The following is a 236,747-nucleotide window of genomic DNA, read 5'->3' as shown; positions in this document are numbered from 1 at the left end:
CCAACTGAGCCACTCAGGTGCCCCAATACGATACACTTTTATGTTTGTTTTTTTTCACTCAAGATTATGTGAGATGCATCCATATTCTCGTGTGTAGCCCTGCTTTATTTCCATTGCTTCATGGAACGACATTATATGAATATACCACAATCTTATTTATGTATTCTAGTTTTGGATATTTTTATCATTTCCAGTTAGATGTTACTATGAATAATGCTGCTATGAGTATTCTTTTACATGTCTTTTGGTGCATATATTGTATACATTTTTGTTGGATATATTCTTTAAATCCACGATTTAGCTAAGTTTTCCCAAAAGCAGAGTCTGCGACACAGGCCTGTATACAGGCAACTTTTGTGTGAATTGATCACCAGAAGTAAGAGTGAGGAACAGGGAGTGAAAGAGCTGCAGAAAAGCCTATACAACTGTAAGTCCAAGGATTGACCACCGTCAGGATTGACTGGGGCTCAGTCCCGCAGCACCTTCAGAGGAGACTTATGAAATAAATCTCAGAACTGTCTGCCTGAGGAATGCAAGAGGGAAGCAAAGCATTTATCCATCAACTTCCCAATCCCGACCCCCTGCCCCGTTAAGAGTGGCCGCATGGGTATGAACTCCACATACTTCTGGGTAGTGCATGCACAAGTATAAAATGTGACCTCATAGGCATGCTGTGCTGTAGTCTCTGGGCCAGGAAGAACGAGGCTAAGCATTTTCAGGTGGCATCTGTGGGAAGTTGGTCTGCGCCAGGATGAAACTGGAGGTAAGGGGTGGGCTGAGTGGATTTGAGATATCAAATGAGTGTCTGATACACCCACATGTGTATGGATTCTTCATTTTAACCAAGGTCATCAGTTCTGTTCATCTATTTGTCTATCCTTGTGTCGACACCATACTGACTTAATTATTACAACTTTATGATAGTTCTTGATGTCTGATGGAGTAAGTCCTATCATGTTATCTTTAAGGTTGTCTTGGCCCTTTTTATTTATTTCTGTATCAATTTGAGTCCGCTTATACAATTCCATAAAAAATAAATAAAACTCTGCTGGAATTGCTTGGATGCAATGACCAGTTTGAGGAGAATTGACATCTTTACAATGTTGAATCTTTCAACCTATAAACAGGATACAGCCTTCTACTATTTTGGTCTTTTTTTTTAAGATTTTATTTATTTATTTGAGAGAGCGAGAAAGAGAGAGAGAGAGAGCATGAGTGGGGGGCAGAGGGAGAGGGGGAAGCAGACTCCTGGCTGAGCAGGGAGCCCAATGTGGGGCTCAATCCCAGAACCCCGAGATCATGACCTGAGCCGAAGGAAGACGCTTAACCGACTGAGCCCCCCAGGTGCCTCTATGTTGGTCTTTCTTAATTCCACTAGATGCTATAATTTCCTGTGCAAAATTCTGCAGGTATTTTGTTAGACTTAATCCTGAGATATTTCGAAAATGCTTGTCGATACCAGTATAAACGATACCAGTTTTAAATTTTCATTTTCTGATGATATATAGAAATACACTTTATTTTTCTATATGGACCATATACCTAGCAATTTGGGCAAGCTTCTAGTTTGATTCCTTTGGATTTTCTGTGTATGTAATCATGTCATCTGTGGATATGACAGTTGTATTATTTTTTGAATCTTATAGGATTCCTTTCTCTTGCATTACTGAGTTGCTCTACCTCCAGTGCAATGTTAAATAAAAGTGATAACAGTGGACCGCCTTGCCTTCTTTCTGATTTTAGGAGAAAAACATTGAGTATCTCACCACTCAGAATATTAGCTGTAGGTTTACTATATTGTTATATTCTGATTCAGTATGACACTAGCTGTAGGCTTACGGCGTATGTATCAGCTTGAAGTTCTCTTCCAGATTTGGTGAGTCGGTTTTTTTAAAAATAATAAATAGGTGTTGAATTTTGGCAATGCTTTTTCCACATCTATTAACATGATCTTGTTTCCCTTATTAACAGAGAGGGTAACACTGATTTTCAAATATCAAACTAATGCTGCACCTCTGGGATAAATCTCACTTGTTTATGTGTATTATCCTTCTACAATACTGCTAAACTCAATTACGTGTTTTGTTAAAGATTTTTTTTTCATTTAGATATTGTTCTATGGTTTTCTTTAAACATCTTTGTCAGATTTTGGTACCAGTGTTATACTGGCTTCATAAAACCAGTTTGGATATATGTTCCTTTCTTCTCTATTTTCTGTAAGAGTTTGGGTAAAATAATTTCCTCCTTAAATGTGTGATACAAACTAATCAGTGAAACCACTTGGACTTGCGAGTTTTCTCTGTGGGGACGTTTTTGATAACAAATTAATTTTTGTAAAAGACATAAATAAGGCTATTAAGATTTTCTATTTGATTTTGTATCAGTTTTGGTTAAGTTGTATTTTTCAAGGAATTTGTTCATTTTACCTAAATTGTCAAACTTACTGGCATAATATTCTCGATATCCTTTTGATAAAGGTAGGATCTGTAAGTGATGGCCCCTCTTTTATTACTGATCTTGATAAATTTGTGCTATCTCCCTTTTGTTTTTCTTAATCTTATTAGGGGCTTATCAATTTTATTAACACAATACCAAAATTTGGTTTTATTAATTTTATTTGTCTTTTCTATTTCACTGATTCTGATTTATCTTTATTATTTTCTTTCTTTCACTCGCTTTGGATTATTTTCTTCATCTTACTAGCTTTCTAAAGTGGAAGCTTAAATCATTGATAGTGAACCTTTTTTTCTCTCAAAGACAAGCATTCAAGGTTATAAATTGCCATCTTAATACTGCATTAGCTGCATTCTACAGAACTTGGTACGCCATTTAAAAGTGTATTGTTTAATAGACAAATATTCAAGGCTTCTCTAGATCTTATTGAATCTATTTTAATTCAATTGTGGTCAGAAAACATACTTCATAAGATTGCAATCCTTTGAGATTATTTACTGAGACTTCATTGTCTTGCATATGATCTATCTTCTTGATAATTGTGTGTGCACTTGAAAAGAACATGTCTTCTGCGGTTGGCGCTGTAATCTCTAAATGTTAAGTAAGTGAATGTGGTTGATATCACACTGAGGTCTTCCACATGCTTACTGATTTTTTTCTTGGTCTAGTTGTTGTATCAATTACTTAAGAGAGGAGCGCAGAACTTGTCAATTTTGTTTATGGAGCCTTTCTTGAGTTCCATCACTCTTTTTTTTTTTTAAAGATTTCATTTATTTATTTGACACAGAGAGAGAAAGCACAAGTAGGCAGAGAGGCAGGCAGAGAGAGAGGGAGAAGCAGGCTCTCCACTGAGCAGGGAGCCGGACGTGGGGCTCAATCCCAGGACCCAGGGATCATGACCCGAGCCGAAGGCAGCCGCTTAACTGACTGAGCCACCCAGGTGCCCCTTGAGTTCCATCACTTTTTGATTCATGAACTTTTAAGCTCTGCTTTTAAGTCTGAACACTTAGAGCTGTTGTTTTCTTGATATATTGGTCCTTTTATCATTGTGCAATGTCCTTCTCTATCTCCGAAAATTCTTGTCTTGAAGACGACTTTACTCCAGCTTTCTCACGGCTGGTTTGCATGGTGTATCATTTTTCATCCTTTTACTTTCAATCTGCTTTTGTACTTAGAGGATAAACTACAAACAGCTGGCTCTTGTTTTTTCAATCTGACAATCTGCCATTTAATCCAAATGTTGTCCACTTACATTTAGTTATTGATATGGTTGATTTTCCAGTTTGCTTCCCCCCCTTATTCTATATTGGTCTACAGTTTCGTTTTTGGGGTGCTACTTTTATCAGGTTTGATATCCATGTAGTCACCTCAGAAACCCACATTTTTTTTTCTAAAACATGTTTTCTGAGGCAAATGTAACATTGATAATCAAACCTAATGAAGAGGCACTAAAAAAGATTATTGGCTTTTGGGTCTGGACTTTTTTTGGTACAATAGTTTATAATTTGCACAATCTCTAATTCAGAAATTAGTGTTAGTTTCCTTTCTCTACTGAAATCAATTTTGTTCATTTTTTTCCTAGGAAATTATCCATTTCATCTGTATTTTCAAACTTACTTGTGCCAAACAGTATAATGTAGGCTATTAAGATTTTTAAATGTTCTGCTTCTCTTTTTTTTACATCTGTGTTTTCTCTCCTTCCACGTCTCCACCCCTTTTTTGATTATGTTGGCTTCCAGAATTTACAGATGCCACTGGGGGCTCCCTTTTATACGTTTACTCCTGAATCGTGGCCTTTTGATCCCTTTCTTGGTAATTTCTCAATGCCTTAAGCACAAGTCTTTTATACTTTGTCCAGATTTTCTAGTCCTCAGCAAGAGGGTTGAATTCATACGCCACCATTTTACTGAAAACAGAATTTTTACTAATAAAAAAAAGGCCTCACAAAAAGTTTGTGTAATTATCTCCTCAGTGGAAAATTCGAACAATGTGTAAGTCAGTACTACTGAGTCTGGGTCTGACCAATAGGAACCATTTTATAGAATGTTTGTATAGTGGGGTTGTCTGGATTTGCTTTGGGGTTAATTTCTATTGATCCTTTCCACCACCCCAGCCTATGAAAGTGAAGTAAGCAAGGCAGAGAAGAAAAGCATGCGGATTCAGATCTTCACCACAGGAGGGCAGTCTAACCTGGAGACATCTGTAAACCACCCTTCTAGCGCGGTCAATGGAGGAGCTCACTAGATGTTTATTGATGGCGGAAATCAGGTTTCTGCAGTCAAGGAGGTAGAAGATATGTGGAAAAACTGGAGGCCTGCCTGGCAGTTTTGCTTGATTTTTGGGTAAAACTCTGCCTTTGCCAGGTCATGTGGCCATGAGACAGGAGTCACAGAACTGAGCAGTTTCAACACCAACCACCATCTGCACACACACACACATCCATCCATTAGGATACAGAAATACATATATATATACACACACACACGTATTATGATCAGCATGTTTGTGGGCGATATTTTGCCTTAATATCTATTATTCTTGAGAAATGCTAACTAAACCATTCAAGTAAAGAGAATGTTTACAGAACAATTAAAAATGAAAATCCAAAGGGTTTATGCCAAAAAGCAAACCAGTCTTCTGCAACCTAACTCAACAGGACCCAACAGGTTCATGTGGATTCTCACATGTTCTCTGAAGCAGTGTGTGTGTGTGTGTGTGTGTGTGTGTGTGTGTGTGTGTTGGGGGAAGGGAGGAGGATTGTAATGATACCCAAGTACAGGTAGCAAGGAAGCAGGAGGTTGGGGAAACTTCAGAACCACATGGCCTGGAAAATGGCTCCGTACCCAAGGATTTCAGCAGCAAGAGTCAAACCACGAGTAGACATAATTTGTTGGTATAAAGTTTTACCACTTCTGAGATGCTGCAGAGCTCTCTTCAGAGTAAAGAAAGTACCTTTTCTGTTTTCTCCCACAGTTCCTAACAGTGTTCACTGAGTATGAAATAGGAAATGAATTTATCACACTGCTCTATTTTGTTGAATCTATACTCAGTTAGTATGGCTATTTATAAAACACAGTTTAAATGCTATAATCCTCCCTCACCTCTAGAGTTTTGTAACCTGCTTTTTCCAAACTTCTTCCCTTCTACTGTACACCAATAAATTATAGTTATGGAAGCTCTGCAAAATTTATCTTGGCTTTCTTTGCAATGATGTCCTCATGCTAAATTGTATATTTATACATGGTCTTAAAAATTTGGTTAAATGTTTTATACTTGATCCTGGTTTTTAAAAAATCTGTAATGAATGCCTACATGGATTCTTGAAGTATTATTGGGTCATGTCAACATCTATCACAGTAAGTGTATTTTGCAGGGTGACAAAAAATCAATTAAAATTGCATTCTATATTTAATAATTACAGTAAAAGTATTTTGGTAGATTTTATTCACATAAAATGTTTTAATCATAAGCAAAATCATTAACTATGAATTCAGACATTATAGTCAAAATATATTTTACTTCAACTTAAGGCAATACATACAGATTTCTTTAAAGCATACTCATATCATTTTATTTACACACTATTTTAAGAAGTGACAATAAAATACATACTTTCCATCTTTGTCCTTCATTTATAACTTTATGTATTCACAACGACGTAAAACTCTCCAAATAAAAGGAATTAAATGCCATCATCCTTAAAGCTTACCAGATACGGACAAGAGAGGGAGACTCCCAAGAACAATGCGAAGGCATTTTTAATCTTTTAATGTTCCAAGAATTTATCTTTAAATTCTTATACCAAGCTTAATAAAACAATAACACAAAACCTATAGTACACAGCACTGAAATAATTTATATTAGAATTCTATTGCTGTTTACCAGAAGAACCTGCACATTAATAACAGCAGAACTGCCCTTTATAAGTAAATGCACTTACTCTGAATTCACTCACCGAACTAACAAAAACCACTCAGTAAGTTTTCCTATTACCTTTGACTATCATTGTCATAAACAGTTAAATGTTTCCTGGAGCCAAATACTTTCCATCACCTAGAAAACATGTCAGGATATTAGCCAATTATTTAACAAAATACATACCAAAATCTCAGTGTAAAAAGCTGGCTTCACTAAAGGATTTTCTCAGTGTACTCAGGGTACTCACTGGCTTTAACAGTGATAATTTTGTAAAGATACAAATGAATTAACATAAAGTTCAAACTAATAACATATAAATGTCTCTTTGATTAAATAAATACTATTTTCTCCCATCAGCATATATACAAAAAAATTTACAATTTTTAATTAAAGTTAATATTTTGAGAATGGAATGAAAGACAAGACAAATAGGTAAATGTCTTGTTCAAAGGGTTAAGACATTAACAGGATATCCCTCCCATTCCATCCCATATGAAATCCAATCACAGGCTAGATGCTACATATAGATTTCTGAAACTCATAACCACCAATCAAACTAATGTAATAACTAAAACAGCACTGCAAGGACCAAGCTCTACTGAACTAGTATAAAATATCCTGCTACTATTTTAGATAGTTCAAAAAGTGTCCACTGTGTTAAATGTGACTGTCCTTTTTTTTTTAAAATGGAAATTGAGACAGAAAGAAATTTTTCTATTATTTTGTTCAGAAAAACAACCTCTAGGGTAACTTTTATGTGAGGAAAATAATGAAATAAAATTTGTCAAAAAGCAAAATTAACCCTACGGTTTTTATTTCATTTATATACTATGCTATTCTTAATACAGTCAACTTACGACCAATAGCATGAACTATTTATACAGGTTGTAGAAATGCTTCTCAAGAACCCCCAAAACAATAGGTATCAAATCCTCGGATCACAAAATGAGCAGTGACCAAATAGGATGAATTCTATGTCTGATGATTGGCACCATTGTTCTTTACCATCACAGATAATCAACACTTAACTGGGTTGCATATTTATTGTAGATAATTTTTTTATCTGTAAAACAGTTACCTAGTTTATTTTATACTGTCAAAACTTTAAATATCACACTATTAATTGCTTGCGTCAGGTCCTGTTGGATGGTTCCTGAAGCCCATTTTTCCTTTAACAGTTACAATCTTGTCTGCCACAAGTCAGTTTCTGCATATTACTTCTGATTATTAGAAAGTACCACCTAGCAAAGGTAGGATGGCAGTTCTTCACAACAAATCCTTAGCTCTGAACATGTATGTTAAAAAAAATCAGAGCAGGGTAATTACTTCTGTGAACCAAACACTGGAGAAACAGCACGGACAGCACTCAGGCTACAGAATGTTAACAGCGCTTAGAGTTTATTCTGCCACTTAACACAGGAAGAGTGGCAAAGATGCCAAGATACCAAATTCCACTTTAAATTTAAATACTTATTGCCTAAAAAGTAAGGCATAGACGTCCCAAAGGTAGATACCAAAATCTCTCTTCCTCGTTCTGACCCAACTGAAGCCAGATTCGTATTCAGGTCATAATTTTTTTTTTTTTTTTTTACAGCACTTGGATATCTCTGGCTACAATAAGCAACATGAGAAAGTAAAACACGGTAACAAAAACTAAGGAACTTTCTTAAGTTATGACTTTAGCTTGCGAGCCATAAGAAAGTAAACAAATATGAAGTGCAAATATACCCTTTGCTGAGAGCCACATTCCGTGGGAATGTGGAAGTCAGCCCACAGACCAGCCACTCTGACCAGACCAGCCGCGCTGACCGCCTCAATCAGTCACAGGAAGTCTACACATTCATACATGCAAACACACTTATGCACACACGCATGCACGTGCATGCACACGCACACACACACACGAATAACTTCCACAATGGCATTAAGCACAGAGAAAAGCAATTCTTTCCATTTTCTTAATTTCTTATTAGCAACAATCTTCAAAAGATATCTTTCCTGACTTCAATAGCTTATGAATCTTAACAAAGACACAATGGTGAAGACTCAAGCTTTGTATCACATGGTCTTTGTTGTGTTTTTTATAATAGCTTTTCTTAAAATAATTTCTTTATATGCTAGATCTGTTTTGCCTGGTTAACCAATTTTATTAACCATCACAGAGGTCTTCCTACGTCACAGGTTTACCTGGGATACAAACTCTATTAAAAGTTATTAAATATAAAAATATAGAAAACTTTTCCTTCCTAATACACAAAATCCACTAAGTGCATAAAGATTTCTGTTGTTTCAGTTACAAATATAAAAATCTATTAGAAAAGCATGCCTACTAAATTTTGATATATTTTTATTTAAAAATGTGTCAAATCCTCATTGCAAAAAAAAAAAAAAAAAGGCAGAGGCAATATTTTTCATAAAAAAAGTTTCCAGTTAGAGAAATAGTTGGTGTTAACTAATGATTTACTAGCAATTTTATGGTCAGGGTTTTTTGTATTAGCTGATGCACCAAAACAAAGCACAAGGAAAAACATAATAATTCTAGCATACTTGGTCTAAGTTCTTTGTCTTTCAAGGTATATTTTTCATCGTTAGAACACCATTTCTTGAGTGTACCCTTGGTATTGTGACTAATCAAAGATACTTTATAAACTCCAGCACATGTTACTCAATTAAAGGATCATCATCGTCTTCTTGCAGCTGAAGTCGGGAAAATGGACGGGGTACAGACAGTCTATTCTGCATGATTATAATGAGGCATGTTAGCGTGGTTAAGACCAAGAGCGCACCGATAACAATTCCAATGGCTTCCGGGAGATTAATGCACCACTGGTCAACTAACAAACACTTAGTATGACCAAAGGTTCCATTATTGGGATGTGGTTTTAATCCCAGGATGTGGCACATCATTGGATAAATATCCACACTGTTAATTGTGCTGTGTTTGTAGCCTTTGTGGAATGCTGGACCGTGGGCAGCTAGAAACGGATGCATACTAGACAAAGAATTATCATAACCATGGTCACCTACTGAAAAAAAGAACAAAATTATGTTAGTTCCTAAAAGAAAGACTGCTCTTTCTATTACAAAATAACTTCTTCTAGTGTAAATATACTGATTCTTGCCAGTGTAATTTCCATCCATTAAAATTCTGATTAGCTGGACCAGATGGGGGCCAGAAAGAAAATTTTCTGTTTTGTTCAACTCAGCCACGTCCCCTATTTCACACATAGACCCCTCTTCCAAGCGGTCATGACCCGAGGCTTTAAAACTATTTCTCAACCTGATGCACCTGTCTGTCAGTGCCAGCCCCACTCATTTCACCCATCAACTTCTAGCACTGTGTGCATGCAAAGAGCACTAGTGCCTAGAAGCGAGTGGCTGGGCTGAGGGTCCTGAGTAACTGGGAAGAGCAGAAGTGAGTAAAACCAGTGAATGGGGAAGAAGTGCATCTGCAGCATCAATTGCTCCTATGATAAGAAACAGGATTATATTATATACTACTGGTTTACTGATAGCGAACGAACCCCTCGACCTCTGGAGGGCCAAGTGAGAATGTTACTGAAGGGGTTCTTGTATTCGATGTGAAGTCTGACCACTTCACCAACTTCTAACTCCAAATTGAACTCACAGAAAAACATGACAGTCCCAGACAGAACCCCAACACCAGATCCTCAGTTTTTAGCTTTATTTTGGCAAATATTCCCTTTTAGGGTACGCCTGTTGCATTGATAAGCTCCTGCTTTCATATGAAGTGCAAGTGACTGAGTGGTGAGTGTATCAGTTTGTGCCATATTATCCCTTAATTTCATGTCTGAAATATTTCATAATAGAAATAATGAATGTGATCAACATAATTAACAGAATATATAACTTTATATAGACTTTATAATTTCAGTAATGTAAAAACATACTGTATATGTAATAGAAAAAAGTTTAGAAGGGGGGAACTCCGTACCTCTGTATTGATTTTTTTCTCTTTTCTAAACTTTTCTGTGTTTTCTAAGTTTTCAACAGTGAGTATATAAGTATAAATAACATATACATTCCATTAACCTTTAGTCTTATCCTTGTCTGAAGCTTCTTATTTGCTATAGATCAGGGATCTGCACACTATAGACCCGGGCCAAATTCAGCCCTCTACCTGTTTTTGTAAACAAAGTTTCATTTCAACACCCCCACAACAGTTTGTTTACATAATGTCCACTGCTGCTTTTCCACTACAAGGCAGAACTGAGTGAGACAGAAACCAGCCGGCCTATAAAGCCTAACATATTTACTATCTGGCCTTTTACAGAAAAAGTGTTCTGACTCCTGCTACAGACTATAAAATCAGTTTTTTGTTTTTTTTTTTAAAGTACTCAAATTGAATTTAACATATGGATAAATAAGCTTTGGTTCGGGGGGAATCTGTAACTCCCCCCTCTATATCTCCTCAGCTCTAGGAGAGGTTTTGATACACCTGTTCCGGTTTTTGCCCAGTGTTCCAAATAGCTAGCACTCAGGTAAATGATTTCATCACTGGGGAAAGACCTGGGTTACCTGGACAATGCTTTTTAACACATACAAAATTTTAAAAAGCATTTGAACTATCAAGTCTCTCCCCTTTTATTTTCTTTACTTCTCTCTCATTTTCTACAAATCAAGAGAACCAACCTTGAAAAGTTGCTGACAGTAACTGCAGTGTGGGTAAGAAAGTAAAACTATACCTTTGTCCTTAAGGTCACCCACCCTCCTCATCTAAGGGTAAACTGTGCTTAAAAATTGCTATTGAATGAAAACCTGAGAATTAATCCAGTCAAAAAGTGAACTGATTAGACAGTGTTAATATCTCTAAATCAAAGTACACTGTTAACAGAACAGTGTCACAATGTGTGATTTATCCCCAGAATACAACAGAAATATCCTAAATACTTACATTTTGGTAATGATTTATTTAACACAATTGTCCAGCCTTCATCAGCAACCAAAATAATAGGCTGAATTCGATCATTATGTTGGTAATGAAATCTGGCAGGAATGTCTTCTTTGAGATAAACATTCATGTGAGGGTTACAGACTTTCAGTTTGTGATAAACCTCTGTTGTATCTGGAAGAAAAAGGAAACAGTAAAGGAAAAAAGTCATGATTGGCTGATAAGGGAAAAAAATACTTCTAACTAGAATAACTGGAAACAAATTATGTGACACTGTTGGACGGACGGACACACACACACACACACACACACACACACACACACACACCCCTTCCTTTCCAAGCATTCACATGTCTCTTTTTCATTTTGTGATTCTCTCTGGTGGACTTTTATACAAAAGGGGACATTTTCATGTGTAGCTTCCTAAGTAAATATAAACTAATTACATATTGCTGCTAACTACTAATTCTTTTTTTTTTTTTTTTTTTTTTTAAGATTTTATTTATTTATATGACAGAGAGAGACAGCGAGAACAGGAACACAAGCAGGGGGAGTGGGAGAAGGAGAAGCAGGCTTCCCGCCGAGCAGGGAGCCCCATGTGGGGCTCGATCCCAGGACCCCCGGGATCATGACCTGAGCCGAAGGCAGACGCCCAACGACTGAGCCACCCAGGTGCCCGCTAACTACTAATTCTAAGATCAATAGATGAACAGTACATCTCACACAAAAATCCAAGATGTTTTTTAAGGATAAAAATTTCCTTTTTCCATTAGTGTGAATAATTAAGAAATATACCAAAAAGCAAGGAAGTAATCTCTTTGAACATGAACCTTAGGCTAACTGCTTAAAGACTTGTTACTTAAGGGGGAAAACATTTAATCCCATTCCGAGTAAGAATATATGGTACTGCACTACAAAAAACCAGAGCTGTATTCTTTTACAAAACCCTCCCACCTCATTCAATTGCTCCCTTCAAATATCCCTCAGCTAAAAGGTTACTTACTTATTTTGGGAAGTATAGCAGCAACTGGAGTCAAATCTATAAGAGTGTAGCTTGAATGATCAATGCAGAGATCCAAGTTTATCAGTTTGTCCTTTGAGCACTGGGTCATCCCATGGTCACTTGTAATGATCACATTGAGATTCTCCCACAGTCCTAGCACCTTGAGTTTGTGGACTAGCTCACCAATAAGGTCATCTACTTCTTTCAACACTCTGTACATGTTTTCTTTATCTTCGGGTCCATATTTGTGGCCACCTGCATCTGGTTCTTCCCAATAGAGTGTTGCAAAGGTAACTGGTGGGTTCGAATTCATCAGCCACATGGTAATATTATTTAGTCTCTCCTCAAATGACACTGAAGAGCTGTAATTCATAAAATAGGAAGGTGTGGTATTGTGAATGGGTACGTCTGTTCCAGGCCACATAGCAGCGGCACTTGATCTGTTTTCCTGAAGCTGATTGGTCACCCAAATAGGTACTGCCTCATTCCACCAAAAAGGATCCTTGTCATCAAAGTCAGAAAAATGTTTCTTTGTGATTACATCATACATGGAATTAGCCACGATGCCATGGCTTTCTTCATACAAGCCTGTCACAATACTGTAGTGGTTTGGAAATGTTTTTGTGATAAAGACATTTTTAACATGCTCTACCAGGACTCCTTCTTTGATAAAATTCTGGAGATGAGGAAATTCATAGTTCTGTAGATAGTCAGCTCTGAAACCATCAAAGGATACCAGTAGTAACTTGGGTGGCAGGTTACGGGAAGAGTCACCTCTATAACCAGTTATAAGTCCAGAAAATAGAAGTATTACTAACAACTTCATAATGAATATGTTGAAGGAGAGCAATCAGGGTTCCTAAAATATAAAAACACAGTTTATAAGTGGTAGTGCTGTTGTGATTTGGATTAAGTTTCAGAAGTTCAACGACTGAGCCACCCAGGTGCCCCTAAGTTTCAGAAGTTTAGCCATCAGGAGAAGAGAAGCAAAATTTATAAACTTTTTATATGCCAGCTTTATATCAACTTAAAATTAAGTAAGGTCATTTACTGAAAGATAACTGAATAAAGCTAAAATTGAAAAAAACAAAAATTGTCTTTACTTGTCCAATTTCCTATTTATACATGTCCTGCCCCATCCTTCATGCTCTGAAGGGGGTATGGGCCATTCTTATACGCCACAGAAATACTCCTGTTTGTTGCCTTGCTTTTCTGTAGTAGCAGAAGTTATTCTAAAGACTTAATAAGAACAGGGGTGCCAGCCTGGTTCTGTCAGTGCACAAGCAACTCTTGATCTCAGGGTGTAAGTTCGCACCCATGTTGGGTGTAGAGATTACTTAAAAAGAAAATCTTTTTTTTTTTTTTTTAAAGATTTTATTTATTTATTTTGACAGAGAGAGAGAGAGACAGTGAGAGAGGGAACACAAGCAGGGGGAGTGGGAGAGGGAGAAGCAGGCTTCCCGCCGAGCAGGGAGCCCGATGCGGGGCTCGATCCCAGGACCCTGGGATCATGACCTGAGCCGAAGGCAGACGCTTAACGACTGAGCCACCCAGGCGCCCCTTAAAAAGAAAATCTTTAAAAAAACTTAATAAGAACAGATGAAGAAAGAAAAATGAACCTTCCAGGCCTTCAGAGGCTCCAGAGAGGGAGATTATTTTTCTAGTTTAACGACTGGTAACCTATGTTCTTTTTAAGCCACAGAAATAGGTGGTGGAAATTCTACCATGCTGACTCACCACCAGCTCCTGTTGAAGATACTGGCATGAAAAAGGGGGGTAAGAAATAAATATTACCTAAGAAAAAGATCTCACCTTAATCTATACATTCCCAGTATTTACAGGAGGTTGACAAACAGACAAAGCCTATAGGGACTTGGCTGCCACAGTGACTTCTGAAGCAATCCAACAGCTGTTGAAATGAACTTCACCATATCCCTTAAACTTCCTCTTTACTATCAGGGACATACTAGTTTACCTAATACCCCAGGTTTAGAGCTCTGATTTTGCATTATTTCACTGATTATAAAAACATCTTTCCCATAATAAATCTCCCTGCCTTCAGTCTCTATCATCTTTGGTCCTTCAGAAAACAGGATAGGTGATTTAGGTAGGATGATTCACTTTAGTTGGACAGGATATGTCTTCCACTGTAATAGGAGAGAAGGAGCTAAAGCTAGGTAAGCCAACAGGTCTGAGGGTTGGAGATGAAGGGAGCTGTACTCTCTGTGCTGCAAAAGGTAGGGGCAATTATTGAGAGAGAGTAGGATGGTAAAAGGTTCGAGGGTTTGAGCAACAGAGAATGTCTGACATGGCCAACATGGAGAATGGGAGAGAGTACAGGGCAACAGTAGGACGGGTGGTCAAAGCTGAATTTTTAGTGACACTGTTGACTAGATTTCTCTAGCAATTCAGAGGCCCTGGCACAGGCCTGAACAAAATAGGCAGCTGATCGTGCCTGCACTTGAGACTGTGAGAAACTGAAGTATAACAAAGGCAGTTCAAGATCCTGACTAGGGAGTGACTAAAATCTGAACTGCAGCATCTAAGCTCAAACTGATACAGATCATGAAGTACAGAGGTTCTGAGGGAAGTTGCAAGGATGTGAGGCTGTAGTCAGAGTGAGGTGAGTGAATTCACTATTTCAGAGTAAGAAGTCCCAAGGTATGGCCGCGGGGGGTTTGCACCTCGAGGTCCCAGGCAGAAGCAGCCACAAGCTAACTGACATGATGATTAAGTTCAGGAGCCATTTATTGTGTGTTCTTCTTTCTCCCAACTTAACCACAATTACTTGAAGGCAGAGACTTTCTTTCCTTCAAACATACCAGCAAGATGACCTGTGTGTGCGCAGTCATTCAAACATCTGCTGACTGAAGCTGGGACCGTCTCAGAACTAGGAACCTCAAATTGGGAAGACTGTCTCAGAACTAGGAACCTCAAATCGGCACAGAATTTTGTCTGTGAGGGTCTTTGGGTCTGAAAAGTCTACCATTTTAACCTGAGACGGGCTGCCTTCTGAGTGTGGTGCATGCATGATCTGTTGCTGATGCCATCCATGAAACCCAAAACAGGACGGAATAACAAAACCAAATCAGCTCTCCAAAGAGAACAGTAACAGTGCTGTTTGGTAGAGGAGACATGCTGTACAGACACGGTCCCAGCATGGCGCCGCAATATCAACTCTCAAGAATCAGGACAGAGAGCAGCATTTCTCTTCTCATTCAGTATTTGGTGCCCCCGACCTAGTGTTCATGCACAACTCACCTCCTCCCTCAGTGGGTCAGTGTGAGTTCAGTCACATGACAGCAGTATGCAGGCTACTGCCCCGGGCTCCAGCAACGGGAGAACTTGTGTGGAGGCCACGCTGGTCTCCAGGAAAGCTTGGACTGAGCGGCTTCCCTCTTTTCTCTCTGAGTATAGCTACCTTCCCATATACAAATATTTGTTTCCAGTAAGAGTCGACTGAAACAGCAGATCGGTGGTACCGTATCTTAAAGATACCATAAATCTATTTTGTACAGTCTTTTTTTTAAAGATTTTATTTATTTATTTGACAGAGAGATAGAGACAGAGCACAAGCAGGGGGAGCGGCAGGCAGAGGGAGAGGGAGAAGCAGGCTCCCCACAGAGCAGGGAGCCCGAGGCGGGGCTCGATCTCAGGACCCCGGGATCATGACCTGAGCTGAAGGCAGCCGCTTAACCGACTGAGCCACCCAGACGCACCACAAACTGTCTTAATGTACTGCCCTGGATCTTTCCCTCCTCAGCAACCAGTTTACCTTCCCCACCAATTCCACCGCACAAACTATTCTGCGGGCAAGGTAAGCCCGCAAGGTATGTCAAACTGAATGCATTCTCTGCACCTCCAAATCTTTCTCCTTTCCTTCGTTCCCCAGCCTTTAAAACAGCTTCCCCATTCTCTCACACCAGAGCTGCCCTGAGCAAACCATCCATGCCAGCCTCGTCGATTCTATTTGCATATCATCTACCACAGCACAGTAGACAGAAAAATCACCGAGGGAGCTGGTTACAAGTGCAGCGGCCCAGTCTTTACACCTAGGAAATTCTGACTCAGTCAGGCTAGAGGAGAAGCCAGGAACCTGCCTTTTGAACAGCTCCCCATTCTTTCCATCTCTACCACAGCTGCTGCCATACCTCCTGTGGGAGCGCTTCTGTCTCTTAACTGACCTTCCCACCTTATTCACCCTCCCCTTTCTCACCTAATATCTGCTCCCAACTTAATCTTCCTGGGTGGAGCTCTGTTCATAACACTCCTCTTGAAAAAAATGTTCATAGAGTCCCCCTGCCTATACAAACACTTCAGCCCGGCAGTCAAACCCCTGCAGTATCCAGGCCGAACCCACATGCACACTACTGTGAAATAGTTACAGAAATCATTGCCAACGGTGCTTTCCTTTACCATATTTCACCATCACCATCTGCCTCAAATGTATTACAAAGACGTGTAAAAGATAATAGGCATTTATCTGAGTGACTTATAGGTGACCTTTAACAGCTCTTCAGTAGTAGTTTGTGCTCCCAAACATCCTGAAGTTACCTCCTGCACATGAAGTCTTGCCCAAACACTCTTTTAGGTTATTTTATTTATTTATTTTTATTTGACAGAGAGAGGCAGTGAGAGAGGGAACACAAGCAGGGGGAGTGGGAGAGGGAGAAGCAGGCTTCCCGCAGAGCAGGGAGCCCGACACGGGACTCGATCCCAGGACCCTGGGATCATGACCTGAGCCGAAGGCAGACGCTTAACCATCTGAGCCACCCAGGCGCCCCTAACAGGGCATGTTAATCGATAAACAAAATACCAGTGAAAAGTTCTCAAGTAGTTTTCAAGGAAGTAAAATCACTAATTGTTATATGACTAAACTTTGAGGAAAATTCTGTAATTTTTCAAACCAAAAAAAAAAAAAAAAAAAAAATAGAGGAGGGAAGAGACAAAAAAAAAAAAAAGCATCTGGACTACACCCAAATATCCCAACAGCCACCAGAAGTAGTAGGTAGTCATCTTCAATGCAGGGGACAAAACATGCTCTACCGCGACTGGGATGACTTTTTTTACCTGGATGGAATGCATGTCAGGCAATTCCCACTGGCATTCTTAGCCCAAGTGAAGTTGGGAGAGTACAGCAGTTACAGGAAATGGTGAAAGATATCTGTCACCATTAGCTCGCCATCTGCTTTGTAATACAAAAGCCCTAAAGACTTCACAAATATTTATAATGAAACTTTTATACAGCTTTAAAATAAAATAGCATTGTCTGTGGACATGGGAAACTTTGGTGATTTCCTCTAGATTATTATTTTCTTATTGTTCTAAGGAAAACAAAAACTACTCTCTAGAAGACTTTCTCAGTCCTAAAAATTCTGGGATTCTAAATAATTCTCCCATTTTCAAGCACACATAAAATTTTCTAGTATCTTCAAAACTATCTTACCTTCTACATAGTAAAATATAACCCCTCAGGTACTTCTTGTGTTTTCATCAAAATTTCTCCCGAATTATATTTTGTAGCTAAGCTAAAATACATAAAATATCTCCTCTTTGCTTTCAAGTGAGCTTAATTTCCTTAAAATAGCCTGGAACAACCTCTGGGGGAAAAAAGGAAGAAAGAAAAGAAAACCATGACATTAAAACGAGCCCCTGACTTCCTCTAACACCGAGCAAGTTTTCAGGCTTAGGTCCAGCAGATCGCCTGGTGGTTGGGAAAACCACTCTGGAGTCAGCCCTAGTATAAACCTGAATCTGCCTGTCACCAGCTGTACAATGTGGAACGCCTCTTCACTTCTCCGAGCCTGAATTCCCTCATCTGTATAATGCGACCCTATTATCTCACAGGGTTGCTACACCGAGAAAAGGAAGCACTGTTTGTCAAGGGCTTAACACGGTGTCCAGCCTACAAAAAGCACTCAAACGTTATCTTTGCTGTTCGGTTCTCTAGGAAATTAGTTCTTAAATTTGATTATGTAATTGCCAGGAACTCTGATCTCATATTCAGACAGACGCAAAGAGCCCACCCCGCCGCCCGCCTCCCCTCGCTGTCACCCCCGCCCACCTCCGCTCCTCCGCGGCTGTCAGCCCACTGCCCTCCCCACCCTTCACGGCACGGCCTCCCCCCACCCCAAACCACCTGCCAACTGCTCTTTCCTGCCCCCACAACCGCCCTCCGCCTCTCCCAGCCCAGCCTTCTCCCGGCGCCTCCGCGACCCTTTCGCGGGCGACCCGCCGGCGCCCCAGGGGCTGGGGGAGGGGTGGGGGGTGTTTCTCACGACCTCTAGTGTCAGCCCCAGGCGGCCGAGGAGGGGGTGGCATCTCCCTCCGGAAGGCCGGCCGCGCGAGGCTCACACTCACCCGCTGCCGCCGGCGCGCGGAACTCAGCACTGGCGGAACCCCGCGCCCGTGGGCCCCGAGGGGGAGGCAGACCCGAAAGGACACGCGCGAGGCAGGGATCTTCCTGAGGCGCCTGCGCAATAGCGGGCGCCCCCGCCGCGGATAACAGCCCCAACCTCCGCGAGAACCGCTTTGTTGGGGGCACTCTGGGCTGTGCGCAGCCGCCCGGCGCGCGACTGCGGAACCTGCTGCCAGCCGGCTGGAGCCCGGCGGGCGGCGGAGGCTGAGACGAGTGCTCGGATTGGCTGCCGGAGCCGCGTTAAATGTAATGCCCTTTGCGATTGGTTAGAGTCGGGGACCACCTGGGGACAGCTGTTTTGGTGGGGTAGCATTGGAGCTGGAGGAGGTCCGTTCCTATCTTCCACCACGCCCCTCTCCCTTCATCCTAGGGCTGGGTGCCCTTCAGGAGACCTGAAACCCAGCGAGTCCCGGAAAGGCCCCTGGCTATTGCCAAGCGCAGTTCGCTGCTCCTTAATAGGCACCTGGCGACGTTGGTGGCCTCAGGCAAAAAACGACTTTGGTTGCACCAGGGCGCAGCACAAGTCTAGAGCGGTTTCAGCTAGTTCCAGTGACCTGAGGTAAATGCGACGTGATTCTACCCAAAGTACCTGTTTCACTGGAAAAGTGAGCACCTCTACACCCAAAGTTGAGTAGTAGGCAGTTTACAGGTAAGGTCACAAGAAACACAGAAACAATCCTTGCAGTAGGGAACCAGCTGAGAAATGGGCACGTCTTTTGACAGCTGCATATGGGATTGTGCTCCTGCCTTTAATTGGAAACTTAAAGGAAAGGGAAAGGAAGAATGTATCTTTAAAGTTACTAGTAGGAAGAGAAATTACCAAATGAAGTAGATGTATTTGTTAACGCGTTACCCAGGCATACTTGGTAAAGAGTGGATGGTATCTTTTTTCTCTTTGGATTTGCAGTGCCAAATACAGGACCTGGCGTCGAAAAGGAACTTACTAAATGTTTATTGAATTTAATGGAACTTTTAAGGTGCTCTGGGTTCGTGCCTCCCCTCACTTTAAAATGCAAACTCCAAGGGGATATTTTCTTTCATATTCAATAGTGTAGCTCCAGCAGTTGCTTAAAAACATGCGAATAAATGAATTAAGAATATTAGTCATGTTAATATTTTCAGGTGTTGAGGATTTACTGGATGTAAACCCGGTACCTGGATTAGTAACCTGCGATAATGGACCTTAGAAATCAAGTTGTATGGGGCACCTGGCTGGCTCAGTCGGTGGATCATGTGACTCTTGATCTTAGGGTTGTGAGTTTGAGCCCCACGTTGGGTACAGAGATCACTTAAAAATTAAATCTTAAAAAAAAAAAAGAAATCAAGGTCTAAGTTCTGCATCTTGGCTGTGAGCTTTAAAGTATAGGCATGGCTGGTGATGTAGGAAAAACAACGTTAGGGTTCCAAGCCCATGGCCAAGAAAGAATTCTTGAGACGTCTTTGGTGCAAAAAGGTGATTTTATTAAAGCAAGGGGACAGGACCCCTGGGCAGAAAGAGCTGCAATGGGGTCGTGAAGAAGGGCCCATTATATGCTTTCAGGTTGGGAGGGGGTTAGGGATAGCGGAAGTCTCTAAGGAATTTTGGAAGCAAGGTTTCTAGGACCTTGATGGGGCTAGCTATTGTTGGGAAAAGGTCATTTTTTACCATCTAATAAAACCTTAGTCATGAGACCCTTCAGATGTATATTGGTGGGCCATGTGCTTGGGGTGATGATTGCCAAAATGAATCTTGGTGGGTTTAGAGATAAAGGAAGTTTCCAAAGGAATTTTTATACCTTAAAGTAGACTTACAGGATCCTGAGGGGTGGGGGGGTTTCAGGCTAGGATTGCCTTTCACCCTTAGCAAAGTATTAACATTGAGGCAGTTGAGTCCCTAGAGGGATGTCACTCTGCCTGTTTCAAGGACTTGTCAATGGGCTGTAGGTAGTATGGAAATTTAATAATTTTTCTTTTGCCTTTGTTTCCCACATCAGCTGGGACTCCAGAGTCTGCAAGCAGCTGCAGAGACAATTTGGGCCTGCTGTATTCTGTTGATGATTAGTTTGTATCTTCACAGGTTAATTCCAGTGGCAAACCTCAAGACTGGCCTGTGCACTGGTGAATTGGGCATCTTAGATCTGTGGGTTGTCAGAACGAGAAGGAGAAGTCAGAGTTCTGGGGGAATTTATGTAATGTCCAATGTAGTGGAACTTAAATTTTCTGGCCTTTGGGGCACATGATTATGCATATCCTGTTCATTCATTCATGAGCTGCACGATTGCTTAAAGAGTAGACAAAATGGACTTCCCCAAAGGTCAGATGTGTAGTGGAGACAGCAGCTGGATGGGCATAGGGCAGAAGGGCTCCCTTCATCCACGGCCACTGCCTCCATAGCTGGGTCAGATCAGGGATTAGAGTTCAGCTTTGATATTCCCGTAGAATCTCAGACAAGCACCTTAACCTCTGTGATTTACAAGTAACACAGGTATAAAAGATATACCTGCTTACTACCTAGATGTGAAAGCCAAAGAGACCCTTTATGTAGAAGCACTTTGTAGGCTGTAAAGCACCAAACCATCCCAAGTTCAATTATTATCCTAGACCTCCATCCCCACTGTAAGCATTTATTGACCTCAAATTGCTCCTTGCCAATTTGAAGTTATTCTATATTTAGTGTAGAAAGTCCCCACATCTCACACAATAACCTTTTCCTAGATCCAAGTGTCCCCTTGGTGTCCTGTTAGCTGCACTCACTGTGTAACACATCAGGATAGCAGGTTACTAACTACCACCTAACCCAGTATTTTCCAAACATGTCTCATCATGAGACATCCAGTGTTTGTGAAAAATAGAGTTCTCAGATGCCACACAAGATTGACTGGGTCCAAGTCTACAGGAGAGGGACTTAGGACATTTTTAACAAAAGTCACAGGTGATTTTGTGATTTGGCAAGTTTGGGAAACAGTAAACTAATGAATGCAAATGCGTTAGTTAACTAATATATTACTCTATCTGGACTTAACCCAATTAAAATATTCAGCTTCTTAAATATCCTAAAGGAGTTATACTCATTCTGGAAATTCTAAGAAGAACCCTAGAGAGGATTTATGTATGAGTAAAGAGAATTCTTTAAATCACACTGTTAAGAGGAATATTTATTAAATTCTACATACATTGTTTTGTAGTTCCATAGTTTGAGATCAAATGATTAGAAACACCAAATAATAAGAGGATGTACAGTAATTAAACCTACGTAAGTCCAGAGATGTGCCACTTTAGCGAAAGTCTTCACATCTGAGAAAAGGTGTTATCTCATTGATTAAAATGTATACATTTCCCCCTATATTTTAACATCTCTGAAATCAGAATGATCTTACAGCGGATTGGCTACAATTTCTCTTAGTGACATATCAAATAATAGGGCTTCCTAACACAGTATTTTGTATTCAATGAAATATGGAAATGAAGCACCAGACAATGACATTTTCCTCCATCCCTACTGATACACAACAAGTGACCTAGGTTCAGTGTACCCTCTTGCCTGTCTACCTCCACAAGCCTGACCACATTTGAAGGTCCAGTAGCCAACCAGTCCATCCCACCTGCTTACCCAGGCTGCAGAGATATCTCTCTTCCTATAGCTCTGATTATCGGAAGCCCTATTTTCTTCTGTTTCTCTTGCTTAGCATTTATGTTGCTGCCTACCTGACCAATTAATTTTTGTGCTACCTTATCATTTTACAAACATCTTTGGACTCTAAAACTAGGTAGTAAACAATATGAACACAGAAAATTTGCCTCTGTCTCTTGTTTTTCCCTAGGGCCTAACACAGAGCTCCTACCTGGAAATAGTCAATAGATACTGAGGATAATGGCACTTAAGTAGGGTGACCATATACTTCATCATCCAAACCAGGACATTTTGGAAAGTGAAAAACAGATAGTAACAATTTCCTGAAGATCTCAACATCCTAACGCCCAGAATATGTGACTTTGTTACCTACATCGTAAAAGGAACCTTGCAGGTGTGATTAACGTAAGGATCTTGAGATGGGGAAATAATGTCCTGGATTACCTGGGTGGGCCTAACTTAATGGTAATCGGAAGGTTCCTTACAAGGAAGAAAATGGGACAGAAGAGTCAGAGTCAGAGAGATTAGAAGATGCTACACTGCTGGCTGTGAAGAGATAGAATGGGGCCATAAGTCAAGGAATGTACTTGGCCTCAAGAAGCTGGAAAATCCATTTCCCTAAATGGATTCTTCCTAAGAGTTTCCAGAAGGATCAAAGCCCTGCCAACCTATTCTAGACTTCTGACTTCCAGAACCATAAGATAAAACATTTGTAGTGATTTGTTACAGCAGCCATAGAAAACTACTTCACCATCTAACCTGTGAGAACCAGTCAAAACCCAGCTCATCCTCCACCATTTCCAGATTCCGGCAGCTGAATGTAAGCTCTGCAGGATTTCACCTCTCCCTCTTTGGGCTTCCCTTATAGCATTTACTTTACTCAATGGTAATGTAAGCAAATATCTGCTTCTCTGATCCCCCTCTGTAGACCTAAGTGATAGCAACTCAATTAAAACTAGTTTAAGCATGGAAGACTGTATTGAATCATGTGACTGGAAAAGCCCAGCCATGGAGCTTCAGGTAAACTTGGATCCAAATGCCCAAAGTCATCAGGTATCACAGTCCATCTCTTGGCTCTGCGTTCTCTGTGTTGGCTTTATTCCCAGGTAGACTTTCCATTTGCAGTAAAAACAATGATCACCAGCAGCTGGGGCAGGTTTATAGCCTACCTATTTAGCAGTGGGGGCTGAAAGACTGACTCTTTCTCAATTGTTTCAACAAAAGTTTCAGGATTGAGTCTTTTGGGTCTGGTCTGGGGCATGTCCCCATCACAGAACCAATTCCTGTGGTCAGAGGAGTGGAATTGGCTCTCATAGGCCAGGCTTTGGTCAGAGTAAGAGTGACCAACTCATCCCAATTTGCCCGGGGCTCTTCTGGTTTCATCATTAGAAGTCCCATGCCCCAGGGAAATCCCTCAGTTTAGGGCAAACTGGGATAGTTGGTTACCCTAGGCCTCCATGCTAGAGATGAGGGGAGACGTGGTCAGCCCCAAATGACTCCCACAGACTAAAACTGAAAAAGAAGTGGTTTCTTGGAGGAACCATGAGAAGAGGAAATGAATGCTGGGTGGGCAAAAGCAACAGAGAGATGTCTTCTCCATTCACCTTTCTAGATTAGAGTTACCTTGAAGGCAGGGACTGAATCTTACCCATTTTTGCGTCTTTTAAAAAACTGAGTACGTTGCTTTCTACCTAGGAAAGCCTCAAAAGAACTTATACTGTTTCTTGCACCACTTTATGAAATACTTGAAAAAATTCATTTAGAGTGAGTGAGTAATGTTTAACACTAGTTCATGATGGATAATACAGAATCACATTTAACAGGTGCATTTAAAAATAGTTTACAATCTTACTTGATTGAGATTATTAAAATGTAATCTTGCAGAAAATGGGGTGGTTGGAGAGTTTTAAACTTTCAAAATCACTGAAATACGATGATCCTCCATTGTCCTTTCCACTCCCCTTAATAAAGATAAAACTGGTACTGTGTTTGCATTAACATCTAATATATATTAAAAAGTGAAACTTAAAATACCCTTCTTGTGATTTGAAATTCTATTCACTAGTTTCGGTTTTGTTATTTAATCAGACTGAGCAGTGGATTAGAATTGTTTTTCTTTGGACAGGGTGTGGCTTTTCCTCTGAAACTTTTTTTCTGTAATTTCTAACGTCTGACCCATCCTTTCAGGCAATGAGTTATGCATCCCAATTAGGAGTTTAAAAAAGAAATAGCTACATAAAGAGCTATGTCTTTGGTCTAGAGGGTAAAAATCTTCAAGTATTGTATGCTAATGCTGAATCTTGTAGTAAATGGGGCAGGGGGAGAAAAAACTGCTTCTAACATAGTCTTCCAAACCTGACATTGGCTATGGGGGCAATGACTCTAATTGAAATTACTTTTTGTGAATTTAGCCAAGGCAGTTCTCTCTGAGGCACCACAGTCATTTGTAAATGGTGAGTTTAGATTATTGCTCCTAGCTCATTTCAGTCTGTGACACAAAATGGGTTTAGACTTTCTCCCTGTTTCTAGGATTTATATAAAATTTCTTTTTCAAAAGCTGAGCTGAAAGAACATTTATAAATGAATGTTATCATTTTGCCCACTAAATGAAACAATATACATGTCTAAACATCACTGTGGAAATGAAGAATTTATGAGCCTGTTATGTTTTATTTTATTATCATTAAGTTCCTCCAGTGAATCTAGAGCATGCTTTGTGGCAGAGTTAACTGCACTTATTCCCCCTCATTCCCATTGAGAAAGATGCAGAGTTTGGGAAAGATCTCAGCTCAAGATCTGGACCCAACTGATCCCCTGGTAATTCCACACACTTTGCTGGTTTAGATTTGGGCATAGGGCACAGTTCTAGTCAGAGTAAGTGAAGATTGCTGGAAACTTCTGAGACAGAGAAAAGAAACCTAGAAGTCATTTCTGTTGCTCAGTGGAAGTGAAAAATAAATCATACGGTTCCTGTTGCTACTGTTATGTTTACCACTAGAGGAGCCGGAATCGAAGTCTGTAATAGCCCCAGTGGAGAGTTAGAAAGAACCCAGTACATGGAGACATCGTTGAGCTGCTAATTCAACCAGTCCCAAAGGCTATCCTACCTCTGATCTTCCTATTTCATGAGATTATAAATATCTTTATTATTTATGCCCATCTGAAACAAGTAGAAATGGTAAATATTTGAAGGATAACAGAAGCTTGGTGCCAAAAGAGCCTCGTGAATCATTTTGTCCCCCTGTTCTCAACCATATTATCTACAAGAAGGAAACTTGACTGCATAAGACTCCCTGATCTGACCCAGCTATGGAGGCAGTGGCCGTGGATGAAGGGAGCCCTTCTGCCCTATGCCCATCCAGCTGCTGTCTCCACTACACATCTGACCTTTGGGGAAGTCCATTTTGTCTACTCTTTAAGCAATCGTGCAGCTCATGAATGCACGAACAGGATATGCATAATCATGTGCCCCAAAGGCCAGAAAATTTAAGTTCCACTACATTGGACATTACATAAATTCCCCCAGAGCTCCGACTTCTGCTGACCATTGTTCAGGTTGGGGAACGTTTTTCTGGTCATAGTGATAATAAGCGCTAACACCTACCATGTGTCAGACATTGCACTGAGTACTTGACTTGCTTTGTCTCATTTGTTTGACAATAGGCTGGTACTGCTTTGTCTCATTTATTTGACAAAGAGGCTGGTACTGTAGGAGGGCTGGTTTTGCAGATGAGGAATTGGAGACTCAACTAGCTAAGAGACACTGGCCTCAGATCACTGAGCTACTTACTGAGTGGCAGAGTGGGTATTAAAGCTCAGGTCTGGGGGCAACCTGGGTGGCTCAGTCGGTTACGTGTCTGCCTTTGGCTCAGGTCATGATCCCGGGTTCCTGGGATGGAGCCCTGCATTGGGGTCTCTGCTCAGTGGGGAATTTGCTTCTCCCTCTCCCTCTGTACCCCCACCCCACTCCTGTGTGTGGTGTGTGTGCACGCTCTCTCTCAAATAAATAAATAAAATCTTAAAAAACAACAATCCAAACAACTCAGGTCTGGCAGATTCTAGGGACTGAATTACATGGCTTCTGCTGCCACTCCTTCTCACTCTGACAACCCACAGATCTAAGATGCCCAATTCACCAGTGCACAGGCCAGCCTTGAGGTTTGCCACTGGAATTAACCTGTGAAGGTACAAACTAATCATCAACACCAAATTGTCTCTGCAGCTGCTTGCACACTCTGGGGTTTTGGTAATGGCTCTACTCTAGAGCTCAGACCAGTAGGGTCAGGGACCAGTTCTCTTAAATGCTGAGGCACACACTCTCATAAAACAAGACAAGTATATCATGGAAGAGGATGTAAAAAAATAACATAACTTTTTATAATTGTACCCAAGACTTCCAAGATAATTTTAGATTTGCTTTGAACTGCCTTGGATTGTTTTTAGGCCGCTATCCATTCCCGAAGATACATTTTCCCCTCTTCTTTGCCATGAGCAAAACTGGCTGGGCCTTTTTCCATTTCTGACCTGCCATGAATGCAATCTGGCTTACTTAACCTAAGGCATCTGGGCCAGTTATGTAACTGGTTTTGTTAGACATATGTAAATATCTTTGCTCAGGGTACAGGAGCCCTGGGTATTGTGATGCTTTCTGAGATCCATTAAAAATAAAAGAAATACTTGTGTCACGGGCATATTTTTCAGAGATAAACAGAAGGTTGCTTCTGTCTCCTGGAAGTCCCTTTTCCAGAAGGAGTACAAAATTGGTTAACATTAATTTGTGTTAGTGCTTCACGAAGGTAAAATCATTTGAACAGAATGGAAACTTTTAATAAATGTAACTCTTTATAGTAAAACTTGAAAGTTAAAAAAGAAAAAAAAAAAGATCGTTACAAATTATAGGGCTAGATGAAAGCATCAGGTTTGGATGGGTCCTCCAGCCTGCCTGCCCAGCCTAGGCCAGGTCCTAACAGATTCTGCAGACACAGAAACAGATTGGGTAGCAGAAAATTTAGGAAAGCCGAATATTTGGTAAGAAAAGAAAGTCAGCTTTTGCACTCAGGTACTGCCTCAATGAAGGAGGAGGTGGATTTCTGGCCCCTCTTCCAGGACCTGGTAGAGTCCTGACTTCTCATTGCTGTTTTAGATGATAGTGGTATCATTACTGACCCCACCCATAACACCCAGGCCGAACTCCCCAAGTGACACTCAGCATCATGGTTTCCAGCCGCCCTCCCAAGCTTCTCAACCACAGTCACAGATGCCCTCCAGGGTCAGCTGCTGTGGGCCAGCCTCTAGGGATTCAATGGAGTCACCAAGCTGCTCACCAAAGCCCCCTATGGACTCGTTTCCCTTCCACGTAACTCATCTGCAGCACCCTGTTATTCTTGCGCCAATGAACTGGTTAGCTATCATCTAGATTTTGGCCAGGGCCACCTGGTAATTTGCAGGACACCCCCCAGAAACTCATGAACCCCCCTTGGTCTCTCCTGGACTCAGCAGCCTCCCTCAGCTACTTACACGTAGCACTTGGACCCTGCAGGACCTCCCAGAGATTTACAGAAGTTGTCCACCTGGATTAGGATGCCAGGGCCGCCATAACAAAGTGCCACCGACTGGGGTGGCTTAAACAATAGGAATGCATATTCTCACAGTTCTGAAGGCTAGAGGTCCAAGATCAAGGTGTCAGCTAGGCTGTTTTGTTGTTGTTGTTGTTTTTTTTCCTGAGGGCCTCCGTCTTTGGTTTGTAGATGGCCACCTTCCCCCATGCATGTCTGTATCCTAATCTCTTTTTATCAGGACACAGTCAGATTGGATTTTACCTTAGTAACCTCTTTAAAGGCCCTCTCTCCAAAGGCAGTCACATTCTGAGGTACTGGGAATTAGGACTTCAGCATAGGAATGGGGAGGCGGGGGTGGGGGGGATGCACAATTCAGCCCAAAATACCACTTACTTAAAGATGGCATGTCCACTTGCAGTATGATTTACCTGCTTGCAGGTGTGCCCTGCGTGCTGGCAAGTGTCCCACAACTGTTTGCCCACATCACCCACCTTCCTGCTGACAGACCACCTACCTGTCTGAGTGACTAGCCGTTGTGCTAAAGAAACCCCCGGTCTCCTAACACCACAGCCTGACTCCCGACATCCCCTGCTGCAAAGCTGCCCCACTACTTGCTTCTTATCCCCTTCAGCAAAACCTCAGGTCACCTCCTCCTCTTCCCTGGACCCTGCTACCCCCCCCTTCAGAGCTCCTTGCTTCTTTTCCTGCCCTTTACTCTCTGGTCCTCACGCAGGACCTGAATGCAAATTTTCAGTTAGAAGATCACTGCCTGAGGCTCATCTGCTCACACAGCACAAATTATCTCTCATCACATTCGGAATAAATCCAGGCTCCCTACTGTTGCTGGTCTGGTCCCATGTCACCTGACCCCTGAATAGTTTCTGGACCTCACTTCCCTCTAACTCCCTGCGTCACACACCTCACTCTTGACGAACTGGCCTCTCCACTTCTCAGAAACTTGGAGCTCCTGCCTGCTTTGGAATTTCGGCCCCATTCCCACTGCCCCGATCACCCTCCACACCAGCTTCCCGCGTCCCCTTCCCCGTACTTGCTACCTCTCTGCTTAAATTAAAAGTCTCTTGCTTCATATTGTTTCTACAATTGTCAGTAGTTTCAAATGTTTTGAAAACTGCAGTTTTGTAAAAACTTCAAGTTAGAGGGATAAAATGTGTACTAATTAATGTTCTTTTCAGGAAGAACTACATTTAAGGTCCCCTAGGTTGGCGGGGGTTTTTGTTGTTGTTGTTGTTTTTAAATCTTATTCCTCAAAGTCCCACAGGAAAGGGAATTATATACAGTTTTTCAGAAGCCCATGCTTTTGTTGAAAGATCTTAATTATAAGTTCTGTCAAAACTAGTTATGTGGCTACAAGCACATTACTTAATCTCTTCAAGTCCCTTGTAGAAAGGAGCGTTTTTTGTTTGCCATCCTCAAAAAGCTGTGTGATAGTCACATGGGACATGCTCAAATGAGAGAATACTTTGAGCAAGTATTGGGCAAGTCAAGGAAAAAAGAAACTTTTTCCCCTCATTGGTATATTTCCTGTACTATATGAATATGTGTCTCTCCCCAAAGGGAGGTGTAGAACATTAGTACTGATCCTTTACGTGGTATTCTTTGTTGGAGTTTGTCCCAGCCCAACCTTGTTTTTCCCTCCTTTGATTTTTACCTATAGTTTATATTATGCCACCTTAAGTCTGTTCTGGAACAAGGTGAAGTTACATATAAATACATTTTTAAAAAGCACCCCTCCTTTGTATACCTGACTCATGCTTTACAAATTTCATTTAAAAATTCAACTACACTTCGAGCTCTGTGATGTGTCTTTTATTATTTTTCAACCTATAATTTGAATATGGCTGCAGTCATTTTGCAAATAAGGACTCAGAAAAATTTTTAAATGAACTTGGACGTGAGTTTCTCCTTCTATTACCTCACCCCCTGCACACACATTTTTTTTCTTTTTGATTTCTCAATATGTGCAGAATGCACCTGCAATGAACCTAAAAATATTTCTTCCCTAAGAATGGCCTATCATGGATGAAATGATATGGCATTTAAGTTTATGAATGATCAAAGAAAGCCAAAAAAAAAAAAGAACCCCTCAGAGATTATTGAATTCAAACCTGCCTTTTACATGTAAGAAGAAGCTTTAATTACCTGTTTAGTTCTCAGTAACAAATTTGAAACACCCATTCCTTCCCTGAGGACGTTACAAGGTTGTCTGGTTATACTGTGCTCCTTTGAACAGTCTGATGAGGCACAGTTGTACGTGCTTTTTGGGTATGTTAGAAACTATCCACACAGTGGAGCTGTTTTGTGAGCTGACGATTTCCATCTGAACAGATTCATGTGTCTGGATTTGTTCACTACCAACTAGCAGGTTGGTACCAGACGCATGTCAAGCCAGGTTCGATTAGATGAGCACAGAGATTTTTCTCTTTTACAAGATGCATTTCCAACCCCAAAGTTTCCTTGGGACATTCTTTGTTCCGTGGTGGATTAGGTGGGAAAGGTTGCATGTCTCGATCCAAATCTTTTCATTCAATGCATTATTGAGGGTCACCTGCGTGCGTAACTCTGTGCTACCCCAGGAAAGAAGAATAGTCAAGAGTCTGCTTCTGCAACGAGCTTGTAATCTAGCTATCCATCACCCCAACTAGGAGAATATCACCTAGCCAATGCCTGAATGATGATGGTCAACTGCATCATCTGGATTCAACATTCAAATAGGCTGTTTCCCGGTCTTAAAGACCTGATGGGAGTGGCTTGGGTAAAAATGAAACTAAGTGGTTTCTCGTGTTTCAGTAATGGAGAAAAACGCAGACTCATCAAATGTGAAAGCCAAGCCAGAAAGTACCTTAGAAAGTGAGTCCATCCCGCTTACTTGAGGAGGCTGGTGAGGAGGCTGAGGGCCAGAGTGGGGCACGTTCAGGGGCACGTTCAAGACCACAGCTGTGGTCTACTGTCAGACCCCGGACGTCAGGCTGGGCTCCCCTCACAAGTCCGGAGTCCTTCTCCCTTCACTTCCTCATCACTCCCTCTGCCTTCAGGCAAGAGCTCGGTGCTCTGGAGCAATTATGCTGCTACAGCTAATGTTGAGGCCCCGACGACAGTTGCTTGGGAGACCCCCACCAATGTTAAGGCAGCCCAGGAAAGCATGGGGCAGATTTCCTTGTTTTATTCACTATCAGGGTTGTATTCTTCATCTTAGAGCAGAGTTTAGGGTGGAAGTGCCCTGCTGATAGCTCACAGGGCTCCTAGCACATCACTCACTGTGCATGGTTTACCTAGAGGCACACTGTAAAAACCAGGAACAAGGTTTGACCAAGATGAAAAGCAAAGTTGATCTGATGCTGAGTGACAGAGTGCTGGGGACGAGCTTATGAAAGCTCTCCTTCTTAAGGCCAGCTTTGGTTCTAGAGATGAGAAAGGAGGTGTTCAAGGTCCATCTGTGGGAAAGGAAGGGCTGAGAGATGGAAGACTAGGCGGGCGATGAGGTGATCGTAGACATCCTGTGCTTGAATAAAGTCTGTTGACACTTGGTGCCCTCTGGCCTATTGTTATGACCACCACTCGTAGCCAAACCCACATTCCTATCGCACTACCTGGAATTGTCATCCTTACTAGATAGACTAGCTTTGGCCCTCATATTTACATAACATTCAGCTGGAAAGAAGTAGGAGAATGGGAGACCTAGAGCAATCACTAGTCCATAGCAACCATTTTGACAATTGTTTTACTGGACAATACGTACCAGTGATCTTAGCAAGGTGAGTGAAACTGAGAGTATGTGTCTTGAGGCAGGAGGTAGAGGAGCACAGAGAGATGGTTAAGAATTTTCACATTACTCAGCCATCAAAAAGAATGAACCCTTGCCATTTGCAATGACGTGGACAGAACTAAAGGGTATTATGCTACGTGAAAGACAAATACCATATTATTTCACTCATGTAGAATTTAAGAAACAAAACAGATGAACATGGGGGAAAAGAAGGAAAAATAAAATAAGATAAAAACAGGGAGGGAGGCAAACCATAAGAGACTCTTAACTCTAGGGAACAAACTGAGGGTTGCTGAAGGGGAGGGGGTTGGGGGATGGGGTGACTGAGTGATGGGCATTAAGGAGGCCACTGGATGGAATGAACACTGGGTGTTATATGCAACTGATGAATCACTAAACTCTACCCTGAAACTAATAATACACTATATGTTAACTAACTTGAATTTAAATTTAAAAAAATAAATAAAAATAAAGTATCAACTCTTAAAAAAATAATTTTCGGGGCGCCTGGGTGGCTCAGTCGTTAGGCGTCTGCCTTCGGCTCAGGTCATGATCCCAGGGTCCTGAGATCGAGCCCCGCATCGGACTCCCTGCTCAGTGGGAAGCCTGCTTCTCCCTCTCCCACTCCCCCTGCTTGTGTTCCCTCTTTCGCTGTGTTTCTCTCTGTCAAATAAATAAAATCTTAAAAAAAAAAAAAATTCACTTTCTATTTTATATTCTTTTATGTTATTTGCAATTCTTATATTGTTTCTGTATTTGTATATTTCTTACATAATTTAAAATAGAAAGTATATAAGATGACTTTTAAAAATTAGAATAAAATGGAGTTCATGAATGGGACCAGTCCACTTGGGCCCCAATAAATGGATGTGACTTAGCACCATGGGCCGGAATACTGAGGAGGGGCCGGTCAGACGAGAGGGCAGGTGTAAATCCATAGCCTGGGTAGAGAGGCTCCGGCAGCCTGAGCCAATGCCAATGTCACCACCATGGTGCGAGCGGTGCTGGAGCAAAGTTGGGGAGCTATCTGACTTGGGGACAATCCCAGTGTGTTGCCAAGGTTGTTGCTTCATCTCTAAAATGAGAGTAGGGGCAGTGATACCAGTCTTAGCTAACTCACGGGGTTTGGGTTTTGTTTTGTTTTTTTCCTTGGTTTTGCTTTTTCCTGGCTACTTGATATTGCCACATATCGTAGCTGTGACCTGGTGACTGAAATTGGAACACAGTGAAGGGTTGAAGGCAGACAAAATGACTGGATCCAAATTGGGATGAGCTAATAGACGGATACATATTGTAATGACCTCCTTTTGCTGACATCTCTGGAGAGCCAAAAACGGGACCTGAGTACCATCATTTCCAAGAGATGAAAACTAGTGACATCTTGTCAGAGTGGCAGAAGAGAGGTCTTGCCCTGTTTTTGATGGGCTTACGAATTTTAAATTACCACAAGAAAGCATTGGAGACTTTTCCAATGATCTCTCCAGTGAGGGAAAGATAGAAAACTCTCCCTCTGTCCTTTTAGAAGGCCCCGTTAAAAATATTCTCCAAATGATCACTATTCTGCTAGCCATGTTAATGAGGAAATGTGCATTGTAAAAATTTCCCACACCCTCTCCTCATAGAGATAGGGCACGGAGAATGCCAGCTCAAAGGCCCATGTATCCACACATCCGTCCAAAATTAAACACACGGGCAAGAGCATACATATATCGGCAATTTTAAGCTGATTTTCCTGTAGAGCTAGCTTCACACTTTTCCCGAGTTTTGGACATGCATGGTCTTTGTACAAATGCATACATAGGTACATACATAAAATAAGTAAGGTGGTCTAGAAATGGACAAAAAAAGAGAGAAATATTCTTCCACAATCCTACTGCTCAGAATTAATTGCTCATGACAGTTTTGTGTGTATGTAGTTTTGAAAAGTCTATTTTCTTTTGCACATATTTACACTATTTTCCTGTATAGATACATCAGAAAGACGAGTAGCAAAACTATAGCTGTACAGTTTTTACCCTCTTAATGGACAGTGATAATGTTCCCCTTTCCAGAAAGCCCTGCTTCCCAGGGAGGTTGCCTTCCTGGAGTCTTTCTCTTATTCACAGAATAAGGGAGCTGCCCTGCAGCTGAAAGCATTATTCCACAGTGTCCCTGACACTCAACTCGGTCTGGTCATTTTTCTGCTCTTCCTGTTTGCTGCAGGTCATACAACCTGAAGGCCAAGAAGAGTTCTAACATTTAGGCTAGACTCCTCTCTGGGACCATCCCTGCACACTTACGGTCCAGTGGGATACACTCCCCACCTTCCTGGAGTTTACTGTGTTGATATGATTGCTGCTGGCCTGAGTTTTGTTGTTGTTTTTTTTTTTAAGCCATTTTCTGTCCTCTTCTCGAATAAGAGAAGCTCTGAAACCTGTAAGTTCTGCGAAATTTCTAATCCATCTATTATGCACCTGCTGTGCCCCACTACCACCTCCCGGGGCAGGCGGTTAGTGCCAGTTCCCCACACCTGGTCGCCAGGCTCTGGAAGCTTCTCAGGGCCAGCTCTGTCCTGGCACCAGGCCCTGCTCAGCAAACAAAGAACAATTAACACATTGTTCTCAATCCAGTTCACAGTGTAAAACGCTCTGGGCCAGGCACAAGCTCCCTCCACTCTCCTCGGGTACTTTGACTTTCTAATTGACTGGTGCCCACACCTGGCAGGGGAGAGGGGCACGAAGAGAGAAGGCAGCGCAGGAAGCTCTGGTTGTGCCTTCCAGTCAGAAGCACCTTCTGCTCCCCAACCAGGCTGGGAGCACCTTTCCTGGAGATAGCCTTGCGAAGGCCATCATCCCTCCCCACATCCCATAGATAGAATAAGTGTGCGGGAGGCCGATGTCATTCTAATTTCTTCTTAAAAACTATAATGACTCCTTCAACGGTACTTTTAAAATATCGGACATCTAATTTTTTCCCAAACAAACATTTTGTTGCCTGCCCTACACACATGCTCAGCTCGCCTATAAGGTAATCCAGTTAATGCCGACAGGACACACACACATGAGAATTTGGGAAACTAGTACCATTTTCATAGATATCAGTTTCAATAATATTGAAATAATTTCCGCCAAGGAGATCTTATTATTCCTGGGAATCCAAAACTGAAGTTTGTTCTATTTTTTTTTAAGATTATTTATTTATTTATTTGACACAGAGAGAGACAGAGAGAGAGCACAAGCAGGGGGAGCAGCAGAGGGAGAGGGAGAAGCAGGCTTTCTGCTGAGCAGGGAGCGCGATGCGGGGCTTGATCCTAGGACCTCGAGATCATGACCTGAGCTGAAGGTAGATGCTTAACCGACTGAGCCACCCAGGCGCCCCGTTTGTTCTATTTTAATCCGAACTCATCGACCTATCACACTTTGATACATATCTCTCTAAGACCTGGAAGAAAAAGATGCCCATAAACCTTAAGAATCTTTATTGTAAATAGCAATGTTTTTAAGTAGAGTTATATTTTCTTTGCAGTCCCTTTGAAGATTTTTTTAGCTTAAAATATTGTAAGGTCTACTTATGGCATAAAATATTAAAATAACCAGGAGAGCATTTAAAAAGTACAGATGCCTAGGCCTCTCTCCTACCCACCCTCCTATGTTGATTCAGCTGTCCTAGGGTGGCCCGGCATTGGGCTTTACAATCTTTAAAAGCTCCTCAGATGACTCTAATGGGAAGCCAGTTTGGGGAACAGTGTTCCACCCAGAAGCAGATGTACCTCCACCCCATCAGATGGTTCAGCACTATTTAATACAATGACTGACTCATCCTCAGTTTCCACCTGAAACCGATGAACAAATACACCATTTTGGGTTCACGCCGCAGGAAAAAACATGGATTAAATATAACAAAATGTGCCGAAGTGTTAGACTTATGCATAGAATGGCAGGCATTTCTAAGTAAACTATGTCAACATCTGTTGAATTTTAACCTTTGAGACATTTCATTTGGGTTCTTATGAATCATGTAGAGCCTGGAGGGATGAAGCTCAGCTATCCAACTAGCTCTCCTGTTCTGGCCACTCTAATTGCCACATCAGAACACCTCACCTTGAAACATTTCAGCATATTATTACAGTTCAGAATTTGTTTAGGCTTCCTTTTCTTTTTAAAAACCATTTACAAAGACTGAAATGTACAAATCTTAAGACTCCTGAGTTCTGACAAATACATACACCTGTGTAACTCAAAATCCTATAAAATATACAACATTCAACCCCCACCCCCCCAACCGAAAGTTCCCTAATAACCCTTCCTGCCTTACCCCTGTTCCCAGGCAACCACAGTTCTTTTTTTTTTTTAATTATAGATCTGTTTTGCCTTCTACAACTTCCTATGAAATGAATAAAATCATAGATAAGTAGTCTTTGGGGTCTGGTTGTTTCACGCAATATAATGCATTTGAAATTCACCCATATTTTTGTGTATCAGTAGTTCATACCTTTTCATTGGGAGCCTTTGGCCCAACATTGACCCAGAAACCTCATAGCAGGTCTGGCAGCAGCTTGGAGCCAGGTGAGGCCACAGCAGGTCTCTTTCTTGGATCATTCACACGATTGAAGTAAGTGGTCATGTCATGAGGCCACTCCAGCAGCTCGATGAGAAGACCACATGACAAGAAATGGAGACCTCATGCCAACAACCGTATGAGTGCGCCATCCTGAAAGCAGGTTCCACAGCCCCAGGCAAGCCTTCAGATGATTGCAAACTCACGACAGAACCTGAGCCAATATCCCAAAATCCCATCCCTATGTCATCATTGCACAAGGTGGACATACCAGAGTTTACCCACCCAGTTACCAGGGAATGGACACATGGGGTATTTTTGGGTTTGGCTATTCTGAATAAAGCTCTTTTGAACATTCTTGTATAGGTCTTTTTGTGGACATGTAAATATTTAGGAAAGGAGCTGCTAGATCATGGGGTAAGCCTATGTTAATTTTGTTAAGAAAAAGGCAACCAGATCTTTTTCCAAAGTAGGGATGCTATTTCACATCCCCACACATTTGATGAGAATCCAGGTACTCAGACATCCTCACCAACCTTTGGTGTTGTCATATTGGTACAGTGTTCTCTCATTGTATTTGCATTTTGCTCTTGCTTTTTGACTTTTAATTTTCTACTAGGTGTGAGTTAGCACCTGCCATGCGCAAAATGTTACTCAAGGGGTACTAATGCCTGGCTACTCAGATAGTACTAGTCCATCAACCAGTACTATCCATATTCTCTGGGAACTTGTTAGAAATGCAGAGCCTCAGGCCTACCCCAGAATCTACATTTCAACAAGATCCCAGATGGTTATGCACATTCAAGTTCAAGGGGCACTGTTTTAGGGGATATAAAGATCCATAAGAGGGCGCTTGGGTGGCTCAGTCGTTAAGCGTCTGCCTTCGGCTCGGGTCATGATCCCAGGGTCCTGGGATCGAGTCCCACATCAGGCTCCCTGCTCCCATTCCCCCTGCTTGTGTTCCCTCTCTCGCTGTGTCTCTCTCTGTCAAATAAATGAATAAAATCTTAAAAAAAAAAAAACCATAAGAAAAGGTTATTGTCCTCAAGAAATGGGGTAGGAGAGAAAAGGTGGAAGGGAGGGACCCCATGGAAGCAAGGCTATCACAACGGATAGAACATGATGCTTGCACCAACAGACCATGAAGACAAAGTCTGGAGAGATCGAAGAGGGTCTCATGGGGAAGGCATTACTTATCTGGGTCAGGACTAATAGGAAGGGAGGAGGACGATTTATGTATTCTTAGCTGCACTGTGGGACGCTTAACCTGGCAAAAAGCAGGAGTTAGATTGAGAGGAGTGGTAGGGGAGAGAGAGAGAGAACAGTTTTTGGATTAGAGTGACAGTCCAAATAAGAAAGAAAGATGGAAACCACAGGGGCCCTCGTGATCCCCTATCTTACAATTTTGCGTGTATAATATTATATATATATATGTGGGAATATATATGGCATCTACTGATATGTTGATTCATTCAAGGAGAGGTCTTATTTTAGTTTGAATAGGACAGACACTGTGTTCCATGCTTATCAGTGACAGCAGATTTTCTTTAGTGATAGTAAAGAAACTGCAAAGGTTAAGACATAGGACACCAACAGCGCCACAAAATATTGGTGTGGAAATTGAGTACAAATAAAATTTTATGGGGCCCTGGCTGGCCTCAGTCAGAAGAGCATGAGACTCTTGATCTTGGGATTGTGAGTTCGAGCCCCACGTTGGGTGTAGAGATTACCTCAATAAATAAATAATTAAAAAAAAAAACCCACAAATATAATTTTATGTGTTTACATTCACACGTATATACACACACCCAAATGGAACAATTCTGATTTTAGTATTTAGATAGATAACCACTCCATATTTTCTGCTTGGTTTGAACATCATGAGTGCTAGGAGCTAAGACTTGGAGTAAAGTTTCATGGGTACTTAATTAAGATAAACCGGGGCAGGAATAAAACACATTTAAAGCTAGTTTGTAGATTAACTCTGGGGAAAAAATAAAGAGAGAAAAACTTGTAAAAGACTGAGAAGGATTTTTGTGATTGGCATTCTTAAAACATGCTGTCTCCTTTGTTACCATCTAACAAGTCTAAGAAGACATCATTGGAATTTGATAACAGTTTCCCCCTGGGAAATGGAGTTACTATAACGTAGATTGTAGTGAAAAGAATTTGGGCTGGGATTCTAATAGACTTGCATTGGGGTCTGACTTCCCCGCTTACTGTCCACCTGACCTTCAGCAAATTACTTTCTCTGAAATTCAGTTCCCTCGGGTGCAAAATAAAAAAAATCAAATTGTCCTATAAGGTTGTCGCAAGGATCAACCGTTCCTCACAAGCCCCTTCCCCCCTTTATTTAAAAATGTTAAACCCATTAAATGAACTGTAAGGCATTTTTAAAAGGGGGGGGGGAGTATTAAGCCCTAATCCGACACATATAGATATAATATTTTAAAGATGTGTTGAATAGGAGGCCTCTTATTCTCAAAGCAAAATAACTGGGAAATGGGGAAGGGCCATCAGACCGGGGAATCTGTGGGAACTGCCCCTGTCGCCTGGAAGGAAACTGCTCCGACGCGGCGCGGAGTCGGAGCCGAAGGCGGGGAACAGTGCCCCCTGGTGGACTGTGAGTGCAGAAACCGCTCAGACTTCCAAATCCTGCCGGTGATTTCTGAACTCGATCCTTTCTTGCGTATTGTGTTCGCCCTTAGTAAAAATAGGTTTGTTTTTATTGCATTATCTATCATTCTGGTTCAATTATAGGCATCTCATATTTTCCCTGATTTTATAGACCTACTTTTACAGGGCATACATTTTAAACGTTTAATGATTACAGCAATTTTGTTTAATGCTTGCAGCGATTTTTAGCTCTGGAAGGTCAGTGTCACCTGTTAGGGGACCCTAAGTTTCTGAGCCCTAATCTCAGGGATATAAACACTCACCAGGAAAACAGCCGGAGCTACAGATTTCATATCTGTAAAATGGATTTGATAATCACCTGTCTGATGGTGTTCTTGGGCAAATCATGCAAAACAGTATCTGTAAATGTCTTTTGAAGGTTGCAATTAGTGCAAAATGCAAAATGTAATTGTCACGATTTAAAAGAGGGTTACTGAAAGAAATTAATTCCAAAAATTCAGGGTAATAAATGCAACACGGAGTAGAACTAAGTTGCATGAAGATACTAACATGTCTTGATTACATATGTGACTCGTACATAATTTTTTTCCCTCCAGAACGTCTTCGTTCTGAGCTCCCAAACCAATGCTGCTTAGTCACGGGAGAAGGATTGAAAACTAACACTGAGGGGCACCTGGGTGGCTCAGTCGTTAAGCGTCTGCCTTCGGCTCAGGTCATGATCCCAGGGTCCTGGGATCGAGCCCCGCATCGGGCTCCCTGCTCGGCGGGAAGCCTGCTTCTCCCTCTCCCACTCCCCCTGCTTGTGTTCCTGCTCTCGCTATCTCTCTCTCTGTCAAATAAATAAATAAAACATATAAAAAAGAAAGAAAGAAAACTAACACTGAACTCAGCTATTTATGTGCCATGCTCTGAGGTTTCACACATTTTCATTTAAACTTTCCACCAATGCATGGAGGAAGGTGTTGTTTCCATCTTCACAAATAAGGAAACCAGGGCTCAGAAAAGGTAAGTGGCAGAGTCAGCAATTCAACTCGGTTCTGTTTGGCACAGAAGTTTCCTGTTCCCCACGTTGCATGTCGCTGCAACAATATGCAATGCATTCTCCCTTCATCTTCATGATTTTTGTTACACAAGAAACACCTCAATAAACTCCAAGGTGTTATTGTGGCTGTCTTCATCCCACAACTCCCTAAGTTCTCTTCTCTACTCTCCAGGTCTGCCCACTCTGCACCCAAATATAAACAAAAACCGAAACAGAATTTCCATATGTGTGGATAAATTGAGTATACTATCTGCAGATTGGGAAACTTTGAGGGGAATCGTAGGCAGTCTTAAAACCTTGCAGAACATTCAGTGAGACCTGCCCTGCTGTGGGCATTACCTACTGTTGGCTGTAGGGACACAGGGTCAGAGCCTGAGAAGGGCACAGAGGCAAGAACAGGGCGAGTTTTCCATTTTATTGGTTGGTTGGGCCAAGCACTTATTTAAACAAAACCCTTTGCCTTTTACGAAACCATTTGGCTCAAAGATACCTTTGAATCTTCTACATTCACAAATTATATGAGCTAATATTTGAGTTTACCGTTTGAAAAATACTTTGCAGGTCATATATAAATATGCCTCCACTTTGTGTATATACACTATATAATGTCAAATTTTAACAAAGCAGAATACAAAGATAAACATGATTCCAATTAAAACTGTATACATATGGGTAGAAAAGGAGTAATAGAATGTTAACATGGTTATCTTTGGGTAGTGCAATTACAGATGATTTTTATTATCTTTTTCGACAATGAACATGAACTACATTTGTAATCCGAAAGAAATCTTCTTTTTTTTTTTTTTTAAGATTTTATTTATTTATTTGACACAGAGAGAGCAAGCGAGCGAGCACAAGTAGAGGGGAGGGGCAGAGGAGAGGGAGATGCAGACTCCCTGCTGAGCAGGGAGCCCGATGTGAGGCTCAATCCCAGGACCCTGACATCATGACCTGAGCTGAAGGCAGACCCTTAACCGACTGAGCCACCCAGGGGCTGCCCCCAAAGAAATCTTCTTAATATAAAAATACATATATCTTTGATGCCATAGCAGGGACCCAAGGAGCTCAAAATCACAGCTGTGTACATATTTCAAGGTTAGTATGTTTCTTGTGGAATAACTTGAGGGCAATGGCCTTGGGCAATACTATTTAGAAAATGTAGAACTCAAATATGAAAGCACAGCTTACTTGGGGTGTGTGTCCCCCACCCAGTGGAATTACAGGAGTCAAGTTGCATTTTCAAAACCCCCTGGGTGTCTCGGTCATTGAGCGTCTGCCTTTGGCTCGGGTCATGATCCCAGGGTCCTGGGATTGAGCCCCACGTCGGGGTCCTTGCTCAGCCAGGAGCCTGCTTCTCCCTCTCCCACTCCCCCTGCTTGTGTTCCCTCTCTCACTGTGTCTCTCTCTGTCAAATAAATAAATAAAATCTTTAAAAAAACAAACAAACAAACCCACAGCCCTTTCTGCATCTTTCTTGGATGGTTCAATTACAATTTGCATTATGTTTGTTATATAAGGAAGTATATAATATGCAGAGTGTTTGCTCGGAAGATTCCTGAGATAGATCGCTTTGGGTTTTATAATACAGAACCAAACTTCCCAGATGTCTTCAGAGAAAAAGAAAATCCCTAAACACTAACACCCTGAAAAATTTCAAATCACAAAATAAAATCCTCAAAGATAGAAATACATACTGGAGTAAGGAACGGGGTGAGAGGGCTCAATGGGGTCAAGCTGTCCATGGCAGAAGGAAAGCACATTCCCTTTGGGCAGAATGATGGAGATGACAAATAGTCAGCCCAGAGACACTCCCGCTACTAAGTAAGCTTAGTATTTCTGCAAGCTCCTTCACACTCATGCAGTGTGACTTTACCCTTGTCTGCAGAAACCTGGCAAAGAGGATGCCCCTCTCTCTTTCCCCTCTTTGAACCCGGCTATCTAGGCACCTCATTCTTTGGGCATTTGTGAGTTAACCTGCAGTGAGTTGCATTTTCCCTATATTGGAGGTTCTAGAGAAGTGACAGAGAGCTACTAAAGGGTCAGACAAGGAAGCTTTGGTCATGTTGGAAACAGCAGAGGGAGGAAACTAGACACACTCTGAATCAGGAGGAAGGACAAAGGGATGGCTGGAGGGCATCCCTGAGAGTAGGGCTTTGGGCTTGGGTGTTAGTCCCAGTCTGGGTAAGATGGCAGTGCCAGGGGCAGGGAGAGCACGAAGCAAGGATTGCCCTGCCTGGGGCATATAGTTTGAGGGCATATAGGTCATCCGGCTTAAAAAAATGATGTGTTTTGGTACTCAATTTCTTTATTAGATTATTCAAATCACTTCTTGTCCCTTCCTATTCATGTTAGATTATTTGAGTGAAGAGGATCCATCTGTCTCACCCCCCCCAATATTTAGTAGTCCCTTTTTTCCTATTTTCTTTACTCATATCCTCTAAGTAATGACACATCATAAATCTACTGAGCTCTTCCAGATTGTATGCTCTACAATAGACAGCACCGAGGTGGATCAAAATGTAGTGAAGAGTCACGGTCTGGATGACTGTTTACAATTTGGAAAGTAAGACAGTTGAGGGTTCATATGCAAGAAAGCATTTGTGAAGAGCAACTTCTGGTGGGGTCCATGCCAGGATCAGAACCACGAGGCGTGAAATTCAGCAGGCTGGAACCGCTAGATGAAGGCTATGCGTTGACTGGCTGGGAGCAGTGTTTGGTGGAGCACCAAGGAGGAGAGAGTGCCGGGAGAGAGCATATGACGGGAATGACTCAGCAGAACCACCGAAGTTCTCAGGTGGCTTAGACACGATTTCCTCCCTGTGGCCATATTGCAATGCGGATGTCATGCTGTGATGTGCCAGCAGACCGAGTTGTTCCCATAAGCAATACCAACTGCTGAAAATAGTTTTCGCTGAGCACCTGTCTCCATCTTGAACCTAGCTGGAGTTTAAATGGTTCTGGAATTGAGCTTCTTTCTGTGTTAGGTGTCTGCTCATCCTCAATATCATCCTAGGGCATAAAATTCAGATTTCTGAACCTGCCGTTTCAGGGTGTCCACAGTCTAATCCAGCGCTGCCCATCATCTCAAGTTTTTCTATAGTCTACATGCTCTATCCAATCCGGTTTACTCTCTATCATTGTGAATTCTCAACTCTGCAGCAGCACCTCACACCCTTCCCTCCCTTCTCCACTCCACGTATCTAAGTCTCATCTACCACCCAAGATGCTCACTTTCCTGGAACCCTCACTCCCAGCCCAGGGTGAGCTCACCCTCTTCTGAAGCCCTACGGTCCCAAAGATCAGTCTCACTTACTTGTCACTACACATCACACCTCCTGTTGCCAATTAACACTTTTGATGATTCATTATATCCTGTACTTAATTAGATTTTAAACTCTTAAAGCCATAGACTATATTTAACAGCCCTTTGTAGTCTCAGATTTCCTGTCTTTCGATGGAGTCCCAATGTTTGCTTATTTCTCTAAAAAAGACAACAGAATTCATACTGTTATCTAAGGAATAAGCGTTAGCAGTGGTAACAGTAGTAGTAGTAATAGTGACAATTAAGAGCCTCTCAGGCACTTCAATAAGCTTCTTACTGACATTATTTAAGTAAATCCTTCAATAACACATACTATTATTCTCATTTTATATATGGGACAACTGAGAATTAGTAGAGAAGACAAGACGTGAGAAATAGATCTTCCCTAAAGAGTTAGAGTTGAATATTTACCATTAGCCATTCATTCCTTTGGCTTAGACTTTGCTTTTTTTTTTTTTGACATGAAAAAGTTACTGAGAGGCTAAGCCAGTGGCTTGTTGAGAGTATGTGGCTCCTCGGAGGGCAAAAGCAGTGATGAGGGGATGGGTACGGTGAAGAGAGGAAGGCAGAAAAGCAAGTGGAGGTACTGGCATTGGAGATAAACTTGCCCTTCCTAAAATAACTGTTTTGTTTTTCCCTCTCTTTTTTTCCCTGCTTATCTGAGGCCATCTATTTGTGCTGACCTTCCTGAAACCCACCTGCTCACTCAGCTAACTCAGGCTAGAGGGTCATGTTTTAAGTCACACGTTTACCACATGTAGCAGGGCCCAATCAATCATTCCAGGACCTGTTGTAGGATCTGACCTCAGTATCTTTTCCTATTTTAGGAGTCTATGGTTTGATAGCTTTCAGAACTGGCTGGAACAAACTGATGTAAACTGATGTTAAACTGAGTACTGCTAGTGAAATTCAAATATTTGAGCTCTGCAGCAAATTTAGGCCTATAAACTGTCCTCATCCCTTTCACCTCGAAATGTTGAACAGATTCCAAGCCCTTTTCAAACAGCCATTTCTGACATATCCTCATTTCCCCTTCCCCATCTGCAAACCACTGATAAGAACAACTGTGAGGAGGGAGAGCAAGGCAGGACAGCACTCAAGGTTTGCTCCCTCAGCCTGACGTGCCCTGGCTATGCCCATTTTCTCTGGGAGCGGAGCCATTTCCATGCTTTAAAGATCAAACAATTCAGAGATACTGCTGCTATTTGGAAAGGCATGGCCACCGGGTCTTCAGTGGCCACCAGGAAATTGCCACATCTGAATGTAAATGCAACAAGGTAGAGAGTATCATATCCCTGAGGATTCTCTTCAGAGAGGGTACTGAAGACATGAGGGTCTGAAGACATTTTTAAAAGCCTGTTTGAGAAGGAAGGTGAAGAAGAGACCCGTCCCCCAAACTAAATGTGAGTGGAGTTAGTCTGAAAAATACTCTGTGGGTAAAACTGGGAGAACTGATGGTTCCTCTGAGAGTGGAGGAAGGGAGAAAGGAAGGGACTGAGGAGGGGGGTGGGGTAGAGGGTTGGCCAGTGAAATGGTGCCACCTGACGTGACTACTCCCTGTGACCCCAGAATCTCCATGGAAGTTTTGGGTGTGAGTAGTTTGTTGTTGTTGTTGTTTTTATAGAAATTGATGAAAAGATGGCATTTTGCGTCTGAGTAATAAATAGATGGACCTAGATTCAGAGGAAAGGATGAGGAAGGAAACTATGAAACTGGGAATTTTAAGACCTATTTCCTCAAGTGTGTGAGGATTGGGGCATTCTTTGCTGATGCCTGGGTTGTATAAACAGGTTTAACATACCCTGAAAGTTTTGTAGTGGTGCTGTTGATGGTTTCCTAGCAGCACCAGTGGTCAGGATGTTGCTGGCACCATGAGCTTCATGCAAATTCCTTTGCCTGGCTTGTTCAGCCTGAGGGTTGTATTCCAGGGAGGGGAGTGGTTTTAACTCCCATTACTTAATAACAGTAACCCTAGAAATTCCACTCCCACAGGAGGAAATCTAAGACAATTGTTGGCATGGGGCATTTCTTATCCATCAGCTATGGAAGTGAGCCTTAAAATCTTTTGCTCAAGTACCCATTAAAAGAATGATTAGAAATCCTGTAACCCTTGGTATGTTTTTAATTTGACATAATTATATGGACTCATTTAGTATATTCTTTTATGTCTGGCCTTTTTCGCTCAACATAGTGTCTCTGAGATTCATCCATTTTGTTGTCTGTATCAGTGATTCATACCTTTGGTATTGCTGAGTAATATTCATTACATAAGTACACCACAGTTTGTCCATTCTCCTCTTTCTAGAAGTTTCTAGGGTTTGGATTATGAATCCAATTTCTCTAAGCATTCTCATACAAGCCTGTTATGATGATTTTCACATTAATGTTTTTCTTGGATACATTTCTAAGACTGGCTGGAATTTCTGAGTCATAGGGTACATGTATATGTGTATATTTAATTTTATAATAAATTGCCAGACAACTTTACAAAGTGGTTGTACCATTTTATACTCTCACCATTGGTGTATGAGAATTCTGGTTGCTCCACATCCTCACCAACACTTGCTCTTGTTAGTCTTTTTAATTTTAGCTGTTCTAGTGGTATTAAGTGATCTCACTGAAGTGCATTTCTCTCATACCTAATACTGATGCTCTCTCTTTAATGATCTTATGTGACATTTATATGTTACTTTCTGGTGAAATTTCTATTCAAGTTTTTGATCATTTTTGCAGTCAAATGCTCTGCCCCTGAGCTATACCCCCAAGTTTTTGATCATTTTTAAAGATAGAAATTGTAAGATAATATATTTAGCCTAAATGCACTGCAGTTGCACTAAGTGTTTCTAGACCAACTACTCAAAGGCAAAGATTGTCAGACTGAATAAAAATTTAACTATCTAATGCTTATATATAAGGACACACAGACGTTGAAAGTAAAAACTTGAGAAAATATATCGTAAACACTAACCAAAAGAAAACTAATATCAGAAAAAGGCAAAAAATATTACTGGAGATAAAGAGTAGCATTTTTTATTGAAGAAACAGTCCATGTACCAAAATGATATAACAATTCTGAATCCGTGTGCATCTAATAATATAGCCCTCAAAACATAAAACAAAAACCAAGAGAACGAAAATAAGAATTAAATCCTTTTGACCTGGATGATCATAAAAATAAAACATATGACATCTTGTGGGATGCAGAAAAAGCTGTATTAAGAGGGAAAATTAATGGGCTTAAATGCATATATTAGGAAAGAAGAAAAGCTGAACACCAATTTACCCATCACAATTATCTTGGGGTAAAAACAGCAAAGTAAAACTAAAGAGAGGAAAAGAAAGAAAATAAAGATAGGAGCAGAAATGAATGAAAGTGCAAAAAAATGCACAATAGAGACTATTAATAAAACCAAACGTTTTCTAAAAAAATAATGTAAGTTCTTAATGAGACTGATCAATATAAAAAGAAAAGGCACAATTCACTGATACTGGGCTTAAAAGGGTGGGTATTGTCTCAGATCAAGTAAACACAGATCACATGAACATAGTATGAGGACATTATCTTAACTGATTGCTTGTGTAGACTTAACTAGTATGAAGAGATTATGCTTCTTTTTTTTTTTTTTTAAGATTTTATTTATTTATTTGACAGAGGGAGAGACAGTGAGAGAGGGAACACAAGCAGGGGGAGTGGGAGAGGGAGAAGCAGGCTCCCCGAGGAGCAGGGAGCCCAACACGGGGCTCGATCCTGGGACCCTGGGATCATGACCTGAGTCGAAGGCAGACGCTTAATGACTGAGCCACCCAGGTGCCTGATTATGCTTATTTTCTTAAGGAGGTATTCAAATCAATTTGGCAATTTTTTTGTAGTAAAATAATACATTGGCATTTTAGTTGCTAATGTGATGTTTTTTCAGTTTAGTTAGAGTGACCCAGTTCTACAATGTTTGAAAAGCCCTTTGCAAACCAACCAAGTTGAGTCTGCACATGCAAAGCAGAAGACCAGACATCAGCACCAAATTATTCCAGATGATGGGCAGGCCTGTCATAGGCCCAGTTGGATCCTTTCTCTTGAATTTTAATGTGTAAATTTCCTCGGTTATATGTGCACATAAGATCATGTCTTATATATATTTATAACCTGCACATAGCAGAATGAGTAAAATTGTGCCCAGGAGAGGCAACATAGGTACAAAAGTGTAGGGACAGGAAAGAGCACAGTGTGTTCAGGGAAGAGCAGTTTATCTGGCTGCAGAATAAAACATTTGGGGGAGGGGCGCCTAGGTGTATTATCAAATACTAGTATTATCAAATACTTTTATAAGTAAACAAGCCAACTTGCCTTATACAAAGTGCCGTGGAAGACCCAGATATTAGTTCTCTTCCTGTAGGAGTTTAAATACAGTGAGGACATAATTTTTATACACATAACACAGAAAGAAAAATGGACCAGGAGTAAAAGGACATGAATTCTAGCTACAGCTCCTCCACTTTAGTTGTTTATAAAACAAATATTTAGGGGCACCTGGGTGGCTCAGTCGGTTAAGCATCTGCCTTCAGCTCAGGTCATGAGCCTGGCGTCGGGCTCCCTGCTCGGCGGGGAGCCTGCTTCTCCCTCTCCCTCTGCTGCTCCCCCTGCTTGTGCTCTTTCCCTCTGTCAAGTAAAAAATAAAATCTTAAAAAAAAAAACCCCAAATTTAATAAGCATCAGTGATGTGTCAGATATCTGCTAAATTTTAGGTATATACTGATCGGCTAAATAGTCATGGGCTTTGTTCTCCTGGAACTTCTGTGTTTAGTGGAGGATAAAGATATCAAACAATCACCAAAATTTATTCAACAAATGTATATTGAGTATCTAATATATACCAGCCACTGTTCTAGGTGCTTGAGGTAATGATAAAGAAGCAGACAGAGATCTGAGATGATGCAGGGTTTACATTCCAGTGGGAGAAGACAGAAAATAAACTCTAGACAAAAGTAACTAATGAATCACATCTTATTAGGTGATAGGTATTATGGAAAAAGAACTTAAAAGTCAGGTGAAGGTTTTTAGTAGTGGCGGGGGGGTTGCAGATCAGAGTTAGAATGGGTTGACATTTGAAATGGGACAGAGTGGCCTCACTGGCAAGGGGATGTATAAGCAAAGACTTAGAAGAGTTTGGGAAATTGATTATGTAGACATCCAGGGGAAATGTATTTCAGGTCAAGGAAACAACCAATGTAAAGATCCTAATACAGAGAGCATTCTGGAATGTTCCTGGCATAGCAATGAAGCCAGATCATCTGAAACACAGTTAGCCGAGGTGCGGGGTGGAAAGCAGGTATAAGAAAGGTGGTGCAGATTTTGTAGGATCTTGTGGGTCATTGTAAGGACTTTGACTTTTATTGAGAGAAATGGGGAGGCATTATAGGAGTTTGAGCAGAGCTGACCGGCATTTTAACAAGATGACTGGCTTTATATTACAACCTGTAACCAAAACATGATAGCTGTGCCCTGAGGTGGGAAATAGGAGGACGAAATTTATAAAATATCTGTGTGATACTAACCTAAGCTTAACCAGCTTCCGCTGCCTGGCTGGGTCATCGTGGTGAGGACCCAGTAGCCTGCTGCGTATATACACCTGCATTGTAGAATAGTATTCCTTGGTAATAATGCAGAATGGCACGTAATCCAGTGCCAGATTATGAGTTACACTCCAGAGATACTCCAGCAGTAAAAGCATGCATTCTCAAAAGGAGCAAGATCACCCCCAAAGGGGTGAACATTGGGCCTTAGGGAACCAAAAGCTTATTCTTTTCCTCCATAAAAAACACAAGTATGCATACAGAACACAAACAGATATGTAGTATATCAGCAGTATTTTCATTTCATGGGAGAAAATATCTGAAAAGGATTCTTTGGGGATGGGTTGGGGTGGGGGCTTGTGTGATCAAGAATATAGGTTGGAAAACACTGACTTCAGGAGGGAGCGAGTAGCTGAGATCACTGAGCTGGAGGTTAGGAAATCATCACTGAAATCAGCTCTATCATTAACTTTCTGTGTGAACTTGGACCATCACCTCCCCTTTCTAGGTTTCAGGCTTTTTCCCAAAATAAAATGAATGTTAGACTAAATGGCATCCTAGGTTTTCTCTAGCGCTAAAATTATGAGAGGGATTTGAGCTGGGGCTCCATTGAGTTATACACACCTCTGGTAACGTCTCAAGGATTTGGACCCATCAAACCTCACTTTTCAATAAAAGATAAAGGCCTAACATCAAGAGCCTTAAAGTCTGTCTCTAGCATCTTTGCATTTATCTATTCTTTGAACCCTCCCTAAAGCTAGAATTCTAGAAATTCTGCTCTAGTTTGCTCCACAAGATTCCTGGATACAATGTTGGAGTTAAGGGTACAAGGGAGTGTTGTTAATAAGGTGTTCATCAAATGCTTTGTCCAGAGTTGTGTTGCTTCTTAAATTTTCACATGATTTCTAGACATTAAAGTCCCTTCATAATCTATCTGGGTTCTCACTTCAAAGAGAACCATGTGCATGGTGTGAAGAAGGGAAACAGGAATTAGCAGAATAGAGTACCTGATTAAAAACACAGAGCCTGTCTATTTGTGGCATCGGTAGGTCACATCAAACAGGCATCCTTACGTATGTATGTAGCTCCTTCCTGCTTCTCCCAGACGTGGGCCAATTGCACTAAGAAAATCTTGAATAGTTTATTCTGTGCCCTTTAGGGTTTAGTTTTTCTTCCTAGCCTTCCAAATATGTTTAGAGGTCTCTTGACAGCAGAGAATGTATCTTCTAACACATATGATTAGTGTTCAGTGTGGTATCCTGTTCGTAACAGAATCTCGGTGAAGTGTTGCTGACTGTAATGATCCCATGGATTTAAGAGGGAAAATAAAACTCAAAGCCGTAAAATCTTTGAGTTCTTTATTTTGGGTGGTCTGTACTGATGCAACTATAGACCAGTGCATATATTTCCTTTTCCTTCTGCCATTTAATCACCTCGTGGTGTTTCCAGATAAGAAATGCAAATGGAATTCATTACCTAACTGGAGCATGTATAACTCATGTATCATAGGGTATGGACACTCGCAGAATTGTTTTGTGTAATGAATTCAGCTAGTAATAGATGAGTTACCATTGTGGAGAGCTGTTCTCCCCCGAATTAGAGAGACTTCTTGCATGCTGTCAACATTTGGAGGCAATTGGAAGAGGGAGCCCTCTTTAGTGAGAAATGGCTAAATATTCAGAATTTCAATGTGTATTGGGAAGATAACTCGACCCCTTGCTAAACCAAAGAATGTCAGAGTTACTGGCAGTGAGGAAAACCCCAGAGCCTGCTTGAAACTATCCTTAGGAGTGAAGGAGTTAACTGAGTGTGTAAGCTTTATCTTGTGTCCAATGGACTTGTGGTTTGCTGATGAAAGTCTCTGGTAAATGATTGTTAGAGACCTCTGATTGGTAACTGTTGCTAGTCACTATGTTTCAAAAGCCTGTTGATTCCTCTGCAAGGTGGTGCAGCATCCTCTATCCCTTTCTTCATTTCTGATTCATTCAGGTCCGCCTGCAAAAGATCTATCAGATCAACGAACATGAATGGCGAAGAAAATAGCACCATCTCTGACACAGTCCAAAAGGAAGGGATGTATGAGCTTCCAGACCAGCCAGAAGAGGATGAAGGTCCTCTCTGTGATGACATCCACGAAGGCCTGACAGAAAACAATGTATATGCCACTGAGCTGGAAACCCACGAATATGACTCTGTGTCAGTTTGTGTGGCTGGGGGTGAGGAGGACAGCTTGACCTCTTCCCAACCAGAAGCAGCAGACTATCTCTTGTCTGATGAGGTATGTCTTGAGTCCCAGGATCTTCAACCAGGTGAGTTACAGGAAGACCAGGACATCTCCATGGAAGAGTTACACTCACCAACCCAGGACAAGGAGCCTGGCCCGGAGGAACCCCAAGACCAGGAGCCTGGCTCAGAGGAACCCCAGAAGGATGGAGTCATGATGGGGGAAGACCCGCTTTCCCCCCCAAACTTCACCATCCAACAGAGCAGGGCCTTCTTCACCAGCAATTCTGCTGCTGATGGTTTGGAAGAAAATGAACCAACTTCCACGGACCCTGAGATCAGCCTGTTTGTGAAGGTAAGGGCTGTCTCTGATAGACACCCCTTAATGGGTGGATGGCCTAATGGTGGTCTTCTCTTGCTCCCAGTGTCCAGGGAAAGATGCAGGATGTCATGGTCTTTGGATCTCAAGACATATTCAAGAGTAGGGCTGGTTTAACGAGTCAATTCCAGAGTTCACTCAGGATTGCTTCAAAGTATAAGAATTGGAAAGTGCATTTAAGTTGTGTGTCTAATCATTAACTTTTATAAACTATGGGCAAAGCATATTTTTTAGAGTTCACTTATAAGTGAGCAGAAAATGTGGCTCAAATCCTTACCTTTGTGACAGACGTTGAGTATATTTTCCTGTCTGGTTAGATTTGTCTTGTCATCTTGATTTTAAAAAATGAAAACAAGTCTTGCAAGAGCAAGTCAACAGTCAGCCAGGCACCGGGGTTTCCTTCTTAGCATGTCTGAGGTCACGGATACTTCAGATATACTATCAATAAATGTGACCTCCGTCACTGAGCCTACTCTTTTGGCACCAATATAGCTAAGATATCTGATGAAGTGAAATGATTTTAGTGGTAGTAGTATTAAGATGGTAATAGCCAGTGATAATATTTAATGCTGATGATATACAAACTCAGAACTTTGGTATTCTTTGTTTTAGACTGATATTGTGGTAAAGACTATTTATTACAATGTTATCAAAACATGAATAAAGCATTTCAGGGCTAGACAAATCATCTTTATGAATTGAGAAAGAAGGTTGTTTTTCCCCAACATCTGCTCCATGACAATATTCATATTTACCCTTTTCTTAGTATGAAGATGGCGTATTAGTAAATACTGCTAGCTCTTGCTAATAAAAATGAACCCGCAAAACCCTAAGTTCATGCTCATCTCTCCCCTTTGTGGTTTCTAATAACTCCAGTAAGATATACTTTATTTGCTCACTTAATATATTATTATTTTTTACTTTGTATTTTTCCCTAGTTGTTTTGTGTGTAAATTGCATCTCCTTTATTCTACCACAAGGTCCTTAAAAAGCACCTAGCTGGAGTGTCTGGCTCATACTTAGGTACCTGTCAAAACTTGCCTAGTATTATGTTATTTGGGGGGCAAAGGGGTATGGGAGACAGGGAGGGAACTTACTGTCAAGAAATCAGCAGTGTGAATTAAAAAAAAAAAAAAGAAAGAAGCAGTGTGGTGCAGGAGACAGACTTGCACATGGTTAATTTCGGTGAACTAGAGGCTCAAGCTGAGTGCTATGGGTATTCTTGGAGGGAGTGCTTAAGTGTGCAGGAAGGAATCAGGAGAGGCTCCACTGAGGAGGTGATGGACGTTCGAACAGGTGCATTCAAGCAGCCTTCCAGCTTCCAAATCCACATCTCTGTTATGTTAGTTAAAAAAACAAAACAAAACAAAACAAAACAAAAAACACAAAACCCCACACTCAGTGAGGACTAGTAGGTGTATTTTTCTCAGGATGGAATCATCCATGCAACTTTATGCAACCGACAAGGTGGATCGTCGTCATTATGATCATCATCATCATTACAAGATCAAGACATTTGTAAATTTGGCCAAGTGTTTATTTCACCAGAAATTAGCCTGCCACTGGTGTTGAGCCAAACAAAAGTAGGAGGAAACAGTATTGACATCTCCCGCTGGTATTAGCAACAGGGAAAACTGCTTGAAAGGAATGGGTGGCCCTACGTTATTTAAGATCTGTAGTTCCCGAAAGCAAATGTTGGCATTAACGAACTCTTCAGGTTTACATTCTTTTTAATATAATTGTTAACTAAGAGACCTCAGCTCCTATGTGTGAACTCTTTTTTAAAGATATTCGGTGGCACTCGGTAAGAAGAGTGGTAGCCACAATCCCTGCTTCCCAATCCCCCACCATCCCCACCGCAGCTCTTTATTCAGTGTTGAATGGAAATTATATGTGACGGCGGGGAGTACGGGGGCTTCTCTGCTTGCATGGGACTGGAGGGTCTGAGTGTCACCTGCTCAGACTCCTCCCCGCCCCAGCCCTGGGGTGAGGGGACAGCAGAATGCTGAAAGCCCCACATTGGATGGGGCTCAGGTGTGCTTTCTGGCTCACCATCTCCCTAGCAGGGCTTGTTGCCATGGAGTCCTGGAGTTATTCTTCCCCTGAGCTGTTTCGGTGTTGACCACTTGGGTTGCGTCATAACTCATACTCGCTTGCGTGCATTTTTAGCTGTTCTAGACAAGCCAGAACAGAAAATGTCATGCAGGTTTGTCACTGTGTGTTCAACCAACATTTTACTGAGGCTCAGCCATTTCAGGGTGTCGGGTGATTGCTTAATTAAAATATATCAGCTATTGGGCGCCTGGGTGGCTCATTTGGTTAAGCGACTGCCTTTGGCTCAGGTCATGATCCTGGAGTCCCTGGATCGAGTCCCGCATCGGGCTCCCTGCTCGGCGGGGAGTCTGCTTCTCCCTCTGACCCTCCCCCCTCTCATGTGCTCTCTGTCTCTCTCATTCTCTCTGTCTCAAATAAATAAATAAAATCTTAAAAAATAAAAAATAAAAAATAAAATAAAAGTTAAGATAATTCGGGCGCCTGGGTGGCTCATTTGGTTAAGCGACTGCCTTCGGCTCAGGTCATGATCCTGGAGTCACAGGATCGAGTCCCGCATCGGGCTCCCTGCTCGGCGGGGAGTCTGCTTCTCCCTCTGACCCTCCCCCCTCTCGTGTGCTCTCTCTCTCATTCTCTCTCTCAAATAAATAAATAAATAAATCTTTAAAAATATATATATCAGCTATTTATTCATTCAACAGATCGTTCTTGTGCCAGGCCCTGGGTTTATAACAAAGTCCTGGCTCCCCTGCATTTTGCACTGTAGTGGGAAAAACAACCGATGGACAAATAAGTACATACAAAATATGCCTGGTGGTGATGGTGCCTTAAAGAAACATGAAACAGAATAACAGGTGTGAATGTGTCCTATTGCTGCATTAACAGATGACCACACAACTTACTCGCTTGAAACAACACAGATTCATTCTCTTGTCGTTCTGGGGATCAGAAATCTGAACTAAGTCTTACGGGGCTAAAATCAAGGTGTAGGCAGGGCTGCGTTCTTTCTGGAGACTCAGGGGACGATCTGTTTCCTTCCCTCTTCCAGTTTCTTAAAAGCTGTCCTCATTCCTTTCTCCTGGCCCACATCCTATCACCGTAGCACTTCTTGCTTCTCTCCTCACTCTGCCTGCTTCTGATCTGACTCCTCTTGGGTCCCTCTGATAAAAAGACTTGTGATTAGTTTGGGTCCACCAGGATAATACAGGATAATCTCCATTTTAAGATCCTTAATTCAATCACATCTGCTAAGTCCCTATTGCCACAGAAAGCAACATTCATGGGTCCTGGGAATTAGGACACGGACATACTTGGGAGCCATTATTCAGCTTCCCACAGTGGGACAGAGTGACAGTGAGGGGGGCAGCAAGGAGGCAGTGTGGCTGGAGTAGGGGGAGCGAGGGAGGGAAGGTGGCAGCAGGTGAGGCCAGAGAGGTGGAGGTGGGCACAGAGCACGTGGAGGAAGTTCTTTCCCTTTTACTTGGAGTGATATGGGGGACATCAGAGCTGGCTGCCATTTTTTTTTTTTTTTTTAAGATTCATTGATTCGTTTTAGAGAGAGAGAGATAGAGCATTGGGGTTGGGGGGCAGAGGGAGAGGGAAAGAGAGGATGTTAAGCAGACTCTGCACTGAGCACAGAGCCCGACTCAGAGCTCGATCCCACGACCCTGAGACCATGACCTGAGCTGAAATCAAGAGTAGGCCACTCAACTGACTGAGCCACCCAGGCGCCCCCTGGCTGCCTTTATGATGGCAGACTGCAGCAGAGAAAGAGGAGAAGCAGAGAGCACAGTTTGGAGGCCGTTGAAAAACTAGGCAAGAGACGATGGTGGATTGGCCAATGGTGACCACAGCGGAAGTGGTGCAGAGTAGGACTGCAATGGCTTTGAAGAGTGAGCCCAAAGGTTCTGTTGATGTGATGTATAAAGAAAGAGAAGAGCCAGGGTTGACTCTAGGGGTTTTGACTGGAGCTACTGAGTGAATGGACATGTTATTCCCATTTCACCTATGGACCTCTTCTCCAAGAATACATGCACAAGAAAATGTGCTCGGGGCGCCTGGGTGGCTCAGTCTTTAAGTGCCTGCCTTCGGCTCATGTCATGATCCCGGGGTCCTGGGATTGAGCCCCACATCGGACTCCCTGTCCCCCGGGAAGCCTGCTTCTCTCTCTTCCACTCCCCATGCTTGTGTTCCCTCTCTCTCTGTCTCTCTCTCTGTCAAATAAATAATAAATAAAATCTTAAAAAAAAAAAAGAAATGCATTAACAAAATAAAAAAAAGAAAATGTGCTCATACAGTCACTCGTACACCATCTTTCCTCCCTCCCTCCTTCCCTCCCTCCCTCCCTCCTTCCTTTGTTCCTTTCTTCCATCCTTCTTGCCATCCATCCATCCATCCATCCACCCATCATTTACAACATACTAACTACATGCCAGGTACTGGATAAGAGATGAACACACCATATCTTAACTCCAACTGTCCTATAGGGGAAGACAGGGAAACAAAATTCTTGAAGATTATAAAAGGAAAGAAATAATTGCTTCTTGGTCATTCACTGAGATCCAGTGAAAAAAAGGTACCTAGTGAGAGTTGCAGTCCGTATTATAGGCAGCCAAGAGGGGTGGTTCATTCAGAATTTGCCACATAGGATTGTGAGAATTGTCTTTATGCTTTCTGCTAAAACTGAGGGACCTGTAGACATAATTGCCTTTGTGTGTGTGTGTGTGTGTGTGTATAAGAGGCAGAGAGAGAAGAAAGCAGAAAAAGGGACAAAGACAAAGTGGGGGAAAGAGAAAGGGGGGAAAGAGAGAGAGAGATTTCTGGCATTTTGTTTAATACAAAGAAAAAAAGCATTCTGATGATGGTTATTACAAAGAAAAATGATACAAATGAACACCACCGTCCTGCACGTAATTGATGCCACTGATTATGGGAGACAGTATATGTCGTAGAGCAGGTTTTGGAGATTTGCATGGTTTGAAACGTGGCTTAGCCAATTAATTTCTGTTGAATTGGTTAGCTTCTCGGAACCTCAATTTCCTCATTGGTAAAATGTAATAGTAAGCTCCTCATAGGATTGTTGTGAAGATTAAATAAGATAATCCATTTAATTGCTTGGCATAGTATCTGACGTATAATAAGTGCTCAATATTTATGAGCTTAAATTATTATTTATTGTGATGGATATGAACCATCCATAAAATAATAATTTTTATTTTAAGCACTGTGCCTTATAGTTAGTAGACATTTAATGAATGCACCATTAGATGATCCTAGCACGAACAGCGTAATATTGTGGAAAGAACACTGGTCAGGATATTCAAATACAACTTTGTCAATATTTGCTATCAAACATTTCTGGATCCACGTACCCTCATTTGATTTCAGGATATATGGCTCCAGCTCTTTATTCAGTGTGCTTACATATGGCACCACCTATTATCCACTCTGGGATACCACTTGACAATGATTATAATCTCCAGATTTGGGTATGGTTGGAAGGACCAACATGAGACCAACACTCTTTGCCATGCAATTCGTGTGAAGCCTGCTCCTTGGAAAGCAGCTGCAGAGTCTGTCTCTGATTAGCAACTCACAGGATCCCCATGCAGGGCTGCACACATTGCGCACTGAGCAAATTTAGGAGGCGCCATTCACAATGTAAGTGGCACCCTCTGAAGTCAGGCAACATAATAGCCCTTGTTAATGTTTCTTAGACTTGTAGCATGGAAACTTGGTTCTAAAGGAGTGATTCCCCATAGTTTGGTTCAGCATAGCGGAAAGTGTCACAGAATTGTCAGTCGTTGTTATTATTGTTATAGCACTGGAGGCTGATGCTATCTCAGGTGTCATGGTATCCAAAGTAGGGGATTCAACATATTTCATGGGATATTAGGATATTAGAATTAGAATACAGAGTGGTAAGCAGTATTTCTATTTCATTTTGTCTAGTCCTCTTAAATGTTAATTTTTAGATATGTAATAATGTGCACAGTGAGTTCTTCCAGTAGTACATTAGTATAATTTGTAAATGAATAAATATACCTATGTTGTGGGTAAATGCTTAAGTTTTGTATTGATAGGGATGTTCAGTTTTAAAAGTCTTATGGACTTATAAGACATCCCTTTCTCTTCTGCCACCATCTGGGGGCCTGGGGCTCTTTCCTTGGCCAAGCTCTGGTGAGGACAGGTCCCCTCACCTTCCATATCCTTCCTGGGAGTTTTCAAAAGCTGAAGTTTGTTTGGGGGCAAATAAAAATTCATCATTGCAGGTGAGAAACTCTAAAATCACACTGAGGAAAAGAGGGAAATGCAGCTGGATTGGGATATTGGTATGTGGCTCAGTTGAGGAGTCAGTGAGGACATTGCAGCCAGTGGGTTCAGCATAAGCAAAGGCACAGCAAGTATGAACATGTGTATGACTCCATCAGTTTGGCTGGAGTGGAGAGAAGGTACGCACAATTTCAGAGCAGATGATGAGGTCGATGACCTAGCAATGCAGTTTGCATGGCAAACTGGGGGGCTTGGATTTTATCCTAAGGGCAACTGAGAGTGATATCAGGAGCAAAGCAATGTTTAGGGTGATGGATAAGCAAATTAAATAGCATTTCCACATACTGTATGGATCAGGACCAAACAGACATGTAGCAAGCTTCGTTTCTATTTGTTTTTGCTTTGTTTCGTTTTGCAAGCTTCATTTCTAAAGTCAGTTCAAGCATTTAGATGTAAATTCATTGTGAAAAATGACTACCTATATATTTTTTTGTAATTTATTCATTCAACTAACTATCTGCCTATGTCCAAATATTTAGATACTTGGCTATATACAGACAAATTTCTGGAAAAAGCTAGCCAGTGTGATGCTGGTTTATATTTTGGCTATATGTATATCTAGTTACGTTATATTTGGGCTGGAGAATATATGGATTCAGCACAAAGTTTTTATTGATATTGTTTTAGCATAGTTTCCAGTTTAAAAAAAAAATGTGTTTCTGTGGTCTGGCTTAGCTTGGCTGGACTACTTAAAAGTTGTAGCTAGCATGTAGATGTCTAGAAATGGCTGGAACCCTGAAAGGGTCTTCCTATTCCACGATCCCTGGTGTCACTAATAAGGTATGTCAAATATGTCCTTGGAAAGAAACACTGTGAGAAGAGACAAGTCTGAGCCTGTTGCATGTGCCCAATTGTGCTTTCATGGAACAAATGAAGCATATATAAAAATGGAGAAAGAGCAGGTTTGAACAAAGATTTCTATTCTTCTCATAATTTCTTCTTAATTAGGGTGCTGGGAACACAGTCAAATCCCAATTTTATTCAAAATCATTTTCTGGGTGCCCATATGAATTAGTTGGCTTTGTGAACCAATGCCATTCGTCAAAGAGGTCACAGAACTCTAGTGCTATGATAAGAAAATTAAAAACCAGAGGAGTTCACAAACTTGCCCATGGCTGCCTGCAAATTAGTAGCAGGCTGGGACTTTGGCCTCTAAATCCAGGGCTCTTTCCTTTATATTGGCATTCCTAGCTTGGGATGCTGGATTTTCATGCATATGCTTCAGGAGGTTCTAGAATATTCTAAAAGTCTATGCAATTTTTTTGTGGAAGATAATCTCAGAAGAGTTCATGAACCCTCAATGTTATTTATCATTGTGATGCATCCCACTTGCCCTACCTGGATATTCATGCCTTGTATGTCCATGTGGGAGGGAGTAGAATGTGCTGTGAATGGCCCAGTTAATTCCTTTTCTTTCCTATGAAGCCAGCTGCTTGCTCTCAGCCTTTTAGTATCTCAAGAAACCTTGCCAAGAAACCCTCCCAAAAGAGTAATGAAGGAGTAGTACCTGAATCATCATGGGGATTATGTAAGCTCTGAAAATGAAGGCGATGTGATATTTTGACATAAATACCCATGCTAGGATCCCCCTGTTTTCTAGGGGAAATTTCGGACATTTTCCTCCAAGGACTGCAAGCTTCCTGTCAATGTACCCACAGCTACCTTAGTGGGCAGTATTGCCACTTATACAAACTAAAACTTTTGAGTAACATAGATTCCTGCTTCTTCACTTCCCAACAGTCTAGTCAATTTCACCCACTGAATGTTCTCTTCTCTTGGCCACCACTGGCCACTGTCATCTTGGCCACAGTTATTCAACTGGTCACTCTACCTCTAGGCTCACCTCCCTCCCAAGAAGCCCCCGCGTAGTCACCAGAATGGTCCATATAAAGAGCACATCTGAGCATGCCCTGTTTCTAGCCATGCAGTGCTCCCCACTGTCCCCAGGGAAAAGGCCAGAAGGAAGAGAATATATATGAAGGGCTTCATGCTCCATCAGGCTTTCAGCCAAGACCTACCTCATCAGCTGCTACTCCCCACTCACTCTTTGCCTCGAAAAGTGTTGACTTGTATTTTACTTCACCCTTCATGCCATTTAAAGACTGGGCTTTTGCTCAAACTGTCCCTTTTATTTATTTATTTATTTATTTGTTTGTTTGTTTGTTTATTTATTTATTTATTTTAAAGATTTTATTTATTTATTTGAGAGAGAGAGAATGAGAAACAGAGAGCATGAGAGGGAGGATGGTCAGAGGGAGAAGTAGGCTCCTTGCTGAGCAGGGAGCCCGATGCGGGACTCGATCCCGGGACTCCAGGATCATGACCTGAGCCGAAGGCAGTCGCTTAACCAACTGAGCCACCCAGGCACCCTCAAACTGTCCCTTTTAATTCTACCCTTTCTGGAGACAACCCACTGTCCTAGAAGTCATCTCTTGCAGATGCGTCTCCTGGCTCCTCCAGGCAGGGCTGGATGGAGTCTCCTCTGTTGCTCTTCATTGCTCTTACTTCAATGTTTTCTAGGGTTCCCGCAGCAGAGTACCTCAGACTACATAGCCTAAACAACAGAAATTTATTTTCTCAATCACGGTGTAGGCAGAGTTGGTTTCTTCCAAGGCTTCTCTCCCTGGCTTATAGATGGTAATTTTCCTCCAGTGTCTTCACATGGTCGTTTCTCTGTGTGTGGCTGTGTCCTAATTTCCTCTTCTTATAAGGACAACCAGTCATAGTGGACCAGGGCCCACCTAATGATCTCATTTTAACTTCATTACCCCATTAAAAACCCTATCTCCAAAAACAGTCATGTTCTGAGGTACTAGGGATTAGGATGAAGCATATACATTTTAGGAGAACACAATTCAGCCCATAACACTGAATGTTACAATTACCCTTTTATGTCTGCATCTCTCGCGCGCGCTGTGAACTCGTGCCTTTTATCTCTTCTCATATACCCAATCCATGGCTACTTAAATGATGACTGAATGAAGGGAGGGAGGGAGGGAGGAGAGAATGAGCTATCCCCAGGGATGCTCAGGGCAATGCAGCAGGAGGAACGCTGGTCCTGGGGGCCTGCAACTGTGGTGCTCCAATCCCCCATATTAGTTCCATAGAGTCCCTGTGACAAATGACCATAAACCACAGGGCTTAAAACAATGGGAATTTATTTTCTCACAACACTTGAGGCCAGAAGTCTGCAGTCACGATATTGGCAGAGCCACACTCCTTCTGCCAGCTCTAGGCTCCTGGCATCCCCTGGCTTGGGCCTGCATCACTCCAGCCTCTACTCCATCATCACATGGCCTTCTCTCCTGTGTCTGTCTCTGTTTCTGCCTCTAAAGATTTTATTTATTTATTTGAGAGAGAGCACGAGCATGGGGAGGAGCAGAAGGAAGCAGACTCCCTGCTGAGCAGGGAGCCCAGGTAGTGGTGGTGGTGGGGGGGGGGGGGGACTGCTAGATCCCAGGACCCTGAGACCATGACCCGAGCCAAAGGCAGATGGTTAACCGACTGAGCCACCCAGGCGCCCCTCTCCTCCCTTCTCCTGTAAAGACGTGTCAATGGATTTAGGACCCTTCTTAATCCAGGATGATCTCATCTCAGGATGATTAATTTAATTACAGCCACAAAGACCCTTTTTTCCAAATTAAGGTCACATTTACAGGTTCTGGCGGGACCTATCTTTTGAGAGGGAGGCACTCTTCAATCACTACAGCCCCCGCAGGTAGGAATTAGTTGAGTTGAAGCATGGGAATGTGGACAGCCACTCCTGTGATCCATATTTTCTCCAAATGCAAGGGGTCCTGTGAAAAGTCAGTGGATTGTTTGCACTTCATCTCATTAGATCCCAGACATTGATGAGAACGCCTGGCACGTTCTTAACATCATTCTGAAGTTGGGCAGAAAGCCAATATTCAGAGTGCTTAATTTGATTTGTTGAGTTCTGAAGGAACATTAGAATCAAAGAACTTGAGGATTCCCACAGCTGCCTGTGTTAAACAGTACAAGGAGCAGCCTGTGGTAACAATGTCACCATAGCTAATGCAATGTGTCCTTGCTCCTCAGCCTGCCTTTATGTTTCTGCATCCATATAATTGACCAAACACTGTCTGTCAATAGACATAGAAGCCAAACCAAACACATTAACCAGGAGAAGGCCAGTAGTATCAACACTGGGTGAGAGAACACCAACCAACCGGGACGGGGCTGCCAATCAGAAGATTGGGGGAGGGGACTAGGGGATGGCAGATCCTTTTCTCGGCTCTCATTTTCTTTCTTTCTTTCTTTCTTTCTTTCTTTCTTTCTTTCTTTCTTTCTTTCTTTCTTTCTTTCTTTCTTTCTTTCTTCTTTCTTTCTTTCTTTCTTTCTTTCTTTCTTTCTTTCTTTCTTTCTTTCTTTCTTTCTTTCTTTCTTCTTTCTTTCTTCCTTCCTTCCTTCCTTTCTTTCTTTCTTTCTTTCTTTCTTTCTTTCTTTCTTTCTTCTTTCTTTCTTTCTTTCTTTCTTTCTTTCTTTCTTTCTTTCTTCTTTCTCCTTCCTTCCTTCCTTCCTTCCTTCCTTCCTTCCTTCCTTCCTTCCTTCCTTCCTTCCTTCCTTCCTTCCTTCCTTCCTTCTTTCTTAGATTTTACTTATTTATTTATTTGAGAAAGAGAGAAAGACAGAGACAGAGCATGAACATGGGGAAGGAGGCAGAGGGAGAAGCAGACTTCCTGCTGAGCGGGGAGCCCGATGCGGGACTCGATCCCAGGACCCTGAGGTCATGACCTGAACCGAAGGCAGATGCTTAACCGACTGAACCACTCAGGCACTCCTGGGCTCGCATTTTCTAAAGAGTAGTTCACCAGACTGTTAGATCCTTGAGGAAGGGACCACATTTTACTTATCTCTGCAGCACAATGTTCCATGGGCTGTTGGACTTGTCAGAGGGGCTCCATAAGTGTTTGTCAGAGTCAAGTGAACTCTCGGGTATCCTTCACCCACCTAATGGAGTAAAGACCATCCCTTGGAACAAAATGGCATATTGGATACTTAACTTCTCTGCTTTGAGCCCTGCCCTTTGCCAATGTGATCAAATCCACCCTTGAGCATAACCAAGATCCTAGCCCTGCCCCAACAACCTAACAGCTTCTCTGGTCCCATCTCCCTCCACATCGTGCCTCATTCATTACGCCCCAGGAATGCCGAGCTCCCTACAGACTGGCTTTGCCCATGCTGACTCCTTGTCTATAGCATTTCCTCCCCTCTGTCATCTGACCAACTTCTCATCTTTCTGGACTCGAATACCCTGGGAAGCCATTTCTAAACCTCCAGGTTGTTCTATGTGATACTCCCTTAGTGTTTACCTCCATCTTAGCATGTGTCACCTAATATTTCAATCATCCAAGTAAGGCTGTTCCTCCCTGGTCTGAAAGCACCACAGGGAAAGCATTCTGGGCCACATCTTACTCCCCTATGTAGGTACACCCACTGTTAGCACTGAGCCTGGCCCGTAGTCGGGGCTCATAAATATTTGTCAAATTGATTGGAACTGAACAGGTTGTGGGAAGAGCAGTTCAGTTCTTTTTTTTTTGAAGTGAAAACTTATTCGTGTATTCTGGGAAATGTGGTCAGCCTTAAAGCAAAGGCCCTTATGTCCCTGCATCCATTGATATTTGACTTTGAGGTGGGGGTGGGTGGATGGTGAGTCCTGATGAGAAGCCAGCTGCTACAGGGGGAAGAAGCAAAAGGGAAATTCATATTTACTGCATGTTTACTTTGAACCATGCTCTGTGCTAGGTCACCTGCTCTCCTGGTATTATTTCTGTAGTAAGACTTAGGAGCTAGGCTCCCAACTGGATTCTGACACTGGCTAGCTGTGCACTGTTGGGGAAGTCACATGGACTCTCTGGGCCTTAGATTTCTCACCTGTACAAAAGACAGTTGTAGGAGATGAGCCTGAGAACCCCCACTGGTTCTAACCTGCTGTGCATGGAACTTCATTCTACCCTGCAGTAAAATTTTCTCCATCCCATGGGGACCCTCTCTCTTTCACAACTTAAGTTTATATTATCACCATGCTCTGAAGTATGTATTGAACATAATCTTAGGCAGTCCTGTGATTTTTAAAATAGGGGAAGGAGGAAATGATGAGTAACAAAGAGAGATGTTTACACATAGTAACAGGATTTTGACTCAAATCAAACTGAATAATAGCAGGTTTTGGAACTTCACTTTTTTCCTCCTTTAAAAGTAGGTTTATTATTTGCATGGCTCAAAATTTGCAAGGTACAGAAGATAGAATCTCTCCTCCATCATATCCCCTCAGATTCCCTATTTTCATTTCTGAAGCAATTCATTTTAAAAATTTCATGTATATGCTTCCTGAGATATTTTGTGCACATTCCAGAATAGATACGTGTGTTCAATATCTGAAATTCTCTCCTTTTTTTCCCTTTTATTTAGTACTTATGATATTACCATATATCCTATTATGTACCTTGCTTCTTTGGGGCAAATTTTATTGGGATATAATTTGCATACATCTAGCAATTTTGAGTGTACACTGCAATAAGTTTTGACAAACATATACAATTGTGTAACAACCACCACGATCATGGAGTAAAACATTTCCATCACCTCAAAGAGTTCCCTCCTGTTCATTTGTCATGAATCTCCTCCCAGCCACCCTCTGACTCCTGGAAACCACTGATCCTCTTCCTCTCACTATAGTTTTGCCTTTTAGAAAGTATATAAATGGAGTCAAACTCTGTGTAATCTTTTGTGTGCGGTTTCTTTCACTTAGCATTATGCTTTTGAATTTATCCATGTTGGTATATATATCAGCAGTTTATTCCTTTTTATTACTAAGTAGTATTCCATTGTATGAATATTACCACAATTTGTTCATGCGTTCATCATTCGATGGACACTTGGGTTCTTTCTCAGTTTGGGCTGTTATAATAAAGCGACTATAAACAAGCGCACATAAGCTTTTTATGTTTTCATTTCTCTTGGGCAAATACTTGCGAGTGGAATTATTGGATCATATGGTCAGTGGGTATTTAACCTTATTAAAAACTTTTGAATTATTTTCCAAGTGACTGCCAGAATTTGTAAGAGACTTCTAGTCACTTTCTTTCCAGCACTTGGTATTTTCAATCATTTAAGTTTTAGGCATGTTGGTAAATGTATAATGGTGTTTCCTTGCAGCTTTAATTTATATTTTTAAAAATTTTAATCCCAGTATAGTTAACATACGGGTTATATTAGTTTCAAGGGTACAATATAGTGGTTCAACACTTCCATACATCACCCAGTGCTCATCATGACAAGTGCCTTCCTTAGTCCCCATCTCCTATTTCACCCTCCCTCACCCACTGCCCCTTTGGTAACCATCAGTTTGTTCTCCATCTATTTCTTGGTTTGTCTCTCTTTCTTTTTTTTTTTTTAATCTTGTGTTTATTTGGTTTTTTTCTTAATTTCCACATATGATTGAACTATATCCCTTAGCATTATACTCTCAGGCTCCACCCATGCTGTCGCAAATGGCAAGATCTCATTTCTTGTTTATAACTGAATAATATTCCATCATATATATCCACCACCTCTTCTTCATCCACTCATCAATTGATGGACCCTTGGGCTGCTTCCACAATTTGGCTATTGTAAATAATGCCACTCTAAACATAACAGTGCAGGTATCCCTTTGAATTCGTGGTTTTGTATTTTTGGGGTAAATACCCAGTAGCAAAATTACTGGATTGCAAGGTAGTTCTATTTTTAACTTTTTGAGGAACCTCCCTACTCTTCCACAGTGACGGCATCAGTGTTCCTTCCCACCAACGGTGCAAACTATTCCTTTTTCTCCACATCCTCGCCAACACCTGTTGTTTCTTGTGTTTTTGATTTTAGCTATTCTGACAGGTATGAGGGGATAGCTCATTGTGGTTTTGATTGGCATTTCCCTGATGATGAGCGATGTCGAGTTTTTATTATTTTAGTATTGTGTCTTTTTATATTGAATTTTAAGAGTCTTTATATATTCACAATACAATTTCTTTATTAGATGAGTGTTTTGCAAATAGTTTACAAGTCTGTGGCTTGACTTTCATTTCCAGAATGGTGTCTTTTGAACACAGAAGCTTTTGATCTTGAAGAGGTCCATTTTTCAATTTTTTTCTTCCATGGTTTGTGCTTTGTGTGTCCTTTCTAAGACATGATTGTCTAACCCAAGGTCACAAAGATTTTCTTCTATATTATCACGTCATCTGTAAAAAAAGGACATCTTTATTTCTTCCTTTCCAACCTGTATTCTTTCTTTTACTCCTTCCTTCCTTGCTTTGTTCCCATTCTTAGAAGGAAAACATTCAATCTTTCATCATTAAGGATGATGTTAATTGTATGCCTTTCACAGATGTCTTTATTTTTAAGATTTTATTTATTTTAAAGATTTTATTTATTTATTTGAGAGAGAGAGCAGAAGGGGGGAGGGTCAAAGGGAGAGGGGAAAAGCAGACTCCCTGGCTGAGAAGGAAGCCCGGCATGGGGTTCAATCCCAGGACCCTGAGATCATGACCTGAGCCAAAGGCAGACACTTAACCAACTGACCCACCGAGGCACCCCTCACAGATGTCTTAAGTTCCTTTCTATTCCTAGTTTTTTTGAGAGTTTTTGAATGTGTATTGAATTTTGCCAAATGTGGTTTATCATGTGGTTTTTCTTTTTTCTTTTTTAAAAGATTTTATTTATTTTAGAGAGAGAGTGAGTGAGCACATGCCAGTGAGAGCTTTTGAGTAGGGAGAAGGGCAGAGGGAGAGGGAGAATCTCGAGCAGACTCCCTGCTGAGCACGAGACTTATGCGTCACAGGGTTAGATCTCATGACCCCAAGACCATGACCCAAGCCAAAATCAAGAGTGGGTCGCTTAACCTACTGAGCCACCCAGGCACCCCTCATGTGATTCTTCTGTTAATGTGAAATAAATTCATTGATTTTCAGGTGTTAAACCAACCTTACATTTCTGGGATCAACCTTACTTAGTCGTGATTTACTATTATTGTTATAGATTGCTAGATTTGATTTACTACAATTTTGTTAAGGGTTTTGCCTCTGTGTCATGAGGAATATTAGTCTGTGGTTTTCTTTTAATTTCTTTGTCTGGTTTTGTTATCAAGATAATGCAGGCCTTATAGAGTGAGTTGAGAATGTGTTTCCTCCTCTTTTGTTTCCGGGAAGAGCTTTTGTAGAATTTTTTCTTTAATAGTTTCATAGAATTTGCCAGTGGAGGCATTTTCACTAGAGGTTTCTTGGTGGGAAGTTTTCCCCCTCCCTTAAAATTCAGTGTATTTAATAGATATAAGGAAATCCAGGGATATCTTTCTTTGTGGATGAATTTAGTAATTCTCATCCCTCAAGTTATTTGTTGATTTAATCTAAGTGTTGAATTTATTGCCAATTCTCTCCTTATCATATTCATGCTTTCTTCTACCTTCTTAAACACATGGAGTCTATTTTTAGTGACAATTTTTATGTCCTTATACACTAATTCTATCATCTTATCCATATATATCCGATATATCCATATATATGGACATGAAGTTTATTTTTATTGATTGGTTTTTTCTTTAATTATGAGGTATGTTTTTCTAGTTATTTGCATGATCTAGTAATAGATTTTTGCTGCCAGACATAGTGAATTTTATGTTGTTTGATACTGGATTTTGTTGTCTTTCTTTAAAGTGTTGGGCTTCATTCTGAGATGCGGTTAAGTTACTTGGAATGAATTTGATCTTTTTGAAGCTTACTTGTAATCTTTGTAGGGGTGAGTCCAGAAAATCCCACCCTAAAACTAGTTTTTCTCCACTATTGAAGCAGTGTCCTTCTGAGGACTCCATCTAATGTGTACGAGGTCTTTCCACTCCGACTGCTGGGAACCAAGCTACTACCAGTCTTATGTGAGATCCTGGGACTGTTTCTCCTACTCATTTCCAGTTCTTTCCCCACACTTGGTAGTTTCTCCCTCCTTCTCTCTCTCACTCTCTCTTTCTCTCTACAGCTCCACCCCCTCTGGTATTTAGATCTGTGAATTCTAGCTGCACTGACATTTCCATGCCCCAAACTCTGTTGTCTCCTCAACTGAGAGAGACCATCTGGCTCTATTTGGGTTCTGAGCTGCCTATCCCCAATGTCCAAATGTCCAAAAACTATCACTTCATAGAGTTGGTCTGCTTTACTAGTCGTTTAAAGTAATGTTCTGGTTGTTCAGTGTAAACCTGGGTCCTTTTGCTCCATTCTGGCCAGAAGTGGAGGTTGTTCTAATTGACTTTAAGATTCCACTCCTTTTGAGTTGCTTCTCCTTTCTTTCCAAACTTTGGCCCCTTGAATTCAGGTTTTAATCACAGTTTGGAATGTAGTCATAAAGTCCAACTGGACTAAAATCTAATGATGATGACTCTGAAGTGATTTTGTGGGAGACAACCATAGCAAATATTTTGGCCTTCAGACAGAGGTTGCTTGCTGACCTTCCTTCTTTCCATTCTCTTTTAAAAGAATATGTTGTCACTTGCAAAGTCTTTATTTTGTACCTTTGAAGAGACAGGAAAACAGATGTCCCAGCTAATCCTTCACCAGCACAAGCCAGAAGGTAATGCTGTCTTTTAACCTCTTCCCATTCAAATTCTGGTGATTCCATGAGATCCTCTGGAAAATCCTAGGAGTGGGCTTTACTATTCCCAAGAGGGAATCCAATTTTCAAGCCACCTTCCAGTACCCGGGCCCCAAGTGTCCAGAATGAATTTGTGTGTGAACCGTATTGTGTACATGGGGAAATGGGCTAACTGGCAGCTCAGCCCTCAGACAACACTCCCTCAAAAATATGAGACGACCTCCCACATGAATGGGGACCGAAACCCAGTGTTCTGAGCATGACAAAGATCTTGTGAAGACAAAGATTAGAAATCTGGGCTTTAAGCCATGCCTCACTTTTATACTCGATAGCAGAGCCTTCCACATCCCTTCGAGAGTCCGCAGGTCAACAGAAGTGCCAGGACTGTCACAAGCCATCAGCCTCCCATTATTGCCAAGCCTTGGTGCCACAGAAGTAACATGGCAACAGCCAAAATAAATAAGAGAATGCATTGTTCAGGAAACCACTAACGTTCTGAGGTTGCGATGATAACGATTGCATGGTAAATATGTGGGGTGGTGATGATGTTTTCCCTCTACAGAAACATTCTAGTCCTGTGCTTCTGGGGTGGCAGGAACGGAAGACACAGAGTCAATAGTCTTCTTCTATTTGCAGTAGCAACCCCCTATAAACTGGTGTAGTTATCCTAGAACTGTGCTATTTGAAGCAATGGTCATCAGCCATATGTGGTTCTTCAAATTTAAATTAATTTACATGAAAAAATATTGGAGGTTCAGTTCCTCGGTCATGAGAGCCAGGGCTCATGGGCTAATGGCTACTGTATTGGAAAGAGCAGATTTGGAATATTGCTACTATTGCAGAAAGTTCTATAGGACGATGCTATCCTAGGGTGAGCTGGGTTCAGATCTGGCATGAATATCGATCTGCTGTGTGGTCACAGGCCCCTCTTTGAACTTTTATTCCTTTGTCTGAAAATAAGAGGGCGGGTGACTGGCTTTAGTGAGACAGAAGAGTGGTCATGCCCACAAAGTAAAGAAATCACCAATGATAATTATTCACATTAATAAATAGTACCTTGCTACAAGTTCATAGGAATCAATTGGTTTAAACTGGTAACCGTTTAGGCAAAGCCCTTCAACTAATAATCAGCTCTTATGAATCTCGGTAAAGCTGTCAATATCCATGGGCCAAGCCCAGGCTCACTGAAAGTCTCTCTGTGGCAAGAACTATCCATCAAACCTGCAGTAACTTTGAGGATCAAAGTTCAACCACTAGGGCCGAATGGAGCATTAATCCTGAAACCCAGACACACAGATCGGGGTCCTTCTCCTTACTCAAGACAACTTGGCAAGTTAAAGCAGGGAAAGGTAACTGGGGTGGGGACAGGGGTTGTTTACTGAGCAAATGTGAGGGTGAAGGTTGAATAATTCTCTTTTGAGTGTGGTATGTTCTTATTCTATAATAAAAAATTAATAGCTGTGAGAATGAGTTTGTCAATTGCCTCCACCTTTCTATGCAACCCTTTCATCCCTTTCAAATCAAAGGTCAATTAATCTTTATTGAGCCTGCACTCTGTACCTCACGTGCTGATACAGTGAGAGATAGAAAAGCAGTCTAAGATGGGCTTCTTTCTGTGAGACTGTGACCAGCTGGCTCAGGGAGAAGGATGAACACTGTGAAGCATTTCGAAATTAATACAAGAGAAACAATTTCTTTTTTTTTTTTAATCTTTTTTTTTTTTGCATTTTTTAAAAAAAATTTTATTATGTTATGTTAGTCACCATACAATACATCATTAGTTTTTGATGTGGTGATCCACGATCCATTGTTTGCGTATAACACCCAGTGCTCCATTCAGTACGTGCCCTCCTTAATACCCATCACCGGGCTAACCAATCCCCCCTCCCCGCTCCCCTCTAAAACCCTGTTTGTTTCTCAGTCCATAGTCTCTCATGGTTCATCTCTCTCTCCAATTCCCGCCCCCCTCATTTTTCCCTTCCTTCTCCTAATGTTCCACATATTCCGTATGTTCCACAAATAAGTGAAACCATATGATAATTGACTTAGAGAAACAGTTTCTAGGACATACGATGTAATACCAGGTAAGCACAGAAGGCATTCAGAGATGAACGAGGATTGGATTTATCTGGGAAGGCTTCATGGAGGAAGCAGGTCTTAAACTTTGAAGGAAATGTGGGCACTGGGGTAGCAGGTAGGAATCAGTGTCTCCTCTGTGCCTGGCTTAGTGCCAGATGTTGGGGATCCAGTGGTGAACAGCACAGGCATAGTTCCTGCTGCCATAGAGTTAAAAAGACAAGTCTATCATTTCTTTGGTTCTCCTAAGAGAACAAGACCTTAGGAAATGCAGAGGAACCTTGTGGAGCCTTGCCCTGTCCTTACAATCTCAGGACACAGCTCCTCTGGCAAAAACAACCTTGAACTCCATCTGAATTATGATTGGCAGGAAGAGTCACCACTCCCAGATGTGAGGGAGCTGTGCCCTGTAATGATTTTGGAGAGCATGCTGACTGGGATGTGATGATGAGGTGATTCTGGTTTCCCCAGGCTTTCAGTGGTTTCATGGCTTGAGATGAGGAAGGAATAGAACTTCCAAGCCTCGCCTTCTGGGTGGGCTCCTGTTCATGTCTTATTGTGACCCTATCATAACACTTATAAGATTTCCTATAAATTGCAAACCTCCATATGAGCTGGAAGGGCTCTGTCTGCTTGTTATAGGAACCATGACAATGATTTTAACAGTAGGGTTATTTTTCATGTGTGGTGAGAGCCCAGGAGACTGGCTGTTGGGGTGAGGTCAGCCAACTCCATGGTGAGGTCTATAACAGCCCTCCCTTCTTCTCAGTCATACGGGAGAGGGCACACTGTAGAACACGGGCTGGATCCACCTTCCAGAAGGTCAAGCAGCTCCCTCAGCACCTGGAAAAAGCAGGGATATGTTCAGGAAGGTTGAAGGGTAATGCTCTTGCATAGACGACAAACCGTGCCTGCCACTTCCCCCTCAATTACCTTCTCCCCAGTGTTGCTGTGGCTTTTCTTTCCAATGAGCATCTTGTTTTAGGGCAAGAGGGATGACAATCCTGCTTCGCTTCCTCGCTCCCGCTGCGAGCAGACCGGCAGCCTGGGAGGGCCGTGGACTTCTGAGTCAAACCCCGGTTCTCGTCCCAATGAGGCCATTTGTAAACTAGTTGAACTAGGGCAAATCTCTTCACCTCTTGGAGCCTTGTTTTCCATCCCTGCCCATGTCACAGACTTGCTTGGAAGATTAAACTGGTTATCTGACTCAATTCCTGGCATGCGGCGGGAGCTCACTCAAGTATCCAGGCAAGTTGGACTTATTATCACCCTTTCTAGAAGGAGCCGCATAGCTGCTACTCAACTTCTCAGGCTAATTTCACATGAAGAAGGAGGCAAGATTTCCTCCAGCCTGGACTGACTCTGCCTATAGGAACAACATCGTACCTTCTGAATTAATTTAAACACAAAAACAAACCAAAATAATACAAATAACACAAATGTGTATCTGTTTTAAACCCTAACACTGAGCTCAAATTGCTAAGTAATGTACAGTGTGGCCTTGTTCTTGAAATAACTAAGATAGGCTGCACACTTCTGTAATAATCTCTCCAGGAAAATGGGGGAACAAGCTAATAATTGTCCATGACTGTGTTTGTATTTGTAAGTGGTCTTAGTTGCAGACAAGAGAATCCACTCTAGTAGTTTAAGCAGAGAAGGATTTATTACAGAGTGTTAGGAAATTCACAGATTTTTCTGGGAGAGACCAGGCCAGGCTTAAGTGCTACACATCCAGAGACAAAGCAGCCTGGGGAAACCCTGGACCATACCTTTGGATGGTTCTAGAGGAAACCCCACTGCTGCTGTTCCTGTTGTTGTCATCTGTGACACTAGGGCGAGGCACTAAGCCTTCCACCAGACCTGGAGTCCAGAGAACCCAACACTTCTGCCACAGTGCTTGCTATAAGATCTCACATTCCATGCACACTGTGCTACACGATACTCACTTCTGCCCAATCTGTCCTCACACATAATGCACTAGTTTAGTGGAAATGAGCACATCTAGACCCTAGCTGCAAGGGAGTCTAAGGAATACAATTTTTTTGGGCTGGGGGTGCGTGTCTCTATAGTACAGGAAGCAATGCCAGGAGGGTTTAGAAAGGTTTGATTTGAGCCCCTTTGCGATATCTATCACAGAGCCCAAGTTCACCTCCTTAGTAAAAAGACTTCCTTGGTCCCCTCCCTCTCAGACCCAGTGGCTCTGTCCAGACTGTGCTGTGGCATTTTGCACCTATTCCAGATATTGCCCCCATGACATTGAGTCATCACTGCTTGCTCCCACAAAGGTTTTCCTTGTTAAACCAAATCCTGGAGTAGTGGGAAAAGCATGGAATTTAAAGTTAGAATGGAATTCAAATATCAGATGTATTATTTACTAACTCTTTAACCTTAAAGGAAATTGATTGACATCCCTGATAGCCAATATCTCTATTTGCAGAATATGGTATGATATGCACCACAGAGGCTTGTTATGGAGAGTGAAGTGCTTAACTGAATCACAGATATGTGGCATGAGCTCAATAGATTTTTTTAGTATTTGCTGGTCTCCATAGTACAAATATTCCCACCAAAGCCAATTTCAAGCAGTGTGGCATCACTGAACAGCAAGTTGGGAGGAAATGTTGGCTCTCATAACACCGTTTGCTCTCATAAACTGGGACAGCCCATTCCACACACCACTAATTATGTAGGTTGTACCTCATGCAAGGGTGCTTGGCTAAGGGAGGTAGGGCTGGCATCCAACCAAGTCTACCCGAGAAAACAGTTGTCTGTAGGGCTGCTTCTCCAGGAAGGGGGCACGTTGTTCTACTTTGTTGGCCTAGAGAGGCCATCTTTTTCTAACTCTGAACCCAGAATCCAAGAAAGCTAAGGATAGAGGGTTGAGGAACACTAACATTTATGCAAAGGGGAAAGAAGATGCACCAAAATGAAACAAAACAAAAAGAATGGGCAGAGAATGGGTGCCTGGGTGGCTCAGATGGTTAAGCGTCTGCCTTCGGCTCAGGTCATGATCTCAGGGTCCTGGGATCGAGTCCCGCATCGGGCTCCCTGCTCCTTGGGAGCCTGCTTCTCCCTCTGCCTTTCTTTCTCGCTCTGTCTCTCATGAATAAAAAAAAAAAAGAATGGGCAGAGAAGGTTCAAATCCAAGCCTTTTCCCTTTCTAGCTGGATGGCCTTGGGCAAATTACTTTAGATTCAGTTTCACCATTTTTAAAAAATTGTGGGAAAATGCACCTAACGTAAAATTTAACATCTTAAGCATCTTTTAAGTGTATTGTTCAGTGGCATTAAATACATTCACACTGTCAGCACCACCTCTGTATACCCACAGAATTCTTACCATCTTGCAAAACAGAAACTCTGTGCCCATTAAATACTAACTCCCCATTCCCCTTCCCCCTAGCCCATTCTGCTTCTTGTCTCGATGAGTTAGGCTATTCTAGAGACTTCATATAAGTAGAATTATCCACTGAGTTTCACCCTTTTTAAAATGAGAATAACAGGGGCGCCTGGGTGGCTCAGTTGGTTAAGCAACTGCCTTCGGCTCAGGTCATGATCCTGGAGTCCTGGGATCGAGTCCCACATCGGGCTTCCTGCTCCGCGGGGAGTCTGCTTCTCCCTCTGACCCTCCTCCCTCTCATGTACTCTCTCCTTCTCATTCTCACTCTCTCAAATAAATAAATAAATCTTAAAAAAAATAAAAGATAAAAAATAAAATGAGAATAATAATATCTTCCTTGTGAGGTGATTGTGAAGATCCCAACTAAACACAGAAAGCCTTTCACGCATACACAGAGAAGGCAATCAATAGAGGACAGCTATCATTTTTCACATGTTAAAGGTGCTGGTTGGATTGTTATGGGCAACACACAGATGAGTAACATCAAGGACTTCAAGGACTTTCAGCTCAGGAGGAAAGATTTCATATTTACAAGTAACTATTACTCAGTCAGAAAGTGGAAAAAAAATCCTTCACAGAGAAGGAAGAATTTCTTTGAAGGATTTGGTCAAGTGGAAATAGTGAAAGGGATACTCTGTGAAGAGGGACTATACATGTAAGGGTATTGTATCAGTCAGTTCAGGCTGTGTAACAAAATATCACACACTGGGAGGTTTTACAACAGCCTTTTATGTTCTCACAGTCCTGGAGCCTAGAAATCTAAGGTCCAGGTGCCAGCATGGTGGGTCTGGTGACTGCTTTCTTCGTGGCTTATGGATGGCAGGGTTTTCTCAGTGTCCTCACAGGGAGGAGAGTGAGCTCTCTGGTGTCTTTTCTTATAAGGACACTAATCTTATTGGTTCAGCGCCCCACCTTTATGACCTCCTTTAACCTTAACTATTTCCTTCTAGGCCCCTTCTCTAAATACAACCACACTGGGACTCGGGGCTTCAACATATGAATTTTGAGAGGACACAAACATTCAGTCCGTAACAGGCCTGGAGGTAGGAACTACCTTTATAGGGCACATTCAATGACATAGTTTGGATGGAGCATCAGGTGGGCTGAAGGTAGAAGCATGGAGAAACAAAATGACACCTGGCGATTGTGCTGGACCGCAAGAAGGCCTGGAATAGCAGTTAAGATTTATAACGTGTATTTTGTTTGCAGCAGGGAGTTTCCGAGGGTTTTGAACTAGGAAGTTGCAAGGTCAGAACTGTGCTTTGGGAAGATGGTTTTGGCAGTGGGGGGGTTTTAGGGCCACTCCTGCCCCTATTATCTTGGAGCAGGGAAGGAAGTGTCAGGGCTCACAGATTAAATACCTAGCTCAGAATCTCCCAACCAGGCCTTTCAAGTGTCTTTCCCGAATGCCAGTCAGTGTCCTGTTTGACTGGTAAGGAAGGAACATGTGGTTTGGGGCACAGACCGTGGGTGACCCTTGGGAAAAATCAGCATGGGGGGGGGGTATCCTCCCTGGACCTCCCTCACCCAAGACTTTCCACGCACCAATTAACCCCAAAGCAAAACAGTCTCCTTGATCTCAGCGAAAGGGTTTGAATGGCCACTCTGGAGCTCCTGACCAAAATAACTTGGCCCATTTCTTGCTGACTGCTGAGTACACAGGGCAGCCACCTGATCTCGCCTTTCATGAAGGAGGCATCTAGTTCTCCGAGTTGCAAATTGTCAAATCTCAATTAGCCCTTCAGGGTAAGATTACAGAATGGAATGCCTCTCCCCCGCGGGGGACGTTCTCATCAGCCTCTTGAGGCAATCTGTCCCAGCAGCCACTGCAGACGAGCAACTAAAAATAGCCACAGTATAAAACCCCAGCCCCAGGAGCGTGGAAGGAAACAGTTCGCGGAGGAGAGAAACGGGGACTGCGCTCAAGCGTTGCCTGGTGTTTCCCAGCACATCCTCAGACGTGATGTGTGCCCTGAAATCACTAACGCTGACCTCAGCAATTAAAGCGGATTGACTGGGTGTGATCGGAGGCCCTTTGCTAATGCTGCCAGGCTCGCAGATTAGAGGAGCTCCTCCGGTTGTGCGTGCGAACAGTGAGGTTGTCCCCCACGCAGTCCGCCGTCACTCTTCCATCTCCTTTGATTTGTGCACACACACGGATGGAACGTGGCTCGATTCCTCACCTGATTCTGTGCCAAGACGGCGGCACCTCCCACTGCTCTTTTCCCTTATCCTCCTGTTTCCTCTGTACCCCTGGCCTTGCACTTGACTGCTTTCCTCTGGGCCACTAGCATGGCGGCCAGCTCCGGGGCAGGGGCTCCTGCGGAGTGAGCGGTGGGTCGGGTATGGCCCTGCTGTCTGTATCCTCTGACCTTCCTTCCCGTAACCCCGAGTCACTGCATAGTGTTCCTCCTGGGTTTGGCCTCTGCCTCTTGTTATTTCTCTCCTACTATCTGTCTTTGTTTTATTTTATTTTATTTTATTTTATTTATTTATTTATTTTACTTGTAAGATTTTATTTATTTATTTGAGAGAGAGAATGAGATAGAGAGAGCATGAGAGGGGGGAGGGTCAGAGGGAGAAACAGACTCCCTGCCGAGCAGGGAGCCCGATGCGGGACTCGATCCCGGGACTTCAGGATCATGACCTGAGCCGAAGGCAGTCGCCCAACCAACTGAGCCACCCAGGCGCCCCGTGTCTTTGTTTTTCTCTGTGTTCTGAAATAAACTCTTAATTCTCCAGCTCTTCGATTAGATTTTTCATTTTGGGCAGGCACATTCTTTAATCCCTAGTAACTCTGGTCTTATTTTCTAACTGTTCCTTTCCCAAAGCTTCTGATGAAGGCAGAGGGACAGAGGAGGTCAAATCAACCATCCTCACTTCCGGGTAAGCAGGAAAGGAGTCGGTCTCCAAATGCCGGAGTGAGCAAGGCTTTTCCCTGGTGCTGCCACACACCCACTGGAAGCATGAGCTCTTCCCCAGCTCCTCGGAGGGCTTCCTGAGGAGAAGAACCTTCCATCGAGAGCCTGGAGGTAAATGCCACCTCAGCTGGCGGTGGCAGTGGCTGTCATCTAGCATAGCTATTCCAAGTGAGTCCCTTTGCTTGAACCCCACAGTGAGCCTTCCACCCACTGGCCACGTCCAAGCCCACAGCTTCTCCAGGGGCCTGGAAGGGACCATGGCCCCCACCTCCTCTGCAGCCACCTTGGGATTTATTCTGGGCTATAGCTTTCTCTGTCCTCTCTCATCAGTCAATATGCTCCTAGCTGCCTTCTCTCCTCCAGGAGTTTGTCTAAATCCCTTGTTTGTTGGTGACCCTGTCTCATTTTCTTATTCTTGGGAGATTATTCTTTTTCACACTGCTGCATTGCTTTTCAGCAGGATCTCAGGAGGGTCTGTGGGCAGAAACCTGTCAATAATACTTCATTGCACAAAGGGTTCTAAATATAAATCTAACATAACTTCTTTGACTGCAAGTTTTTCTTTTTCTCAGGGAAATCTCATTATGCTAGTGTTTCATGAAGTACATTGTGGACAATACTGGACTAATTTATTGGTATCATGCTGGTCCTGGGACTTAAATGTGTGAGACATTAGCAATGTTTGCTGAATGTGTGAGTCCTCAATACCACCCCCATCCCACCCAAGGAACAGGCTTACTTACTACGAAGTGAGCCATGATGCCTAGGCTCAGACAGTGAGTACAGTGGAGAGAACACACAGGCTGACTTGATAGCCCCTGGGTGCTGTAAGGCAAATCCATATATCTGAGTCCCAGTTTCTGGATCTATGACATAGGAATAATATCTGCTCCCCCTACTTGGTAAGGCACTCATAAGTATCAAAAGAAAATATATGAGACAATATCTTATAAAATGTAAAACATTAAACAAATACAAGGAATTATTGTGGTGAACTTCAGTTACCATGTCACAAGAGTTAGGGCATGAAAGGGAAAGACATTTGAGCATTCTCTAAACGTATCATATGGCTGGTTACCTTGTCGTCCTACATGTATAGATGGCCCCAGCCACAGGTCACAGGGGGAGGACTTGGAAAAAAAAAGGAGAGACACCCTAACTGCTTAAATGGCTTGTACTTAGAGCTAAATCAAGACTTTATCCTTACTTTGCAAGTGAGGACCCTGAGGTAGAGAAACAGAGACTCAGAGATCTTTAGGTTCGCAGAGGATCGTGGATGTCATTTGATCCGACTTGCTTGTTTTAGATACATAGAAACTATGACCCAGAGAGGTTAAATAATTCGCCCCCAATCGTACTGATATAATGGTAGAGCTAGAGCTAGCAAGCAGGTCTCCAAGGTCAACATATCTCAACCTAACAAACATTTACTGAGCCTCCAGCTCGGGTTTACCACTGTCCCTGCAGAAGCTCACAAGTGCTCTGGAGGGGCGAGGAACAGCAAACACTAACTAGTGGAGAGTTGATAATTACAGAGCAACGTTCGTTGTTCAGTTACGTGTTCTAGGAGTTCAGAGAAGAGCCATTGTTGATCGCTGAGACAGAAACGTTTTTGGTAGTTGGGGTTGTCAGAAATTCTACCCCTTCACCTCAGAGATTCCTTGGTGAGATTATATATATAATAAATACACCCACACCTATGGATATATATAATACACACACACATATTATAGGGATAATACACACACTTTTATTTTATATGCATATATAAATATACATACTTTTTATTTTTATGTACATATATAATATGATTTGGGGAGGCTGTTACTCTTATTTCTTCTTTTTGTTATCTTTGGAATACTTCGAGCCATGTAAGATGCAAGGGGAAGAATCTGTTGTCCATGTCAAGGGCAGTTTCTTGACCTTAAAAACTACAGGAGAAAAGGGGACCTACTCGTGGAGTGCTTTCTACCTGAAATATATTTGCTGCCACCAAAGCCAAAGTGTCTCAGAGCCCGTATTCCTTTCATGGCAAGGGAGTAGAAAACACCCTTTTTCCTGGCAACAATGTTTATTTACTATTGAAATATTATCCCTGTGTTTGGAAAGCCGATGCATCTATTAGCATTTTAATTTCTGAAGTTTATAGAGCAGTAAATTGGTTTGGCATCTGTTACTAACACTGCCCTCAGATGGAATGATTCAATCCTGGCAATTAGTGGGCACCGTCTTCCATTAGCAGGAGTAACAAAATAATGTGGTTGAATATCTCAGGATGCCAAGTTTATTTTGTGTTTGGACAAATGGTATTTTGTCTTGGTTTCTATTTCTTAGAAGATCTTTTTTTTTTTTTTTTTTTTAAGAGAAGGAGGGGGTGCTGGAAGGGCAGAGGGATAGAGAGAATCTTAAGCAGGTTCCATGCCCAAAACAGAGCCCAGTGTAGAGTTCGATCCCAGGACCCTGAGATCATGACCTGAGCCGAAATCAAAAGTTGGATGCTCAACCGACTGAGCCACCCAGATGCCCCAGAAGATCTTTTTAAAAAGTCTCCCCTATTTCATTTCCGTTGGAAAATTCAGTATAACCAGAATCAGATCACAGGGCATTCAGCAGTGTAAAGGCTGGATGGACCTCTCTGTATGATTCTGTCCACAATGTAAGGACAGTTATTTTCAGTTGAGCAGATTAACTTTGGTAGCTCCGCATAAGGCTGTGATCCCAGGGACTTATGGGGATCCAGAGGAACATAGAGAGGGATCAAAAGGCAACTAAGTAACCAGCCTGCTGACATCCATGTGGCTCAGAAATGGTTTGCTGTTGAGGATATGCATAGGCACTAGCCATGGTGTGACCTCCTATGACTGGTGATTATTTCCAAAGCCATATCCCGCAGAACACCGGTCCCTTGACACACTCCACAAAAACTGGATCGTACGGCTAAAGAAATTTGAGAAACATTACCTACTACTTCCACCTCTTACAGAATTGCAGTGCACATTGGCCTCTGAAAGGAGCAGAAAAATCAGTCAAGAAAACCTGAACTTGTTTAAACCAGGATTGCCCAACGTTTTGGAAATAGTAACGATAACCTCCCATTCGGTGGAATTGATGTAGCCTAAGCTTTCTGACTGAGGCTATTAACACAACACATCAAAAACTAATTTGATGACAAAGAAGAGACAACTTTAGTCTATGTGGAATCTACAGTTTTTGTCCCTGAGATGACTTAACTTACCCAATGTTTGCTACTTGTTGAAGTTAGGTCTGCTATTCCTGTAACCAGTTTGATGGCTCTTGCCTGGACCAGAAGGCTATATTGAAACCAGGACCCATACCTGTGCCTCTTGGCCTCCAAAGTCCAGATCTTTAACTGTGTGTTAGTCTGCTTGACATGTGAGTGCTTTAAAAGTCCTCTTTGGGGGCACCTGCGTGGCTCAGTCGGTTAAGCGTCTGCCTTCAGCTCAGGTCATGATCCCAGGGTCCTGGGATCCAGCCCCGCATTGGGCTCCCCACTCACCAGGGAGTCTGCTTCTCCCTCTCCCTCTGCTGCCCCCCAAACCACCCCCCGTGCTCATGCTCACTCTCTCTCTCTCAAATAAATAAAATAAAATAATTAAAAATAAATAAATAAAATAAACTCCTCTCTGAAGATAATTCAATAGTTGGGGGCTCTCATTGTCTCCTACACTACCTCACATCCCCTTTCTAGAAATGAAAAAGGAAAAGAGAGAGGAGGGAGGAAGGAGGCAAAGGAAGAAGGGAGGAGTTAGTTCTTGTAGAAGCATAAGTGAGATTTAGCTACAGGAATCCTTTTGAGCATTTGTAATATTTGTTTTCTTATCACTGTCACAACTCCCCGGGAGATGTTATGCTTGGACAGAGGTTTAGGACATCATTATTTCAAGGATGAGAAACATGTAACTTCTCGGGCTGGGGAAAGGATGGCAAGGTGACCGTGAATGCGGCGGTCCAGGGTTAGTCCCAAAGATTTCCTGGTGCAGCCGCCTCAGAGCTGTTCTTCTCAGCCCGCATTTGCAAAGCAGCTAGCAGGAGTGTAACTGGCTTATCTCTGCGGAATCGACCTTACCCTAGGGGTTGCAGGGTTATTAATACAGGAGGCCTTTAGGAAAGTGCTTTTCAACAGCAAACTCCTTTGTTTCCCTCCCTTGCCTCTGACCACTCGGGTTTTTAAATTCTCAAATTTGAATTCTCAGATTATGTATGCCCTTTACCAGTTGAGAAGAGCTCATTTTCCCCGCTGTTGCCATGGTCTGGAGCACGAATTCTGATGGCTAAGCCACCATGGTGGGACTGATTGAGCATTTCAGGCTCTCTGCCCGTTCTTCCCCCACAAGGCAAAGAACCCCTGATCAAGGAATTGGCTGAACTCTCCTGAGCTGTCCCCACTGCCTGCCTGAACTCGTCTCCCAAGCAAGGAGGAAGGCCAGGGCCCTGACCTGTGCTTGAGTTCTGGGAGATGGATGGGGAAAAACCGAGCTGGGGATGAGAACAGGGTTGAAGTGATGCTGGGTGGGCCACAGCAGGCAACAGTGTGGGTGGGATTCGGAATAAGGAGGCAAAGAGTCTAGGAAGGAGATGTAAGCCGGATAGGGGCCAAGGAGCCCACAGAGTGGGTATTTGAACCCAGGAGGATGGAGAATAGGCAGAGTATGAAAGCATTCTCATGCCAAGGGTTAGGCGAGGAGCAGGGGCAGCTCTAGGTTTCTTGGGGCTTGAAGCTTGTGCAATCAGGAGCCCTCCTCAACAAACGGTTACCAAATTATGAATATAAAATTAGACATGGAAGTGAATATTCATTTGCAATGAGAAAATGAATCAAATCACCAACTTAAAAAAAGCTGTCAAGTACCACAAACATCAAAAATCCAGAAAAGTAACTTACTGTTTTATTGATTAAGTACTTACCACACATCTCCAGTACTTCCCCCTGCATTTTTTTTTTTTTTTTGGACTATGTACACTTTGATTGCTTCTCCATTTTATGGCAATTTTGTAATGTCCCCTTTTATAGGAGAGGAGAAAGATAATTCCCTCACTAAGACAACGATCAACATTTGATTTTTAGGGTTGAAAGGGTGCAAAAATGGGATTATTTATAGAACCACTATGGGTTGATATACCACAAATATACAAGGTCGATTTGGGATACTTCCCGTTAAAAATGTATAGTGTGTTTATTATTATATATGCTGCATTATTGAGTATATGCCTGCCAGGAGAGAACTCCTTCTGTTTTGACTAAGCTTTGGTAAGAACTAAACCCACTGCTTGCGATTTTCCATATCTGATAACTGGGAGAACTCTGCAGAGTAGCTCCTGGCTCTATATATTTCAAACCTTGACTCTCCGCCCTCACGTGCATACATCGGGTGCACATATTTATATTGCACTATGACCTCTGACCTTGCACCTTTAGGTCATGACCTGGGTAAGTCAGCACCATGGATGGTGAGAGTATTACCAGAGGCCAGTCCTTCTTGAGGACATCTAACATAACATAACCATTACCAGAAATGACTTGGAACCACACAAGTATATCCCACTAAACACAAACTAAATAGATTCTTCAATTTAACTTCCCACTTTGTGAAGTCCCCAAAATGCTCATGGCCCCTCCAATCTAATACCAAAGAAAATCTAACCGAGGCCAAGTTGCAATGGAAAGAGACACTGGTCTCAACCAATTGCTCCTTGAGTATCTTGCACTTGCAAATCTTACAAAAACAAATGATTATGTGAACGCTATCATAGGTTCTTTTCTGAGCCTTGGAAGGAACCAATGCAAGGGAGGGGACCAAGGATTTTGAATTTTATTAATTGCACAGTCAATCCTGCTTGGGGTAGTTCAGAGGATTCCAAGCATCTTCCTATACCCATCTGGGTATTTAGACACAGATGGCTCAGTCCTGATCTTTCAACAATCTGACACATGAAGGCTGAGCCACCCTGGACTCTACACTTCCTCCAGGCGTGTGGTAAGAAATTGCGCCAGGCTCTGTGATATCTCTCAGGAACAGTCGCCTCCTGTGTGTCAGACTTCTCTGCCACATGCCTCCATTTAAGGAAACCACTGTTAACAGATGGACACTGTAACTACTCTTAACTGGACTCTGTTTTAAATGGGGCCCTTGTCAAAAGTCATCATGCGACATACATCCAACTGGAAGTAAAAATCAGTTTTAGGTGAGGGGTAAGGTCTTTGGGGACCACACTGGTGAACGTACAATCAATCCTAAGTAAAGTGCCTACTTCTGGAACAGGAATATCAGGTTATCAGACATTAAGGAGGCTTTTGACCTTCTCTGTGCTCTTCATGCTCTTAGTCAGCAGTCAGGTTGTTTGGGGGAAACTGTGCTAGTCCTTCACCAGGTTTCTTTTGCTTCCATTGAGGTAGAATTTATGAGCTTGTCTGGCCAATAATTTTACTTTGACGAGGAAGATCTCCAGGTGAGCTAGACAAGATAGCATCGGAGGATATTAGAGGAGAAAGGAGCCTTAGAGATGATTTTCATTGCACAGTGGAGGGAACTAAAGTCCCAAAAGGCAAAAGGACACATCATAGTCAAGGAAATTGGTACACTCTGGTAAGGGGGCCAAGATTCATCTATGGAAGTCAAGTCTACTTTGTTTCTTTACCTTCAGTGCAAACTGTGGTTTTCTTGAAATCCTAGTGGAGAAGATAGTTCAGGAAACCAAGGAGTAATTCTGGCACCTTCTTCTTGGCCCCCTCCCTCCTCCCCCTCCCCCCTTCCTACCCCAAAGTGTCTATACCTGCCTCAACATAGTTCAAGCGATTGTTGAAATTTGTATTTGTAAGGTAACATTTATATTCATTGGGATCACTTACCCAGGGCTTCTAAGGACTAGGGCATGTTGGAAATTTTGTGGATACTATTTATTAGGAGAGAAGAATAAGATGTGGTAGATAGTAGTAGAGTATAATTTCAATTTTGGAAGATATGAAAAATAAAAAACCTGTGTTAGAACACAGATAAGAAGGAGATATACCAAATTGTTAACAGGGGTCACATTTGTGTAGTCGTCTTACAAGTGTGTGTCATTTTTTTCTTCTGTAAATCTATTTTTATACTAGTTTCAATTTTAGGTACTTACTAAATTTAAAAAGATCAGATATAGTTTTTTTTTTTTAAAGAAAATAAAATTACCTTGACTTTGAATAATAACTAAATACATGTTTATCTGGCTTAGTGCTTTGATTCAGGTGTCTGGTTTTAGAAACAGGGAACCATAGACCCAAGGGCAGTAAATAAATTTCCACAAGAGATCCCTAGATGGAAAAGTGGACCATCTTGCTGCCCAGAAGGCCAGTGTTTTCTTGATGCTCAGTGTCGTGAAGGCTGAGCCCCCTGAGTCCCCGACTCTGTGAGTGTTTCATGAAGTCATACTTGCTGTGAGTCAGTCCAGGGTGAGTCATGCTTCCCACATCTGCAGCGGAAGGAAGGGAAGGAAGCAAGAAAAATAATAATAACTTGGTGGTTATTGTATTAAATAAAGTAAATTTCAGTGTGTCAGGCCAGATGTAAAATTATAGAAACCAATCTTGTGAAAATGTAAAATGCAGTATGCTGGATCAAGTGTTTTGTTTTCTTAATTTTTTAAAAACTGTCATTTTTGATCAAAAAAAAAGGGGGGGTTATTCTCTGACCTCTTGGAACTGCCTATTAAAAAGAGGCAGCTAATTCCTCTGGCAAACTTCGTGGAAACTTGACACAGAGTCTTGGGAGTTGCATTAAAAATGCAAGAGGGCATTTTACTCTCAGAGGAGAGTGGGGTGGAGGGGGCTGCGTCGTCACTGCTCCAGGTCAGCAAGTTAAGAATTATTTATTTATGGAAAGTAGGCTAGGTGTCAGCAGGGTTCTGGGGAAGCAGCGTGCCCAAGAATGAAGTGCTCAAACCCAACAGATGAATCTCTCCAACCCTGATGATTTATAAGAGAGTTTTTGAATTCGTTTTTCATTGTCAGTGATTTTTCAAGTTATTATTTGTTTATTTGAGATACAGCGAGCGAGAGAGAGCACACAAGCAAGGGGAGAGGCAGAGGCAGAGGGAGAAGCAGGGTACCCGCTGAGCAGGGGGCCCAATGTGGGACTCGATCCCAGGAACCCCGGATCATAACCTGAGCTGAAAGCAGATGCTCAACCGACTGAGCCACCCACGCGACCCTCAAGTTATATTTTGAATTCAAGCTGCTGATCTCCCACTTTCTTGGGCTTCAAGAGGATAACGTTTAGATGGTAGCTTTCATTAATTGCACCATAATCCTAGGAATCACTGGATATGTGTTTTTACACTTTTAATAAATTTATGGCCCCCCCATAGACAAACCGTATGAGAGAAATAGTTAACTGTTTAGTGAAAGAATCAAGTTCCCCAAAACATTCTCATCCAGGCTCACCTAAAGAAATCTAGACCCCTGACGCTGACAAATAGGTCTGTTCTCCATATGTGACGCAAAGGATCACCAAGGCTCCATTTACGTTTTGCCAGTGCCATGAACGTTCATCATGACAACGAAAGCAAAAGAATTCAGAACCACAGCATGTCATTTCCAAATTTATGTAAATTTCTGGGGGACCTTCCTCTTGAACAGTGATAATGCAGGTAAAAACTGTCTTCTAGAAGCCACAGTTTCCCTGTACTTACTCCCTGTCTCTCCTCTCTTGCCTTCTCTTTGCACTCTCCTCGAGCATCACTCTTGGAAAAGGACCTGGACCAGGCATAAATATGGCTCGTAGTGGTCACTTTTATCAGGATATTTGCTTTTTTTATTGGTCAAAAAGACTTCAACCATAGCAAGGAATTCCTTTGGCATTTTGCAAGGAAAGAAGCCCTAAGTGGCATTCCAGGGATGACAACTTACTGTCCTTATGCCTGCTTTGGGATTTGGGCAACACTCAACACAGACATCAAGCACGATTTGCCCCCAGTATTTTACTCTCTCAGCTTTGGCACAAGCGGATCAAAGAAGGCAATGCATCTTATTTAGCTTTGCCTACCCCACGGCACCCAGCAGGGGACACTGCACATAGGAGCTGAGCCATCATCCCGTGAGTCTAGGAACTGAAGGATGGGTTCCCACTCCCTCCAGTCATGCAGTGACAATTATGATGCCCTATACAAGTTATATACAGAGAGTTTCTCTGCCTTACCTTGGTGCCATGTGCCAACAGGCGAGGGAAGTGTCCTCAGGAGGTAAATGAAACACAGGTAAAGGGTATTTCTCTCTTCCCCCTCTCCATGGTTCAGGCATTTTTCTTCTGACCTGTCCTCGGTATGATCCTAACCTCAACCTCTTCCAAGGGCTACCTCTAACTTTGAAACAACTCTCCTATCTTGTCTTCCTAACTAGAATGTGACCCGAACACATTAGGAGTTTGCCTTATTTGATTTGGCAGCACAGAAGATAGAAAATTAGTCTAACTGCCATTCTTCCACTACCTCAAGTTTTTCTCTCTTTTAGTTCATCTTGATCTCATTTTTTTTTTTTTAAGATTTATTTATTCATTTGAGAGAGCGAGAATGAGAGAGAGTACATGAGAGGGGGGAGGGTCAGAGGGAGAAGCAGACTCCCCGCCGAGCAGGGAGCCCGATGCGGGACTCGATCCCGGGATTCCAGGATCATGACCTGAGCCGAAGGCAGTCGCTTAACCAACTGAGCCACCCAGGCGCCCTTGATCTCATTTTCTATAGTCACAGATATTCGAGAACATGGCAGATTAGCAAATGAAGGCCCTGGTCTATTTTCACTGTCTAATTCCCCGCCTGCCACAGGTGTGATACTGGGCTATCTACTGAACACTCCTAATTCTCACTTTCCTCACTGTACATGCCTTATAAGGCTATTGTAACGGGTAAACGAGCCAATGTCTATAAAGCACTTAGCACAGTACCTCGTATACAGAAGGTACTCAATAAATGTAAGCTGCCATCATCAATAATATTATCACCGTCACATCCATTAACAACAACCTACTCTGCTGGTGCTAATAAGGCAGTTATCTGGTGTAAAATTTTATGGGTGGGCTAGCTGAGAGTCACAGGATAGAAAATCCCTGTGAATTATACACTTCTCAATATATCCTTCCCTGTGTTTTCCCTGATGAAAGAGCAGGTGGTGGAGCAAAGAAGGTCTGGGTCTGAGGTCTGGACTCTAGCTTTGTCTCTGCCACCAATGAGTGATGGAGTGACCTTGGATAAGTTCCTCATACCACCAGGATTCTGCATCCTCACCTGGCAAAGAGGAACTTAGACTTGATACCTTCATTCCCCTCAGGCTTGGACAGTTTGTGTTTCATTTATGATGTATTTATTTCACTCCGCTTATTTTCTTTCCATTTTCCCATTGAGAGGCCAAGGCAAAAGTGATAACAAGCAAGAAAACAGTGCCCTCTAGGGTTTCCCAGAGGCGTGCCTGGGTTGATGATGTGAGCGGAAGAAAAACACCAGGGTGAGCATCTGGGGGCTCTGAATTTCCCGAGGCCTACAGTTACCTGCCCCACTTCTTAAACGGACCTCACAATGTTGCTTCTATCTTGATGGGTTGAAATAAATTGGTTTTGAAAAATTACAAAATCCCAAAGGAAGAAAACCAGCAAAAACAAAAATAAAAACTCTTGAGAAAACTTGGAGGTACAGAAACCCAAGTCAACTAAGAAATGTCGAAAAAGGTACGCCTGTGTGGCTCAGTTGGTTAAGCGTCTGCCTTCAGCTCAGGTCATGATCCCAGAGTCCTGGGATCAAGTCCCGAATGGGGCTCCTAGCTCAGCGGGGAGCCTGCTTCTCCCTCTGCCTGCCGCTCCCCCTGCTTATGTGTGCTCTCTCTCTCTCGATCTGATAAATAAATAAATAAATTAATTAATTAATTAAAAAAAGAGTTATTGAAGAAAAATGAAGCCCAACTCAGAGAGATCAGCCATTATTTATTTCAAATCTAAGTTTAACATATTTAATGAAGAAATATAACCTTTTGATGTTTTCATTGAGAGAGTCAAGACAGTGTTCAGAATATTTCAGCAAGGTAAACATTATTATTTTATTAATGCAATATTTAAAATTTCCAAAAATAAAGTTTTGGGGGGAAGCCCATTTAAGTTTATATATATATATTTTAAAGATTTTTATTTATTTATTTGACAGAGAGAGACACAGCGAGAGAGGGAACACAAGCAGGGGGAGTGGGAGAGGGAGAAGCAGGCTCCCCACGGAGCAGGGAGCCCGATGCGGGGCTCGATCCCAGGACCCTGGGATCATGACCTGAGCCGAAGGCAGACGCTTAACGACTGAGCCACCCAGGCGCCCCAAGTTTATATTTTTTGAGTTTATTATTATCCCTCCTAAAATGAGGCAAAAATCCATAAAAAGGAACATGATTGTCTCCTAGACAACAGAGTCACAGAGTGTCACAAATCATGTGATCTAATGCTCCATCATATAGATGAAGAAGCTGATAACCCAATGCTTTTATATTTAATCGGGAGCTCTTGATATTTTCTGAAAGAGTATATAGAATAGTAAGAGCAATGCTAATATTCAAATAACAATAAACATGAACTCACTATGTACCAAACATCCTGCCATGTTTTACATGGAGCATCCTCATTTAACCCTTGCAATAGTTCAAGGAGTTCATTACTACTGTTTTTTCCCTTTTACAGACAGAGAAACGGAAGCACCTAGGACTCAAATGACTACCCTAAAATTTACAGCTTATCAATACTTGTGGGCTTTTTATATACAATCACAAATCCATCCCAAATTCAAATTCATAGATATATACTCAGATAGATGCCGCTAGGCTTTTTATGACCTTTGCGTTTAGTTTTGGAACAAAAATTATTCTGGTTTTGGAAGCTCTTCCTCTTCCACTGTGAGGACAAAATGAGTCACAGAGAATTGGGAAGAACACTCAAGGATGGGTGGTAAATGGGCCCCAAGGAAGGGATGGGAAGCAGCTTGCCTCAGAATTGGTCGGTTAGGTGCCAGCTCTTTGGAGTGAGATATAGCTTGAGGTTCCATCATAAACTTTCATAAATTCAGGGTCCATTGAGCAAGTATACATAAAAGGAAAAAGCTGAATTCATATTGAACCTTTACAGAACTCTATGCACATGTGTTTATATTTTCTTCTATTCTTGTTAAAAGCACACAAATGCACATTTGACTACCCAAACACACAGTTTTGTGTTGTTCTAACACAATTTTTTCATATGCATATTTCCTCATGTTTCACTTTAAATAGCTACATAATATTATTCCATCATCTTGATGTATCATGATTTGCTTAGTCATTTCCCTATTGTTGAGGCTTTGGATTGTTCCCAGTTATAAATACCATTGCTATACCATTTCCAGACCATTTTTAATTTGGGGGATTTTTTCTGATAATATCCCCAGGCGTTTAATTTCTGTGTCGAAGTGTATAATATATTGGATCTTGTTATATATTGCTAGATTGCTTTCCAGGAAGGCTAAAAAATAAATTACAAGTCCAATAGCTTTGAATTTTTAGCGTTCGGTTTTTCTGATTTATTCACCAAGAAATGTATTTATCATTTTAAGTTGTTTTGATCACACCACCACCATCCCCCCATCCTGACATCATGAGCATTCCCAGCATCACCACCTTTGCCAAGACAATCAAAAGCGACACCATGACTATCATCAACTCCTTTGACCATCAATACCACCACCACCATCATCATCCACCCCCACTGTTACCATCACCTTCAAAATGCCAAAACACTGTCACCAAGATCACAATCACCTTCATCAACCAAACCACCGCCCCATCTCTGTCATTCATTACCATCACCATCATCACTTCCACCATCACCACTATATTCCACTGTGACTACTGCCACATACCATTACTGGAGACATTCAGTGTGTGCCCAACACTCTACTATTTACTTCCAGGAATCATTTTGTCCTCACAATATGTAATAGCCTCCTGTTACTGACTAGAACATGATATTGAGAAATGAGGGCCTTTGGTCAAAGACACTGCTAAAACAGCAAAGCCAAGATCATATCTGACTCCAAAGCCCATTCTCTGTACCGTCAATGCCTGCACTTACTTTAATGGATCTACTGTGGTCCTTCAGAGTTCTTTTGGCTACATCTCTTTAGTTGCAATTGAGACTGAGCATCTTTCCATGTGGCAATTTATTGTTGACATTTCCTTGTGTGTAAACCCTCCATTTATTTCCTGAGACCTCATTTTGAATGAAAGCTGAACACTGACCTTAAATAATTAGATCAACTCTGTATTTTCTATGTAAAACTTTTCCTTTAACATTTATAATGCATACTCTTCTTGTTTACATTTCATCTTTTAAGCCCTTTTGGGTTTTTTTAATGTTCCAATATTTATTTTATGTCTAATATTATATTAGACAATCAGGAAGAAATACTTCTTCCTTTTTTAATTGGAAAGAATATGCTTATTTTCTTCTAGTTTCCTTTCTACATTCATCATTTTGCTTTGACCAAAATTTATTGTAGTATATGATATGAGGTGTATTCTCTGTACTGTGATTTCATTGTGCCCATGTATTGAATTATGATTAATTCTTGTATTTGTATATTCTGTTTTTTTAAAAGATTTTATTTATTTATTTTAGAGAGAGAGAACATGCACAAGCAGGGGGAGGGGCACAGGGAGAGGGAGAGAGAGAATCCCAAGCAGACTCCGTGCTTAGTGCGGAGGCCAATACAGGGCTGGATACCAGAACCCTGAGATCATGATCTGAGCCGAAATCAAGAGTCAGACGCTTAACCAACTGAGCTACCCAGGTGCCCCTGTATATTCTATTTTTTTCATGTAGTAAATTCTTATAATAGTTTCAATCTACTTTTGAAATATGTATTCTATCTCATAATTTCTTCCTTGCTTTTAACTTAATATTATATAGTTTTGCTAATTGTCACTTGTTTTAAAATTTAGAAAGTAAATCCTCATTAATCCTCTTGGGAAAAAATTTTTTTGGTATATTTTCCTGCTTATTCTTCTGTAGAAATCTTCAGATCAGTGTTTCAGATTTTTGAAATATACTATGGAGACTTTAATTGTTTTAATATGAACAAAGAGTTTTGTTACTTTAAGAATATTTGGCTTTCCATCCAGGAATAAGATTTAATTTCCCATTATTCATAATATTATTTTTTCCTTTCAAAATTATTTTATTATTTAGATCTAAACTATTATCTAAGCACTTAATGGTATTTTTATCACAAGAATACATAGATTTTATGGCATGAAGTTATTCATCACCTAAGTATTAGGATACAAATAATTTTATTGAATTTATCTTTTCCAACACATCAGCTTTTGCTGTAACTGCAAAATCTAAGATAAATAGTTCAGGTATTATAACAATTTTCTTTGTCACTTGGAAAACAACATCCAAATTAGTAAAATCAATGGCAGTTTCTGTAGATCCAGAATGTTCCAGAAAGGCAGGGCCCCCAGACGAGCCAATCTGGGAAGAGAGAGTCTCTTGGTCCACGGATACTATGAATGTAAGCTAACTTTGGATGAGCCAACTAGGGCTGAGTTTCTAAAAACTGTCATGTGAAGTGGGATTTTTTATGCTACTAAACTTCCTTTTCTCCTTTTTCTCTTCTTTTCCATTGTCTGGGGCTCCTATGTGCTGACTTGGGCAGAGAGTAAGTCAAGACTAGGGTGTAAGCTGGAAAAATTATCCCAGAGAAGGGCCTCTGAGAAGTCAACCCAAGGCTGGCCTTGTTTGCTCCCTTTGTCCCAGAGATAGAGCATTGCTCCCAGGCATGAATGGGAGCCTGGGGTTTGAAGACCCACCTGGGCCAGCAGCACCTCTCTGAAAGGTAGGGTCCTTAAGTTTGGAGATTAGATTTTGCAGTCACAGCAGAAGTAGGTGAGTCCAACATTCATTCGTTTATTCAACAAATATTATCAAGCCATGTAATTCACTAACTGTGGATAAAATATCTGTTCTCCATTTTTTCTTTAATCTATGAATGTGAAAGGGGGGAAATAAAGGCTTTGGATCAGGTTCATTCCTAGGTTCCCTTCGCTCTAGAATTAATATGTTTGCTATCACAGAATGGGTACTTGAGAGTCTGGGTTAATGAACTCTGCCAAATAAAAAAAAAACTAGTATTAGTGAGTGAGCCCTATGAGTCTAATATGTCCTGGGCTTGGTCTGAAGGCCCAGGTCTTATCCTCTAACTCTGAGGCTCATTGTCCCTGGCTTAATTTTCTCAGGACAATTTGTCTTCTACCCACTCAGCGATCTGCCTTTTAGTGAATTTGTAACCTAATACCAGTCCTTCCTGTGATTCTCCAGTTTTATGTTCCCTGTGCTTTCAGCCACGCAGTGATGACCACGTTCCTAGTATGCACCCAGGACAGGCAAGAATTGTTCCGCAAAGCAAGGGCTTCCTCTGATGTCCAGAGATGATCCATTCACTTATTTATTCATCCCTTTGTGCTTTCGTCAATTTCTTACTGAACACAGTCTACTTTGCCTACACTCATACTTTTTTGCGCAATAACACAACTGAAGTAATTTGTTCTTTCAAGCTTGACAACTATGTCATTCAGTGGATCAACTGTGACCAAAAGATTGTGTTTTTGATTTTTGAACCAAATCAAGTTTTCGATATCCATTTGCAAAAGAACTCCTTAACACTGTTGTGAGTAGAGGAGGAAATAATTAATAGTTGCCAACCAGAACAGTCATGACCTTCTTAAGGACGAATTCCTTGACTGTTCATGAGGGAAGCAAAAGAGATAAAATGTAGCACCTGCAAAAAATATTAAGACCTTTGCAAGATATACAAATATTGAATCATTATACTGTATACCTGAAAATAACATAATGTTATATGTCAATTATATCTCAATCAAAAAAAATTTTTTTAATGTTAAGAGCTGAGATTAAATAAGAGTTGTTAAACTAAGGATGGAAAATAATTCTTTTTTTGGCATTTTTTTGGGGGGCTTGTTCTGGAGGAATCTTAAAATTAGTTTTTTCAGCTTTTATAGAATATACTATGGAGACCTCAGTTATTGTCTTATGTGTAATTTTGGAGTAAGGAGATGGACAGAGAATTTGGAAGGCAGGAATTCCCAAGACTAAGACTCCCATGTTATTTTCGAAGCAAGCCATCACAACTGTTATACTGCCAAACACATAAGGTTTATAAACCCTGAACCCGTGGGAATCCACTAATAAAATACTTGATATTCTGCAACGCCACTGAATTTGTTCAACACCCATTTATTTATCCAACAAATGCTTCCTGAACATGATTCTAGCACTGCGTGTGCTCTGGGAGCAAATGAAAAAAAGTATAAAACATTGTCCCTAACCTCAAGACATGGCAGTGTGGTTGGGGAGACAAGATTTACAGACTGAAAGGAAAGCTAAAAATAGAACACAGCTTAAGATGAAACAGCAAGGATAAAAATAAATAAATTGCCAAAAGATAAATAAGTGCCAAATGAAACAGTAAAAGTGACCCGGAGTTTCAAAAGGAATAAATCGCTGTTGGCTGAAAGGGCTGGAACAGACTCCCTGGCAAGGTAGGAAGGACCTGAGCGTTGGAACACAGGGAGGACATGGGCGAGGCCATGAGTGGGGAAGCTTTACTACAGACCGACTCTGGCTCTGACACGACCACCACGTCAGCTGGTGTTCAGTCAAACAAACGACTCTCAGAGTGACTTGACTAAGTGTGCAAAATGACTGGTGACTTCTGTCCAGATGGCCAAAGCAAGAGGCTGGGGTAGATGCACATGGTGCACAGGCCTGATGCAAGTCTATACTAGAGTTTTCAAACACAGTTCTGAGAGATTCAATATCTAGAGGCAAACAAATCCAAAGGACTGGAGAGCTGGAGGCATTGATAGAGGAGCTTAGCCAGTTATGTCATTGAAAAGGAACTGAAGCATGGGACAATTGCCAGGTAGCCATTAAATAACAGTTGTGTAAACAATACATTCTGAAACACATGGCTCTCCTTGTCCTTAGTCAGAGTGTCTTTTGCTTTAAACATTTTCTGCTTCATTAGCTCTTTTTTCTTCTTCCAGTATTAGTCAAAGACTTGCAAATTTCTGCTGTCTTTTGAGGCAAAGGTCACAGCACACTGTAAAATAGGGAAAAGGAAGTGGATATTAGGAGCCAAGACACCTGTGTTCCTGGCCTGCTTTTGCCATTGATACTGTTTGAAACTTGAGACTTGTCACTTAAATTTTCTAGATCTGCATTTTTTCCCCACAAGGTGATGGTAATATCATCTACCTTAATTACTTTATGGGGTTATTTGGAGTAAAATGACATGGGGAAAAATGTTTAACGTGTTGAGCACCTATTTTGAATCAGTAATTTCACATTCTTTATGTCATCGAACACTGAAGACAATAGCTCACATTAAGTGTTAGTAGTTTGCTCAATACCGCAGAATGGTTATGATCCAGTGCTCTGAAATTTAGTGGCCCCTCTCTCCTTTAACGCCCACATGTCAGGCTGAGCCTATGGCCCGAATGTCTGTTCTGCCCTCCATCAGCTTGGAGCTCCTTTTGCTTTGAGAAAGTCTGAGACAGAAAGTTGAGAGAGCAGTCCTTGGGGTGGGATGTTAGCCTGTGTCAAGCTCACGGGGTGCTGTCTAATGAAGGCAGAAAACAGGGGTGGGTTTTGAAGATGTGATGCAGAGTGTCCCAAGCATGGGCTGCCACCACCCTTATATACTTAGACAATGTGTCACATGTCTCAGCCAGAAGCACCCGAGTTGGGATTATTTCCCAGCTCAGGGCTTCCTGGAGGGTAGGTCTTGACTTCCATGTGTGGGATTAAGAAGAGTCTCTAACAAGCAACATTCTCAATTTTGGCTGCACATTAGAACCAGCTGAGCAGTTTACAAATAATCCCAGTGCCCAGGCTGCAGCCCAGACTAGCAACATCAGAATCTTTGGTGATGACATTTTGATAAGCCCCCAAATGCAGCCAAATTTGAGAATCATTGATCCCATAGAACAGAGGAAGGGTCTCCTTAAGGGCAAATTTGAGCTTCCAGTATTTTAAGATCCAGACTTTTCCAGTAATGGGGAGAAGCTAGCTACTCAGGCATTATCTCAAATGGTATCTTTGGTTGGTTGGTTGGGTGATTTCTGTTCTATTAGCAAGTGGTGAGTAGGAGTCCTAGGATACTACCCTAGGTCTTCCTCAAACATGCCAACGTCACCCTTAAAAATTCATAACCCCTTGTATTAACATAGCATTTTGTGGCCATGTATTCTGCTTATTCTTCAAACTGGCTCTTCAGATGTCATTTGAGGACCAAACGATTTTTTTTTAACTTCATTCTTATCAAATAGATATATTGACGGTGATCAGTCTACTGGTTACAGAGACGGTCAGCACAGGAAAAGTAGGAAAGACTTCCCAGATGGAGATAAATCTACAGAGACATCCATCTATGGGTAGAAATTTCATTTTATAAAATTGCTAGTCTCCTGCCCTTTGGTGTATCTTCTTCCTTCTCTATTTGGGGTCTTTGTGGAGCTTACAGAATCCAAACTTAAGAGTGTCCTCAGCTGATAATGTCAAGGACAACCAGGTGAGTCTTCCTGTGTATTCAGAATAAAGGTACAAAGGCTGTGGAGAGCCGCAAGAAAGTGTCTGGCCCCCAGACTCTCCTCTCTTCTTTCCCTCTGTGCCCATGGCAAAGGAGCTCCAGAGGCATTAGGACCACGAAGGAGCTTATCAGAACTGTAGCTTTCCTGGCCCCACCCTCAGATTCAGTGTTTGTGGAAAGGGCCCAGAGAGATGCATTTTTAGAAGCTCCCTCAGTGATTCTGGTTCAGACTGTCCTGGAAACTCCTCTGGCCCCAGACACTTTCGGAATGCGGGCCTTTGTGTTATCGATCGCCTTCTCCTGTGATGCCCTTTTTTTTTTTTAATTTTTAAAATTGTATTATGTTATGGTTAGTCACCATACAATACATCATTAGTTTTTGATGTGGTGATCCACGATCCACTGTTTTCGTATAACACCCAGTGCTCCATGATGCCCTTTTAAAATGCAGACATGACTGCTGCCTGAGTCACTAAGTTCCTCTCTGTGGACAGATGTGAGGACAACAGCAGTAGGAGGGTCTCAGTATGTGTTTATTGAAGGGACAAGGGGAAAGTAAGATCTACTAGTGTGAGAGTTTTGGAAAGGGATGAGGGTTCTGAATACAGGGACAGGTCTGAAGAGGAGGGAGTTGGCTTCACAAAGACAAACATGGTTGACTTCACAGAAGCCCAGGGAGCTCTAAGAAGGCTGCACACAGTCTAGCTGACTTGCCTGAGCCTTTCCCTACAACTTAATTCGTATTAAAAAAAAAAAAATTCAGACAATGTATAAAAGTTGTAAAAGTAAAAATTGAAATGTTCTTCCTCCTAATCCCACTATTCTGAAATAACCATTATCTACACTTTGTGTGTCGTCTTCCAGACAATATATAATATAAAAGGACATATATTTTACAAAAAGCAAAATAAGTTCATGTACTTTTCCATAATTTGTTTTCTTTTTCACTTAATAATATATCCTGACATCTTTCCATGTCACTCCATATATGTTCTTTTTGTAATATCCTTCGTTATATGGATGCACCAAATGTACCCAATCAATCTTCTAATGGACATTTAGTTTGCTTCTACTTTTTTCTTATTTCAAACAATGATGCATTAAACACCTTTGAACATACACCCTTTGTTTCCTTAAGAGTTTCCTATCAACGGGCCTGTTGAGTCTTCATATGACCCAACGATGTCTTCAAATTTGATAGATAACTGACCTCTGAAAGGTTGTACCAATATACACTCCCTACTTGTATTGCATATTTACTCACAACTTTTTTCATGAGTCTTTACACATTTTTACCAATTAAATAAGTGAGAAATCTTCCATTTGTTTTGCAGTTAATTGGTGTGCTTTTTCATATATTTATTAGTCCCTGTGATCCTGGGAACTAACTGTTCATACCTTATACCTAGGAGTCAAGCTCACTTTTGTGTTTTCACACACTGTGTTTTCTTATTTTCACTATGGCATCTGTTGATAAACAGCAAATAGTCATGGGCTGCAGAGAGCAAATCCCATGGAGAGGGGGAGGGGCGAGGGAATAATTTTTCATTTAATCAAGATACCAGAACAAGCAACTTATTAAAAAACACTGTTTATATTATTTAGTGTGTAAACCTTAAGAATTGGAGCAACATGTTATATTCTGCAAAGCACAGTGATGGGAATAAAACAAAATCTTAATAAGTTATTTACCAAATGAATTAGTGAATGTGGACAGATAGACAGATCTAGACACATACCATAGGCCTGGCTGTGTGGTGGGCACAAGGAAACACACATAAGAAACACCAGTCCTGCTTTCAGAAAGCTAGATTTGTTGGGGTTGTGGATATGTAAAGTGATGATTATAATGCAAGAAGTGATTAAAGGAGGGTTGAGATGTCTTCTGTCCTTGAAGGTCTTAGTTCTAGAAATCAACAGATTCATAAACAAATAATTTCAATGTAATAGCACAAGAGTAGAAGTTTGCACAGGGTGTTATGGAAACAAGAGGGGTTTTGTTTGTTTGTTTTTTGGGGTTTTGCGGGTTCTTTTTTGAGAGAGGGGGGTAAGGGGGAGAGGGGCAGAGAGAGAATCTTAAGCAGGCTCCATACCCAGCACGGAGCCTGATGGCTCAATCTCACAACCTTGAGATCATGACCCGAGCCAAAATCAAAAGTTAGAGGCTAAAGCGACTGAACCACCCAGGCGCCCCAGGATGCAGCCTCCTTTTTAAAGTGCATCTCTGTGCTGTTGACCCATGTCCACCTTACAATAGCCCTGAGATCTTTTTTGGTCATATGGACCACCTCTTGCCCATAGCCCTCTTTAGTCTGTGAAGGTTCTAACTGTTGTGGATATAAATCTCCAGTTGCAAACATTAAAAAACCCAACTCAAGATGGTTTGAGCCAAAAAGGGATTTTACTGACCATCAGGACAGGAAACTCCAGGGGTATCCATTTTTAGGTTCCAAGAGATCTAGTCACTCAAACAATACATCAGAACTTGGGCTTCCTTTCGCCATCTCTTAGCTCTTGTTTTCTCTCTATTGGCTTTATTTTCCATTATACTCTGTCTTAGCCGTGACAACAGTGCAGGCAGCCCCAGGACCATAATGTAGTTTCTCTGCAAGCCCAGCAGAAGGAAAAATTGTCTCTTAAGCACATTTCTGACAAAAGCCCCAAATGTGAGCAAAGTCTGATCTCTTTTTATCACATCATAAAGAGGATTCATATTATATCTTCTAAGAGTTACAAAGAAACAGCCTTAACTAACTTTGCCACCTGGAGAAGATAAATTACAGTTTTTAAAAAATGATTCTTTGCCACCTAGATTGTAGATGAAAATGTCACGAACTCAGCACTAAGCAGCTTGCTTTGCAAGCCTATTAGAAGACATGACTTTTCTCATTAAAAAAAAAATGGAACATTGACTCCAAGTTGATCATGTGTTCATTTTGAGCCAATCACTGTGCTCAGAGGGCTTCGGTGCTCCCACTGGCCAGCGTGAGTCACCCGCCCACCCCTGAAGCTCCACTTGAACCTAATGGGCTGTGAGTGGAGCAGGTGTAGATTCAAGGAAAATCAGGGGTCCTTTAACAAAAGGGCAAATGGATTCTGGTTGTCAATCATGACAACCCTTCGCTTTTCCCTTCAGAGTTCTGATCTGTTTGGTCATGGGCATTTGCCCACGTCCTTCAACATATTCTTCATTCTGCTCCCACCCATGGACAAGGTGACTCCCCTCCCCGACATTCCTTATCTTGCTTCTCCCCCAGCCTGGGGGCCTCTTTAATACCATGCCCTTTTTTGAGTTGTTAAAGGCTATCTCTGATCAATTGGCAAGATGGGCCTGTTGTCCAAAAGAAAATTAGATGTGTACATAAAAGTAATACACATCAACAATTTTTTTTTTTTTTGGAATTCTGTTACACATGTGTTTATCTGGGATCCCGTCCAAGGCTTTTAAAAATATATTTGTGTAATAGTTGTATTTTAATGTGATCTTGCTGTGACTAAAGTATGAACTTTGCCACTAAGTGAGACAATTATGAGAGCAGTAAATCCTGCCAAAAGTTTGTGGTGCTGCAACAGAACATGACCTCAGATCACTTTTCTCTGGCCTCTTGTCTCCCACGGTTTTCCTTTCTCTAGGGGCTCAGTATTTGTTTATTTTTCATGTGCCACATTTTGGTGCCTACTTCTTTTTTCAGCTCTCTCTTGGTGTCTCTGAGGTTAAGCGGAGTGAAGGAGAATTCCAGAATCCCCAGATCCAGCCATTCCTTATCCACGACCAGTCATTCACTGATTCCAATTCAATAAGGAATTGCTAAGTCTCTATCATCATCCCAGCCTCCTCCAAACGCATTCTACTTTTCACACACCGGAAAGCATGGGGGTTAATAGGACAGGCTTTCAAGGTGGAGAGACTGGGGTCAGAATTCCGGCTGTGTTGTTTATAATGATCTGTGTGATCTTGGACAAGTTCCTTAACCTTCTTAAATCTTTGCTTCCTCATTTGTGAAATGGGACTGATAGCACCTGTTGTAGGGGTTATTATAGAGATGAAGTGAGCTTAGGAGCCATTCAGAGTTTCCAGCACATGATGGGCTCTTAGTAAATGTTAACTCTTATTATTCTTACATAACTCTTTCCCATGTTTTACTTCAGAATTAGAATCTTTATAAAAACCCCACACTGTAATGTCCATTTCACCTATGTCAGCCTTGGAGTAAAATCAGGGCAGAATCCTTCGTCGGGGACGACGCTGTGAATAAAAGAGCTGCCAGATGCTCATTAATTCATTCCACCAACAATTACTTTTCCAGCATGTACATTGTACTTGGATTATTAACAGTTTGTTTACAAGTGTTTTTTTTTGGGTTGTTGTTGTTTACAAGTCTCTTGCAGGGAACGATTATGCTCTGAGGGTCATGCGAAAGAGACACGAAACTGGATTCTTGTCCTCAAGGAGCTTTTACTCTTGTGGAAAAGACATAAGGCAATCCATGAAGGCATAATGCAGGAGCAAAGATTGCTCATCAGCAGGAGGCAATAGGCCCGATGCCGTTCTCGGAGGGTTCGAGAATGAGCACGAGCAGTACGGCCCGAAAACACTGGTGGAGAGAATGAGTAATGAGTGAATCAGTGGTTGAGTGACGGTTGTTGACAAGGACACTTGGCTTCAGTCCAATGTGCTCCCAGGCCCCTCCCTGGGAGACTGTAGGCAGACTGCTGTGGGGACCAAGATTACTGGTCATGTTCAGCATGCCCAACGGCACGTTAGTTTATGAAGGAATAGATAGAGCTAGAAACCCACCCTAATCCTCCTCACAGCCCCACCTGTGACTTCATGCGGGTGTAATTGCTCCCAGGACTCACCTCCCCTCGTCTACACCCACCTGGTCCTCCCACAGAGAAACTGTGTACCTGGTGTTTCTGCAGCTGTCATCAAACCCTGCTGGTCCCTTCAGCTTGAACCTTAAGCCCTTGGGATTTTCCGAGAGATCCTTTGTAAAGAATGTCAGAGAGGGGCAATCTAATTCTCTTAGAAATAGCCGCTACCCTGGGCAGAATGAGTAGGTTCAACTAAATATCATTAGGTACATAAAAGTTGGAGCTTGTACCTAATGGTGTTCTTATACTCTGGTACTGGGCAAGACAAACATTTCTTAAAAAATCTCCCCAAAAGGATTATCGTTCTTTCATAATAAATGTCCTTTTATCACACACACACACACACACACTCTCTCAGTCTAAATATGTTTATTTTGTTGTTTTATTTTTTTATTTCAGTGAAGGCTTGTTCTACTTTATTGATTGACTATAATTAGGAACACTAGGTCTCATGGAACAGAGACTTGCTTTATATATCTGAAGTCAATGGTAAGATGGGATCCGATACTAAGGATTTGAAACAAAGAATGTGTGGAAAGGGGATGTAAAAATAAAATCTAGTGGCTTTACATTTTTTTTTTTTTTTGGAGTGTTTAAGAACCTTGATCGTTTGAAAAATTGATATACAGAAAATTCTCATTTTGGGTATAGAGTTCTGTATGTTTTAATGCATGCAGAAACCTCTATACTTACTTTGTAAGTACCCCCTCTCCCCACCAGTCCCAACACCTGGTGGTCACTGCTGAGCTCTCCATCACTATAATTCTGCCTTCCCAGAATATCATATAAATGGAACCATTCAAGATGCAATCTTTGGAGACTGGTTCCTTTCACTTAGCATAGTGCAGCTGAGATTCATCCATGTTTTGTATGTGCTCATTCTTCTTTTTTTTTTTTTAAAGATTTTATTTATTTATTTGAGAGAGAGAATGAGAGAGAGAGAGAGAGAGCACAAGAGGGGGAGAGCGGCAGAGGGAGAAGCAGACTCCCCGCTGAGCAGGGAGCCTGACATGGAACTCGATCCCGGGACTCCAGGATCACGACCTGAGCCGAAGGCAGTTGCTTAACCAACTGAGCCACCCAGGCGCCCATGTGCTCATTCTTTTTTATTGAGAAGTGCTCTATCGTTGCATGGATGTACTATATTTCTTTAATTCGTTTAGCTATTGAGGGACATTTTGGTTGTTTCTAGTTTGTGTCAATTATGAATTATGCTGCTATGAACATTCATGTACAGGTTTTTGTGAGAACCTAAGTTTTCATTGCTCTAGGATAACACCTGGGAGATGACAAGTGTGTCTTATGGTTAGCTTATATTTGACTTTATATGGAATTACCAAACTGTTTTGTCAGAATGATGTATAGTTCCGTATTCTCCCTGACAACGTATAGGAGTTCCCGCTACTCTGCGTTCTTCCTACCACAGGGGGTTATCATGTGTGTATTATTTTCACCATTCTAATAGGTATATTGTGGTATCACGTTATTTGTATTTCTCTACTCAGTGACGATGTTGATCATCTTTTCATGTGATTTGCCACTGCGTGTCTCCTTTGGTGAAATGTCTGCTCAGATTTTTTTTGCTAATTTTTAATTGGGTTGTTTGTTTTCTTATTTTTGAGGTGTAAAAATTCTTTACAAACTCTGGATACAAGTTCTTTATTTCCTCCTCTTATTTCTGGAAGAGATTGTATAGAATTGGTATTATTTCTTTCTTAAAGGTTTGGTTGAATTCATTAATGAAGACATCTGGGCTTGGAGGTTTTTTTGGGGGGGAGTGGATTTTCAACTATGAATTCAATATCTTTAGCGCATATGGGAATGTTCAGGTTATCTCCTCCTTCTTGAATGAATTTTATTAGTTGTGTCTTTGAAGCTTTGTTTCTTTTAAGTCTCTAATTTATATGCAGAGAGTTGCCTATATCCTTCCTTTATTATCCTTTTATGGCTGTGAAGTTTGTAGTGCTATCCCATCTTTCATACCTGATACTGATAATATATAGCTTCTCTCTTTTTCTCTTCGCAAATCTAGCTAGAAGTTTATCAATTTTATTGATCTTTTATAAGAATTAGCTTTTGGTTTCATTGATTTTCTCCATTGTTTTGTCTTCTTTCAGTTGTTGCATTAGTTCTTTTTCTTGTATTTATTATTTTATTCCTTCTTGTTTTAGGTTTTGCAGGTTTCTTAAGGTACAATCTTAGATTTGAGACTTTGATTTCCTTCTAAACAACATTTCAAACATAAATTTCTTTCTAAGACTACTTTAGCTGCATCCCACAAATTCTAATATATTGTATGCTCATTTACATTCAGGCCAAAATATTTTCTAATTATCTTTGAGACTTCTTTATTGATGAATGAATTTCTTAAAGTGAAATGCTTAATTTCCAAATATTTGGAGGTTTTCCAGAAGCATTTTTTATTGATGTAATTGATTCTATTATGGTCAGAGAACATATTTTGTATTGTTTCATTCTTTTATTTTTTTTAATTTTTAAAAAGATTTTATTTATTTATTTATTTATTTATTTATTTATTTATTTATTTATTTATCAGAGAGAGAGCGAGAGAGAGCAAGCACAAGCAGAGGGAGTGGCAGGCAGAAGGAAAAGCAGACTCCCCGCTGAGCAGGAGGCCCCATGCAGGACTCCATCCCAGGACCCTGGGATCATGACCTGAGCTGAAGGCAGATGCTTAATCGACTGAGCCACCCAGCCATCTCTGTTTCATTCTTTTAAATGTAAATATTCACCAAAACAAACCAGAATATGGTTTGTTTTGGTGAATATTCCATATGCACTTAAAAAAATAGTGTGTATTCTGTTGTTATTTAGATGGGATATTCTATAAAATTCATTTAGGCCAAATTGGTTGATAGTTATTGTTTAGGTCTTCTATATTCATACTGATTTGTTGTTGTTGTTGTTGTTGTTGTTGTCATCTATTTGTTCTATCAATTACTAAGAGAAAAATTTTGTAGTATCTAACTGCAATTGTGATTTGTCTCTTTCTACTTTCAGTTCTATCAGCTTTGCTTCATGTATTTTGAAACTCTGGTATTAGGTATGTACACATTTAGAGTTGTCATAACTTTTTTTTTAAGATTTTATTTATTTATTTGAGAGAGTCAGAGAGAAAAAGAGAGAGAGAGCACGAGCAGAGAGAAGGCCAGAGGGGGGAAAATGTACCATTTTATAATAAGTTGTGTGTTTGCTCTCTTTTTTCCCCTGTCAAATCTATTAGATTATTTGAAGATTTCCTCCCATTACATTTTAATTTATCTAGAAACCTTACCACTATATAAATCACTTTACCTTCACCCTTTGTGTCGTATTGAATCTGAATATATAGAAAACCCCATAAGACATGTTATAATTTTTGCTTTCAACAATCATACAAAAGTATGGATATTACACAGATTTGCATGTCACCCTTTCACTGGGGCCATGCCTATCTTCTCTGTATTGTTCCAATTTTAGTATATGTGCAGCTGAAGTGAGCACTGAAGATGTTTTTGAAGTCCTTTGCTGGTAAATTATTTATCCAAAACTTGCACCAACTTTGTGAAACTATGATTATTAAAGCACAGTCTATGATCAAGAAGGTGTTTTTCTCTGGACAAAGCTGTAATTGACTCTAACCAGTTATGATTTAACATTAAAGGGTACAAAATGGAAACTTTTTATCCTGACCTAAAGCAGACTGTGGAACTGAAAATTAGAAATATGCACAAAAATATTTTATCACCAAAGCTGACCTTTTGTTTGTTTGTTTGTTTTGCAACATGAATATTTATAATATCAAAACTACCAGTTGTCTGGAGGGATGTCCAAATGGATGGTATTATCTAGAAATTAAAAGAGAGCTGGTCCATTTTCCAATAAGCAGTAGATATGTGGAGAAGATGAAATAGAAGACAACTCTGCTAGGTTTGGAATTAAGAAGAGCGGAGGTCATATCGGACATTGTTTAGATCATAGCCAAGCAAATGATCACACATGTAAAGCATCTTTCATCTAAAAATAAATAGCCCTCAAAGGCATTTTATGCATATAATTTTATTTACCTCTGCCACATTTGCTATTGTAAATACTGTCCAGAGTCCAGAGCAGGGAAGTGATGAGTCTGTACGGCACGCAGTGAAGGTACCAGTCTCCCTCTGTGCCCTTGTCCTTCCCAGAGTATGCAGTCATTGGCTCAGAAGGTACAGCTGTGAAGGTGACTGTATCTCTAAAGGCTTTGGTGATGTAAGCCTGAAACCAAGGAGGAGGAGAGGGCAATGAAACCTCACCTTGACTGAGCTGTAGTGTTCTGTGAGGGTTGCAAACTTGGGCTTGATGACTGTTTCTTCAGTGAGAAGGAAGCATTTGTACTTGGACTTTATGGGGAACCAGCCTGCCATCAAGGGTGGTCAGGATACCTAGCCATCTTCTTCGCCCGTCAGATGCCCCACCAGTCAGGAAGGTTCAGCCGAAGTGCCTTCTGCTTTATGAGGCCTTTCCCTCTACCACCCCAACTGTGGTGAATGATCTGTCTATGTGCTGATTGATAGAGCTCTTGCGTCTGCCCAATTCATGTGACAGGTGTTGTCTTCCTTCCATGTGACTGCTATCCAGAAATGGATCTTAATCTCCATTCAGACCAGGACGGTGTCTTTGTTTCTTTAAAGTGACTTACCCAGTGTGCGCTAAGTTGGAGAGAGCAGTTCAAAGCACCCGCTCTGTCTTTCTGTGTTCAAATCCCCCATTTTCTAGCTGGATGTCTAGGGATAAGTTACTTAAATACTTTAAACCTCTCTTTCCCCACCTTGAACACTGAGATAATAACACTACTTGTAAAGACTCAACAAGTGAAGATGTAGAGTGCTGAGCATTTTTGTCTGGTACATAATACGTACTATTACCTATTTTTATTATTAAGTGATTACTTTTTTTCCTTACAAAGCAGTGAAATACACACATAGTTGTGAGCAAGGCAAGCCAGAGCACAAACAGGACTAGCAAAGAGAAAGCAGAGAAAACAAACAAAAATTGACCAGATTTCAGATGCAAAAGATTTAGTACCTATTTTTAAAAGAAATAAAAGGTGGGAATGCAAATCAGTACAACCACTCTGGAAAACCATCTGGCAGTGTTTGTTCAAGAAGAACATTCTCATGCTCTATAACTTATAAATTCCACTTGTAAGTATATACCCAACAGAAAAGTGTCCATGTATCACCAAAGGATGCTTGATAGAATGTTCATAGCAGCAGTATCCTTGGTAGTCCTTAACTGGAAACTATGCCCATGTCCTTCAACTGAAAAATGGATACATAAATTGTGGCCATGAAAATGGATGATTTACAACTACAACTACACACAACAGAATGGATGAATCTCACAAATGTCATGGTGAGCAAAGGAAGCCAGACATCAAAGAGTATATTCGGCCTCTACTATAAGATTCCAGGCAAAACTCACCTGTGTTGTTACAAGTCAGGATAATGGTTACTCTGGAGGAAGAGGGGAGTAGAAGGGGAGGAAAGGAAGAGAAGAGAAACCAGGAGGAGCTTCCAGACTAACATTTTATTTCCTCATCTGGTGCTCCATATGGGGCTTCAGTTCATTGAACTGGACACTTACGATATGTGCATTTTCCCACATGTGTATCACACTTTACTGCAAGACAGAGAACAGAAATAAGAATAGGAAAGCAAGGAAAGGAAAGGAAAGGAAAGGAAAGAACAGGAAAAGAAAGGGAAGAAAAAACAAGCCCAGAAGACGAGAAAGACTCCGGTCCTCGCTCTGGCTGCACCTGACCAGGTTGGCTCACCCCTCTACCTTACACACCAGCCCTGCCCATCCCCATCCCGTGCTCTACCTCATTCGCCCAGCATGAGGATGGCTTGTATTTAGAGGGGTCCTCTCCTTCCCTGCCCCCTCTTCACAGCTCCTCCCCACCCTGAACACTGCTAAGGGAGGAAGGGGCTTTCCTGGTGGGCATAACTCTGGTAGTGGAGTAACTTGGAGGAGCTAAAGCATCATTAATGAAACCTAATACTTAAAGCTCTCTTTCCTCTCCTCTCTTCCTCTTCGCCTGGACTCCCTCTCCCTCCCTGGACCTTTCCCAGAAGGTTCCCCGGGCCGGTGGCGGTGTCAGCCCGGCTGGGCCACGCCTCGGGTCCTGCGGGGCTGCGGCGGCGGGGCGGAGCAGGGGGCAGGGGCCAGGGCAGAGGCCTCGCTCGCGGGGTGCCCCTCCCGCCCCGCCCCGCCCGGGCTGACCCCGCCCCGCGGCCTCCGGCTATTTTGGGCTCGTTGGCGGCGACGCGGGGATAGCTGACAAGCGCGGATCCTGTGACACCTCCCTGCAGCCCGGCACTTGTTGCTCCGGGGGACCTGCTGCCATCCCTGAACCCACCTTTCCCCCTTGCCCCCTGTCCCCTCTGGCTTCCCTCCTTTGCATGTGATCTCTCCGGACACTGATCTCTCAGACACCGCTGTTCCCGGCTTGGGAAATAGATGTGAAAATAATAAGAATAATAACAAGCGCCGCTCTCAAGAAGGGCCCCGCAGGGCAGGAGCGCAGAAGCACTGGCCCCGGGCACCGCTGAGGTGGCGTCTCCCCGGCCCGGGACGCTGGCCCCGGGCGCCGACGGCATGATGGACGCGGCGGCAGCTAACGGGGACGACAGGGACCCCGAGATCGAACTCTTCGTGAAGGTAGGTCGGCGTCCCGGCGCCCGTTGGTTGCACCTGTCGCGCCTGCCCTCGGGCTCCCCGCGGCGCGGGCTCACGTGCCTGGGCAGACAGAGCCGGGACTCTGGACCCTCCCCAGGGAGGACAGCTCGGCCCTAGCGCTCCCTTGGGTGGCCTTTCTGCACTCCAGACAGCCTCGCTTCGGGGCTCCCGGGTGTCGCGGAGTCAGGTGCAATCTGGCAGGTGGCCCTCTTCTTGGAGAGTTGGCCGGCAGTTTGTTAAACCACCTGCAGACCAGGCGGATTAGTCCTGAGCCCTGCCCGGTGCGATTTTGGCTAGTCCTAAAGGACATCTTGAGGTATAAGGAGATGGCAGGACCCGTGAACCTTTCTTCTAAAACTGGGGGCAGGGGGTAAGAGAGGGGAGGGAGGAAAAGGAAACCTTACCGATACAATTCTCTTTGGCAAAATAAAAATAACATTTCTTCAAACGTCCTTTCTCTCTCTTGCTCAGAGCTACTTCAAAGAAAAGCAGAAGGAAACAAAGGTGTTTCTTCCTTTGTGACCGGCAAAGCAGAAAACAAGCACCCCTTTCGCCCAACATTACTATTATTGGCATACTCGTGATTCCGAGGGGTAGTATCAGGAAATGCTAAGGGTTTGGCCATGGGGAAAACCCAGGTCAACCCCCGGGGCAGAATGGGATGAGGAGCACAGCGAACAAACTAAATGAAGCGCCTTGCTCCCTGGGTGAAACAATCTACCACCAAAACTGCTGCACTCCATTTGCAACCTGTAGGAGGGAAAAGGATGGAGGCCAGGGAGGCGGCGGCGTTTCCCGGTCGGTAGGCTGGGGGTGTGGTGTAAGAAAGAAACATTTGATCAGTCCTCGCTGTGGCTGACACACCGCAGAAGCCGGGAAACCTGAGGCGGCAGGAGAGTCGCCTCCTGGGCGGTGCAGAAAGCCTCGCCAGGGCTTGGGGGAGGGGAGTCCGCCGGCTGCCTGAGCGCCAGGACTTTGCACAAATGGGGAAAATACCCTTTGACTGCAGTTTCCCTGAAATGTGCAGGTAACTGAGAAGGGGAGACCTTGGTACATTTCAGAGGTCTCCCGGCTGCATTTAAAAGGCATATGTATTCCCTGCAATGGGAAAGATGTTATTTGGGGCAAATTACCCTGATTTCCAAGCTAATTAAACAGAGAGATTGTCACAAAGAAGCGTAAGATCTACATAAACCTTGATAAGCACCTTTTGGTCTTTGGTATCTTTTGATGCCTAAAAAAATAAATCCATCAGGCTGTGACTTAATTTACATTTTGTAAGTGGTCTGTCCTAGGTGTTACCTTCTTTGGGTTTATTTTTCAAAATTATCCATAGGAATTATACCTGTCATTTAGTGACATTTGCTTTGCTAAGCTTATTTCTCTCCCCTCAAAGGTGGCCTCTGTCTCATTTGGTTTTGGGGACCCCTCTAGGTAAGATTACCAGGTCCTTTGGCAGACCCAGGTAATGAAAGAGGTCATGTCCTCTTCAAAGTTGGGCAGCGTTGGACCAAGGGCCAGGAATGGGTGCCCTGAACCTTGGCGTCCAGGTCGGTGGCCTGGGGAATCAGCAGGGAGAGCTTTAACAAAGCGATGCGTCTCCCTGCTCTCCTTGAAGAAAGCTATTCTAGGACTTTCTCAGATTTCCTGGGAGCCGGTGGTTTCATAGTGTCAAATTCCTGAAAGCTATTTGAAACACAAATTGACTCTTTAGAGCCAAAGGAGCCCTTTGCCCCACTACTAGGCATGGAGACCAATTCTGCCTGCACCTTCGGAACCTCATGTTGGCAGCTTTGAAGGTTTTCTCCATTTATATAAAAAGCTCCCTGCACAGCCCCCAGGGCCCCCAACAGAATTCTAAAATGCCTGTGTTGTTTTGTCCCTCAAGGAAAGCGATCCATGAGAACCAGGCAGGCCTTCATGATTAGCTCAAAAACCAGAGTGAGGGTGGGACAAAAAATCAGATAGGAAAGCTCTTGATTTTTTCCCCTCTTTTTTGACATGCTGGGTCATAGTTATCACTTGCAGGGACCGGCAAAGGCTGAAAATGATTGTGAAGTAAAGATCCTGCCCAGGGTATGAATGGTTTTATTTTAGGGAAACAAGGTCCTGATCTACAGAATCGGGCACTTCCAAAGTTGGACATATCTCTCAGCTATGTGATTTCCCTGAGAAAGGCCTTTTGTTGAAGGTGTCTGGGGCCTGAGGTGCCTTCTGCAGGGCAGGGTGGATTGGTTTCCAGGAAGCCTCCAGGGCAGGTGGGACCCCACCCAGAGTCCGATGTGTCATTTCAACACTTCCTTCAAGGCGCCTTCTCTCCACCCAGTCTGTATGCTGGGTGTGTCCTTCAAAGCCTGGGTCACCCAGGGAGTTTCAAGGATACACGATTCTATCCCACATCAACTGATTATCAGCATCTCCTGCTGTTGATGATGATGATGATGATGATGGTAATAATACTACTACTAAATGGCAGCATTTTAGGATTCTGAAACCCATTCAAATACCTTACCTTGTTGGATCCCCCGCATCCCTGTTTATGAGCCTCGGTTCACTCATGTGAAAAATGAAGGAAACAAAGAAATGTGAGTCACAGGGAGCTTGTGAGAGTTCCTGCTGTCAGAACGTTCAGTGAGCCACAGCTTGCTCTCTGTGTCGCAACCTAAGGAAGTAAGAATGATGATTCCACCTTTTTGATGGTTGAACAACACCTGTGCTCAGAAGTACACTGTAGATAGTATTCAGATCCATTCCTCAAATGTTGCAGTTTGGACTCTGAATTTCTTACTCTTTCTTTTCCAAATACCCTATGTCAGGCCTTAGACCTTTTTTGGCTGAGTTACGCTCTCGAGTGCCAACCAAGATGGCAATTCATTGATACCTCACTAATCCATCCTAATGTCATAGACTGCTGCCCACTCCGCTCTGCACTCCTTCCAGGGAGCATTCCAGTAGTGGTTTTTAGGAGATCGCCCCCCCCCCCCCCCCGCCACGTTTTTAGTTTCTTCATCACCAATAAGAAAGGCTTGAGTAAATCAGCTCTGATCTAATGTTTCATAGACGTCCCATGGATGGGGCAGAGGTTTGGAGACACAGGACAAGAGTTCAAGTCTTGTCCCTGCTTCTAATTAGCTCATGACTGAACAAATCACTTAATGTCTATGAGCCTCAATAGCCTCCTCTTGAAAACAAGAGGTTGGTTATATGGTTATAAATAACCATAATTTTATGATGGTGATCCTATAATTTATGGCTCAGACCAAAACATTTGGTTTGAGAGTGAAAGGGGGTGCTACGAATAATTAGGCTGGGACAACAGGCGTCACCAAGAATTGTTCCGGGGCAAATCAGGATATGTGGTCACCCTGATTATGAGAATACTCTCACTGCAGACTTGGCAGTGAGGATTCCACAGGAGCAAATAGGTGAAAGCATTTTGTAAATGAAAATTGGTATAAACACATACGAGTAAAATAATGATATGAATTCCATGGCAGATAAAACCTTTCCTGATCTGCAGGCCTCAATTTGCCTTAGGGAACAAAAGCCTGACTCCTTCCTCACTTGCAGGGCTATTTCAAGAATAAATGAGATCATATATAGCTCGGACTTTGATGGTAAGGGGAAGACAACAGGTTAGAGAGTTGACAGTGACAGCCAGTGTGGTTTATAGAAAGAAGAAAGAGCAAGGAAGTAAAAGCAAAACAGAAAGTGATTTGGAAAAACAAATACAGGATGTGCTGAGTAGGTTAAGATCAAGACATTCCTCCCATCTGTACTGACTCCTCGGTCGCCCAGGCCCATCCTTGGACCCAAGAAGTAGAACACCCCCAAAGTGGTTAGACCAAATTGTTACAAATGTCTCTTGGTGCCAGGGGTGTGAATTTCAATAGAAAGCTGTGGTTCTCAACTTTGGCTACATATTCAAATTGTTTGGGGAGGTTTAAGAACTCCTGATGCCAGGCTACTCCCTGGTCCGTTACATGGAAATCTCTTGGGGGCGGTGGGGAGACTGAGAACCAATCTTCTTACGCCCACCCCCAGGTGACTCCAGGGTGCAGCTCTGGTGGAGAGCCACTGAATCATGATCAGAGGCAAGTCTGACTGCAGGCTGTGTCTGCCACGGCTGAAATCAGTAGCCTTACTAGAGGGAATTAGTGTCCAGAATTTCTAACGGCTTCAGGGCATCATGATCAGGAGTGTTGTTGATAGAGAGCTTGCACCCAATCTGTGCTCAGTTAACAGATGCTGACAGACTATAAAGCCCTCTCCACAGGACTCCAGAACAATCTGTGCATGGGGTCGGTCTAGTCAAATAACCCTCAATTCAGCGTGGGGGAAATAAAACATGAGTCCTGCTGATTGTCGGATGGAAATGACTAGTGGTTTTGTTTATTGAGTGATCTGGAAGGCTCTGAGAGTGGTGCAGAGCACAAGTCAAGTCATGGTGACCCACAGTATAGGCATCTGACTTCCAGAACAGACAGGATCAAATCTTGCGGCATCCTCTCTCAGGTCCCCTCTGCCTGCTGGCTCCCTGGTTCCCTGGGGCACCTGGCCTAAGCGTGGGAGCATTAGGTTTTGCTGTTCCCTTCAGCACATTTCTTTTCCACAAGTCCGGGTTTGGGTCTGTGGTCAGGAACCCATACACAATTCACCTGCCCTGCTATGTCTGTGAGTGTGGCGTTTCCTGTATGCCTCGGGTCCCGTGGCAGATGGTGGCAGTGAGCGTGGTGGGCCTGCAGATGCTGAAGCCCACTGTCAATGCGCTCAGCTACTGCCTTCCTGCCCACTGATGTTGTGTCCCCAGCTTGCCTTTCTCCACCCAGGGCAAAGACTCCATCCATTTAGACAGTCAGGTAAGCACCTTCTCATCCGGATTCCTTCTCGGTTGCCACGTGCTGGACCCCTGTTGGTGGTGGCAGGAGGCCCAGCGGAAGAGTGCTGGCTTTGGGTGGCAGGCTGTGGGTTTCCAGCTGGGAGGGCTAGAACAGGCTGCCATGGCTCTCTGTGCCACAGTTTTCTTACCAGTGCTGTGCTGATGATGGTAGGCCACGTTTCGTGGAGTTGGTGTGAGCACTGGAATAAATTATGTATGAACTGGGGGCAAAAGTGTAGCTTCTTCTGCAGGCCCAGCCTAATCAGGGAGAAGCCAAGCCAGTGAGCTCCCCTACCTTGACGTGTCCAAGAAGTCACAGACTCAGGCCTGTCTGTGCCTGCCTTGTCGCTGGGACAGGACACAGAGCCTTGGGAGCAGGAGCAGCATGTGAATATCACTGGGTCTGACTGCATGTGCAGAGCTGCTGGAGGAAGCTAGAGACCCCCAGAGGCCACTTTCTGAATGATGTGGTTGGCCTGGCCGCAGGGGGTGTGCAGATCCCTGGCCAGGGGTTGGGCTCCGCAACCTCCAAGGAGGTTGATTCCTCCTGTCAGTTGGTTCTTCGTGCCGGGGAGCTCTCTCATAGCTTTGGGGGCTGGGCCAGGATGCGTCCAACCACTGGGGGCCTGCACTGGCCCTGACCTTGCACCCCACGGAGATGTTATTCCAGGGGCCTCATTCCCTGTTCTGTCACTGGGCTCTGGGCAAGGCTTCACAGGCTCACCAGAAAGATGGTTATAACTCTAACCTGTAGATGAGAAAGAAGGCTCCAGAGTCTACATCCTTTGGTTCCAGGAGTGCCCATTCCTCCCAACAACCTTCTAGCTCTGCATAGCCATAGTTGCTCTTATAGAAAATATATACATGTGTTTACATGTATTGTCTAGTTGGTCTATGCAAACAACATAATAGACTCTCAATAGCTGGTATTTTTAAAAACTGTTATATAGGAGACATCCTCATTGGTCTTTGTCATCCGGGCTGGAGGACTAGAAATAGTGAAGGAGCAAAGTGGGTAAGTGTGGCTTTCCGGAAGATGTGGGTCAGTGATAAGAAGGTTCTTTCTACCCAGGGCATCCTAGATCTGACTCTGCTTGCATTCTGAGGGGTCAGCTCCAACTACCAGGCAATTTGTCTACCAGCTCCTTGAGTGAGAATCTACTTTGGAAACACATATATGTAGTCAAGGGGTATCTTAGTTCTGAGATGTGAAGTTCTTTAAGGATAAATAAGATAGATAGCCTGTTGTCAGAAATTAAATGAATCCTTCCTAGGAAAAAGAAATGGAGTTTTAGCTTCTAGAAGCACCCTCTAAAGCTCTGCTAACATGGGAAAATTCTTTGAATTAAATTTGTTGTAGTGCTCATGGGGAACAGTGGCTAGGCCAATGGTTCTCAGCTTGGGGGTGTGAAAAAGTCACTGCAAAACTTCTTTATATGGGCTTGCTCAGGCCCTTTCTCCAGATATTCATAGTTAGGAGGATTTGGGTAAGGCCTGGGCATCTGTATCCTTATGAAGGCCACCCCTGGGTGATTCTGGGATTCATTAAAGACTGAGAACCACTAGCCCCAGACTGGGTAAATAAAGCTAAACAAATAGTGGGGCATCCAAAGGGCACCATGAAGTCCAGCCCTTCCTTGAAACATGCATTTCATAGGGTGGACGAGGCTGAGGCAAGAAAGCTTCTTAGCATGAATCATGCCGAATTGACCACAAATAAACTAGAAAAAGGAGGAAAGGAATGCATTGGACCTTTCTTTCATAACTTGCTTTTATTCCTTTGTGATATTACGCTAGGACTTTGGAGTGACAAATAATTTTAGAAGTTAGGCATGAAGGAGGTATTAGTAAGATAAAGAACTTTGAGTGTTAAGGGAGTGAAAACAATCAGTCAGTCAATCAACCAATCCATCAATTACCAACCATGTTTGTGAGGCTACCTACTCTGTGCCAGGCTCTGTGGAAACTGATGAGGGGGCCTGGAGAGCAAGTGGGGGGAGGGTGCCTGCAGTCCACGAGCTTGCAGCTAAGGAGTAAAACTTCAAGCCACCATCAGTGCCTCACGAGTGATAGGAAATGAAATGAGGGGTGTAGGTATAGGGACCAATATGGCCCGAAGGAAGTTTCCAAGCGTACTTCGAGGGGAGGTGGGACCTGAGTTGTGCTTGGAAAAATGATTAGGATTCAGAGAGTGGCAGCCATGTCAGGTTCAGCAACAGTATGAGATGAGGCTGTTCAGGGCCCAGGGCGTATATAAGGTTGGCTGGAGAGAATGGCGTATGGAGGGGGGCAATTGGAAAGAAGATAGAAGAAAGAAACAATAATGGGAAAGGTTGTGAATGGCAGGTAAATGGTTTTTGCTCCCTCGTAAGTAACTGGGAAGCAACCAGAAGTTTCTACACAGGGTAGGACCTTGATTTGGCCCCTGTTTGGAAAGGTTCATATGCTGTATTAAATGATGTGGTGGGCAGATTCGTGAACTTGAAGTAAGAAGCCCCAGACTCCACGTCCAGCACTGCCACAGTATTGGGCGTGTGACCGTCTTTAAGGCCAAATTTCCTCTTCTGTAAAATGGGACTAAAAAAAAAGTCATAAAATGGTAGAATTTCTACCTTGGAGAAACCTCTTAGAAGTCATTTAGTTTGACCCCCTCTTAGCAGATAAAATTCACAGTCGAACTTTTACGGTAGATGCTGCATGGCTTTCAGGAAGAGAAGTGAGTTAAAATGTGAGCTGCTCTGTGTTTGCTCTTGCTCTCCCACTGTGACCATGTCAGAAGGACAGGCTTGGGGCAGAGGCCATGAGGAGGATTCTCCAGTGTTCCTTGTGAGGTGGCCATCATGAGCTCAAAGTAGGGTTAAAAGGAGGGTATGCTGTGGAAGAGTGATGTGAATACCAAATAGGGCACAGGCCTTGAGAGAAAAGCGTGCAGATATGTGAGGGATGCCGAAGCTTGAGATTCAGTGGCGTCGTGGTAAATTCACCTCCCAAGAGACTGGTTTCCATATTTGGGATGATGACACCAAGGATGGGTTTGACCATGATTGTCTAAGATGTTGTGAATGGACTGAGTGCAGATAAACTAATTGGGCTTGAGCTTTACAGTTCCTTTTAACCCTGAAACCCTATGAATCTCTGCTGGAGCGGGGAGGACAGGAGTGGTTGTTAATGAGAATAATCTTCTGGTGTTACAAGTGTTTTGTTTGAGGTGACGGCAAGTCAGTCAAGTGCAGATGTCCACCAGAGTGGTAGCAAACCCACAGTCAGAATGACAGGAAGGCCACCGCACAGAGTGTGGGTTTGAAGTTCTGTTCAGAGTTGCAGTTGAAGGAATAAGTTCCCGGAGGCGCAGGGTGTGTGAAGGAGTCAGGCGATAAGGACAGTGCTCAGGAAATGCCCATTTGAGGGGGAGGAATGAGGCATCAGAGAATCTGGCCAAGCTGATGAAGACATAGAGACTGAGGGAAATAAATGTAATGTCCTGGACGAAGGGAACTACGGGAACAATGGCTCAGAGGCAGGAGATGTCAGGGTGTCCCAGAAGGACTGAGTTCTGTGTGGCTGTGACAGAGAGAGCGTGACGAGAAGCAGGACAGTGACAGAAATATAAGTTAGGGTTGGATCAGGAGGCACTTCTGAGGGCAGGTCAAGAGATTTGGACGCTTATTTACAATGTCGAGGGTTGTATGTATACCACCTGCTTGTGGGGCAATTATATTTTCAGAGAGAGGAAAGTGCTTCGTTATCTGAAGCTGGTATACCTGCCCATGTTGCATCTGAGGAGATTTGAAATGGGAGGTCTTCACAGTGTGTCTCGGGCCACCCACGGGATGTGTGTGTAGAAGTTCAGTGCTGGTTACTCTACCCTCTGTACCAACCTCTACGGACCTTAGATAGTGTTTCCCACTTCAGTTTATCGTTATTCTATGGCAAGGAGGAAAGCAACAAGTATCAAGCTGGAGAAATGACACAAAAGGTGAAGGAAGGATGTATAGTGAATGGAATGCAACTGGGAACCCATTACCTTGAATGAAGAAGAAATGAAAACCATGCCCCGGTTACTATCTCTTAAAGATCCAGTTGGGGAGGTTGTCATGGCAACAGATAGAGTTTTCTTGATTCAGCTCAAGGCTCCTCTCTCCTCCGCTACCCAGTGCTGACAGGGAGCAGAGGCCCCGGGAGTACACACAGCATGTGGGCGGAAGGCTCTCTCACCTGCTTCTTATTCATTTTCTCATTTGGGTGCTGTAAGCGTTCTGTAGTCACATCATCAAATCTAGGATCCACGATGTAATTTGCCTTAGAAACTAAAAGGAGCCATTTGTCTGTGGTCATTGATCACAACTGCCTCAGATTTTTCCTGTAGGGATAAAGAGTTCTGGGCAGGGCTTGACCACAGGACTCTGGGAGAGGGGAGCCATGTGGGCAAAGTCATGTGGCCTCTCCTCAGTTGGGTACTTAGGGAGCATCACAGAGATCTGATCTGTGTGGCAGGATATTATAAGGGACAAATAAGGTAAGAAGCATGAATCTCTTTTGAAAGCTGAAGTTTTCACTGAGGCGTTTCATTGGTCAGTGTGTGTCCACTGCTGAAACCACAGCCCATCAGCTTGTTCACCTAATAGCTCAGCTCCGTGTGGAGTGAATGGTTTGCCCTGCTCAGGCTCCTTCCGCTCTAGTCCTGCTGACCCCTAGGGCTGCCAGCTCCTCTGCGGGACTCTACGTTTGCCAGCACATGGGGAGATGGAAGGTGGAGGATCATCTGGAAGGTTTGCATGGTTTCTGATGGCGAGTGGCCAAATCATTTTCTCCTGCTTTCCATAGACCAGAACTCAATATCCTCTAGCTGTGTTCCCAGGGAAAGGGGGAGCAGGTTGGTGAACAACGAATCATTCTCTGCCACAGAAATGATTTACTTCCTTGTTTCTTACCACCACGTTACCTCATCACCCCCTATCACAGCATCCTGCCCGCAGCCTCTCTCCCCTCCTGTCCACCAGGTTTGATGCCATTAGCTTAATATTCCTCCAGTACTTTATCACATCCACTCCTCTATCTGCTAGATCAAGTTCAATTGCTTCGGCCTGACATTGAAGACACTCCAACCAGGCCAGCGTTCCCTTTCCTGACCTTCTTTCCCCTGCTCCCTGAAAATGGTTCCTTATGTGTCCTTTACAGTTTGTGATGCACTGGTGAGTCTCTTCCCAGATTTTATCCTCACACTCAGCCCCTTGGAGGAAGAAAGAGATTTCATCTTCATCACAGACAAGGTGCTTGCTGGGCTCTGCGTACCGTGTTGTTCCACACAAGTGGAGGGAGAAACCTGGAGATCCTAACTCCAGAGCTGGGCTGTCCCCACCAGAACAGGGTTGCTCAGCCCTACATGGTCCTAAGAACCACCAGGGACACTTTCCAAACTCCAGCATGAACTCATGAGTCAGAGTCTTCAGAGGATGGGTCTCAGATGTCTGTAATTCACTAGTGCCCCGTGATTCTGATGCACAATCCATTATGGGAATATTGCCTGTAACATCACAAGGGCCTATGTGAATATCCAGAACCCAGAGAAGTGCGTCGACTGGTGGGAATTTAAGGCCCTGTGACATGCAAATGTGGGAGAGAAATTTGAGGGGCCAGTGGGCCTTCCAGCTGCTCTCAGGTCACCCCAATGAACATAGTATCTCAGTCACCTTAAATATTGGCCCATGCCTTTAGAATCCACTCCGCACCCTATGCAATTATAAAAACAGTCATTGGTGCGTTTCTGGTTTTTGTTTTTGTTTTTTTCCCCAGCTGCTTATCCCCATCCCCAGATCATAAGGTGCTTGAAATAGAAGATGTTGGGGAAGAGATTGGGAGGATGGCAGCGGGCCAACGGGTGGGGAAGTCAGAGGGAAACAGACTTGACTTTGAGGTAGAGAGCCAAGCCCTCCCTCTTCAGTCCTCTTGGGTACACTGGGTCTCTCTGCATTTTTGGAAATCAGATAGTTTAGAAGGTGAGTGATAATAGCCGTGGCTGTGTGCTGGTCTGGATACCTTGCTTACCTTGGCTACGTCCTGTTATTACTCCCAGTTTGCAGATAAGGAAACTGCAACTCAGAGAAAATGCGTCCCCTGACAAGGCCACAGAACTAGGACATGGTGGAACTGGCTGCAAACCCCACCCCTGGGCGTCAGGATCTATATTCTCTCTGTTGCTTCATTTCACCCACCACCTCCCAGCTGTGTGAAGACAAAGTGTACTAAACCTACAGTAGGATATGTAAGGCTGTGTTTTTCCTAAATTCTCTGTGGGTCACATGAACAATCCAAGGTCAAGGCAGATCTCTACCCTTAGGCAGTTACCAGATAAGGGCATTAGAGCCACCTAAAGACCCACCTGTTCTCAAGTCTCCTCTCTACTTCTCTGCCATGGTAGCGTTGACCCCTTGGTTTAAGGCATGGCCCCCAAAGGCCCTTTATCAAATATAGGTGTTAATGGGCTACACATGGACACTGGTTTGCCAGATGCTACATTAGCTAGGATTATTTTATCAGGTCAGGTGGCAGGAAGAAGAGGATCAGAAGAAAGGGTAGAGAGAAACCAGGAGTCTCTCTGTGTGTCCTGGGCACCGCATGCTAAGTGTCTGTCAGGGCAAGGAGTGAATGGTGCCTGCTGTGTGATGTGGGCTGGCTACCAGAGGCAGACTTTGTCCCCTTGCCAGTTTATCCAAGAGCTGGGCACTGGCCAAAGTGCCTTAGGATTCTAGGGTAAGCTTTGAAACTCATCTTGGCAAGGCTGAAGCCCTTGACTTGAAAGAAACCTTGAGTGTATTCCAGTCAGCCCTTACTCCACTACTAAGAACCAGACTCACTTACAGATAGATGCTAGAGTTCTACAATTTAAAAAAAAAATTACAACATTCCGGGGCACTATAAAGATAAAAAAATAATTGAGCGAAAGAAAATGAACCATGTTATTTGTGGAATTCAGTGAATTCCATGGAGTCTTCATGGGATTCCAGAGGCTTCCAAGGAGCATGCTATGGGACACTGAGGTCCAGAGAGGTTAGGCTTTTATAATGCCACACAGCCGACTCAAGTCAGGGTGGAGAATAGAACTATTAGCTGCAGTTCACCACATGACAGCCCAGCCCCACTGATGCTAGGGCCTTTCTGAATCATTTTGAGACACACGACACGGTCGAAGGTGGCAAAGAGCAAAATGTAAGAGATGTTATGAGAAATACAATTTTTTGAGCATCTGCTATGCTCTACACATGGTGTTAGCCACTCTGTTTAATTCAGTATCCCTGCTGCCACGGTGCCCATATTGGGAAATCTGGGGCTTGAAAGGTTAACATTTTACTTGGGGTCCCACGGAAAGTGGTAGAGCTGGGATTCCAACTTTATCTTTCAATGTACATTAATAAGTAAAAATAACGAAATCCAAGTCAAAGTTGCTTGAAATACCCTTTTCCATGTGGCAGCTCTTTATAATGAGGTCGACCAGATGCCGGGCCGTGGCTCCGCTAAGGAATAAGCTGCACAAGGCAGGCGCAGTTGGGCCCTGGCAGAAGTTGCAGCCTGGGAATGGAGGGGGCAAGATCCTGGCCTCAACTCAAATTGTGTAAATTCATGGAATCCACATGCAGGAGGACTGTGACCCAAGGGCAAGTTACAGGGCTATGGCAACTCCAAGCAAGGGGACCGGGTATCAGGAAGGCACTAAACAGCATTTTACAACACATGCAGGGAAGGACTTGGGACTCAATTCAGGGGTGGGGCATGAGAGAAGAGTCCCAGCTAAGCTGAGACAGAGAAGGAAGAGGATGCCATCTACCTCTTCCCCTAACGGGCCTGCTGCCAGGGAAGATTCTGGAAGGAGCATGTGATGAAGGGACCCCAGGTTCTCCACCCCTATCAGAATTGCTGGAGCTTCTCTTGACTCAGTGAGAACAACCGTGGAGGATCTCTTCTGGCCCCTATCCCACTTTAGGTCACCTTAAAGGGGTATTTGAAGCTTATCTCAGCCTGATGCTGTTCAGAAAACATTCTTCTACCTGTGTGCCAAGAATTACACCATCAAGGGAGAGGCACCTTTCATTCCAGAGTGGGAGATAAATGGTCCTTGGTGGGAATGTGTGGTTGGCTAACACTTTGGGGTGAAGGAGTATCTCCCAGTGTGTAACCAGACATCAGTCAAGGAGGGGAGAAGAGGGGTTATCAGGTGCACCTAGTTGATGAAGGGTTTGTGACAAGGGAAAGGAGAGTCTACGAGGAGCTGGAAAAAGAGGCCAGGGATGGAAGATAAATGTCACTCTTGCCATGGCTCTGCTCTCTGGGCTTGGTGCTGATTTCCTTTAGTTGGGTCCAAGCAAATAGGAACAGTAAACAACTGACAATTGTTACCTTGAAGTCAAGATGAGATGGATCCTCTCCTCATGGCTGGCTGTTTCCTACAAGGGAGTTTGTGTGCCACCATCTTCTTATTGCTGTCTAAAGATCACATGTATTATACGTACTCTATATTATAAACATATGTTAAGTATATAGTGTTTGGCATACACCGTATGCTCAAATAATGCTATTGCTAAATAATACATACATATCTACATTTATTCCATATTCACCAAATATTTGTTGAGTAACAGAGCAAAACAATGGAATTCAGGGAACTTGGTTTTTGTTTCTGCTTCCTGCCAGCCTCTTATTTTGGACCGGTTGTTTGGGTTTCTTCATCTCTAAAACATGGGGATTGGATGAAATGCGAGCTGAGGTCCCTGTCAGCTTTAAAATGGGTTCTTTGCTTTTACTGTTTACTGAGCACTGTGTGAGGCCCTGAGGGAGATTCCAAAAGGACTTGGTTCTCAAACAGGTGCAGGCTCTTAGAGCTCCCAAAGCTAGGTCGGGGCCAGCAAACTGCTTCTGTAAAGGGTCACGCAGTAAGTATTTTTGGCTTTGTGGCCCACACAGCGTCTGTCACAGTGACCCAGCCCCGCTACTGTAGCATGAAGGCAGCCGTAGAAGATAGGCAAAGGAGTGCTTTTTCTCACTTCCCCCATACTTGGGGAGTGGTTCTGTCAAACGATCCCCCCGATGTTCACGCCTGGCCTGGCTCCCTCCCTGGCTAACTCACACGTGCGGCGTCTCTGGGCAGGGCTCGGACACCTGCGTGCTGGGAGGCGGCCACCTGGCAGTGCAGGGGTACAACAGGGTCTCTGCCTCGGGTGTCACCCTGTGAAAATACAATGATGACCTCATCGCCAAGCCAGTTTTCCACACCGAGGGGCATAGGTAAGCGGTTCAAATGGGCAAGCCAGTCTGCGAGGCCTCAGACAACTGCTCCAGAGGCTGATTTCCTGAGAAAGGACAATGTTGTCTTCTGAGGCAAACACTCCTAACGGTAAACACTTGGGGCACTTTATGCCCTTGACTCCCCTGTGCCCTTGACTGAGACACTTGGCCTCTCTGGGGCATTTTTCAACCATGACATAGATGGGACTGCATTCCTAGGCTCGCTGGATCCTGGCCTCAACTCAAATTGTGTAAATTCATGGAATCCACTTATGGTCTCTGGCTGTTGTTTACTTATTTTGACTAACTTTCACATTAGCCAGTTGCATTGTGCATGAGCGTCTTCGTGTGTGTGGGTGTGCATGTGTGCGTGTGTGGGTGTGTGCATGAGTGTAGGTGTGTGTGTGTGCCTGGTTTCCTCATATTCAGGACTTCTTTCTCAGCAGTTTCAGATACTGGGATCTGGCAGAAAATTGGTTCTTTCCTATGCCAACAAGTCTCGATAAAGGGCACTGTGACTCATTATTCATATGTTCATGTATCGGAGAATACTTTCAGCTGATTTCAATACTGACATGCAGAGCCCACGTTTGTCCTCCTCCACTGCAACCCCGCACCGTTTGAACACGCTCCATGTGGACCCTGCTTCTTCACAGCAGAAGCCAGGAGCTGACTTTCTGGACCGATTCCTGTCCTGCTTAAATTAGCTAGAGTGGGTTCTGTGGTTCGCAACAACAAATCTTTATCAGTATTTCCTTAGAAAAAATTGTACAATAGAGTCTTCTCTGAAGTCTTACAGATCCTAGGACATCAGTGATAAAACCTTAGAATGCCCTATTAGGATATTTAACACTGAATATTTATTTTAGAACTCCAGCAAATTCTTTGGGGGTGATTTTAACAAAGGCTGTTCCAAACGTAGATCCAGGGATGTGGAATTATCTGACTCACCGGGCCAGCCTGGGGCAGGCTGGGGTAAAGCCAATCACACGGAGTTCATTCTCCACCCTCCTCCTCCCCTTAGTGTCACCAAAATGCAGCTTGTTCACTGAGTAAAAACTAGTTACAGTAATCCGAGAGCCTCTTTAGAGAGTGAAGAGTAATAGTAATATTAACTAACATTTATTGAGCGCTTACTCCAGGCTTCCTAACTGCTTTACATTGCGTAATAATACTATGACTAGTGGCCCTATTGTGTAGACGAGGAAACTGAGGCACCAGGGGTTAAGTGGCTTATCTAAGTCCCACAGCTTCTAAGTGTTCCTAACCTACCGCCTCCCCAAAGCAGTGACCAGAGGCCAAGGCAGGCTGTGTGGTGTATGGGGGTGAAGGGACAGTGTTTCCTACGACCTCCTCCTCTTCCCCTTCCTCAATACTATAGCAGACTTGGATGTTGTTCACTATCCATATCCCAAGTTCATACAAACAAATTAAAAAGGCAAGTGTCTGGACTCGATATACATGGCAGTATCCTGTGATCATCTCCTGAGTGAGTGAGTGAGTGAGTGGATGGATGCCAAGAGCAGACATGGTCATGACAGAGGGTCAAGGGGAATGAGCTGCGCCCTCAGGGAGGTGTGGGGTGCTTCTTATGGCACCCAACATGGTTACCTTCTCTCGCTCGCCCAGATTCATCTGCTTCTTTCACCTCTCACTAGACGTGGAGTTGGATAATATGGGTAATGCCACTCAGTAACTGAGGAACTCAGTAAAACAGTCACCCAACAGCCTTACCCTCAGCCTCCTGGTTCCCCTCTCAGCCTGTCCTGAAGATGGGACCCTGGTGAGGACGTCTGCTGAGCATGTGCCCTGCTTTCAGTCAACCACATGGAGAAGGAAGCAGACTTCCTGGGTCAATCCCGAGGGTGAGTGCTGAGGGCTGATTTGAAATTTTAAGTAGGAAAGGGGCTGATTGTCATTTAACATACCGGAAGAACTTCCTTGCATTGAGAGTTGTCAAACAGAACAATGATACCTTGAGAGAGGTGGTGAACTACCCATGAAGGATGTATTTATTTATTTAAGATTTATTTAAAGATGTATTTATTTACTTGAGAGAGAGAGAGAGAGAGCATGCGCACACATGTGCATGAGTGGGGGGAGGGGCAGAGGGAGAGAATCTTCAGGCAGACTCCCCGCTGAGCGCAGAGCCTGAAGCAGGGATGGATCCCGCCACCCATGAGCTCATGACCTGAGCTGAAACCAAGAGCCGGCACTTCACTGACTGAGCCACCCACACGCCCCTTAAGGATGTATTTAAACAGACGTTGGATGACTTCCACAGGGCTAGGTGTAGAAAGAATCTGTGTATTTAGACCTAGCACGTAGTCTGGGGCACATAGTAGGTGTTCATTAGACAGTAGCACTTGTTAGCAAATCTGTTTGCACTCTAGTGGCCTGTTATTTTAATCTTCTTGTGCAAAGATTATTTCATGGCAAGCATGAAAAGGGTCAGTACTTATTACATGAAGAGTTTGTTAAGGTTAGAAATGTGTTAAAATGATGCTGTGCTTTTGCAGTGCTGGAGTGACTCAGAGTAGCAAGGGAGGGGTTATCTCTCCTGTGTCCTGGGGTTGCTGTAGCTCACACAGGAGTTCACGTGCTCAGGCATTATATCTGGTTGAACTTAACAACAAAACTGGGCTGTAAGGCATTTGAAGGCAATTGCACCAACCTTTATTTACTTCCTCATCCCCCACGAGTCTTTGCAAGAGCTAAACATTTGTCAGGTCCTCGGGGAGTTTCTCAGAGACTGACTGAGTGCTTGTTCAATAAAATCTTGCCAATCCTGGTGACCAGATCTAGAAAGTGTTAAATATGCCGATGGTTCTCTTTTGTCCAAAATGTGTCCTGTTTGCTCACTTAGATATGGGAACTTAATAGTTTGCAATGGCAATGTAAAAATCAGAATTTCAGGAAAGTACCTTTTATATACAATTAGATATTTTCTGCTTATATGGCTTTTTAAAATCTCTCCTGACTCTGAAAATTGGGAAATGAGGTCATGCCCAGTGAGCTTAGACTGGCTAGAGTTCCCCAGCTTTCTGATTGCTGTCATCTATTTCCTACAAGGATCGCTGGGCCAGAGTTGCTCTCCTGGTTGGCTGTGATGGATGGGGAGCCTCTCCTGCGGGAGCTCAAAATGCTCTGTAGGTCTCTTTCCCAGGAGCCAGCTGGCTTGCATGGATGGTATGGGTATGTGTGTGGGCATGCGTGCACGTGCATGCACAGATGCACGTAGAGAGCATGCATTCTCAAGAAGAACGATATCTCCCCAAGGGGGTAAAATTGGCTCTTGTGGGGTGAAAAATCTTACTCTTTTTATAGAGAAAGCACAAATACATGTATAGCACATCCACAGATGTACAGTGTATCTGTGGTATTACATTTTCACTGGGGTGATGAGAGAACAAAATGTCTGAAAAGGCTTCTTAGGGGAGACGATAATGAGAAAAGAGTTGAAAAACACTGATACAGACTTACAGCAGATACACTGACATATAAAAATACCCACACATTTGTGTGCCCGCATATACACCACACATACATGCACATACGTCTATTAGGCATAAAGACACACACACATATGTATACTATAGTAGATTCACCCCAAATTTAAATTAGTGACAGGGACAGGACTGAGTTCTGTGTTCTTTGTGAAACTTTCTTTTTTTTTAAGATTTTATTTATTTATTTGAGAGAGAATGAACCAGAGAGAGCACAAGCACACAGAGGGAGAGGGAGAAGGAGAAGCAGACTCCCTGCTGAGCAGGGAGCCTGATGAGGGACTCGATCCAAGGACCCTGGGATCATGACCTGAGCCGAAGACAGACACTTAACCGACTGAGCCACCCAGGCGTCCCTGCCATTCTCATTTTAACTTGCAGACACTTCGGTTAGCATTGTGCAGTCTTCAAACACAGATAATCCACATTTGCTGTCATTCAGTGGAAAGGCTGCTTGTTAGAAATGAGCTGGATCACCAGTTGACTCCCCCAGACATCTGTCGAGTCCCTCCCTGGTCGGGGGTGTTGCAGGGTATCCCATGGGGGATGCAGAGGTAGAGCACTCGGCCCCCGGGTCTGGGGAGCCCCAGGGCAGAGTCAGGGTTAAGGATGGAACTTACAAGCATGAGCACCCCTGATGTCATTGAAGGACGGGAGGTGACCGAAATAGCCCAAGACAGGGGCGGGGGCTTGCCTCACGTCCTTTGGAACTCCTGATCCAATTTTCTCTTCTCTCACTACCCTTCATCAACCTTATCCTGATCTTCGTCTTTCCCCTTGTTAAGTACTTTTGCTGTGATCAGACCATGTTTTGGTTTAGAATGATTGCAAACCTTTTTGGAAGTAGGTGGTCTATATAAAATATATATAACATAAAATTCAAGTCTAATTTTTAGAAAAAGTCTTGTTACACATTTGTACAGCTAATAACTGTATTTGACCAGGCTGTCAAGAAATCAGTGTTGAATTCCTTGCACCCCATCTCAGTGACCTCCTTTGCCATCATACTGACCCTCTGCCCACACTTACTCCTCTGGTTACTTCCGTGATATATTCCTGACCCTCCTAGGAATGCACCCGGGGAGTTTCAAGAAATGCCAACACTTGGCCCTACTCTGGACCAATTCAATCAGAGTCTCTGGGAGTGGGACCCAAATATCTGCATATCTTAAAACTCCCCTCGTGATTCTAATTGCAGCCAAACTGGGCATTGCTGGTTTAATCCATTTGGTCCCTCAAATGACTACACGTTAGAACCTTCCAGGGAACTTCTGAAAAGGACAAGACCCTAGACTCCACCAGGGTACTCGGGTGTGGAAAGAGAAATCTGTATTTTCTGTTGCCTTAATGCCAGACTTTCATGTTGCAGCTTCTGGCTTCTAGACACACCATTTTCTTTACTTGGAAAGTTCTTCTGTCTTTCCTTTTCTCTTTCCCTTCTTGGAAACCAGCTCAGGATTTTGCCATTTTGAAGAAACCCCTTTCTGATTGACATGCACCCTCTCCTGCATCCCCTGGGGTCTTGTGCCCTCTGTCTCAGTTCATAGAATATGGATTTGCAATACCAGCTTTGCGTATGATTAAAATAGGTGTGCTTTGGGGTACCTGGGTGGCTCAGTGGGTTAAGTGTCTGCTTTCAGCTCGGGTCACGATCCCAGGATCCTGGGCTGGAGCCCCCAGTGGGGCTACCTGCTCCACGGGGAGTCTGCTTCTCCCTCTCACACTCCCCCTGCTTGTGTTCTCTCTCTCTGTCAAATAAATAAATAAAATCTTTAAAAAAATAGGTGTGATTTTAGGCACACAAAGAAAAACTCCCCAATAGTGCAGCTACCCCTTGGAGACTGAAATGGTTATTCCCATTTTGTGTAAGTGAAGCATCCGAGGTCAGATATGGGGTGGGATGATAAGGGGGACAGGACAGGTGAAGGTGGGGTGAGGAGCGTACACAGAATTGTAGAACTGAACGTCCGTGAGCCCTCCCTGTCTGGTGAGCAGCTACCCTGCGTCGGGCGCAGGACAGGAGATGAGGGACACGTTCCCAGCCCACAGTGAGCTTGCTCCCTGTGAGATGTACAGTCGCTCAGCAATTTCTACACCTCCTTCACAGGGTTGTTGGGAGGATTTCATGATTTAATGTCTGCAAAGTGCTTAAAATAGTGCCTGCCATGTAGTAAGTGCTCTGTAGATGTTGACTATTATTTTTTTTAAAGACTTTATTTATTTGACAGAGAGAGAGCACAAGCAGGGGGAGCACAGAGGAGGGAGTGGGAGAGGGAGAAGCAGGCTTCCCGCTGAGCAGGGCGCCCGATGTGGGGCTCGATCCCAGGACCCTGGGATCATGACCTGAGCCAAAGGCAGACACTTAACGACTGAGCCCCCCAGGCGCCCCAGATGTTGACTATTATTATTTGGCTTTGCACATGGCTGTGCTGCCCTCCTCATGCTCTATGGCATCGAAAATTTTTTTCTTATTGAGGTATAATTGACATACAACATTATGTTAGTTTCAAGTTATGAGATAATGATTCGGTGTTTGCATACAAGTCTAGTAAACACCCATCACCATACATAGTTATACTTTTGTCTTTTTTTCTTGTGATGAGAACTTCTAAGACCTACTCTCTCGGCATTTCTCATTTAAAGCTTCTGGCCTTTATACCTTCAACAAACACTTACCTTGGTATTTCATCTTCTATCAACAAAGGTTCACGGAATGCTGTTAAGTATCCCATGTGGTGGCCAGGCTGGGCTCAGAAATGACAAGAACGAGTCAAGGTGTCTTTGATCGGGCTGGAGAGGGGGAGGTACCACTTCGACGCATGCTTACCCCTGAGAGAGAGCTGGAGCCAGGAGGAAGGCCCGTGGAGCCCCGGCAAGGATTCAGAGGGGGCTGCCATTTTAAGCTAAGGGGTGGAGGAAGGCTTCATAGATGCCTGGCATTTGAGGAGGAGCCTGGAAAAGAGCAGGACCGGTAATGCAAATGGGCCACCCTTTGTCTCTTGGCACCTAGCCCTATACTCGGGCATCACCTGTGCTGCCATTTCATCCTTACCTCATGAAGTCGGTCCTGTTAGGATTCCCACTTCAAGGATGGGGAAACTGAGGCTTAGAAAGGTGGTCGCCAACGCTCAGTATCTCGGAGCTAGAGGGAATATGGTCAGGCAGAGAGCAGCGGGGAGTGGAGAAGACATTCCAGGTGGAGGGAGCAGTGGAAAGTGAGACAGAGCATGAGAGTTTAGGGCGTGGGGTGGGGGTGGGGGTGGGTCCAGTGACAAACCTACTTTGGCCATGCCCAGAGGAGGACCAAGAATTACATTGGTTGTCCAGATGACAATCACATGATCTGACGTTTGGCACCCGTCATGATGCTGGGGCAAGGTCTGGAGGCCCCCACTGTGCCTGCCATCGATCCATTAATGCTGGATGCTGGGGCAATCCAGAAGGTCCCAGGAGGGGTGGCCGGGGTGGTAGCGAAGGGCAAGAGTTATTAATTGGTTATTAAACTAAGTAAGTTGAATTATGCTTATTGTTAATTGTTGTTGTTACGATCATAGCTGACTTTGATTTTGAAACTTTCTGGGGGGAGCTGGTGGAGTATATGAAATCAATAACATGACCTTAAAGACGAATTTTTAAAAAATTCCTTAAAAAAATGTAGGGCTGCTCTCTCTATTTAGCTTCGAGCTACTGAGACCTAGAAGCTAGTGCCCCTGATGCTCTCCTACTTGTGAGAGCAGCTGCTGCTTCCAGATGGCATTAGAAGACTCTCTTTAAGGGGCCAGAGGTCGTCCCCCCCCCCCACTCTTCAGTAGAAGAGCCACTTACGTTGTTTTTTTTTTTTTTTTTAAAGATTTTATTTATTTATTTGAGAGAGAATGAGAGAGAGCACATGAGAGGGGGGAGGGTCAGAGGGAGAAGCAGACTCCCCACCGAGCAGGGAGCCCGATGTGGGACTCGATCCCGGGACTCCAGGATCATGACCTGAGCCGAAGGCAGTCGCTCAACCAACCAGCCACCCAGGTGCCCCACTTACGTTTTTTTTATTTTAACTTTTAAAAAGCCTATTTCCACTGTGATTATTTTATTGTCCTCACAACATCCTTCTGAGCTGAGTAAAACTCATATAATTACACCTTTTTTGCAGATATGGAAACTATGACCCCCCCCCGCCCCAACACACACACAGATGAAAATAAGAGATTAGCCCAACTTTACAGGGCGGGTCAACAAGCCAGAGCCCCAGAGTCAGGTGCCCCTCGCACAGCCTCATGGAGACCTGGTTGTGACCAGCGTGGCGAGGCTCAGGGGAGGGTCCAGCGTGCTCCATGAAAGGTCTTCCCAGGTGCTGCATCAGAACAAGGACCAGATGTGTCTAGGGAAGCTTCTTTTTCTTTCCCTCATTCCTACACCCAGGAGTTCAACAGATGGGGTAAAGGTAGACCCTGCCTTCCCTCCATCCAGCCCTATCTGTAGGAGAGGACTTCCCAAAGCAGTGGTTCATTTGCTTCCCTTTGTTGTGTAACACTTGCTACTGATGTAATGGTTTAAAACCAATGCATTTATATATTTATTTATTTTATTATGTACTGTACAGTGGTTAACTGAACATAATTAAATAAATAAATAAAAAACCCCAAAGCACTTATTATCACAGAGTTTCTGTGGGTCGGGAGTCTGACATCCCTGGGTTCTCTTCTCAGCACCTCCTCTAGAGCTGAGTGTCCTTTCCAAGTCCTCGTGGTTGTTGGCAGAAGTGGGACTGGGGTCCTGAGTCCCTGAGTCCCCTCACAGTGGCCTGCCACAGGGCCCTCGACACGGGTACTTCACATCATGGCAGCTTGTTTCTTCTTCTTCTTCTTTTTAAAAAATATTTTATTCATTTATTTATTTGTCAGAGAGAGAGAGAGAGAGAGTACAAGCAGGGGGAGTGGTGGGCAGAGAGAGAAGCAGGCTCCCCTCTGAGCAGGGAGCCCGATGCGGGACTCGATCCTAGGACCTGAGATCATGACTTGAGCTGAAGGCAGATGCTTAATTGACTGAGCCACCCAGTGGCCCCATAGCAACTTGCTTCTTTAAGGCCAGCAGGAAGTTTCTCCATGCTTTCTCCTGATTAAGTCAGGCCCACTCAGGACAGTCTCCTTTTGATTAATTTAAGATCAACTGATTCGGGGCTGCGATTATGTCTGCAAAATTCTTTTTTTTTTTTTAAAGATTTTATTTATTTATTTGAGAGAGAGAGAATGAGAGACAGAGAGCATGAGAGGGAGGAGGGTCAGAGGGAGAAGCAGACTCCCCGCCGAGCAGGGAGCCCGATGCGGGACTTGATCCCGGGACTCCAGGATCATGACCTGAGCCGAAGGCAGTTGCCCAACCAACTGAGCCACCCAGGCGCCCTATAACTGCAAAATTCTTGCACCTTTACTATTCTGTTGGCTAGAAACAAGTCATAGATCCCATCCACACTCAAGGGAGGGGATTTTGCAAGAGCATAAATGCCTCAGCAGACAGGAATCATTGTTAGTTTGTGGGGGGCAGTCACCTTAGGGTCTATCTGTCATAGGTAGGTTGAGCTAACTTTCCTCTACACATAATAACATTAGCCAAGCACTTCATATACACCAGCTTCTCAGATCCCCGTGACTTCATGGGGAAGGAATTGATATGGGCCCATTTCACAGTAAAGGAAGCTGTGGTTTGAGACCCAGTCCCTTTCTCAGGTTCTCACAGCTTGTAGGGGCAGAACTTGATCTTGAATTCAGGTGTGTCTGATATCAAACCAGTCAACCAAAAGTCTGTGTGCCACGTAAGTGAGTTGACCGTCTTAAGTCCTCCAAGGACACCACTATATTGGGAACTAAAGTTTTACTCTGACCTTCCTGGATGCTCACCCACTTTATATTTCTTCCCACGCTTAGATCAAGAGCACATCTATGACCTTGGACTTGGCATCATTGGGTTTTCTGCGGGAGGAAGGACACTCCTACTATGTAACAGGGGTTTTTGCTTATATTCCCTTATAACCATTCTGCAGTGTGAATGCCATTATCCAAATTTTTACTACGAGGCAACTCAGCTGCAGGCTCAGAGAGGTTATATGTGACCTTGTAGTGGTTATAGCTGTCGGGAGTCAGATGTTAAACCCAGCATCTTTCTACCACACTCTATTCCATCCGGCACCCATGGGCCAACCCAAATCATTTTCTAATACAAAAAGACGACAAAAATAAAAGTCGAGATGGAGGATTTTTTCGTTCGTTTGTTTGCTTTAGTAGGCAGGGACTTGTTTCGCTGCCTCTTTAACCTGCTGGCCTGTTGCTGCAATGGAAATTAGTAATGGAAACCACTTTAAAAAATAATAGCACCAGGCTGGTGCTGTCTACAGGGAGACAGAGGGTGAGGCTTTCAGAGGAGGGCAGACAGTCTACCTTGTTTTGCTTGATCTTTATAATACCTTTCTTTTGTCAAACAGACTGCAGCCTAAAGCATATTTGTATAATTATATAGTCACATCGTCCTAACAACTCCACTCGTGTGTCCCTACTTTACACACAAGGGAAAGTTTCAGAGAGATACTTGGTGTCTTGCCCAAGGTCCACACGGTGCATACGATGAAGAGCTGGGTCTACCGCACAGGTTTTACCACGAAGCTCTCCGTCTGTCCTTCCCTCTCATGAGCAAAGGTGATATATGCGTGGGGCTGTCACTGAGGCGAGCTTACGGCTGGGAGAGCAATTCGATTATGGACCCGCAGAGTTGACCCCCAAACTTAACCAGCCACAGCTTATGGGTAAAACTCAAACCACTAGCTCAGGGCTGGTACTTTACTGTCGGCTCCCATCCTGGAGGGCGATGTGACTTGCCCTGCCCTCTGCCCCTTGGGGGATTTTGGTAACTTTAATGGGATGCCTCGCTTTTTTAAGCTCATTTTTGGTGTCCTTAAATATTTATGAAACAGAACCAGGCTGAGAATCCTGGTAAAGAGCAAGATGGGCCTTTTCCGTTTTCCCATTTAGACTACACTGTACTGCCTGGTTTACGTGTTTACATGTTACCTGAGGCTGTGAAAGCCGCACCCAAGATCCCGGTTACACAGTGATATTCGGCACAGAAAGGTGGTGAATCTAGAAAATCTCTTCTATCAATCTTAATTTTAGTCTGGGGATTTTCCTCAATGCTTTTTCCAAAATTTCAAAGCAGCCCTGACTCTTGCCAGCCAAAATGATTTCTTTTTTACAGAGGTAGTAGCGGGAATTAGGATATTTACAGAACAATACCACCTCAATGGAATGCTGGGGCTACTTGTAGGAGAAGTGGGAATGGGGGGGGCGGTCTCTAAGGTCCCAGTGATCACAATCAGGAAAGGGGACATCGTACATATAGAATGACACCTGGAAAGTATCCCTGGGGACCGTGAGAGTCTTCAGTTAGAGCAAATCATGCTATGTGCTCCCTCCTCCCCTCAACATTTTGACAAGAGTGAAATAGGATTTGAATGGACATCAAGTACAGCCTGGAAGGGCAGACTAAGTCCCACATGTCAGCCCCTTCAGGCTCCAGAGCAGTTCTATCCCACACTTGGGCAGGAGATTCATGCTGCTCCCTGGGATGGGGAGAGCCTTGGCCCTCAGTACTGACCCACTATACTCATAACCAGGATCCCTTAGACTCAGATTGGCCTTCAGTTTTCTTCCCAGGACATTACCCCCCTGCCAGTGACTTTAGGAGTATATCACATGTTCCTTTCTCCAGTGGAGACCACAGTTTAGCAGAAGAGAGAAAGCTTGGACTTCCACACCAACAAGTATCTAACTTCAAAGGTCAGCGGAAGATAGTGCTGAATGTTGAGTTTGGAAAAAGAGCAATGACTGCTGGCCAGGGAGTTATCAAGAAAGGCTTGGTAGAGTGAGACATGATGTTCATACATATCTGTAGGAAGCAAACACTTGCAGAGCTTCCCACATACCAGCTAAGTTAATGGGGTCAGATGCTTGGGTTCAGTCCATAGTACCACTCATGTTGCTATTCTCAGCATCTTCCACTGACTGCCAGTGGAAGGGTATCAGGTCTCTGTTCCATGAGAAGCACAGGAGCCACACCGACTTTCAAGTGAGACACACCACCACTGATACATATGAATAGTTCATGGAAGATGACTCAGGTAGATGCTGTTCTGGAAATGTGCACAAGAAATATGGCTCCAGGTCATCTGTCCCCTGAACAAGCCCTTTTCTGGTGGGTAAAGCCACAATCACTGCCTCTTTGTAATCCAAGCATTTATGATGCCATGAACTTGTGGATTGTAGTGGAGATTACATCCTTACCAGGTTCTCTACCCCATGAATGGGCAGATGGGAAATCTCAGCTCTAAAAATCAGGAAAAGACCTCATGCTTCCTCGAGCTCAATAATTTCCAAGTATTTCCAAGGAATTTTTGTCATAAGCTAAATCATATATAGAACCTTACTATATGAAGAAAGATAGAAGAGGGGCTACTCTGGTCCACCTCCCTTACCCTAAGGTGGCCCTGAGGCACCTCTGAAGAACCCTGGAGCTCCAGGGATCATGGGCCCAAACCTCAGATCATGCTTACCTCTGATCTCTATTCTTAGGCAACAAAGTTCTCTCATCCAAATTAATGCCCGGAAGGATTTTTACTTGCCTGAGGTCACATAGCTACTCATGGACCAAGATGAGACTGGAACCTGGGTTTTCTGACTCCAGCCAGTGCTTCTTACCCTCTGGGAGGCCTTGTCCAATTACACTAAGGATTCTGACAACTCTCCATTCCTGATACACCAAAGAACCCAGTAATACCAGAAGACAACGATGGTATGTCAGTCAGGAACTCAATGGAAATTATTGGCAATCCTCGGAATTGGCACTTGGAAGAGAGTTTAGGAAAGAGGCTATTTACAAGGGTATGGCCAGGGTTTAGAGGCACCACCAGGAGACAGTGGAGAAATATATCTGGGAGAGCAACAGCAAGGGCCCTTTACCACTCTTAGGCCTGAACCTTTACCTAAACACAGAGACAGGCAGTAGAAGGTGTGTGCCCTTCAGTAAAGAGATGTGACCAACTGGAAGCAGCCCAATAAGGGTGGAGCCAGGGCAGTGAAGACCCTGACTTTATGTTCCTTCAGACCTCCTGTCTTCCTCTGGTTCCTCGCTGGTCAACCACATTCTCAGCAGTCAGAGGGCAAGGAAGCCCTTGATGGTTTCCCGCGTCTCAGCCTTCCAGGGTGCAGGCCAGGTGGAACAGGTGAAGAGGTGGTATGGAGGGACAAACAGAGATTTCCATCTGGTGAAGAAGTTGTCACTTCACTGTTGCACTTCCTGGTCAAACATTGTTTTGAGACGAGCTTGCTTTTTACAGAAAGGTAATGATGGGAGGAAGTTTATGAGGAGGCTAAATATGCATATTTCCTGTTCTGCTGTACTAAAATGGTACAAATAACTTTTAGATTCTTTGCTTCAAATTAATATGCAAGACTAAATCCTCATGTTTCTGCTCTAGGTAGAATGGATTGCTTTAGGATCTGCTTCCTGTATATCTCTCGGGATCTGTCTCTCACCATGCCCTGCCCAAGCAACAACTGTACTGAACAAACAACTCAAGGTTCCCAGAGGGGCCAGACTATCTGGGCTCCCAGTCCCTGCACATGCTTCTGTCTCTACCTTGGAGGTTCCTTTTCATCCTTTTGCCTGGACTGAGCCCTTGGAAGCTCAATCTTTGCTCAGCTTGCTGAGCCCAGCAATTCAATCTTTGCACAGTTTCTCCCTTCCCTTCCTGTCCCAGTAGGTGCTTTTCCACACTCTCTTAGAATATCTTCTCCAAGGACCCAGGTTCTGTTCATCTCTGTAAGTTATTCAATAAAAAAACAAAACAGTTTTTTGAGGGCCTATTATAAGCCAGGCATTATTCTAGGGTCCATCCCTAACTCCATCAGCCTCTCCCTCCTGCCCATCCTGGTTTAAGCCTCTTGGGTGTCCCTCCAACATGGTGTGCATGGCTTTGTCACTGCTCCCATCCCATTGCCTTCTAAGAGCATGCTGAATGCTCTGTGCCTGCCCTTGAGGCAGCCATGGGGTCAAGGATGGCAATTGTTGACCTTAGCTCTTTGGTATGGAGCTGCTCAATGGGATGCTTGTTGAGGGAAAGAAGGATTTCCTGCCCACCAGTCTGCTCATCTTTGAAAACAAAGTATCATGGAAAACTCAGTGAATTCTTCATGAGTGATTTTGATCAATAGCTGTAAACAAAGGCACTCACCTCATGATTTCTACTTTTCCTTTAAAGTCCATTCTTAGAACTCCATTTTGTGAGTAACCAGTTCCGGGGAAGGCAACAAGCCCATGAAGGCCTCCCCCTGTGGTGAGTCATAGGAGGAGGCCTCCTGGTGACAGCCAAATAGCAAACGTCTGTCTGTGGTTTCACGGTTTACAGAGTCCATGCACTACATTTTCAGCTTGGACCTCAAAACAAAGCTGTGGAAATGAGCGCCGTTAGCTCAAATGTCATTATCCCCATTTTACTGACAGAAGAAACTCGTGGCTCCCAAAGTCACGTGTCTTGTCCCAAAGTCAGATGACTTGTCTCAAAGTCACACAGCCACATATAAGTCAGTGTGGGGCTGGGCCTTCCGACCTTCTGCCGGGTGACCTTTCCACTCTAGCACAGCGTGTCTCAGGAGCACCGGCAACACGAAAGAGCATTGGCATCGTCTAGCTGGAGACAGTAGATCGCAGACCAGGCGGCCTGGAAAATACTTAAGAATTAATACTGCTCGACCCTTTCATCTTGAACACAGGGAGCCAGTACATTGATGGTTCCTCCGATGTTTTGGTTTTTGATGCCAAGTATCTTGTTAAATGTTAGGGGGTGGCAATTCAATCTTTGCACGGTTTCTCCCTTCCCTTCCTGTCCCAGTAGGTGCTTTTCCACACTCTCTTAGAATATCTTCTCCAAGGACCCAGGTTCTGTTCATCTCCGTAAGTTATTCAATAAAAAAACAAAACAGTTTTTTGAGGGCCTATTATAAGCCAGGCATTATTCTAGGTGCTGGAGTATAGCAGTGAAAGAAGTAGACATGATCCCTGCCTTCACGAGGCTTATATTCTAATGGATGAGATAGATAGGACGTACAGAGCTAAGTAATGTAATTTCAGATTATACAGAGTGTTATTAAGGAAATAAGTAAGGGGCTAATTTACATGGAAGAGGGAAATAATAAAAGACCTATCTATCTGAGAAAGGCACTGTCTTTTAACCCCTAAGTAGGTACTGAGGAAATATTTGATGAACGAATGTATATGAGCGTAAGTTAAAACGAATGAGTGAATGAATGAATGATTACTTCTACTCTTTTTTTTAACCAGACATCCCCCCCATCCCCCACAATCTACCCTGACCTGCCTGTCCCTCCCTTGTACCAGCTGGTCCATCCCTAACTCCATGTGACTCTTCGTTCTCCCTCCTCCCGATACACCTGCTACTCCCTGAGGTAAGCCTGACGTAGGGGAGGAGTGTAGGCTCGAGCTGAGTTCTGCATAAGCCACCTTCACCATTCCAGTAGGTGTGATGACACCAGCCCACAACAGCATGTGGCGTCAGGCACTCCTCTTCCTGTGCTGACTTCACTCACCCAACCACAGCCCCCACTCAGGAGTGCAGCGACATTACTTTCCACGGCACTTTGCTGGCTCTGTGCATGACTTCCCAGAACTATAGACTTCTTTCTTCCCAGAAAGAAGACTAACAAAGCCCTACCGAGCCATCCACCCCACTCTTCTCTTCCTGCACTGCTGCCTCACCTTCTAATCTGGTGGGATCAGCCTGTGAAGAAGCAGTCCCTGACTGGACGTCTGAGGATCTAACAGATTTATGGGGGAATTACCAGCTCTGAGTATATGCCCCAGGGGTGCTCAGCTCCTGTTTTATGACTGTCCATTTCCCTGAACATGCATGCTTTTCCCTGAGCAGCCCATAAAATTAGGCAACCAGCCTCAGTCACTCATCTTGCGCTTGAATCATTTCTCCCCCTTTTACCTAGGCTTAGTCCGTTCCTGGATTCATGGTTGTCCTTTTTGGTTCTCACACACTCCAACTGCATGTCATTTAGACAGACTCCCAGTCCAGAGAGAAATGGCAGTCAGTACTAAAAGCTAATCATTGACTTTTAAATGTCTCTTATTAAAACCACAACCTATGCAGTCATGCAATCTGAGATGAACAAATGTGCAAAATCTCCCGTGAGTTGCAGAGCCTATATATATATGATGAATTAATGTATGACTATATATATATATATATATAGTCATAGACTCATCCACCGAAAGAACTGGAAGAGCCTTACAGATGAACTAGCTCAACTCATGAGAAAGCTGTGCCTCAGGGAGAGGCAGGAGGGGCTTACCCCAAGTCGCCCCAACCGATAGGGAGGGGCTGGGGCCAGACCAAAAGCCCCTGCATGGTTTGTGGTCCAGTGGTTCCTTCACTATTCCTCTGCTGGTTCCACAGCCTCCTCCCTTGACATCAAAACTTTCCCCTCAAAGTCGGATCCCCTCATATTTCTCCTTTCTCACGTCCGCTTTGCCTTTCCCAGTGTCCTGAGAGCATAGCCTTGGAGGTACCCTGGACTATGCCCCATGTTCCATCAGATACTGCGTCTTCCTGCAGAGTGGTCCGCCTGGCAGACGCCCACCGAAGCAGACCAGTGATGGGGAAGGGGCAGGGTAGTGCTCCCACCCTGGCTCAACACCCACAGAAACCACAGCCAGGGGAAGCCCTCACAGATCTAGTCTGAGTCTCGACTGCTCACACCAAAGGAACACTGTGTACATTGTGGTCTTTGGCAAACCGTGAATCACATTTGCCCACTGCTTCAACTTCTCCCTGTTTATAAATCGTGAGCCTTTGAGAAATGATGTCCATTTTTCAGGTGTTTAGAAGCTGCACTATTTAATTTGTTAAATTAAATGTTTTACTTATGTGTGGGCCCCTAACGAGTTTCTAGAAAGTTCAGAGTGTTTAGAAATTTCAGAAATTACATAGCACAAGGAGTGTCTACTTGCCTAATAAGTAAAAGCATGTAATAGGAATTGCAATAAAATACAAAATGAAAGTAAGCCCTCGGAACCTGTGATGAGAGTCAACATAAGCTATTGTGAGTATGCCTCACATACTCAGGCTTTTGAGCTTCTTGGAAGGCCAGGGGAGAAAGAGAAAACACAATTAGTTCTAGAATTCTCTTTTTTTTTTTTTTTAAGATTTTATTTATTTATTTGAGAGAGACAGAATGAGAGAGAGCACATGAGAGGGGGGAGGGTCAGAGGGAGAAGCAGACTCCCTGCCGAGCAGGGAGCCTGATGCGGGACTCGATCCCGGGACTCCAGGATCATGACCTGAGCCGAAGGCAGTCGCTTAACCAACTGAGCCACCCAGGCGCCCTAGAATTCTCTTTTTGAGAATGGAAGAAGCCATCTAATTTTGGGAGGAAATAAAATTCCCCACCACTGAATTACTTTGAAAAATAACATTTGTTTTCTATTTATAAAAGGAATTCATGCTGTTTGTAGAAAATTTGGAACGGATAAGTATAACGAATATCAACCATAACCATTTCCCAAAGATAACTTCTGGGAGCATTTTGGGATCTTTCTTTCCAGTCTTTTGTTTGTTTGCTTCTTAATATTGGGATCATACAGCCTATGCATTTTGCAGTGTGTTCTGTTCACAACAGTTATCACTAGCATTTACTCTTTTTTTTTTCATTTGAGAGAGAGAGAGCAAGAGAGCATGAGTGGGGCAGAGGGAGAGGGAGAAGCAGACTCCCCGCTGAGTATGGAGCCCGACCCCCGGATCACCACCTGAGCTGAAGTCGGATGCTTAAGCGACTGAGTGCTTAGCCAGGTGCCCCTCACTAGTATTTACTCTTTTTTTTTCTTTTTTTTAAAGATTTTATTTATTTATTTGACAGAGAGAGACACAGCGAGAGAGGGAACACAAGCAGGGGGAGTGGGAGAGGGAGAAGCAGGCTTCCCGCCGAGCAGGGAGCCCGATGCGGGGCTCGATCCAGGACCCTGGGGTCATGACCTGAGCCGAAGGCAGACGCTTAACGACTGAGCCACCCAGGTGCCCCACTAGTATTTACTCTTAAGGTTAAGTAATCCTTTTACATATGTCACTGCGTTCTAAGCACCGTTTCTCACATGGTGCTTTGTGTGGAGAGTATAGGATACACTGAGAAATACAAGGAACAATGTCTTTGACTTTCTTTTTTAATAGTCAATGCAGTAGAAAACTTCGTATGATGATTTGTTCTAGCGACTGCTGGTGAATACTGAGGCCAGGACACTACAACGTAATTTAGTGAGGTGATTTTCACAGATGTTAATCTTAAGTGGTAGGAGTATTTCTCCGTTGGCAGCCCAGAATGATTCAAGGCAAAGCAGAAGGCCAAAGGGTAGAGAGTGCCCGTAGCCCTTAGTGCAGCCTCCCTCATGTCACTTTCCAGAGATGGGCTTTGGATTCAAAGCTTCTTTAAGGTTTTGAGGACTCTATTTAGGTACTTGGGTCTTTAGGATAATAAATAATACTTCAGTGAGCTGGGAAAGAATGCAACTTGTTTAGAAGGTCTCTCTGCCATTCAAAGGGGCACTTTGGACTGGAGAAAGGGAGGGTATGTCCCTTCCCCTGACTCTCAAGTTTGGTTTCCAATCAGTACATATGATACTTTACCTTTGTCCCTGGTCCACACAGCACTGTGAGGTATGAAGGGAATGTTCTATCCTAATTTTATGCATAAGGAAGCCAAGGCTCAGAGGAAGTGAATGACTCATCCAAGTTCATATTCCAGTGAAGGATGGAACCAGGGCTAGAATTTGGGTAGTCTAACCAGACCCAGGGTTCATCCCACTCTGCTGTGTGTTTTCTTCAGACCCCAGCGCTTGGCTTTTTTGGAAGGCCAGCCCACACCCCGGTTATAATTATTCTCTATCCCAGGCACCCAGTACAGAGGTTCTTAAAGTGTGGCTGCTAGACCAGAATCATCACCTGCTAGCTCTTGGGTTCGAAATACAAGTTTTTGGGTTCTGATAGAACTGCTGTGTTTGAACAAGTCTTTGAGATGGCTCTGAGGCATGCTAAAGTTTGAGAACCACCGTTCTAGAAGTTTTCAATAAATACTGTCGAATATTTCCTAGGATTCCCACAGACTTTCATTAACATATTTTAAATGTTCTAGAGCTCCCATTTATATTTTTATTTGAAACATTCCAGTGACTTCTCAGGAACCACTCCATATTAACCAATCCCCAGTCAGAAAGGAGTATTTTTCACACAGTGACAAGGGGCCCCAATATGGTGTTCTGTACATGGAAAACATAGAGAGAAAAGAAGGCACCAGGGATAGAAACAGTAGCCCAGATATAAGATGATAATGTAAGGGATGTTAATTGAGCTCTCATTTTGGACCACAGGCTACCCCTTAAGTACTTTACGTAAACTATCTTATTTAATCCTCATCACAACTAGAGAAGGTATGTATCACATTGCATGCCTACTTTACAGATGAGCAAAACCGAGGCCAGGAACATTGCCCAGGATTATAAAGCGAGTAAGTGCTATAGCCTGGTAAGATTCCAAAGCCCAGGGGTTACCTGCTCTTGTATTTTGCTTCTCATGCTCTTCATCTTCCAGAAGGGAGCATGAGCATCGAGCAAGCCACAGGGAAAAATGTTGAGTGGAGACTCGGTGGATGTCCCTTGCCCCTAGAGACTCAGTGGATGTCCCTTGCCCCAGAACTTAGCACATTGTTGAGGCCTAATATTGGTGTAGCAAATAACGAAGTGAACTATCCACAAAATTATTCTAACAGGAGTGGGCAGAAAAGGATCTGAGTTGGCACTGGAAAACAGATGTAGGGAAAAGGCAATCCAGAAGAGAGGAAGGGTACAAAGTATAAATGCAGCAAATGGAACTCCAACAGATGTGGTGAGCAGGCCTTTGCCTTGGAGGCATGGGGAGGGAAAGGAAGGGGTCCTGACAGGGAGCTATTGATAAAGCAGGAAAGAGAGGGTGGGTGGGAGCTTTGAAGGGCAGCCCATGGAGGTTGAAGTTTATTCTGTTACCAGTGAAAGGTCGTTGGAGGGTTCTCAGGTTCAAAGGGCCAAAGAAGTAGTTTAGGGTGTTCTAGCATATCTGTTTATTATTTTTAATTTTACGTATGATAGAGGAAAGTTGGCTGGATGGTAGATCTGGGGGAGTTTACAGGATGGCAACAAGAAAATCATCTTTCCCCGGTTTGATTCTTCACCGGTTGCACGCAGTCCTAGTAACTGCAATATGCCTGTCACTAAAGCTTGCAGTGGCATTTGATAAAAATGAGGTTATATAGTTTACTGTAAGAAGCCTGACATACTGTCCTAGCAAAGAGGGAGGCAAAATCCAAAAGACCACGGGGCCAAAAATGAAGAATGGAGAAGTTGCTGTGATCTCTGTTATTCCAGGACAGAATGAAAGCAATTACCCAATCTATTTATTTGAAATAAATATTTATCACAAATATTTATTATAAGTCCTCATAGAGCTTCAACAGGGCTTCTTTGCAAAAGACAAAGCCCTAAAATATAGTAATTTCCTCTTTTGATATGTGGGCAGGTCTGTTCGAACTACACTGCCATTCAACAGTGAAAAGTCAGGCAAATACGGCAATAACAATATGTACCTTGCAGGTACACAGTGCACATGAGATCCGCCCCTAGAGAGAATCAACAATACCCCTTTGTTATTGTTGTTTTCCCGACTAGATGCCTGTTACCTGTTCTAATTATTTTAGGAAAACTCATAGGTCTGAGCCATTGCAATGTCCATCGCCCATTTCAACAGAGTCTGGAGTGATTATTAATACTGAGAACCGCTGGATTTGATTCAATGAAGGATACAATTGTAGTGTATTTAAGTAAAAAAAGGGATCACCCACTCCTTCCAGAATAATACATAAGAATCCAACAACTCATTCTTTTAAAATAGCTGTATACCATTCCATAACCTGGTCACATTATTCAGTAATCAACCAGTCTGCTATTGGTGGACATATGTTTACAGTATTTTGCTTTTGAGTATCAAATATTAGTGATTATGAAAGGACAACTTATCTATAGAGTTTAGTTCACTTTATATATTGGCATGCTGGTTGGTAAAGAAACCTTTTCTTTGCATTATATAGGCAGAAACTGTGAGGCAGATAATGTTTCTGTTTGTTTGTTTTTTTAAGAGTTAGCAACAACAGACTGATTTCTTATATTTTTGCAACTTTTTTAAAAAAGATTAATTTATTTATTTGAGAGAGAGAGAGAGAAAGAGAGTGGGGGGTGGGAAGGGGCAGAGGGAGAGAGAGAAACTCAAGCAGACTCTGCACTGAGCACAGAGCCCAATGCAGGGCTCGATCTCATGACCCATAGATCAGACCTGAGCCAAAACCAAGAGTCTGAAGCTTTAACGGATGGCACCACCCAGGCCTCTGTATTTTTGCAACTTTCTAGGCAAATTTTCTATGCACTGGGGGTTGCAGGCAGGTCGCCTGCCCAGACCAGTGCATTGCACCATGATGGATGCCGGGAGCACACAGTGTGGAGCTTTCAGGAAGCCCCATTCATTGGCCACAACATGTCAGGTTTCCATAACTTAACCTCTCAGGCGAGGGTCCAAAATCTGACTGGTTCCACAGGCAAAGAGGCAGATGACTTCAGGGGGCAGAGGATGGGGTTTGCATAGGATGGCTCCGTTCGATGATTCTAGGCTCTGCGGGCTCCTCACGGACAAGCCACATCATGGAATTTCAATAAATAATGTAACCCTGGCTCTGGTTTCAGCCTTGGTGTTCACTTTCAGCATCAGGCTGCCATTGTTATTTGCAAGCAGGTCCCTCCTCTGCATGAGGTATGGAAATTTGGCTGAGATTCACTGACATTTTGAGAACATGGGAGGGCCAGATTACTGTGTGCAGGAGTAGAGATTTTTTTTTTTTTTCTAAATAAGAGCAATGTGAAATCCAGATGTGCAAGGATGTACTTTTTTTAAATAAAAAACAAAAGCTGGTTATCAGTGACCTAGTGTGTTTGCCTTGTTGCCCTACGAGGCCTTTGTCTTCCAAGGGTGCTGAATACCAGCCTTCTCAAATACCAATAGGGATAAATCACCTAGAGATCTTGTTTAAAAATGCAGACTGTGATTCGGTAGGTCTGGGGTAGGGCCTAAGAATCTCCATTTCTATCAAGGATCTACATTCCTGAGGAGTGCTGATATTGCTGGGCTGTGGACCTGCTTTGAGTAGCAAGGCTATAGACGACCTAGAATTTGTTGTTATCAAGAAAATTGTTTCTCTTAGGGCCATTGCTGGGAATTCTCAGGGAGAGGTAAAACACTCTTTTTTTTTTTTAAAGATTTATTTATTGGGGGGGAGGGGCAGAAAGAGAGAGAATCTCAGGCAGACTCCGCGCTGAGCATGGAGCCCCACAGGGGGCTTGATCTCACGACCCTGAGATCATGACCTGAGCAGAAACCAAGAGTCGGACTCTCAACCGACTAAGCCACCCAGGTGCCCTGGAGAGAGAAAACACTCTCGGTGGGACTTGATTGAGGAATGGGCTTATGTTCATTTTCCTAAGCTGTGGTATTCTAGCTATAATGTCAGTCTACTGATGAAGAAAGAAGGGATCTGGGCAGGCAGTGGTATTAGTGGGTCCCAGGCTTCCAGAGCATGGGCACGTGCATTACCCCCATTTGAGCCTCACAGAGAATTTGGGAAGCACCTGGGCAGCTGTTGTTATTCCCAGTTACAGATGAAGGACAGAGTTTTGAGACCAGTGCAAGCACCTCTCTCCCCACCATCCCCCCATGGGAGAAGGGACTGAGAGAAGAAACGCCTTGCTCACAGCTAGTTACATAACTGCAGACGCTCTAAAATCCCAGATGCTCAACACTCCACTTCTAGTAGATTTGTTTCCAAGGACTTGTTTCTCTTCAACCCCAAGGTCTTTCCCTGAGGCTGTGGTATTTGCATGCAAACTACATTTTGAACAATTAGAATGAATTTGTTTGGCCCTGAACTTATCACAAGACTGAGAAGAGAACAATGGAACAGCATCTGTTTTATGACTTAGTAGAAAGAATCCCATTAAAAAAAGATCTGATAAGAGCTAATTGGGAGAACATGGGGAAATTAACTTCTCATTTTAGCTGTGTCCTATTTCTTCTGCCTCTTTAGCAGTCCTCTGTTCTCTGTGGAGAAGTGTTTGCAGAGTCCCATCTAAGGTCACCATTATAAATAATACATGTAATCACCAAATGATGCTGATCTTCTGTCCCACTGATCCTAGTTGAGGCTTCAGAATTTTCTACGTCATGCTTCTGGCATCCTCTTCCAATACTTGAGAGATGAAGCCCAGGTTGAAACGCCTTTGCCATTCCTGAGCCTCCGTCAAAAGATAATTTGAAGGGGAATGATCCTAAATATTTGACAGAGTTCAGAAATCTATCTGCTATTTTTGAAGGCCAACGCATCAACCATTCTAAACGTAGCCCAATAATAGCGAGCTTCCTTCCTTAGGAAGAGCTTACAAGCGAAGCTATTGTGACTATTCCATAGTACAATTTTTAACAAGCACAAGCAGCTACTTTATTTGGTGCCTTCAAACTAAACGGAGATACAAATGATATGCTTTGGTGACTGATGACATAAACTTACATTACATAAACTTCTACTCCAAACCTATGGATGGGGCAATTCTGTTAGAGCTGGAATCACGCCTTCACAGCATGTGATATGCCAAGTGACTAATTTGAGGGGTCCTTTCTGTGGATCCCACTATTAGAATGCAGGAGCAAAAATAGGGTTTTTGGGTGCTTGTAAATTTGAGTAGCCCAAGAGCATCATGCTAAATTCTGAGACTTACAGAAAGGATCCTGTGGAGGAGAAAAATTCTTGCACCTCACTTATTTTGGAGTCGTTCGGGGGTAGTTTTGTATCTTTATAATGGCCACTTTGAGGTTTTCCTCCAAGGCATGAAGTGGGGAATTTATAGACCGTTCTTCACAAACAAAGGCCATTTCCAACTTTTTTTGAGCCCAAATAATATTGCTGAGTGAGCGAGCAGGAGCAGAGTTGGACATCATGCAGTCATCCCTTCATTTCCCAGGCAAGGATGCAGAAGTCCGCACTGAGGCAGTCACTTGCTCAAGGGCACATTTATCTTACAGGACATCTGGGACCAGCACACACGTCTCCTGACGGCCACTGGCCAGACAGAAAGCAGGGTGGGCAATCTGTCTTCTGTAATGGTAGAACTTGTGAAAGAAAATATTGTAGGCCTTGGAACAATTCCCTCTCTGAATAGAAACACAGACTTCAGCTCAGGTTATGGCTTCCTGGGTGATGGCCTGGACTGTTGCGTGTGTGGTGTAATTATGGGGTGAGTTTATTTTTTTTTTATGGAAGTACGATAAATAGAACATTTCCTGCCTTAGTCTGCCATTCGGAAAAGCTTTTCATTTCCCCTGTGGGTCTCAGGGATTACAAAAGACAGTCCTTTTCAATGATAGCTCAGGCTGAGCGTGAGCATACAACTCAGGGAGGAATGAGCTCAGAGTGAGTTTTTTTTCAAGGCAGAGAAAACGAAATAGGGTCTCCTTGACACCAAACCTGGCTCAGCTTCTATGTCTGTAGCTGTGAGGTTGTTTTTAAAAAGCAGAAGATATAATCATCCAGGACTCCAGTCTTCATGGGACATTCTGTAGGATCTTGAAAGGGATTAGTTGGATGGGCTTGCGGGATAGGAGGCACCGGCTGGTGGGAACCAAGACTTTCTCCAGACTGTGTCTTTTAGTGTAGTGGTGGGGGCCAGTGAGCAGGAGGAAAGAGGGATGGGCCCAGAGGGCAGAGTCACAGTGAAGGCACCTGATGTGTTGAGGGCTTGCTCTCCACCAGGTTCTGTGCTCCCATGTCACCTGTGTGATCTCCCTGGATCCTCCTAGTCATCCCCTGGGGGGAGAAGAGGCATGCAAAGGTGGCGATTTAGCCATGGAGCTTCCCCCCTAAACATCCCCTGGGGCCTCAGGACCTTTGGTGTGAGTCTGGCTTCTTGTCTTTACCCTGAGTGAATCCTCCACATTAAAGTGGAATAAACCTTGGTTAGACTCTGTATCCTACAATAATCAGAATTCTTCCTCCTCTGACTTCAGTATTTTACTCTTTTAAGAAAGTCAAATGACAGGTAAGCCAGGGCTAGTAGGAACCCCTCCAGAGAGGAATTTTGGCAGGATTCAGTGCTCACAGCTCCTGTGATTATGTCTGAATTACTTACGTGGGTGATTTTGACTGCGATTTCAACCGTCTCCGCTCTCCTGCTAACTCTACCCCACGGGTGACGACCCCGGTTGGCCTCATCTGAGAAATGAAGGAGTTGGATGAGGCGTGAGGGATCTGGGTTGGGCTGAGGGTGGAGCAACCTTCCAACAGGAAAGCCTCTCCAATGGCTTTCTGAGGTAACGTGCTGAGAATACTATGGAAAATCTTGGGAAGGCAACGCCTTGGAGGAGCCTGTGAAGGCCACTGCCGGAGAGCTAAACCTGCCTGCCTTTCAGGGTTGGAGGGCCAGCCCGCCCTCTCAGGAACCTTCACAAAGCCTGTGCAAGGGCCAGTGTGGTTCTGGCATCTGTGGTTCTAGAATCCGTGCCGGCTCACAGGGTTTCTATTCAGCCAGTAGAGTTCTTAGCCGCAGATACAAGATTCAGTGATCTTTTACCTTTTCCGAGCCACATTCTGGCTCTATTTTAGAGTGTCTTTCAAGATATCTTTTTTACTTTATCCACTTTATAAATAACAAAACTAAGGCTCAGGGAGGGGGAGAATTACTTACACAGGATCACACAGTTATTTGAGCCCGAACTAGGTCTGGAACACAGGACTTTTAATCCTCTGCTTATTATTACACTCCCCTCTTTTGATTAAAGGGCTACCCCAGGGAACTCAATTCACCCACACATCCTCCAAACATTCTGGCTAGGGTCTTACCTCAAGCAACTGTCCCAAATTCATGGCGTTCATATCAAAGGCAAAGTTAAACATTCCTGTAGTCTCCCACCTCCAGATTAATTAAAAAGGACTGTGTTTTGTTTATAAATCTTGCCTTTCCAACCTGCCCTGAAGTAATTTTAAATAGAGTATTTTATTTTTTTTTAAAGATTTATTTATTTATTTACTTGACAGAGAGAGACAACGAGAGAGGGAACACAAGCAGGGGGAGTGGGAGAGGGAGAAGCAGGCTCCTGGCTGAGCAGGGAGCCCGATGCGGGGCTCGATCCCAGGACCCTGGGATCAGGACCTGAGCCGAAGTTAGATGCTTAACGACTGAGCCACCCAGGCGCCCCTTAAATAAAGTATTTTAAATGGAAATTAAAGCAGCTCTGTGACAAGAAGTGCTTCCCTTTGGCCTGGGCACCCATTATAGAAGCTTCGTCCCTGTGAGTTGCGGAGGTAAGAATTGTCTGGATCTCACATAGGATTTAATAGGGAAAAGCCCATGTGTCTGGTTTCCAGACTCCTGTTGGAAGTTGGGAGGCTACTGTTACCATTCTTCCTTCTCTCCCAGGTCCTCACTCACCTGGCAGATGCCTGAACCCCTACCACCAGAGGTCTATCCCTTCTGCTTATATCTGGTCCACAATCAATGCCAAACAATTATCCAGAATTCATCCTTAAATTCGAATGCTTTCAGAGTTGGCTTTGAGAAATGGAAGTGGGGAAGACGCCATGTTGGCCGAGGGGGGGCCAAAGGGGTCAGGGACCAGTGATGGCAGGAAAAGCAGACCTCGAGGACAGAGGGACTCCCAGAAGATAGGCTTTTGACTGCTTTGTGGCCTTGTCTGTGATTGAGCTGGCATCCTCAGACTGGAGGAAGAAAGGGAACCGGAGAATTCCTGGGTGGGTTTCCCTGATACAACGCAAAGGACAAGACCACCTGCTTACGGTCCCCTAAACACCCCACACTGTGTAATCAAGCCTCAAGACATGTGCCTCTATGGTCACTTCTGCTCTGAAGTCCTCACCCACTGTTTTGCTTGAATAAATCCTCTTGCCTTTACACTCATATCATACCCCAAGACCTGTGGAGTGTCTAGCCATTGCTGGCTAGAGGACTGTGCCTGGGAAGAGGAAATACGGTTGAGCCCGTATAACCATGTGAGAGCTTGGGCCTGGTCACAGTGCTGCCTGTCACCTTCAGGGAGGACCCGCCTGCAGAGGTGCAGCCCTGAAGACATGAGCTGGCAAGTGAGGCTCCTGGCATTGCTTCTGCACTGACTTGAGGTTCTCCAGACATCTTCCACCCAACATGTGCTCTCCATTCCCGGAACAGCTCAAAATGGTGCCCTTCTTTCAGGGCTTATGCAAGGACTGACAGTGGGGGGAACAGTGGTAGAAGTGGGGTGGGAGAAGGTGGGCCATGATCTGAAGGTGTCTCCAGGACAGGCGTACCAGGAAATAGGGAATAAAACGAGTAAGGAGGGCACCTGGAATCTCCCTGAGACTCTGACTCTGTGTGTTTGGAGTGGGCCTGGGGACCTCTTTTGTCCATTTTCTTGTTTAACACAACCGTTAGGTGATTCTGTTATATATCCCTAACCTTGAGCACCACCAGGTCAAGAGGTGGCCAGGCCCGGTCGAACATTGGAATCCTTTCGAGAGTTTTGAGGGGGAAAAAAAAAAAAAGGTCTGAGCCCTACTCCAGGTTAATTAAGTCAGAATATCTGAGAGCGGGCCCTGGGCATGGCATTTTTAAATGAATATTAGACTTCTCAAGTTCTATAAACCTACTTCACTGATATATTATAGAATAGTAATTTTGCAAAAAAATTTTCCCGAGGGTCCCAGTTTAAGCGAACCTATTTAATAAATCTCATGACTCAGATTTGATGTTAGTAGCATAGGCTTTTCATTTGTCATATTTGGGAGTTTGGGGTAGATGAGAGTGACTGAGCCCAGTGAGAGGCTGGATGGCAGATTTTCTCAGTTCTCTAAAGTCTTTCCAGACCAGTTTGTGATGTTAAGATGCTATATCTCAAACTCCACAGTCAGACAACAAAAGCAGAGGGTGGGACGAGTAGTAATTGAGGGATCTTTGCTATCATAGGATCCCAAACACCAATGTTTGTGGGAGAAGCAGAGTTCAATGTCAAGATGCCCTTGTCTGATAATGAAGATTACAGGATTTGTAGGTTCATTCTGTGAATGTAGGAAAAATGGAATCATGATTGAAAGCTGGAACTAGTTTCTCTAGCATCTCGAATAATAATAGTAAAAAAATAGTTCAGGGGAGGAAAGCAACACTTTTGACAGTTGCCTCATTAAGTGGAAAGCATGTTTTCTCCATTAGGACTGGTATTCTCTGGGGCAGGCTTAAGTGAGAAGACATCTTCTTCAAATGAAACCCATGTGGGAAGGAGTTCTGTTTATTTTTTTTTTAAAGATTTTATTTATTTACTTGAGAGAGAGAATGAGAGAGACAGAGAACACAGAGGGAGAAGCAGACTCCCCGCTGAGTGGGGAGCCTGACGTGGGGCTCCATCCCAGGACCCCGGGATCATGACCTGAGCCAAAGGCAGACGCTTAACCGACTGAGCCACTCAGGCGCCCCAAGGAGTTCTGTTTACAAGGAGTTCTGTTTATTTGAGGCTGTAGATTTGTATCGCTCTTTGGTTTCCTATGCTTTGGTACATTTCTGATGTGGGAGAATTCCAGCTTCTAGCTTTCCTGATTCAAGCACTGAGAGCCACAGTCATGCCTAAAAGAACAGCATGATGATCCCATAAATATTTGTAGCAAAGGTTTCCGGATAATGAGGGGACACAACAGGTTTCTACTGGGCTTCAGTAGAAAATCGCCAGGAATCTGCCACAACCTGACCCTCACCTTCATCCATCTCTCTTCCTTGAGTTCTCGTCTTTGGCACCTGAGCCACTTGAAAACAGTGGTTGAAGAATATAGCTCGGCACAGGGACTCGGTGCCCTTATAGAGAGCAGACATGCATGCACCTATGATTGTACCTACAGCTCACCCAACATGCATCCCTTTCCCTGTCTCCCTCATAGTCAGTGTGACACTGCCCTCATTTAGGGACGCTTTTTCAGCCAATGGACAGCGCCCATCATTCTTCCTGTGTTTGCTTTCTCTACTGAATGGATTGCTTCGCACACAAAGCCCTGAGCACCAAGGTATTGTTGAATTTTTGTGCCATCGAAGAGAGGTCTACTGACTCTTTACCAAGGCATAGCATTTCACAAACAGGGATGTTTAATTAGCTCTTCCTAAATTTTTGTCTTCTGTGGTCATAACGACTACAGCTATAAGTTTATAAAGTGAACATCATGTGTTTTATACCTACTACCACTCAGTTGTGTAACAACCCTGTGAGGTGAATATTTCTGCCCCCAATTTGGAGATAAAGAATGTAAGGTTAAGTGTGTGTGTGTGTGTGTGTGTGTGTTACCTGCAGGGTAACATACCACCCCAAAACTTAGTGGCTTTAAATGATGAAGACATTAATTTTGCTCATGAACTTACACTTTGGTCAGGGCTTTGTGGGGATAACTCATTTTACTTCACTAGGTGTTATCTGGGACAGCTCGACGGCTGGGGACTGGCATCATCTGAAGTTGCACTCATTCACGCGTCTGGTGGGTGATGCCACCTGTCAGCCGAGCACTCAGTTGGGACTGTCACTTGCGACACTGCACAATGCCGCTTCTTGTGCTGTGGATTCCTCATGACAGGCATCCCAAAGGAGAGAGAGCATGCCAGGCCCAATCTGTATCACTGTTTATGACCTGGTCTCAGAAGTCATACACTCGACATTCTACTACTCATCGAGGCAGCCATAAAGGCCCACCCGTTTTCAAGAAGAAGGCAAATATAGACTCCACGTCTAGACCGTATATGGAACTGGAAATAAGGCTGTAATCATTTTGGGAAATAAAACCTGCCACATACAGCTGCTTGATATCAAGGCTGGAATTTGAACCCACGTCTGCGTGACTTTACACCCTGCCCTTTATACTGTACTACAGAACTCTGTGAAGTCAAGAACACAAGCCTCCTTCTAGAGCAATGGAATTTAGTTGTTAACTATTATACCTGGGGCCAGTGGATCAGGAAGAGCCTAACTTAGAGGCAGAGGTTTGGATGTTAGGGCCTCCCGGGGCTTGGTGCAGGTTTGTGATAGGAGAGTAATTCTGTCTCCCGACGCACTATAGAGTAACATGCAAGACATACCAGGAACATCAACTCTATATTTCTTGAACACCTCTTGGGTTCCCATGGTTTCATAAAATAAAATACATAAATAAATAAAACAAATCACCAAGTCGCACTCATGCTAATGGAAGACTTCTCAACTATCTTATTAGAAAGGGAGATCATTTGGTATTGAAAATATTAATAACGGGGCACCTGGGTGACTCAGTCATTAAGCGTCTGCCTTCGGCTCAGGTCATGATCCCAGGGTCCTGGGATCGAGCCCCGCATCGCGCTCCCTGCTCAGCAGGGAGTCTGCTTCTCCCTCTCCAACTCCCCCTGCTTGTGTTCCCTCTCTCACTGTGTCTCTCTCTGTCAAATAAACAAATAAAATCTTCAAAAAAAAAAAAAAGAAAATATTAATAAAGAATACTATCTGACTTTTACTAATAAGGAAACCTCAGGTGTCTAGTAACTGGCAAACTATTTGATTGACATGAGGCAAAGTCTAGAATAATGTAGAAGGAAGTGAGAGAGGCTGGGAGGCAGAATGGAGATAAGCAACTCCTGTAGCATTTCCACATGTTCTCTTTTCTTCTTTCTCTTTCCTTTTCCTTCTTTTATTGTTTTAAGCTCAGGGGTTGAATATCATGTTCTAGGTCTAAGAGCCAGTGTTACTGCTGACTTAGGGAGGATAATCATGTTCTTGGGAGTAGAGGAGTGCTCCAGAGGGCATCAAGCATGGAGTGGGAGAGCGGCTAGCTGAGGGGGTAAAGGTCAGGCAGAGGAGGATGTCAGCCAAGGAACAGAAGGGTCAAATGCAGGGCCAACAGCAACAGCAGAGCATTAAGCCAAGTGTGGGCCCTTCTGAGCCCCGGACCTCATGCATCCACACAGATTGTCGGCCGATGAAGCCAGCCCAGCAGCCGGGAGGGGCCAGGTGACAGGGAGGCTGCAGAAACCTGAGTTTTAAGAAGAAAGGATAATTGAAAGTTCTAACTACAAGAGAAAAGTCAAGTAGGAGTAAGTTACAAAGAAAGGAAAAAAAAAAAAAAAAAAAAGAATTGCTTAGGCCCAGAAAGTGATTGAAAGAGAATGATTTTAAAAGAAGCATGAGGTAGAAGCCAGACTGGCAAGAGGTTTAAAAGAGACCCATTCATTTATTCAAACAGTGTGGACATGAAAGAATAGAAATAAAAAGCCACGTAGGAGTGGAAAGAAGGGTTGGGAGAAGGAGCATTGGTGTTGGGTGGGAAAGGGCAGCTCTTAGAGAGTGTGTGGAGGAACAGGAGGTGAATACAGGCTCAGTGCAGATTGACATAGAGCTCAGGGGAGGCTGAAGGACACTCCCAAGAGGCCTCAAGCACAGCCATATACGCAGCACAACAAGTTGTAGGCATCCTTGGGCCAAAGCCACTATCAGACCAGAGCCCTAACTACTCAGGGTCAAAGGCACCACTGGACCCTGCTCTCTTAGTCAGACACTGACCACAGTGGACTTCTGGGTATGGCACCGCAGGTGCCTTTGGGAGGGGATATTTACATAACTATTGAGGTGTTTATAAAACCACCTGGTGAGCTAAGGTGTTGATGACAGACATTGCATTGATGGGTTACGTGTCTCAGCTAATACTTTTAAATTTACCTGGTGTGATGTTTAATTTTTTGTGTTAACTTGGCTGGGCTCTGGTGGTCAGATATTTAATCAAACATTGTTCTAGATATTTCCGCGCTATAGGTATTTTTTGGGTGAGACTAACATTTAAATTAATAGACTTTGAGTAAAGCAGATTACCTTCTATAATGTGTGTGGGCTTCATTCAATTAGATGAATGCCATAATAGAAAGACTGACCCCCTGTGAGGAAGAGGGAATTCTATCAGCAGACTTCCTTTGGACTTGACCTGCAGTTCTTCCCTGAGTCTCCAACCTAATGACCTACTATGGACTTACCAAGCCTCTACAGTCATGTGAGCCAATCCCTTAAAATAATTATCTCTATCTATCTATCTATCTATCTATCTATCTATCTATCTATCTATCTATCTATCTTTGCATGTACCCACTCCCACATTCACACATCCTGTTGGTTCTTTTTTTCTTTTTAGAGAGAGAGAGAGAGAGAGAGTGAGTGAGAGAGCTTGAGTGGGGGGAGAGGTAGAGAGAGAGGAGGAAGCAGACTCCCCGCTGAGCCAGGAGCCCGATGTGGGTCTCGATCCCAGGACCCCGGGATCATGACCTGAGCCAAAGGCAGACGCTTAACTGACGACTCTGCCACCCAGGCACCCCACATTCTGTTGGTCCTCTTTCTAGAGAACCCTGCCTTGGAATTCTTCCTGTTACACTTGGAATTCTTCATGTTACACTGCGCAAACAGCCACCCACAGAGTGCTGATTCAGCCTTTATAATCTACTTTACGTAAATGCTGACAGTGTCTGAAGCCTCGTTACCTGTTCATTGAATGAAAAATGCCTGAGTGACCCCAGTGAGTGAAGCCTTATGTGGCCGCTGAGAAAAGAGCTGTTGTTTCTTCAAGGGTAGAGCTCCCTGACCTCAAGTGGACCACAAGCCACCAAGTCCTATCCATGCTAACAGAAGGCTTACCAACCAAATTATTACAGACCATTTGGTATTTAAAAAATAGTCATAATAAGGAAGACGCACTAATAAGGAAAAAATGGGCGGCTCCATCCAAATATTGTCATTATAAAGAAAAATTCTTCCTTTTTCCTATAATGGGAATCAGTTTCGTGCTCTATAGATGTGTCATTTTATATCCAAAGAAAGTTCTCTTCCCATGACCTTTGTCACTTTGACGCTCTTTCCCATAAGATAACAACCAGCCTAGCATGGCAGAAAGCTACAAATCAGAAATTAGAACTATATCCCCGATTCTGTCATGGGACCAGGCTGTGCAAACATAGGCAAGTTGTTTAACCTGTCTGGGCTTGTTTTCTGACGAGTAAAATGAAAGCGCTAGACCATATCATCCTTGAGTTCAGTCCTAGCTCCATTATTGTAGAATTTTTATTTCTAAACTTGAAAAAATTGCCTGATCACTTGAGTCTTTGGGGAGAGTTTTCATGGACCAAAGCGACAAAAAGTTGAAATGTGCCATAAATTAACTTTCTGGAGAGAACTGGAGTTTCTGTCTTCTAGTACTTCATCTAGAATTTATCCTTGCTAGGTTGTTAAATGAATCAAACAGGGGCGCCTGGGTGACTCAGTCTGTTGCGCGTCTGCCTTCGGCTCAGGTCATAATCCCAGGGTCCTGGGAACGAACCCCGTGTTGGGCTCCCTGCTCAGTGGGGAGCCTACTTCTCCCTCTGCCTGCCGCTCCCGCTGCTTGTGGTCTCTCTCTCTCTCCCTGTCAAATAAATGAATAAAATCTTCAAAAAAAAAAAAAATAAATGAATGAATCAAAGAGCCTAAAAATCTTGCATTTTGAAATATCATTTTAAACATTTTAAACATCTGTAGTACTCTGGGGCCCAATCAAGAAACCACAGAGTGGTTTAAACAGGGGAAGTTTAACATAAAGTATTAACCATGATAGAAGAGTGACCATAACATATATGAGAATTCTGGAGCTGTAGGAGAATGGCCAATGGAGGGGTTCAAATCTCACCGGAGAAGTTACGGTCAGCCCAGCAAAAAGCAGAGAACCTCACTGGTTTGGCCAGGCCAGAGCTGGTCTGGAGTTGTTTGGGCAAGCAATAGGCTACTGTCCAGAGCTCAGGTGCGGAGCAGGTGGTCAGCAATGGTGTCATAGGCCTAAGAGGGAACCAGCTGTTAGCAGAAGCAGGAGGCCTTCAGGCCGCGTGAGGCTTGCAAAGTAGGCATCACATCTGTGTGGACACCCTGACCAGAGGCATGCTGTGTGCGGGCTACATGGGGGCTTTGGCTTCTGTGTCAAGAGGGCTACAGAAAAGGGGCGCCTGGGTGGCTCAGTCGTTAAGCGTCTGCCTTTGGCTCAGGTCATGATCCCAGGGTCCTGGGATCGAGCCCTGCATCGGGCTCCCTGCTCGGCGGGAAGCCTGCTTCTCCCTCTCCCACTCCCCCTGCTTGTGTTCCCTCTCTCGCTGTGTCTCTCTCTCTCTGTCAAATAAATAAATAAAATCTTTAAAAGAAAAAAAAAAAAGAGGGCTACAGAATGGTTCTCACCAGGCTGTGGCTGCCAGGTGCGAGAGGGGTCACATTCTGGGCTGGGGCTGGGGCAGGCTCTGCTGGCTGTCTTCACACCCTCACGGCTGACCCCCAGCCCACACCAGGGACAGCAGAAGAGACTCTTCCTCCTGCAGTGTCCCTCCAGTGCTCTCTCCTGAGAAAGAAGACACTTCACGCTCACTTTAGAAATGCTGAAAGGAACTTCCCCCTATTCTCACAGAACATTTCCTACAGCGTGCATTCGGAGCTGAGAGACAATAAATTGATAAACGACACAGATCTGTCAAGCTTAAATTTCATCTGTCCATTTCCCGCCATTCTTTCTTGGTTCCTCTCTGAAAAATTCTTCCCTCTTCCAGACGTTGGTGCCTGCAAGCCACTTTTGGACAATGAATCAGCTGCTTCTTGTCTGAAGGCCAAGCTCTATGTACCTGGTCCTTTCGCGGGGTGTCTTAAATCAGCAGTTCTCAAATGTCGTTCATGACCTCTTGGGGTCCCCGAGACCCTTTCAGGAATTCTGGGAGGTCACAACTCTTTTCAAAGGAATGTAATTTCTCCCTGGGGTTGAAATTTCATGAGTAAGGCTGCTGGTGTTTTAGCACAAATCAAGGCAGTGGTACAAACAGGACTAGGAGTCACGTGCGTGCAGAAAAAAAAGAAGCCAGTCTCGTTTCTGAATGTCCTTGATGAAGCAGTAAAAAAGTATATAATGTAATAAAACCTCAACCCTTGGGTACATGTCTTTTAAACATCCTGGCTGATGAAATGGGAAATGCACGTAAAGCTGTTGGGCCGCATTCCGAAATACAACGGCTGTCTGAGTGGTGAGCCCAAGCAGGGTTGTTACTTGAAAGAGCAGGTGGCAGACCAACTATGGCTTCTCAGGCTTGGTATTGGCCAGACATTTTCCGGAAAATCCATGAAATGAGCTTGTCATCTCAAGGCTAACCATGGACAGTATTTATTGCCTATGATCAAATACAAGCTTTCAAGAGAAAATTAGGATATTGGGAAAGAGATACCCGCCCCTATGCACTGGACAGCATCTCTTAAATTTCTCTGATGAGCTCAGTGGTGATGTTACTGAATGAAATATTTTGACATTGTACGATGACATGTATCAGCATTTGGGAGAGCTGCATAACTCAGTGAAATGCTGTTTTCCAAATGACGAATTTGTGATGTTAAAAAAATCATTCATGGGTGAATTACCCATTCATAGTGTGAGATAGATGAGTGGGTTTTAGGGGAACAGAAGAACTTCGCTGACAGGGTTTCAAATTCCACCTACCAACTAGGTTTTAAGAAACTACCACTTGAGTTTCGGTATGGTATTAAAGAAAAATACCCACGATTACCTGAAAAAGCTATTAAATTACTCCTTCCTTTTCCGACTACATATCTGAGTGAGGCCAGATTTTCTTTTTATACTTCAACCAAAAAGCAAAAGATTGAATGCAGAAACCAGCTTTTATTAAGTCGGACATTAAGGTTTTGCAAAAATATAAAACAATGCCACTCTTCTCACTCAATTTCTTTTCTTAAAAAAATATACTTCCTTTATTTTAGAGTGTTATTTTTAAGATTTTTTTTTTTTTTTTTTTTTATCTGAGAGAGAGAATGGGAGACAGAGAGCATGAGAGGGGGAGGATCAGAGGGAGAAGCAGACTCCCCACTGAGCAGGGAGCCCGATGCGGGACTTGATCCCGGGACTCCAGGATCATGACCTGAGCCGAAGGCAGACGCTTAACCGACTGAGCCACCCAGGCGCCCCTAGAGTGTTATTTATGTTAACATACAATATATTTATTATCATTGCTATTATTGTATTTAAATGAATAAGTAAATAAAGATTTAAAATATTTTTTAGCTTTCATTTATAATACAGTAGATACAAAAAGTTCTTTGGGATTCTCAACGATCTTTAAAAGTACATAAGAGTTCTGAGACCAAAATGTTTGAGGATTGCTGTCTTAAATCTCCATCAGTCACTTGAACTCACAAAATTGTGGGAATTTATAAGTGCGGTGGTAGAGGCCAAAAGAGGAAGGTGACTTCAATCCTACTCAAGGTCACACAGTGAGTCAGAGGCAGAGATGGGTCTAGATCCATGATCTCCAGCTATAGGGTGTTATACAACCCAAACTTCTTCCCCAGGACACTCTTCAGAGTGCCAACATCACAGTTTTGAGACACTCAAGCCGTAGATAGGGAGCGATAGCCATCCCCATGCATCTGCTCGAACAGGAACGGGTACCAACTAGGTTGCAGGCACCAGTGCTTGTTGATGCTGAGGGCAAAGTAAATAAAAAGCGGCCTGTGTGTAGGGGGTACCCAAGCTTCCCATTTAGAGGGAGAGACTACATGAAAGACAGTATGTCATAGCATAGGATATGACTTACCTGGCATGTAATGTAAGGTATATTCATACAACCTATATAATTCTCTTATGCTATTATTTTCATACACAATATTGTATGTTATATAAGTTGTATCATATCGATAGCATATGATATAGTATGGTAGGGTATAACAGAGTAAATACACTTACTATATCTAGGAAAGGGCAAGTACTTAGGGGTCACAGTTGGCTGGCAATTTTGTGCATGGGCGCTAAGGCCTGTGGCAAAGCAGAACTGTGAACTTGGGAAGTTTGCCAGCATGCTCCTTCGGACACTTTCTGGCTTGCATTCGTTTCCGAGGGCTGTCATAACAAATCGCCCTAAACTGGGTGGTTTTTCCCACACACAGAAATTTATTCTGGAGGTTAGAAGTTGGACATCAAGGTGTCAGCAAGGCCATGCTCTCTCCAGAGGCTCTAGGGAAGGCTTCTCTTCCTCATCTCTTCTAGCTTCTGGTGTTTCTGGCGATCATTGGTGTTCCTTGGCTTGTAGAGGGAGGACTCCAATTTCTACCTCTGTCTTCACAAGTGCTTCTCTCCTGCAGGTCTGTGTCCAAATTGCTCTCTTCTTATGAGGACATCAGTCATATTTAGGGCCTACCTTAATCCAGTATGACCTCATCTTAACTTGTTTACCTCTGCAGAGACCCAGATGAAGGCACCCTTACAGGTTCTGGAAAGACATGAATTCGGTTTATTTGGGAGGCATTATTTAACCTAGTACACTGCTTGTGTGCTTACCCTCAATCCTCACTGTTCACAGCCTCTTCACCATCCCTCACATTTTCTCTCACACTTTTCAGGGCCTGGGGTCCCGTCGAGCCTCACCTGGCCATCCTCTGTTGGGGTTTTGAGTGGTTGCCATGAGCTTTCTTCATTTAATCCATGAGTTTAACAAAGGGCTCCTTGGGGCCACATAACTGGTGAGTTGTGAAGGAGGAAAGAAGAAGCTGAACAACTCAGTAGTTAAAAAAAAAAAAAAAAAAAAAAGAATACCCTGATTAAAAAATGGGCCAAGGACTTGAATAGACATTTCTCCAAAGGAGACGTAAATAGCCAACAGGTTTATGAACAAATCTCAAATCAGGGAAATGCAGATCAAAACCACAATTAGATACCATCAGGGAAATGCAGATCAAAACCACAATTAGATACCACCTCACACCTGTCAGGATGGCTATCATCATGAAGCCCAAGGTCAACAAGCATTGCTGGGGATGCAGAGAAATTGGGACCTGTGTGCACTGTTGGTGGGAAGGCAATTGGAGTAGACGCTGGGGAGAACAGTGTGGAGGTTCCTCAAAAACCTGAAAATAGAACTACCTTATGATCCAGCAATCTCACTTCTGAGTATTTATCCAAAATAACTGAAATCAGGATCTTGAAGAGATATTGGCACTTCCTTCAGTGCAGCACTGTTCGCGAAAGGCAAGAGGTGGGAGGAGCCTACGTGTCCAGGGACAGGTGAATGGATAAAGAAGCTAACTGTGGTGTATACACACAGTGGAATACTCCTCAGCCTTAATGTGGAAGGAAGTTCCGAAAATGCCACACCATGGGTAAACCTCGAGGACATGATGCTAGATGAGTTCAGCCAATCACAGAAAGACAAATATTGCCCGATTTCATTCATATGAGGTCACTAAAATTGTCAACCTCAAAGAATCAAAGAGTAGAATAGTGGTTTCCAGGGCTGGGGGGAGGGGCGACGAGGAGCTGCTATTCGGTGGGAATGAAGTTTCAGGGAAGCCAGGAGAATCAGCTCTAGAGCTCTGCTGTACCACACCGTGCCTGTGGTCAATAGCAACATAGGGTCCACTCAGGATGTCTAAGGGGGGAGGCCTCGGGTTAAATGTTCTTACCACAAGAAAGGAGAAGAAAAGAGAAAAGAGGAAAAAAAAAAGAAGGAAAAAGAAAGAGGAAGCTGAGAATCCTTACGTGTTAATTCTATGGCTCCTTTGGCAATTTTTTTTTTACTGGGTAGCATCATGATTTATGACAGAGCATAGTTTACTGGGCCTAGCATGATTTATGGCAATAGGGAAAATGTGGGGAGCTGTGAAAGTCAGCATTCTCTGCACCTGTGCAAACAGATGGAAGGGTGCGGTGTGTGCATACAATCCCAGCAGTGTCACCTTCAGCAATCCCAGCACTGTCACCTTCAGCTCTGCGACCTATGGCCCCAGGTTACCTGTTTGGGGCTTCAGGTGGACTCTGGGCATGACGGCAGGATCTGGAGCCAGATCGCCTGTGTTCAAGCCAGGGACCCTTAGGCTGCTTATCTCCTCTCTCTGTGCCTCAGTTTCCACATCTTGCAAAAGGGAGATACTATCCCACTACATGAGGAATAAATGAGTTAATATACGTGAAGTATTTTGAACAGTGCCTGACAATGTAGACATTAGTTGTTGTTATTATATGAATTTTCTATCCAGTTAATAAGAATTCCAATATTTTACTGGTTCCTCCTTCAATTCCCTTATCATCACCCTCCCACTGCCCCTACCAGAGGTAAAATAGGGGACAGTATGTGGATGTGGCTTTTGGTTGTTTTTTAATTCTTTCCATGTCGCTTATAATGGGCCCTGGGGAACAGTTCCTTTGTCAGGATGTCTTAAAGGACCAGGAACCAGATGCCTGTGGAGTGAGTGCTTCTTGGGAAGCTCTTAGGGAGCCAACATCATGAACTCCAGTGAGCACCAAGCTATCATTTAATTAATAGTTGCCCGTCTGAGTGTGGCTTTCTCGGTAACTTTAGCTCTGTGGGTAGGTGTGGTGCCCACGATGTGGCCTCCCACATTTCAGATTTTGTATAACGGAGCCCATGGTGTCTCAGCTACTCAGGAGTGCGTCTGTCTCCAGCACCAAGGAAAAGCGAGACCTGAGTAAGGATGGGGCTTTTGGCGTAGTTAAGAGAGAGGTAAAATAACTGTAATTTCATAGCAATTACCTACAACCAACACCGTCAAAGGCGCCAGTTTTCCGTGATAAACCTGAGCCTCTGCTGGGAGCAATTTGCAAGGTAGAAATAAGCACACAATTAGGCTCTCATGTATGAAAGAAGGCATCTGCCCCTCCCCATCCAAATGCCACAGCAAAACAAACCTCAAAGGGGAAAATACTGTGTTGCATTTTGGGAGTGCATTTTTTTTCTCCTTCTTTTAAAAAAAAATCTTAATAAGCCCCCATTCCAGGATGTTGTTTGGGTTGTTTGCAGCTTTGCCAGGAAGCCCGGGAGCCTTTACTCCCCTGGCCCCCCTGTCCGTTGGAGGAAGGCACTCCAGCCACCTGATGGGGCCACGGTTTCCAGGGGAGCCACCAGCGAACTAGAGTGAAAGGGTGATTTCTCCCTCTAAGTACCATGTCAGGGGCCCACAAACCACTCCGTGGAAGTAAGTGTACAGAGATCCGTTTCCCAACATTTTTGTTTGTTCATGCATTTGCTGAGAATGAATTCCTTATAAAATTCATGTCTCTGCAGCCCACTCAGAAGTAAAGCTAGACTTGCCTTTCAGATGATAAAACAAAAACAAAAACAAAAATGCCACGCTATTTTGAGAACGGTCCCGAGAAAGGGAAATCTAGTGAACAGAAGTATGCAAGCACTCACTAGGGCTATCTGTTATTGTTATATATGTGTTCCTGCCCTACCCGCCAGCCAACCCCACAGAAGGCCACAAGCTCCTTGACTAAATGCACTTTTGAATCCCCTGTGTGATTTTCTCCAGTGCCTTGTACATAATTGAGAGTGAATTTGCATTTATCAAGTAAAAGGATAGTTTAACAAATGATGGCTTATTTTTTTTTTTAAGATTTTATTTATTTATTTATTTGAGAGAGAGAGAATGAGAAAGAGAGCACATGAGAGGGGAGAGGGTCAGAGGGAGAAGCAGACTCCCTGCCGAGCAGGGAGCCCGATGCGGGACTCGATCCAGGGACTCCAAGATCATGACCTGAGCCGAAGGCAGTCGCTTAACCAACTGAGCCACCCAGGCGCCCGACAAATGATGGCTTATTGACATTGAAGGTCAAGTACTGGTCAGAACTAAGGGGGCTGTTGATTAAAATCTTGAGTCTGCTGTCTAGTTATAGAGAGATGGGGTCAAAGTCTGAGGTATTTGCACTCATGATATATCATGGAGCAAAGACCAAAGGGTAGAACAGAGTTAACTAGAGAGGAACGTAGTTTGCCTGGGTATAGCCAAAGAAAAGCATTTCTAATTGTTAGAACTACCCTCAGAATGGACTGCTTCGAGAGATATAAACTACTGGTTCGTGAAGATATTTAAGCATAAACTAGGTGATTACTTGGGGGTATAGAAGTTGGTGATCCAACATCATTTATGTTAGACTATGTGATGTTGAAAGTCTCCCTTTACCCTGAGATGCTAGGGTCCTCTGGTTTCGGAAAGTTTTGACTACATAATCGTCATGCTGGGAACCCAGATTCAGTCCAGCACCTATTTATTGAGTCCTTACCGTGTGCCAAGCATTGCCCTGAATAGACATGAGGAAGACGACAATAAGATAGGGCAGCTGCCTTTGGAGTTAGGCTGGGTCATGGCTTTAGTCAGTTCTTCATTGGGCGTATATTCCTTCTTGGCAATATGCACATGCTGATTTAGGACTCTGGTTCTTTCTCTTCCTTTTAGGCTGGAATCGATGGGGAAAGCATTGGCAACTGCCCCTTCTCTCAGCGTCTCTTTATGATCCTCTGGCTGAAAGGCGTTGTGTTCAATGTCACCACTGTGGATCTGAAAAGGTAAACAGTGCTGTATTAAGGAGGGATGTGTTTGGCTGCACGAACAGAGAACTTTCCAGGAGGGAGGGCGGAAGCCTGCCTGTGGCTTCCAGAAGCCTCCTGCTCTTACCACATTGGCCAGACGGTGTCTCAGGGCCCATCCCTGATTACAAGAGAGGCACTGGGACTGAGCATTTCTCTGCCCAGATTAACAAGGTTTGAGTAGCAAGAAAGGGGGAAGGAGTGGATATTGGATATGCAACTGAGAGTGGCCCAGAGGTGGACATGCATATCTTAAACTCCAGGAGTCAGCCATTCCAGCGGTACCATCCTGGGGGACTCTACCAGGACTTCAGGTGTAAGAGTCTGAGTTTCCAGGGCGTTGGCATCTGACCATTTTCCCTTGCGTTGCTCTCATTTTTAGAATTCCTTAGTGTGAGAGTTCTGGATTATAGGCTGGGGATGGAGAGTTCCTCGTGCACTTTTAATGGTTGTTAAAAATACCAGGCATCATTCACTATCAAGAGCCACTCATTTCAGGCTCGTATCCTGCCTCCTGTCTTCTGCCTGGCCTTTCAATGCAGAGTAGCTCAAGGCTCACTCCCTGAGCCTCTATCATCTGCCTGTAGCTTCTTCCCTGGTGAGTTTAGCATAAATTCTTCACATCGCCTTTATGTAAATTATTCTATACCCGGGATTCTACCATCTAGAAATCTCTAGAGAGAATTCCACTTGCGTTTTCTATTATCACTTTAAAATCTCGATGTCAAAAATTATATCTGTCATTTCTCCTTTGAGTTGGGCTCCCCTCCTGGATTCCTGGGTTCTTCCATTTTCTAAGCACTGGAGAATTTCCAGCTCCCTTTTCTTGCCATCCCCCTTGTCAACCAGTTGCCAAAGGCAGGGCATTGTCCCACTGTGCTACAGCTCACCTCCGAGCCCTCTCCTCCGTTCCCAAAGCCCACACTGGGTTCGGGTCCCACCACTGCCCTCAGACTGTCTCTTTGTTCTTCCAACTGGACATCTTCCTTCCAGGTTCTCTCTCTCTCTCTCTGATCCATCCTCTATATTATCCTAAGGTTACTCTTCCTAAAATAGTTCTTTAATCATGTGACTCCCCCACTCAAAAAACCTTCTGATACTTCCCGTTGCCTATGGAATAAACCCGTCTGTAGCTCTTTGCCAGATCTTCAGCTTTCCCAACATTGTCTCCCAATGCTTCTCACCCTGACCTAGCCACCTCTGTCTGGCTGGACTACCTCTCGCCCCATCCCCTTTAGCTGCCAGCCCCTGGCTAGGATGCTTCCTCTGCCTCACAGACGCTCTCCTGCCTTCCTGAATGGACAGACTGTGCCCAGTCCCCAGGCGCAGCAGCTTCAGCCTCCCTCCCCTGGATTATCATCTGCAAGTACGTTTGCCTGGGGATCAGAATGGGAAGGGAAGCCACCTCAGCATTCCTCAGATGCTTATATTGCTCCTTCATATCTGTTATCTGACCCTACCGATGCCCGTTGAGGCAGGCCAGGCAATATCCCAACTCCAGTTCAATAGATAAGGAAACTTTCTTACTGCAATAAATAAATAAATAAATAAATAAATAAATAAATTTTTAAAAAGGACAGAAAAGGAAAGAAACAAAAACAAAGAAAGAAGACATATATATATATAATAAAGAGTTAAGGACTTTTTAAAACATATGATACTATGGGGACGCCTGGGTGGCTCAGTCAGTTAAATGTCTGCCTTTGGCTCAGGTCATGATCACGGGGTCTTGGGATTGAGCCCCGCATCGGGCTCCCTGCTCAGCAGGGAGCCTGCTTCTCCCTCTGCCTACCATTCCCTCTGCCTGTGCTCTCTCTCTCTCTCGCTGACAAATAAGTAAGTAAAAATCTTTAAAAAAACAAGCATATGATACGATGAAGTTTAGCAATTTCTAAGAATATTAATTTCTTATCCTGGCACCACCATTTGTTGGCCGAGTGACCTTGAACAAAGTCCTTCGTTTGTCTGAGCCTCGGTTCCCTCGTCTGTATGATGGGGACGCAAGCACTGCCTTGTTCGCAGAGGAACTGTGAGGATGCCACGAGGCAGGCCACGGGAAGCATTTACGTTCAGGACTGTGCCTGGCTCACAGCCAGCACAACATGCTGACTATTTGTAGCTTCATCCCTTCCCTCACGGAGGTGGCGATGCAGTCAGGGAAAGAGGACCAACAGAGATGAAATAGTCCATAAATTAGACCTGGCAATATGGAATTAAATGCGAATTGTGTAATTTCAGCCATAAATGCCAAAGAGGGTCCATAAAGAGAGAGGCCCGCAGCTGACCAGTGTCCCGTTGGCCGAGTCCAGCGGAGCACCAACCGTAGGCGGTACCCCCCAGGGATGCCAGCACACTCCAGAGGCCATTGTTCTCTCGAGTCACAGAGGGAAAAAAAATAATTTCTGTTTCTTTAAGCCACAGAGAGGTAATGGCTGAAAAATACAATGAGTGTAGATTTCCCCTCCCTGCTGAGAACCCCATGCATTTCTGCCTTGTGTCAGCTCTGAAAAACAGGAGGAGAAGGTAAAGAATGTCCTCTAATTGTCCAAAGGAGGGAACGCACACCAAGTCAACAAAGGGACCAAGTAGATGAGATCTTAAAACCACTCTTGGTCCCAGCTGTCTCAGGAGTTCCAAGTACCACACAATGTAGCTGGAGAGAATGTGTGTTTGGGGAGCGATATGGGAGTGAGCACCGTGATTGAAATTCTTCCCTTCCCCTCCCAAACTGATTATGCCAGGAATTTGTTTCATTACAGACTCCTCTACCCCTTGTTTACTTTTTCTTTGGTTGCTCCATCCAGTGTTTTCCACTCCCAACTCCCACAAGTGTTGCATTCTCTGCGAGAGCATTTGGGGTGAATCTGCTGTTCCAGCCCGGCTCAGGGACGTGGGCATTCTTAGTCTTCCTCTTCCTTACTGTTTCCTTTGGCACTGCCCCCCACCCCTCATGCCCCCCATCCACCAACCTTCCTTCTCTCACTTTGCTCCAACTCTGCTCTTGCATTTCCACCAGCTGGTGGAAACATGGAAGCACGCCCTTGGGCATGACTGGGGCCGTGGCGAGCACAAGGCCACTCTCTCTCCTGCTGCACATTCTCTTAACAATGCAGAAGGTATCTCTTAGTATAAATGTATGATTGAATTCTGACTTTTTAAAGGCTGGCATCCTGTAGAATGCATTTTGTTAAGCTAAGCTAACAAAGCCCAACCTCTGCCCTGGGTATTAAAATCTTGGTGCTCATTTCGACAGCCACCTGCCATACTCTGCTTTTTCACTAGGACTCAACTCCTTCATCTTGACTTATTCTCATGACTTCCACAGGACAGACTTCCTGTGTTACACCACATCCCTTCAGAACTTTCTCCAACCTCCCCTGTTCTAGGTGCCCCCACCATAAGTCTGTTTGATGGACAGGAGTGCTGGACAGCCCAGGGCGTCTAATTCACAAGTTGCAGATTCCCCTGAAGTTGAGGTGTCCTGGTGTAAGCCACCTCCTGAATCTCGATCTCTTCTACAGAAAGCCTGCCGACCTGCACAACCTTGCCCCAGGCACCCATCCGCCCTTCTTGACCTTCAACGGGGATGTGAAGACGGACGTCAATAAGATCGAGGAATTCCTGGAGGAGACTTTGGCTCCTGAAAAGTAATGAGCTGCTTATTTCTGAAGCTAATGGCAGGGGTGGGTCCGTGTTGGAATTAGAGAAGCACCATTAGCTTCGAGGAGGCAGATTTCCAAAGGAGCCTCATCAATCCAGAGCGTAGGGCCCTCTTCTCAAGCCCAGAGAGTTGCCAATCTCAAAACCACTCCACCAAGTCCAACTCCAAGAGTGGACACCCCTATGAACAGGATCTGCCTCCTCAACAGAACACCGAGAAGTGTGCCACCCCTCCATTCCCCTCCATGAGTCCTCCCCAGTTCACTCTGCCTGAAAGACCCCTAAACGAGGGCAAAGTCTCCCCTATTTTAGAACGAGAACTGGAAGGCTGACAAAATGAGAGTAAGCCAGGAGAGAGGTAACCCATGACTTAAAACCACACCCAAGTATAAACAGGAGTCACAAATCTGACTATATCTGGTCAAAGCCCATAATCAAAGATGTGAAGACTGACTCCTTTTCTTAACTGGGCCCTGGGGGGGTTGGGGATGGGGAAGAGACTAGAGGGCTGTAGGCTCTCGGGTGGACCAGCTGCCCCTGAAGGAAAACCGGAGTAAAGGGAAGGAAGGTGAATTCTGAAAGTTACTGGAAACTAGACTTGTTCCTTATACTCTATTATAATCAGGGACTAAAACAACCACACTGTTTTGTTTTAACTAGAAAAAGATTTCATATAAGTAAGGCTCACATGGACTCCATCCTGTAGGACAGCCACTGAAAAGTTTGAAGTAAAAGTATTTAGAGTCAGTTTTCAGGCTTACTTCGGGGGGTGGGAAGATGAGGAGGGCAAAAGATGGAAAAGCCAGAGGTGGAGAAATCAATTAGGAGGAGCCACTTGATGATGGTCCATGGAAGACAGGCAAGGTGGCTGATTTAAGGCAGTGACAGTGAACTGGGGGCAGAGAGGTAAGAAGGACTCAGTATCTACCCAGCACCTAAAATAAGTGGGATTGGACCACTGGAAACCACCATCTTGCATTTACTTTGAAGTTGTATTTATTTATCAATAATTTTATAGCCTTCACCAAGTGCCCTAGGAGACAGGTGTTACCTAGCCTCATTTTGCAGCTGGGGAAACTGAGGTATCGAAGGTTGAGTCACTTGCTCAAGGTCACACATCTAACAAGTGACTGTTAAGTTAAAATTCCCAATTGGTGCTCTGATTAAGCCTTAATATCTATACATTCTTCCTAAAAACTATTCTTGGTCATCCACCTTAGGACAGTTTATTTTCACACTGAGAGTGGAAAGCTGCCTCGAGCCCACTGGAAGCAGCTGAGTATAGACTTTAAATGAGTGTATTGATTAAATCAGCCATAACCCCCATCTCAGCCACCACCAGAAGCCACAGCATCTCCAAACAGGACACCAGCCAGCCACTTTGCTGAAAGGGTCCTGAGAGGGCTCCGGTGCCATCCCTCCACCCTGGGACTCAGCCTCATTGCTGGTGCTGGTTTGAGATCCCACACGAGAAAATAAATGCTGTTTGCAATAACTGAACAGAGTTTAGACCTGTGCATGGGAGCCCCAGAAGGGACTGTCCAGGGGAAAGCTGTTTTCCTTTGAGAAGCAATACTCGAGCTCAGGAGTGACCACTTCCGTCTAGGCCAGTGGGGAACACGAAACGGGAGTGGTGGGGAGCACAACCACCCGGTCCTTTGCCAGGCCAGTAGGTGGAGGTATGCAGGGCTGGGCTGAGCCCCCTGGGGCCTGAGGCCTTCTCTCCTAGAGTCCTTAGGAATGCCCGTTAGATGACTTTGTATGGATCACACTGGGGCGGAGGCCATCATTACCTTCTAGTAAATGCCCCCAAGCCAGTGTCTTGGCCCCACAAAGGGAGACCCGCTATTCTGCCCACAACAAGCCACCAGCCCCGGGTAGCTGGCCACTGATTCGAGCAGCGAGGCCTCTGTGGCCCAAAGCCGAGGCCCCTGGAGGAGCCCAGCTTGACCTTCTGGTTCTCTAGGGGGCAGCAAAACCCCCAGAACTGTTCACCTAACGCTGTTCTGCCACGTGTTTCTCATCACACCACTGTTTGTAAAAGCTGCCAGAGAGCCAAGAAATTGTGGTAGCCTTTTTCCCCTTAGCTTTACTTTTTAAAAGAAAAAAAACCACATGCAAACACTCCTTTTTTTTTTTTTTTTTTTTTAAATCACATTTGGTCCCACAAAGCATTTGGTGTCAAAAGAAATTCAGGAAGTCTCAAGTAGTTTCTAAATGAGACTAACTTCCATTTCTTTCCTGAGACTGGCCCAGTTAACACTCAACAGGGAAGCACTGGGATAAGCCTGGTGATTACTGTCGAGGCATGCCGGGCCTCAACTTTCACCTCCACAGAATGGCCAGAGTTCAGAGGATCCAGAACTGAGAGGCAGGAGAGCAGACTCTGGCCACCTTTCTATCGTGTTTGCAGGATGGCCTTGGGCCAGCTTCTCTCCCATTTCCTCACGAGGGGCTAGAACTGTGTAGTCCCGAAGATGCTTTTCAGCAGAAGCTCTGTGATCCCATGAGGGTCTCAAAGCCCTTTCCCAGAGCTGGTTATTTTTTAAAATACCCCTTGTGCATAGATGGTGTGAGAAGAAGCCAGGAGGGCAAACTGATAATGGATCACAGCCCAGCAAGTAGTCAGTCAACTAGCAAGTACGTACTGAGGACAAACGGGGTCCTGAACATTGCCAGAATTGGAAGATGCTTTGGATTCATTATTTTGAGAAGTGTTTATAGATATCTCACAATAGAGAAAAACAGGAATTCTTCTCATCCTCCGGGAAGTAGAGAAGTAGCCTTGGTACCAAGGACAGGATCAAGTGGTGGCTGAGAAGATGGACTTTGGGGTCAGAATGGCTTGCATTCTAATCCACTCCACGAGGTTGTGCCACATAAATTAGCCACAGAATCTCAGTAGCTTAGCAGAATACAGTTTATTCCTCACTCTGGCAAAGTCTAAGTGGGCAGTATGGCCCTCTTCCGTATTGTAGCCTTTGGAATATGTGACCCCGAAGGCTCCTTCAGCAGAGAAAAAGTAAGAAGGTTCGTACCAAATGTTTTTAAGGGCCGGGGCTGTGAGTGGTTACATCACGTCCCCTCTCATCCTATTGGCCAAAATCCAGCCGCATGACCCCAATCTAACTGAGAAGCAGAAGCTGGGAAATGCAGAGAAGTACATGGATATTTAATCTTTAATTCTCACATCTGTAAAATAATGATTGTAATGTTGATCTTGTGGGACTATCATAGAAGATAATACTATTTGGCCTAGTGCCGAACATCAAGTAAAAAGCTCATGAAGTGGCACCTTGAAGCATTAGAAAGAGAAGTCACTACCTTTTTTGTGACTGTCTTCCAGATTTAATCATAAGGACTTTCGTCTTAAAACCGCAGATCCCAAGGGATGTCTCTTAATGACTAATCCAGACCCTGTCTACCTCTAAGGATCATTTGCTTAATTAGCAGAGACAAGACAAGCAAGCACACAGCCAAGGATCAGAAGAGTCAGAAGCATTAACCTGCTTTTCAAGTGAGGGTTTGGTGAGATGAAGAAGCAGGAATAAAGGAAAAGGGAGAGAACTTTTCAGCTCATTAGAAAAAGGAAGGTCAACATTCAAGCTGCCAGGGAGCCCCTAGGATCGGCAAAGGCCCTTCCATCAGGGCAGGAGAATTGTGTCTCTTTCTCCAGTGTATCCCCAACCCCAGGGACAGGACCTGGCCATGGTGGATGCTTAATGCATGCTGGTTTTATTGCGTGGGCCCCTTGTGTTCAGTGGCATGGTGGCCTGTGGCTAGTCAGTGAGAAGTCAGTGGGGGCCCTGAGCCAGTCAGAGCACTTCCATCTGCATATATATATATATATATATATATATATATATGTATATATACACACACACATATATATATACACACATATATATATACACATATATATGTATATATATAATATATAATTTTACTACTATTTACAAAATTTTTTTTTTATGAGAGGCCAACTGTTTTGCATCCCAGAGTGAAGCTTAAGTGCATGTTTAAGATGAATGCTTTTGCAATAAGATATCTTAAAAATAGAACGGAGAGAAATTGTCATCAGGTAGAGCAGGGGTCCACAAACTTCTCTGCAAGGGGCTAGATAGTAAGTCTTTTTGGCTTTGGGGGCTGTAGAGTCTGTGCCACGGCTCTGCTGCCGTGAGAGTGCAAGCAGCCATATACAACACCTACATGAATGGACATGGCTGTGTTCCAATTAAATGTATGAATACTGAAATAGGGATTTCATATTATTTTCACAGATCCCAAAATACTACCCTCCTTTTGATTTTTTTCAGTCATTTAATAATGTTATAAAAACTATTCTTAGTTCATGGGAGGTATATAAACAGATATTGAGCTGAACTTGGCCCATGGGCTGTAGTTCACTAACTCCTGAGTTCAAAAAATTCACCATCTCTTTGATTGTCATCAGACCACATCACCGTCTTACTTCAAAGATGTTTCTATGAATGAGACACTATTTCTTAGCCTTCTAGAGAAACAGAATGTACTCTGTAGCCCACTTATTTGCATATACAAAATATGGTATAAATATGGAGTGAACATGAATGCCCTTAACATCCCAGTATAATAGCCTCCTCAAGTCTAGTTACCGAAATCAGTGAGATTAATAGTTGGATACACATTTCCCACAAAGACAAACTTCAAATGGGACATTAAGCTATACAATAAAGTCTCAGGAAATCATAGTGCTTAGAAAACAGGCCAGCACTAGCCTGGTTTCCCTGAACACATGGCCCTGTGTTGTCCATTTTAGATTTGGTTCTATCTACTCATGATGGGCCCACACTGATGGTGAAGAAGTGGTCAGATTATTGCAAGTCTGGTCAAATGACGGCATAAAGCAAAACAAAACAACAAACCCAAACAAACAGTCTACTGAAAATGCATTTTCTAGGCCCTCTCTTTTTACCTTATCAAGCAAGAACAAAGAGCACTTGGTATTTATTAATAATAATTTAAGGCAATCAGTTCTGAGAGCCTGCCAGATTCTGTGTGCAAAGGCCAAAATAAGGAAGGATGATCCTAAATTGCCATGGTCTTGGATTACCTAGCATCCTGCAGGAACTTGCCTGGTGCCCCGCTGACGGCAGATGAATCTGATAATTCCCAGTATACTCAAGAAGATGTGTGTGCTGAACCTGTGCAGAGCGCCCTCTGCAGGCGGATGGAGAAAGTGCATTCATGGTGTTCAGCTGAGCTGGAGGGAGGGCTTTGGGGCTTTAAGGGTAAATAGCAGAGTCCAGGAGAGGCCAGAAGACACCGAACTGGAGAGCTGGGCTTCCAGAGTGAAGCTGCCTAGGTTGGAGTCCTGGCTTTGCCCCTTATCCATGTGACCATAGGCAAATTGCTTAACTTCTCTGGGCCTCCTTTTTCTCACGTGGGAAATGAGCCCAATCAGAGTACCAATAGAACTGTGAAGAATAAATGATGGATACGTATAAAGGGGCTAGCACAGTGCCTGGCCCGTAGCAGGCACTCAGTGCAAGTTAGCTTTTGCAGATATCAGAGAAGTGGCGTGATGGAACAGGAAGAACACTGAGGGCCGGGTTCTCACAGTCCCCTAACGATTTATTAGCTGTGGGTCCTTAAAGAACCCTTCTACCTTTCTGGTCTCTAGCTATCTTCCCTGTAGAGTGAAGACCAGAATGCCTCTGTATCTGCCTGATGGCAGAGGGCTGGACCCCACGACTTTCTGAGGACTCTTCCGATGGCAGTATCTGAAATTAAACAGTCACTTAGCATGGCCCAGGAGTGGACAGTCCTAGCTAGCTAATGGGCCAATCAAGGAGCAGCAAGAGAGAGAGAGAAAGAGAGAAGGAAAGAAAGAAGGAAGGAAGGGAAGAAAGAAAACAAATAATTTTTAAAGACTTTTTGGTTCACATTATTTACAACATTAAAGGAAATTTAAAAAGTATTTTTCTTTTTAACATAAAGCAATCAAACAGTGGGCAGTAGACAACTATTCACTCAGAGATCACAAAGGTCCACATAATTGGTAATGATGATAAGTAAGCAACTGTCCCCCGTCTCATTCCACCCTGCCTGGCCATACACATAAAATGTTTGTGAAATAACATTTCTAGAAAATTTGATCGTGCTAAGGGGGTCAAAGCCATGGATTCCCACACAAGCAAGCTTATCTCATTCAGTTTTAGAGCCAATAGAAACTAGTCCTAACTCCGGTCTGCCTCTTATATTCTTCTGGCTTCAAATGAAAGACTGTGCCAAGGTGAGAGGCTGGATCATCGCAAATCTAGCTCCAAGCCTGGAAATAAAGTAATCAGCAACGCTCGTCCTGCGGTTAGAGCCCGGTAGATTCCACTATTACTGCACATGAATAAGAAGCGTGTGAAGGATATTTCAGAAGAGGACCAAGGGTACCCTTTTTTTTTTTTTTTTTTTTTAAGATTTTATTTATTTATTTGACAGAGACAGAGACAGCGAGAGCAGGAACACAAGCAGGGGGAGTGGGAGAGGGAGAAGCAGGCCTCCCGCCGAGCAGGGAGCCCGATGTGGGGCTCGATCCCAGGACTCTGGGATCATGACCTGAGCCGAAGGCAGCCGCTTAACCAACTGAGCCACCCAGGCACCCAAGGGTACCCTTTCTTTTGAGAAAAGGCTTAATAGCCTCAATGGCAAGGTGCCTACTATCTCCTGGCTTCTAGAATTCGTTCTGTACAGTGAGGATTATCATCACAGACCTGGCAGTGGATCGTTATTTTAATATGGGTTGGGGAACTGTCAGGGACCACACTCGATGTAGAGGCAAGCTCCTCCAGAATTTTGATTAGCCCTTTCCTTGGTGTAGCACTGTATGGTGGTCTCGGATGAGACTCGGGCCCTCTGAGGGGCCTTCTGGTTCCCCGCCCACAGATTGTGTCCCTCGCAGGCAGCTCTCCTCAGCTCGCTGACCTCTGTTTTCTCTGTCAGTGAACTGGGACAGAGAGTGCCCATTCTCCCTATAGGCTGGGCGTAAGATCCCCCCCCAAAAGATTTGCAGATCAAACTGGAAAGGGGGATGTTGCACATCGTGTTGGGCATAGTCTCTCCCTTAAAGGAGCTCCACGTTCTCACTGATTCGAGAACACCACGCCTTCCATTCCAGGTACCCCAAACTGGCTGCGAAACACCGGGAATCCAACGCGGCCGGCATCGACATCTTCTCCAAGTTCTCGGCCTACATCAAAAACACAAAGCCGCAGAACAATGCTGGTGAGTGACCCACTTGCACCCACAGCTCTTGGCAGTTGTGCCCACTACCCAGGACGTCTCAGGTACTCGGGTCCCAGAGCGCCTGGAGCCAGTGCTGTTCACTGTTTGCCCACACCCGTGTCCCCCATGACACAGGGAGGGCGTGTCGATCCTTCTTTTCGTCCAGTGCAAGAGAAAAAGCCAGGGGCCTTTGTGCTGAATTTGGAGGGAGGGAGACACTTTGTGTTCTGAGCCTGCCTTACTGAACAGCGTGATGGTCTGCCCAGAAGTTTCCTGCCTCGGCCATACCGCTGGCCATTTGTCCCAAATTCACAACCCTGCCTGGGTTCTTGGGAGGCCCTGCCTGGAACCACATATTCCAGCTTCCTTCTGGTCCCTGCAAGCCTTCTCAAGGAGTCGTGCAGAGGTCATGGGGGGACAGCACAGTCACCATGTTGGTGAATGCTGCAGGTGGAACCCAGCCCTCTGCTTCCTCCCCCTACTGCAAGTGCAGAGGGTACTGGGGAAGGCACAGCTCAAAACCTGTTTCCTCCTCCATCTGGCCGTGGCTACAGAGCCCAAGACTAGTTCTCCTGTGAGGCCTTTTCAGAGGGGTCTCAGCGCCTCATTTAAGCTCCTAGCACTTTAAGTACCTCATTTGGCCTTTCCTTTAAGAATTAGACAAAGCAATTTGAATAGAACCATCCAATTGAGTATGTGTAACACTTGAAGAACTGTGTTAGACCCAAGGAGGAAAAAGAAGAAGGATGAGCAAGTTTGCTTGCCTCCCAGTGGGAGAGTGAGACAGCCTTATGGGCAGGAGCCTGGAGCCCAGCACAGAGCCAAGCAGAGCAAGGACTTCACGAATCTTTGTGAATAAATGAGTGAACAAATGACCATCAGATGAACACACAATGGACCCACACAAGGTGGGATATGTTAGACGCTCCAGGAGCTCAGAGGAGAAAGGCATCTTTTTTGGACAAGGTGACTGGGAAGGGCAGCCATCGTGAAGCGAAAGGGAAGATGTTTTGGCAGGAACAGAGTCGGTGCAGTGGAAAGTAAATATTTTGGTAACAGTTATTGGGGGCCTGGATTATAAGGGGCACAGACTAGATTCTACAATAACTAGAAAAAGATACTTCCCCAGTCTTGAAGATCTGGCTGGTACAGGAGAAAAGGCTTAAATTGGCAAAAAGTCAAACAGCAAGAAAAGAGAGAAATGATGGCTTCGTCAAGGGAGTCTGAGGAGCTGATTAGCTGCCGTGTGAAAGGGGAAGCAAAAGGTGTTCAGGGATGTTCAGAGCAGGAAGAATTTACCTCAGGGCCTTTGAGAAAGCTGCTCTGAGGGGGTTTCAACTGGCTCATGAAGGTTAAGGGAGAGTCAGTGGGCTTCGCATAAAGGGAGGAGGTCATGGCGGGAGGTGGGAAAATGCCGGTGGCAGAGACTGGGAGAGTGGCCAGAGCCTGCAGCACCAGCCTGGAAGGCTGGGCTTTATCTTGGGAGCCGTAACAGCCATTAGAGGCCCGTGAGGAGGCACGAGAAGGAGACTGGCCTTCAGGAACAAGAAGAAGAAGAAGGAGGAGGAGGAGGAGGAGGAGGAGGGGGAGGGGGAGGGGGGAGGGGGAGGAGGAGGAGGAGAAGGGGAGGAGGAGGAGGAGAAGGAGAAGAAGAAGAAGAAGAAGGGATGTGGAGAGGTTTTAAACATGGATAGTGCTCTAGCTTCCATGCTGTTTGGACCTTGGTGGGCGGAAGAGTGTCCCCAACAAAGCCATGTCCTCCCGGGACTTGAGAGTGAGGTCTTATCTGGAAGTAGGGTCTTTGCAGATGTAATTAGTTAAGGGTCTCGAGATGAGGTGGTCCTGGATTTAGTGTGGTCCCTAAATCCCACCACTGGTGTCCTTGTAAGAAGGGGAGTGGGCACACAGAGACCCGGGGAGAGGTTCGTGTGAAGGTGGGATGGAGATTGGGGTGCGACAACCAGATTGGAGGGCCACCAGAAGCTGAAAGAGGTGAGGAAGGACTCCCCTGTAGAGCCTCGGGAGGGAGTGTGGCCCTGCGGACAGCTTGATTTTGGACTTCTGGCCTCTCAAACCGGGAGAACAGATTTCTGGTGTGTTGAGCCACCCAGTTTGTGGTGCTTTGTTGTGGAGGGGCTGGGACGCAAAGGCAGCCCCTCTGGGCCGTGTGCACAGGGCATTCAGCTCTGGTTTGCAGATTCCACATCCAAGGCCCTTTCCTCTCAGCCACAAATACCTTCCTTCAGACTTGTCAAAGCACCCTCAGAAGGATTATCTCATGGGAGCCTTCCAGAGTTTTCAAGTTACAAATGGTATTTATGTAGTATCCATATTTACAGTTCTCCTATCCCCAACCCCAAAGCAGCAGTTTCCACTGAACATCCCATATCGGTTTCTTATAAACTCAGCGCTCTCCAATTTCCATTGTTTCCACTTCTTCTCTTTCCCCCTGTTTTTCTCTGGGATGGGTTGTGCCCTTGTGACTCCTTCTCCCCTGAACTCATGTGCCCCAGCCATTCTGCTGTCTCAGAGAGCCTATCCCCATCACAGCCCTTGGCATGGGGGTTTTCCATCCTGCCTTTAACTGGACTCCGTGCATTTGTTCCTTCCCTGTTAACCATAGCCTGCCCACCCTCCCACTGCCCTCCTCCTCCACTTTCCCTTCATTCCACCCATACCCCTCCAGTTCAGGTCTGCTGGGTCCAGAAGTTCTTAAGCCAAGACAGAGAGTAGCACCATGGCCCACCCCGCTCGGCCGCTTGCCCTGGAGACGGTCCACACCCCACTCTGCTTCGTGCCAGCCCGGTAGCAGGCAGCCCCTCCTGAGGCTGCAGCAAGGGACCCCAGGCTTCCTTTGACACCCCTGCATACACGACTTTCCTGTTTCTCTCTCTGGATCTTCAGCTCTGCATCTCTTTCTTCAGTGTCCCTTCTTCAGATTGTCCCTTTTGTGTTTTCAACTTTCTCTTGAAAAGAGCGCTCCCTCCCACCTTGCCACCCAAGGCCTCCCAGACCCCATATACACACTGGCCATGGCGGTGTGCCTTTCTTGCCCTCTTGACATCAAAGTGTGAGAAAACCCAACCCGGTGACATGGTCCTGCCCGGTGGGTCATCTCTCCACTCCCGTGGTGGATGCAGGGACTGCCATTCAAAATGTTCCTGTTTCACAAAACCTCAAAAGTCCCCAGCTACTGAGACCCAGACCCTATCCAGGGAAGCCAACCACAGCTAGCACTCAAGAGAACTGTCCTTTAGTTTGGACATTCGGCTGTTCGTTTATTCACTCAGCAAACACAGGTTGCATGGAGTGGCTACAAGTCCAAGCTAATGTTTAAAGGGCATTTCTTGTGTACCAGGCACCGTGCTAGGTTCTAGAGTTGTCAAGACAAATGAGACCTAAGTGGTTGCTCCCAGCGAGCTAACTGGGGGACTGTAAAACATATAAACAGGCAATTACTGGCCTGGGTTGGGACTCCACATCTGCTGTTTCTAGCTGCACAACTTTACTAGAGAGACTTCTCTCTGAGCCTCTGTTTCTGCATCTATAAAATATGCTTAGTAAGACTTTCAATTTCTGGATCTGCCAAATAAGGCAATTAATAGCATAGCCAGGTTGTAATGCAGATTCATTGACTTTATAAGTCAGGGCCTACAAATCCTGACACGTGGGAAATGTTCATTTACTGTTAACTCTGATTATAGTTGCTCCTGAAAAAAACGAGGCAAACATGAATACTGGCATCAGAAACTACTGCTTCAGCTCTTATCCCCGCCACCCCCAGCCAGCACTTCCCAATCTCCCACTCATGTCATCTCATTTCTACATGTTTAACTTTGTTTCCCACTTTCTTGGTGCCTTCTACTCCTCTCCAAAGATACGTGGAAGAGGGGCGCCTGGGTGGCTCAGTCGTTACGCGTCTGCCTTCGGCTCAGGTCATGGTCCCAGGGTCCTGGGATTGAGCCCCGCATCGGGCTCCCTGCTCCGTGGGAGGCCTACTTCTCCCTCTCCCGCTCCCCCTGCTTGTGTTTCCTCTCTCGCTATGTCTCTCTGTCATATAAATAAATAAAATCTTTAAAAAAAAAAAAAAAAGATACGTGGAAGAGCGTCCGTGCCCTGGCCCTGCCTGTCACACCTTCAGGGTTGTTGCATTCGACCCCGAAGTCAGGGTTTTGTGCTCTGGTTTGGTGTCTATCACTGTGCGGCTTCCTCCCTCTGTAACCACCCTATCCGGGTCCCCTTGAGAGCAGATCCCACCTCCAGGCCCCACCAGGCCCCCTTCTCAAACTTGCTCTTCACTTCACCTAAAGATAGCACGGACTTTCTCTTGAGTCTCTCTCTCCCTCCCTCTTCCTGCTTGTGCACTCTCAAATAAATAAATAAATAAATAAATAAATAAATAAATAAATAAATAAAATGAATGTCTCAAGATCCCATATTTAGTGAGACGTTACATGGGCTTACTTTCTTGTCACTTGGGATCCCCTACAACCACCCTGGTTTGTGGGGGACACAAGGACTTTGTTTCTGGAGGGGCTGCATTCCCAAAGCTCAGAGACCAGCAACTGCGTGGTGGTTCAACTTGCAGACTCTGAGATCCACTGCCTGGGTTCAGACCCCAGCTTCCCTCTCTTCCTGCTGGCCTTGGGACACTGGGCAAGTTACATCAACTCTCAGTGTGCCTCAGTTTCTTCATCTGTAAAGTGGGGGCAGTAACTGTCCATACCTCATAGGTGTGCTGGGAACAACGCCACTGCTGGGTTCAAATGTCAGCCCTTGTTCTGTACTGTTATCCAGGGGCAAACAGGTTCACCTCAGCGGAGAGGTCTGCGATAAAAGTGTAGCTTGAGGGGCTATATATATGATATAGTCCATGAGTGAGAAGAAGGGAGCACTAGGGACAACATGAAGGATCACCTACCCTTACGGGAGGGCAGCGAGAGAGAAGTCAGGGAGGAAGGTTAAGAAGGATCGGCCAGGGAGTAAAGACGAAAGCTGGGAAAGGCAGAAGACAGGGAAGATCCTGAAGCTGAGGAAGGAAAGTTTTTTTTTTGTCTGTTTGTTTTTAAGAGTGATCTGTGGAACAAAATGCTGTGCAGAGGATCATGGGAATCTTCGTGTTACGCACAGCTCCCTGGAAGAGTCCCCGGGCATCCTTCTCTGACAGCACCCCCCTCGCCTGCAGCAGCCCATTACTCAGATCCTACATGGCAAGAGGGACTCCAGGCTGGCCGGAGAAGCAGGGCCCTTCTCCCTTGGCGGGGACAGGGGGGATAGGCGCAGGAGGAGACCACCCGGAGGGAGTGCTGGTGGCCCCGAGAAAGGACATCTCTGAGCGTGGAGGGAGCAGATTTGGCTGGGTGGGTGTGGATTTGGCTGTAGGAGTCCCTGCTCTGAGCCCCTGCATGGTACTCTTTCAGTCTGGCAGACCCAAGTAGCGTCACTGGTTCAGTAGTGAAGGTTTGCGGCAGAAGGCTCGGGGGAAGGCACCAGCTTGGTCCATCCCGCCTTTGGTGCACCTGGTAACACAGAGGGCAGCAAGGAGCACTCAGTTCTGTCCCCACCCCAGCCCCGCGTCTGCCCTGCAGCTTGGCCCAGAGGCGGAGTCCAATGGTGGGGGCCTGGTCTCCACCCTCAGGGGCGCTTGGGCCTCCAGCTCTCACATCACATCCTCCGTCTCTCTCCACAAGTATCACCGGCAGGCCCTGCTGCTTTCATCCTCCTCTGAGATGCCATCGAGGCACCCAGGGCCCGAGCCCGGGCAGTGGCCCCGACGGGACATCACTGCTCCTGGCTCTACCCCTTCGCTTGGGGACTTGCTTCCACCCCTCCGGAAACACATCTTCCCCACTCCACCCTCGAGAAGATGACCCGGGCTTTTCTCCCTCTTACATCGTGCATTTCTAACCCTCAAAATGCCATTTGAACAGACTCTAAAAATCTCTGCCAAACCCCTTGGCTTTCGAGAAATTCATTTTCACTACTTACCCTAGTCTGGCTGTAAAATACTATATTTTACTTCCTCTTTCACAATCTCTTTTTCCTTATGCTTTAGTCCTATTAGGTCTACAAGTTTCTTTCAGTTTTTGAACACATTGCATGTTCTGGGTGATTAACAAAGGGGTCTAATGTGCATCTTTAGTTCTCTGTTACTATGTCTCAAGTCCCTTTTACATTTCTTTCAGCCCGATCACATTTCCCCAGATACAGTTTTATTCCTGCCCAGTATCATTTCCGTGTCGTTGTTGGCTGGCGTTGTATTCTTATATACTTTTCCCAGTTTCTTTCTGCTTGGAGAGGGAGTGGACATATATATGCATGTAGACGAAGGCAAAAGTCCTGTATTTCTCCTGTTCCGTTCACACCTGCACCTGCCAGCTCCATCCTCGTGCACATGCCCGCCTCCACGGGACTCTCTTTCTCTACCTACTGAGATGGGTAAAAAGTCCCACTCCCAGTCTCTTTTATCTCATCCATACATCATGTGAAGCCTTATGGCTTTCCCTAGCCACGTCACACACATACATGTCAGGCTGCTGGTACCCCATATTTCTGAGCTGAATGGTTTTTTTTTCCCCAATTTGGATGATTTTGGTCTTTCGAGGCTTCCTTGGAAGCCCCTTCTCTCCTCCTCCTTCAAGTGTAGCATTCTCCTGTATTTTTGCCTCTGTGTTCTTCTGTCTGATGGGCCTTTTTATTTTCAAATGTATCCTCACTCCGCTTGGGCCAGAAAGACTCGAAAACTGCTCGCAGGGACACATAATGTACGGCAACGCAACATACACGAGAACGAGGTGTGAAGGGAAGACAAGGCGGAACCCTAACACAGAACTCGGGGTGTGCTCAAATGGCAAAAGCCGCTCCCAGCGCCCCGATGCCACACGCAGACGCAGACCACAAATTTGGCACCTTCTAGCACACGAAGCCAAAAGGGACCCACTGGTCAGCTACAGTTTGGTTCTCCTCGTAGACAAAAACATACCAACCTCCCAGAAGAATAACCAGTATTACTGATCCTGGGGGCTCGAGTCCTGGCATGCAGGACCTGCGATTTTCATTTGCTTTGGCCTTTGCCTTGTGTGATTTCCCTTCCTTTTGTCTGTAGACTCTGGGCCGCTGACTTCATGCTCCTGTGACTTCTGTCCTCTTTCCCCCGCAGGCGCCCGTGGTTCACCCTGCCCCTCCCCCCACCCTGCTGGTCTTGACTTGTGCCCTCTTTCCCCCTAAAATGCATGTTCTTCTTTTTTCTCCCCATGTATCTTAAGGGCCCTGAGAGCCCCCTGCAGCTTCAGGCCTATGTCACCAACTTTCCTGTTGCTTTTTGTCATTTCCAAGACTCGCATCAGCCCACCCACGCATGTCTGTTTTTATCATGAGGCTCAGGCCCCTGTGTGTGCTGTGTTTGCAAAGATGTGTCCCTTTCTATGTATGGAAGACACTGTGCTAGCCTACCATACCTTTCCTAAAGTATTTGTCCTAATAAAATACTTCTACCTTCCTAAATAAAGTCCTAAAAGCCTTCCTTGGGTACCTATGGTGTGCTGGACACAGTGCTATGTGTTTGGAGTAAAGTCCCACACCAGACACTGATTGTCTCTCTAGCTTTTGCCCTTCATTAGTTAGAAGTGTCCTGGCCATATCTTCTGAACTGAAGATCAGATGTTTAACAAATTGCTTTCATTGAAAATAATCCAGTTATAAGAAATTGGTACTGTCCCAGAAAATCCAGGACACATGTCCCCAAATGAAAAGCACCTGGTTGGGGCTTAGGCCTCTGTTCCCCCTTCTTCCCAACCCAAATCCAAACCCGGCTGCCACCACAGAGGGATGGAGAGTATGTCATGGCTCCTACGACCTCCCAAGCCCAGATCCTTTGCTGAAACAGATGCTCAGTAGCCATGAAGGTCTCTGAGCCGTCCTGATTGTGTTTACAAATAAGGGCCAGGCTTTCCTCCTTCCTGAGACTTGCATCAGCGGCTTCACTTCCTGGGACCTGGAAGCAAGGACTGGGCTCTCTGGGCTTATTCTGAGAAAATTGGCAATCACAGCCACATATCAGGAAGAGGACTCTTGGAACGTTCTCGGCGAGCTCGTCTCGTTATTGGGATGATCATTCCCACGTGATGGAAATGTGATTGAAGGATGACACTGCACGTATTATCACAGTATCAGTTACTCCCATCCTGCTTCTCTCTTCCCTTCATCTTTCCCCAGAGCCCTCACGTATGGTTGCATGACCAGGCCATATGCACCTGCTTTCCTGGCTCCTTGCTCCTCTCAGGACTGAATCTTCACATTGCCCTATCTTCTCTCTTCTAAAAGGTACCCCCTGCAGTGGGCCATGCTCCTGGCTGATGCTGATGGGAAAAGAATCTGTCTGTATCCCTGGCAATCTTTCTTTCCCTGCTTAATCCCCAGTGGTTTCAGTCCACACAAGCACATTCCAGCCTGCTTGCCTGGCTGACCACACCAGCAGATCGGCTCCTCTGGCAGCCTGCTCTGTGTGCACCTCCCTGTCTTGGTGATCAAGGACCTGCTTCCTGGCAATACCCCTCACTCCCTTCTAGTAAAATCTGTGATTAACCAAGGCCATCCACATTTGATATATGGAAATTGAGGCTCATGGGCTTCATCCCAGTATTGAGAAGTTTAGTTAAATCTGTACAATGGGCTGCCAACAAAAGATGTGAGTGTCCCATCCCTGAAAGGACACAGAAAGGACACAGAAAGAGGTTCCTACCTATGGAGGTAGGAACTGCCTGGTCTAAGGTGTCATCTATTGTAAGACCGCATTATTTTAATTACCAGTAAGAAACAAAATATGCTTTCAAATAAACAAAAATCCTTTCATTTCAACTATAACATGTTAGTTGTAAGAAACAGTCTGATTCCAGACATGTCAAGTGTGAAAAGATGAAACATAACAGGTAGATGATTCCCATAAACTTTCCCAAATGGAACATTCTATAACTTGCTAGAGGCTCTACTGTGGCGCATCAGATCCTCCTGACGCTTGACCTTGAGTGACGCCTCTGGAAAGAAAGAGAATTGAGGTCAGCATTACTTCCAGATCCCTTTAGGCTGTCTGTCCTGACTCCTTATCCACTGAAGGGTCAGCTGTGCCCCTGTCTCTGGTGCCTGGAAACACAGTAGCACCTGCCTCTTAGGTTAGGGATCGGCAAACATTCTTTTTCTTTCTTTTCTTTCTTTTCTTTCTTTCTTTCTTTCTTTCTTTCTTTCTTTCTTTCTTTCTTTCTTTCTTTCTTTCTTCCTTCCTTCCTTCCTTTTTTTTAAGATTTTATTAATTTATTTGAGAAAGAGTATAAGCATGAGCGGGGGAGGGGCAGAGGGAGAGGGACAAGCAGACTCCCCGATGAGCAGCCTAAGAGCCCAATGAGGGCTCCATGCAGGGCTTGATGTGGGACTCGATCCCAGGACCCTGAGATCATGACCTGAGCCTAAGGCAGATGCTTAATCCATTGAGCCACCCAGGCACCCCCCCACAAATGTTTTCTGTGAAGGGTCAGATGATAAATATTTCAGACTTTACAGACTACATAAGCTGTCCCAGCGGCTCAGCTCGCTGTTGGAAAGATGAGGCAGCCACAGACAACATGCAAACAAGGGAGCGTGGCTGTGTTCCTGTACAGCTTCACTTAGGGATCCCTGACATCTGAATTTCTCATCATTTCCAGGGGTCATGGAATTGTCGTCTTCTTCTGAAATTTTCCAACCATCCCCAAATGTAAAAACCATTCTTAGCTTGAGGGCAGTGCAAAACGACACAGTGGGCTGCATTGGGCCCTTGGACAATAATTTGCTGATCTCTTAGACTACACTAGCAAGTTCTCTTAATTTCTATACCTCTCAGCCTCCTCCTCTGGAACAGGGAGATTGTAACAGTGATCTTTCTTGGAGCCTTGTCATGTTAATGAAGTGAATGAATGCAGTAAAGCCCTGAGGACAGTTCCTGGCTCACCGTAGGCACCAATATGGGATAGGTTTTGCTGCTTTGCTGCTGCTTGTCTCACAAATCCTCCCCCACATGCCCTGATGTCCGCCCTGGGGACTGGGTGGCCCAGTTCTCACTGTAATGTAGCAGCATGTGCTGCCCTCTTCTGGCAGCTGGAGGAATCAGCGCTAGAGGGGCTGATCCTGTTTAACAGGGAGAGGCCTGTGGATTTTCAAGCCTCCTCTGCATAGGAGAACACGGTTATACCCAAACTTTGGCTGGGGGTTCAAGAAGAGGCCAGGTCTCTCTTGGGGACTCGAAGCCGTCTTCCATTATCTGTCCCCCACACCCAGGGTGCGGCATGCCCAGCAGTCCCAATGGATCCTCCAGAGTGGCCGTTGGCCACCTGCTAACTAACTAACTAACTGCCCTAGTTGCTTCTCTCTGCCTTCCCTCCTCCCCTTCCACCACCCCCAGTCTTTACTTTTATGAACTTCCTTGACCTAAAATAGGAAAGTGTTCGAAAGGATTCAAAGCGGCCTGGGAGGGCTGTTAGCCCAGAACCAACAAGCCCCTTACTATCAAAGGTCCTGTGCTTTCTCCCAAAGCGTCCTGAAAGCCAACTGCTGTTGGGGGTGAGGGTGGGGAGGCGCGAGGTGGAGTGTTTTTCCAGATTCCCCAGGATGTGGCGAGGCATGTTTAAAAGAGAGTGTATATTTATTATTTCCCAGCCACTTCAATCACGAGGTGATTATTTCCTCCTCTTCTTCCTCCCTCCCAGCCCTCAGCCCCATGTCCTGGGGGTGGGCCCAGTCTGGAGGCCACGGTGGCCTTCCCAGGGGGACGGGCACCGCCCCGCCTCTCATTCAGCCTCAGGTTCTGAGGGGAAAGCTAAGGCCATATGAAAAAGATAGGAATGTGAGTTATAATGACTCCGCTGAGACACAGAAGCCAGCGAGGTGGCAGTGGGGTTCCAGGTCTGTCCCGTCAGAAACACCGACCTGTTCTTTGGAGAAAGACCGCTGTGTCCCAACTCAGGACAACTGGTTCCCTGGACAAAGTCTTCAGCCCAGGCTGTTATCATGGTGGAGGCTCCTGGGTGGTCCCTGGCCCACCACAGTGGTGAGGATAACGAGGTGACTGTCTTGCCACTTCCTCATAAAGCAGCCATTGCTGTCTTGTTTCAAAAACGCCTCTGGTCATAAAGGGAGCCTTCAGGCTGCCTTCCTTGGCCACCCCTGCGTGCAAATAGCCAACTCAGGATATTTTGTTTGTTTGTTTGTTGGGTTAAAGTTTTGCTTTGCTTGGCATTCTTACAAGGAAAAACAAATAACCTCGGCTCGGTGGGACCCACCTCCGAGGCTTGGCTCGTCCTGCATCAATGTGCCCCTTCCCAGACGGCAGGTCCTCGAGGCTGGGAGCAAGAGGCAGGGGAAGGGCTGAGTATTTCCTTCTGGTACCTCCCCGGAGTTGCCCAGGGGATTCCTCCAGAGGGCCTTTGATTTGGTTCATTATTGAGGCGGATGCTGGCAAGTTCTAATTTAACAAATTTTGCTTCTGAACCGAAACTTTGGAGGGCGGTTGGTGGTGGCATGGCACGTTGATGGGGGGGCGGCGCGGGGAGGGATCGGGGGCAGGGGGTGGGGAGAGGGGGGAAGGTCCTGCGTGGGTGGGCGCATTCATTAGTGGAAGGAGCCGGTGTTAGCTGTGTGGGCTCCCCGGCTGGAGTAGAGCGGAGACCACCAACACCATTCCATGTGGTGGAATTTCCCGCCGTCTGACCAGAACGAGTCCGCCTGGCCTGGCCTGGCTTCAGATCAAGGCCTGGGGAATAAAGGAACATTAAATGACTAATTTGAACACTAGTTAAATGCTCTTTCACCTCTGGCTACCGTTACCTCATCCTGTGCAACCGACACCTCTTGTCTTTGTGCAGTCTACACGCGGGAGCTAAATACATTTCTCTCTCTCCACACACACACACACAAGCACGCACACACAGCTCTTGTGTGTTCTGATATTTCTAGGTACTCGCGGAAGCCATTAAATAGCTCCTTAAGTAAATGGCATGTATCAGTTCATCTGAAACATGCACTTGCACACGAAGTTGTATTAGTGAAGAGACACGACATGGGTGTTGCAGCTTCCCTCTTAAGCATGATGGTGTTTAGACCAACAGAAGTCCTGTCGTGTGTGCGTGAGTGTGTCTACACTTCATTGCCCGTGTGTGGGTCGGGAGTATTGTAGTTGGTGATGCCTTGTCTGCCCTTAGAACCTCTCATCTGTGATTAGCACATAGCTCCGAGGGAAAATCCTCTCTTCTCTGTTGACTCTCAGTGGAGAGTGGCTCTGGGCAAATTCGCATGTAGAATGGGTTTCCCCATTTTGGGGACTGACAAGATACGAAATCCAGGTGGTGTCTTGAACCTCCTATCGAAAACCTCAGACACCTCAATTATAAACTCTCCTTGTCAAATTCGTCACTGTCTCGTCCGGGCAGGGTGGACCACGTTCTCTCCACGTCGCACAGGAAAAGCTAGGGTGTGGAACAGTTGTTCCAAGGATGGTCACGGGACAAACCAGGCATTTCTCAGCTTTTATACTCTTTTGCTACAGACTAAGTAATGCCGAAACGGGGACATTGAAACCATGGACTAAATCCAGTCTGTATTCTGAAGATATCGGCTATTTAGGGTAATTTGTTGGCGGAATAAAAGGCTGCTACACAGAACTTTGACTTTAAAACTCCTAACCTTCTTTAAAAATCTGTGCTAGAGCTGTCTTTCTGGAGGGCCCCCTAGGTCACTTCAAGCCCACTCATGAGTTTAGCCTGAGTAGCCCCATTAGCCCCAGTAGCTGTGTAAGACTTAAATGTGTCCAGTAGCACATCATCTGGTTTGCCATGTTATTCAGATCATTTTCTAACTTGAATGCGCATTTGCATCTTCCAGGGTTTTGTTAAAATGCAGATATCCATGCGAGTGGGTCCGGGGTGGGGCCTGAGGGCAACCAGATGATTCGATGATGCTGCTGATAAAGGGGGGAGCTTTGGGAAGTAGGGTTCTGGGCGGCAGTCTCCACGAGGACACTCTCAAGACCCCAGCTCCGCATCTGGTCCAGAGCAGGTACACAAGAAACGTTTGTGAACTGAATGAATGAACCATTTCCCAAACACTTCACGACAAGCCAGAGTTGTCTGCTCATTTACCAAAGAGGTGGTTGGTAAAAGGGCCTGTCCTGCCTCATCAGTGTTAGGGCCATTTCCTCCATCTGCTTCCTGTTCCAACCTCACCTTAAAGCTTGTCCCACATCACCCGCCCTCCATTCTCTTGACCACCTTTGAAACTTCCCAGTCTCCACTTCATTATGTTCTGTGACTGGAACCGTCTCTCCGCTGAGAACTATAATGCTTTCTTAACCTCTGTTGTATTAAATGGAGCCTCACTGGGGGGTGGGGGGTGGGAAGAGGAAGTACCGCATTTAAAACCCATCAATAAGAACAATCTGAGCTGTTCCCTCATGAAGACCGTCAGTGTGGTGGTGGTAGTGGTGTTTGCTTAAGTGGTATGTCTCTTGTCATCCTTATTTTTATAAAATGCAGTCAAGGAACATTGTACTTGGTGTTAAAGGTGCAATTTCACCAAGAGTCAGAGGAGAAAACACAGAACACTAAATTCTTGTGTTCTTCCAGCCAGAAGTCAGAGGTCAGACTGTTTTTCTAGAAACCCCTGGTCGAAGACTCATTTAATGATCTGGGTCATAGTAAGAAGTATGTTTCTCTGCTCCTCTGTCCAGAACCCCTTCCATTCCTGAATATTCTAGAGAAGGGGGTTGGAGCACGTGATTCCTCTGTATTGAGGGCGGACTCTGATGATCACGTGCCCACTGATGTCTGCAATGACAATCACCCACATCTTGCTTCTGTTTGGGGGACCTCAAAGTCAGGTTTTAGTCAACACTTTGCCTGCATCTGACCCTGGCCTTGGTCTCACCTATGTTGCCTGGCAGAGAGGCACAGGTTGCTGATGACCTATACTCATTTGGCTCTGATGAACCCCAGGAGGGCATGCCGGGCCAAACTAATGAATCCCCTTCACCCATCCCTGAGAGACCAAATGCTATCATTCCACAAAGAAAGGGAACCATCATAGACCCTTCAATGAGATAAAGCCAGTGACATAAGCCTATGGAGACATACAGAGTTACATTTTAGGGGCCCTCACCTTTCCCCAAACTCCACTGAATAGCTCATTCTTTCAACAAAAACTTATTCAGTACCAGGCACTGGGCAAGGTGCTAGAATAATAATGTAATAAAGAAATATTGACAATATCTATGTGAATTGGCAAAGGTTGTGTTGGGCCCCATATCACAGAAACCTGATTACAGATGCTAAAGCAAATATTGATTTTATTTTCACGGGTCTAGATCCTTAGAGCACGAATCCTCTGTCTTTTATGTGTGACTTTCATCCTCATGTCACAAGATAGATGCTCTACTCCCAGACATTGCATCTGACTTCCAGGCAAGGGCAGCTGTATCTGTCTCTTCTCTCCCAGAAGCCGATCCCTGAATTTCTACTTATATCTCATTGGTCATAATTTGGGCATTTGGCCTTCTCTAGTAGAAGTTTGGGAAGATAAGTATTTTTAACTGGGCACATTACCACTCTGAGGAAATCTGGGTTCTTTTAGTAACAAAGAAGGTGAGAGTGAATATTTGCATATAACTCACTTTCAGCTTAAGGTGATTAAAAAAAAAAAAACTACAGTGAAAATATCTGATCTAGCCATGCCAAAAAAAGACGTAGTATTTCAAATTCTCCTTTGGGGTTGACCAACTCTGAATCATTACCCCACCTAGATTTTAAGAAATAGAAGTATAGGGGCGCCTGGGTGACTCAATTGGTTGAGCATCCGACTCTTGGTTTCAGTTGAGGTTATGATCTCAGGGTCCTGGGATGGAGCCCCATGTAAGGCTCTGCGCTCAGGGGGGAGTCTGCTTGAGATTCTCTTCCTCTGCCCCTCCCCCCACTTGCTCTCTCTTTGTCTATCTTTCTCAAATAAATAAATCTTAAAAAAATAAATAAATAGAAGTATAAAATTGTACCCTTAGTCTGCAACACCCTGACTTCAAACTTTAGAAGATGCAAGCTGTGCAATTAAGACACCCAGTGGGCAGCTTCTCCCCCGAGACCGTAATCCATGTGGAGGCAAATGCGGGCACCCAGAGGGCTGCTCTGAGCAAGGGAGGTGGAGGATATAATTGTGGCGTGTCTGGGGAATTCTGCAAAAGTATCCCTCGCCCCTACCCCCTGCAAAACTTACCCTCTAAGGTTGCCCTGTTGCATGACTATGAGGAACAAGGCTCGCTCAGGTGGGGCTGTGGTTACGACAGCAGAGTCAGAGTGAAAGGACCAGCTGAAGACTCAAGAAAACACTGCATAAGTCATCTGGGGTGACTTCCTCAGGGTAGAGGACGAGTCAAGCACAATATTTATCAGGCAGACTTTTTTCTTGCAACTCTAAGAACTTACTAGCTCTTTTGTATGCTCTGCTTTTTCTACATCAAGCAGCATCCCACCTTGCACATAAGAACTGCTCACTGCATGGTGGACGTAGTTCGAAGCCTGCAATGGGTGTCACTCATGGCAACCCTATGAGGTGTGCATTGTTATGATCTCTGTTTCGCCAGAGGAGGAAACTGAGGCACAAGAGGTTAAACAGCCTGCCCAAGCTAGTAGGTGGCCGAGCCAGGGTCCCCACACTGGCAGCTAGTCCCATAGTCTGTGCACCTGACGTGTGTACATGATACATTTAAATAATCCATTATTTAAAAGGCATGTGGTGCTGCGTTTTTAAACAAGAGTAGGCAGGTCATTTAGGAAACTGTGATCCAATCAGTCCATAAACCATGGAACAACTGCCCGTATGTGGGTCGGGAGTATTGTGTTTCCCAAATATACTACGTATAGTTTGTATATTTCCCAAATATACTACACAATGTGTGTTTCCCAAATATACTACACAATCTCAGTTTCATCCGGGGAGTCCTGACTCAGCATCCATGGGAGGCAAGGGGCACCGAAAGTGGCCCACCCACTGTGGGTGCTGGGCAGAGATGCGTCAACAAAGGACAGAACGGGCAGCCAGGGGAGAGTTTACAGGATAGTCACAGAATAATGGAAACCGGTAATTATTTAAATTTAGAGCTGTGGTGGCCGGGTTCTAAATTTGTTAATGGCTCTTATATAAAAGATGTGGGCATTTGAGGATGAACAGGACAAAATGTGGCTAAATCACTTCAGTCTGAGTGTTTGGAAGGAGGGAGTATTGAGAAAGAAGGTCTCCGGGTCCAAACGCTGGACAGAGGACCGAGAAAGGATCTCCCTTGACTAGTTCATTCCGAGTGTTTGAATATGAGGACTGAGCCTAATCTGTGGCCTGATACTTAAAAATAACCTGTTACAAAGTAACCATAAAAATCTCAGTTTTCAGCCTGATTCAGTCGGCTACATAAACTACAACCAGCATTAATAGCTCCAGTCAGCATTTATGTCGTTCTTTCTATTAGCACAATGGTTTTTACAACCATTTATGAGTTTCTGGAAAGGCTAATAGAAAACACACATACATGTTTTACACGTTGGCCGTGGAAAATGCAGTTTTTGTTGGGTGAGGACAGGCCAGGAGGGGTCGCCACCACCCCGTGGCTGAAGTCTGGGCAGGGCTCCCTAACCGGGGAACACATTCTCTGCGGGTTGCCCCAGCCAGCTCACACCCTCCCCGGCCGGTTTCTGCCGCTTCCTCTTTCCACTGGCTGGCCCCAGTTGGAGTCAGTCTTTCTCTGTCTCTCTCTCTCTTCCAGTTGATAAGTTATCACTGGGGGAGCTTACAGGGTACAGGGTGTGTCTACAAAAGGAAACCTAAATTTGAAGACATACATGATCATCTTTCCTCTTGAATTCACTGTGGTTTTTAGATTTAGAAAATTATCAGAATCTGGAAGTGTCTATATTATGCATACCTCCCTTCATACTTAAAAAAAATATTTTATGAAAGGCATGCCAAGGTTGTCCTAAATTCTTTACCATGCTGGTATGTTAAACACAGCCAAATGATTGCCAAACACTTGCCTTAAAAAAAAAAAATATATATATATGTGTGTGTGTGTGTGTGTGTGTGTGTATGTCTCTATATGTGTATATATATATTTTATACGTATGTACATATATGTGTATATGTATGCATATACATATATGTATATACGTGTGTATATATAGTTTATTTGTTATTGGGAGTCATACTTTTCAACATGAGGCAAATATTGGGTTGATTTGTGTTGATTCTTCACAATGATCCCCTATACGGCTTGGGGAAGAAGCTATACATAGGATCTGTCTCTTCTTCAAGGAAAAATCCCTGACTACTTAGAAATATCTCAAAGAAGTATAGACCCATTCGCTTGGTGAGTCTCTCCACCAAAAGGGGGTAGGGGGTTTTCAACAGTGTCCTATATTCCAGTCCTCCATAGGTGTAAGACCTGAATCCTGCCTTGGGACTAAAGAATCATTTGCTGACCTCTTACTGGAAAGGACCTTGGGAGTTTGTCATTTAATTCGCCCTCCCATTCAAGGCTGAAATCTTTTCTAGAACAAACAAACAATACCCATGGCAGCAGGAACTACAGACTCCTCTCAAACTCAGCTGATGCTGCAAGAGGGAACAGGAGGGAATCTGTTGAAATTGCCATTGCGTTTTGCTTTCTCATAAACCACTGTTTGTCTTCCCACCTTTCCTGTTTTCACCAGTGCCTAGAAACGGGAGGCCTGGGGATGGCTTCCCACATGGGAGCCCCTCGGTCTTTCACAGCTAGAGCCCATTTGACAACATCCTCCTCTCTGGCTGTGAGGCCAAGTCTAATGTTCTTGGTCTCATGCCTAAGGTGGACATGAACTCTCCAAACTATCAGACCAAGAAAGTCTGACACAGTCCCATAGCCTGGAGAGAGCAATGCCAAACCCAAAAGAGATGATGATTCCAGGCAACTTGGGATCGCGGACATGTTGGAAATGCAAGGGTACACTCCATGCTCTGAGCTGTCCAGGATTTCCCCTTGCACCTGGGAGCCTCCTGGATGCTCAGAAAAGCCTCACTTCAGACACCTGGCTTCTGCCTGGAGGGGCACTCAGTCTGTCCTTCCCTCATATCCTCTTATAAACTGAAGTTCGACAGCTGTAATCATCATAGCTCATTTTTGTTAAGTCCCTCTGTGCACCAGAGTCTGTTGAAGATGCTTTAACAGCAACCCGTGAACAACCATAACGAGTGCAGGATTCGAACTCAGATCTCTTCAAAAACAGAGTGGATGTGCCGCTCTGTGACTGTGTCTAAGATCATGAGACCTCTCGGAGAAGCCTAGTGCAGGGCTACGTGATACCCAACCCGGAATCTCTCTGTCCCCTTCCCTACTGATATCCATGATGTGTTAACATACCCAAAGGGCCCAGGCACAGGAGAGTAGGGCTCACCACACCTGAAACGAAGCTTCATTCCCATCTTCTACAACCCTGCTACCATTTCTGCCTCTGTGGTTGAAGAACTGGGCATAGATAATGCTTTGAGAGACAAAAGGACCACGCGGATCAGCTACCCCTTACCTGCTGTGTGTTCCAGAAGGGTCACTGTGGGTCAGAGGGTATGAACCCTAGTTCCCACCTGCTTATAATTTTGCCCTTATGTGGTCATTCATACTTATGTAACTCAACTATAGCTGGGCTACATTTTCTCTCTTTAAGGACTTTTGCAACAGAGAAAAGCCACATGACTCCAATTCCCTAAACGTGAAAGATGAATGTCGATCTTTACAGAAGGTTTCTTACAGGGGAGGGAATTACACTGCCCAGCACAGAGCCAAATGTCCCAACCCCCCACCCCCTGCCTTAGAACATCTTTGTCTCTGTTAAAATTGCCCTCTTTATGACAATATTTATGTTCCTGCCCACCTGACCTGCGCCCTCTCTTCTCCCACCCCCATAACTCTCCGTCTGCATAGCCTCTTCCTCTCTCCTGGATCTTTGGCCCTTGGGCATCTGTGTAAAGCAATATGACCTCTCTGTTTTGGAGGAAAGGCTTCTTCCTCCAGAAAGGTGAGGGAGAGATGATATTACATTCTTACTATTTGATTTTTTGTTGTTGTTGTTCCTGTCACATTATCATTCATGTTTAAAACGATCAGATGCCAACAAGGTGTGGCCATCTTTATATTTTCTCTCCAAGAACACGGTGATGGCCAGAGAAATCTCCTTTGTGGCCTCCCTCAAACCACGGCTATGCTTTGTTGTTGTTGTTGTTGTTGTTATATTGACATGATATCGAAAGAGATGAAAAGGAAAAACTTCATCCAGTCCTCCGGGTATTTCTCAATATCTAGATATTTCTTTCATCATAGGAAAAACTCAAATGAATTTCTCTCTTTTCACCGAGACGTTCTGCTGTCACATGGACAATGTGACAGCATTGGCCTTGAGTAGGGGCAAAGTTAGTATTTGTTGCTAAGAAATGGTGTGAAGGGTCCTGGTAGGCTTTCTCCTCAGAGATAACTCCTTCTAGACCCAATGGTGGTCACTGAGAGCACCAGGAATTCCAGCTAAAATCAAGCCATTAATAGAAGAACACAGATATTTTATCAAATTAGCTGGAAGGTAAGGCATGAGGAGTGGTGTCCTAATAGCCACACTCTTGTTAGGTAAATAAGGGCTTGTGAGAAAGGTCTACAGCATGAAAGGAAGACGGAAGGCTGAGTGGACTCCCAAAGAGCCATAGGTCAGTCCTTGGCACCCAGAGATGGCTTTGCAGAGTAAAAGAAATTTAAGTTTTGGAATCCAACAATCCAGTTTTTAAATCCTGATTTGTTCCTTACTTGAATAGGGCTAACCTTTGAAAATACTTTTCTCTTTGTCTTTCTTGAACACATGATTCTAACCTGTCCTGAGCATCCATCGGCCCCATGACAGATAAGAATTCTGTAGAAGGGATTCTAAGAAAGAAAAAAAAGCATTCAATATTTAGCTGCTGATTCAAAATAGCATTTTCAACAAGACAGTAGCCTTACAAGCCAAGCTATTGTCTTAAAATTCTAAATTCCTTTATCTCTCAGTTTTAGCACATTAAGAACCATGCCTAGAGGACTCAGCTCATAGAGAAGAAATGGCCCTTAGGTCCGTGCAGTGGACCAGGGAGACTTGCTGTTCTGTGGTTGATGGATTATATGACATAGGAAAATATAAAGGAAAGCATACCCTTTCTGGCCCAGGGGATTTGGGGATGAAGGAGAAGAGACAGATAGAAGGGTCAGGGAACCAGAGATGCATCCAGGAAGCGCCATGTGGCATTTTGCTTAGGTATCCTTCCAGGGCTTTGGAGGGAGCTGGACAGCCTACCTCTGACCACCACCCTAGTTTCAACATCTGGAAGGAAGTGGAGGTTTCTCTGAGAAGAGGTAACTGAGAAGAGACACAGGACCTGTGGAGGCTTCCCAAAGCCTTCCACCTGCTTGATCCCAGGGCCCCTATCTCCCCAAGGCCACAAGGTCACAGCAACCCCCCCCCCCATTTATTCAGCGAGAAGAGCAGAGGAGATGGAGACTTTCTGAGAAACTGAGCATTTTTATGCAAAAGAGACTGAGAATTCTCTAGAGGGACTGTTTATTACATCAGACTAGGTTGTAATCCAGAACAGATTAAAATAAAGTTGTCATTCTCCCATTACCCAGGGGTTGGTGCTCGTAAGGAAGACAAAAGCAGTTAAAAATCAAACAAGGTACAGTTTCAGTGTGCATCCCGGGAACAGCTGGCTTGTACATGCGTGTGTGCCTTGGGAAAGTCTAAGACTCAATTTCTTTATCTCTTAAATGGGTATGAATAATAATTCCCATCTCAATAGCTTCACTGTGTGTTTAAATGATAGGTTGTGTAAACATCCCCAGTCTATTTCAGACATTCACTTACTGTAATTCTTGCTGGTGCTGGATCAGAGCCATGTGAGAGGCACAGCGGGACGGAGGGTCCTTGGCCCGGGGCCAGCTCCCAATAGCCATGATTGTCTTCTCCCTGGGAGAATTGAACAGATGCCCGTCCAGGCTGCAGCTGGTGGTCAGAGGTGGCCCCCTGTTCTTACCTCTCTGCAAGTTTTACGTGCCAGAGAGAAAACACACGTGAGGAGCCGAGGGTACAGGACCCTGGACCCACAGAGCTGCTCCTGTCCTTTCAAAGAGCACCTTTGACATCCGTTCTGCTCTACGTGAGTTCTGAGCCCCAAAGAGTCTGTGTGGTGCTTGCGGATACCCCTGTTGCACAAAGCATGCCAGCAAAGCAGGGTTGAGCCGTGCTTGCAAGAGCTGGTTGGAGGCTGAGCTAGATCTTGGCTCCCGGGTCCTCATTCAGCCTCCATGCCCTGGTAAGAGTATATTATTTTCTTAGCTCAAATTGCCGTTTCCAAGTCATTATTTCTCTACGACGAGAAAACAATATTGGTTCTTATGTAATATCAACCTCAATGAATCTGGAAGTGATCATGGAATGGGTGGATTTTTTTTTTCCTCCTTAAAAAGGAGAAAAATAAATTTGAGATTGTTTGCATATGGCTGAGAATATTTATGAACTATTCCCCTTGTTTCCTCGTCACATATTTTACCCAGCACATTTGCGGGTGGTAGCGAATAAATCTTTACGGGAAGGGCGGGTGGAGAGGGGCAGACAGCAGTTAAAGGATGGGGGACCCGTCAAGTGCCTGGGCCTCCACTGGTCCCGGGTCTCAGGGTCCCCTGGCCTCAGGCTTGCTGTGGTCTGAGGGTTACCCTATCCTGCTACTCAGAGGAAGGTTTCAAATGGGAACACTGACGGGATTAACATCTCCTTGTCACTCTGGTTTCTTTCATAATCCCCCTCACTCTTATCTGAGCAGGAAGTTCACCAGCGGTTTTCTGACCTGGGTGCCGTGGGCCAGAAGAGATAATTAAATTCTATGGATGCCAGATCGAGCCAGGGTCAGAGGAATAAGTTGGCAGGTAGGAGGGAAAAGAACTGGCAGAAGCTCTATCAGTGCCGGTATCTGTCAGTCGAGAAGAATGGCTGTGTGTTAGCACAGACGTGTCGTGTCTGTTTCCCCCCGGCCATGTCTCTCACACAGCGCATCACCAAGAAGGATCCCGACGGAGCGTCCGGGACAGGGCTGTGGCTGTACATGATTACATCAGGATGGGACGCAAAGCTCTGTGGTTGTTGGTTGTCATCTCTGGGGCCTGGGCCTCGGAACTGGAGCTTCTGAGAATCTCTCATTCTCTGCCGCACCTTGGAGTTTTTAGGAATATAACTGATGGAGAGTGTGGGGTCAGGGACAGAGAGCAGATAGCTGTCACATTTGGTCCTGCACTAGCAAGAGCAAATCATAGAGATGTCCTAGCACGCGGCAGGCATTGCATGAGGCACTTTTCCCTGCATAATCCGAGTCAGGCCTTAAGAAGATTGGGGATCTTCATCTCACAGTTGAGATGAGAAAACTGAAACTCAGCGACATCGAGGAGCTTGCCCAAGGTCACACTTGGTCGTGAGTTCCAGGATCAGAGACGTTCCCAAGATTTGTGGGGTCTGAAGCCAATAGAATAAATACAAATAAGGAATTTTTAAAAAAATCAAGTTCAAGGCTTTGGAAGGGGCCCATGGGATGAAGGGAACCGAAGCTCAAACTTGAGCAGCGTCATAATAAATCCACCCTAGGCAGGGTTGAAATTTAAACACAGGCTTAGCTCCAGGCCACGCAGCCCCTCCCCTGCTGCCTCGCCTCCTCTTCTCTCTACCATGATTACCACCAACTGCGCCCTTCACATTCCTGATCAAAAATACACAGACTCGAGCAATGACATTGACCGGCGGAGGACATCCTCAGCACACGCCCCCTCGGGATGTCACATAGTTGTCGCAGCTATGTCATAAGGTGACAGCCATGCCCACTGCCACACTTAATCCTTCCACCTCAAGAGCTCATGGAGACATAGTTGAGATGTATCCAGAATTGTCCTCCCAAGGAGCTGCAGTTGCTCTTCTAGGCCTCTTTTACCAAATGCCATGATCATTCCCACACTGGGGAACTTGGGCACAGACTCATGCAATGGCCTGCTCAGGTCTCCAGCGGGCATTTTGGAATTACAGTCTGCAACATTTCATTTCCTTTCATCCATCTCTGTCGCTTGGATTGATACCCGTTGGGCCGATTTCAGCAGACACTCTATTTGATTTTTCCTTTCTCCCTTAGAATCAAGATTTTGTCATAATCGCCATAACTGAAAGGGGTGGAGGGCTTTAAGGAAGCAAACAAACCCAATATAGATCACAAGTGCTTCGGCCGGGGTGGGGGTGGGGCCCATAATGACTATTGTTCGGTCCCCACCCTCTGCTATTGTCCTTGAATAGGATTGCAATCCCATCCTAGTCTAGACAATTACTAAGGGGAATACAAGCATTTTTTCCCAGCCCTGCTTACTCTATTCTCCCAAACTGGAAACACAAAGCAGATGATGAAGTACAAGTTCAAATGCCACACCAGGGAGAAGGAAGTATTGAGAAACTACGTCCAACCTCCAGCCTGTTTTCAAACATTCCAGTAAGTGTTCAATTGATTTATCTTGGGCTGGTGGTGTTTCATTGTCTCAAACAAAGGCCTCCTATGAAAAGACAAACTTGGGTTATGGAGGAGTGGCTAACAGAAGGCACATTTGGGAAAAAGTAAGTGAGAGTCCCCGTCCTCTGGGCTCTTCCCCCAGGGGCAGCATCCCTCCTTCATCTGCCAGAATTAACATCAGGACTGATTCCCGTTACCTCAGCATCACCCTCTACACTGGAGTCTGGGAAAAAACAGCCTTGGGGACGGGGTGATGACATAGGTGCAGTGGCTGGGGGCCCAGTCAGCCATCTCCTGCACCCCTGTCCTCGGAGCTCGGGTGGCCAGCGTTCTGTGCCTGGAACTGACTGTGAGACTCTCGATGGATTGGTTCCGAGTGGCAGTGGCTTCAGGCTGTTGCTCTTTTGAATATTTTGTTCTCCTCTCGTGTCTAAATCAATTACTGGATAGGAAATTATTGGGGCAAGACTGAAAGTCTTCTGCCACATTGTCGTCCTTTGGATGTTCATTCTCTGAGGTGTGTCCTTGACAGGTTTCCATGCAGCTGTGTCTGGTGGAGCCCTCTGCCTAGTGCACCGGCCCTTCCATTCTGGACATCTCTGATTTTTAGGACAACCTTCTCTAGATTAAACTGAAGTATTGCCCTTCTGGTATCCATTGGTCCTGTAGGGGCAACACGAAGCAGGGTGGCTTACTTTCCTCTGTCGTGTCTTCCTGGAAGCCTTGTCCCCCCCACCCTCCTTCTCAGGTTGGCTTCGTTGGTGCCTCCTTAGTTAATGCTTCCACAAAGTCTGACGCATATCTCTGTCCTAGACTTTCTAAGCAGTTGTTTACTTAGTGAATAGCCCTTTCTTTCTACAAAATTCTTATGCGGGTTAATTGTGGAATACTGGAAAAATATAGAGAAGCAAAACAGGAAATGAAAGTTGACTATTATTACTGTATCTACTGGAGATGAGCACTTCAAAAACTTTGATATATATCCTAATGGTTGCATTTGTATATTTATGGTTTTTTTTTAAAGGATTAACCAGTGTTTATTGTTTGTTAAGGTTTGCTTTTTCAGACCACTTAACACTCTTCTGCTGCGTTGTATTAATATTAATGGCTTGCAGGTATTCTGTAGTGTGGGGGGGCTGACGGTGTGATGGGAGGGGCACAGAATTCAGGATAGGCTCCTTTACTCTGAAGACCCCTGGTTGTTTCCAGTGGCAGGAAGGTTGACTGAAGATTTTTCTTCTGCTGTTTCATGCCAGCCCTTGAGAGAGGCCTGACCAGGGCACTGAAGAAACTGGATGACTACCTGAACAACCCTCTCCCAGAGGAGATCGATGCCAACACTTGCGGGGATGAAGACAAGAGGTCCCGGCGCAAATTCTTAGATGGGGACGAGCTGACCCTGGCCGACTGCAATCTGTTGCCCAAACTCCATGTGGTCAAGGTAAGAAAGCTCTACCTGCAGGTCGCTTGCCTTATCCAACTCCATCATAGGCCCGTGTCACCTGTGTGGATGAGTCAAGGACAGTGCCACCTGCTGGTCCAGAGCCTGGGCTCTGAAGTCACAGGAACATGAACCCCAAATCAGCCTCCACTGCTTGCTGGCTGTATAGACTCTCTGAGCTTCAGTAAAACAGGCATATATTACTTACTTCTTATTCTTATTTTTACTTCTTGGCTGGGAGAGTAAATATGGAGCAACAGTGCCTGGCATATTATAAAGGCTCAATACATAGTAGCTGCTATTGTTATAATATGTGTGGTTATACATACATATATATGTATATGCATACATTTATACATATATATATATAAAGAGAGAGAGAGCTTCTTCCTTGCCTCTGCCTCCCAGGTTTTCACTGGCCACACCCCCACGTCTCTATGAAGTTGCTTCATATGCAAGCCTTCTCATTCGCTCCAATAACTCCCTAGGACAGGTGTGTATCCTCTTCCTCATCTATCAGCTCAAGGGCTGGAGGCTGTAAGAAGTGACATCATTTTCTTGCCACGGTTGTCCTCCACTGATCGAATGCAGTGTAATCCTGTCCTATAAGAATTCTAGGATCCGAGAGTTGGAAAGAAGGGAATTCTAAGGTCATCCCAAACTGTCTCCCACCCCCCACTGGACCACTTTCCGCGTGTCTGTGACAGGCTTCCATGCAGCTGTCGCCTCACATTTCTGATGATGAAGAGCTCCCTGCCTAACGAGTCAGCCCTATCATTTTGGATGACTCTGGTCATTAAAACATCTTTCCTTTTTTTTTTTTTTTTTTTAAAAAAAGCGGGGTGGGCAGAGGGAGAGAGAGAATCTCAAGCAGGCTCCATGCCCAGCACACAGCCTGATGTGGGGCTCCATCTTACATCTTACAACCTGGAGGTCATGACCTGAGCCGAACTCAAGAGTCGGACGCTTAACCGACTGAGCCACCCACACACCCCTAAAAACATCCTATGTTGAGCACAAACAGCCTCCCCGCTCCCCTTTGTTCTCTGGAGCAGCATGGATCAGGGCTGCTCTGTTTCACCTTCTTTGAAGACGATAGTTTTGTGCCCTGATGTTTGTTCTCTAAACTAATGCTTCTTCTCACATCCTTTCCCGCCTTCACCAGCCGAGCGAAACACACAGTGGGACCATACCGCTAGACTGTTCTCTACTTTTATACACATTTATATCATATGTCTCAGTCAGACAATAGGCTCTATCGGGAGAGTGGCTTCTCCAAGCACGATGGTGGGTACATGGTGGCCTTTTCATAAATACTCATTGATTGACCATTTGATCACCTCGCTTGTGTCTTTATCATACCATTTTCCTTCTGCCCTTCGCTAAGAAGAATCAGATTCAATCATTTATCAGCTGGATAGCTGCCTATCGTTTTCCAGCTGAAGTCCTGAGCTAGAGATGTGGGCTTCCCTCCAGTCAGAGCACAACCAGCTTGAATTGAAATCTGAGCTATGCAAGCACTGGCGTTCCCACGGGACTTGGTCCAAGCTGGGGACTGGGCCGGAATCACGTGTGCCGTTCCTGATGGGCCGGGAAAGTGCAATCTATTAATATGAAGACGCTTTGGGTTCGGGGCCAAGCCAATGGTTACTTGTAAGTCCAGCCAAGCTCCATGTCTTTTAAGTTCTCAATGACCGCATGCCCCACCACACCCACGGAAACATCTTTTATTCTCTTTTCCTGAGGAACAAGTGGCACCATTAGGGATGGTATGATTCTAGTTCAGTCCCAGTGTGTCCGCGTGATGTAATGGAAAGACCCCCCATTCAGAAAGTCACGCGACCCACATACTAGTCCTACTAACAGCATGAGCTGGGGAAAGTCACTGAATCTTTCTGGATTCATTTTTCTCATGCCTAAATGAAGAGATTATGAAGTATATTCCTTCTTGCCTCTTTCTTCTCTCTTCCTTTACTCCTTCCTTCTTCTGTCATACTCAAACATGTATTGACTACCTGCTCAAGAATTTCCTGTCGAATAAGGTAAACAAATGGATCCCCCAAGGCCCTGTGCTTCATCTTCTGACTCTTCCCGTTCCTCCCAGCCCTAAAGGATGATGCTCCACCCGTGTCCTTGGATGGAGTTCAGTGAGATGTTCACTTGGAGAAGCTGGGGATCAGAGGGAGGACGGCCTTCGAGGGGACAAAGGCTGGGCCTCGCCTTTTGTCTCCTTGGATTTCTGCTGATCCAGCTTATCAGATCCCAGAGACCTGGCAAAGCCCCGTCCTGCAGAAAGAGTGAAGGGGGAGCCAAGTCAGGCCTCCAGTTTGGCTCCTGATGCCAAAACCTAATCTGGGCTGTGGGAGCTAACTGTTTTCATATGAAAGAGCAAATTCAGACCATGAGCATGGAAGTTCCTGTGAACGTCAGAGCTCCGTGTGTACATCCTCGCCCGCGCTCTCTCGCGCTCTCTCCCTCTCTTACCTGGCTCTCGTTCAGGTTCATCTTCATTCTCCCTGAGAGCCTGGTTTGAACTCTTGCTGTCTGGCTCCCTTCTAGTCCTCATCCTCAAGGCAAGCCAACATGTGAGGAAAGAACCAGCGATGTGGCCAAGGCTCAGGACGTGCAGGTCCGGGCAGGGAGGGGCATGGTGGGCCTTCTGGAGCAGCCCCTGGGACCCCTGCCTAGCACGGTGACCTGCTTCAGCCCCTGAAGCAAACAGCAAAGGAGACATAAGCTCAAGTATATATCCATAAGCCGCCCTTCTGCTGTCTTAAATCTCATAGCGCATCCTTTAAAAATGAAAACAAATCCCAGCATGGAGAGACTTGAGGTCACTCCATCTGTCAATTTGTGACCCATCCCTCCTGCCCGGTCTTGCTCCTTAGCCAGGACAGCTGCTTCTCAAGGGCTCCTGGGAAAACCCAGGGGACCCTCACCCTGCAGTGAACAGGGGGAGGTCAAGGAGAACTGGCAATGGGTGTTGGCCCCAGCATTTGCTTGTGGCAAGTGCTCTGCCAGGGGACTCAGATGCCATCCCCTTTGCTTCTTAGTTGCACCTAAGCTGGACAGAGCATTGTGGGGATGTGGCTTCCTTGGTGACTACCCCAAACCAGTTCTCTTAACCAACAGAATTTAATAGAAAGAAGCAGTAAGTACTAAAGTACCAGGAAGGCAAAGTGTACCACGAGGTTCTACCTTAATGGGGCGGCCACGACCCCCTAGGGCAGGGGAGGCCAACGGAAGAGGTCGGAAGGATCTAAAACTTGGCAACTTAGATGAGGGGCCCCTGCAGAGCCCAACCTTGGACCTGCGAGGTGGGGCATGCTGAGCTGCCGCTGGGGGCTGAGTTCAGGGCACGGCCCAGGGGGCTGGCCCCCAACCCCTGCAGGGGGTCACGGCTGTGTGCTGGCCTCTCTCAGCCAGGGTGAAGACCTAGTTCCACCAGTGGTGGCAAAACAAGAAAACTGGACTCAGCTGCTGCTGCTGGAGCAAAGGAGAGTCTGACGGGCAGGGGATGTGGATGTCCGCGGCAGAAAGGGGCGGCCCCTCTCCCTCCTCCAGCCTTGCAGACCCTCTCTAGCGCCCCCTCTTGGAGGAGCCTAACAGGGAGTCCCTGGCAGAACAGATGTGATTTGCAGAGTTCCCACCCATGCGTCCCAGCGCCCCCAGCGTCCCAAAGAAACGAACACCAGGGTGGTTTGGAGATAAGCAGCAATAGCAGGATAACTGGCACGCAAGGGATTCTGAGTACAGCCCTACCTTTCTCGTTTGCAGACAGCTGGGTGGCCACGTGGAGAGAAGGGAAGGACTGTCATAGGAATACCGGGCCCAGCAGAAGGAATAGAGTCAATGATACTGTAATAGCATCCTATGGTGACGGATGGGAGCTTCCCTGCTGGTGCACACAGCAGAGCCTATAGACTTGTCCAATCACTGTGTTGTGCACCTGAACTAATGCGACACTGTGTGTCAGCTATACCCGAATAAAAAAAGAAAAGCAAGGACTATAATAAACATGAGTGATTACTCAAAAGATACTGGTTGAATTAATTTCCTATGTCACATGGTGTAACCTATTTACGCTCTTGTGGCTTCAGTCTGCTCATTGCTAAGGATCTGCAGTCTCTAAAATTAAGTGAGTTTCTTCCATTTGACTCTAGATGCACTTTGATTTAGGATACCTGAAGATAGTAAAGATGCAATACAGCTGTTTATTGAATCCTTACTTATTTAACTTCTCTTTGCCTTACTTCCGTCATCTGTAAAATGGGAACATAATACACTCTTCCTTATAGAGTTACTTAGAGGTTTAAGAGGCTTGCACAGTGCTTAAAACAGCCTGGAGCAGAGCACATAGTAAATAAACGCTTGTTAGTGTCACTACGCTTATAAACAGTGTTACTGAGGGGCACCCGGGTGGCTCAGTGGGTTAAACATCTGCTTTCGGCTCAGGTCATGATCCCAGGGTCCTGGAATTGAGCCCCCCATTGTCTTTGGGGCTCCCTGCTCAGCAGGAAGCCTGCTCTTCCCTCCCTCTGCTACCCACCCCTGCTTGTACTTTCTCTCTCTCTCTCTCAAATAAATAAAATCTTAAAAAAATAAAAAAAATCCTAGTGTTATTATCAGGCAGTATAAGAATGAAGCTGGGGTTCCTGTCCTTCTGCTTACACTGCTCACAAGCTAGGGAAGAGAGAGAGGATACTAAAACAGTAACTGCAATTCAGAATAGAATAGAGCTTACTATTGTAACACAAGTTCCAAACTGATGCAGGAGAACGGAGGAGGAAACTGCATGCTCCTTGGGAATGTGGTCAAACCCATGAGGCTGAGCTTTTCATGTAATAGGTCATCATTGCGTTCACTCAGCATAGCTTTCCAGGGAACCCTGAACATCACTGGCACCAAAATGAAAATGAAAGCCCAGAGTAGCTGAACTCAGGGGTTCTCTGAGTGGGAGGATCCCAGGGCCAGCAGTCTGAAGACCTCTCTAAAAAGAAAGCAAGGAAAAGAGTCAGAAGTCAGTGGCTTAGGAGAAAGGCTACTCTTTGCTATTCCCACCCCGGCCCCAGAGGGCTAGAAGCAAGACCAGCTAATGCGCAGACCCCAGCGTACAGTGACAATAAGTGGCCCCTGTTAAAAAGTACTCAGAATTTCCAGATGGTGACAGCAGAGCATTGAACCAAAAGCAAGCCCTTCTGAGTTTGAGGCCCCATGGAACTACACAGGTCACCCTCTCTGCATGCAAATGGGCAGATGGGTCTCAGTGAATTATAATAGGAGATAATGTTTCTTGAGCACTCAGTATGAGCCAGCCACCCCTCTAAGCATTTTATGTGTATTAACTAATCTGTTACTCCAAGGTAAGTCCTATTATTACCTTCATTTTAGAGATAAATTGGGGTTCAGGGAGGCTAAGTAACTAGTCCAAGGTCACACAGCTGTTAGGTAGTGGAGTAAAATTGCAGATCCAGTCAGCGGGGATCCAGAGCCCATGTTCTTAACCACGATGCTACTGTTTCAACACAAACAGCACCTCCCCAGAACGCCCATCCGCAGCCCCCACATGTGGCAAACTAGAAGAGACTAGAAATTATGATTTGTTCACTCCCACATCATACATTGAACCTGCATGTACAGTCCAACATCTAACTTACTTTTTATGCTTTTTGTTCTCTCCCATAAATAAGGGTGTTTATGTAAAAAAAAGTGGATGACGGGAAAAATTTATAATTCTATCAGTCAGACATAACCACTGGTAACATATTGGTATATGTACTTCTAGTCACCTCACATATTTCTCCAAATTGCACTATACTGCACTTTAAAAAATTTTCTTTATTTTTTTGCACTGCACTTGAAACTTAGCAATCTTTTTTTTTAAAGATTTTATTTATTTATTTGAGATAGAGAGAAAGAGCAAGAGAGAGAGCATGAGCCGGGGGCAGAGGGAGAAACAGACTCTCCACTGAGTGGGGAGCCCGATGTGGGGCTCAATCCCAGGACCCTGAGATCATGACCTGAGCCGAAGGCAGACGCTTAACCAACTGAGCCACCCAGGCACCCACTTAATGATCTAAGAGAGTTTTCCAGATGCCTGGAACTTCTTCTGCAGCATCATTTCTAAAGGCTCTCCAGGATGGCATTGTATTTACCTATGATAATGCATTTATCCACGTACCTATGGCAGGACATCTCTTTCCTCTGCCATTTTTTCACTATTGCATTTTTTACTATTCGTCCCGTGATCGCAGATAGGTAGCTCAATCTTTGTGATCATTTCCTAAGGAAAATTCCCCGAAGCAGAATGCCTAGGTCAAAGGGCAAATTATATTGACTTACAAAATAAATGAGATTAGAGAAGATGGAAAGAAGGCAGCACCCCCACCTTGCGTGACAAACATTTTTGCTGCGGGCGGGCTCGCGGTGAGTGATGCGCGGGGGCACCCGGGTCCCCCGCGCCCCCCCACCGCACGCACGCCGGGTCCGGCGCTAACTCCTAACTCCGTCCCACTGGTTTGTCTCGTGCATTCACGCCCTCTTCTGTCCTGCCGTCTGTGCTGTAGATTGTGGCCAGGAAGTACCGCAACTACGATTTCCCGGCCGAGATGACGGGCCTGTGGCGGTACCTGAAGAACGCCTACGCGCGGGATGAGTTCACCAACACCTGTGCGGCAGACCAGGAGATCGAGTCGGCCTACGCCGATGTGGCCAAGCGCCTCAGCCGGTCCTGAGCTCGGCCGCCTTGCCCCACCCCTGGCAGCAGAAGGACTTGGCTTCTCCCGCAAGAACTCCGGCCTCGCAGACTCCCCTTCCGCACCGCGTCGGGAAACAGCGTTTGGTTGCCCCCCACGTCTCGCCGGCCTCGTGGGACCCCAGCCTGCTGCCTCTTAGGAAGGTCCCAGCCGACCCCATCTGATCCCGCGGGCATCTGCAAGCAGAAATGGTAGAAACACGCCAGCGCTCAGCCTTTGGAGTCTACCTAGGGGACTGTCCCCGGCCCCGCCGCCAATCAGAATCACTGCCCGGCTGCATTAGGAACATGCAACACCCTGTCCCCTCCCCCTCTCCTCTTTGTTGGTAACTCCACGGCCGAGGACAGATGCCATCGTAGTTCTTGCTAGAAAGAGAGCCACCGCGTTGGGGGGAGACAGAGTGAATGGAGGGCCGGCAGGCTGTGGATTGGGCCCAACTGGCCCATATACCTTCAGTCCCCGTCTGCTTTCTGACGCTCCGGTCACACGGGGCACTGAAGACCAGACGGGAGCACCACTTCAGACAGTCTCTGTTGGCTGCAATGCTGAGGAGGTCGCCATGCTTTTGTGTATCTGGCTGACAGGAGCCTCTGGTTCTCGGCTGTCCAGGCCTTTTGAGGAAGGGACATTGGCATGCAGTCGCAGACCGGGGTGACTGCAAAGGGGAGGGGGAGCAGTGTCGATGCCAAAAGGCCCACGGGGTCTACCAGCCATGGGGTTTGCTTGCTTAGGGGTAGTTTTGTTGGAGATGCCATGCCTGGGTTTGACTGATCCAGGAGTCAGTTTTGGTCTGTGAGAAAGCAGATGGGGGGGGGGGGGGTGACGATAGAGAAGTTCTTTATGAGGCTCGATGTTCCCTGGGAATCCTTCATACAGGTCTTCTCTCTCATGATCTAAGTCTTGAACTGCTGATGGCATGTCACTACCAACCAAGAATTGGCCAAAACTGACTTCCCAGTCTCTTCAAGTGGTTCCCCAATGTGGGTCTGCCAGCCGGGTGTGACTCCTGGCTGAGTTGGCTGCAATCTCTGACGGGTGAGAGATGGCATGATCATGGAACACCTTAGGAAGAAAGTCCATGGGCCTTTCTGACCGGGAAACCATGTGGTTTGACCTTGAGGAAAAGTAGATGCCCCATCTGGGTTAATTTTCCTGCCATCTGACTCACCTGCCAGATGAAAAAGGAACGGGTTTTAGCCAGTATTTCACTCCTCAGTCATTCTCCTTGAGTTTCACCTCCTTCAAAGCTCACCCAGCTCAAGCCTGGGGACCTGTGCAGAGGAAACTAAGAAAAACGAGCTAATCATCAGCCCTCTGTCCTAGTGATGTGCTGTGAGAAAAGCCACCCGCCATAGATGGTCACCTTCAGCAGTCTTCCCATCAGGGCTGCCTGTGGGTAGAGTGAGGTCCCGAGTGCCAGAAAGTCCCGGGACCTGGCTCATTGCTCAGGAAGCTCAGGGCAGCACGGTCCTTTCCATAGAAACATCCGCATATCCTCACCCCGGCCACCCCCAGACCGGCCTGCCTCCTGGGATCTCTGAAGAAATCACGTGGCCCGCTGATCTGAGCAGAAGGGAGGAAACAGGAGCCCCTTGAGCCCACTGAGGAAGAGGAAATTTCTCAGTAGGACGTTTTATTAGCCTGAGAGCTTTGCAAGGGCAAGGAGGCATTGATTCATTCCCACCCCTAAAGGAACCTTCCCAGGGACTCCCTGGGAACTTAGTCCCGAGACATGTTTAGAAAGGAGCACGGGGTGGGGGGGAACAGTTCTTGTGACTATAGGGGTAAGCCCTGACCTGGCCTCGGGAGATGAAGTCTTGAATGATCCCAGAGGACTTAGAATTAGTGTAAATCCTGTTGTCCTCAGAAACCCTTCCCTGAGTTTAGCAACACAGGCACGATGACCTAAGAAGCAGTTTACTTTCCAGAGACCCACAGTGGTCTAGAAGCAAGTCAATGTAGCAAAGGGAGCGGGACAAAGAAAACAGGCCCCCAGGTGGCACAGCTCCTGGCTCGGGGTAGTCTGATCCTAATGACTGATTTGAGAGTCAGAATTCAGCCATTGGCGAGTCTTTAAAAACAAAGAAGCCAAACCAAATCAATATTGTTGTTTCTAGATGGTCCTTCTGTGGTTGACTTAGTTTTACATAAATAATAATATTAAGGCACCAGTGGGGGGTGGGGGGGCCGTTACATGATCGGTTATAACCATTGAAAACAGGATGGAGTTTAGAGATGGAAAGCACTTCTGAGTAATTCAGGAATATCTTTATTTCAATAGTGGATTATTATATAATATAACTGAGTCTTGACTAAGAGCTTTAATGTCTTACAACCAGATTTAGCAGAATATTTTAAAATAACAATAATATTACCTTCTGATTATTTTTTCCAAGAGAGATTTTTCTCCAGATCCTTCAGCCTCCCTGGGCTTTGGCCACAACCCTGTCACATACACAGCAAATCATCTTCAAGCATCGGTATGATGAGGTCCTTAGGTGTCTCCAGAACCCAATCAGGGAGTCTTGAAGGTTTGCAGTTTGAACTCCAGAGTTATGAGACAGGAGGTCACCCTATCATTGGTCTTGAATGAGTATTGATCCCTCAAAAAGCATTTCAGTGGCATTAGAAAGAGTTTGGGTTGAGATCCTATTTTATTTCGGATTTATTTTTCCCCTTTGACTTTCATGTCCTATTTTATTTTTGTGGGATAGCATAGTGGGAGGCGGAGTCAGAAAGAAGAATCAAACTCAGAATAACAGTGTTGAATTTACCCATCTATCCAGATTGGGCCACCTCTCAGGTTGGCCCAGAAAGAAGGTATTGGGTAAGATTTTAATAACCTTATATGATGAGCTGGGTAATAAAAGCTTGAGTGTTCTAGACTAGCATGGTGCCTTCTATTGTGTGTCTTTATGTCCTGATAAAGGAAGTCAAATGGCTGACAGCTCAGAATCACACGCTACGAAAAGCAAAACACACTTTTATTTGACCACACAATCTCAGACTGGTTCCAGCTTCCCAGGAAATGCCAGTCTCTGGTGTTCACATCTGCCGGGGGGGCCAGCAACGATCTTGGTCTTTTCATTAGAAAAAGCCTTCACCACGAGGGAAGTTTCCTAAGCTGCATTTTCCAGCATTTGTTGAATGAAACCACAGAAGCTCTTCGCAGCACCTCTGCCCACTGGCCATTCTGCACAAAGACAACACCAAGCATCTTTGAATTGTTACAGGATGGATCCTGAAGGTCTAAGAATCTCAGGAATCAGTAAGGCCTAGACAAATAGAATTAAAAGAGGGGCAGAGTCAGGAAGGTACAGGTCCTTCTAGGAAGAGTTTTCCATCTTAAAAAACCAGTGAAGAATCTGTATCTAAATTAAATTGGTCTAGAGGCAGCAGGAATCCAGTAGGTACCTCTGTGAGCAGCCACTCTTCCCAGTGGCCAGGAGCCATTTATGTAGCAGAGTGAAGCAAGATGCCGTTCTCTCTCTCCTTGGAAAGATGAATCATTATTAAAACTAAGTTCCATGATTCCTAAGGGATCACTTCCTTATTTTTTCACATGCCATTAAAAAGAATCATAAGCATTCGAGAGAGAGGTGTGCATGTGAAGCATCCTGGTTCTAAAGTTAGGAGAACAGATGTTGTCACATCTTTGGCCTTGGAGCCCTTTCTGCAAACAAGACCCAGTGTCTTCTATCCAGTGCTTTTTAGCATTCAAATCAAGTAACATGTGCCCCCTTCATGAATGCGTATTCCTCTACCTTTGCCAATATTCTTCTCCCGGCTTAGTTGCAGGATGCTTTCCTTTCATCGTGAGGTTATGATCCAAAGTGTGCATCATTTTATTTAATGCTACTTGAGGAATTAGATCCAATGCTCCCCTCACCAACCAAAAAATAAAATGAAAGACTGCTTCATTACAGGGTTTGGGCTAATATGTGTTTCTATAAAAGCAATCTGGTTTTTTTGGGGGGGCGGGGAGAACATAGTTTAAAGGATCCAATTATCTAAGATATGTTATGCCTAGTTAGAAGTTTCACAATAATGATTATGCATATACTTAAAATATAAAATACCCAGCTGCTGTTTGAACTTTGTCTTACTTTCCTGGCCTCGTGTTTGTCCCATCCTAAAAGCTAGGTGTTAACTAATTTAGCAAAAGATGCCTAGCTTTTATAAAAGAACGAACATTACATTTTATAAAGACACTCCAAAGGATGGTTACTTGTTTTTCTCAAGACCTTTAACTGTGGTGACAAAATAGCAGGACTTGCTTTCAAGCCTTAATAAATATAAATTGCCTTTTAATGAAGATATTGCTGAATGTTTTCTTCATGAATCTGAATGAGTAATAAGTTTGTTTTCCAGTCTTGATTGGTATTGACTGATTCAAATAAAGTTGGTTTATTTTCAGCTATTACAAAAGCAATCATCAGACTGCTTATTTGAGGTGGGGATTTCCTATGCTGTTTTAAATGTCAAGTGTGAACTACCTTTTTTTTTTTTTTTTCCAAATAAGTTACTCTGTTTTCCCATTATAAAAGAGAATATGTTCATTGTTCTTAAAAATCAAAAGCAAGTAAAAAGAAAAAGAGGAAGAAGAAAAGGAAAAGCAAGAAGCTTGTGACCTAGTCATCCAAAAATCCATTTTATTTTAGCAGGGCTGAATCCTATTATAAAACATGGGCTGGGTAAAAAAAAAAAAAAAAAAAAAAAAAAAAAAAAATACACTGATGTTCATTCATGGTTCTCACTTTCCTATCTATATCATTATACCTGGGGGTAAGTCAATAGTGACTGTCTAGGTATGATTTAAGGAGTACTTTAAAATACTGGTCTACTTGCCCCCAAAGCTCTCTCTTTGCCCACAGTGGCTTGGCCCTATCAGTGTTCCTGGCCTAAATTCCCAGCCCTAGAACATCACTGACTCTAGATTAAGGTCTCCAAAGTCTTCACAAGTTTTACCTGAAGCCAACATTGACACCCGATGAAGCCGTCTATGAGCATTCACAGATCCCTAGGTCCTCCCAGCTCTGTCGGAACAGCCTCTCCTCACCTTAGAAAGGATGAAACACTTGATTCAGGGAACAAGTCCTGGCAGGAGAGGTGGCCTGTAGCTCAGAGCTGGTGCGGCAGATGCTGTCAATGGTTTCCCTCCATCACGACCACACCTGTGTTCCTCTGGCAGAGCTCTGATTGGGTCAGAGGTCTTCCTCTCCACCCCTTTCTAGTCCCCACCCTCACAGGACCCAGTTCCAGGGGGTGAAGCATGAATGGTCTGAGCCTGTCCTCCTGGCTGTAGTTGGTTTCAGAGTGGGTTCTTGACCACGTTCCACCCAGTATTGGGAGAAGAGATTTGTTTAGGAACTTCTGAGAAAGATCTTCTTCTGAAGAAGTGTCTCCTTAAGTCCCTGCCTCCGGATGTGGGTTTGAGGCCTGGAAATACTGCCCCCCACTGGAGACCACGAGGAGGGGCAAGCGTCAGGCAATGCACTGCAAAAGGCGCCAAGAATGGAAAGAGTCCACCACCTGATGGGACCACCGAGCTGCGGAATCAGCCCACTGTATTCCTGGCTCTAACTGTGCATTTCCTGTTCCATAATATATCCTGGGTTGTTGGAGGGGGTTTGTTTGTTTGTTATTACGAGCAGCCGAAGGTATTCAAGTAGTAGACGAGCCAAGTTTGTTGTCATTATTGCTGTTGTTGTTTTTAATAGCCGGTTTGGTCATCAGATTGCTCAGGCAAGACGTGTTCCATGTTTCCCTTGTTGGGTCTGCAGGCTGACCAACGGCTGGGGACACGGGAGACCTCATCTCTCTGCAGCTGTGCTGTAATGAAACCAGGGGGTGCGCGGGTGGCCGTGCTGGCGTCTGGCATTGAGAACGGAGTCCTGTTCCAGAAAACCTGCCAAGAATTGAACTCCGAAACAAGAGCGTCTCATTATACTTACAAGTGTTGTGAGCTGTGTCTCTTTCATTTTTATGTCTAGTAGCTAAGATCCCCAGAATCCCCAGTAAGTTTTACCTCGTGGGAAAACACCTGGGGTATCAGACGTGGGGAAGCTCAGGGTTGAAAACAGGAGATTGGACTTCTAATCCTAAATCCGTCACTATGTTACTATATGAACTTGAGTAAAGCCCCTTTCTGGGCCATTTCTCCAACAAGGTTACTAAGACCCCTTGTCTGGGATAATGAGTTCCCTGATAAAGAGTACTTATAGATGGGGCACCTGGGTGGCTCAGTCGGTTAAGCAGCTGCCTTCAGCTCAGGTCATGATCCCAGAGTCCGGGGATCGAGCCCCACGTCCAGCTATCTGCTTAGTGGAGAGCCTGCTTCTCCCTCTCCCTCTGCCTGCCGCTCTGCCTACTTGTGCTCTCTCTCTATCTCTCTGTCAAATAAATAAATAAAATCTTTAAAGAAAAAAAGCACATTTATAAGTAATAAAGTGTTTTATAAAGGGAAATGACATTTCAGCCAATTGGAACCATCAATCTATTGGAAGGTCTCACTGTGGTCCTCCTTAATGGAAAGAAGCTGAAAATACATAGGTATTAGGAACTGGTGGGCTTGTTTTTTTCTTTCTTCTTTTAAAGTAAACTTCAGTCGATCTTGGAATCAGTTCACATCTTTTTTCCTGTCTTTTTAGTCTCTATTCAATGAAATCAACATCTATGTGCAATGAAAACGACCTTGGGGCTCTGCAAGTAGGCTCATTAAGCTGCAGTTATAAACTGCAGAAAATAAAGCAGATCAAATTTTGGAAAAGTTGTCAATAAGAAGTATGGAAATTAAAAAAAAGTTGGAGTTTAACCTCCCTTTAACTAGGATATCTCGATGCCCCGAACTTATCTCTAAACGTATATAGGACTCAGAGTCTAGACCACACAAGATCCGGGATACAAATACTGTAACGGAGGCCAGCATAGCATCCACCTGTGGAGCCGTGCTTGGTTGCATGCCATTTTGTGTGTCCAGAATTGTGCCTGTGTGTTAGTCACTCCTCATGACCCTTTCTTTCCCCAATTAAAAACCAAGCTCCTTTAAGGGATGGAGTGTAGATTATCCAATTTGTGTACCACACCTCACCTTGCCTAGCACTCAGCAAATATTATGTGCTGAAAAATAGTTATTAGTGGTTGACTGGAGAGATCACGAGACAGTATTTTAGGCTTCTGGGTTCACCTCGTATCTCACTATTCATGTCCCTGCAGTCCCAGGCTCCCACTGCACCAGAATTCTGGAAATAGAGTGATAATAGTGAGTCAAGGAGAGAAATAGGCATCTGTGTCAGTTAAAAATGCTTCTAATAGACTTCTGAACAATGGGTCCTTCTAAACAGTCTACACAGCATTTCATTGTCTGTCTGAAAGGATGAAAAGCTGCCTGATGCTTACTGGACTGCACGGTTGTGATTAGGTCATGATTTAGCCAGGTTCCCAAGTTGGCCACAAAATTCTGTGTAGATGGGGTGTTCTATTTAGAAATGGTCTAGAAGCTTTGAGGTGAGGATGACTCTGGATACTATCGTTCTGGATACTATCTGGCTAAATATTAGTTAAACAAATACATCTTTTTTTCTGCATATATGTTCACTAGAGAAAATTTAGAAAATGCGAAGAAGTGAAAGAGAAGAAATGAAAGAGCACCTGTAATCCTTCCATGAAGAGATAAGCACCTTTAATGTGTAAATAATTATCTTCCCAGACTTTTTCTAGTGAGATAGAAATGTCAACATGAATAATTTCTTTAACAAAAAGAAAGCTGCCATTGAGAACCGAAACCAATAAACTTTTCTGTCTGGATGATAAACAGGTATGGCCAAAGCACTTTTTCCTGTTGCTCTGCCACATAATACTGGGACTAGATACAAATAGTAACAAACTTGCTACTTGCTTACTTACTAGGACCAGCAGCTTGCTCAACAATATTTGCTTCAGGCCCTTACCTTGCTATGCCCATCAATCCAAAATTTTATGTCCAAAAATGCCCAATCCCAACCAGTTCCCTGCCTGGTGAGACCCCCCCCCTCCTTATTATCACTGGACTCTGGCTCTAAAACCCTGTAAACATCCTCTCCCGACTCCCTTCTTCTGAAATATTACTAAGACTCTATCAAAGAGATGTTCTTTTTTATTGAAATCAATCTAATAAATGTAGCTTTTTTTTTTTCTTAAGATTTTATTTATTTGCGAGAGAGACAATGAGAGACAGAGAGCATGAGAGGGAGGAGGGTCAGAGGGAGAAGCAGACTCCCTGCCGAGCAGGGAGCCCGATGTGGGACTCGATCCCGGGACTCCGGGATCATGACCTGAGCCGAAGGCAGTCGCTTAACCAACTGAGCCACCCAGGTGCCCCTAAATGTAGCTTTTTTAAACCAAGTTTTTTCTGGTGATTTTTTCTCGTTTTTTTTTTTTTTTTTTGGCAATTGTCAACTAACACTCTGCATACTATTTTTCAATTTTGTTTTTTTTTACTCATAGATCATGAACATCTTTCCATGTCCCTTTTCATCTCCTACATCATTCCTATGTATCATATTTCCATTAAACCAGCTGTCTATTATTTGGTCTTTAGGCTATTTCTAAGTTTTTACTCATAATTAATATTATAATGAAGTTCTAATAAGCTAGATTCTTCATTACCTCTATTTTCCCCCTCCGGAGGTGAAATTGCTAGATTAAAAGTCATGCGTATTTTAAGGCACCTAATATATATTACTAAATTTGCCTCCAGATTGTTCCAGAATCACTCTCTTCTCAGAAGAATGCGAATACTTATTTTCTTACATCATTGCCAGTATCGGGTTTCCTCATTTTTCATTTCTTCCCAATTTGAGAAGTGAAATATTCCTGATGGTTACCTATTTATCCACTTGTTGAGGATCTCTCCTAAGTGCACAATTCCACCGTCTTTACTGTCTTTAGGTTTTCTGTCTCAGAAGGGAGTGGGCTGGTTTCCTCCTCTGCAATTTAGCTACTACATCTTCATGAAGCTGCCACATCATTGAATGAGTTGAGTATACACTGGTTCTTGTGGTAGCTGTTGCTCTCTTTTGGACTCCTTGGTGGAAATATATATATATATATATATATATATTTTTTTTAAGATTCATTTATTTATTTGAGAGAGAGAGAGAGAATGTAGGGGGAGGGGCAGAGGGCAAGAGAGAGAGAGAGAGAAACTCAAGCAGACTCCCTGCTGAGCGTGGAGCCCGATGCAGGGCTTGATCCTGTGACTGTGAAACCACGACCTGAGCCGAAACCAAGAGTCGGACACTTAAATGACTGCAACACCCAGGCACCCCAAGGACTCTGTGGCATATGTAGAATTCTTTCTTTAAATAAAACATGAGAAAATTTAAAAAGAAAAGAAAAATCCTTACTTTTGGCAACACAAGGATTGCCACCCTAGACCAAAGCCAGTTTAGCCTCAAAGGTGTTAGGAACACTATGGGAAGCAGTGTACGTGTGTGCACGAGAGGGGCATGGGTCCTCTCTGACTTTTAGCTTTGGAAACATTAGCAGTGGGCTTGTGAAGAGCTATTTTCTGCCAGAAATTTTTACCAGAAATTCATTGAACTTTTGGCCTTCAGAGTAAGGTCAAGCCTGTCCTTAAGGAAGATGAGTGTGGATAAAGTGAAAAGAGAGAGATAAATGGTGAGTTGGCAGGCCCTGCCATGGAATTTATGGAAGTGTGATAGAAAAGTGAAGCCAGAAAACCTGAAATCCAAGTCTGTATTTCTAAGGTGATGGTCTCTAGAGTACTATGGCCTCTAAATTAATACCCAAGAGACAGGTAGATCTTCAGTCTTAAATCCTGGATTAATTAATGGGGAAAAAAGACTTTACATTTATCTGGAACCAAAGGACTTTTGGAAAATGGTTGTCTTCATCCTTTCCTGTTGCCCCCACCCCATTCTCATGCCTCACACAACTCCTTGAGCACCATCTCTTGTCATAGTGCCAGGGATTCTCAGAGAGATTCTCAAAAAAACCAAACCAAGATGGCACTAATTATCCTGCTCTTGATTTATCAAGATGCCATAGAAGCTGAAAACAAATGTTGAAGAAAGGTGATGAATGTAAAAGATCACGAGACTCTAACTGAACCATTGCACAGTTAAGACCACAACAGGGCCAAGTTCAATAACCAAGAGAGACATGGGGCCCAAAAGCTATCATGTGGTTATTTAATTCTAGAAAGGGGAACTATATGAGGGTGTTGAGGGGGGTAATGAAAGGAGCAGTTAAAATGTAAATTGCCCACCAGAGACTATTTTAAAATGCTTTTTTGGAGTACCTTGCAAGGAGCTCCAAAGTCAATAATAAAAGATTCTATAACTGCATCAAGGCAGAAAGCCAACTGGATAATCAGTGAGACCACTTGACCCAGAGCTGCACTGAGAGAGAAAATGGAGAGGCAGTTGTTTTTAACTCTCTAAAAATAAAGAAAGCCTACAAGGACATCTTCACTTCGTCTTTTGAAAGATATTCTCATAAATATGGGCTCGAACACAAATAGGACTGGGAGTAGCAGATGACAACAAGAGGTATCCTGAGGGGGAAGCCACTGGGTACAATTTATGTCTAAAAAGTGGGAATAAGCTTCCCTACCAGGGGCTGTGAAATGCCCCATATAGGTAAGAATACAGCCCCAATTGCATCCACAGAGTATTGATTCTCTGAGGTACCAGCCCAAGGCTACTGTGGGCAAAAAGGCCAGCCAAATGCTGGGCTCCTCTAGAACAGCGCTGGCCATGACACACAAAGCTTTGTACTTCCTAGTGCAAAACCAGGGTGTGGTCACTCCTGTTTGCAGGTTCTCAATGGACGTATCCCAAGGAATATTAATGGCGGCAACAGTCACCGTGTTGAATGCCTATCCTTGGGACCTCACATGTTAAATAGTGTGTATTGCAATTACCTCAAATTCTTATACTAGTCCCATAATGTATCCCATTTTTTTTATTTACAGAAAGGGAATCGGAGGCCCACAGCCATTGAGCAAGTGGCTAATGTTCACAAGCCAGTAGGAGCTAGGATTTCAACCCAAAAGACCAACAGCTGGTCTTAGAGGTGAGGAAGATGAACTGAAACAAAAAAAAATAGTCTTCCTTAGTCTGAAAGGCAGAGCTGTAATACGATCAAACCCAAAGTAACGAAAACCTTTGTGACCCGATCACCAGGTCAAAGTGTGAACCGAGTACGCTTAGTATGGGAATCCTTGGAACATCTAAAATTAAAAATACAAATTCCTTAGCAATGCTTCTTGGAGACTGTTGTGTATAAGTGCATAAAGGGCTTCCTCAGTTGTTTGTTTTAGAGGTGTACAATTTTCAATGTATGGATGCATGTTTATTTATTGATGTATTTGTAAATATTTTTGAATTGGAAAAAAACATGCACAGTAAAAGAAAAGTCATGCAGTTTCAAGGCATTACAATGAGAAGAAGGTGACCTTCCTATTGCAAATATGCTCGCCTGAGTCCCAGAGGACAACAGTATTAACAATTTCTTATATTAACTTCCAGAAATTTTCAACGCACACGCACACACACACACACACACATTACGTTGCATATCATGTTCTTTTTTGGAAGAGTACAGGATATGGTCATGCCTATACATGCATCAGATTTATTTTATCAAAAAACAGGTGGTTGATTTTTTATCCTGCATTTTTTTAAACTAAATATCTCTTAAAGAGCTTCCTGTATTAATATATTTCACATTTTCCCTAACATCTGCATAGTGTTTCACCGTATGAGTGTAACTTAATTCATTTAACCAGTCTACATTTAATAGACAATAAGGTCATTTCCAATCTTTTGCCATTGAAATAATGCTGCCGTGAACATTCTTGGTGGTATTTTTGAACATACATGAGAAAACACTTGTAGGATAAGTTCCTGGTGGTATGATTAGCAGATCCCAGGAATATGCATTTAATTAATTTAGTCTCATTTTCATTTGTATTTTAAAAGAAAATGCATTTGTGTGGTTCAACACTTTAAGTAGTATAACAAAATTAATATTGGAAAATCTCACCACCCCATCCCTCATCATTACGCTTCTTTCATCATCTGTAAGTAAAGACTTTATTAGCTTCTTGTGCATCCTTCCGGATTGTTCTTTATTCAGTTGCAAGAAAATGCAAATATATATTCTTATCCCCTCCATTCTTACCCCAAGAGCACATACTGCATACATTGTCCTGTATCTTACTTAATATACTTACTTACTTACTTAATATACCCTCCAGATCTTTCCATATAAGCACAAAATGCTTATCCTCATTTTTTACAGCTGCATACTATTCTGTAATGTAGATATTCCATAACTTAATCAATCCCCTTTTGATGACACCGAAATTATTTCTAAATTTTGCCTACTGCAAACAATGCTGTAATGAATAAATATGCACACACCTCATTTTACACTCATATGAATAAACATAGAAACACGCATAAAGTGTGTTACCAGTTGGGTAAAAAGAACAAAGGAGGGATGCCTGAGTGGCTCATTTGGTTAAGTGATGGACTTTTGATTTCAGCTCAGATCATGACCTTCAGGGTTTGAGAGATTGAGTCCCGCATTGGGCTCTGCCCTGGGTGTGGAGCCTGCTTAAGATTATCTCTCTCCCTCTCCCTCTGCCCCTCCCCCTGCTCGTGCTCTCTCTATAAATAAATAGATAAATACATAAATACATAAATACATAAATAAGGGAAAACAGAATTATATATCTGTATTGGCTGGCAAGCTGGTTTTTTTTTTTTAAGATTATTTATTTATTTATTTGAGAAAGAGAGAGCACAGAGGGAGTGGGAGAAACAGACTCACCGATAAGCAGAGAGCCCAATGCGGGGCTTGATCCCAGGACCCCAAGATCATGACCTGAGCCGAAGGCAGACACTTAACCAACTGAGCCACCCAGGCGCCCCTGGCTGGCAAGTTTTTGACGATTCTTTGAAAGGATAAACAAAAAACTAATAATAATGTTCCTTGCCAGGAAGGATGGGAACTGAATGGAAGGGAGCAAGGTAGGAAAAAGATTTTTCTCTGTACACCTTTTTATATGTTTTATTATTTAAGTCATGTAAAGATGCTATAGTGCTATATTCCATCCCTATTTTGGAAAGTATGTAATATGTATCAAAATCTGTTTATGACAGGTCCTGGTGAACTCACAGGGTGATTTTTTTTTTTTTTTTAAGGCCATTCGGTGCATCCACAGGCTCTTGAAATAAAGTTATAAATGTCCGTAATGCTTCTCTTCTGAACTCATCCCTTCCGGGTCCCACCCGGCTTGTGGCACAATCCTCAGTATCATTTTTCATGAATTTTCGTCCCCAGTTAGTTAATTTAATATTGCCAGCATCATCATTTTCCTGAAATCCTAGGAATATTAGAAATGCCAGTTAACAGATCCTTCCTACAGAATCAAATTAAGAAATGTAATTGATAGAAAATGCCCATATGACACACAGATCCAGCTTTGGGTGAAGGGACAACGCATAGCTGTGGAGAATCCCCAGCAGCCTGGGTTTGCCAAGGTGAGATGGAGCCACACACTGCCTTGAGCTTCAAGCCCTGTGGGTCCCCCCAGGGTGAACCCTCTGGAGCTACTCTCACTTTGGTCCTCTTCTCTGAACCGCTACTTCTGGGAACACCCAGCAATTTCACCCATCACCACCCACCCCTTGGACCTTCTGGGAATTTTAGGACTACATACTATATTCAGGCGCTGCTTTGTTAGTTCATCTTTGACCACAACCTTCAACAACTCATGCTATAATCAGCAGGAGGTACTGGGGGGATTCTATTTATTAACCAGCAGATCATTTTCCTCCTCCCTCCCAATATTTTTCATCCCTCTCTCCTAAAGCCTTCCTGTGGCAAGTAGGTCCCCGGTGGCTTCCCTTCCCCTCAGGCTTAGATCCGCCTTCTAAATTTGTATTATAATTTTATTACATGTGAGTTTATTATACATTATATTACACATTACAGATCATCTCTCTTTAGAATTAGAGCAAAATATTAAAAAGTCATTGCCTCCTTTAGAGGGTGAACCCAAAGTTGAAGTGACAATGGGTCCAAGATTCCACAGCTTTCCAGCTACTCATGGGGTAAGTTATATCAATTGTAACTTTGCTTTTTTATCTATCCATGTGTTATGGGTTGAATTATGTCCCCCAAAAAGAAATGTTGGAGTCCTGACCCACAGTACCTGTGAATATAACCTTATCTGGAAATAGGGTTTTTGCAGATGCAATCAGATTAAGATGAGGTCCTGCCTGATTAGGTTGGGCCCTAAATCCAACATGACGGGCATCATTATAAGAACATGAAAATTTGGATGCAGATAGACGCCAAAGGAACAGGACGATGTGAAGACAGAAGCAGAGACTAGAGATTATGTTGCCATAGCTGGAGCTACCGGAAGCTGAAAAACACAAGGAAAGATTCTCCTCTAGAGGCATTGGAAAAGCATGGCCATGCCGACACTTTGACTGTGGACTTCTGGTCTCCAGAACCAGGAGAGATAGATTTCTATTGTTTTAAGCCACCCAGGATATGGTATACCTTATTACGGAAGCCCTGGAAACTAATATACTGTGTATTTGTTCATTTCTAAAAATGTCCTTACATGTGCCCCTTCTTGATACGTTTCCACATATTCCCAACCCAAATTGGACTGTCACTCAAGCATCTTCAGGGAGGCGGTCTCCTGCATCAAAGATGGGATTTCCGCATTACACACCCTAAAGTCTGAGACGAAGTTGCCTCTTCCTGCCACCTCCCTGGCATGCCCTGTAAGCATTCAAGAGCGTCCACACTGAAGGAGGCCCAGGTAATGTCTCGAGAATGCTCAGGAGATCAGAGGTCTGGCTCCATATCATTACTTTGCACATAATCCCACATCCAAAGGGCTTCCCACTGTCTTGCCCTGGCTCTGGGCATTTGGAAAACGTCTTTCTTTGCTTACCTCCACCTCATTGTGCAAGGAGGCACCCACCAGCTTTGTCCACCCCAAATGCCTTTGAGCTCTGCAGTGACGAGAAAAAGGCAGAAAAGGCCATTTTCAAAGCCCTTTGCCTGAAGAGCACCTGGAAGACTTATTTGCCAGGTTCTCCCTTCAGATTTCCTTTCAGGTGATCACGGATTTGGCAGTGGGGCACTTGGCTAATCCTCAAAGAACACAAATCAAAACACCCCATTCTCCTGCCTCATAATTATGTTATCCAGTTACTCCCCTCGAGCTGGTGATAAAAGGAAATCCAGTGAGTGGGTGCTCGACAGGTGGCCTTAAAAGGTTTAAATTGCCACTTGAAGCCGGGCTGATGAAAGGGGTCTGTGCAGGTGTGATTTACACGGACAAGGATGGGGTGGGGGTGGCTCAGAGCACACCCAAGTGTGGAGGGTTAGGCAAGTGTCTTCCCTGGGGTTCACCTTCCGTTACTGACCCAGATGCGGAGGTCAAAGCATGGGCAGCGTCAGGACTGAGGGCTGCACCTGGGTAAGGTGTTGAAGATTTGACTTCCCCATCCCGTGGGGAAGACCAACCCATTTCAGGACCTACTCTGAAGAGACCCAGGAAAGCTGCTATGGTAGTCAGGTTAAAAGGCTGAATTCGTTGGGAGCTAATCTTCCAGATTCTATTCTGGCCAACTGATCCCACTCTTTAGCATCCATCTTCACTTATGTCCCCCTGTTTTCATCCCACGGAAATCTGTGAAAGGAGTTCCTGTGCCATATTAGTTACTTTGGATGGGGAGCTCTGCTTCCTCACAAAGCTCACGTTTTCAGAATTTTGAGGGCCTCCCATTTGTTTGGGCCATCACATTTGAAGCTCCTTGACATGCCATCGTATTTATTTTTCTTGGACCCTATTGAATATATCTTCTGGAAGGTCTGCTGTAGATATCCTAAAAACGGAGTGCTCCCTTGGCTTTTAAGAGCTCTAGAATGAGAGGACCCCTTTCTCCCTGGGTTTCTATGACTTCGTTCCATCAGCCTTGTTTTTGTTTGAAATTCGATTTAATTTGAAATTAAGCCAGAGAGTTGCAGGTCCCTCCCATCTTTTCCTCTTTCCTCTGTCAGATTTGTATCCACAACGGGGAAGCATTTTCCACACGCTTCCACTTTAAGGGACTGACCAGATCCCACCCTCTCCATCAGACCGGCTTCTTTGGGGAAAAAAGCGATTTTCTGTTGACATCATGGGTGCGGCATGATTAAAATATTTAGGGGAGGCTTACGCTTGAGTTAGACAGTGGGGCAGGGGTGGGATGGGGAGTCTCTCAATTAGATTTCTCAACTGAATTGTCTTTTCATTTTTAACCCCTAATGAAATAGTTGGAATTACTGAAAACTTATTTCATGAGATACACAGCACTTTTTATGTATTTTTGACAGCTTGTCACATTTTGGGTAGTTGCAAATCATTATCAACCTCTGAAGAGATGAAACGGTGACGGGTACCATCCCCAACATGCCCCCGCTCCCCAAAATCGCAGTTGCCATAGCTCAGTTCCTCATACATCAAGCCATAGTTACCGAGCATTGGGATTCTCATGAATTACAAAAGGTGGTCTTACGGCTGTAACCAGTAACTGCCAAATCGCAGCGCTCCATGAAATCCGCGCCACAGCCCAGCGGCACGACCGAATCCTGAGTGGTCTCGGGCCTGCGGCATTTGCCTTTGCCTGAAACTGGACTTCTCGGCCTCCGTCGTGCTGTGGGTGGTCATGTGACCAGGTTCTAGCCAATGGGAGAGAAGGCGAGTCTCGGGGGCTGCCTGGAGCTGCCTTACGTAACGAAAGAGAAGCGCTCTTTCCCTATTGCCTCCTTCTTCCAGTCCTGCTAGGGATTTGGTGTTAACGTGCAAGACTTTTCTGCCTGGGTAATTTCAATTCCATACTGTCTCCTGCCTCCAGTCCCTCTTCTTCCCCTCTTGCCTTCACACTGTGGCCAAGTCATCTTACACTTTACACATCAAACACCTGTCTGATCATATCACTTCTCTTTTTTTTTTTTTAAAGATTTTATTTATTTATTTGACAGAGAAAGACACAGCGAGAGAGGGAACACAAATGGGGAGTGGGAGAAGCAGACTCCTCGCTGAGCAGGGAGCCCGATGCGGGACTCGATCCTGTGACTCCAGGATCATGACCGGAGCCGAAGGCAGTCGCTTAACCGACTGAGCCACCCAGGCGCCCCACATATCACTTCTCTTAGCAAAAAAGCCCGCTTCCCTCGCCTAAAAGATACCTCCGAATGCCTATGTTTAAGGATAAGGCGTATCATCCACCAGAAACATGCCTGGTTCTGTGGCAGCGTCTGTTGACATGAGGCAACAAGCATGTGGATGAAAGGCCAACATGGTGAGGAATGGCCAAGGAGAGGGATGGAAGGAGCGCAGGCCCCCGAAGGCCTCATTGTGCTACTGGGCCAGTCCTAGACCCTCTCATTATGGACCTCCAGACTCCTTATTATGGGGGATGATTAAGTCTCCTCTTTTGTTGTTATTACTTGCTGAGTCGGACACTTCATGGTCTGTTCCCAACCTAACTAGTCACCCTTCCTCACCATGTATCTTGCCCTCCAGCTACCACAAGCTACGTAAGCATTCTACTGCCTTTTTTTCTATTCATGTTCCTCTTCCTGCCTAGAATGCTCTCCTTCTGCTCCTGTTTCAGGCACCTGGGTATTCAACCCCTTCTTCGGGATCCAGTTCTGATGGTTCCTCCTGCAGGGAGCCTTCACTGCTTTCCTCCAGGCATGCTTCGTCTCCTCAAGGCCCTTTCTTTCTACCTCCAATGACAACTGACAAGCCAGGTATACATTTTCTTGTGACCATTTGGTAACATCCAGTCTTCTCCCCCATTAGGAGCCACTTGAGGTCAGAGGCAGTGTTTTACTTATTTCTGAGTTCCTGGTACCCAGCACTGTATGCTGTATTTATTATACTATATACTATTATGATTAAATTATACTATATTTATTAAACTCTATTAAGTACACTATGCCACCGTGCCAGGAGCCCATCACACTACGAGCACAGCTCACGCCCCTTCTCTCAGACTTGCTTCTCCCCATGCACCACAGCTCCACATTGTCTCATGAATTCCTGGAATGTTGGAGTTGGAATAGACTTGCAGTTTTCCTAAGGTTTATTACAGCGCTAGCTGTATTGAGTGAAAGAAAGGATTCCAGGGACAAATATATTTGGGAAACACTGAGTTAAACAAAATTTAAACACGTCCTTCATGGTACAACTTCTCAGAGCCCATAATAAGCTAATATGTGTGGGGAGTCCCTGAAAAAGGAACATGGCGACATCTCTCAATGCCCCACCCCCCCACTGTGGGACCCTCTTCTCCCAAAGCATTCCCATGGACTCTGTTCTATGGGACACACACTGGGATGCTCTGATCTGCCTCAAGTCCTTCATTTGACAGGTGGGGGCACAGAGCCAAGCCAGCAATGGGGCTGCCTGGCCCCTGGCTCAGTCTCTCCATCTCACCCTGTGGCTCCATCTTGCTCTTCTCCGCCACTTTCTGGCCACACCACTAATTTAGCGCTTTGCAGAGGTTGGTCATGTATTCACTTATGTCTAGAACTAAATTATAACTTTCTGAAAGGGAGAGGCCATTTCACCACTGTTCCAATCTCCTTGCTGCGCAGTCAGGCGTGTGGTCAGTATACGCTTACCAAAGAATGAATGGAGAAAGAATGAGCGAGAGAGGTAAAAGTTTATCTGTGTTTTGAAAAGCGATCATATATCTCTTTGAGGCCCAGACCAGATGCACCATTACCACATGTACGCCTAAAAAGGGAAATGCTTTCCATGACTTCACCATAACGCTTTCTCATCATCAATTGTAAGGAAAATCCTAATTTCAGGGGTGTTAAAACAGAAACAAATGTGTATCTTAAAACTCATGAAATACAGCAGAGACATTTACTCAAAGCAAAACTCCACTTTACAGATAACCTCATTCTACTAGAAACTCATTTCAAAATTACCCAAAGCCTCAGAGTGGGAAGGGAGTGGGAAGGAGAGGAGGCTTGGAGTCTCAGGGGTGATGAGGAACAGCTAAGGGAATTCTGCCAAGGGCCAGAGTTGTGAGCGCCTTGAGGTTTGCAAGGGTGGTGGCCATTGCTGTTGGGCGGGCTCCAGTTGAAACCCAACAGGCAGGGCACGCAAATGGCATCAATTAATCTGAGATTGGTAATGACATGTTTGTTTTGGATTGAAGGAATGCCACTGTGGCTTCAGTGCAGTGGTTGGGTTGCTGCGGATGGAGGGTGGGGAAATGCGTGTCCTGGACACAGACCTGCTATGGCCCTGGAAACCCATCCAAGAGCGTTGGGAGGCTCTGGGCGACAGCATTTTCTCAAAGAACCTCAAAGTAAAGCAGCAATTGCTCTTTTCTGAACCTGTGAACCGGAGGCTAACACTCATACGCCGAGGGCTCCAGAGTGGATCTGTACATCTTCACATCTTTTTTTCTTTCTTTCTTTTTTCTTTTTTTTTTTTTTGGTAAGGAAGACTTCTTTCTCTGTGTAAACACTGGGGCCAGAGGAAGTCATTTTCCCTCTGCCAAAACCCAGTCCAAATTCACGTGTTCGACATTTCAAACCAGACCCCATGCCCTCGGTGGTCAGACTGGTTTTCCTTTGGCCAAACACAACCTTCTGCACTGGGAGAGGGTGACCTGGGGTAGAAGGGCACTCCTGGGGCTTATTAAAAAAGGGCACCGAAGTCTCTTGGGGGAGAAAATAGCTCTTTCCAGAAAGATTTTTCATGATTATGTGCAAATGAATCTGAAATACATGGATCAAATTTCCCTGAAATTACACACAGTTTTAGAAATTAAGGGGGGAAAGGGAATGGTTTTTCTGGTAACCCCAAAACATCTGAAGAAGAAATACACACACTCGTGCACACAAAAATAAATAAAACCATGGTATCTGAGGCCTCGTATAAATGTAGGATCCAGCTGAACTTGTCCTTCCTCGGTGTGTAAGGCCGAGGCCTTTCCTTTTGTCAGCTAACAGGGAGAAGCTGTGGCTGGCCGTCCTTCTCCGGCTGAGACACATTGCAAGTCTGACGGGAGAGGCAGGGCAGCAGGGGAAAAGCTTATTTTCTGTCGGTTAAGCCTCTCCATTACTTACCTTTACCTTTATGAATGCTGTTAAGATTCGGGCTTTAACATACATAACCTTAAATCAGTAATATCCTTCATGGTTCCATGATTTGTTGGCTCCATATGTAACCTCTTGGCCCATTCAATTGGCTCCAACTCAAATCCCATTGTTCCTTTGCTTTCAGCTTTCTTTTTGTAGGGAAGGGGCATGGAGTGGAGGAGGTTAGCAGGCAGAAGAAATGAGGAGAAGCTAGAGAAAGAAGAAAAAGTGGAATTCCTTCTACTGAAATTTCGAAATGTGGAACTCATTGTCTGTACTGGCTTTGAGGCAGAAAAAAAAAAAAAATAAGAGCTTAAATATTTGTTGAAGTCTGGATTTCTCCCTGCACCCGTCCCCCCCATTCCCTCTTATAAAATTAAAGCTGAAGCTAGCAGTTCATGTCTAGCTCTTGAAATGTCACCAGCAACACTGCTATTATTCTGATTTTCTGGGCAACGCCCGTTGGTTCCCTGCTGTAGCTCAATTAAGCTAACTCCGCTTCTCTCGGATCTGGCCTGACAGCTGCATTGAATTTGGGTTCATTGGGTGATTTATCGGGCCTGCTGATGTATCACCGCGTGATTTAGGAGTGCAAAAAACCCTGGAATGCACCAAAAAGCAATACATGCATTATTATTAATAATAATAATAAAGATAAATGTCAGCCCCCGGGGACTCTGGTGGCCCTTGCCACTCCATTTAACATTTTAACGGTGGCATGTGGCCCCTTCGTGGCACTTGGTTCTGTCTGGTGCCTTCGAGGAGGCTAAGAAAAGGTTATTTGTCAAATGCTAGGTCAGCATTGGGGGGTGGGGGGGTATGTGTAAAGCTCTAGGTCAGACCAGCCCAGCTGCATTCTTGTCCCTGTCATTGAACGAGTTGAACTTTGTCACATTATTAAGCTGTCAGCAACGCCAGGGCGTTGTTTAGATTTCTGGTGGGAACTCCTCACACATGCTCCAGGACTCCGTGGGGATTTTATCAACACCATTGTAGAACAGGCACAAATGAGCTGTGCTGGAATCGCCCTGGGAGGACTGGGCTCACTTGGCCTCATCAGGCAGGAATGGAAATACCAGAGTCGGGGCCTCGTGCCACCCACAGACACCTTCCCAGGTGCCCTGTGTCAATACCCACCGCATGCCAGGTCCCCCTGCTCTGCCGTGTCGCTCCTCCCTGTGTGGCTGGCTGAGGGTCCCGCCTTGGCCTCGGCCACACTGGATGCCGAGAGGCTCTGAATGCAGACTCATGTTGAGCTGAAATGGCCCCCAGTGGGGCTGTGGTTGAAGTCCAAGTTCAGCCCTTCGGCTTCCCCGGTTATCCCTCGTTCTCCCCACAGTTCAGTTCCTCCCTCACTGCCTGCGACCCGATTGTTCTCCTATTGTTCGTCCTCCAGGCCAGGAGCTGCTGGGAAAGCTCCAGATACAAATTACAGAAGTTGAACCACGAATTATGGGGTGCACCGTCTCCGTAAAGAAGGTCTGCATTTAAAGGGGACTGGAATCAAGAGCCAGGCTTCAAATTTTAGCGATCAACAGCAGACTCCAGCCGGGAAAGCAACGCTCACACCACACCACTGCACACAGCTGTCTCCAAACAATGGACACGGGTGTCCGGAGAGGGGCACGGGCAAAAAAGGAGTGATAATGGGACACCTGCAGTGTAGCGCCAGAGTCCCTCAGGTCTTTGAAAATAAAGCTAAGCAGGGAGGGTTCCCGCCGCGGCAAGGATCTGTTCAAGCATCAGGCTAGCCTTGAGCAGTGTGAGAAGAAAAAACACCCACAGCTCTGCCCCCTATTTGCTCTATGACCTTGGGCCACAGTCATCTGTACAGTGGATAGAAAAGTAGCAAGAACCCTGTAGGCTGATGTGGGGACCCACGGGATGACACAAATAAGGATGCTGGGTATACTCCTGAATGTAGGAGCTCACCCTGCCACTGCGTTTTCTAGAGAAAGCAGAATCCGGGCTGGGTGCTCTCTGGCAATTGCTGGCTCTCTCTGCCCTGGCCTGAGGCTACTCCTAGGCTGCTCCTGGTCCTAGGGCTGGCGGTGCCACCAGCTGGCTGTGTGAGCTTGAGACACATGCTCGACCCTTGGGCAAGTAAGGAAGGTACGCTGATGACTCAGTCCTCCTCCAACTTCTGTGGATTCGTTTTCAACTTGCATGATCAAAACCAGAGCGAAGGAGTCAGAGCCACTGTTCAGGACCCAGGGGCCGCTGAAACAATGTAGGCAGTGACACTTACACGATTGAGCGACCCACACCTAAGTAAAAACACATGCTCACTTCCCCTCCCCATTCCAGGGTACACAGCGTGTGGGTGGTCCCCACAGGGACGTGGAAAAGATCGTGTACCTGCTCAGAGGATTTTTCCACATAAGAGGACTCCCAGCTCTTTCTCCAGACCTCCCACTTCCCACAGTTTGGTCCATCAACCTGCAAAGACCTCCTAGGGGATGCGAAGCTTCTCCCAGCAAGGCTCCTTCTTACTACCATGGGGAGCTAGCTAACAACCTCATTAAATCAGGTCCGTCCAGGCCTTTGGATGGGTGCTCTGGGCACATCTGGTGGGAGCCACAGACCTCTCCCGAGGCATGCAAGGCATTACAGCTTCTCCTCCTTCAGAGTCTGTGGCTGTGAATATTGTTAATAACAATCACAGATGCTACTGCGTTTGTTAACAAGAAAGGCCAGCAGAAGGCAAATGATCACCCTTGGAAATGAGACACCAAGACACTGGGACAGGCCACTGACATGCCATGGCCCAGACTCGGGATTTTAGATTGAGAAAACCTGAATTTCCCAGTTCTGCCATCAACAAACAACTTCTGTTTCCTGTACCACCTCCTGAATTGTAGACCGGGAAGAATGATGATTCCACCTGCCCTGCCTGCTCCCCAAGGGCTCTGCTGACTCAGAATCATAAGTGGGGCTTTTAACAATACCTATACGCCGAAAGTTCTTGATACAGAGGCAGGCATGCAGTAGGAGCTCAATAATTACTTGCTATCATGATCGCTGTCTGCCTATCTACCTTCTAGAGGTGGTCAGTGCTGGATGCTGAGCTGGATGGCATGAAAATATGATTTCATTTAATCCTCACAACTTGAGGGAGGTGATGGTATTTTGCAAATTTTACAGATGGGGAAACAGAGGCTGGAGAGGATAGTTTCTCCAAATCCCAAGCTGGTGTCTTTTCATTTCTAATGCAATGAAACAATGTGTGCGGAAGCACCGTGCTGTAGATAACTCCTATTGGTATTATTTCACTAAAGACCCTGGCTTCTTGGTATAATCTCAATCAGTTAGCATACATTTGGCCACACGCAACGGGATCCCCAGCTATCAGTGGCCCAGCTGAGAAAAGCATTACATCATTTGACATATACTCAAGCATGGAGGGAGGAGGTTCTAGGATCAGTTCAGCAACTTTGGAAACACCAAGTAGTGAGAACACCAAGGAGCTGGATCAGCACTGCCGTGGTTCTCTGCCTTTTCCCTCATTGTTTCAAGATGGCTGCCAGAGTCCCAAACATGATTTCTTTGCACCACAGCATCCCAATGAGGAAGACAAGGAGGGGTCAGAAAGGCTTATTCTCACGCATCTCCCTTTTTTATCTTAAAGAAAAAAATTTTTTCAGAGGCCTCGTGCAGAGTTCTACTCATGTTTTATTGGCTGAAATGAGCCACATCCCATCCCAAGGCCAGTCACTGGCAAAGGGGAAGAGAGGGGCTACAATTAAATGAGAACAATTGTATCCATCCTCTGGGACTGCCAGAAGAAAATTGGAATTCTGCTTAGCAAGGGGAAGGGACAAAGGTTCCTCTGTACTCCACAGTTCCACTACGGAGTATTCAGGCCCCACCCCCTAACCTGCTTACCTTCTGCAGCCCTACCTTTCACTCCTCTCCCATTGGGCCCTGCTCTGGGCAGTAGGTGTCCCCTAAATTTACTTGCACACCATGCCAGGCCTACTTCCACGATTCTTCTCTGGGTGTTCCCTCTCTTGTTACAATTGCTTTCTCCCATACCTTTTGCCAATGACAATCCTATTCCACAATAAAGGATAATCATAACTCATACTCATCCCCAAAAAGTGCATTCCACCCTAATATCGCCATTTTGTGAACCCATGAACACTTACACTGTGAAAGAGAGGTGGTCTAGCATGGCAGCTGAAAGCATGGACTCTGGAGCCACACCGAAAGGATTTGATTCCTGCACACAATATCCACTAGGTTTATGACCTTGGGTACCTCACTTGGTCTTTCTGGGCCTCAGTCTCCTCATCTGTAAAATGAGATAATAGCAGTACCTACCTCATAGGATTATTTTAAGAGCTAAGAGTGTTCGTGTGGAATGACTTTAGTGTCTGATGCATAGTAAACGCCATTTGTGTGCTCTTATTTTATTATTAAACTATCCCTTTCATTACCTAGATCCCAGATCCCAGACTAACAGGGATGTATCTAGATCAGTCAATCATATGACCATTATGGAAATTGAGGTCTAGGGAGTTTAAAACTGACCTTTTCAAGGTCACAAAGACGATCTAATACTGTTGGCAGGTCATTAAAATATGGGCATTTTGATGTCAAGGTTGCTCTTTTGGGAAACTTTGGGAAATGTGTCTGAGCCTCTGGATCAGAATTTCTCAAGGGACTTCACTACGACCATCAAATCCCATGGGAGCATATTAAAAATCAGGATTCCTCGACCTCACTTGAGACTCCCTGAATCAGGTTCTCTATCTGTAAGCCTCAAATCTGCTTTCCACTTCCACCCACTTCGCAAGTGATTTATGAAAGAAAATGGATTGGTACCCACTGCTGCAGAGGTTGGCATTTCCTTCGGGCATAGGCACAAGGCCTAGAACAGGGAGAAGCATGCCTCTAAGGACCAAGGCAGCCTTCCAGGGGGACATGAAGTTTGACTTAGACAGGGAGGCACAAGGGAAGGATCTCTTGGCTGTAGCTCAGCCACTGTCAATCAGAACCATATAGGATTTTAGAGACTGAGAAGTTTGGCCAATGCTATAAATTTTCTTGAAGGGTTCCTGCTGAAGGAAGAGACAAAACGGGAAGGGCAACTTTCCAAGACCCACCTATCACTCTCAGTCTTGGGCGTTTTCCCCAGGGCTGATTTCATTTAAAATGTCACTGGGGATGTATGACAAGTTGGAGGATAAATGGGATAAAAGATCCCTATATGAGTTTTCTGTTGCTGCATAACAGATTACCACAAATTTAGCAGCTAAAAAACAGCACACATTTATCATCTCACAGCTCCTGTAGGTCAAGAGTGAGAGCAGAGCTCAGCTGGATCCTCTGCTTCAGAATCTCTCCCAAGGTTACAATCAAGGTGTCCTCTGGAACTGAGGTCTAATCTAAAAGTTCCACCAGGGAAGACTCTGCCTTGAGCCTATGTGGTTGTTGGCAGCATTCAGTTCCTTACGAGTTGTTGGATTGAGGATCTCAGTTCCTTGTTGACTATCAGCCAAAGGGTGCTCTCACTTCCTAGCCATATGGGTCTCTCCAACATGGTGACTTACTTCATCAAAGCCAGCAAAGGTGTCGGCTACCATAAGGGAAGTAACAGTCTTTTGTCCCATACTCACAGAAGTAAAGCCTGGTCATATAACCTAATCAATGTTGCTATATTCTATTGGCCAGAAGCAAGTTACTCAAGAGTAGGGGCTTATACAAGGACATGAATATTAGGAGGTGGGAATCCCTGGGAACTTCTATATTAAAAATTTTCTCTGTCAACAAAGTGATTAAAACCATTGAACAGAACTGTAGAAGATGCAAACATGTCATATGGGCAAGGTATATTGATATGTATTAATCCATATATATCATCTCTCAAGTTATTATATTAGCTAGGCGTGAAATGTTATTTATTCATGAAATATTTATTCATGAAATGTTACTGATGACTGGCTAGCGGTAGGTGTTTCCAGGCATACTAAATGAATAAAACAGAGGACTGCCCTCAAGAGGATTTTAGTCCAAAAGGAGAGAGAGATTATTATAATACCTGCTGTTAAATTCCCACTGCCAAAATCCTAACTCTGAAAACACCTCTAGAAGTGAGAGCACAGGATCTCCGTAGAGCTCCTATTAAATGCAAATATATTATCCCAGGAGGGAGGACCCAAGTGATATATTTCAGCAAGATCTGGCTGATGGTCACAGAACAGTTTTAAGTAGAAACACAAAGTCAGACATGGTGGCAGACTAGTGGTGCGACCCTGTCCAGCCTTGGAAGGTTTCAGAGGGGCCCCTCCATGCCTGGGGAGAAGGCTGTGGCAGAAAGTGCTAGAAAGGCATAGGCAGGCAATACCAAAGAGACATCCTTTACCAATCATTCTGTTGGGGGTGGACTCCAGTTCCAGCCAACAAAAAGTTAGCAAAGAAAGGTGTGTGATAAAATATGGACCCCTTTAGCCACATCTCCCGCATCTCAATGTTGTTAATGCAAAAGAGTATAAGAGAGGGGGGTCATTAATTGACTTTATGCATCCAATAAGTATTTACTGAATACTTTCTCTGTGCAAAGCATACAGGCTCTGTCTCCGCTTCTGTGCAGCTTGTAATGACCACAAACAAGATAACTCCACACCCCCCTTGTAATCCACAGGGAGAATCATTCCACAGCTCACATGGGAACGCTGCCAAGCGGAATGAAATATGGCTCCAATCCTCCTTGCACGGAGCATTCTGTGGGAGAACAATGAGAGAAGCCAGCCTGACATTTATAAAGTGGGAGCCTCAGGTGCAAAGCGCTTCTTGGAAGGAGAGCTAGAAGACAGGGGCCAAGGTTTGGACAAAGCATTTGATAACAATGCTGAAGGGACTGCTTTTCTGAAGGATTTTAATGTGTTCCCCGAACTCTAATTGGTGTGGGAGAAACTGGGACGTAGAGATGAACAAACCATCTATTTGAAAGGAGGCATGATGCTTGCTTCCCAGTGCCAGGCCTGCAGCAGGATGCCAGGCTCACTCTGGACCAGGGAGATGAAAGGCATAGGTCTCTAGCTGAGGCTCCTGAGCACAATCAACTGCTTTATGCTCTCTAAAAATCACAGTTGGAGGAAAAGGGGAGAGAATGTTTGCCCTGATCTCCCTCATTCTTGCTCTATTTTAAGCACCTGCACTTCTTTATTAACACTATGACTTATCTAGTCCACATCTGAACATTTTTTAACTTCGCTAATACTGGTCCCTCAAATTCCCAACAGCTCATGGAAACCCCATATGCAAAAGAAGAGTGCCCAAACCAGTGCCTTTGACCTAAATCAGGCTCCCAAGCCCTGGGCCATGGTCCTTGGGTGCAAAGGCTCTTAAAATTCAGCCCACGCTGTGGAGCCAACATGGTGGAAATGCTTCTAGACAGAGGCTGGGCCTCTGGTATTCAGAGTCTCATGAGAATTGCACAGAATGTGCATCCAGCCCCAAGGGCTCTGGATGGAAGAATTTGAAACTTCCAACAGAGTTTAGAAACCTCAAGACTCTAATCACAATGCAAAACTCAGGACCAAATGAGGTGGGAAGATGTTTCTCGATGACGGGAAGAATAAGATGTCTCTCTTGGGATGAATGCTCCCATCTTACAGAGATGCTGAGTGACAAAATGGGGTGGGGGGTAGGGGCTGGAAGATAGACACAACTTGGTGGTGGGTCTTTTCCTGAGATTGTGTGCATGATTTTCCTTTCCTTTTAGTTTTTTCTTCCTGATTTTAATACTTGTGATCTTTACACTGTCAGAGGATAAAGACATACATAGCATGTGACATCACTGTGTTGAGTTTATGCAAGGTTATGATTTGTTTAATTTCACATTTCTAACATTTACCTCCCCCCAGTGATTTTTCTTCTGGAACATGAGGGTACCCCATTAAGAACTGTCAGGGTTGCATGCTGTGATACATGAGTAATCGGAGTTGGGGGGGAGGACTAGGATGGAGAGAGGACACACATCTACTGTAAGTCCTCCCTGCTATCTGGATGTTCCTAGAAAATGAGAAATCTCTGGGTTTCAGAATAAGAAGTGATTAGGAGATCCTCTGCTATAATCCTTTCATCTTGGAACCCAGATAAGCAATTTGTCCAGGTGACAACAAACAAGGGACCCATCTAAGACACAATGCCAGGTGCGTCCGCCTCCAAGCCTAGATTCCTTCCTCATGCTGGGCCGCCCCTGGAAAGCTCCAAAACTGACCCCATGGAGAGATTCAAGCATCAGACACATTTGCTCTGAGGCCTTTGCCATGACCACTTTCTACTTGAGTCTGTAAATCTCTGTGCTTTCCTCCAGGGGGTAGTACGCCTCGACTCCTGTTGTGTCTTTTTTCGGGGGTCCTCCCAGCCGTCTCCTGGGCCCCAGCAGACAAGAAGATGCTTGTCCAGTTGAAGCGAACCCCTTGGTGGCAGAGTACCCACCCGTTTCTCTATCGTAACTTTCTCTTATAATCTTATAACCAGTTCTTACACACACACACACACGCACGCATTGTACACACACAGAAATGAACAATATGAATCTCAATTGAAGGAAATGTGAATATTTAAAAGGCAAAAAATATATTTTAGTTCACGGAGCAGAACTGATCTGGAAATAATCTGGTTTCGATATGCCTCTAGTGTAACCCTTCAAATATAAGACCCCTGCAGAACTCACTATCTCTAATTTCTTTTGTTGCAATTTTCCAATAAAACCTGGCAGTGGCCCAAGTTCTCAGAGGACTAATAAGGATAAGAATGTCCCTGATTTTCCTTCAAAATGAGAAATCATTTCAACGTGAGGAGTCCAGCCACAACTGGCACCATCCCCACGGGTCTCCAGATTTCAGGAAGGGGACCGGGCCTCTCTCTGGCTGTCCCTACAGCCTCCCAGACTTATAATTATGTAGTCAGCAGCCCAGAATTGTGGCCTACTTAGTTTTCTCTAAAAGCACTTAAGGACAGTTTAATGAAAGGAAAGAGCAGCAGAGAAAGGGAAAAAATGCTTTTTTTAGGAACAGAACAAAGTATCATGTTTTCTTCTCTCTCTCTCTCCTTTTTCCCTTTTTGCAATATTTCTCCTCAGAGAAAATTATAGTCTTTAAAGCCAGCAATGTGCTCTGTATGTTTTGCTTATTACAGTGGTTAAAACGAGAACCATGGGTGATGGAGTATCATTATAACATTCTTGATACCCCTGATATATTTGTGCAAACATAGTTGTGGGCGATGCATGCGTGGTGATGAGCCCGTGTTGTCTGGAGAAGTCACTCCTTGTCTTTGTTTATTTCTCTGGAATCCACAGTTTGTATTTCTTTTTACAGTTTTGGCCCTACCAAACTCCATTTTTTCTTGAACGTATCTTCTTTTCCACTCCCTCAAGCAGCACTGAAATGTTTCTGCGCCAAATAATTTCCAAAGGAAATGGTTCAAGTTAGAAATGGAGTAAAATGGGGGCTGTACGCACAATGTGGGATTGATTTCTAGTTGTTACCACCTCGTGCTGTTTGGTTTGTATCTGTGTCCTTCTCTATTTTCCGTGCCTGTCAGGAGACTCCCAGGAAGAGGGCCCCCTTTCCTATACAGAGAGCCTGAGACCAAAAACATTAACAAAACAAAACAAAACAACAAACCCAAAAAACAAAATCACAGCACCATTCAAGGACAATACTGCACATCACTGCCCCAAATGCTGCTGGGGCACAAAGGAATAACCCCCTTCTCCATTCCATTCGCTGTGCTAAAAATGCTTACGACACACAGAAAAGTAAGACATGAGCCATTACTAAGGCAAGACAGAGCAAGGGCCACAGGAGTTCAGAGGAGAAAGGGCCCTCTGAAAGTTAAAGAATTCTAGAAGTTTCTCTGGAGGATCTGGGCCCTGAAGGATGCCTGGGTCCCCAGAGAAGCAGAGAGAAGTGAGCAGGGAGAAGGAGGAATAAACTGGAAAGATGGGTCAGGAAAGCCGCCATTGTTCTGTGGGTCCGTTTCACACTGGGAGGCCTGTGGGACTCTCCCTAAGGAAGCTTTCTAAATAGGCATTACTTTTATTCTATATTGACTATTTTTCCCACTTTGTTGGCCTCTGGGGCTAATAATGCAGATTTTTTGAGTCTGAGCCCTCTTCTTAAGATTTTGTTTCTACTTGGTCATTGGATTCTGTGTGGGGACATAGACACTTCGGGAATCTGACAGAAGTTGGGAACTGTCTCCCCAGAAAAACTGACCTAAACATGAAATTATGCTTGTAACTTTAGGGGACCCCCAAAGCCTCTTCATGAAACCCAAGTTAAAACACCTTGACTGAACCATCCCTGAGGTATAGACTGATTTTTATTCATCCCAGTAGTTGCCCAATACCCAGAACACAGCAGTTGGTCAACAAATGCCGAGTGAACTGTATAAAAATGAATTCCGTGTCTCCCTTACTTTTTGACCCCTAGAGACTTTCATCAGTCTGCCCTCCTTGGGCGACCAAGTCAAGTGACCTACTGATCCTGGTGTTTGTGTGGAAGACTCTCATAGACCTGCTTACTGTGGCTTCTCCCTTATCCTGGTATCCAAGAACTCGTTCTTTCCTTGAATCCACCTTCTATATTTGCCCATTTTGCATCTTATCTCCTAGGGTTGGGCTCTGTCTGGCATCTAAGGTGGTGGTCAACCAATTAAGGAACTCCCTGCCAGCATGCTAAAGGAAGATCAGTACAGAAGCCTCTCATTCCTCCCACTTCTGTCCGAGATAGACCCCATGTTCTTCATGCTTGTTTCTGGAGGCAAACCCTCAGTCTTATTTTCTGATCCCAAAGTATCTCCAATGAGGGGGAATTGAAGCCTGGTAGAATGGGATGTGTGTGCTGGGCAATTGGAGATGTTCTGTAGCAGAGGGAAGTTGGCAGCACCCCTCAGATCAAACTCCATGTTAAGAAAGAGTATCCAAAATTTGGAAATGACACAAAAGATTAGCCAGTTCCCTTTCAGAGTTATACTAAAGCATGTCTCACAAGGCTTCCCAAGAGACATCTGATTTTGTCCTTGGGAACATAGCCTTTTTGACTTATTATTTAATATTAAGAGCCCAGCCATTGTAAAGTTGGATGTTAATTTACAGAAGATTGATATATCACGTGTAATTTTTACCTGATAGAAATGCAAGCACTGTCTGCCTGATAGAAAACATAACTTCAAAAGTTTTGTTGTCCCGTAGAACATTAACTCATGTTATATTTAAAGTTTCTGTTTTCAGCGATCTTTCTTACACTGACTCTTTGAAACTAATTTTAGCATCTTGCAGTTTTCCTGGTTGAGTTCAATGAATCCTTGACTCGTGCTTACTCCACAGTGGTGTGGGAATTATGACTCTCATTTTTTGAAATCTATCAGCTACATCTCAGCTATGGGCAGAGGCCAGCGTCAGAAGCATGTCAACCCCAGAGTGCTAGAGTGGCACTTCTCAGCCTCTAGTATACGTGTGA

General features: G+C 44.3%; 2 protein-coding genes and 1 non-coding gene across 7 annotated transcripts; 1 reads left to right on the top strand and 2 right to left on the bottom strand.

Annotated features, from left to right (window-relative positions):
* Positions 1-5,943: 5,943 nt before the first annotated feature.
* On the bottom strand, positions 5,944-18,873 carry ENPP4 (ectonucleotide pyrophosphatase/phosphodiesterase 4). Of its 2 annotated transcripts, none has more exons than XM_045866973.3 (4): positions 18,648-18,873; positions 12,288-13,146; positions 11,288-11,458; positions 5,944-9,398 (listed from the first exon to the last, which is right to left on the bottom strand). In XM_045866973.3, exons 2-4 carry the CDS (start codon positions 13,111-13,113, stop codon positions 9,034-9,036), a joined length of 1,362 nt encoding a protein of 453 aa, XP_045722929.1. In that variant the 5' UTR covers positions 13,114-13,146; positions 18,648-18,873; the 3' UTR covers positions 5,944-9,033. The 2 variants fall into 2 exon arrangements, with proteins under 2 accessions (XP_045722929.1, XP_045722930.1); XM_045866974.3 differs by lacking the exon at positions 18,648-18,873 and adding an exon at positions 15,549-16,407.
* A 25,527-nt stretch (positions 18,874-44,400) lies between these two features.
* On the top strand, positions 44,401-211,325 carry CLIC5 (chloride intracellular channel 5). 4 transcript variants are annotated; one of them, XM_054505398.2, is made up of 7 exons: positions 44,401-44,597; positions 50,752-51,340; positions 162,200-162,309; positions 165,852-165,977; positions 173,141-173,247; positions 198,132-198,316; positions 210,855-211,325. In XM_054505398.2, coding segments are annotated over exons 1-7 (1,329 nt in total). In that variant the 5' UTR covers positions 44,401-44,595; the 3' UTR covers positions 211,065-211,325. The 4 variants fall into 4 exon arrangements, with proteins under 4 accessions (XP_054361373.1, XP_045722926.1, XP_045722927.1 ...); XM_045866970.3 differs by lacking the exon at positions 210,855-211,325 and adding an exon at positions 204,883-209,617 and having other exon boundaries at positions 44,418-44,597; XM_045866971.3 differs by lacking the exons at positions 44,401-44,597; positions 50,752-51,340 and adding an exon at positions 106,601-107,013 and having other exon boundaries at positions 210,855-211,298.
* On the bottom strand, positions 103,709-103,815 carry LOC123838039 (U6 spliceosomal RNA). Its single transcript, XR_006789380.1, has one exon. It is a non-coding gene; the product is annotated as a U6 spliceosomal RNA (small nuclear RNA).
* Positions 211,326-236,747: the final 25,422 nt, after the last annotated feature.

The sequence above is a fragment of the Mirounga angustirostris genome, unplaced genomic scaffold (assembly GCF_029215605.1).
Source record: "Mirounga angustirostris isolate CCGP_5_RB_7025 unplaced genomic scaffold, mMirAng1.0.hap1 SCAF_8, whole genome shotgun sequence".
Lineage (NCBI taxonomy): Eukaryota > Metazoa > Chordata > Mammalia > Carnivora > Phocidae > Mirounga > Mirounga angustirostris.
Note: the sequence above shows the minus strand (reverse complement) of the source record. Positions and strands in the feature narration are given on the sequence as shown.

Coding starts and splice junctions, on each gene's coding strand:
- ENPP4 (XM_045866973.3), bottom strand. CDS start 13,113: ATGAAGTTGTTAGTAATACTTCTATTTTCTGGACTTATAACTGGTTAT. Junction 11,459..12,287: donor TGCTATACTTCCCAAAATAA/GTAAGTAACCTT, acceptor TTTTTCTTCCAG/ATACAACAGAGGTTTATCAC. Junction 9,399..11,287: donor AAATAAATCATTACCAAAAT/GTAAGTATTTAG, acceptor TCTTTTTTTCAG/TAGGTGACCATGGTTATGAT.
- CLIC5 (XM_054505398.2), top strand. Junction 51,341..162,199: donor AGATCAGCCTGTTTGTGAAG/GTAAGGGCTGTC, acceptor TCTTCCTTTTAG/GCTGGAATCGATGGGGAAAG. Junction 173,248..198,131: donor AAAGCCGCAGAACAATGCTG/GTGAGTGACCCA, acceptor GTTTCATGCCAG/CCCTTGAGAGAGGCCTGACC.